Raw genomic sequence first — 238,185 nt, forward strand, 5'->3', positions numbered from 1 at the left:
TCCACAAGATGTTTGATTTGGTGAAATGTAGCATGTACAGCTCTGAGACCAGGTGTGTCACATCCTGTGTTTACACTTCTTTGTGAGTGTTTGTGTATGCATGTGTATGTTGCTGTGCTGCATTTTGGAGCAAGGATATTGACTTTTTATGAAAAAACAGTTACTAGCAAGTTCAGTGCCCATTGGCAGCACCCATTGGAGGCAAATGCAAGTGCAGTGCCCATTGGCAGAGAACGCATGTATATTATGTTCTGGCGAGATCAATGGCTCCATCACTTAATGCAGCTCCACATGGCTGTGAATTCATTTACATATTTATTTCTCACAAACTGCTCATCCAACTAATATCACCACGTGTCACTGCATGTCCTTGAGTCCTGAGCAAATTTCAACTTCCTACAGTGCAGGGTTCTCAAGATAATCGAGCCACAGACACCCACAGACAGAGATTCCTACCTTTATAATGACATTACTTTGCATGTTAATGTTGATACAGCTTGACCCCGAAGCCCTGGGGGGTATTCCAGGTAGCGGGTTTAGTGAAAACTTTGAGTTAGTTAACCCTGAAAAGAGGCATACTCCGGGTTTTCCGTTCCAGAAAGAGAGCTAACGAAAACTTTTGGTCACTGTCCATTGTAACTTACTCTGTGAACCTAACCTGCTCGCTAGCAGGTTTTCCATTACAAATTATGCGTTTCTACATATCCCCTCCCACTTTATGAGCCCGATAGCGTTGGCAGACATGGGATATCCTTTCCTGGTTCAGCCGAGCGATCTCAAACAAAATTGAATTCGCTTAGTTATACGCCGAGAGAGGATTTTATGACTGCGATTCGATGTGCTTTAATTCCCTGATGAATACCTAAGTTAACGTTACCGTTTCCCATCACAATCTGTAATTTATTTTAGCAGAATTCTCAGCCCTTACATCGCTAATGTTACACACCGTGGACGTGCCCTCAGAACCGGCCAAATGCTTGTTGGCACTGAAATAAAGACAAATAATTGAAATTGGATTTGGTCTTCTTCATTGCCTACAAATAGAAATCCAACAATGAGTATTTGTATTGCTATTGTTCCTACAATTTACATAACCTGTGACCATGCACCCTCCTGTAACTGGTGTTCCAGTAAATCTTTTTCAAGGTTAGCCTTTATTCGTCTACCCTAAGTAGGCCTACACCATCTCTTTTCTCAGTTGTTGGCACTTTCTTCATGAGATGCAGTTTGTACAACTCATTTACTTGTAACTGGGAATACATGAGATTACATTACATTTCACAGTTCCACATGCAGAATTCACCTGCCATTAAATGAACATCTCACTGTATACAGCATCCATGCTCTGTTCAACAGGATCAGAATGTGCAAATCGTTTTTTATATTGATTATTCTCATAATGTCAGTGTAACTGACAATTCCACACAAGCCTGTTAATAAAAGTACATGGGGAGAGAACTACCAGTAGCTACCATACATAATTCTCTGCATCCATTTCTGCGGCACCAGTCAATGTCTCTTCGTCATTGTAATCATCATCATTCTGTGATGAAAAGCATTATGTTGGGGGTAACTGATACTACAACTTGAAATAGGCACCAACTGATATTTACTTTGTATCATGTCGAATATGAATAAAACCAAGGTGACGTAGAGGCTACAATCACGAGTGTATAGGCCTAAGCAAAATATGCCTTCCCAGCTAACAGTTACGTTGCCGCAATGTCATTCGATGACCAAACATACGTTGCCGCAACGTCGCCAAAGACCGTACAAGTAAAGGGCGCCAGAACTTAACCGCAACGTAATCTTGTGACGTTGCCAGTCCGTAACCACGAGCAGAGCCTGTTTAAGGAGAGCCTTGCCACTCCCTATTAAGCCCCATTGTACCGAATTTGGCTGCAGTTCCACCAGAGGGTGATCGCGAGCGAGTGCATGTTGAATGGGAGTCTATGGAGCTAAACGGCTAAATTTGTCTCTTTCGCCTGATTGTCGTTGAGAAATCTCCTTTTTTATTGTAGTTTTTGCATGTTCAACGTGGATTATAGGTCGAAAGTTGAATGAACGAGTACTTATGTCCTTTTGATTTCTTACAGGGTGAGTCGTTGTTGCCCATAACACGCTAGCATTCTGCTAATGAATGCTGATTGGTTAGTGAAGGACTGATACGACCAGAGCTCCCGCTTGATGGCATCCGAAACGGAATCAGAATGTCAGAGCATTAGCAACATTAGCAACAACATTAGCAAGCCAAAACTCTTTCTGGCATGTGTATTGACAGGGAGAGCCTAACCTGTCAGCTGTGTTGTCGATGCCTTGAGAGAAAGAAGGAAGTGACCAGAGCTTGCCGTAAAGCAGTAGCTCTGGTCGTACGATGTGTATGACGTCAATGACATTTTCCAAGGCTTTTTAGAACAGAAAGGCGACTTAAAAAAAATCTAACAGCCAGCAGTGTGTATTTTTTTTGCCTCCCCTTTTGTATTCAGAATTCAAATTACTAGACAAAAAATTATATCCTGAGAAAAGTTGATTTTGAGGGGTATAGCTCCATAGACCTCGATTCATTCTGCACTCGCTCGTTAGCACCCTTATATGGAACTGCAACCAGTTCAGAACTCGGAAGTTTCCCGAGAGTGGCGATTCTCCCCATAGATATATATAAAGGATAGATGTCTCGTCCGCGTTGCCCGACAACGGAGTCGAACGTCCGCACATGGCGGCCATCTTGCTACAGTCAACTCACTCACCAATAACATTGTGTTGGTGCTACATGTACTTTTTAAATGACCATAACTTGTTCAATTTTCAACCGAACGGTTTGGTTTGTTATCAACGTCAGAGATGTCGTTATGCATACTTATGAATAATTATGTTTTTAAAGAAAATATAGAATAGTATGCAGTGCTTTTGCAGCGCTTTTCCTTAACATTTAAAATGGCGGAGAATCTATATAACTGGGTATGATGTCATAGACTGCGTTGGACTCATCTTGATCCAGGGAATACAATGATACCTCATTTTCGAATATGAGACATGTGGTTCAAAAGTAAAGTGTGTAAACACAGCTTCAACTTTGACCCATTGGTGGCGCTAGAGGGTTTGAAATGGAGACATGAAACTTGGTGAAATTGATGAGGGAACTGGTCCCAAAGAGTGTGCCAAATTTCACAACTTCTAACAATACGGTTCTAGGGGCTGCCATAGACTCCCATGGCAGAAGAAGATGTATAATAAGAATATGAATACGTAGAAACACAAGGTGTTTTGGTGAATTTTGGTTCCTCCTCCGGTCGCACCTGGACAATCCACCGCCGCCAGCAATTAATCGAAATGTCACCAACATACCATCATTCTACACCGAGTAGCCTAATATCAATTTAGCGGTTTGCACTAACTCATAGCAGAGTTACCTCTGGAAAAGTTATCTAGTATAACTACATTTAGTCATTTAGTCATTTAGCAGACGCTCTTATCCAGAGCGACTTACAGTAAGTACAGGGACTTCACCCTACTTGCCCTGAGGCAAGTAGGTGCTCAAGGACACAACGTCATTTGGCACGGCTGGGAATCGAACTGGCAACCTTCTGATTACTAGCCCGACTCCCTCACCGCTCAGCCATCTGACTCCCTAACTATAACAAGCACACAGAACAGAGTGATGAACTGCTGGCGGCGGTGGATTGTCCAGGTGCAAACCGGAGGAGGAACGGCCGGGAGGGCGATGCTCGGTACGGCTCCGCGCTGCAAGAGAAGCCGTGTGTCCGCGAACCCCGTCTGTCTCTGGTCCATGTTAAAACTATCCGCCGTGAAATGGTCACTGCATTTAGTCATTTAGCAGACTCTCTTATCCACTGCAGAGGCGGCTGTTGGAGTTTATCCGAAGCTTTCCATCAGCGTGGCTCTTCACTAAATCAATCCACCTATTTTTCTTTTTCCTCATCAATAGGGAAATTAAATAGTGTTGCAGCGCAGCTGAAGTTTTTGCATCCCAGGAAGATGCAGTTGCGGGTGGAGGGAGACATCCTGAAGCTAGCTAGCTAGCTGATGTAGGCTCCAATAACAGTACAGCAGTCAGTGATCTGACGTAGATGGGTCGAAATGACGTAGATGGGTAACTTTTTGGCCCCGCCCATTAAAACCTGATCTGAAAACGGAAGAGAAACTGTTCTACGGTCTAACTACACATTTCGGTGCATTCAAGTTTTAGCGCTTCGCACATGCTTTCAGGAACTCATTTCACACGTATATAATGTACTGAGAAGCAAATCATGGAATTACTTTACAGGATCTTTAAGAGAGAAAGCGATTCCCCATTGATCTGTCACATCAGAATTTTGATTTGAATTTATCCAGAGCGACTTACAGTAAGTACAGGGACATTCCCCCGAGGCAAGTAGGGTGAAGTGCCTTGCCCAAGGACACAACATCAGTTGGCTTGACAGGGAATCGAACTGGCAACCTTCGGATTACTAGCCCGATTCCCTCACCGCTCAGCCACCTGACTCCCCGGTTACGAAAGTCTTGAAATTTGAGTGAGAATGTCGCCCGGTAGACCGCAGAGTCTTAGGCGGCAGCCATGTCTTCACATGATGTCACAAAGTTTATAATTTTACAGTTTTACAGTCAATTCTACACCTAAAAAGTTGAGCATGGCAGCTTTCAAGAGATATGGGAATTCTGCTTTTAGCCAGCTGGTCCAATTATTTTTGTGATTTGTGTAAAACTGGCAATCTGAGTGAGACTGCGTCCCCGTTACACTGTTTTGACGTCGTTAGCCTCAGTCAGACTCAGGTCGCTCACTGGCAGTGTGCACAATGTTGTATTTCACTCCATTCTACACTATAAACGTCAGGGAGGACTGCCTTTTGTAGATACAAGCCTGCTGAAGTAGCCAGCATCTCGGATTTCTTTAACCAAGCCTGTTTCATTCATCATTTCCCTGAGAAAGCGACCTCCGTTAGCCAGGCTAGTTTTGCCCGAGCCAGCCTAGTTTTGCCCGTTCACTCCATTCTACACTAAAAACGTCATGGAGGACTGCCTTTTGTAGATACGAGCCTGCTGAAGATAGCCAGAATCTCGGATTTCTTTAACCAAGCCTGTTTCATTCGTCATTTTCCTGAGAAAGTGACCTCCGTTAGCCACACTGTTTTACTGTTTTTTTTTGCATGGACACTTGAGGCACTTGTCCAAAGGACAAGTGCCTCAAAAAGTTAATGTCAAGCCCTGAAATCCAGTGGCCAGAGATATATGATGACCTAATCGACACTCCAAGTGTATTATATCAAATCAAAATTTATTTGTATAGCCCTTTTTACACGCAAGCATGTCACAGAGCGCTTCACATACGCCCATAGAACTGTCCCTCAACCAACCTAAACCCTCAGGGAAGACAAGGAAAAACTCCCAGAACTCACTACAGGAGAAAAAATTGAAGAAACCTTGGGAGGAGCAATTCAGTGAGGGATCCCCTCCAGAGACGGTTGGTGAAAGAGAGGAGCAGAACACAGGCTTAACCCTTCTGTTATCTTCGGGTCATTGTGACCCACCGTCGTATTGCGACAAATTTACCTCATACAAAAACAAAGTGAAGCATTTTCTTTTAACTGTCGGGCTGTCTCAGACCCCCCACATTGGAATGGTTAAAAGAAAATTATTTTTATTTGTTTTTGTATTGGGTAAAATTGGGTAAACACAACGATGGTTCGTTATGAACCTTTGGGTCATGTGACCCGAAGGCAGCACAAGGGTTAACATAGTCATACAGCAGGGAAGTGTCAATGGGTTTTGAAACACCAAAATCCATTATTCAACTTGGTAGATGTAGGAAGGGACCGGGAAACTCGCTGTTGCCCGTCATGGAGACTGGTTTCCGGTTGGCGACCAGGTCCAGCGTTGGCAGACCGACGACCAGGCAGGTGCTGACCGCTCAAACCCCCCACACCAAAGGGGATGTGTGGAGGGGGGACAGAGACGGGAGAGCAGCGATCAGAGAAGGCCAGGAGCAGCTAACAGTTACAGTCATATTTAGGCCCCGTTTACACGGAGGAAAAACGCATATATTTTCATGCGGTATGGCCTTTCATTTACACGAAAACTGAGGTTTTATCATGGAAAACGATCATTTCTGAAAACTCCGGCCAAAGAGGAGATTTCTGAAAACTCTGTTTTTGTGTTGGCGTGTGCACTAGGTTAAACAGAGTTTTAGGTTCTCAAACGTCACAGTATGCGAGTAAAAATGCATCACGTCGTGAGCGTCCTGTTTGTAGTAATGTAATAGGGTCATTTATTTGTGAATCGCGTTACATTTGTGAATCACGAAATACATTTGTGCAAAGCGTTACATTTATTTGTGAATCATCCAAACAAATGAACCTCGCGCCATATTTACTTTTGAAATGAAAAGGAAGTTGATCGTGTTATTCGTAGTTGTTGTTGATTTTGAGAATTCTGATTGGTTTGCACGGCTTTATCCTTCTCATTACACTGCCTACATAGTTATGATAGCGCTCGGGGGCGTATTTATGCAGGTTAATATAAACAGAAACATTTTTTTAAACGATCTTGTGTGTACAACGTTGTTTTTTTAAACGGAGGGGCAGAAATATTTCTTTCTGTAAATACCCGGCTATGTGTAAACGTGGCCTTAGAATGAGATCCCCACCGGTCAAGTGTAGACTAATGCAGCAATTTAGCAGAGCAAAAAAAGGGTATTTGATGCAGCCCTAGACACTAAGACAGTGCCAGCCCCCCTCGGTTGGAACATGAACTCTGTTCCAGGGGAGAGAACTCTAAAATAAGTTATATTTATATAGTAAGGGTGAGAATGCCCCGTCCCCCGTTGTCACCAACTAGTAACGGAAACTATAACAATAACAACATACAGTAACAGGTTTACTTTATTTGTAAAATCTAGATGTTACATGTAAAAGTTACATGTGATACACACAAACAAACACACACCCCAGGTTTACATAGAAAGTACATACACACACTTACATTTAACAGTCATAGAATTGACTCCTGGATGAGCAGCCATCATAGTGGACAAATTGTGATCTGTCAGATAGATACGATCTAAACCACTGAAGTGAAGTACCATAAATCCCAACATAGTTCTCCATACGTTCCAGGAGAATCTCATGATCCACAGTATCAAAAGCAGCACTTAGGTCTAGGAGAACCAGGACAGAGATAGAGCCTGCGTCAGATGCTAATAGTAGATCGATGACTACCTTGGCTAATGTAGTTTCAGTGCTGTGGTGAAGACGAAATCCAGACTGGAGAGGTTCATAAAGCTGATTTAAGGAGAGGTGCTCAGTGAGCTGTTGTACCACAGCTTTTTCCCAAAAAAATGAGAGAAATGGCAAATTTGAAATTGGTTTGTAGTTGCTAAGACAACCTGGATCCAGGTTTGGTTTTTTGAGAAGGGGCTTAATAATTGCTTGTTTAAAATCGTCAGGGACTTGGACTGGTTACGATAGATTCATTAATAATACTAAGCATGGGTGGTCCAATAATAGGGAGAAGTTCCTTACGAAGTTTGGCAGGAAGGGGATCGAGAAGGCAACTGGTGCGTGACAGTCGTGTGACGTAGGGTGGGTGATAATAGACCAATTATCACCCTACGTCACACGACTGTCAAGCATGGTCAACTGCGCATGTCGGAGGCAAAAGACGAACTTCTCCCGGTAATACACTTGGAGTGTCGATCAGGTCATCATATCAGGGCTTGACATTAACTTTTTGAGGCACTTGTCCTTTGGACAAGTACATTTACGTTTCATTTGTCCATGCACAAAAGTCACTTGACCCCGATACCTTTAAATAGCCTAACCAAGTGATCGGGCAAAACTAGCCTGGCTAACGGAGGTTGCTTTCTCAGGCAAATGACGAATGAAACAGGCTCGGTTAAAGAAATCCGAGATCCTGGCTATCTTCAGCAGGCTTGTATCTACAAAAGGCAGTCCTCTCTGACGTTTATAGTGTAGAATGGAGTGAAATACAACATTGTGCACACTGCCAGTGAGCGACCCGAGTCTGACTGAGGCTAAGGACGTCAAAACAGTGTAACGGGGACGCAGTCTCACTCAGATTGCCAGTTTTACACATATCACAAAAATAATCGGACCAGCTGGCTAAAAGCAGAATTCCCATATCTTTTGAAAGCTGCCCTGCTCGACTTTTTAGGTGTAGAATTGGCTGTAAAACTTTAACATTATGAACTTTGTGACATGACGTGAAGACATGGCTGCCGCATAAGACAGTGCGGTCTACCGGGCGACATTCTCACTCAAATTTCAAGACTTTCGTAACCCAAATCAAAATTCAGATGTGACAGATCAATGGGGAATCGCTTTCTCTCTTAAAGCCTTTCCTCCTCAACCTTTTTGGTATTTTTAACTCGAACTATTTGTATAATCCGTGTACTTCTCTAGCCATTATAAAGGCTATCCTTTCCCGGTTTTCTGCAACCACATTGCACGTGCATCCCGAATGTTTACAAACAAATAATTGATTCTACTGCTTACATTGGGGAGGTTCATATGCAGACCTCATTTGCCCAAAATGCTACTTGTTTTTGTATAATAGGCTACATGGTAGCCAACTTTAGGAGGAGTATGTTTGTGTGATGTGTAGCCTAACTCAAGCTAATCATAAACGAGGCAGCATTTCCATGTAACATTCAGTAATTTTATTTCAAACAAAGTGCCAAACAGTGAATTAAAATCTTCTGCCAGTCACCGCTACAGGTCCTGTCTGTTGGCCCTGACAATGAAGCACAAAATAAATTAGTGTCCTGTCAACATAATTGCACGTGTGAAAGGGGCTATACAAGTCATAAAAAATCACATCTAAAATAATATACATCATCAAAAAAATATGTGATTCAAGTTTTTTTTGTCACATAACCATGTGGAAGGTTGGATATGGAAGCTGCAATCATGATTCATTCACCTGGCTTGCTTTAAATGGGCTGCCGGGGCGTGTTTGAGTGTCTCCGCTATGAGGAGCTCCACAGCCTTCTCTCCCAGTCCCATCTTCCACTTCATCACAGGGTCTGCAATTACAAGTCATGAACTTATTGTCAGCACTTACTTATTGTAAGCCATAGTTCATAGCATCTCCAAACACCTACCACTCTCTTTCGGAACTCCAGCACCTTAAGGCGCTCCTCAAGGTCTTGGAGTTCAGCCTGTGTTTGGGCCACCTGTAGGTCCATCACTGGCACCTCTTCAGTGTGTCTGCCCTGTAGTCGCCTGAATAGGAGAACCTCTCGCTGGTTCTCCTTCAATGTCTCCATCTTCCGGAGCATAACCTGTAATGTGTCTGTCATTAAAGACAAGTAAAACTAGTTTACAAGAGTTTGAATGATTGGCATACACTGTGGTGCTTCTAGATTAGCTGTAACATTGATGTAAATAACAAATGTTACCTTGAATGGGTGTATACAAAGCATTAGTATGACAACATTTGTTATTGCTATTATTGTTATTATTGTTATTTGCTATATGCTATTGAAAAGCTTTGAGTATTTTCTTGAGTGTCTTATATTTGCACTTGCCTGTCTGCCAGCTCTTGTTCTGGGCCCCAATGGGGTTCTCCTCCACCAGACCAGAGTTGACACCTAGGGGTATGGCATCTGGTGAGGCAAAAGTTTTAAGTCATGCTTTTGCTTCAAAACATAGCCTTTAGGGTTGCCATGGCTCATACAATTATTGTCACTGTTATAATCATAGTGACAATAGTCATTCATTACTTTACCATCATTTCCCAGGGACACATTGCTAGGCCGTGTGACGGTGGTAGGATAATCTGTCCAACAATGGGATGTTGCAGTCACTGGTTGTGGTCGTGGCAGAGGAGGAAAAGTAGTCTCTATGCACAGTTTAAGACAAGTGATATTGTGATGAAATTATGGCATTGTGATGAAATTATGGCATTTATACAAGTACAGTCTTTGTGACATACAAAAAATGATCTAACCTTTATTGGTCCTTTTTTTGCTGTCCACCATGGCTTGGGATCCATCTCAAAGCTGTGTTTGTGTTTTTAAACTTCAGCACTCCAATTAATGTGGAGTCACAAGGCTCCAGAAAGTAAGGTTCTGGGTCAGTGTGCTCCATGCCGCAGTCCGGGATTTCTTCGAATGCGGATGCGACACTGGATGCGACGAATTTGCACTGCATGCAACTGTAAAGAGCAAGAGGCAAACCAAATAGTTGAACAATTCGAGCTAAGCTTGCCTCTATGTAGCCTTTTGCAATTAGCTAGCTAATGTCACTGTGTCCAATCCGACCGGTTTTTAGCTAACATTCTGATAAAAGGCCACTTCAAATATTGATAAAAATTATCGTATCACGTTTTCAGCTGATTTACTGATTTCACGTTAAGCTTTACATTTACATTTAGCAGACGCTTTTATCCAGAGCGACTTACAGTAAGTACAGGGACATTCCCCCGAGGCAAGTAGGGTGAAATGCCTTGCCCAAGGACACAACGTCAGTTGGCATGACCGGGAATCGAACTGGCAACCTTCGGATTACTAGACCGATTCCCTCACCGCTCAGCCATCTGACTCCCTTTAACTTCTTACCTTTCGAGCTAAATATTGTTAAAAGAAATTGAGTTAGTTAGCCTTTACTAGAGCCGGTAAAAAGACGCTAGCGCCGGTTAATTAGCCGTGCGCTACCCTTCTTCCCCGACCGCACTTCTATCCTCGTAGTAAACACTTGCCGCTGCTGTTTTTACGGGGATATTAACTTGATCCAAGGTCACCAAACTGACCATCAATGCTGTCAACATATCCAGGGACGTAGTTATGTCCTCCACAATAAGATATCACGCTTGAACATCTCCAAACTATGCGATAAATTCTCAATTTGACTGTATACCACCACCTGCTGGATGTTTTGTTGAACTCTTCTCAAAGTTTGCTAGCCCCCATCCCTTCCTCCCCTTGACTACAGATCACGTCACACATGATCGTGTATTTTCATTGGCTAGACAAAGTAGTGTTAAGCTAGCGTTGAAATACACTCATATGCTAACCCATATACATGGGAGTCAGGTGGCTGAGCAGTTAGGGAATCGGGCTAATGATCTGAAGGTTGCCAGTTCGATTCCCGGCCATGCCAAATGACGTTGTGTCCTTGGGCAAGGCACTTCACCCTACTTTCCTCGGGGGATGTCCCTGTACTTACTGTAAGTCGCTCTGGATAAGAGCGTCTGCTAAATGTAAATGTAATATAGTAGCAGTACGATGACAACACTGACACACTTGTCAGAGTAAAGATCGTCGTCCAAGCGTCGCCCGAGTGTCGCCGAGTGGTCTTTTGGCCAAAGTAACTTTCCTATATTATTTAGAAATGTTAACATATATATTTAGATTGACATATATATGGACGTATATTGACATATATTTGACACATAGTTTGGTATGCCTAAAATGATACTACTTACACTTTGCTGGCGATCGCAAAAGAAAATGCTGGCAAAAAGACCGGAAACTGAGTTCGGGTTTGGACAATAGGAGTTTACGGCGGTCGGGATTGGACACAGTGACGTTAGATAACTAACGTTATATATAAAACAATATGGCACTATCTAAATTAGCTAAGCAGAGCAAGCATTGTGAGGAGCATCGGCAAACTTTGCATGTGTTACCTAATGTAATGTTATGCAAACTATTCTAACTATAATAGTTCAACTCAATTAATTTAAGGTGATTTTGAATTAGACGGCTCAAACATATAAGGTCCTTAAAGAGCGACAACGCAGTTTTATATAGCACCATAGCTTTGCATTTCATGACCGACCGTGACCGACCGTCTCAAAATGTGTCTCAAAAACCAGCCACGCTCTAGCTACACAGTCTTTGAGTTAAAAAATTGAGGGCTAAGCTATTTTGGAACAAGTTTTTGAACAGTTCTGAACGTTCACCGATTCTTTTGTGGGTGATTTGTGAGACGCTAAACTTTGATATCATGTATGCATTTTCACTATTTCAACATAACTGTCTGGAGGCTTTAACCTATTACCGCTAGCGTTAGCTAGCAAAATCCTAACTTAAACAATGTGAATCTGATAGCAAATAAACAGACTAAATAGCCTACATTTCAAACCTAAACGTAATGACATGCCCCATTAAATTTCTGCAAATACATTTATATATTTAGAACTATTTCTGTAAAGAAACTCACCTTTTAAGTAGCTATTTTCCAGGTGAAAGCCAATGCGTGAAAGATGGTGGAACTTAAGATAACCCCTGCAAAATCTCTTCTGAAACCCCAGTTTCAGCGATGCGTTGAAATGGGCATGCGCAACGTTGTTGCTCAGGGGCAGACTGATGGGCAGGTTTGCTAAGGAAGAACTGTAATATTCTGTGATGACTTGTCTTTGGGAATGAAACTCTTAAGAGTCACGTACCTTTTGGTCACATTTAACAATTTTGTATTACAAAATTATTGGAGCACACATTTGCATTGTGTGTCATACAGCTTTGGTATGCTATACAAAGAATGTTTGCTTATGTTACACATCACCAATTGATTGCTTTTGTACATATTTATAGTAAAGAATGAAAGACTAAATTAAATTCCAAATTCAGTGAAGTATTTTATTTATTAAACATCCTGTAAAGTGGAATTGAAAACTAGTTTTAAGTTCACCACACCACAGAAGAATGTGTTATTAACTACCCATCCAAATTCGAACGAAAAAAAACAGACAAAATCAGCAGTCTTCTCTGCTTGAGACTGGGTGGGCGTGTCGCCTGAAGGAACTAAGCTCTGCCCCCTCGCTGGAAGGCGCCGCCTCTATCAAGTACCTACGACCCAGATAATGGACGCTACGTCAAGCCGAACAAAACAGTATAGAATTAGAATTTATTTGTTAAATGAGTGAAACATACAGATGCATATAAATGAATCTTGTTCCCCTGAGCTGTGACACAGGAGTGAAAATGGACACCAGAGACAGCAGACCAGTGGCGATTTCTTTAAGACTGCAAGGGAAGCTCAGCTTCCCCTAACATTTCAAAATATTAATGGTAAAATATTTACTATTGTGTTAACATTTTAAATGCGTTAGAACACGTTCATATCGAAGACTAGTTCGTTCAGAATCAGCTACATATATTAGCAGGTTGACTGACTAAATTCCTTCTCATACATTCCTGTAGCGCCACAGTGCATTTCCCTGTTGAAGCTCAGCTTCCATGGACTTCAATGGGGCTGCGTTGAACAGTTTTTTTCAGTGCTTCGAAACTATACGGTCATTGGATAAATGCTGCGATTATGTCCCGCCCTGGACGCTCAGCGCCTCTGGGGTTGAATGGAGGAGTGGGCTGGCCTGGACGCTGGGCTTCCGCGTGATGATTGGAGGGTCTGTCGAAAGACTGCATCTCCTTTTGATTGACAGCGATTTTGTACTATAAAAAGTCGCCGAAGCTATTCAAGCTGAGTCCCATCGCGGATTTTGCAACTGTAGTTGAAAGACAAACTGCTGCAACCTATTTCTTGGTATTTGCTTGGCGAAATTGCTAGCCAATTTTCATCATACATTTCATACAATTATACATCACATTCCTTGTTTCAGTTTAACCTAATTCCCACATTTCCTTCGGGTTTAAATATGTTTTCGTTAGATCGATCATTCGTTCATTCATTCATTCATTCATTCATACAGTAGGCTAGGCTAGTGTCGTAGGGGTGAACTAGCCAGTGAACTGAAAATGTATATGATGTAGGCCGAAAATGAGCTTCCCCTGTTTGAAAGACCAGCAGCCGCCACTGCAGCAGACAGTGAGCTCTCCAACTACTTCTAGCACATTAGCTACCATTTCACCAAAATACCATCATTATACACCGAGTAGCCTGATATCAAGTTAGCGGTTTGCACTAACTTATAGCAGAGATACCCCTGGAAAAGTTATCTAGTATAATTATAACAAGCACACAGAACTGAGTGATGAACTGCTGACGGCGGTGGATGGTCCAGGTGCGACCGGAGGCTGAACGGCCGGGAGGGTGATGCTCGGTACGGCTCCGCGCTGCAAGAGAAGCCGTGTGTCCATGAACCCCGTCTGTCTCTGGTCCATGTTAAAACTATCCGCCGTGAAATGGTCAGTGCATAGGCGGCTGTTGGAGTTTATCAGAAGCTTTCCATGAGCGTGGCTATTCACAAAATCTATCCACCTATTTTCCCTTTCCTTATCAATAGGGAAGTTTAGCGTTGCAGCGCAGCAGGAGTTCTTTCATCCAGGGAAGATGCAGTTGCGGGTGGAGGGACACATCCTGAAGCTAGCTAGCTAGCTAATGTAGGCTACAATAACAGTAGGCAGGCCTCAATCCTAGCTGAGATCCCCGGATCGGTCGGGGGGAACGACAGGTACAGCTGCGTGTCGTCAGCGTAGCAGTGGTAGGAGAAGCCATGGGAGGTGATGATTGGTCCAAGTGAGGTAGTGTACAGAGAGAAGAGGAGGGGTCCAAGGACGGAGCCCTGTGGGACACCAGTGGAGAGCTGGCGAGGGCCTGACAGTTTGCCTCCCCAGGAAACCTGGTAGGATCTTCCCGACAGGTAGGATGAGATCCACTGGAGTGCAGTGCCAGTGATGCCCATCTCAGAAAGTCTGGCGAGCAGGATCTGGTGGTTAACCGTATCAAACGCTGCAGAAAGGTCCAGCAGAATGATGACGGATGACCTGGAAGCCGCTCTGGCAGACTGGAGGGCAGTGGTGACTGAAAGGAGGGCAGTCGCTGTGGAGTGGCCAGTCTTGAAGCCCGATTGGTTGTTGTCAAGCAGGTTGTTCTGAGAGAGAAAGTTAGACAGTTGGTTAGATACAGCACGTTCAATTGTTTTTGAAAGGAAGGGTAACAGTGATACCGGTCTGTAGTTCTGGAGGACGGCAGGGTTAAGGGAGGGTTTTTTGAGTAGAGGGGTAACTCTAGCCTGTTTGAAGGCAGAGGGGAAGGTGCCAGAGGTAAGAGATATATAATGTACTTAGAATCAAAACATGGAATTTGCTTTACAGGATCTTTAAAGCTACGTTTCTGCATATGATAAATTTGATGACCAATGACATGCTGGGGCTGAGTTGCACATTAATTACATGCATTGTCTACATTTATACGTGCTGGGATGCAACATTTAATATTGTGTGTGATTGAAATTCATGTAGACTAGGCTACATTACAAAAGTGTTAGAACTGAGAGCAGTCCAGTGTGATCTCTCCACCTCTGGATAAACCACTTATAATGCACTCGAGATCCGTTGTCCTACGACCAAAGAGCGACATAACAGCAATTTAACCCATGGTAACAAAATTAACGTAACCGACCAGGGTACAACGTTGCGGCAACGTTTCCACGGGACCAAAAATAAGGTATCCAGCCGACCAAGGTACGACGTTGCGGCAACGTTGTCCTTGGTACCAACTGCCAACATTCACTTTATAACGTTGCAACCAGAAATAAGGTATCCAGCTGACCAAGGTACGACGTCGCGGCAATGTTGTCCATGGCACCAACTGGCAACATTCACTTTATAACTTTACTACAACTTCGCGGCAACGTTGTCCACGGGACCAAAAATAACGTATCCAGCCGACCAAGGTACGACGTCGCGGCAACGTTGTCCATGGCACCAACTGGCAACATTCACTTTATAACGTTACTACAACGTCGTGGCAACGTTGTCCACGGGACCAAAAATAACGTATCCAGCCGACCAAGGTACGACGTTGCGGCAACGTTGTCCATGGCACCAACTGGCAACATTCACTTTATAACATTGCGACCAGAAATAAAGTATCCAGCCAACCAAGGTACGACGTCGCGGCAACTTTGTCCACGACACCAACTGGCAACATTCACTTCATAACGTGGCTACGACGTAGCGGCAACGTTGTCCACGGGACCAAACATAACGTATCCAGCCATTGCGGCAACATTGCCAGAAGGTAATGTCGCGGGTGACCAAATGAGCACTTACATTTACGTCACTTATCCAGAGCGACTTACAGTAAGTACAGGGACATTCCCCTGAGGCAAGTAGGGTGAAGTGCCTTGCCCAAGGACACAACGTCATTTTGCACGGCCAGGAATCAAACCGGCAACTTTCAGATTACTAGCCAGATTCCCTAACCGCTCAGCCACTTAACTCCTACTTACTTACTGGCAACGTTGCCGCAACGTCATGTGTTAGCTGGGTTACCTTTTCGTAGTATGTTTTTATATTTAATTAAAAAATTATTAAGTCCACCACTTTTTCTCCTCTAATATGAACGGACAGTGAGGTTAAATGTATGGACTGGCTATTGCATTCAAATGTATGCATTGATTCGGCAGCAATTGTCTCCCACATCAATTGTATAGGCTACGCTGCTACAGCCGTGTTGCTTTTTTCCGGAATATGCTATGTGCTCAGATTGACCATAAACACGTAATAAAACTTATATCTAAAGGGTGGTGAAGTAGGACTACGTTTTTTGTCGCCGGGTGCTATGGTGAATCCTAGTATTGGAGCTCCATTGAAGTTGGCTTTTAAATAGTTCTCATGCCCGCGCTTAACTCAGAGTGGACGTACTCCGACTTGACTTAACAAATTCAAATCTGCTTTTCTGGAACCGAAAAGTCAGAGTTTCCCATTTTAGAGTAACTCAAGTCAGAGTTCAGGGTTAGGCTCACAGTTTGTTAAATCCGCTACCTGGAATACCTCCCTGATCTCTTGTCTAGCATGCTCCTGTGCCTACCTATGCTTCCTGTGGCTCTCTTGCTTCTTCCCCTCTACTATGAATCCTCTCCTGCCTGGGACCGCTGCTACAGAGCAGTGTGACCTCATCTAAAACCACCATGCTGATGCTGCTGTCATAGCTAACACTTGCACAACTTTTCTCAGCTTTGGGGCATGGGTATTGGAAGGAAGGAAGGAAGGAAGGAAGGAAGGAAGGAAGGAAGGAAGGAAGGAAGGAAGGAAGGAGAGGAGGGCAGGGCAGGAGAAATGTGTAGTGGGTGGAGGGACAGGGTTTGCACTCTCAACCTTGTAGCTTTGCTTGTGTGATGATCTGTTAATGGACTACTGGACTGTCTGTGTGTACCTTTCCAGAAACGTACATGTTATTTTTGTACATAGGGATAAGACATGTATCCTCACAATGTTAATGCTTGATTAAGAAACACTATGAATTGTTCTGTTGTTTGAATTGTGTTTTTATAAATAAAAAAGGTGGTATTTTTAATTTGCAACTAAACAAAAAAAGAAGAAAAAAAGATGTAGCATTGGATGGTTGTTTTCTGTGTGTGTCTGGGTGCTCTGGGATTGTACATGTCTGATGTGATGAACACTTGTCGTAATACACACAAAACCTGCATGTAGCCTTCTCCTCTCCCCGCCCAGATTTTTTTCTCCCAGTTGTGTTTGTCATACTGTCGTTTCTTTGTATTTCTCACTTGTGAGGAAAAATAAATATTAACTGCCAGTTGTAGTCTTGACTGTCTTCATGGTTTATCTGATAGAATTCACTGTTTTGCAGTTGCAGTTGCAATTACACTATCTGACCACTAGAGCGGGCATTCAGTCTGAGTGCTCTGGGACTGCAGCCAAGGCTCAGGGTTGTGAAAAATGTTTGTGTGTGTACGTGTCCAATCTCATGATTTTACTGTCACAGGGACATTCTATTCTGTTGCACAGTGTGGCATCATCTGGTAGAGTAGCAGCGTGGTTGGAATGTCTCGTATTCACACACAGACACCAACACACCTGACTGGCCCTCATAGATGTTTGTGTGCTTCAAAGATCTTTTTCCTTATTTTCTCTCTTCTTCCCTTCCCCCTCCCTCCTCCCTTTTACTCTACTCTCCTTCCCACCTTCTCCCTCCATTCTCTCCTTTCTTTCTCCCTCCCTCCCCCACAGGTCTTAATGTAATCTCTAGTGGAAGTGTGTGTGTGTTGGGGGGGTTGTTCCACGACATGGGTAATGGGTATTATGTTAGATCAGCCAACACAGCTCATATTGCTACATACCAGTTTGTGAGTGTGAGTAAGCAGTTGGCAGTGTGACAAAGAAAGTACAGAAGTGTACACCAGCAGGCATGGTTCACATAACTACTGAACAGTAGTGCATGTGATATAGATCACCTTGAGTCCCCAGAGGATCAGTGCCATGAGTTTACTGACATATAGATTACTGCAGAGGGTTAGGGTTAGCCAACCCAACACTAGGCCACTGCAGAGGTTACTTAACCCAAAACCTACTGCAAAAGGTCAAGGTCAGGGTTAGTTAATCCAACTAGATTACTGCAGAGGGTTAGGTTTAACTACCCCAACACTTAGACTACTGTGAAGGGTAGTCTAACCAAGGGTTAGCGAATCCAACACCCAGACCACCGAGCAAGAAACTGTATCTTAACCTACATACAGCACAACATATAGAATATCCTCACACAAAACACAGGCACACAGGCACAACAACAGAGGCACAGGAACCTAGAGGGAGGCAAGAAGGAAGGGAGAGAGAAAGAGAGAGAAGTTTGAGTTAGTTCAAGGGCATGTGGAAGAGTGACATTGGGGGTTGGGAAGGCAGACATGCTGACTGATAGCAGAAAGAGGATTGGCTATCTCCCGTATTGCTAATCCTAAACCTGGAACACAGATCTACCTCTCTCTTTCTTCGTCTGTCTGTCTCTATCTTTTTCTCCCTCTCTCTTCCCTCTCTTGGACTCTCTCTTTCTCTGTCTATGTCTCTCTCCCTGTGTCTCTCACTCCCCACCCCCTCCCCCCTTCTCTTTCTCCCTCTCTTTTCAACTCCCTGCCTGGCTCCTTCTCATCCTCTCTCTCTGAACGTCTTACTTCATTCTGACGATCAAGTCTGTCAGGACTAGACTGCTGGAGACAAACCTCCCTTCTCTCTCCACTGTACAGGTGAGAAAACTTCCTCTCTCCTCAAAACACCCTTTCCCTCCTCTCCTGTTCTCTTTCTCACATCCCCCTTTTCCCTCATCTTCTTTTTTCATCTCCTCAACCCATTTCCCCACCTCTCCTATTCTCACTCCTCCTGTCCCCCACTCTATCTCTTGATGTGTGGTTCTTTAGGTAGTGTGGTATTAACTAACAAACATCATATCTAGGTAGTATTGTATTAGCAAACAATATAATATTCGGTTGAGGGGTATTAGCCAACCGGCTTTATATTTAGGTTATGTGGAGAGAGAGTGCTTCCTGTCTGAGTTTAAAAGTCTAGATGGAAGTTTATGGAAACTGATCATCTTTTTACCGAGGCTCAGTGGTCATGATTCTCCTCTAGTCCTGGTCGTCTAGTCCTGTAGAGGTACTCCTGGTTAAATATCAGACCTAAGATGACACAATCACAGAAGAACTGTATGTGTTTTTGAGATCTCATTCTACTTATTAGATTCTACAATATCTACGCTCTCTACTCTATAATCTAGCCTCGTATCAACTATGCTCACATTCTGAACCTTCTCATAACCACCCTCAACCAACATGTTGCCCTCTTCTAACCCTGACCCGACTAACACATAGCCCTCTACTGAAAAATACTCCAAACCCTAACCCTAAATATAAGAATGATCTTTCTAACCATAATATTAACAGTTAGGGAATGCTGTTAATTGCTGAGCTCCTGTGTCTACCCCTCCCCCATGCCCTCCTCTTTACCCATAGAGTATCCTCAACCGATGTCCTCCTCTTGACCTTCTGTCACTCATCTCACCCTACTACCCTATTTCTCACTCCCCCTCTCTTTTCCTTTATTTTGTGAATTTCATAGCTTTTCTCTATTTCTGTCTACCTATGTCTCTTAACCTATTCTCCCTCTCCTTCCTCTATTGTCTTTTCCTTTTCTATGACAATCTTCACTTGTCTCGTCTTCTCCCTCTGTTTCCTCTACTCCTCTCCTCCTTGTCCTATGTCTCTGGTTGTCCTCTCTAAGCCCGGTTGACCGGTTGAGAATGTCAGACAGGATAATGCACTGGCTAGCTGAGTGACAGGCTATGTGCCAGGCCAGGGTTGGCACTGAGGAGAAAGCTCACCTACTGCTGCTATTTATACTAAACTGTTGTCCTTCCTGAAGCAATTATCAGTTAAACAGACACCCTATCTAATTAGTGGCCAACTGAATGAGAAGGAAGAGGGAGGAGAGAGGGAGAGGAAGGAGGGGCTGGATAAAAAGGAATAGCAGTGTGCCATGACATCCTGGTGAGGTGACCTTGTGTCTGAGTTGTCTGTGACACCGCCTGGACACCACTTTCTCGCCTCCCCCCTTCTCTTTTTCTATCTCTCTCCCTCTCCCCTCCTTTTTCCTCTTCCTCACCTAGGAGTAGATACCTCTTTAACTTAGATGACACCTCCTGCATATCTGACCACCCCCCTCTGATCTGTACATCTGATACCTCTCTGTCTGTAAGGGAGCGTGGTAGGGGCTGTGTGTGTGTGTGTGTGTGGGGGGGAGGTGGCAGTGAGTGAGCTGGCAAAGTTCAGTGGTGGCTCCGCCCACAGAGCTGCACGCCACCCTGCTCTATATTCACACATGCTTCCACAGCTCTGGAACGATTATAGAACTCTGCTGTCACATGAATCCCAGCAGCTCAAAAGTCCGTAAGACTCTGTCCCTCTTCTGCCCTCTCTGTAAAGGTCATCTCAGTCTGCATTTTTATTTTACTCAGTGAAGGTTCTCTGTCAACTGACTTGTAATGGATAAGAGCGTCTGCTAAATGACTAAATGTAAAAATGACTAAATGTAATACACAGAGGAACTTGGCGATCCATAGACATGGTTACAGTGCTTTTGCCCACTTCCTCTTCATGGTTGACAGTGACTTGACATTGACCAAAAACTGCCTAAGGTGTCACAATCCCTCAGAAGTTACCATGGCAAGCTCCTTCAGACGTATGATGTTTGGGCGTGGCACGGCAGTGGTGCTGGCGAGCCTTGGTGCAGGCACCTTGGCGTCGGGATACCTTCTGTCTGACACAGCCGCCGCTGCTGAGAAGAGGAAACTCTACCCACCCAGGTGCGTTTCCCTCCTCTTTTCTCCATCATCTTCCCTTTTCCTCTCTCTTTCTATCTCTTCCTCCCCCTCTTTCTATTTTTCCTCTCTCTGTTACCCTCTCTGTGTCAGAGGACAGGTCACCACACTGCTGTCTGCCAGCCTGGCCTTGTGTCCCTTTATTTATGGTCCTGACAGAAACAGAAGACACAGCCTTGGTTCCTTCCTGCCACCACCTTCACTATGAACAGTCTCCTCTCTCTCCCCCTGTGCCACCCCCCCACTCTCTCTCACACCCTCCCTCTGTGCCACCTCCCTCCCTCCATCTGCACCACTCCTCCCTCCCTTTGCACTACCCCCTCACTCAACTACCCACTTAGTGCGGATTTCCCTGACCTGAGGAAGCATAATAACTGCATGGCAGCAGCTCTGACCCCATCAATTTATGGTCGACTGAGAGACAAGCTAACCCCCAACAATTGGACCCTGGACCAGTGCATCCAGACGGGAGTGGACAACCCCGGGCACCCCTTCATCAAGACCGTGGGCATGGTGGCAGGGGACGAGGAGAGCTATGAGGTGTGTGTTGAGTTATTTGTGAAAGACAGGGTGCATAGATTTTATGTGTGGTTTTAGTTACTGTACATTGGTATCAGATGTTCTAGCATGAGTCTTTCTCCCCACCTTGCACTTTCTCCTCATCTCCCCCTTTCTCACATTCTTTCTCTGCCCCTCATACCAATCCTCCACCCCACTGTTGCTCTCCAGGTGTTTGCTGACATCTTTGACCCCGTCATCAAGGACAGACACAATGGCTATGACCCTTGCACCATGAAGCACCCCACTGACCTGGACGCCTCCAAGGTCAGACAGCCTCTCCCCTTAACATAACCCCACCTTCTCGCCATGGGCTCTCACCTCACCACACATAACAATACATACCACTACTAATAATCCTAATAATACACTTTATTTGGGGGACTCCTTTCAAAACACTCAAGGAAATCTTACATAAAATGGGCCTAGATAGGTGAGTTAACAGTGTAGGTTAAAAATAAGTGTTAAATCAGATAGTTGCTTGACTTTGCTAAAAATATATATCTTCTCCTCTCCTTCTCAGATCACATCGGGAATGTTTGATGAGCGTTATGTGCTGTCGTCTCGCGTGCGTACTGGGCGGAGTATCCGAGGCTTGAGCTTGCCCCCAGCATGCACGCGTGCAGAGCGGCGAGAGGTGGAGCGTGTGTGTGTGCAGGCCCTATCCGGCCTTACAGGAGACCTTGCTGGATGTTACTACAGCCTGGGGGAGATGACCGAGAGAGAACAACAGCAGCTTATAGATGTGAGACACACATGCACTCTCACAGACACTGCACGCACACAAACACATGCATACACACACATCCACTCACATATACACATGCACCAATAAATGCACACATACGCACATGCAAACATACCTGTGCACACACACACGCACACACAAGACATAAACCTGCGGCATTTGGTTAATGTGATTTCATGTATTTTACATTACCGCAGACACACACACATTCTCAGACACAATGTTAATTTTGGCAATCATTTTTATAAATAATACATTTAGTCTTTGTCACTTTGTACATGGTTTAATAACACATTTGAGTCTTTGTGTTGTTTTACTCTGAACTATGTGTTTAGTCATCTAGACTGATAATGTGTTACTCACTTGCCATTCTTCTTTCATATATCCGATAACATTTATGCTGCTGGTGAATATTAGGCGCTTATCATTTTAGAGGCCATTCAGGGTTTTCGTTTTTTAAGCTAGCTAGATTTATTAGTTTGCTTTGACAAGATTAGCCATTTGAACGGAAATGTACTAAGCAAGAAAAAAAAATCAAATGAGAAAGATGCATGGAGGTAATGAAAATGTGTACATCCCTGTAAATGATTGGCCAAAAAGGAAAACAACCAATGCTTCAAGATGACTCCTGTGATCTAGGTTGTCTGCCCAAACATTACAGCATGGTCTTCATCTTTTTTTTACTCATCAGGGCATAATAAACAGATGTTTCGCTGTAATATAATTACAATTTAGTCAAGAAATAAAAGGTTGTCAATGAATAAAAAAATAAAAAGACCAAATTAACACTGCTCAGACATAAGTCTGGTCCCTTCCTGAGGGTATTCAATCCTGGCCTTTGACCCTTAACGACCTCTGGTTTCTCTGTCCCTGTGCTGGCCAATCAAGGAGCACTTCCTGTTTGATAAGCCTGTGTCGCCTCTGCTCATGGCCTCTGGGATGGCCCGGGACTGGCCTGATGCACGCGGTATCTGGTAAGGTTAGGAGAACTATGCCAAATACTGCTCCCCTACTCGGTAATGCGTAGTGCACTCTGCCCAGAGGAATAGTCAACCCTGCCTCAACCTAGGGCAGCCTGCCAAATAAAGAGCCTTGAGTTGCCAATGTGGAATGGTGGATGTCCTTTAAAAGGGAGAGCTACTCTCCTGTAGGTTTACACTAACCCTGTTCCTGCAGAGTTACCCTCCTTTAAACTCCAAACTGGTTCCTGGTGAAATACACTCCTGTAGATTTACACTCCAAACTTTTTCCTGGAAAGATACCCCCCTTTACATTTCCTGTCTCCATCTCTCATCTTCATTCCTGCCCTCACCCCTCTGTTTTTTGTTCCATCCATCCCTCCCTCCCCCCTTCCCCAGGACCACTTCCTGTTTGATAAACCCGTCTCCCCCCTTCTCACCTGTGCCTTCATGGCCCGTGACTGGCCTGACGCCAGGGGCATCTGGTACACTGCCTACTCTTATGTGTATAAGTGTCTGTGTGAGTGTATGCTTTAGTGTGTGTGTGCATGCATATTTGTGTGTGCATGATTGTGTGTCCATAAGTGTATGTATGCATGAGTGTCTATTTTTGTTTAGTTTGTGGTCTTCTACAGGTCTTGTTAATGCTAAAAACGATGTCAACATACCACGCAGCCACCCCTGCACTTTCCCTCCTCTCTCTCAGGTGGTAGACTGGTTATGCTGGGTACACACTAAAATATTGTTTTAATCTTATAAGATTTTCAAACTGTGAGAGACCACAAACATGAGGACAAAAAATCCTAGATTTAACCGTTTTGCTCCTATAGTGTGTGTTGTGCCATGATGTGACAAAGACAGCACACCTCACACAAACAGATTTTCAACCACTGTCCCGACTGTGAACACAAGAAATCTGTGAAATCTCTTGAGACTTCAGAATAAGCATGGCGGACAATATGCAGGAAGAAATTGCGATGATAGTGTTTGTAACATCGACTTATATATTAATAGACACAGCTAGATTTTTCTTCCAAGATGGCGTCCCCATTCATTTCTATGAAAAGTGCTCAGTGGCGCAGTGAGGCAAGCGATAGCGCGAAATGGAGCGCGCCATCTTTCCAGACTGACTCGTCCGGTCTTGCGCAGAAGCTTGTTCCTACCTCCTTTTTTTGGTCAGAAATAGACAAGTTTACATACAAAATAGGCTATGTTCAAACACTATTAACAATTCTCAAAAGGCAGATATAGTTGCAAATTACAATAAGTAGCATCAGTAAATCCTCAAATCAAGGTAAAGAAAGAAAGGAAAAAAAGAAAGAAAAAAAAAGAATTAATTATATCAAAGTAGGTTGTTGCAAGGGGTAGCTAGGAGTTATAGGGTACATATCTCATTGAAGAAATTAGCTACTGTAGTAGCTTTTTCATTTGAGAGGGTACAAAGCGAGGAAGCAAAAGCCTTGAGGTCATTAATAAAATGAGGAAAGGACGGAGGGGTCTTCAAAAATCTGCATTTATGAAAGAAATATTTGGCAAATAGAAAAAGGTTATTGACCATGTAGTGTGGTGAACAATTTTTTTTCAATACACCAAACTTAACTTGTTTGTATTCAAGGGGGTTCACAGTTGTAATAATATGTGACATTTTACTGTACAATTGTGACCAAAACAACTCACAAGAATCACAATAAAAGAAAATATGCTCCGTAGTTTAAATTTCAATTCCACAAAATGTACAAGAGTTTTCACCAATATCAAACTTTGAATTAAGGAATTCTTTAGATGGGTATGTGTCATTCATCATTTTAAAATGAAGTTCTGTCACTTTAGGGAGACTGTGAAAGGTAAGAAAACTCATTCTCAGTTCCTTCACCTCCTCTGGGTCAAAATCTTGGAAAACATAATAACGTTTAACTTTGTTTGGATGAAGTCTATCAATGAATATATTTCTCATATATTTGTTGTTGCATTTAGGATCTTTAATAGAAAATTCACCCAGACAAGGAGATGGGAGCGAGAATTTAACAGAGTGATGTGAAAGAATCCCTTTTACCAATAATACTATGGGTTTTGGTATGGCTTTTACAACCGTATAAAACTCTCTAGGATGACATACAAACCCATGTTTTAAACAAAAATCATTGTAATTAAGAACATTACCATAGTTGTCCATCATGTCCAGTAGGGATTTTTTTTTATATCGAACCCAGTTTTCATAAAATAAAGATTTGTTGTGGTGAAGAACAAAATGATTGTTCCAAATACAAGTTTTGTGTGGACTAAAATTGTGAGAAAATGCTAATTTCCAACACAAGAGAGCTTGTTGATGGAATGCAGACAATTTAAGAGGTAATTTGGATAACTCAAAGTCACATCTAATCAAAACATCCAGGCCACCTATTTTCCCAAATATTGAAGAAGAGACCGTAAACCATAAACTGTATGTATTGCAAAGAAACGATCTGAACCATTTAGTTTTTAAAACACTATTCATTATTTCTAAGTCAATAATATTTAACCCTCCGCCTTCTTAATTGTGAACTAAATCATTTTTATTTATATAGTGATTCCTATTTTTCAAAATAAAATAAAATAATGCAGTGTTACAGTCTTTTAGTAAGTGGAGTGGGAAAGCTAGCGAAGAGGCTGGATAAACAAATCTAGAGAGCAGTTCCATTTTATTTAACAAAATATTTTTTGCCTTTGAAAGATTTTTAACAAAATGTTCTCGAACGCTTTGATTGCTGTCTCTAGAGATTGTTATCCTCAAGTATTTTACAGATGTTTTTACCGGTATGTTACATAAAGAGTCCAACTCGCTACTATGAATTGCAAATAATTCACATTTATTTAAATTTAAGTATAAGCCTGATGCTTTGGAAAAGAGATCAATTAGTTGGATGGCTTTATCAACTTGATATTGGTCCTTTAAAAAGATCACTGTATCATCAGCTAACTGGCTAATACCAATTTGTTTTCCAAACACATTTAGTTGATCAAAATTGCTGTTTTCATCTACCAAAATAGCAAGCATTTCTGCCGCTAAGATAAATAGAAAAGGGGAAATGGATCATCCTTGTCTTATTCCCCGTGAAATGTTTAATATTTGGGTTGTTCCAAATGAAAGTGAAATAGAAGTATTGATGTCTTTATATAGCATTTTATAAGAGAAATAAATTAAAAATTATGAAATTGTGTTCGATCGTGTCAAATGCTTTTCTAAAATCTAGAAAAAGAATATAACCGTTATCCTCAATCCAGTTTTGATAATCTAAAATGTCTAGGATTAATCTGATGTTGTTATGTATTGACCTGCCTTTTATGAAACCAGATTGTGATTCGCGCACTGATGCAAGTTTTTTTTGAGTCTGTTAAATATGCTAGAATTTTATTATCACAGTTGAGTAGCGTGATGGGAGGAAGGTTATCTATATGTCGTGCATCTTTACCTGGTTAGGGAATAAGAGTAAGGCAAGCAGGCATGCTCCGCCTCCATTGCTATATCTTACATCTACTGATCTGTTACAATTCATCTTTTTTTTTGTAAATATCTTAAAACAAATCATTTCACCACTGACTACATATATACGGTAACACCTGCATTCACAATAGAAACTATGTGTGAATGGACAACGGACAACAGCAGGCATGCTATGTCTGGAAAGACGGCACATGCAGATGCTAGTTAGCATACAGAATATAGTTATATATTTTCGAGTGGATAAACATTAATAAAACACTTGGTAACAAAATATAACCACTGTTAAATTGAATTTGAGCAATTATAATTTTTTACTAAACAACTGGGTCAACTTTTAAATACTTTTCACGTTATTTACATTATATTGTCCACAAGCATTCACCACATGTTACCTTTCTGAAAATCCTCCGTTGCTATGAGGAACTAGAGAGGGTAGGCCTACAATTTCAGGGTGTGCTTGCTTGCAGATGGGTCCGTTTATTAACTGCTATTTTTACAACTGCTATTTCTGTATATTTTATATAAAAATGCCTACTCTATTTAGAAGATCTATTTAGATTTATGAAGATCGCATAGATTTAAAAGCATAGCCTATATTTGTTGCTGCTCATGTACAATTCAAAATACAAAAAGTGAAGTGTAGCATGTCCCTGTACTTACTGTAAGTCGCTCTGGATAAGGGCGTCTGCTAAAATGACTAAATGTAGGCTACTGTAAATGTAGAAAGAACTTAACCTAGGCCTATATGACTAAAAGGTCATCTTAAGTTTTTGCCTTCTACAGAAGTGATATTTTCAAGCATTTAGCCCACTCATATTGCATTCATTCATTAAGAACCACCTTTGAAACAAGCTGAACCCGCTTGAAACAAGCTTTTCTAAGTAACAACGTTCTCACCGGCAGTATTATTAGCTAGGAATCGCAATTGAAACAGTACCATCTGCTAACTGAAAATATGCCCCCTAAAAATGTAAATAAGCTTGACATTTATTTAGTCGGAAATGGCTAATTCAAAAGAAGTTTGCTGGAAGCGATCATTGTCAGTAACAATGCCAAATACGACCATTTGATCTTAAAATAGAGCCCTGCACGGTGGAGAAGCTGACCTCAGTAAAATGTGCTACGAGCAAGCTAGTAGGGATGGGACGTATGGCACTGACGCATCGATGCTTGTGTCGCAAAACCAATACGCTACGCACAGTTTCGAAAAAGTGTTTTGGAGCTTGTGTCAAATTACGAAACCACGTGATAGATGACGTTCAATGCTTCAAACGTCACGAACTGGTTCGAAGTTTTGCAGCTCTTCTAAACCAGAGCCATAGAAGGAACGAAGCCACCGCTTCTTGTTAAAGACAAATCTCACATTGCCAGAGAAGCAGCACCAGGCATCGCTCGAGTTTCTTCCATCAGTCATAATTACTTAGCCAAATCCGTATTGTAATAATTATAAATCCGTGCACTTGAGTGTTGTGTTATTTTATTGAAATGAAACGTAATTAGGACTAGGTAGGTCTATACAGTGCCCAGAAAACAAATGTTGATAATTCGTCAACATTGTCAACAGTAATAATAATTAGTAAAAAATAAAGTCCCCCCAGTTCACAATAGGCCTACATATCACAAATGTTAAGAATAAGAAAAAATCAGTGTAATCTAGTTTAATTGATATAAAAACCGTATCGTATAAAGTACGTCCACCCGCATCGACAGGTAACAGCGTTTTTTCGGTGGTGTAGCTGGTTAAAGCGTTGTACGACAACTTATTGATATTGCGAGTCTGGATACCCGAGTTCGCGCACCATTGCAGGGAACCTCGGAAGATATTATTTTACTGTGAGAAAATGACATAATTCTAACGGCCTACAGATGTATCACAACATTTTAACGTGTGAGCAGTAATATCAGATAAAAATGAACACATGTAGCCTTAATTAAAATATGAAATAACGTAGGGTAGTCTACTGTCGGAGACAACCACTACGCCTCATTCAGCCAGTTTAAACGGCTGCTATATGACGCTGTTCATTTTCAATGCTCCGATAGTTCGGCTCTTTGGGCCGGCACAACCCGGAAGAAATCACTAAAGCTTCACAAGGCATCGTTCGCCCATCCCTACAAGCTAGCCTAGCTGCTGTTGCTAGCCAAACTTAAGGGGATTGTTTGACTGCGCCGGAAATGAAAAATGTTTCTTTTGACATCAAGTTTAGGCTGTGGCATTGAAGACAGTGATGCACCACACAAGCTTGGTTGTGTTTCGGCTGTGGCATTGAAGACAGCGACGCACCACACAAGCTTGAGTTTAAATACATTATGTAATGTGACATTACTTACTTACTTACATGCAAGTCTTGATTTGCTTAAATGTAACCTACATGTGCTGCTAGTACACCACGGCACGATACGATACTCGCTGTGCAACAGCACGTTGTATCCATGCGTCGTTGTTGTAGCTCGGCAAAGCAAGCTAAATTAAGCCATATTACTATTATTATGATGATGAGTGTTGCTTACTATTACTAGCTTATTGTTAATGCCATCGTTGTGGTGTTAACTGACATAAAGTTCTAAGAATATAACGACCATAACAATATCGTGGTTATCAGACATGATTTATACATCTTCGTCTTTGCTCCATAATAACATGTCAACAATCTATAATGATGCCGTAACATGCCACGATATTATAACAAATTATATTAGGCTATACTTACGTTCGTCATGCCATGAGCATAATAGCATTCATACAAAATGGTTAAATCTGCTTTAAAATAACGGAAATAAAGACAGCCACTCCCTCTGTTCGCTGATTGGCCGGTAGAAAATTAACCAGAGACATCTGACTTACTTACCTCATGGCCAGACCTAGTACAGAAGCAAAATCAAAATTGAGCGGAAGTACGTAGGAGGACAGAGCCAGGCTAAGGCAACTGTAGATTATCAAGCCCTTTCTCATTCAGCTCAGGTAAATCAGCGAGCACGTTTACAGGCAACTTTTCTTGACGTAAGCAAATAAATGGGGTGCTAGTTTACCCATTTCAGATTGGTTTCGAACTTAGCTAAAATCTGTAAAAATGATTCTATTAAAAAGCTAGTTGTATGAGCCAGGTTCAAGAATCAAAAAAAATTATTGGGGGAGATAGTTTTAGATATGTTGACCAGAGTTAATAGAATAAAAACGACCGGACGAGGTCAGGTAGCAAATCGGAAATGCAATACCACCTACATCCACTGGGTCCATTGCCTCAAGTCGAGGGGTGGGGGTCTGGTTTAGAATGATTTTCACGGAAAATTCACGGAAAAAAAGAAAAGGGTTCGCTGTTGCCACAAATTGACAAGCTGATCGTCCATCTCTGCTGTCCAAATCCATTTACCTTTGTGCTGCGCTATGACTGTGTTTGTTATGCTTCTGTCTTCTCTCAGCTTGCTTTCTGATTGGGTATTGTTTCATTTCCCGTGATAATCTCGGAGTTTGATCTGATAGAATAATCTGCAGAACCATCATGATAATCGGGACATTACCGAGGATTGTCGGAAGGGGCGAAATCGGCCCGATTATCCTGTGGTGTGTACCCAGCATTACCTATGTGATCTTGAGCTGCATGCTTTGCTGATGAACTAGGCCTACTGTCTGAATATGCAACTTTTTCAGTACGCTGGCACCTTGACCAGGGTTTGGGTTAGGGTGTGGCTTTTAGGTTTATGGTTAGAGTGTGACCTGTTGGATTAAATTCAGGGTGTGACCTGCTGGTGTGAAGTTGGTTGTTCTAGCATGATAGATATAGGAGGCAGAGTTACATTTTACATTTAGTCATTTAGTCATTTAGCAGACGCTCATATCGAGAGCGACTTACAGTAAGTACAGGGACATTCCCCCGAGGCAAGTAGGCAAGTTACAAGCCCGATTCCCTAACCGCTCAGCCACCTGACACCTGAGTTGTATCTCTTATGTAAAACCCCCCCACCCCAGGCACAACAACGAGAAGACTTTTCTGATCTGGGTGAACGAGGAGGATCACACCAGGGTCATCTCCATGGAGAAGGGTGGCAACATGAAGAGAGTGTTTGAGAGGTTCTGCAGAGGGCTTAAGGAGGTATAATAAATATATATAGTGTGAAGGGGTCAATTGTTGGTCAGCTAACCCTTGCCAGGAAGTTTGCAAAAATGTTAATATCATAAAAAACTAAAATGTTATGCCTCAGCATTGTACTTTTAGCTACACACCTAGTTCAAGTTTCAGTTTTCCCAACATATTTCAAATGTACATTTACATTTAGTCATTTAGCAGACAGGGACATTCCCCTGAGGCAAGTATTGAGTTGTCATCTTAATTTGATGGATAAAGGATGCCTTTATCAGTTAACATAATATTTATAGACATACAGCATAATACTATATGTAGTCTGTGCATAGCATTGTTTCTGTTCATTATATACACAAATGTGTGTGTGCGTAGGTGGAGCGTCTGATCCAGGAGAGAGGGTGGGAGTTTATGTGGAATGAGCGTCTGGGTTACATCCTCACTTGCCCCTCCAATCTGGGCACTGGGCTGAGGGCTGGCGTCCATGTACGCCTGCCCAACCTCAGCAAGGTACACACAGACACACAGATAGTTGGTTGAGAAAGGAAATAGTTGAGCCATGTGTATGTGTGTGTGCGTATGCGTGTCTCTGTGTGTATTGTGTGTGTGTGCAGGACGCTCGATTCTCTAAGATCCTGGATAACCTGCGTCTCCAGAAGAGAGGCACTGGAGGAGTAGACACAGCTGCTACTGGAGACACCGTTGACATCTCCAACAACGACCGTCTGGGCAAATCAGAGGTAGGGAAGAAAGGGAGGGGGGGAGGGGGTAGGAAGGAAGGAAGAAGGGATTTATTGACCCATGACCCCTGCATGTGTGTCTCCACTCCTGCAGGTGGAGCTGGTGCAGATGTTGATTGACGGCGTAAACTACCTAATCGAATGTGAGAAGAAGCTGGAGAAGGGGCAGGACATCCGAGTCCCAGCCCCAATTACCCAGTTCTAGAAGTGAACCAGCAGGGCCATCTGGAATAGCACTGGTCCTTCAGCCACTTGTATCTCAGGATCAAATTGGTTGTGCGTCAGTGTGAGACTCATAATTGTACAGTCTACTCTACACTTTAATAAAGCTGCTGATGTTCTACTAGGTGTGTGTGTGTTGGCATACCTTCAATTTTACATGAGAATTTGGAATTATGTAACAATTATACATTAAATTCATAACAGCCCCGCAAAACTTTTGAAACTGTATTACTATAATAGAATTATGCCCTAAACAGCCAAATGTGTGAATGGGAACAGTAGTTTTCTAATTCAGGGAGACAGCTAGGAGCATCACAGGTGTGAGCTGTAGAGATAGGAAACTGTCTGTGTGTATCTGTGCATGTGTGTGGGTGTAAGTGTGTATGTGTGTGTAGTCTACATGTGTGTGTGCATGTTTTAAGGGGAGAATGATTGTCTTTAACGCTTTATTTGATCTGCACATCCACAAATGGCAATTGACAGGTAATAATAAAAGATGACGGCATGGGCTGTGCTGTTATAATCATTGTATTCACAAGAGCATTTCTGAGACATCGAGAGCTACAGTCCACAGGTATGTCTAGACCTCACTGTGTAGTTGGGTGGCTAAACAGTTTTGGTGGTTGAACAGTTGCACGGTTTATGTGCATGACTGGAAGGGTTCAAATGACAACAGAGCAAGGATTAGACATGCTACAAGATTGACTACACAGGGTACAATTTCATAGGGAAATTGTGAAGTGTGCTTGCAGCCACCCCAGCTGTTTACTGATACCAACCATTCATTGGTTTTGTAGGTGGTGAATCGTAAGGCAGGAGACGCTTGGTGTTTGTCCCCAGGAAAACCCAATTCAATTCTGGTTAGATGTTCAGGGAGATAATTGACTCGTTAATATCTGACTCCAATTTTAGAAATGTGCACAAGTGTGTTACCTGTAACCTTGAGCGCTAAACAGTTAATGACATGAAACTCTAGCGTAGGTAAAAATCGTCTGCTTGATCAGAGCATTGACCCTAAAGTATGCGTGTTCACTAATCAGTCGTTTATCTCTACTATAATATGGATTTAACCACCCAGGGGTGGAGCCAACGGAGGGGCAGAGTGGAATCTGGAATCTGATTGGTTGTCAGGTGCCCCCCCTATTTTCATTGGCTCTGAATTTTGTCAATCTCAACTAGAGCGGGTACAATTTCTGTAGGGCGTGCTTGCTTGCGTAGGTTGCAGGTGGGTCCGTCCCCTTAACCCTTGTGCTGCCTTCGGGTCACATGACCCAAAGGTTCATAACGAACCGTCGTTGTGTTTTCCAAATTTTACCCAATACAAAAACAAATAAAAATAATTTTCTTTTAACCTTTGCAATGTGGGGGTCTGAGACAGCCATAGGGTTAAAAGAAAATGCTTCACTTTGTTTTTGTATGCGGTAAAGTTGTCGGAATACGGTGGGACACAACGACTGATGGGTCAGAATAACCCGAAGATAACACAAGGGTTAAGTTTTTCCCTTCTAGAGATATTTTCAAGCATTTAGCCTATATTGCATAATTCATTAAGAACCCCCTTTGAAACAAGCTATTGTAACAACGTTGTCACCGGCAGTATTTCAGATGGAATCGCGATTCAAACAGTAACATCTGCTAACTGAAAATGTGCCCCCAAAAACGTAAATAAGCTTGACATTTATTTAGGGGGAAATGACTCATTTAAAATAAGTTGGCTAGCAACTGGCTGTTGCTAGCCAAACTGAGGGGATTGTTTGAAAGCGCCGGAAATGAGAATGTTTCTTTTGACATAAAGTTTAGGCTGTGGCATTGAAGCCAGTGACGCACCACACAAGCTTGAGTTTAAATACATTCTTTAATGTGACATTACTTACTGTACATGCATATGGAGGACTAAAAGTGCCACAATGAATTAAATAAATACACCATTCAATAAATAAATACACCATTAAATAATTACTTAAATGTGTCATTAATTAAATAAAAATAGACATTAAATACATAAATGTGTTCTTAAATGTGTCATGAATTAATTAAAATACCAATTCATTTAATGTAAAATACATATATAATTATTTCACTATTTAAGTATTTCATGCAACATTTCATGCTACATTTCATGCTACATTTCACAACAAGTTGTGTTGCAGTGCTTCATTAATTGTGTTATCTGTCAAACTCGCCCATCAAAGTCAGTGGGTGGGGCTAGCGCGAAACTAGTCTGATCCATTGCATTGGTCTGAAGTAGAGTGCCTGGATAGAGACGATGGAGGATCTTCATGAACTTTCTAGGGAGTTGGTGAGAGACATTTTAGACTTAGCTGACGATGTGGAAGCAGGACCTGCTGACCAAGAGCATGTAGCGAGTAAAGCATAGGAACTTCTTGAAGTTTGGAGTCATTTCCGCACTTTCCGACCAAGATAGTGACCACTGTCACTGCAAATTTAGACTCTGGTACTAGGGTGCATCAGCATCTTCCTCCATCAAATTCGCTGCTTCTCTCAGCAGCTCCGGGCAAGTTTTAGACATTTGGTCCTGCACCTCGCACGCTGTCTCAACATGGGGGCTAGCAGGACCGAGTCTTCCCCTCGATTAATATTAGCCGTAGCATTGCAAAGTGCGGAAATAACTCCAACTAGAGAGGGTACAATTTCTGGGGAAATTGTGGAGTGTGCTCGCTTGCGTCGGTTGCAGGTGGGTCCGTCCCCTTAAGTTTTTCCCATCTAGTGATATTTTCAAGCATTTAGCCTACTCAAGAACCCCCTTTGAAACAAGCTACTGTAACAACGTTGTCACCGGCAGTATTTCCGATGGAATCGCGATTCAAACAGTACCATCTGCTAACTGAAAATATGCACCCAAAAACGTAAATAGGCTTTACATCTATTTAGGGAGAAATGGCTAATTCACACATTTTGACACAGGCGTTGTCTATGTAGTCTAAATATTGACTGATCCTTAGGGGGCGAAAATAAACAATAATATATATGTGAGAGAACAATGGTTGTGCTCGCCGAAGGCGTGAGCACACCCAATAACTTCAAGAAGTTCCTCTGCGTTACTCGCTACATGCTCTGGGTCAGCAGGTCCTGCTTCCACATCGTCAGCTAAGTCTAAAATGTCTCTCACCAACTCCCTAGAAAGTTCATGAAGATCCTCCATCGTCTCTATCCAGGCACTCTACTTCAGACCAACGCAATGGATCAAACTAGATTCGTATGGAAGCAAATCGTTACCAAAATTCAAATGCAAATGCATTTCCAGAAATGCATTTGCATTTTAAGAATGTGGCTGCATTATTTGACTCATAAATGAAATTAGTAATCAATCATCCTATTTGCATTTTAATTTTCTTCAAGAGTGCTCAATCTTTCACTTAATTAAAATGAAAAAGAAATAGACATTTGAGATTAAATTTTCAAAACATGCCCCAGCAAATAGATACCAAAATTCAATTTGAAATGTAAAATTCGAAAATTAACGATTTTACAGCCACGTTCTTGAAAATGAAAATGCATTTCCAGAAATGCATTTTCATTTTAAGAACGTGGCTGCAAAATCGTGACCACAATTCAAATTCAAATGCATTTCCAGAAATGCATTTTCATTTTCAAGAACGTGGCTGTAAAATCGTGACCACAATTCAAATTCAAATGCATTTGCAGAAATGCAAAATGAACGAAAAAGCATTCTGAGCGGCGCAGCAGAGTGACGTCAGTACATTTACATTTATTCATTTAGCAGACGCTTTTATCCAAAGCGACTTCCAAGAGAGAGCTTTACAAAGTGCATAGGTCACTGATCATAACAACAAGATAGCCAAAAAACATCGCGAGTAGCCAAAACATGAAGCACACATTGTGAACAACCAAAGTAAGTGCCAAAGGGAAGAACCATAAGAGCATGTAGTTAAACAAGTCACAACCAAACAACATGAACAGCTATAAGTGCAAGTGTACCTGTGGGAAAAAGCAAGCAACAGTAATAAAACAATATATCACAGCGAGAACCAAAAATCTAAATCAGTTACCACTAACCACAAGAGCAACAAGTCTCTAAGCAAGAGTCATTGTGATCCTAGCCGCTCTTCTTCAGCTCCCTGCTGACCGAGCTACCCATCTTGGTCGGTAGGGAGCGGTGTGCACATCTGCATTGCATTACATTGCAAATGTGCCGGGAAATTGATTGAATTGCCGGGTCTTAAGAGCAGCGTTCCCCAACCGGTGCCCACCGGTCCGCGGACCGGTACCGGTCCGTGGGTCATTTCGTACCGGGCCGCACAAAAAAGAATTAATAACATTATTTCCTTTTAATTGATTATCAGAGTCTGAAAGACGTTTTATTCTGAAAAATGACTTGATTCTCTCCTTCTCAGGAAACTACAGACCATCACTGTAGTTTGGATACATTAAGTGTTCACCCTGAGTGTGAATGTTGTCCAGTTAGATGGCGATCTAACCTGTCTAATAAGCCTAACGTGCGGCGAGCGATATTTCTCTCCAATTCGCACAGCTAGTCGGCGCTACAGTATATGTACAGTACAGTGTATGTTGTGCACACAACTTGTTTTGAATGAAAATGTTAAATCGTTATATCTTATTTTGGCTTTATTTAATATTTGTATTTATTGAAAATGCAGGTTTTTTACAGAGAAGTTCAATTAATAAAAGTCATATTTACCAGCAAAGAACAGCCTGATGGACCTCTGACTCCCGGTCCATCAGCACTGGATCTCCTCAGGCTGCGTCCTTTCCCCTCTGCTCTTCTCCCTGTACACCAACAGTTGCACCTCCAGTCATCCGTCTGTCAAACTTCTGAAGTTTGCGGACGACACCACCCTCATTGGGCTCATCTCTGACGGGGACGAGTCTGATTATAGGTGGGAAGCTGACAACCTGGTGACCTGATGCAGCCATAACAACTTAGAGCTCAATGCTCTTAAGACAGTGGAGATGGTTGTGGACTTCAGGAAGAATACAGCCCCACTCACCCCCATCACCCTGTGCGACTCCCCAGTCAACACTGTGGAGTCCTTCCTCTTCCTGGGCACCATCCTCTCCCAGGACCTCAAGTGGGAACTGAACATCAGCTCCCTCACCAAGAAAGCACAACAGAGGATGTACTTCCTACGGCAGCTGAAGAAATTCAACCTGCCAAAGACAATAATGGTGCACTTCTACACAGCCATCATTGAGTCCATCCTCACCTCTTCCATCACCATCTGGTACACTGCTGCCACTGCCAAGGACAAGAGCAGACTGCAGCGTATCATCCGCACTGCTGGGGAGGTGATCGGCTGCAATCTGCCAACCCTCTGGACCTGCACACCTCGAGGACCCTGAGGTGAGTGAGGAAGATTGTGGCCGACCCCTCCCACCCTGGCCACTCACTGTTCCAGCTACTTCCCTCTGGCAGAAGGCTGCAGTCCATCAGGACCAAAACCTCATGCCATAAGAACAGTTTCTTTCCATCTGCTACTGGCCTCTTCAACAAGGCCAAGGACTCCCATTGACATTCATTCATTATTTAAGCCAGTATCTGATTGCACTATGTTGATCATGCTGCTCACTCTTATTCTTATTTTTATATATATTTTATTTTATATTTAAATTGTTTTATTCTAGATTGTTTAGTTCTTAGGAATAGTTAAACTTCTTTACCTTTACTTCGTATATGTACCTTTACCTTTAGATTCGTATATGTTTAGTGTTTGCACCTCCCTGCCACAGTAAATTCCGTGTTTAAATAAACCGAATTCTGATTCTGATTTTGTTCATTCAAATGTAAAATTTTATATTTTTCTCCTTTATAATGTTGGTGTATTGTTTACTGACTGCTTGATAGTGTATATCATTTTGATCACTTTGTTTATGACTTGAGAGCAGTGTTTGATTTTGAGCACAAGTAAATCTGTTTTGAGGCGAAAGTTTCATTTTGCAAGAGGATTCAGAGGTTTTGTAAATAGTGCTTGAAGATGAGGTTTTGTGTTTACAGTTTTGAGAAAATGGGTGACTGTTTCAAGAAATGTGTTATAGCAATTGTGAACAACTGTATTACTTTAATACTGACCTCTAGTGGACAAAGAAGGGAAACTGCACAAGCTCCTCCCAGTCCTCAATCCCAACTCAGCAGCAGGTCCCAACTTGAACCGTGTGTGTGTGTGTGTGTGTGTCTGAGGGTCCCGCCAGGGTCTAAAGAAACCTGATACTTGATGACTCTCCATAGCAAGAATGTGAGTTTCCTTCTCTTGGTGCGTCTGGACCAACACCCGCCCACATCTCCATCTGTGTGTGCGTGGGGAGGGGGTGGCTAAAATAGTCACAAACTCATTATCCAGTACAATGAAGAGACTATTTAGATTATTTTATCTTTAATTAGATATAAATTGATTTAATTTAATTGTTCCCTGGTCTGCAGCTGTTCACAGACTTGGTATACTCAGTAATAGAGAGAAAGACATGAATGTATATATTTTTTTGAATAGGATGAGGGGATTGGATGTGAATGGGGTTGGGGGCTGGATACAGTTTCTTTTCTTCCACATTCAATAAACTGGACTTCCTAGAAACACTAACAAGGTCCAGTCGTGTGTGTGTGTTTGAGAGAGCAGGTATGAAGGAACACAAAGGCTCACTTGTTAACTTTCTTTTTGTCTGTTTGCATATCACTCTGCTCTCCATCTCTCTTTTTCTCTTGCTCTTTCTGTCTTTTATGTGCTAATTTCAGTGTTGATTCCTGATGTGGGCAGCAGATTTGGACATTCCTCTGTAAAAAATAGGTGGAGTAAAGAAGGAGGACTGGATAAGGAAGGTAAAGAGCAGGAGGAAAGGTAAAGAGGAGAGAGGGAATGAAAAGCAAGGGTTGTTGTAGAGATGGAAATGAGGCAAGGACGTGTTAGTAGGTGGCACATTTGCTAACAAAGACAATTAAGACACATATGCAGGCATACACACCACACACACACGTACATACACACAAATGCACGTTCACAAATAGGGAGAGGAGAAAGAAACAAAGAGATACAGACTGTAATTGGGTCTATGATGGCTTCCAGCTGCCTGGAATATTGCCAAACCCAAGTCTTTGAGATGGGAAACACTGCATGCCATAACACACACAAAAATACACATACTCTGATGCTCTCACACAGACACACATACACTCAACACATGCACACACACATCCACACACACACAAAAGCATTCAGGGATCCATTCAGGGAACATCAGGGAATCCAAGAGAAAGTATACATTCTTAGATTTCAAAGGGGTTTTCCAGTAGAAGGAAGACCAACTACTAAACCCTCTTGTAGGAGCCACCTATTTGATCATCCAACTATGATTCCAGGAATCTCTGTCTGTGTGTGTGTGGAACAATGGAACGATTAGCTTGAGAACCAGGCACTGCGCAAAGTTATACTTTTGCAGGTGTTCATTTCAGGACCCACGGATGTGTGTGGTGCCACAAGTGACGTTACAAATAAATAGGCTTATAAATGTGGCCGCATAGCACCAAAAGCTCGCAAACTGTCACCCAATCAGAATCCTCCTCAGCTCCCAAATGACTTTAGAAAAGGCTCCTGTGAACACGCAAATAGTGGATAGTTATTTTATGCAAAACCCAAATATTCACATGCAACACACTGTGTGAAGTTGAAATGCTGTGTAGGTTTATTGCTCTGATGAGTGGTTCGTGAAAATGAAATCAACCTATAAAGTGCACAGATTTCTATGACAAACTCATTAAAGACAAGCAGACTCTGCGAAAGATTGCCAAAAGATTGCCAAAACTACAACTGGCCACCCGACTCAATAAGATTGAGACTTATTGAGTGCCGACCCCCTGAACTCAGACCAGCTACATGGTATACTTGTGTATGAAGGGTTCTTCAGTTCTCCTCTGAAAACCTTCATAGATCATTACAGTTTATTCTGATTGCTAAAGTATTATCTTTGAAATAGGGCTGGGAATCGATCACACTTTTTAAAACAAATTAATCGCACAATGTGCTGTGATTAATCGCAATTAAGCGCATTTTCCTTGAGCTTGTTATCATCATGTAAAACACTGAATTAAATCAATTAACATTTACATTTAGTCATTTAGCAGACGCTCTTATCCAGAGCGACTAACAGTAAGTACAGGGACATTCCCCCCCGAGGCAAGTAGGGTGAAGTGCCTTGCCCAAGGACACAACGTCAGTTGGCATGACCGGGAATCGAACTGGCAACCTTCGGATTACTAGCCCGATTCCCTCACCGCTCACCGCAGTCTTTCCTGGGAACTACAGAATAGTCAATTCCATCAAATACGGTTTGGTTTGTTATCAACGTCAGAGATGTCAGAGATGTCGTTATGCCACTGCATGCTAAACCAAACCGTTTAAAAATCGGTTGAAAATGTAGCAAGTTATGGTAATTTAAAAAGTACATGTAGCATCAACACAGTGTTATGGGTGAGCGAGTTGACTGTAGCATCAACACAATGTTATGGGTGAGCGAGTTGACTGTAGCAAGATGGCCACCATGTGCGGACGTTCTAGACTCCGCCGTAAGACATCTAGTCTTTATATATATCTATGGTTGCGACACTTCCATAGACTCCCATTGTTATCGAGGAATGCGGAAGTAAAGCGTGTCTCACGCGACCTATAGTTCCAAACATTGTATTTTCCACCGTTGAACCCCATTAATTTTCAGTGTCTCCGAAGCAAGTTAGCTGGTAAATTGATGAAAATCCTGCATTATTTTATATTTCTACCACCACATATCAATTGTTGTTATTAGTATTTCATATAGCCAGCTTTAGATAACATTTATCCTAAGATTATAGCTTGTTAGATTCTAAATGCAGTTAGAGCTAGACTTTAGATCTAGTATCTAACGTAAGCAACACTGTTACTGTAGCTAGCTAGAGCATGTGTATCATAACCAGAAGTCCGTTGGTTTATAGTTTAAGCCTGCCTTCCCTCCCTGGTCCCCCTCATTTCTGCTATCATCCACTCCTCTCTCACCACTGGAACTGTCCCTAAATCCTTAAAAAATGCTGCCATTACCCCAATTCTGAAAAAACCTGGTGCCGACCCCTCCAACTTCAATAACTTCTGTTTTATATCCAATTTACCTTTCATCTCCAAAATCCTGGAAAAAACAGTTGCCTCTCAACTCCATTCTCACCTATCCCGCAATAACCTTTATGAACAGTTCCAGTCCGTTTTCCGCCCACTCCATAGCACTGAAACAGCACTTCTCAAAATCACTAACGATCTCCTCATGGCAGCTGATTTTAACCATCCTCATACTCCTCGACCTGAGTGCAGCCTTTGACACCATCTGTCACACCACCCTCCTCAAAAGGCTATCTTCGATTGGCATCACCCACACTCTGTTAAACTGCTTCACATCTTACCTTTCTGACCGCACTCAGTTCATCCAACTCAAGTCTTTTAAATCCACTCCCTCCTCTGTCACTTCAGGTGTGCCCCAGGGCTCTGTCCTGGGGCCCCTACTCTTCATCATTTACCTCCTTACCCTTGGCAATATCTTTTGCAAATTCAACATTCACTTTCACTGTTATGCTGATGACACCCAGCTCTACCTTTCTACCAAACCCTCGTCCACTCTCCCACCCACCTCCCTTACTGATTGCATCACTGAAATAAGAATCTGGTTCACCCAAAACGTCCTCAAATTAAACAGTAATAAAACCGAGGTTCTCCTCATTGGCACCAAATCCACTTTATCCAAACCTGACAGTTTTTCTCTCATTATTGACAACTCCTCCGTTTCACCATCCCCCAAGGTTAAGAGTCTGGGTGTCATCCTTGACAGCACACTATGCTTTTAACCCCATATCAATAACATTACCCGGTCCATCTACTTCCTTCCCTTACTCCCCACACTGCCGCCATTCTTGTTCACAGTCTTGTCACTTCCCGTTTTGATTACTGTAACTCTCTCCTTTTTGGTCTCCCTCACAAATCCCTCCATAAACTTCAACTGGTCCAGAATTCAGCTGCCCGCATTATATCTCGCACCCCTTCTATCCACCACATCACTCCTGTCTTACAACAGCTCCACTGGCTTCCGGTTCAGTCCCGTATACAATTCAAAATCCTCCTGTTTACATTCAAGGCCATCCACAACCTCGCCCCCCCCGTACTTGTCTAATCTCCTCCAGGGTCCCACTACCTCCCGCTCCCTCAGATCCTCTTCCTCCATTCACCTGTCTGTCCCCTCTGCCCGCCTCACTACCATGGGGAGTAGAGCATTCAGCTGCTCTGCTCCCCGTCTCTGGAATGCACTACCACCCCAACTAAGAAATATTGACTCATTCCCCCATTTCAAATCAGAACTCAAAACCCATCTGTTTAAAACTACATATTCCATTTGATGTCAATTACGCTGCCTGCTTCTGTTGTTTTTAATGTTGTTGTATTCTTTGTTTTTGCTGTTTTTAAATATATTTTATATCCTGTACGGTGTCCTTGAGTGCCGAGAAAGGCGCCTTTAAATAAAATGTATTATTATTATAGTCTGTCAAATTAGTTCTAGTTATTGGTGTTCGTTGGCATACAAAGTTCGTCTTCTCTTATTAGCCTATAGTACATCTGATTAGAGCTAGCAACAATGAATTTCAGATTAAGGGGTCCCCTATCGTAGCCTGGTCCTAACCAGACTCTCGTACATTTCATTTGTACAGAGAGTCTGGCCTCGTTCCATTGACAAGCGTTGACTTCCTTGTAAGCGGGTACTCTGTTGAAGTTTAAAACTATTGGATCTGCCCAGAGCCACTCTGATCTGCCATAACCAATCGCTAGCGTTCGCCTTAGCCAATTCCTTCACCACTACTGTAACAGATCTAGCTGCCATAGCTGGACAATCAAACTGTTGCCGAACTCCGTGGGGAGGAGGGCCACAACATCATGGCCACCAACAAAACTCAGCAAAACTTGTTCTAGCTCTGGCTTTAGCTTATGGATATTTGGGAGCGTTGCCACAACGGACCGAATGGCTTCACTCGCATCTTTCTCCGCCTCCATTATGGAACAAACTAGCGCACGACTGCCACGCCCTCTGTTCGCTGATTGGCCGGTAGAAAATTAACCGGAGACAGCTGACTTACTTACCTCATGGCCAGACCTAGTACAGAAGCAAAATCTAAATTGAGCGGAAGTACGTAGGAGTGCGGAGCCAGGCTACCCCTATCGTCCAGCTAGCTCTCAACGCTTGGCAGGAATTTCAGGTCCACTCACTAGCTAGCTCAACTAGATAACATGGCTAGTTTGCATCACCGGATCACTACAAACAAAAGGAGTGGAAGAACACTGGACATATTGTACAATAAAATGCTTTATTGAATGCAGTTGGTTGTCTTGTATATTCTGTTCTTTTTACCAAACTCCTTTCTTGTCTTAAATTGAGCAGTTGCTGGTGATAATGGTTAGATTCAACTTGCATCAAGTACTACAAATATAAGTGTTGTTAATGTGGTAAATTGTAAGTGGGCTGATGAATAAAAAAACGTTTAACAAGTCCCATTTACTTCAACAGTCGAAGGTTAAACGTTAAGTGGAACAATATAGTCCTCATTAGGCTACTGTTTGGTATGTACAGTATGGTACAGTATCGATAGCTTGCATAGCCATTTCTAGCTCTGCTTCACAATATTGCGTTATGTATAAGTTAATGTAATACATAAATGTTAATAAAGTATCAGACATACATGATACAACACACCAGTAACCAATTTACATTATGTGTTAATATACCGAAAATGTCCGTGAATCGAGATGGTGCTGCTGTCTGTCCCGCCGAAAACCATTCAAACAGGTTGACAGCAGTAGGTTTTTTTTTTAACTACAGCGAGCTACCAGAACCACGTGACAAAAAAGCTCTAGCTTTTTTCCTGTGTTTCACTGGCAGTGAGTGTTCACAATGTTGTATTTCACTCCATTCTACACCAAAAACGTCAGGGAGGACTGCCTTTTGTAGATACGAGTCTGCTAAAGATAGCCAGAATATCGGATTTCTTTAACCAAGCCTGTTTCATTCGTCATTTGCCTTAGAAAGCGACTTCCGTTGGCCAGCTTCATTGAAAACCATTCAAACAGGTTGACAGCAGTGAGGTTTTTTGGAACTACAGCAAGCTACTTGAACCACGTGATCACGTGTCGGCGAGATCAAAGCGTGTCGCAACTCTCTTTTTCTATGGCTCTGGCACAGACCTGAACCAAACCCGTTTTGTCACGGACTGGTCATTAAATATCCCATGACATGCTGTTTTTGGATGCTTTTATACAGGCCTTAGTGGTCCACTAACACTGTATCTGAAGTTTCTTTACCGAAATTCAACCTTGGTGCAGAATTACAGCCACTACGAGCAGTCCCACAATGAGCTTTCCCCAGGAAAAGGACCCGTTTCTGGGTCTGTAGCATTTAAAGAAATGCTATGAGGAAGAAAGAGGCGGACTAACTGCCATGCTTCAGTCCTTTGCAAGCCATGATGTCTTGAGGAAAAAACAATATCGCGCTCACAGTCGTAGCTCATTTTCTAATTGGTGGGCCAAATTCTCTGTGCGGGCAAAAGTAACAACATTTTCAAAACCGAGCGTTTCAGCTTTCATTTTCTCAAAGGTGGAGAACAATACGGTTTTGATTGGTTTACACCTATCAAAATCAGACACTCAAACACCAGAACCACACCTTAAATCTGCAAAACCATATGCACATTTTGGGCCTTTGACTCAGTTTTCAATTTCATAAAACACTTTTTGCAAAACACAACACACAATTCTCCACGTAACACACACAATTCTAACAGGAAGCATCTTGATTTCCTTTTTAAAACACAAACAATCAAAATGCCACACTAATTATCAGTGCCTCACACTAAATGAGCGGAGCTAGTTCAGGCACTCGGGCAGCGTGCGCCCTATCACCCATCGCCGTGTTCTCAGCCCGTAGGCTTAGCTGGATAGGCGGCGCTATAAAGTTGCACACATGCACGCACACGTGCCTCGTGTTCTGCGCTGCTGCCATTGATGGTCGCGCCCCGTTCTGTGTTGTGTTGGCCTGTCTGTCGTTCGCGTTTCCCTGTCCGTCTCTTCGGTCTCGGACGGCGTGTGTGTGTTTTGGGGATCTGAACGAAGGTTTCGAGCTGCTTCCTGATGATTCTCCATCCGAGGAGCCCTGCACCGATGGGGTCGGTGGAAACTCGGGGCGCCGAGTCAGGCGCAGTTCCCGTTTGGCCTTGTCGGCCAACATTAAGGACTGTCCGTTGTACAACATGGGGTTCGGCCACTAGGAGCTGTTTGTTCCTCGAGTGCGGCAAGGCCGTTTCATCCGCTATGATGATACAGCGGAAGCACTGGAGTACATCGTCCTAGTGACATTTTAAGTAGGCTAACAATGGAGACGGCAAACGTTGTCGGTTAATAGCAGTAATAGTTTACAGTTTTTCTCGATTGGTTACACACATTTTCTGAATGCATACCTCATACTCTCAGAACTCTACACACAAATCAAAACAACACACACACAATGGGCAAAACCCCTCACTTCTCCTGCAAAATTAAACTTAACATTCAAAACAATGTTATTTAATCTCAAAATGGTATTTTGTTTTCAAATGACAAACACAAACCATCATATGAATAGACATTTATAAGAACCATTTGAACACTAATGTGCTCAATGTAAAACACTATGATGAATGGAAAACACTTCTTCTTCATTCATCATAGTGAGTTAGGCCTTTTTTTGTTCAGTGTTACACTTACTACAGACAGTACATACATAAGTGTGTTGTAAAATATTTGAAAATATAATTTTTATACTCAGAACACAGAAATACACGGTAAAAAATATGTTTTACGTATTTTTCCCAGAAAAACTATGTACACAGTGTACATCCCAACCAACACAAAGTTGCACATACAGTGGTCTACATACAAAACAACAGAATCATTTACTGTATAGTGTATACAGTTACATTATTATTATTTTTCTTTGTATTTGCCGTAATGTTATGCCGTTATTTTCTAGGACCATGTTCATGATTTCAGTTTCCTGTTCAGGAGACAGAAGACATTCCCGACCACCTTGTGTTGGTAATCTTTCAGTTCTGCCAAACAAATTGTAAAATACTGTAAATACTGTGTAGGAATACCAAGTAGGAATACATTTTCCAAATACTTGAAACATACTTTATTTTTACAGTCATACAGAACAGTCCACAGGCAATACTGTACTACTGTACTCATTGAGTACTGTATTGATATGCAGTAGGCCTACTTCAATTTTGTAGTGATAGTAGATTTCTTACCTATTCTCATTTCGGAAAGTCCGGATGATGGATGCTACAGTGTACCTGCTCAAATTTGGCTGTACTCTTTGCCCAGCCTCCCTCATTGTTAGACCATGGTTGACCACATGGTCAACCAAAGCGGCTCGGATCTCATCAGAGATTATGGTCCTTGGCCTTCCTCATCCTCGTCCTCCCCGTCCTCCTCCTCTTACTCTCACTCCTCTGCCTCTGTTTCCAATGTTGGCATCCATTGCTCAAAAACAGAAGAGGTCACCTGTTGCCCTTTTATGCTAAAGCTCTGATTGCTAATTGTAAAACTGTGTGACAGGTGTTTGTCCATGCGATGAGTCAGTGTGCGTATTTGAATGGCAGTGTGTTCCTTGTGAAAACAAAAGAATTTCTTCATGAAAATTGTGCCAAATGCAGAGAATTGTGTGTAGTGTTTTGAAAAAAGTGTGTTTTAGAACTGCAATTTGAGTGTAAAGCAGGAATTGTGCTTGTAGTTTAGCAGAATTGGTTCATGGGGTTGGTGCATGAGTTACATGTTGTGGTCATTGTGTCTCAAGTGCCAGTATTTGTGTGTAAACAATTGAGAAAAACTGTAATAGGATGTGTCCTGTAAAGGAATGAATCTATGATGCTAATCCTGCGGCTATTTCATATACTACTAGTTATGTCTCTTACTTAAGAGACGCATCTTAAGGTCCCATGACATGCCGTTTTGGATGCTTTATACAGCCATAGCGGTCCCCTAATATTGTAGCCTATCTGGTCTACAGTCATTTGCACGCATGTTGTCTTATGACATCATAAGAGCAAAACATTTTATTGGAGCGTTGAGCTTCTTTTTCTCAAGGCAGAGAAGAATACCCTGGCCCGGTTACACCTTTAGATATACCAATGTGTACTGACAATGCTGAACATATGTGTCTGATGTAATCAATGCGTCAGATAATGAGTAACGATAATGATGAACCGAGAAGCTTGTGAGACGGTCTGCATGAAGTCAGCTATACTGATTGCAATAGGTATCTGCATGCTGCAGGTAGCCTGCAGGGATGCTTCCCCAATCTGTGCCCTCGTCAAAGGGCAAGTGAATACCGTCAAACCCTGCCTAGCGTCGATATTCTTATACATACCATGATGCGTTCTCTGTGTGTGACAGAACGCAAGGCGTCTGCCACGTAAATCGGTGGCTCTCGGCCGAATCCAGGAAACTGTTTAAAGAAGGTAATGTAGGAAGTGATTTTATGGCAGTCCATGATAATACATAATGTATGTGTGAAATGTGTCATGTCATTATGGTGTTAAAGGGGGGAAACCGGGTGAGCATGTTAATTGGTTAATTGATTGTTCATGGGACATGTTACCTTTTGCTGACACAAATAGATGCAAGACAAGGAGCCAGAAGAGAAGAGAGAAGTTTAGGGGTACTAAACTGGTAGCAACGGATCCAAACCCTGAGTTTGACAGTGAGTTGAATAAGGCAATCCCTGCAGACATAGCTAAAGCTCAAAGAGCAGATATGTCCCTGAAACCATTCTACACAGGGTTGGTTGAAGATGGGCATGGGGAGGTGACAGGCCCCAAGTTTAAGCTAAAAGGAGAAATCTTGTACCACCATGGGGATGAGAGGGAGCAGCTGGTGGTACCAGGGCCTCTCAGAACCATAGTCTTGGAGCTAGTGCATGGGGAGGGCATTTAGGCCAGAATAAGACATGGGACAGGGTTGTTGACTGTTTTTATTGGCCTAATATGTATGCAGAACTAGTTCAGTTCTGTAAATCCTGTGCAGCATGTCAGTTAACTGCCCCGGGAAGGAAATTGGATAGAGTGCCATTAGTCACCATGCCTATCATAGATGTTAGGAGGAGTCAGGGTGGCTGAGCGGTGAGGGAATTGGGTTAGTAATCCGAAGGTTGCCAGTTCGATTCCCGGTCAAGCCAACTGACGTTGTGTCCTTGGGCAAGGCACTTCACCCTACTTGCCTCGGGGGAATGTCCCTGTACTTACTGTAAGTCGCTCTGGATAAGAGCGTCTGCTAAATGACTAAATGTAAATGTAATGTAATGTAGATGTTCCCTTTACCAGAGTGGCAATGGATATAGTGGGCCCATTAGAACGCAGTTGCAAAGGCAATAGGTACATTCTGGTCATTTCAGATTATGCAACTAGGTACCCGGAGGTGTTCCCTCTACGTAACATCAAGGCAAGGCAGGTAGCTAATGCTTTTCTTCAGCTGGTCTCACGGTGGGGGTTCCGAGGGAAGTGCTTACTGATCAGGGAACTAATTTCACGTCTAAACTTCTTAATCAAGTGTATAAGTACCTAGGAATCAAGGGCATTAGGACCACTCCATACCACCCTCAGACTGATGGGCTTGTCGAGAGATTCTACAAGACCTTAAAAAGCATGCTCCGCAAGTTTGTGTCAGACTCTGGGTCTGATTGGGATGACTGGCTGCCCTACCTCTTATTCGCTTACAGGGAAGTCCCACAGGCCTCCACGGGTTTCTCTCCATTGGAACTCTTGTATGGTCGGAAGGTGAGGGGTCCACTCGACGTCCTGAAGGAGGCCTGGGAGGGGGAGGAGCCAGAACAGAAGATGAATGTTCTGACGTCTGATGTCCTGAAGATGCAGGACCACATGCAAGGTCTGACTGAGCGGGTGCAGGAGAATATGCAGTCAGCCCAAGCCAAGCAGCGGAAGTGGTATGATGCCACCGCCAGAGATAGGTCACTGCAGCCAGGCCAGCGGGTGTTAGTGTTGCTACCTACACCCGAAAGCAGCCTTCTCGCAAAGTGGCAGGGGCCATACCTGGTACAGCGGCGAGCAGGCGAGGTCACGTATGAAATCAGCACACCGGAGAAGAGAAGAAAAAGCCAGATTTTTCACATTAACATGCTGAGACAATGGCATGAGAGGGAGAGACCAGTGGAGCAGCACTTTTTTTGTGAGGGCTGTGGTGGAGGAGGAAGAGATGGAAGAACAGTACTTCCCGGTCAAGCAGGAAGGAACAGCAGAGATTAACCTGGACCACCTTTCCAAGGCCCAGCAGCAGGAGCTTAGGGCATGTGTGCTGGAGGGGGTGTTCAGTGGCAGGCCGGGCAAGACGCCGCTGGTCAAGCATCACATTGGGCTGAAGTCACCGGGTCCAATTCGGCTCCCCTGTTACCGGATCCCAGCCCAGCTGCTCCCAAAGATCAGGGAGGAGATTGAGGTCATGCGGAACATGGGCATCATTGAACCATCACACAGTGAGTGGTCAAGTCCAGTGGTGCTTGTGCCAAAGAAAGATGGGACCTTAAGGTTCTGCATGGACTTTAGAAAGGTAAACTCAATTTCTACCTTTGATCCGTATCCCATGCCAAGGATAGCCTGGGCAGTGCCAGGTACCTGACAACACTTGACCTGAGCAAAGGGTACTGGCAGGTGCCCATGGCAGAGGACTCTAAAGCAATGACAGCTTTTAGAACACCTTTTGGCTTTTACCATTTCTGTTATATGCCCTTTGGCCTGCAGGGGGCGCCAGCAACGTTTCAGCGCCTCATGGATCAGGTGTTGGAGGGGGCGGAGGCCTACTCTTCGGCATACATCGACGACGTGGTCATCTTTAGCCGGTCATGGGAGGAGCACCTCGTCCAGGTGAAGGAGGTGCTGAGGCGGCTGAAGGTCGCAGGACTGACCATCAACCCTCAAAAGTGTGCGATGGCCCAGCAAGAGGTGCAGTATCTGCATTGGGGGAGGGGCCATCAAGCCTCAGGTGGGGAAAGTTGGCGCCATCCTGGAGACCCCTGTGCCAAGCACCAAACGCCAAGTTCGGACCTTCCTGTGCGTGGTGGGTTGGTATAGGCGGTTTGTCCCGCAGTTCTCCACAAGGGCGGGTCCCCTGATTGACCTCACACGCAAGTCCGCTCCGACCAGAGTGGTTTGGAGTGACCAATGATCCAAGGCCTTTGAGTATCTACGGACTTGTTTGACCAAGGGTCCCATTCTACAGAGTCCGGACTTCTCTCAGCCCTTTCTGGTGCAGACGGACGCGTCGGAAGTAGGGCTGGGGGCGGTCCTGCTGCAAGGGCCACCCCAGGAGCAAAGGCTGGTGGTGTTCCTGAGCAGGAAGTTGATTCCAAGGGAGACGAGGTACTCTACCGTGGAGAAGGAGTGCCTTGCCATTAAGTGGCCTTTAGAGTCTCTGAAATATTACCTGGTGGAAAAAGACTTCGTTCTGGAGACAGACCATCGGGCCCTTCAGTGGCTGGACAAAATGAAGGACACTAACTCCAGAGTGACTAGATGTTATTTGTCATTACAGCCTTTTAGGTTCACGGTGAAGTATAGGGCCGGTTCAGACAACATTGTGGCAGACTACCTTTCTCGAGTGTACGAGGACGGACATCCTTGAGGGGGGAGTAATGTGACAGAACGCAAGGCGTCTGCCACGTAAATCGGTGGCTCTCGGCCGAATCCAGGAAACTGTTTAAAGAAAGTAATGTAGGAAGTGATTTTATGGCAGTCCATGATAAGACATAATGTATGTGTGAAATGTTCACACATACACCTTCATGCGCCGGTACCTGCTGTACTGCCCCCGGGCGACACCTGATGAGCCCCTGTTTACCAGTGACGCAGCCGGCGAGGCCACGACCAGATTGTGGCTCACGCAACTCCACTAAGTTCTGTGTGAGCGCTATGGCCTGTCCCCGGAGCTGTTTACGGCGTATTCCTTCCAGATCAGGGCGGCTGCTTCTGGTGTCCACGTCCACGCTGGACGTAGTGGAAGCGCAGAACTCATGAGCGCTTGAGAACAGAGACCGGGACTGTGTCGGGCGATGCATGCAGCCGGTACACAATAGAGGCTTGCATTGGATAACGCTCTGCGACTATCTACTCTAGGCCGAGCAGCTGAGCAGGCGCTCAAGAAGAAGCCGAGCAGGCGCTCAGAGAAAGCCGAGCAGGCGCTCAGAGAAAGCCGAGCAGGCGCTCAAGAGGAAGCCGAGCAGGCGCTCGAGAAGGCGCTCAAGCTGAGCAGGCCTCCAAGCCGAGCAGGCGCTCAGGAAGTCGAGCAGGCGCTCAGGAAGCCGAGCAGGCGCTCAGGAAGCCGAGCAGGCGCTCAGGAAGCCGAGAAGGCGCTCAGGAAACCGAGAAGGCGCTCAGGAAACCGAGAAGTCGCTAAGGAAACCGAGCAGGCGCTCAGGAAACCGAGAAGGCGCTCAGGAAACCGAGCAGGCGCTCAGGGAACCGAGCAGGCGCTCAGGCTGAGCAGGCGCTCAAGCTGAGTGGGTCTGAGACCTCCGGTGACCAATGTGGTCCGCATGTATCCTGTGGTTTCATACATTGCAATGTTAGTACGTTTCTTCGGATCTCCATGCAGCTGTGGTGATCCGCAGACGTCCTCTGATGCGCTACGTCGCCATCAGAATCCAGTGTCTACATGGGGACGCCCTGAGAACAGCGGATGCACCGCTGACACATTTGTCTCACACATAGCAGTAGTCATCGTAATGATGGCATGACCTGGGCATCCAGAAAACACCTTGTTTTGTTGCTAGTAACAGTGGGATGTCATGTGGTCCTCCTGAGGCTCAGGAGGAGCGACGCTCCGCTCTACACATAGTATAGACTGGCGTAGTGTCTGTGTTTTGGGTATTTAACTTGTTCCTCCCTGCCTCATGTCATGCATGCTGCAGTGAAGGCAGGGAGCGCTTCCCCATGTACATCCATTCCGCCAATGTTAAACCATTTGTCATGTGTATAAATTAGGGGTGTAACGATACACTCAGCTCACTTCGATACGTATTACGATACTGAGTGTACAATACAATACGTATCACGATATTTTGAACAGCATTTTTTATTAAACAAATTCAATTAACAGATTTATTTCCAAAACATTTAACATTTTCAATAATTTTCTTTGTTGTACATACAATTTAGTTAACTCAGTTCAAGCGATTTCTGTGAATGCAATGAATGCACACATGGTGCAGGTGCTGAGTAGGTCGCGTGCTGGTATCTCAACCAATAGCATCAAACGGATGTCATATTGTAAAAATATTGCCATAACTCTACAATACATATTGTACAATTTTTGTATTGTGATATATTGTTCCACGATATATTGTTACACCCCTAGTATGAATAAATGGTGAAATCAATCACGTGAGTGTCTTGACTGAAATGAGCAGAGCTAGTTCAGGCATGGCACTCGGGCAGCGCGTGCCATATCGCCGTGTTCTCAGCCCATAGGCTTAGCTTGATAGGCGGCGCTATAAAGTCGCACACATGCACGCTCACACGTCCTCGATTACCTTTGTGTTCTGCACTGCTGTAACCCACCACCATCCCCTTCTCCCCCATGTGGTCTGTATGTTCTCCCCGTGGGGGATTTAATTTGTTGCTCCATGCCTCATGTCATGCATGCTGCAGTGAAGGCAGGGAGCGCTTCCCCACGTACATCCATTCCGCCAATGTTAAACCATTTGTCATGTGTATGAATAAATGGTGAAATCAATCACTTGTCAAATCACAGTGTCTTGACTGAACTCCTCACGTGCAAACACTCATTGCTTTACTCAACACCAACCAATCATGGCTTTAGAATAGGCCTTTAAATAGCCTAATTTGAGTCGATTTACAGTGGTGGGTATAATTTGAACCTTTGTAGAAATGATAGCAGGTATGTAACAATCTACTGTAATGTACACATGTTCTAATGTACACATAACAGATGTTTCAGCACAACACACGGTATACTATACACAAACATATATTGTAGCACCCATGCATCCATTGACTGCAGTGCACTGCATGATTGGTCAGTCTGGTAGATTACTGTATCATACTGTGCAACAGTACAGTGACTGTAAGAAGACATTCTGACAATATTGTCGAAAATAGTACTGTATGCTACAGTTCATGGCACACACACCATTCCGTAAACACCTTTTTCAAAATTAGGTTTGGTTTCTGTCCTACTACACTCTTTCTTTCGTACTGTGTAATACTGTATTCACAACCACAAATGCTTACAGTAAAAAAACTAGTTTGGTTTCAATCTTGTTTTCGTGTTTACCAATTTTTCAGCATCTCTGCCATTTACTTTCAATCTTGTACAGAAATGTATATAGGAGCTCATGAAAGAAGAGCTTTAGGTTTTGAATAACTGTGTGTATATGATACACCCAAAAATGTCACGTAATGGTAAAAGTGTTTGCAACATGAGACAAAAGTTTGCTTTTGAGACGTGTTTGTGATATTTTTTATGCAGTGCTTCATTTTGCAAGAGAAGCGAGGCATTTTGAATTTTGTGTGTGCATTTGTTGGATTTGTGTGTTAAGTTTTGAAAAAAAGAGGACAAGTAAAAAAAATGTGTGCAAGCATTTGAATTCTTTTTAAATATTTGGGTTTGGGTATTGTGTACCGTGTTGAATGACTCTTGGTCTGGACACGGTTTGTTGCAACTTTTCATTGCCAATATTGACAATGCTTTAAGAAACTTGACTTCAATTTGAAGCAGTAAATCCAAAGGCATGGGTAATGTCTTAAATGGTCTGGCTTCACTTCAGGTCTCATCTCACTAAATGGTAATACCGGCATGGCATAATGGTGAGGCTAGATAGTTATAGCTAGCTGCCTTCTTATCGACCTAGCTATCCACATAATGGGAGAGCGACGTAGCGGTGGCAGTGATTGTCTCCTTGGTTAGGCGTAGCGACGGTTGCTAGCTTTGTTAGCTAACATTACTGGGCACTAATCACCCCCCATACTATCTGTACATCTTGCAAAATGATATATCCTGACAAGCCATGCTGATCAATTTGATCTACTAAGGCCAGCATGCAATCTCTGACACGACCATCATCTCTCCAATCTAGGTGTCCCTATCTGCCTTCGATCTTGTGCAGCTGCGTTGGTCTGAAGATAACCACGCCCCTCTCGTTTGCATGTTGGATTGGAAATAAATACAGCACAGAAATAAATGTGGTGTTCGGAAATATATGTGACATTAGGAAATAAGTCTCAAAAAATAAATGTGGCATTAGGAAATAGAAGTCCCATGAAATAAATAAATCTCGTCTTTACAAAAACGTCATTTTGAAATAAGTAAATGTATTTATGTAGGTAAATTGATTCAGCTATATAATTATATGATGCGATATTTATATATATGAAAATATATTTATTGCCATCTTTTTTTTATTTCAGGGTTTATTCATAGCCATATTTTTTTGGTATATATCTATATATTTACTTATCTATTTATTTATTACATTTTGACTAACACGGCATTCCATAGGGTTCAAACTACTCATAAAGGGAAATTTAGTTGTTATGTTGTATTCGCATCGGTGTTGATGTAGGGTCGCAACTGCGGTCTTGGTTTTCAGCATGGCTTGCGGTAAGACAGAAGGGGGACTCAGTTGGGGGGTTAATTTTGTTGACGGAAGCATTGTTTAAGTTTTTATTGTTAAACTTGTCTTTATTTTGGTATGTGTCGTGTTGGACGTTAGTTTGCTTAGTTCTATTGTATATATGTCTGAAAACATATCTTGCAAAATAAAACAATTCTTGTAAAACTCTTAAACACTCAAAATGTCAAAACACAAAATGTGTCATACACACAACCATCATTTGAATAAGCGCATGAAGCACCAATTACATGCTGATTTATTATTAAGTAAAAAACACTTGCTGCTTTTGCTTTTTCTGTGTGCAGGGCATAGCAGTTTATCATAAAGTTTTGTCATACATAGTACTGTAAACACACATACTCAAAGGTATCCAAATGTGTAAAGTATAGATGTGTTTTCCAAACAGAGCACACTGTCAACACAAGGGGAACAAGTTAAACAATTCTTAGTGAAGACTCTTTGTTGTTTGAAAACTGTTAGAACATCCTGTTTCCTTTCATTTGTATGTAGTGATGATTTACATTTATTCATTTAGCAGACGCTTTTATCCAAAGCGACTTCCAAGAGAGAGCTTTACAAAGTGCATAGGTCACTGATCATAACAACAAGATAGCCAAAAAACATCGCGAGTAGCCAAAACATGAAGCACACATTGTGAACAACCAAAGTAAGTGCCAAAGGGAAGAACCATAAGAGCATGTAGTTAAACAAGTTACAATTAAACAACATGAACCGCTATAAGTGCAAGTGTACCTGTGGAAAAAAAGCAAGCAACAGTAATAAAAACAATATATCACAGCAAGAACAAAAATGTAAAACAGTTACCACTAACCACAAGAGCAACAAGTCTCTAAGCAAGAGTCATTGTGATCCTTGAGGAAACTAACATCGGGTCAAGCGAACCATTCCTAAGTACCGTTGTACTCCCGGAACAAGTGCGTCTTGAGCCTTTTCTTGAAGGTGGAGAGACAGTCAGTATCTCTGATGGAGGTGGGGAGTTGATTCCACCACTGGGGGGCCAGACAGGAGAAGAGCTTGTGTTGGGACCGGGCGGTCTTGAGCGGTGGGACCACCAGGCGGTTGTCTGAAGAAGACCGTAGGTGACGGGTGGGGGTGTAAGGCTGCAGGAGAGACTTGATGTAGACGGGTGCAGTCCCGTTCACTGCTCGGAAGGTCAATACCAGGGTCTTGAATCTGATACGGGCCATGATAGGTAGCCAGTGGAGAGAGACGAGGAGCGGGGTAACATGGGAGCGTCTGGGTAGATTGTAGACCAGGCGGGCCGCTGCGTTCTGAATCCTCTGAAGAGGGCGGGTTGCACATGCTGGGAGACCAGCGAGCAGCGAGTTGCAATAGTCCAACTTGGAAAGGACAAGTGCTTGGACTAGCAGCTGGGTGGAGTGCTCAGACAAGTATCTCCTGATCTTCCGGATGTTGTAGAGGGTGAATCTACACGACCGGGAGACCGCAGCAATGTGGGCCGTGAGGGAGAGCTCGTCGTCCATGGTAACCCCAAGGTTCCTGGCAGAGGATGAAGGGGTCACCGTCGCAGATCCCAGGGTGATTGAGAGATCGTGGGAGATGGAGGGTTTAGCCGGGATGATGAGAAGTTCTGTTTTGGCGAGGTTCAGCTGGAGGTGGTGCTCGGTCATCCAGGCGGAGATGTCTGTGAGGCAGGCCTCAATCCTAGCTGAGATCCCCGGATCGGTCGGGGGGAACGACAGGTACAGCTGCGTGTCGTCAGCGTAGCAGTGGTAGGAGAAGCCATGGGAGGTGATGATTGGTCCAAGTGAGGTGGTGTACTGAGAGAAGAGGAGGGGTCCAAGGATGGAGCCCTGTGGGACACCAGTGGAGAGCTGGCGAGGTCCTGACAGTTTGCCTCCCTAGGAAACCTGGTAGGATCTTCCCGACAGGTAGGATGAGATCCACTGGAGTGCAGTGCCAGTGATGCCCATCTCAGAAAGTCTGGCGAGCAGGATCTGGTGGTTAACCGTATCAAACGCTGCAGAAAGGTCCAGCAGAATGATGACGGATGACCTGGAAGCCGCTCTGGCAGACTGGAGGGCAGTGGTGACTGAAAGGAGGGCAGTCTCTGTGGAGTGGCCAGTCTTGAAGCCCGATTGGTTGGGGTCAAGCAAGTTGTTCTGAGAGAGAAAGTTAGACAGTTGGTTAGATACAGCACGTTCAATTGTTTTTGAAAGGAAGGGTAACAGTGGTGCCGGTCTTGATGATAGTGTGTTATGTTCGGAATTTACATTCATACTTTGCACATTCGAACACCTGTGTGTGTATGTTTACAGTACTACATGTATGACAAAATATAATGGCAAACTTACCTGCTCACAGAAAAAACTAAAGAAACAAGGGGTTTTTTCTTTGTGTGCTTGTTCAACTTATGGTCTGGGTGCATTGCATTAATGCAAAAATACAATGTTTTCAAAAAGTTTGAAGAGTTTTTCAAGAACTGTTTGTTTAGTGTAATACTGGTTAGGTGTAAGGTTTTGTGGTTAGTATGTGGAGCAGAAATAACCAATAGTATCACAAATAGTGCCTTAGCAATCAGACAAAACTTTCTGGCAAACTGCTATGCCCTGTACACAGAAAAGCAAAAGCCACAATTGACTTTCATTTCTACTATCAGTGCATAGTTGGTGCTTCATATGCTTATTCAATAATGGTTTGTGTATTCTGTACAGTTTGGCAAGAATTGTTTGTTTTGTATAATATTCCGAATACTTAATCCTGTATGGAAAAACAAGGTTTTAAAAAATCTGTATGCTACTGATCATGATCAAATGTTTAGAAATACTGAACTGTACTTAGGAACACATCTGTGTGAGTTGAATTTGAGTTGTCTTCGTCTCCTATGAGATCACAGGGTGCTCCCTAACTTGGGCTCCCAGCGGCAGGCTGGAACAGGGACTTCATTATTAATAATGCACCTTTGATTCATCTGAGCAAATCTGTTCCACATCCCCTGGCAGACAGCTTAGGGGTCGAGAAGGGGACCCCAACACACACGCGCACACTTTGTCGTTGAGCGTTGACACACTCCAGATGTTGTCAGTTCTGTTCCAAATGAAAGCAGGGGCAGCCAGCCAACAACCTGAAGCGTTCTCCCAATGTTTACAATAATGCTGCTCTGAAGCTCTGGAGACACACAGACGAACAAACACACACACACACATCTGTCTGTCTCTCGCTTCTTTATTGGAAGAGCAGACAGAATAACAGCACTCTCATCTCCACACAGCTTTGTAACAAAGGCTATGGCTAACTATTATGCCTCTCCTCTCCTCCCCTTTGGTCTGCTCTCTTTTCTCCCCCCTCAGTTGCTCTGCACTCCTGTCCTCTCCTCATGCAGGAAAGCACACAATAAATCAAAATGCATGCATGCACACACGCAGTATGCGCGCACATAGCACGCATGCACACAGCATGCACACACACAAATTTATTTTTCTCTTTACTGTGAATCTGTTAGATGTAACATACAGTATTACACCACCCATGTACACAAGACTTTCCAGAATTCTGTGATTTTATCTCCCGCAGAAGAGACACAGTTACTGATGAATGAATTAAGACTTACTTTCAGAAATATTGTGTGGTAGTTCTGGAGAAGTACCACACACATTCTACAAACGTGTTTCTGTGATAAGAACATGGATGACAGACAATTTCCTACTCCTCAACTCAGATAACACAGAGGTGTTAATTTTAGGACCGAAAAATCACAGGAAGAATCTGTCCGATCTCACCCTGGACTTTGATGGCACCAAAGTCTCCCCAAGTCAAATTTTCCTCTCACAGGATGATGCTGAAAACTGTATACATGCATTGGTTACTCCTGACTGGACTACTGTAATGTACTGTTTTCTGGCCTCCCAAATACCTACGTAAAAAATTTGCAACTCGTGAAAACGTATGTTGTAAGACTACTGAATAGAACCATAAACTAAGACCGTATTACATTATTGTTGTGGCTCCCAATCCAAGCCAGAGATGATTGCAAAGTCCTACTCCTGATCAAATCACTCCACGGATTAGCACCACCATCTTTTAGGTATCCTCGCACCCTTATCACCCTATATGGACAATACAATTCCAAGACACCGGATATTGGGTGGTTCCCATTATCAACTAGAAAACAGCAATGGGCAGGTTCTCATATAGATCTCCTTCTCTGGAACAGACTTCCTGCTTCAATCAAGGAGGCTGACACCATTTTGACATTTTAAGCTAGATTGAAAACCTTTCTATTTAGCCAGTCTTGCGGCTGCTGAAGTGTGTGTCTATGTAACATGGTTATGTAACAGAGAGCCTGTGTGGATCAACATTCTATTACACTGTGTCTACATTGTGCTCCGTAAGTTTAAATATAAGCAAACTTTAACTTGTGTATTGCTTTAACTTTGCGTTAAACTGTTTGTACTATACAACTTCTAGTGAAATGACAAAGCGAATATGTGTGTTAATGTGTGAAGCAATTGTCGAGGTAAGTAATTGTGTGATTTCAACATCTGCCAGGTTGCCGGTCTGCCAATGTTGCATAGACATCAAGTGGAAATCAGTCTCCTATGATGGACCAGACAAATTCTGTGTCCTTTCTTGTCCTGACCTGTCTATTTTGTGATGATGTGCCAATCCTACGCTTCCCAGCCCTGTGGCTACCACTGCCTAAACTGATACACGCCAACTCAAAGGACTGATTTGGGACTTTTTTCCCCTTGTCTTCCTTGGGGTTTAGGTTGTTTTAGGGGAAATTCTATGGGTGAATGTGAATTCCTCAGTGACACTGCTTGTAAAAAGGACTGTAAATACAATTGAATTTGAGAAAGTGTGTCCAATAGTGTTGTACTGTAGTTTGACTTCAGGAATAAAGTTGTAGTATGGTGTCAGGAGTATGGTTGTAGTATGACAGGAGTAAAGTTGTGTGACCTGAGGAGTATAGTTGTAGTAAGAGTTCATTGCAGTTAAGTGTGAAGCCTTTAAATGCCTGGCCTCTCCTGAAACATTTGGAACAGATTATCTCCATGGCCCTTGTAGAGGAGATGATGAGGGTGGAGAGAAGGGGGAGGAGAGAGGGATGAGGGTGGAAAGAGGTGGAAAGGAAAGACAGAGATGAGGGGGCATAGAAGGGTGAAATATAGAGAGTAGGGTAGAGAGAAAGGGATAAGAATCTCCCTGCTAGCATCACTGTTAGCATCTCAGCTATTATCTCCCTGCTAGCACCTCTCAAATAGCATCTCCCTGCTAGCATCTCTACTGATGTGTGAATACATAGCACAAAATGGCATCAGCATGTTAGCATTTCTGCTCTGTCATGTCTTGAAGGACTGTCTTGTGACATGATGTTGATGTAGTGATGTCTAAGCAGCACAGATGAGTCATACTGTCACCTTGGCAACTGTGGTCATTACCATAACAGAGCAGACTCCAGATATGACGAAGTGCCTGTCCTTAGCTGTGTATGGCTAGAGACCCAAATGACTCTGTGTATCTGAGAGGAAGCTGGAGATGGTCTACATTTTCAAGAAAGATTGCGCTGGACCTTGATGTTCTAGAGAAAACTGGGCTGGAACTGGGGTTTGGGCTTGTGATGAAGCTGAAGCTGGGGTAAGTGCTGTGGTTGGAGCTGGGACTGAGGTTTGGGCGGGTGTTAGTTAGGACTTCGGTTGGTGCTGGAGCTCGGGCTGGGGTTTGGGCTGGGGATAGAGATGGGACTGCAGCTGCAAGCTGTCAATTCATATCTCACCAGCAGAGGGCATCTATCTTATGATAGAGAAGTGAGAGGCATGGTACAAGGGGGCTAGACAAAGAGAGAGAAAATAAAGAGAGTGACAGTGAGAGAAATAGAGGAAGAGTCTGAGAAATATCACATGTTACAGAGAGAAAGAGAGGGGAATGACTCACTTACACAACAAATAGTTAGTCTCAAGAAAGAAATCACTCAGACTAAATTGGCCCGGGAGGGAGAGACAGAGGCAGGGATGAAGGGATGAAGGGCTGGCAGCTAATGTCTTGTGGCTGAAAAGTAGCTGATTCACATCTGAAGGTATAAGTGTGTAAAAAGAAGGAACTAGTTTTGACAAATGGATATGTGTGGGTGTCATATTCTAACATGGATATCAGTCTGAAGCAGCTACCCAGGTACACTGAACTACTAAACATGATGCACATGTATACCTTGTGAGAGGGGATAAACATTTAAACACTTATTTTCTACCACTATATTTCTCTCACATATATGCACACACACACAATAGCACATATATGCACGCACACATACGCTTACTATGATGAACACATACCTTGTTGTACATGCATGTGTTCGCTGTGTTAGCCCTTTAGTAACTGCAGCATGGGATGGGCTGCAGGCTCCTCTCTAATTGGCTGAAGCTAGTGCCTCATCATTGGCTGCTGCAAACTAGTTAAATTCTTCTGTTACCATGGTAGCAGTGAACTGCCCAAATATGTCTCCAAGCATTCTGGTGTGGTACTGATGGAGCAGCTGGCACCAGTGATGTTACACATTAATCCTCCCTTCCTGATAGTGATGTGTGTTGCAGTTAAATCAGTCCCCTCAGATGCACCACAATGCAGGTGGATATTATAGTATTGTAGGAGTATTATAAACACCCAGCCTGGAGGAGACCAAAGGAGGAGCAGGAAAATGGGGAGGAGAAAGAAGAACAGGAAGAAGGGTAATAGGAAGAGCAGGAAGAGGGGGAGGAAGAAGAGCAGGAGGAGAAGGAGCAAAATGAGAAGGAATAGGAGGAGGAGAAAAAAGAGGAGGATGGGGGAAGCAGAAGGAGGACCAGCAGAAGGGAAAGGAGGACATCTCTGTGTTCACCACTGTATCTGAAGACACTTGGATGACATCATAAGCTTAATAAAGTCATTTATTATTTCACACGATGGGTCACATGACAAGGTCAAGGATGGTTGTTCTAGAAGTTCACAGGGCTGTCAGCCTGAGGAACAAGCGTTTCTCTCCCGGGAAAGAGAAATTAAAAGAAAAACTATCTACAAGATCATGAAGAATAAACATGACCAAAAGCATGCCAACGGACATGGATATACATACATATATTGCAAGTATACGGTATGTGCTGAGGACATATATCTGTATATGAACTAATGCAGATACAAAATATATGTGTACATTTGAACACATACGGATATATGCATATGCATTCCCAAGTATTTACTTATTTCTATATGTCAAATATTTGCAGATTTTCATATTCATACAATGTACAAAATGCTTTATGAATCAAAAATTCATTACAAAAAAGAAACATATCAAACAATGTACAAGTTTTGCTCCAGCTTCAATTATAATTAAACTTTCCGTGTGTCTAAAATATTTATGCATACAATCAAATATCATGCAAAGAAAGGGGAACCAACTCTAATAAAAATATTCAAAGATTGAAACTCAAAATGTGCCAACACAGGTGGAAGAGCTTACTTTGTGCTCTGTTAATGCACATGTACTGGTTTCCCCAAAGTTGACCGGGTGTGGTATGTTGTGATGACTGCTGACTTGGGGTCAGATCTGACCTTAAGCCACTGACGGTGACTGTCAGGCAAACCGACCTTGGGTCAGAGGTTAGGGCCCAGCCTTACAGTGCAAATGTATAGTATACCAGCGCACTAGTATAGAACCAGTACACCAGTCTAATACCACTACACCAGTCCAGAACCAGTACATCAATAAAACCCAGTACACCAGTTTAATAATAGTACACCAGTCCAGGACCAAACCACCAGTCTAATACCGGTACACAAATCAAGAACCAGTACAGCAGTCTAGAGCAAGTACACCAGTCTAATACCAGTACACCAATCTTGAGACTGAACAGCAACCTATCAGACCATTAGATTATCCATGCTGACAGTTGGTGTTCATTTGTTTATACATAGTTACATAGTATATTAAAACTGACCATTACTAATCTGCTTACTAACTGAATAAAAAAACCAAAATCTGAACATTAGCTAACTGAAAAACACATGTTCTTCTGTGTCCAGTATGAGCTGAGCTTCTAAGGGTGTTGAGCTGTGTTTTGAAGCAGTTTCCAAATGCAAGGCTGTTCTAAACGCACTATCTGCACTGTTGTACAGTTGCTAGTCTGATCCGGTCTATACTGGTTTGTACTGGTCTATACTGGCCTGGACTGGTCAGTTCTGAGACAGATCCAGCATGGCTGAGCCCAACCAGATCCGAGCAGGCCAGTGGACAATGGACACATTGCTACTATTTACAACAAACACATCAGATTAAGGCTGTACTGCAGAGCTGCAGCAACTAGAGATACAATGAAATGATAGTCACTTTCTGCACAGATTATTACAAATTATTACTGGTAATTTTCACTATTCTGGTTACATTAATTATTTCGTAGTCACTAAATAAGACCACTTATTTGTATTCGTCAAAAAGGTGGACCTAAAACAGACACTCCTTATGAGGTCATATCCTGGCGTAGCCTGGTGCATAGCAAACAACATAAGACAGCATGGTTTCCACAACGACCTCCACTGGCACCCTCGGAGCGTACCTGTAGGGATGAGGATATGAGGAGTAGGGGTTGGTGTTTTTGGAGGGGGGCGGGACAGCTAGATACAGGGTTCTGTCAACAATCCTGATAAGGAGGTGCTATCTCCAACCATCTCGTGGTGACATGAAACACTAAAAGAACCCAACGTAAGGCACAGGGGAAACGGGGGGAGGAAGTGGGGTGGGGGCTCTCACACTAAGACAGTTCCCAATGTAATACTGACTCAATGTTTGTATTCTTTCTGAAATACTGACTATTTGTGGCCACATCTGGCCCAGGGTCACAGAGGTCCCAACCAGGCCTGGAACAAGGTCTGGAAGTGCTGTGTTGGATTTTTTTTGTAAGTGTCTGCTGTTTCATAGTGCATTAAACCAAGTTCCAGGTTCACCAAGATGGCCCCACATCCACTTTGCTGGTATAAAAAACATGAGCGAATGAACAAATGAATGAATTACTACATATATGTAGTTCATTCTGTTTGAAAACAAGCTTGTATTGCGTCACACCCCTGTCTGTTTTTTGGTTATGAAACAATGCACAACTGTCATGATCTAAGGTAGAACAGGTCTAAGGTAGAACTGGTCTGGTCTCAGGTAACACAGGTCTAAGTTAGAACAGGTCCAAGATAGTACCGGTCTATGGTAGAACAGGTCTAAGATAAAACAGGTCTGGTCTAAGGTAGAACAGGTCTACGGTAGAACAGCTCTATGGTTGAACAGGTATAAGGTAAAACTGGTCTGGTAAATATATGCCAGGTCACCTAGTTCCACTGAAAGATGACTGGTCACATGTCTCTATGTATAGCCAGCCCACTGCTATAGGCTGGAACAGGCTCACCCCTCCCTCCATCCCTTCTTCCCTCACTCAGTCCATCTCTCCCTTCATCCGTCCCTCCCTCTCTCAGTTCATTCATTCTTCATATTGCCTTGATGTTGGAGCCCAGGGCAGGAGTTGGGTGGAGGGATGAGGGATGGGGGGTGTAAGGATGAGGGAGGTGTGTGTAAGGGTGAGAGGTGGAGGTAAAAACATGGGCTGGGCCACAATCACACCCACTTATGAAATAAACGTCACCAACGTCAAAAGGAAGGAGCATACACAAGCTTGTAGGAGCTACAGATCTAGGGTACCATGGTAGAGGACCATAAGACATGAATTTATCCTGGAGTACCATACAATTTGGAGGACCAGACACAGCATCCTCTGGTCCTGTAATGCCTAGATAGCGAAACTTGTCCTTGGATAGCATCGGCCAGATCATACAGTACACTATGACAACCAAAAGGATTTAGCGTGGGGAGCCATTGGACGGTCCCACCATCTTGCTCCCTGAGATCTATGCTGCTTTCCTATTGGCTGGTGGGAGACCACAGCTCCTCCCTCCTGCGGCCCCTGCATTTCCCACCACCGGCCAGCGGGGATGCTACAGAGCGTGCTCGGTGCACCACCGTCTCAATGGCCGCCGAGATTGAGTCGTGATTGGAGAACTCGAGAGGCTGAGGGGCGGGGCCGGGCCTTGAACTCCGCCTCCCTGGCAGATCGACACACCTCTCAAGCACTGGCATCCCGAGGCTCCTCCCATCTCCCCTGTCTTCTTCCATCTGACTAGTGTGCTCAGACTCCTCCAGCGGCTGTTTCCGTGGACGACCAGGTCGCCTCTTGACAACGTTGTTTCCCGTCTTGGCTTGTCGCTGAAGCCGCTTGACGCGCAGGATCTTCTGGACGTGATCAAAGCTCCTCCTCACCTCCTTCTGGATCTCCTCCACCTCCCTCCGTTTGTACCTCCTCTTACCTGGAGAGGGGTGAGGGCAGTGGGTGTGTAGAAAGGAGGGGGGAGGAGAGGAGATGAGGGGAGAGCAAAGCAGAGGAGGGGGAGCAGACAAGATGATGAAGGGGGCAAAGAGAGAAGGAGGAGGAGGGAAAGGAGAGGAGGGGGAGGAAAGGAGAGGTGGAAGAGGAAAGGAGGGGCGAGGAGAGGAGTGGATGGGAGAAAAGGGGAGGGGTAAGGAGAGGAGAAGAGGGGGAGGAGAGGAAAGGAGCACATTTGTAATCAATTCATCATTCATTAATGCTATAAAAATCCATTCATCTAGTATGGAAGTGAAGAAGGAAAGCTGTCCTTCACAACCTGGGCTGAATCTGTCTCCTTGACTAGATTAGGATAAACAACTTCCTGCTCATTTAGTCTATATTCATGTGGGCCATTCAGCCCCCAGCTGTCAATCACACACGCATACACACGCATGCACACGCATGCACACACACACCTCGTTCAACCATTACCATTACTTTCTGCATCTGGAGCACAGCCTGACAAACACACACACATACACAATCAAACAAAATGATGCATACCCACACACGCACACACCTTCCATAAATGAACTGAGAAGCAGTGAAAGGTTGAGCAAGAAAAACTGGAGCCATATAGTTCCCTTCAGGCTGGTGAACTTGATACTATTCCCTTTACCCTCTCACCCCTTCGGCCACCCTCGTTCCTCCCCTCATTCCTGTCTCCTTCATCCCTTCCTGCCACCTCATACCTCCCTGCCCCCTTAACCTTCCTTGCCACCCTCATCCCTCCCCTAATTAATCCCTGTCCCCCTCATCCCTCCCTGCCCCCCTCATCCTCCCCTGTCCCCCTCATTGCTCTCTTCATCCCTCTTTGGCCCCCTCTTCCCTCCCCACCCTAACCCTCTTTGACTCTCCATCTTCCCCTCTTACCTGTTACCCTTCACAGGCAGCTTACTGTCCCGTTGTCTCCTCTATCATCCTCTCAAATTTTCTTTCACTAGCTTTCTAAAATGGCTTATATCTTTTTTCTGTTCGTTCTCCCTTGTTTTCTCCCCCGCCCCCCTCTCTCTCTCTGGGCAAGGTTCCCAGGACTGAAATACTGCCAAAATCCAAAATTGAGAAAAAATCTGAAACACCCCTCAAATAATAAAACAAGTGAGTTTTCCTCCCTTAATCTCTCTCTCCTTTTTAGGTTGAGGTACAACCAAACAAAGGAACTAGCTAGAAGTCTTTCACATTAAAGGTTCTGAAAAAATCCCAGAGGGTTCTTAAAAGGGTTTCATAGGGTTCTCGAACAGGCCTTACGTCCTCTATCTTCACACACACACACGCAACAGGCCTTACATCCTCTACCTTCACAAATAGAGTTTACGTTCTCCACTTTCACACCTTCCCACCCACCCAAACTGACACTCACACACCACTAAGTAGCAAAAATTTATGAGCTGCATACACGGAACATAAACCGATGACCTTCAGTGTTCCATGAGGCTGTTCTACAGCAGAGCTATACAATCTGCTGGTGACCAGCCCTGCGTGTGTGTATTTGAGAGGCTGGTTTGTGTGTGTGTGTGTGTATGTGTGTGGCTGGTGTGTGCATGTGACAGTGTTTGGGGAGTACATCCATGAGTGTGTGTATGTGCATGAGACAGTGAGTGTGTAAGTGCATGAGAGTGTGTGTGTGTGAGAGTATGTTTATGTGTCTCCTCATTAAATCAGTTAGAGGATGACCTGCTTTTATGCAAATGGTTGTGCTGTCTACGGTGAGACCTCCTGATTAGTGGGAGTAGAAACACATGCTCACACACCCAAACACGTTTACACACACACTCTCACACACACACACACACATGCTCACACACTCATTTACATATACACGCATACACACACTCAGATATTGTCAGTATTTGGCAGGGAATGATTTAGAAACATTCAATCATATATTATATTCTATTTCTTATATTATGCTTTTCTGAGGCTCTGTACCTGTGTTTGTATGTATTTACGTGTGTATCTCTGTGTGCATTGTATTTGTGCGTGTGTTTGTGTGTATCTGCGCGTGTGTTGTGTGTGTATTGTTTTTGTGCGTGTGTTTGTCTGTATCTGTGTGTGTGTCTGTGTGAGTGTATTGTATTTGTGCGTGTGTTTGTGCATTTTAATTGGGCTGGGGATGTGAAGTGAAGCAGTAAGTCAAGCTGTAGCAGTGGAAGAGGCCGGGGGGGTGGGGGGGTAAGTGGGGGATATAAGTGGGAAACAGGCAGATAAAAAGAGGATGGCAGGTTTTGTGAGTACAGATAGGTTGAGAAAGTAAAGAGAAAGAGAGAGATTTAGATAAAGGAACATGAGGGAAAGAGGCGGTAAAGCACGGGAAAAAAGAAAAGGGCCACATACGAATGGGCAGTCTGTATGAGTCATCCCCCCCTAGGTCCCCTGGGGTGGGAGCTGTATTCTAACTGAGCCCCTGGTCTCTCCTCCCCTCCAGTGGTCTAGGCCCCGTCATTAAGCCGCTGGCAGGAAGCCAGCTCCTCTAGCAGGCAGGCCTTTTACAGCCTGTCTGGAGGACATCAATCACCCTGCAGGAATAATATATCTCTGGCTCAGCCTCTGGCATGAGAGGAGGAAGGGGAGGTATGGGAGAGATTGGTGAATTATAGTCGTCTCCATCCATGCATTACGTTTTCTCTTTCTCTGCCAGATGTGATCCCAGACTGCAAAATACAGAATGTACCCAAACACACTCCAGCAAAGCTACTCTCCCCCTGTACATACATGTACCTGTTTTTTATATGACGTCCATGAAAATACTGCCTGTGAGTGAGTGAGTGAGTGAGTGAGTGAGTGAGTGAGTGAGAGAGTCAGTCAGTCAGTCAGTCAGTCAGTCAGTCAGTCAGTGAGATTGATTGATTGAATGAGTGAGAAAGGGAGTGTTACATTCCATAGTACCTATGGTACCTGTAGGTGAGTGAATGAGTGAGGCCTTGTATAATCATGATAAACAGCCTGTGAGTGAGTTAGAGAGAGTTGTATTACCATGGTACCCTCTTTGTGAGTGAATGAGCAAAGCATTGTCATGGTAGCCTACCTGTGAGTGAGCTGCAATCAGACATGGGACCTTCTGCCTTCCTGGCGTTTTTGAATGACATCATCCCCTCCTCTCCAAACACCGCCAGTCCCCTCCTCTGACTCCGCCCACTGACTGCCTCTTCGTGTGAATCAGAGAACAGCTCAGAGGCTCGTTGTGATTGGCCATGGTAGTTGGTCAGGAAGCTGCTCATTGGCTGTCCTAACTGGTGTGAGTGGAAATGGGCCTCAGCTAGAGAGAGAGCCCTCTCTGACCTGGAAACACCCCTCTGTTTCTCCACAAACACAGAGGAGCTCTGATTGGCTATCTCCCGCCTGTCACTCAGCAGGGTCCCGCTGAAGATCCCGCCCAGCTCCTTCCTGTCTCTGGCCGAGAGGAGGGGCTCCTCTTTGTGCTTGTGCTTGTGCTTGTGTTTCCTCTTGTGGAGGCGAACCCCTCCCAGCCCCACTGCTCTAGAGCTACCTCCACTTCCCCCTGCCCCCAGGGAGCCCCGGGCCCCCTCCGCCCGACCAGAAACACCTTGGAGTGGGGCGCTGGAGACTCGCATCTTGGCCCCAGCCTGGATCTTGGCGTGGCCCCCAGGGTGAAAGGCTTTGGGAGGGGGGCCGGCCGGCCTCATGAAGGGCGAGGGTGGTGCTGGCCCCAGGGTGTGGGTGGGCAGGTAGAGGGGGGGGGCGTGAGGGGAGTAGTACCCCAGGCTCAGAGGGGGGGGGTAAGGCATGGCATAGGGAGCTGCATAGTAATTCCCCCCACCCAGCGGAAAGCCATAGCCCTGGACTAAAGGCAGCTTGGTCGGGATTGGCTGGCTGATCTTGGCGGGGCGGCCACGCCTCCTCTTGGCTTTGAGTTGGGCGCTCCGGCGCAGGTAGGGGGTGGAGTCGCAGGCGTAGGGGTGAAAGGTCAGAGGGTAGTAGTGGTGGAAGATAGAGGGGTAAGACTGCTGAGAGTAGCAGGTTGAGCGTCGATGAGACACGCGCAGCTGCTGCATCTTCACCATCACCTACCACACAGAAATACACACAATTAGATAGATGCACACATACTCAGATCCACATACACACCTACACACTTAGATATACACACAATTTGATACACAGACACACTGACAGACACTCAGTTACAAACACACACATCAAAATACACACACACACACACACACTGATACACACACACCTAAACACACAGACACACACACTTATATACGCACATACACTTAAACACAAACACTCTGATAGACACACACAACTAAGCACACAGAAACACACACCTAAACATTCAGACACACACATAAACACTTGGATACAAATGCACACCTGAACACGTTAAAGGCAGGATCGGTACGTTTTGCAAACCTAGCCATTTTGGTTTGAGTTTGAAAAGATTCACCCCCTCCCTTCAAATCCACTCCCCAAAAACACATGACCTCACATGAAAATATGTCTGACACTGCCGGGAGGTAAGTAGACAGACAGACAAGTACCCCGTCCAATCATTAAGTTTGGTCTAAACCAAATGATTGGTCGTGTTTATTACAGCCACCGATTTATAACATTTTACAGTTAAACCTTTTGATGTATTGGTTGCTTATCAGGATGGGAAGTTTGTCTCAGCAAATATGTGTTTCAACATTACCAACCCTGCCTTTAAACCCTTTAATTTACTGGACAGCATAACAGAAAAGCGAAGTTCTGGTCTGATAGGTTTTTGGCTGACCTCTTCGAGCTCAGACAGGAAGTGCAGGTGGTCACGACTCTGCAGGCACTTCCTCTTCCTACGGTGGTGTTTCTGCTTCTTCTCTTGCTGCGACAGGAAACTGTCCACCACTGCCACCTGCCTCTCACAGCGCCCTCTGCTGGCTCGGCTGGACGCCTCCAGAACTGCAGCCTCTGCAGCATCCAGGCCACACAGGTCAAAGGAGTACCTGTAACAATGTTAGCACAGGGTCACCACCACACGCACACTCCTACAAATCAACCAGATAGGCGAACCGCCGGCAGTGCCTACCTGCGTCTGGAGGCAGGGCCTTTCTCAGTCTGGTCGGACGTGCTGTTGTTGTCCGTGCCGATACCACTGTCGCTGGGGATTGTCTCCTCGCTGTGCGATTCACTGATGGGAGACAGCGTCACCTCCTTGGCTGATGCCCCCTCTGTTAGATGGGAGGGTGAGTGGGCCAGCAGGCGGGGTGGGGACAGCTTCCAGCCCAGCAGAGCCCCCCTGCCCGAGGGCTTTGAGGGTAGGGCCGAGACAGGCTGCAGGCTGGGCATGGAGGCCTCATAAAGGCCTGGCCGGAAAGAGGGTGGGCGAGAATTGGTGGGTGGGGTGGAAGGCACTAGGAGGTTGTCATAGGTACTGGCTCTGGGAGGGTTAGCCTGGGCCTGGGCCCGGGGCTTCCTACCTCTCTTTTTGCCAATGTAGATGGTTCCTCTCTTGCTAACGTTGATCTGCTTGCCCAGACGGGCCTCGATGCTGGAGGCCACAGCTGTCATAGCCGACGTGACTGGAGCCGAGGATGACTTCAGCACCAGGCTGCCATTATGTGCGGAGCCTGACAGGATCTCGTTGAGGATGCTCTGCACCTTACCCAGCTTCAGCCTCTTCACCTGCCTGGCATGGCCCCCCCTCCCGCGGGGCAGCCGCAGACCATTAGGGTTGGCACTAGAGGACGGAATTTGGGCTAGTGATGTTAGCGAGTGGGTCTTCCGTCCACGGCCCAGCCCTGCGTTGAAGTGGCAGTGAGGTGGGCTTGGGGGGCAGGTTGAGGTGCCTTCATGGATCGTTTCTACTGTTAGGAGGGGCTGTTTTTTGGGGCGTCCTCGTTTCCTCTTCGGTGGGGGATGGACGGTCAGGCTGTCGGTGTTAGTGTACAAGGGGCTGGAGGGGGTGATGGGAAAGGCTGAGGGGGGGTCAGACAAGGCAGAGGGAGGGTCAATACTGTCCCGGGGACTGAGGCTGGGAGGACTCCTCGCCTTCAGATAGGACCACCTATCTTTTTCCTTAGTTGGCCTTAGAGTAGGGGTGGGGCTGGGCCTGGAAATTGGGTTAAGGGTGGCCCTTGGGCTGGGACTAAGGCTAAGGTTGGGACTGAGATTGGGGCTAAGGTTGGGCCTGGGATTGGGGCTGAGGCTTATGTTGGGTCTGGGACTGGGGCTAAGGTTGGGCCTGGGTTTTGGCATTGGACTGGGGCTAAGGTTGGGCCTGGGTCTGGGACTAGGGTTGGGTGTATGATTGGGTCTGGGACTAGGGTTGCGTGTAGGATTGGGGCTGAGACTAAGGTTGGGCCGGGGTCTGGGAATAGGGCTAAGGTTGGGCCTGGGTTTGGGACTAGGACTAAGGTTAGGCCTGGGTTTAGGACTAGCACTAAGGTTGGGCCTGGGGTTGGGGCTGGGGGTAAGGTTGGGTCCGGGACTGGGGCTAAGGTAAGGTCTTTGCCTGGGACTAAGATTGGGTCTAGGTTTGGGACTTGGACTTAGGTTAGGTCTGGGTCCGGGGCTGGGGCTTAGGTTGGGGCTGGATCCAGGGCTGAGGCTAAGGTTTGTCTTGGGACTGGGGCTGAAACTGGGCCTAAGCCTGGGACTGAGATTGGATCTCGGCCTGGGACTAAGGCTGGCACTGGGGTTGAGGCTAGACAGAGTGGGGTTGGAGCTAGGCAGAGTGGGGTTGGAACTAGGCAGATTGGGGTTGGGGAAAGGCAGAGTGGGATTGGAGCTAGGCAGAGTGGGGTTGGGTTCATAGCTGGTCCTAGGGCGGACAGCAAAGTTTTTCTTCTTGCTTTGGCTCAAGACTGGTTCCACCCTCTTTCTCTCTCTTCTCTCTGTTCTATCACCATTCCCTCCTCTACCTGCCCTCTCTTCATCCAGCTCAGCTAGTTTTATGAGACCAGATTCACGTTTTCTGGCAACCATTTTGGATGCCACTTTGGGGTCAGGGGGCCCTTGGGGGCACTTCTCAGGGATTTCCGCATCCAGCAGCTGCTCTGATTGGTCCTCCAGGGAAAATGACTCCTGGAAAGCCTTCCTTATTCTCTTCTTCTTTCCTTTTCCCTCCTCCGTTAGCATGGGCATCTCTCTGTCATCCTCTTCTCCTCTCCTGCCCATGTTGCTCTTCTCCTCCCTCTCTTCCAGTAGCAGCTGTTGGGTCTCCTCTCTCCGTTCCCTCTGCTTCTCTTCTGCATCCTGCAGTCCCTCACCTCCTCTTTCTATCTGCTTCACCCACAGCTCGGCATTGTGGGTATTACCCAGCACCCTCTGGGAGTCCTTCCTGCCATATTTCCTCTTGATGTTCCCGAAGAGCTGCTCGCTAACCTCCTGCAGACCCCTCCCCCTGTAGAGAGAGACAGAGAGAGCAAATTATTATATAATTATAAAAACTAACTAACTAAGTAATTATTAAAGTAACAAATGTATTGCTGCTGGTAAGGTAATCGACAAAGGAAATCTAATATTAATATTAATTCTAAAAATCGAATTATACATTCATGATGAAAGTGAACAATGTAGCCTACACAATTCACAACACCGTCATAGGCCGTGAAACGTTCTGAAGTACTTGAGTATGTTTAGTATCTTTCGATATGTCCTGTTTAAGGACTATGTGATCATCTAACTATATGTAGGCAAGCATGTTCATGTTTTTCTGTTGCTGGTATGTGCTAAACATGCAGAGAATTGACAGCCATAAGTTTGTATGCCTTTAGCCAAACGGATGCTATGTTAGCTAGCTAGTGCAGTTGCAATGCTGATGTCCAGAATATGGTTGGGAGTGGAATTAACCAGCTATTGTTCCCATAGCTAAATCTTTCAAGGGGATTTTCTCCGCTACTTGATTTCAGAGGTTCAGATCATTAGAAAGTTTACAAAAATATATATACAAAAACTGAAAAATGACCATGAACTACATGGAGAAAGGAATTCCAGCACCTGTCACATATGTTCTCATAGAGCATACATACCTGCTGAGAGAGGTGAGGTTCAGGATGCTGGCATCTGTTACAACAGGCAACTGAGGATCAGGAGTCATTGACCTCAGAGGGGAGGGGCTTCCTGAGCCTCTCTGGGAGTAGGTTGTGTCAATTAAAGAACTCCTATTTGTGGCTGCCTGTTCCACAGAGCTGTCTGTGTGATTGGCTGGGATAGGAGAGAACATGTCCCAGTTTGGAGTGTGTAGGTTTGTTTGAGTCAGGGACAGTTGGTTTGTGTGCTGGAGCTGTGTGTGTGCGAGTGCTTGTGTGTGTGTGTGCTGGTGTTTGGGTGGTGTGTGATCTCCCAGTAGCTGTAGCATGCCGCCCTCTCTCTGCTCCACTGCTCTGAACAGTCGCTCATACGTCTGAAGAGAGAAGAACACACACACATACACAAAGACACACATACACACAGACAGGAGAGTTAAAATCATCGTACTATAATATAGAGAGATAACGGTAACACCACAATAGTAAAGGACATGTTATACGTTGCCTATCTGTATAATACAGTTAATAAAAATGTCATGTTTACTGTGATATGAGTATGTGATATTTACTGTGACTTGTGTCATATCACAAGTTTCTTACATGATTGTCTACAATAAAACTACATGTATTATTTAAAAAATAACATGATGTGACACACACAAACACACACACACACACACACACAAACGCTTCATTTCACGAACACAAAACCCACTTTACTAACACACTCCTTGGTATGGGAGAGCCCTCCTCGTCTCTCCTCTCCTCATCTTTTCCTCTATTCTCTCCATCTTTTCTCCCAGGCGTTCTCCTGAGCCCTACACAAGTCATCTGTAGTCAGCTCATGTTTCACTGGCAGCAGCAAGCTCTTTATCAGCGGAGCACAGGCTGCACACGCGAACACACACAACACACACACATACACACACACACACATGCACACACACACAAGCATACAGACACACACAAACTGCATGCATACACATGCTAACCCAGACAGACTGTTTATCTACAAAGTACACACAGCACTGTCAGGGTTTGCTGCTATTCCCAGGACACACTGGGATGAATCTGAGAGGTGCCTGAATGTGTGTGTGTGAGTATCTGCCATTGTGTGCATGCGTGTGTCTGTATATCAGCATGTGCATATGTGTGTGTGTATGTGTCACTGTGTGTATGTGTGTGTCTGTATCAGTCAGTGTGTGTGTATCTCTGTGAGTGTCTGTGTGTGTGTGTTTGTTCTTGTGTGTGTGGTAACACTGGAGACAAGGGACAGTGGGGTGGGATGACAGACACATGATACAGACGCTTTCTCAGATTACTGTAACTAATACCTGGTGTCTAATAACAGACAAAGAGAGAGAAACTGAAAGATAAAGACACAGAAAGAGAGACAGAGAGAAAGATGAAGAAAGAGTGAGACAGAGAGAGAGAGAGACCGACAGAGAGAAAGACAAGATATGATGCGTAAGCATAACATCTTTTCTATTTGAATTCTATTTTATTACCTTTTCTTTTGTTTTATTCACACTATGCAATGACTATTTGAATGTACAGTCAGTATATGTAGTCTTTATATACTCATGTTTGTACAGTATGTGTTTGTATGTATACAATAAATGCAGGAATCTCTGTCTGTCTGTGTGTTTATGTGTCGGTGGCTAGATTATTTAGAGAACCAAATATCTAGTATCTAGAAATCAATGGTGTATTGCAAGTACATGCTGTGTTGGGTGTGTAGTTGTTTGGATGAGCAGTTTGCAAAAACAAAATAGGCCTATGACTATATAAACGTGTTCCCCGCCTTGTTGAGCACAACAGCACTGCATTAGCATTCACCACCACAAGCGCTGCCAATGGGTACTGCACTATTGTGCGCAGCGGAATCACTAAATGATAGATGTCGTGAGCCGCCAATGGCTACTGAACTTGTGTGTGACACAAACATGCATATACTATATATATGTTAATAAAATAGAGAAACTAAAATCAACCAATCTGATACTGGTATATATGGCTATGTCTAATCCTTTGCACAATTCAGTATCACTCCGTGTCTGTTAGCGTACCAAACTATGAAAGTTAACTAGCTAACAAACAAAGTTAGCTCGCTAACAAAATTGACAGATTTAAGGGTAACCTGTAAAAGTTTACAAAGTTTGCTAGCTAGCTAGCAAAACGCCCCCAAAAATGCCAACTAATGACATTCATATAACGGTGTACTAGCTGCTTGTGTTGCTTAGCAACCGCCTTTACGCTGTGCAGGCAGCTATGAGGGCCTATTTTATGTTGAACATTATACATTTTTTAATACAAATAATGTAAATTGGAGTGTATCTCTTACTTTCATATTGCCATACTTAGTTTCTGTTTCAGGCTGTGATACATGGTTATCCCAGCTAAGGGGCTGTCGGCAGGGGCGCCGCTAGGATTTCTGGGGCCCCTGGCTAATTTGGATTTTGGGACCCAAAATCAAAATCATACACAAAAGTATGGTGTTCTGTTGGGCCCCCTGGTCTGACCAGGGCCCATAAAATCGTTATAATCTTCCCCCCTGTTACGGCGCCCCTGGCTGTCACCCCTCCGCTTCGTGTCAGGCCGACCGGCCCTTAGCTTTGATGTAATAACCATATACCATGGCCTGAAAGAGAGAGAGACAGACCCACACTACATTCACCACTAGTGAGAGAGAGAAAGAGAGCGCAAAAGAGAACCTTTACCTTAAATTTTCCCCAGTAATATCAGTACATCCTTACCCACAAACTAACTTCTTAATCCATACCCAACACAGACACATTTAAGTGGCCAACTTTTGAATAGCAAGTGTCAAAGCTGTCGCACTCTTCAGGAAATGTCAAACGGATTATTTTCATTTGATGGGATGAAAAAGCAACATCTTTTTTCCTCCGTTTATCTACCCCCCTCCACCATTCCATTTTCCTCCTCTTGTCTCACTGGTCCACTCTGACTAACGCTCTTTCAAACATGAGAAAAAACCAACACAGCCCCACCCAAATCCATCCCTTTCCCCCTCTCGCTTTCTCTCTCTCTTTCCCTCACACACACACACACACACACACACGCACAATGCCCTTCAAATAGTTTTTCACAGCCTTTTACATGTATTTGGCTGCACGCCCAGTGTTTGGAGTGTTTCATTTTTTCCTTGTGTATAGAACTGGGCAGCTGTCCAGACAGAGAGAGGGAGAGAGGGGGAGACATAGGGAGAGGGGCCGAATTTAGTGAAAGAATGAGAGTGTGAGACAAGGAGGGATGAATAGGAACAGTAAAAAATAAAGGGAAATAGTAGAAGAGCAAGAAAGGGGGGGGGAGGGGAGAAAGAAAGAAGGAGAGAGAGACAAAGAAAAAGAAGGATACAAAGAGCGAGGGGGAGAGAGGACAAGAGATGATACAGAGAGTAAGAAAGAGTGTGAGGTAGCATACAGAGAGTGAGAGAGAGAGAGAGAGGACAGGGGTGAAGAGAGTGGGCAAGGTTCCCCAACCTGGCTACTGAGATTCCCTCCAAAACAGCATGATTGATATGATTCCTTCATCACACACAGACACACACACACACACACACACTCTCTCTGTCTTTCTCCTTGGCTTTGACACCACATTGTCCCCCTCTGCCCCTGTGACCCCCAACAGCTACCCCTGCCATCTCATCCTTTCTTTTCTTAACTCTTTTTAGTTGAGAACCGTTCTCCCTCTGTGGGAACCCCCCCCCCACCCCACACACACACACACACATTCACATACACACACACCCTGCCAGCTTCATTCAATACTGTTTCTCTGTGATCTGGGCATCTGACAACTCCAGGCACACACACACACAAACACACACATAGACATTCTTTGCAAACAAACACCATGAATACTAACAGGCCTTTGTGTCCGCCTCACTTATACGGGCGGAGGCAGAGAAAAGAGAGGGAAAAAAAGGAGAGAGAGAGAAAACAAGCTATAGTACTGTTGATCTTGTGGCCACTCTCACAGACCCCTCCAGGACCCCTCCCTCAACGCCCTCCCCCCTCTCCTTCTCTCGTTCTTCCCACCAGTTCTCCAGAGAATAAAGAGCTCCATTCATTCGCCTGAGCAGACTCACAGCAGGGAGGATGGGAGGAGAAGAGGAGGATGGGGGGAGAATAGGAGTACAGGAGGAGGACGAGGGAGAAGGTAGAGGAGGATGGGGGTAGGATGAGGGGAGGACCGGGGATGAGAGGAGGAGGAGGGGAGGAGCGGAGCACTGAGAGAGGAAGACAGGAGGATAGGGAAAGGAGAAGAGGAGGATGGGGGAGGTGGAGAGGAGGGTGAGGGATGAGAGGAGGAGGAGGAAAAGGCAGGATAAGAAGAGGATGGGGGGAGTAGCAGGAGGAGGACGGGGGAGAAGAGGTGGATGGAGGAGGAGAGGAGGGGGAGCAGGAGGGAGAAGGAGCAAGAGTAGAAGGAGGGAGGAGCAGCAGAAGAGGAGGACAGAGGAGGAGAGATGGAGAATAGGGGAAGGAAAAGAGGAGGATGGTAGTGTGTAACATGGTGGTGTGTGTGTAGAATCTTTTGTAGCTACTGAGTGGAGATGACACCATGCCCCTCTCCCACATAGGGCTTAGGGCACTGGGGAGATTAACCCACTGACCTTCAACAGAAGTACTCAACAAAGTCATGGACGCCATGATGAGCACAATCTACGCCTGGCTGGAGAACCCTGGAAAGTTTGAGAGGTCGCATGGAGTCAACAACACCCTGGATACCGAGATTCTTCCAGAGTCCGAGCTTAAGGATGAGGAAACCCACATCCTTATTGTGGAGGGCTTTCTGCTCTACACCTATGGACCTTTGATCGACGTACTGAATCAACTTTATTTTATTTCCATTCCATACGAAGAATGCAAAAAGAGGAGGTGCTCAAGGAACTACGCTGTGCCAGACCCCCCAGGTTGTTTGATGATCACGTCTGGCCCATGTACGTCAAACATAAGAATATCTTATATCTGGCTCCTCTACAAATCCACTATTCACTATCACTCACGATATCACAAGACAGCACTCCTCTTTATTCCCACTAGACATCAATATAGTCTTCTATACTCCACTGAACATCACCATATTCCTTTATACACCACTGGACAGCGCTATACTTTAAACAAGGGGTTCCCAACCTTTTTCCCGGGAGACCCTTAATTTAACATTCAAAATCCTTAACAACCCCCCCCCCCCCCTCCCGCCTTTACTATTAGTTAATCAGACAGGAATTACATCATCTGTTCTCAAGTTTTTAATAAATGCAACAACAGCAGAATAATAAACACAAAACGCAACGATTCAGAAGGATATTTTTTTTCTTGCAGCATCAGGCTCCACTCCACTCATAATAATTATAATAATAAAATAATAATATGAGCAAATCATAATCTACTCTTGTTCAGTTAATCAGAGAAATCACTTATGAAACAAATGTAGCAAATTTACCGAATTTTCATCCATAGGCCTATATACCAAATTATTTTTTTTAATATTTTGTCATGTCTTGTATTGTTTTACTTTAATTCCTTGTAGCCTATCTTTTCCTTTAATTACTTTAAAAGTGTAATAAGGCTATTTAATGTGAGCTCTGAGCCTGCATTTCTTGAGCTAGAGATTGGATGTCAGGTGCGATTTTCGTTACAGCCAAACGAAAGTCATTGTGCACTTCTAACTTGTTGCGTGCCTTCGTTTTGATGGTTACCAAAGAGCTGAAAGCAGTCTCCGACAAATACGTTGTGGCAAATGGCAGGAGGAGTCTGGTGGTGGCATGGTGTGCAAGCTTCGGCGCAAAGTCGGGTCCTTTCACGAGCCAGAACCGTTTGTACCCGTGTTAGGTAAAGAATCTCTTTAGAAGAGAATTTGTCTTGACATCCACAAGCTCATCCTCCGCTTCTAGATACTCCACGTTCTCCTTTTTTGTAGTGAATGGATCCATTACCCATGCGCATTTGGCGACATGTTCATTGACATCCGAGAATCGTGACTTCATCTCCTCTTGTAGCAGTTCCATGTGACATGTGAACTCTTTGCTCAAGGATTCCGGCAACTTTCCATCAGTATGTTTGAGAAGTGATGGAAAGTGTTGTAGGTTATGTTTCAGCAGTTTATTCTTTCTGAATTCCACTTTTTGCACGAATGCGTCAAGGATTTCCTTGCATTCCAGGATGTTTGCATCTGCGCCCTGCATGCGCTTGTTTGTTTCATTGTATAGGCTGAATATGTCAGCCAGGTATGACGTTCTAGTAAGAAATTCACAGGTCATTTGGTCATGCAGTTTCTGGAATTCCTTTATTTTTTCTTTTAGTTCAATAAAACAAACCAACACTTGGCCCCTTGATAGCCAGCGCACTTCGGTATGAAGGAGGAGAGTCTGATGCGCCTCATCTTCACACAGTTCTGCAAAGATTTGTTTGTTAAGTGGACGGGCTTTAATAAAGTTTAATATTTTAACAACAGTATTTCATTCAGCTCATCAGAGAGGGGTTTGCTGGCCAGGGCTTGACGGTGTATCATACAGTGAAACACAAGACAGTGAAGAGCCTTTTCCTTTACTAGTGCATTAAAGCCCTTATTTTTCCCCATCATTGAAGCAGCTCCATCTGTGCAGCACACAACTAAATTATTATAGGGAATGTTTTGCTTGGTAAAGTACGTATCAATCGCATTGAAAATATCTTCTCCCCGTGTCGTTGTTGACAAATTAGTAGACAGAGGGCCTCATGTACTAATGCTTTTGCGCCCACTTCAGGCGTATTTGTTTCGCAATTTGCGCGTAAAAGCATGGCGAGGTATGCACAAACATGCCGCACTGAGGTAAAAGCGCAGACTGCCATGTCACGGGAACTGAAAATGGCAAATTGCGCTTTTCCGTGTCATGCATATGCATTCACGGGAGGGTCAAGGCGAAAGTGGGAGTTTCCCATAAAGAGATGGGAGGGGATGCGTAAAGTGCGCCTAATTATGTATTCCGCGGTATGTACAAAACCCGCTTGTGAAAGCGCAACTCTATTTTGCGTTGAAAACTCTCGCCGTTTAAAAGCAGGCATAAACCAGGATGCGCATATGCCTCCTAGTGAAATGGCAGCCGTAACCCGAGCAAGACGAAGACATAGGCAAAATTATTTTTGCCACAAGGATCACACTTCTTGAGTTGAGTGAACACAAAATCATTACGCGTTACAGATTAAGCAGCCATGCAATATTACAGTTACTGGAAGAAATCAAAGATTACATCGAATCTCCGACTCAGCGTTCACATTCCATTCCAGCAGTTGTTAAACTCTTCGCTACATTACAAATATTGGCATCAGGATCACTTCAAACAGTCATTGCTGTTTTGACTTTGGTGGCTGATCCATGATAGAGAGAAAGAAGGAGGCCCATTCAATTGCGCGTTTAAATGCTCGCAATGTACGGTATAGTGGGCGGAGAAAGGCGCTGATTACCTGATGACCTGCAGGTTTCGTAAATACGACGTAAACTGAAGTATCACAGAGTGCGCAATCTGCGGGTTGGCCATGGCGCTAATAACGCTACGTTTGCGAATGTACGTACATAAGGCCCAGAGTGTCTGGGTCTTCCCCGGGGCCTCTTCCCAGTGGGACGTGCCCAGAACACCTCACCAGGGAGGCGTCCAGGAGGCATCCTTATCAGATGCCCGAGCCACCTCAACTGGTCCCTCTCGACACGGAGGAGCAGCGGTTCTACTCTGAGCCCCTCCCGGATGACCGAGCTTCTCACCCTATCTCTAAGGGAGAGCCCGGACACCCTGCGGAGAAAACTAATTCTCGTTTTTTCGGTCACTACCCACAGTTCGTGACCATAGGTGAGGGTAGGAACGTAGCTCGACTGGTTAATAGAGAGCTTCGCCTTTCGACTCAGTCCCTTCTTCACCACGAAGGACCGATGCAGAGCCCGCATCACTGCGGACGCCGCACCGATCCGCCTGTCGATCTTGCCCTCCATCCTTCCCTCACTCGTGAACAAGACCCCGAGATACTTGAACTCCTCCGCTTGGGACAAGATGTCCTCCCCGACCCGGAGATTGCACTCAACCCTTTTCCGGTCGATAACAATGGCCTCAGATTTGGAGGTGTTGGTTCCCATCCCAGCCGCTTCGCATTTGGTTGCGAACCGCTCCAGTGAGAGCTGAAGGTCACGGCCCGATGAAGCCAACAGGACCACATCATCTGCAAAAAGCAGCGACCCGATCCTGAGGTCACCAAACCGGACCCCCTCAACGCCCTGGCTGCACCTAGAAATTCTGTCTATATAAGTTATGAATAAAATCGTGACAAAGGGCAGCCCTGGCGGAGTCCAACCTTCACCGGGAACAAGTTCGACTTACTACCGGCAATGCAGACCAAACTCTGGCACCAGTCGTACAGGGACCGAAGAGCCCCGATCAGGGAATCCGGTACCCCGTACTCCCGGAGCACTCCCCACATGAGCCCCCGAGGGACACGGTCGAACGCCTTTTCCAAATCCACAAAACATGTGTAGACTGGTTGGGCGAACTCCCATGCACCCTCCAGGACCCTGCCGAGGGTGTAAAGCTGTTCCACAGTTCCACGGCCAGGACGAAATCTCATTGCTCCTGAATAGACTTTCCCAGGGAGGCTGAGGAGTGTGATCCCCCTAAAGTTGCACACCCTCCGGTCTGCTAGTCCAGAGGCACTGTCCCCGATGTCCACGCGATGTTGCAAAGTCGTGTCAACCAAGACAGCCCTACAACATCCAGAGCCTTAAGGAACTCCGGGCGGACCTCATCCATCCCAGGGGCCCTGCCACCACAGAGCTTTTTAACCACCTCGGCGACCTCAGCCCCAGAGATAGAAGGGCCCCCCCGATGTCCCCAGACTCTGCCTCCACGTCGGAAAGCGTGTTGGTGGAATTAAGGAGGTCTTCAAAGTATTCCTTCCACCGATCCAGGATGTCCCCCGTCAAGGTCAGCAGCGCACCATCCCCACTATATACAGCGTTGACAGTGCACTGCTTCCCCCTCCTGAGTCGCCGGATGGTGGTCCAGAACCTTTTCGAAGCCGTTCGGAAGTCATTCTCCATGGCCTCGCCGAACTCCTCCCACGCCCGGGTTTTTGCCTCAGCGACCGCCAAAGCCGCCTTCCGCTTGGCCTGCCGGTACACATCAGCTGCCTCTGGAGTCCTACCAGCCAATAAAGTCCGATAGGCCTCCTTCTTCAGCTCGACGGCATCCCTCACCTCCGGCGTCCACCACCGGGTCCGAGGGTTGCCAAAGCGACATGCACCGACCACCTTGCGGCCCCAACTCCGGTCAGCCGCCTCAACAATGGAGGCCCGGAACATGGCCCATTCGGACTCAATGTCCCCGGCCCCCCCTGAGACATGACCGAAGCTCTCCCGGAGATGGGAGTTGAAGATCCCTCTGACAGGGGATTCTGCCAGCCATTCCCGGCAGACCCTCACATTACGTTTGGGCCTGCCAGGCCTGACCGGCGTCTTCCCCCACCATCATAGCCAACTCACCACCAGGTGGTGATCAGTTGACAGCTCCGCCCCTCTCCTCACCCGAGTGTCCAAGGCATTCGGCCCCAGATCCGACGACACGACTACAAAGTCTATCATCGAACTGAGACCTCGGGTGTCCTGGTGCCAAGTGCACATATGGACACCCTTATGCTTGAACATGGTGTTCGTTATGGACAAGCCGTGCCTAGCACAGAAGTCCAACAACAAAACACAGCTCGGGTTCAGATTGGGGGGGCCGTTCCTCCCAATCACGCCCCTCCAGGTCTCACTGTCATTGCCCACATGAGCATTGAAGTCCCCCAGGAGGACGAGGGCATCTCCGGGAGGAGCGCTTTCCAGCACCCCCCCAGAGACTCCAAAAAGGGTGGGTACTCTGCGCTGCCGTTTGGTGCGTAAGCACAAACAACAGTGAGGACCCGTCCCCCCACCCGAAGGCGGAGGGAGGCTACCCTGTCGTCCACAGGGGTGAACCCCAATGTACAGGCGCCGAACTGAGGGGAAACAAGTATTCCCACCCCAGCTCGACGCCTCAAACCGAGGGCAACTCCAGAGTGGAAGAGAGTCCAGCCCCTCTCAAGCAGACTGGTTCCGGAGCCGATGCTGTGCGTTGAGGCGAGGCCGGAACCTCTCTACCTCGCACACCAGCTCAGGCTCCTTTCCTGCCAGCGAGGTGACGTTCCACATCCCTAGAGCTAGCTTCTGAAGCCAAGGATCGGACTGCCAAGGCCCCCGCATTCGGCCGCCGCCCGTCTCACACAGCACCCGACCCCCATGACCCCTCCTGCGGATGGTGAGCCCACTGGAAGGGGGTCCCACGTTATCTCTTTGGGCTGTGCCCGGCCAGGCCCCATGGGAAAAGGGCCGGCCACCAGGTGCTCGCCATCGAGCCCCAACCCCGGGCCTGGCTACAGGGGGGGGGGGCCCCGGTGACCTGCTTCCGGGCAGGGGCAACTGGGAATTGTTCTTTTTCTTCATGGTAGGTTTTTGAGCCACGCTTTGTCTGGTCCTTCACCTGGAACCTGTTTGCCTTGGGTGACCCTACCAGGGGCATAAAGACTCCGACAACCTAGTTTCCAGGATCATTAGGACACGCAAACCCCTCCACCGTGGTAAGGTGGTGACTCAGGGAGGGGCCCATGGCTTCAATAAAACCAAATTCAAGAGATCGCTCCAAATAAATCTTTTTATTTGGAGATGTAGGCATAGGCCTACATCTTTCTCTTCTCCCTGGCGCTTTGCCATAATCTTTTGTTTTACTATAGTACGCTATGTTGTCTTGAGCGTTGCATTAGAACCAAAGAGTATAGCACTTCCAGTTGCTTCAGTGCTCTTTGCTAGAACTAGCCGTTTGAATTTTGCCGCGTCTTTTTTAGCCGCTTCTCGGATTTCCACTCTCGATACACAGCAATAACAAAGAAATCTTGATGTTAATAAAAACGTTTCTTTTCATATAGCTTACACACTATTATTATACTTGCAATCATTTTTATTTATTTGTGATGTTTAACAGTTTTTATTTGTGTATTATTTCTTCCTCTTTACACTCTTGAACTAGAGTGAGCTTGGCGACCCCTCAGAAATCTTTAGCGACCCCCAGGTTGGGAATCACTGCTTTATACTCCACTAGACAGCACAAATCTCCTATATACTCAAACTATACATCACTATACTCCTCTTTACTCCTCTAGACATCACTATACTCCTCTATACTCCACTAGACAACACTATACTCCTCTACACTCCACTATGTATGCCCACTGGACAGCACTGTACTTTATACATCACTCTAATCCTCTAAACGTCCTCTAGACAGCACAATACTCCTCTTTACACCACTTGACAGCACATGACTCCTCTATACTCCACTAGACAACAATATGCTCCTCTATCCTCCAAATAAACAGAATTGTACACCTATTTGACAGCACTATACTCCTCTATAGGCCATTAGACAGCACTGTACTCCCACTACACAGCACCCCACTCCTCTATAGGCCATAGAAAGCACTATACGCCCACAAGACTGCACTTTACTCCACTAGACAACACTATACGCCCACTAGACAGCACTTTACTCCACTATACTCCATTTGACATTACTATATGCCTCTTTACACCACTAGACAGCACTATAGGCCACTAGGGGGTCAGATGGCTGAGCGGTTAGGGAGTCGGCCTATTAATCAGTAGGTTGTTGGTTCGATTCCCAGCTGTGCCAAATGACTTTGTGTCCTTGGGCAAGGCACTTCACCCTACTTGCCTCGGGGGAATGTCCTTGTACTTACTGTTAGTCGCTCTGGATAAGAGCGTCTGCTAAATGTAAATGTAGACAGCACCGTACTCCCAGTAAACAGCACTATACTCCACTAGACAGCACTATACTCATCCATACTCCACTAGACAACATTGTACTCAACTATACTCCACTAGATACTCTTCAAGCAGCCACAGATGACTCATTCTGAACAAAAGTCGATGATTGTTTAAACCGGAGTGTGTTATTACCACATAAAGGCACACATTTATATTCATATACTGTACAAAGCATACCTTTCTAATCCCTGCTATCACCATTGATACTGTGTGTGTGTGGCATGTCTCACTTGTGAATAAAGCTGCTTTAGCAGGGTTATTACAGTGATTACATGCTGATTGTTCCTTTCATGCTGCTGGTGAGTAGCCCCTTCCTCACACACACACATTCACACACACAAACATCCACCCAATCAACCACACACACACACACACACACAAAGCTGCTATAATGACCTCCTCAGTGTCACAGAAAGTGGGCAAAGTAAGGCACAATTTAACCAATCAGACTGCTCGCAAGGCCACCAGCCCCCACTCATCAACAATAACGCCTTTGTGTGAGGCAGCACTCCACCCTCTATACTCCACTAGACAGAACTATACTACCCACACACACTCCACGCTCTCTCTCCCTCGCAACACTCACTCACAGAAACACACTCTACTCTCTCTCCCTCACAACACAATATACACAAAGACAAAAACACAAAGACACTCCAACCTCTCTCTCCCTGTCTTTATAACATCTCTCTCTCTTCCTCACAACACATGCACACACAACAGATACACACTCTCCCACACATGCAATTAGAGCAACTTAGGCTACATAGAAACAAATACTGGATAAGGAGTCCTGTGTGGTTGCTGTTTGTGTGTGTGTGTGTGCATGCGTGTGTGTGTAAAACTTCCCAGTGTTCCCTCCTCCCCCTCTCTCTCCCACAGCCCCTCCTTTTCTCTGTAGGTGAAAGGTCACACCGAGTGGCATTCCACACAGTCTGAGAACTACGAAGCCAGGAGAAGAAAGAGGTAGAGCTGCACACAAACCCAAGGAGAGACAAAAACTCGCCCAAAAAACAGAGATATGGTTGAAAACAGCGGAGTGGAGAAAAGAGGGAGGAAAGAAGCACCTCGGGATTCCAGCCAGCCACACTCACACAAACATACACACACACTCATGCACACAGACTCTACAATCTGAGTGGATTTGTTCAAGTGGATCATTAACACAAGGTCTTCCTTAACATTGTAGTATTTGGTCTGTCTTGACACACACACACATAAGTCCCCTGTCTGTGCCTCTGACAGGATCGCCTCAGTCAGACAGCTGATGTTAAGATCTTATTTCACTGGCAAACACACTTAAGCTTCAAGTGATGCACTGTGAAAGTCAATACTCCTTCTGCTCCTACCCCCCCCCCCCCCACACACACACACTCACATGCACACACATCACTCCACCAACACCACCAAACCATCACTAAACAGAATAAACTATACAGATGAAACCAAAGGGAGAGCATAAAAGGTCCACAGACACACCCACACTTAGTCCTAACACACACAAACACAAACCAACAAACATACATATTAAAGCCCTGAGGGCAAGAAGAAATGAACCAGACATCAGTTGGCTTAACCCCTACTCCCTCACACATCTAACTGTGAACAGGAATGTCTTTGTGTCTGTCTGTCTGTGACTCGTTATGTCAAGAACTGGGATCTGTATGAAGTTGAAATTTGGCTCAGGTTTGCAAAAAATTATATAAACACGTTTGCCACCATGTTGAACCATGTTGGCTCACTCAAATATGGTATTCTTCATCGGGGCAGGATACACTCCAAGACCCACCCCGTTTGCCAGATCATACAAGTATTTCATTCAAAGAAGCACTAGTACACAAAAAGAGACACACACACGATTGTCCTGTACAACTCCAGTTTTCAGCCCTCCACCTCCCTCTGCCCTATGGTCACACAGGGTCAGAGTTGACTTTCCCTCTCTTCATCTAGCAGTGTGTGTGTGTTTGGTGATGGGAATGTGTTGATGTGTGTTTTTGTGTGTGTTTGTGTGACTGAGCCCTCACCAGGACTGACCTTGCATAGTCATTCATTGTCCGCAGCACACAGCAGAAGCCCAGCTGATTAGGAAGCAGTCCTTCTCTTTGTGTAACATGGTGTCTCTGTATCTCTGTGTGTCTTTGTGTGTCAGCCCTGTTCTCTCAGTGAGAGGTAGCACTGCTGGATGAGGTTCAGGATGTGTGTGTGTGTGAGAGAGAGAGAAAAAGATAGAGAGTGAGAAAAAGAGAGTGCGAGACAGAGACAGAGAGAATGTCTGTATGTTTAGGTGTGCGTGCGTTTGCATGTGTGTGAAAGAGAGACACAGAGACAAGGTGTGAGATGGCTGTTTGTGTGTGTGTGTGTGTGTGTGAGAGAGAGAGACAGAGAGAGAAGGAGAGAGAGAGAGAGAGAGAGAGAGAGAGAGAGAGAGAGAGAGAGAGAGAGAGAGAGAGAGAGAGAGCAAAAGAGAGAGACATGGATGTGTGTATGTACGTGTTTGTTGAACGGGGGGGGGGGGGGGGGGGGGCAGATGGACAGCTGGTGTTTCAGTGGTGCTAAATCACTCAGAGACCCCCCCCCCCATCAAATGCACAGACACACAACCACAGACACACACACACACACACTCAGCCTTGTATCTGCCCATCCCCCCTCAAACACATTGAAACACAGTCCAGAGGCTAAGAAGAGCTTTGAGATTCATCTGAACAAATACACACATACACACAAACACATAGACATTCAGACACACACACACAGAGACACATACTGACAGGCAGACACACATACACACATGCATACACCCACACAGAAAAACACACAGAGAGGCAGACACACACATACAGACACATGGATACACACATACAGACATTCAGATACACATACTGACAGGAAGACACTCACATACACACACATACAGACACATGCATACACACACACACACACACAGGCAGAAATACACATACAGACACACACAGACATATACAGACAAATGGATACACACATACACGCAAATACACACACACATAGATATTCAGACCCACACGCAGAAACACATACTGACAGGCACACACACATAGACACACATACGCACACATTTACATTACATTTAGTCATTTAGCAGATGCTGTTATCCAGAGTGACTTACAGTAAGTACAGGAACATTCCCCCGAGGCAAGTAGGGTGAAGTGCCTTGCCCAAGGACACAACGTCATTTTGCACGGCCGAGAATCGAACCAACAACCTTCTGACTCCCTAACCGCTCAGCCATCTGACCCCAACAACACACTCACACACACACTCACACACACAGAAAACACACAGACAGGCAGACACACACATACATACACACAGACATATACACACATGAATACACACAATCACTTTTAGGAGCTCATCAAGTCCCACAGGTCACCAACCGCCATCCCAACAGGGGATGAATACTCACATCAAAAGCACATACACAAACCACACACTCAGCCTGGAGAACACTGAGAAGGTTTGTAAAGACAATACATGCGTCAGACCACTGCCAGAACAGGCAAAATAACACGCTAACACACACACACACACAAATAAACAAACTCATCCCCTAGAAGTGTGGAGAAGCTAGGTCTTATCTTTGTCCACAGATAGAGAACTGCATTAAGAAACTGTTTGGCACCTTCTGGGGCCTGGACAGATAACCAGGGTAACAATCTCACATATCATAGCTCGATGTGAGTGTGTGTGTGTGTACGGCTTCCTTTCTGCTCTCACCCTCTCCAGAGCCCCCCACCCCCTCTTTCTCTCTCTCCGTTAGAGTCCCCCTTAGTGACCCTCTCTTTTTGTGTCTCCCCTTCTAAGGGGGGGCCCCTTAACCAGGCTCTCCATATGCCTGTCTCCCCCTCCTCCCTCCCATCCTACCTCCCCTGTTACATCCCTCCCTCCTACTCACACTCTGGCCTCATCTCCACCACCATCTGCCACTCTACAACGAGAGAAAGAGAGCAAGAAAGGAAGAGGGAGAGAAAGAACGAGGGAGGGAAAGAGAAATAGAGGGAGAGAGGGAGGGAGAGAGGTAGGGAGAGAGAGAGAGCAATATGTAGAGAGAGGGATGGAGAGAGAGGGATAGAGTGAGCAAGAGAGGAATATGTAGAGAGTGGGATGGATAGAGAGAGAGGGACACAGCGAGCAAGAGAGGAAGATGTAGAGAGAGAAAGGGAGAGGGAGAGAGAAAGAGCAGAAGCTCCAGACACAATACAACTGAGAAGCTGTCCATCTGCTCCCTGCCAGAACCCCCCAACTGATACCCCTCCCCCGCCCCGCACACCACCACCACCACAAAGACAGCATTTAACCCAAACACCACACACACACACACACACTCTCTTTAACCTGTTCCTCTCCAGTGCCCCCGTCTGCATTACACTGATAGGCTTTTGGCCTGGCAGGTGATAGAGGGATAGAAGGAGAGGGGGATGGAAGGAGAGGGGGAGGGTGGGACACAGAGAATGATGGGTTTGCGAGGCTGAAACTGATCCAACACACGTGCAGTTGCAGAAACAAACAGGCAGACAGATTGATAGGCAGACAGACATGAATAAAAATAGACAGACAGACAGGTAGGAAGAGAGACAGACAGGCAAACAGACAGACAGACAGTCCCTTGATCATAACAATGGGCTGTCAGAATGTCATGATATCACCTTAGAGGCTTAGACACACTCATGGTGTAATACAACTCTGCAAACACTTCAGGTCCCCATTGACCTTTCTGACTGTTAGACACACACACACAGCATATGGTACATTTGTAACTGTATTATTTCAGTTTCTTATAGAGAGAGAGGTGGGGTGGAGGTGTGGGGTAGGGAAAAGAGAGAGGTTTGTGACCACAAATGGATAGAGCAGAGACCAGCTGTCACATGTTGATGTCAGCCCTATTCTCAGCTCCTGTGTGTGTATGTGTGTGTACGTGTGCGTGTTCTCAGCTAGTCATGACTGGTTTCAATTACGTGGCGAACTTTGACCCTATGTTGCCAAGGAAGCGAATGAGCTGCTGAGAGCTGAAGTGAGTAGGAGAGAGGGGGGGAAGAAAGATACAGACAGAAAGAGAGAGACAGAGGGCCCTATCTTGCACCCAGCGCAATTGACTTTGTCAACGACGCAAGTATCATTCCTAGTTAGCACTCGACGCAAAGCGGACTTTTCCCTCCACAGAAGCACGTCGGTAAATTAGGGAATGACTTTGCGCTCCTGGGGGCGGTTCAGCGAAAAAAGGAGGCGTGTTCCAGTGCAAACGTTCCCTGGTGCTATTTTGCTGTTTCAGAAAAACAATTCCGCCACAGACCAGGAAAAACGTAAGGGCACAAGCTTGGCCCATGCGCACTGCTGGTGAAGCCAGGGTCTTCTTCATTGTTTTGATTTATTGTAGCCTATGGCTTGCTGTGTTACATTTCTTTCATGTCAATGATTAAAAAGATTTTCATGAGAAATCTCTATGTATGTGAACTTGATTTGGAACAACTGTGGCAATTTCCTCCCATGCCTGTTTAACCGAAGCTATGTGGGTAGGTTTCTTCTCCCATGCCCATCAGAATCAGAATCAGAATTCGGTTTATTCGCCATGTAGCCTATGTTACACAAACACGGAATTTACTGTGGCAGGAAGGTGCAAACAATAAACATATACGGGTCTTAAATTGAGTAAAACAATAGTTAAACTAATTGTAAGAACTAAACAATAAAAAAATATAACAATTTAAAAAATACAAAATATATAAGAATAAGAATTTGAAGGAGCAGCATGAGTGGGCAACTAAGTGCAATGAGAAAACTGCTCTGCCTTTCCCATACAATGTCACTTCTCTATCTTTTACGGCCCTGACGAGAACGTCGGTGTCCTCGGCTGTAAACCGCTCCTGGCGTGCACCTGGCAAATCCGCCGTTATAATAGCAATCCGCCATGGAACAAGCGCTGCTCTTAAAGGGAATGTGAGATGAGGCTCTGATTGGTTTATTGCACGTTACGCCCAAACCACACCCATTAGTAATGTATCTACTTCAGACCAACCCATTTTAGACTTGCGCCAGACGCAAAGTCATTTATGCCGCCGGCAAAATAGCAACCGCGCCGGAGTCCCGCCCACAAAGTTACTTGCGCTTTGCGTTTTGATACTTGCGTTTCAGATCGTTAAAATAGGGCCCAGAGAGTGATACCAGCTCGACAGGTCTGGACAGTAAGCCTTTTCCTGATGATTCCGACTAAACCCAATGCCACAGCGAAACAGGAAGTTTTCTTACCCTCTTCCTGGGCGGCCCTCGCTCCTCCTCCTGTCCCAGTCGCCCCCCCCGGCCCCCCCGCGGGCCTCTCTCTCCTATCAGGCGAATCTCAGGAGGACAGATGTAGTTCTCCAGACTCTTGGGGGGCTTCTTGGTCCGCTTGGTGGTCTGTATTTTTAACTTCAGACTACCTTCCTGGAAGCTGGCTTCCTTAATGGAAAACTCTTGCTCCTCAAGTCCCTCCCCTGGCTCCTCTAGCCCCTCCCCAGAGGTAGCCCAGCGTTCACCGATGATGTGGTCGATTACATCGTCCCCCTGCACCAAGCCAATTACTTCCTGGTCCTCCTGATTCGGCACCGCCCTGCCTTCCTCGAACTCCACCTCCTTCAATCGGACTGAGCCAACCAGATCCCTTGGCTCCATCAATGCTCTTGCAAGAACCAATCAGGAAAGGTGAAGCAGTAGCTGCCAGCCAATAGAAGTGCAGAGAGTCTGTTGGGTTTGTGTAGTAGGGTCAGCTACTGGTGCTGGGCTGGTAGACCCACAGGTACCATCCACAGATAGGCTGGAGAGAGAGAGAGAGAGAGAGAGAGAGAGAGAGAGAGAGAGAGAGAGAGAGAGAGAGAGAGAGAGAGAGAGAGAGAGAGAGAGAGAGAGAGAGGGAGGGGGAGAAAGTGCGAGAGACAGGGAGAGAATGAGAACAGGGCGATATCAAATACAGGACAATGTATTTGAGCAATATAAAATTTGCAGCTTTTTAACATGCAAAGCAGACCACTGCCCGCTAGGGTACTCCCCTGCGGCTTACAAAATGCTATTTTAACTAATAGGCCTAGTTGCTAAGTTTGACAAACTTGCATGATTTCCGTAACATCTCTCTAATAATGCCAGGAATCTCTCTCTGTGTGTGTGTGTACAAATTAGAATGGGTTTCCCACGATCAGCTCAAGAACAGGGCACTCTGCAAAGTTCATATTCTGCATGTGTCCTCTTTAAAATCCAACGTGCGACTGACATTGTTTGGATAAGCATTTGACATCAAATAATCAAAGCATTTGCTGCCATTTTGGCTTGCTCTTCGTATCCCAGCCCCTTTTCTCAGATTGGTCCTCTGGTCTGCAGCAAGTTTTCTACTAAAATCTCGAGAACCGGACACTCCGCAAAGTAAATATTTTGAACTAATGCGATTAACAAAGGCATTCGCAATTAAATTAATCTTAGATTAGTAAGGAACATAGGGAAATCTGATATTCAGGTGCTTTCAAAGGGGCTGGCTAGCTAACAGAACGACCATATAAAGTGAATATACTTTCAGTAGGCTATAGATCAAATAATTTTGTTACATAAATGAATGTATTTACTGATGTCAAAACTGCCTAAGTAGCCTACCGCAATTGAACTAATGCGATTAACATAGGCATTCCCAATTAAAATGAAACTAAGCGTAGTAATGAAAATAGGAACCGATATTCAGCTAACAGAACTACAGTCGTGGCCATTAGTTTTGGCAATGACAAATGTTGTGTTTTGCAAAGTTTGCTAGGTCAGTATTTGAGTCAAATGTTTTCACATGTTTCTATAGAATACTGGAATACAATAAGGCACATTTCATATTTTTTTAAGCTTTTTGGGGGCGAAGATTTTCAATATATGCAAATAGTCCCCTCTTTTACAGCAGTCAATCTGCTCTTAAAATCCAATCAGAACTAGAGAGAGGGTGTGCTTGCGGCTGCCCCAGCTGCCATCCCTTAGAAGAAAAAAAGTATATTAAAGTATACTATAAGTGTACAAAAATTTTTATAGTACACTCTTAGTTCACTTTTGATATACTTTTAAGAAGTATACTTAGAAAATAGTTCACTTTTGATATACTTATAAGAAGTATACTTTGAAACAGAAAATTGTATACATTTCTTCTGGAGTAGGATGTAGGCTACGTTTTCTTTCATTATACAGCTAAAACAGTCAAAATACTTTTAAAGTACATTACAAGTTAAATTTTTTAGATACATCTAAAAAATATACGTCTAGGAAAATGTATTATGCATTGCACATTGAATCTTTTTTGTTACTGAAGCTGTAACCTTAATTACGGACAAAACATTTTGAAGCCCTATACTCTTATACCATCCATCCATCCATCCATCAATTATCAATTGGAGTGTTAATGGAAAAAACGAAAAAACTACTTGAGAAAGAAGCAGACAGAAGGGTTGCATTATGCATTTGAAGATTATACTGTCAAACTGACTGAAGAACGAAATAACAACGTGAAAAAATGAAGATAGCGTGGCTCATTGGCTGCTCAATTCCCATGATGCAAGGCGCTAAATAGTGTTAAAATTTGCTGATAAATTTGCCGTTTGTTCGAAATACAAATGTAACTTCATGAATTTAGAGTATTCAAAGGTATACTTTGAAGTACTTTAGGAAGTATACTTCATAAACTAAAAGTGCACTACACAGGCTACTTTACAGTATTCAAAAGTAAACTTCAAATACACTATAAGTGTACTTTAAAGTGTACTAAATGACCTAAAAAGTGGGCCAATTCAGTTGACTTAGTACAAAAATAGTATATAAATAAGTACACTGCTAGTATACTTTAGGTACCATGATAATAGTATACTTTTTATACTTAAGTATACTTACAAATTAAACTTGAAGTATACTTCTTTTTTGTAAGGGATAGTCTCCTGGTGTCAACCATTCAGTGTGTTTTTACATTGATTTTAAACAGCAAAGAAAAACAAACCACACAAGCATAGGATTGAGAAATCTCTTTAATGTGACAAATTACATGCAAGTCTTAAATTGGCTAAATGTTATGGTGTACTTTTTACAGACAAATTGTCAATCAAAATCCACCCATTAAGTTTTTCTTATACAATATCTGGGGCCTCATGTATAAAGGATTGCGCAGCTTTCATACCAGAAGATGGCGTACGGCCAAAACTCGAAAAGTACCTACGCACAGAAATATTCACATGTATAAAACCGGTCGTACGCCAGGTCCTGCGCACCTTTCCATTATAAATAACAATCAACGTGAGATTGATCGCACGTGAACGAGCCACTGACCCCGCCTTGCCTCCTCCCATAAATGAATATGCAGATGAACTATAAATGCGCTCCTGAGGTCATTTCTTTGTCTGAATTGCCGTATTTCTTCGAATAAACGCCACCCTCGTATAAACGCCGCACCAAAAAGGAACGTTAAACGCCGTGGCGTTTATTCGAAGAAATACGGTGACTGTGAGATCGAGGTTCTGACAACAGAGGTGGAGGCGAGAAAATGTGTCCTGTTTGGCGGCCTGTCATCAGGTATTAGCGACAAAAGAAAGTCGGCGGAGTGGAAAACTGTCACTATTTAAGCCCTTTCTTATTTTTAACCTTTAGCACTAGAGATTTAGCTAAATGTAAGTTGCATTACAAATAAAATGATTATTATTATAGGGCCATAAATGCTGTGGGTTCAGAGAACCAGACCATGGCAGAAATTAAGAAGAAATGGTCCGATGTAAAACTTTAAATTAAGAAACGAGTGGTGGCGCATCTTAACAGCATGGCAGCTATAGGGTTAGCGTGACATGCATTTCCTGAGGGATTTTGTCGTTCGTTTGACACCCTCAAGTTTAGTTATTAAGTGGTGGCGGATTAAACAGAAGGCTATATAGCATTTCTCGTTTTGGGTTTTGATGTGATCATACACATTAATGATCAAACTTTTATTTTTTATGTTTTTTGAATAGTCTACATCATAAATGTAGTAGTGGAAACTTTATTTTGTAATGTTTGGTGAGTTTCTGCACTTTTCAGTTAGAATTCGCCATGTTACAGAGCCAGACAAGACTTTGCGGACGGTCCGCCCATTCTCACGTCTGCTCAAAACTTTCCGTGATGGCCCGCACATTCTCACGTCAAGTAAATCTTTATACATCACAAAGTGTGCGCGAAAACCAGCGTACGGAAGCTTTTTGTGCGTACACAACGTTTATACATGAGGCTCCTGGTGTCCATGTGCAACTTCTTAGATATACTTTTCCAGACTGTCCACCTCAGCAAACCAGACATAGCAAAGGTCTCACACACAGGTAGACACAATGGGACATATTTCAAAAGCATTTAAGTGTATGACTGCAGTTCTGACCATTATGTTCCCTTGATAATAATTTTGTAAAAATTACATCTATCACTCAGATGGAGGAGTGGTGTTACTGGTTGGTTGGAAGAGAAGGAGGCCAAATGTAGCTCATGAAGATGCAGCGCTCAGGAGGAAAATTAGAAAGTAAATTGTAATCAGATATAAACAACTTGTTGGTTGCCCAACAAGAGAAAGACACAGCATCTGCTTCTTCAACTCCTTAATCCTCTGGAGGGCACTTGTTGCACATGAACACCCATCTTTGCTATATTTAAAGGGTCAATTGTAGGCTATGGGGCGTCTAATATTGCATTTGTCTAATTAACTATGTGTAGGACCGTGTTTCTCATGTGGTAGGACATTGATTCATAAAAGCATCTAAATTTATCAACGTCATTATATTAATGTTTTCTGTTATTTAAAAGCAAGCTCAGAGACGTATCAATGGAAAAGGCATCTTTAAACCACTCTGGTCTGTTGTAATGTGTATGTAAACCGAACATTTCACTTACTTGACTGTAAAGAATCACATTGTATTCTAGCTGACCAACAGCGCAGAGACGAGCTTACTAGACTAGATTTTTATTATATAGCTAGAGCTAACTGGCTACCACTACGGCACTATGGTGGCTGGACGAATTGTACAGTACCTCATTAAAGCGGTCTGGAACGGAAGACTAGCTAACAAGGTAGAAATTCTATATTTTACAGTAGCCTACCTCCCCGAAGCGGTCTGGCTAACTCCTCTGTGAAATAGCAGACTACTGTTTCCGAAAGTAGATCTACTAGCTCTAGCTAAGCTAGCCTAATAATATCAGTGTATATCATAAGCTAGGCTATCACAACGGTAAATGAGTAGAGCTAACTATCACCATGGCCTCTTTGCTTGTGGCGTTACAAATCGTTTACTTGGAATCTAATGTCATAGCCTAATAAATCCAAAACTAACATTTATTTGTGAAGAATGTTTATTTTAACGACTGAAAACATATGTATCACAGACCGCTGTCGCATGTGTCACCCGGGCAACAGAGGCTAATGTCATGATGCTAACGCCTCAGCTGCAGACTACTGTTTCCGAAAATATGAAAATGAAAAAAAAAAATGGTGACGCTAGTGACGTGACGTCAGTGAACTGTGGCTAGCAAGTTAGCCACCGTTAGCTTCACTTTTCGCCACAAAAACTGAATTTCAACTTAAACCGTGCAACGGAAAGTAAATAAAAATACAAGCAACGCAATCGCTACCAAGACGAACCTTTTGACATCAACGTTGTCAATGTAGTCCAAATATTGAGGCATCCTTAGGGGTGCGAAAAGAAACAATAAAAAGAATAATATATATATGAGAGAACAAAGGTTGTCCCCTTGCCGAAGGCAAAGCACACCCAATGATAGAGTGATTTCACCTGGCTAGAACTAGTTCATACTTTGCCCTGTGCTGATGATATGACTTACTGAAATTATTTTAGCAGTCATTTTATGCCAAGGCCCAGCAAGCTTTGCAAACACAAAATGTATGTCCCTCCCAATACTTTTGGCCACGGCTCTGTTTACTGATGTCAAAACTGCCTAAGTAGCCTTCCGCGATTGAACTAATGCAGTGGTTCCCAAACTTTGTACAGTCCCGTACCCCTTCAGACATTCAATCTCCATCTACTTACCCCCTCGTTTTTTTTCTTCATGTTTGTAACCGCCGCCCCGCCCCCTCCCCCCGCCCACATATACAGCCTATAACACTTGAAACTGTGAAATTGTCAGGGATTTCAGAGGACTAGGATGGAAGTTTAGATCAAACAGAGTTTTATTAGCAATACAACCAATACGACCAGGAGGTCGAAGCTCTGCATCAGACTCACTGTCACAATGCTAGCTAGTAGCTTGGCTAGCAACAAATGTACTGCTGCTTGCACCCTGATCCAAGAACTCATAAGAGCAACCTGGGTTGCTGTCACCAGCAGGTTAATCCTCGATTGTAGAAGCCGATGGTGTCTCTCTGGACGGGGGATTAACTATTTTCAACCACTTGTCCATGTTCGTGCAGCAATCAAACGAGCTCCTGCTTCCCTACACAGGTCATCAGAAAGTGAAATTCTGACGAGGGAGCAAACCGTTTTGACTATACGTCACTACCTGTAGCTATTTTTCGCAGTGTAATTATTTTGCTGTGCGACTTGGCTATTTAAACTATTTAAGATTTCATGTCTATTTATGGCTCTGTTTGAAAATTTATTTTATATTTATTTTTTTGACTTTGAAAACGCAAATCAAATGTGAATCAGAACATTTGATTTGCGTTTTCAAAAGGAGCGTTTGAGCTCAGGAGCTCAAAATAATTAATAAAAAATTAATTTTACCCAGTTACCCCAGTTTTGGAACCGATGAACTAATGCAATTAACAAAGGCATTTGCAATTAAATAAAACTAAGCGTAGTAAGGAAAATGGGGAAATTCTGTTTCGTTATTTAGAAGCTAATTAGCTTTTTCAACCAATAATCAGCTGCTTTCAAGGGGGTTGGCTAGCGAACAGAACCACAATATAAAGTGGATATACTTTCAGTATACATCAGTGAATTCTATTACATAAATGAATGTGTTTATTGATGTAAAAACTGCCTGAAAAAGCACTGTATGGTGAATTAGGCCTACAATTATGACAACTGGCTCAACCATTGTGCCAGTAATGACTTTAGTTATGAACTAAATGTTAAACTGTTTTTGGTGGTAAGACAATTTAACATAGAACCAATAAAGAAAATTGTCAACATAATTCAACATAACATAGGAAACAGCTGACAAATGAAGGCTACATAATCATCTGCATGAATGTAGGCTACCACAGCATTGGAAATTTGACTAGAATGGATGTGGAGGTTGAACAAGTACTTCAGAGAATTTCAATTGTGATCTGAGAAATATAGGTACCAAAACCACTGAGAACTGTCATCACCAGCTGCATCATGGGAACTGCACTGTCTATCTATAATTCCAGAGATCTGTGTGTGTCACCAACATCATTGCGGTCACTGTGCCTTATCTATTATTCCAGGAATCTGTGTGTGTGCCACCAATTTTATCACGGGCACTATGCACTATCTATAGTTCAAGGAATCTGTATTTGTGTGTTTCACTCACATCTTAAGCACAGACTGCATCATGGGCTCTGTGCACTAGTTCTCAAAATTTGAATGAATAGTCAATGGAACAAAGTCAAGAGGAGTTGGTACATGAAGGAGATAATGACAATTACACCTATCTTTGTTCATCTTAAAAAGAAAGAACGTCGATGGTAAGTGGAGTTGATAATGACATGGCACTTGACTAATTGGTTAGCTAGCAGGCTGGAAGAAAGCAAATATATTTTTTTTTTTTCAATTGCTTATATGCATTGGTCAAAATTTACAATTTTGTCAAAATCACAATGTCAAAACTCTTTGCACCGTCAGCGAAACAGAAGTGCCCATCTAACAAGAAAGGTAACTGAGACATTTGTGATGTTTTGGGTCATTATACATAATAGGTACATTCAAAATGTGTAAATGGGGAATGTTATGAATGTACCTATAACATCCTATCCTATCCCGTATGTACGTTCAGGCAACTTCTATAACATTACTGAATATTATAATTAGGACATTCAGAGGTCCCCACATTTCTATGTCCTGAATATACTTGGGACGTAACTTTCACTTGCTGACACCACAGGTATGTAACACAAAGATACAGAATAAATTGAGGATATTGAGGATATACAAATTGCTGCATTTCTGATTCCTTCTTGTACTTTAGTGCAAAGGAAAAGTTGTTATTCTTGTTCTATCATGAAATGTTGATTCATGTGAAAGATCCTTCGAAGATAAAAATTGGTATGCATGTTGGTAATACAGACTGTAAGAAGAGTTTTGTTAAATAGAGGAACAAGCAAAGTCATAGTTTAGTGGTCAATTGCATTAAAGGTGTGGGGTTTAGAGAACAAAGTTACACATTTGACAATTTGTATGTGTCGATTGAGGAAAAACTGTAATTCAGTGTAAACACTACTGACAATTACATATGTAGGCAATAAACAAAATAGGCTAATGCAACACTCCTGAGGACTATATCCCTGGTTTACAAACTGAGGTGTTTTTGTAAAAATAGTACTGCACTAGCTAGAGCCGCGACGGGCCCTGTCTATACTTCTATCTATAATTCAGGGAATCTGTGTTTGTGTGTGTGTTTGTCTGTGTGTCACTGAACTAGGGCTGTCAAAATCGGTCAAAAATGACTTTCGAATATTCCCTTTAAAAAACATATATTCGAATATATTCGAATTTCTAGTTGCCCATTAGGCACGTCAATAACAGGACAAATTAATACAACGGGATACAACTACTTGTATACTGTAGGTAGGCCTAATTTATTTAAGTTTAAACATATTTAACAACATATTACTTACACAAAAAGAAGTAAATTAACTAATGGCCAAGACCGCAGACCTTGGCCTCTCGCTCGCACACACTCACTCTTTCTCTCTCTCTCCCGCACCGTCGCGCTCTCGGCGCATAGCGGTGTAAAATGAACGACTACAATAAACAAATGCTGAGTTCTGATCAAGAGTTTTGTGCAAGCAATTTAAGGTCGCGATTCTTGTCCCAAATATGTCAGGCTTTATTCAGTGATTGAAACAAATATTATTAACATTCATTGAAGTTTTACAGTATAGAACCGACATTAAACGCTCCGAGCAGCTGTGCTGTGGCATGGAGATGTAGCCTCAAGTTGCTAGTTGTTGAATGGTAAGCTAACTCTAGTTTACATAGCTTACACACTACTTTAGCTGTAGGCTCAACAAGTTTACCATCAACTAACCAAAATCTGAAATATTTCCAGACATCACTCTTTAGATATTTTGGGGTTACAATCACTTTCTCTGCTGCGGTCAAGCTGGGTTCTGCACTTTCTGCCATCTTCCACGCAAGTCAACTGTTCAGTGACGCTGAGGCGCGCGGCCGAGCGCCCACCCGCAAAGCAGACAGACGCGCCGCTGCTGCTGCGGTTGTGTTTTTTTTTAACATTCGAATATTAATTTTCACATTCGAATTTCTGTTTTTAACCACTATTCGAATATATATTAGAATATATAATATTCGTTGACAGCCCTACACTGAACTAATTGTTTTAATAACAGACTTAATCACTGGCTGTATCACAGGCATGGGCACTGAACTACTACAAAGTTATAAAGTAACTCCACACATGGCTAACCCCTTATTGCTCCACCCTTCCTCCCTCCTTCCCTCCCTATCACAATTTGCTGTGGAGAGATCAAGCTGGAGGATGGCAAAGAAACATAAAGAAGCTGATTGGTGTTCTTTGCTTTTCTGAGAGCAAGAAAGGAGAAGATCTTGCAGAGAGAGAGGGATGGAGAGAGAGAGAGAGAAGAAGAAGAAGAAGAAGAAGGGAGGGAGGAAAGGAGGGAGGAGGAAAGGAATCTAAATTCTTTCTCCAGATGTGGTTTACGAGCTGGTCTGGAAAAAAACTGCGTCTGAACTGTTTTACACACACACGCAAGGGCACAAACATATGTGCACACACATAGACACTGCTATCGAGGACTGAAAGCCATAAATCCAGTCTACTATTTCCGCTTTCTATAGAAAGGTGTCATTGGTACAACCTTGCACTAACACAGATACACAACATGGACCAATAGAGCCATCTCAACAGATTTTTTAAATCGGTATAAATACAACACACACATATCTACGGTAGGCTCGCCTTTAGCAGTCTAGGAATTGTACATACACACAACAGTGTTCTCCAGCTTCCAGATCTATCACCCTGAAATGTCGTCTGGGTGGGTCTGACAAGCAGGAGCTTAGAGCTAGTTGAGGATAAACCAGGGACAGGACTACACCAATACTGAAACCAGACTGGACCAAGACTAGAACAAGACTATGCACACACTAGAACAGGACTGGACCAAGACTAGAACAAGACTGGACCAAGACTAGAACAAGACTGGACCAAGACAGGACTACATCAAGACTAGAACAATACTGGACCAAGACTACAAAAGACTACTACTGCACCACTAAAACAGAGCTACACCAACACTAGAATAAGACTAGAACACAACTGGACCAAGACAGAACCAAGCCTACCACCAAAACTAGAACAAGACTAGAACAGGACTTCCCCGACACTAGAACAAGACTACACCAAGGCTATACCAAGACTAGTACAGGACACTCCCCAACATTAGAACAGGGCTACACCGATGCTATACCAAGACTAGAACAACACTAGAACAGGACTACACCAAGGCCATACCAAGACTAGAACAAGACAATGCCAGACCACAGCTAACCCAGAATAAGACGATTTTGCCTGTCTGTCTGCATATCTGTCTGCCTGTGTGTCTGACTGTCTGTTATCCTGTCTGCTTACTTGCTTACTTGTCTATATGTCTTTCTTTTTGTCTGCCTACCTGTCTGACTTTCTGCCTGTATGCCTACAGTATCTGTCTGTTTGTCTGTCTGATGCTCCACAGATATTAGAGGTCTAGTTTATCACTACCACATGATTTCTATGGTCTCTGCTTGTGCGAGGATTTGTGCTTGTGTGTTGTCTCTGTGTGTGTGTTTGTGTGATGCGCATATGCATCTGTGTCATTGCATGTTTACATTGAGAGTTAAAACATTTCTATGGATTATAATGATGTTAGAACACACACACACAGAGAGACATACACACGCATACTAGTACTGCTGAGATCAAGCTGGATGGAGAAAGAGACACCTGTTGCTGGTCCAAACGCTCCGTGTGTGACCTAGTCTAAAAAGCTAGTGTGTATGTGTAGGTGCATTTGTATGTGTGTGTGTGTGACCCTGTGTGGTGGTGAATGACCAAATGTCAGGCTGCTGACTGGCCAGAAGGCATGTGCTAAAGCCAGCCTGCATCCTGGGACTGGGGGCAATGAAAGCAACACAGGAGACAGCTGCCAGCCACATAGTTTTTCTCTCTCGCACACACACGTGCACACAAACACACTAATACACGCACAAACACACTTATACACACCAAAAAGAGACAGTACTACAATGTCAGAAAGACTCCACCCAAGGACACACTCGCAGCTCTGGTGTCCAGTAAGATAGGTCAAAGAGTCTAATGACTGTAACCAGAGTTATTTTCACAATCTGTAAACCTCCAGTCCACCTGCACACCTCCAGATTACAGTACACTTGCAGACAAGCAGACCTCCAAATTACAGAACACCTGCAGACCTCCAGATTACCCCTAGCCTCTAGCGCCAGACTGTAGCCTCAGCCTGAGCCTCCATCCCCTTTCTGTGCTTCACACAAACATGCCCACAAGCAATTGCACACACACACACACACACCAGGGCTTGAAATTAATGTTATTACTTGGTAGCACTGGTGCTTCCAACTATAAAAAGTAAGGAGCACCAGCAAACAATTTGGAGCACCCACCAAAAATGTTAATATTGTCTTTTTAGCTCTTTAATTTTTTTGCACGACTTAGCTCCGTGTCACGTGACAACGGAAAGGAGTGATATGAAGTGACTGATGGCTCATTTTAACAAATCTAAAATCTTTATTAAAGTTAGGAACGTAAAGATGTAAAAAAGTTTAACTGTAACGCTGGATAGAATGGTAGACCGGTTAATGTATCAGCTCACAGCAGACACATAGTGTTTTGTAAATAAATTAAAACAGGTTGCACCATAACAATTATTTGCACTCGCACAAATGCTCCCAAACATATTTTGAGGTTGGACAGATAATATTATGGGAGCATATGCCACCACAATGGTTGCAATTTCAAGCCCTGCACACACACACACACCAGCAGACTCTATATACAGTAAGTAGCTTTACTGTGTATACAGTTAGGTCCATAAGTATTTGGACATTGACACAATTTTCATCATTTTGGCTCTGTATACCACCACAATGGATTTGAAATGAAACAACCAAGATGTGCTTTAAGTGCAGACTTTCAGCTTTAATTTCAGGGTATTTACATCCAAATCAGGTGAACGGTGTAGGAATTACAATACATTTGATATGTGCCCCCCCCCCCCTTTTTAAGGGACCAAAAGTAATTGGACAATTGGCTGCTCAGCTGTTCCATGGCCAGGTGTATGTTATTCCCTCATAAAGGGAGTTCGTTATTTCATTGACAAGGAGCAGATAAAAGGTCTAGAGTTCATTTCAAGTATGGTATTTGTGTTTGGAATCTGTTGCTGTCAACTCTCAATATGAAGTCCAAAGAGCTGTCACCATCAGTGAAGCAAACCATCGTTAGGCTGAAAAATCAAAACAAAACTATCAGAGAGATAGCAAAAACATTAGGTGTGGCCAAATCAACTGTTTGGTACATTCTTAAAAAGAAAGAACGCACTGGTGAGCTCAGCAACACCAAAAGACCCGGAAGACCACGGAAAACAACTGTGGTGGATGACAGAAGAATTATTTCCCTGGTGAAGAAAAACCCCTTCACAACAGTTGGCCATATCAAGAACACTCCAGGAGGTAGGCGTATCTGTGTCAAAGTCAACAATTAAGAGAAGACTTCACCAGAGTAAATACGGAGGGTTCACCACAAGATGTAAACCATTGGTGAGTCTCAAAAACAGGAAGACCAGATTAGAGTTTGCCAAAAAACATCTAAAAGAGCCTGTACAGTTCTGGAACAACATCCTATGGATAGATGAGACCAAGATCAACTTGTACCAGAATGGTGGGAAGAGAAGAGTATGGAGAAGGGAAGGAACTGCTCATGATCCAAAGCATACCACCTCATCAGTGAAGCATGGTGGAGGTAGTGTTATGGCATGGGCATGTATGGCTGCCAATGGAACTGGTTCCCTTGTATTTATCAATGATGTGACTGCTGACAAAAGCAGTAGGATGAATTCTGAAGTGTTTCGGGCAATATTATCTGCTCAGATTCAGCCAAAAGCTTCAGAACTCATAGGACGGCGCTTCACAGTGCAGATGGACAATGACCCGAAGCATACTGCGAATGCAACCAAATAGTTTTTTAAGGCAAAGAAGTGGAATGTTCTGCAATGGCCAAGTCAATCACCTGACCTAAATCCAATTGAGCATGCATTTCACTTGCTAAAGACAAAACTGAAGGGAAAATGCCCCAAGAACAAGCAGGAACTGAAGACAGTTGCAGTAGAGGCCTGACAGAGCATCACCAGGGACGAAACCCAGCGTCTGGTGATGTCTATGGGTTCCAGACTTCAGGCTGTCATTGACTGCAAAGGATTTGCAACCAAGTATTAAAAGTGACAATTAGATTTATGATTATGTTAGTTTGTCCAATTATTTTTGGTCCCTTAAAAAGGGGGGGGCCACATATAAAACGTGTTGTAATTCCTACACCGTTCACCTGATTTGGATGTAAATACCCTGAAATTAAAGCTGAAAGTCTGCACTTAAAGCACATCTTGATTGTTTCATTTCAAATCCATTGTGGTGGTATACAGAGCCAAGATGATGAAAATTGTGTCAATGTCAAAATACTTATGGACCTAACTGTAGCTGCCATGGCTAACATTGTCCTTCCTTATGTTTATTTAAGTACTTATAATAAATAAATTCCAAGAATTTCCAATACTACTTCTCTGGCTTGTTGTTGTTTGTGTCAAACGGTGCTATTTTGGGCTTTCAATTTAATATTACTGTTTTGATGTAACATATTTAATGAATTTGTTAAATGTATTTGTATGTCTGAGTAAGATCTGTGTATGATAGAGAGAATACGGTAGTGAGATGGACAGAAAGAAAGAGAGAGAGAGGGCAGAGACAGTATTTTAAGGCAGCAAATTGTAGACTCACAAATAGAGTTTAAAAACACTCATAGACTAGCCCTCAATCCCCTCCCTCACATCTCCTCACGCCTGATGTGATGTGTGCGGGGAGTTGTGGGGTGGTAATGTGTGGGGTGGGGGAGGTTGTGGTGATGTGTGGTATGTTGTAGGGGTAGTTTTGTGTTGATGTGTTTGGGGGGGGTGACCTGTGGGGTGGATAGGGTGTGGTGTTGGATGGTGATGTGTGGGGTGGGGTGGTAGTGTGGGGTGTGATGATGTGTGGGGTGAGGTGGGGAATGATGTGTGGCGTGGGGTGGGTGTAGTGTGGGGTTTGGTGAGATGGTAAAGTCTGGGGTGGGTGGTGATGTGTGGTGTGGAGTGGTGTTGGATGCTTGATGTGTGGTGTTGGGTGGTGCTGTGTGGTGAAGGGTGGTGTAGTTGGTATGACCGACCAGGTGCAACAATAATAGACCAGGTGTGGTTTGAGCAGGTGTGGTTTGAGCAGGTGTGGTTATAACAGACCAGGTGTGGTTATAATAAAGCAGGTGTGGTTATAACAGACCAGGTGTGGTTATAACAGGTTTAGTAATAACAGGTGTAATTATAACAGACCAGCTTTAGTTATGTCAGATGTAGTTACAACAGACCAGGTGTGGTTATAACAGACCAGGTGTAGTTATAAGAAACCAGGTGTGGTTATAACAGGTGTAGGTCTAACAAACCTAGTGTAGATAAAACAGAACAGGTGTGGTTGTAACAAACCATGTTTGGTTATAACAGGTGTAGCTATAACAAACTAGGTGCAATTATTATAGGTGAAGTTATAACAGGCCGGGTGTTGTTATAACATAGCAGGTGTAGCTATGAAACAGACCAGGTGTAGCAAAACAAATGGCCAGATGTAGCTATGACAGAGCAAGAGTAGTTCTATATGACAGGGGTATGAGAGACCATGTGTGGTTATAACCGGTGTGGCTATAATAGGCAATGTGTAGCTATGGAAGATCTAGATTTGAGCTATGACAGAGCAGAGAGATCAGGTGATCTCACTGGTCCCTTGCTTGTTTGGCACGTTCATACCTGTAAAGTGAACTGTAACCACGCGAGTCTTGATCCCTAGGCTATGTCTACAGTTGCTGTTAATGTTTTACACATTGAAACGCAGTAGCCTAGCGATGCCTTATTGGTTCCTCTCTTTGTGACAAGTTACAGGTACTCACAAATATGTTTGGAGGCTCAAATGTATGCGACACAAACTGACAGCAATGTCGTCAATTGTTTGTTTGAGATGGTGAAATCTAGTGTGCAAAAAATTTAGTTATTTATCGAATGTACTTACCCATGTCTAATGTTGTCACACACTCGAGTCTATCGTGTAAATATTTCATCAAGCTAATTTAAAATCCATTTGGCCACACCAACTCAACCGACGGATGGGATGACAGCCTCCCACGGAGCTGTCAAATGGAGCAAGATTTTTTTGGTAAAGAAAACCCAGAGGAAAATGGCGTCAAGAGCAGGCACCGTTGAGAAAAAGGTGATCTAACAAAATAGCAGGCGAAAATCAAATCAATTCTCCAACGCTGAACTGTTCTAGGAACAGAGCGGCCCGGGCCTTCGTGCCGTCTCGCTAGCGGGGCGACGTGCAATGCTGCGGGGTATAATCTGTCTCGCTCTGTGTACTTGTCGGTCGCTGGTCACTCGGGGAGCTGCATAGGGCTGCTTCCCTCGCTCTCAAATCCGTGACTCGGGGGAGGATCAGACAGAGCTGTTACACTGCAGTGAAAACCAACGGTTTGCGCTCGGCATGCATCCGACCGAAATCCCAAATCCAACGGGAAACGTCAATGGCAAGCCTGCAGTTAAACCCGTTTTAACGGACGATGGTGTTGATGGATCTCAAAAGGCGCGGTTTTAAGTCGGTTTGCACTCCCCGTATTGTATCAGGGTGTTCGCTCGCTCGTTCTTCTTCGCTGAGTGTCGTGTCTGTTAATGATCTCGCTGAACAGTCTGTAGCTGCAGCTCAACTCCGTCCGTCCAGGAGGAGATTGTAGGCGAGGAAGGAGAGGGGCGCAACATCGCCTCCAAGAGGTTTGCTCTTGCATCTGGCTTCACGCTCATGTTAATTTAGTCTCACACTTTCGTGCAGACTAATTCAGAACTGCTATGGAACAGCAGCCTAGTGTGTAATAATATTCAGTTCCATACCAGCAAACATGCACATGCTCCCAGCAGGGCCGGATTAACAATTTTCTGTGCCCTGGGCAACAAGGCTTAAGGCCCCCCCGCCCCCTGTGTTTGATGTGATGCTAGTTACGGATGTCCAAAATGAACGAATGAATGAATTTTTTGGGCCTTTATTTGAGCGCAAAATAGTTTTTGGAGCTTTATGTAAAATAAACATTTTACAAGCCGTTTTTCAATTGGTAAATCTTGGCAGACAGTAGGTAAGAAAGTAACAGCTAGCTGGCGCAGTTACTTGTAAAATGCACAGATAATGTTTAACAGTAAAATCTCAATCTAGTTTGCACCTAACTAAAGCTAAGGCTAGCAAAAGTGCCCTCTAGGATGCCCCTATGGTAGATTAAACATGATAAAGGGTCCTGCACGGTGGCCCGGTGTACAAGAAAACATGATAAAGTCCCTTCTAGGGTGCCCTACCAGTGGAGAAAGCAGGATTCGGTGCTCTCTAGGGTGCCCTTTCAGTGGATAAAACATGATACAGTGCCCTCGAGGCCCTACCAGTGGAGAAAACACCAGACCAAACATTTAGTCTTCTCTAGAATGCTAGTTGCTGTCCAGCCGGAACCCTAGTAGGTACAATGAGGGTTACGGTTCAGGTGACACATACAGTTTGTGTGCCATGTACCTCTGAATATCTTTCCAAGGCTCTCAAGTCTCACACATTTGCTGTGAGACTCACGCATTTCAACCATTTCTCACGCTGAGAAGTAAGCTTTTCTCGCTATATACAATACATGGACAAGGCATAGGTTGTCTCGAGTTAAATGCCACCTACCAGCCAATCAGAAATATCACCAGCACAGCCCCCCCCCCACCCCCTGTCGCCCAGAATTTTTTTATCCAAACTTTGAGAGGAATGGTAATCTCATGCTAAACTTTGGATAAAACTTGGGAGCCCTGTCTTTCTTTGTATGTAAAGTAGCCTACATATCTGAAAGTTTCGCTTCAGTACTCTTTGTTTCCAATTTCCGTATTTGTAGCCTTGGTACCAGTATTGTAATACCATTGTGTGTGTGTGTGTGTGTGTGTGTGTGTCTGCATGTATGTGTGTATATGTGTGCCCATGTGTGTTTGGGTGTGTCTGTTAATATGTGTGTTTGGGAGTCAGGTGGCTGAGTGGTTAGGGAAGCGGGATAGTAATCTGAAGGTTACCAGTTCGATTCCCGGACGTGCCAAATGACGTTGTGTCCTTGGACAAGGCACTTCACCCTACTTGCTTTGGGGGAATGTCCCTGTACTTACTGTAAGTCGCTCTGGATAAGAGCGTCTGCTAAATCACTAAATGTAATGTAATGTTCGTGTGTGTCTGTGTATTGATCTTGGGGGTTGAGTATGGATATAAAGAGACCCCTGAGTGTGAGAGGTCAACAGCTGCTCCCCAACAGCCAATCAATGCACACTGTATCAGTAAACTGTTCTCTCTTTCTTTGTCTCTCTCCATATTTTTATGTCACTCTCTCACTTCCTCTCTTTCTCTTTCAAATGCACAAACTCTGACCAGTTCAGATAGGTTTCCATGGATACTAAATACAGGCAATCAAGTGGGAGCAGTTCTTAATTGTAAACATTGAGTTATTATGGGGTGGATGTAGCTCGCCATGGTGCAATGTATTTCTGAATTAATCTGATAATCTAATTAATGATCTAATCTATATCATCTGTTTGTCTGTCTATCCTTTAGTCTATCTGTCTTCAGATTCGCATCTGTAGCTAACAGCTAACAGGGGGCAGCTAACAGTTTCTGCCCCCTAAATACACTGTAGCATATCATCATGGGACTCATTAGTTAGGCACAGAGTCAGGGGCTAGTCAGGCATAAGGTTACTCTTATATGATATCATCAGCCATTAGTTCCAAGAATCAAACCTTGTTTGTCAGGGCTAAACCTTCGCACCTCAAACAACCCTTCACTAGCTTCCTGTTGTTTCAGAGCTGCGAATGTGGTCAGTGAGTGTGTGTGTGTGTGTCTGAGAACTAAAGCATACAGAAACTAAGTGTACTTGAATGAGAACACCCTCAGCCTTGTCCTTGGTGGGTGGAGGCCCACAGAGGACAGTTTATAAGTGTGAATGATGGAAATAACATTTTAGGAAATAACAGGCTGGGACTTTGATCACTGCATCACAAGTTCACAAAAAAAGGCCTGCCTGCCTGCCTGCCTGCTTGCCTGTCTGTCTGTCCAACAAAAAGGTAACTGTCCTGTCATCTGCACAATGACTGTAGTTGAAGGGAAGACACATATGCAGGTGCACTGACTGTAAAAACCACACACACACATGTATGGCCTGTTTACTGTACAACCTGGCGTCCTGACAGAGGTCGCTCACCCTGTAGCAGGAAGTGGTGGCGTTATACGTCCTGTTAGAACAACACCCACTTCCTGTGAGATTGATAAACAGCCATATGGCTTCATTCTTATGTATTTATTGGTTTATTTGACAGTGCACCTTAAAAACATTGCTGTAAATGCACCAGAGTTAGCCAAGAGGAAAACCTATTCTATGCCTTGCCTCTGGCATGTTTATTCATGCATAAATAATAACTAATGAGAAAAGATAATAACTAATGAGAAAATAAAGTGGTGGGCTTACTATCTTTTGTTTCAAAAGGAGTCTTTTTTACAAATAGGATTATATCAAATTTGATAGAATCGATTTGATTAAATTGAATAACTATGAGCTAATTCAAACGTATTCATATAAGCATGGGTCAGCATTGTTCCCTGACTGTGCCACCAGACCAAAGTGTCAGGATAAGTTTATCTGCATGTGTGTATGCATGTGAGTCTGTGTGTGGGTGATGGAGTGGGACGTTTTGGGGGTGAGGGGTGGGGCGCTGCCTAATAGGGCAGGATCCTTCACACAATCTTGTCAAACTTTACATAAACATGAAAGCTTGTGTGTAAGCTTGTGTGTGTGAGTCTGTGTCTGTGTGTCTGTGTGTGTACCAGTAGAGATGTGTTCACTGATGCACCAAGGCTTCCATACAAAGGGTGACAACTCCCAGGCGATAGCTGTCAAACTTCTGCTCAGACTCAGATATATCTGACATTAATGTATAAGACAATACAGTGTGTAGCTGAAAACTAACAGGATGTTTGCTTCAACTTGACCCCTATTATTGTAGGTTTCTAGACAACGAATATTTCTTGGAGCACTCCTTGCTGAATCTATACATTTCTTAATCCATACCAACCTTTCTTTTGTCAACACATCAGAATACGTGCTCGTAACTACCATGTTATACCTGTAATGATGTAAACTGTACTGAAAGGTATTGACCAGCAGGTGACGGTGTTGGTCGACAATCGTACTTTGAACTTTGAACCGGAAATATTTATTGGCCTTAAACAAAATCGGACGTCTGAAACTATTTAACAGTTGACTACCATGGCGCTGGATGTCAAGTCACGAGCCAAACGTTATGAAAAACTAGATTTTCTGGGAGAGGGTCAGGTAGGGAGAAACTTGTGTCTCTTATATCGCGACCAGGGTGCAACTGAGCGATGCTATGTACAATAAAAGGAGTTAGTCTAATTAGTAATTACTGTAGCATAAGTTAACAAGCTCGCACAGAATGAGTTTGCTAACTGTCTGTACAAGCAAAGCTCTATACACAGATCTGAGCTAGCTGTACCAAGCCATCTAGCCTAACTAGCAGATGCCAATAAAGTCTAGAGCTTGAATACATAGTGGTCTGAAAAGCCCTTAAATATCCAGCTAGCGTGGGGTTAGCAAGTATGTAAGGGATATGCAGGCATGGTCGGGCATTATCCCGTACTTATAACATGGTCACTTGCCAAAACATTTTTTGCAAAAATTACTTTGTTTTCATGCGTTTTGCAATAGAAATCTAACGTTTTTGAACCCTAGCCAACTCTGATATTTCTAGTCCGCTCAGCTCATAGAACCAACACCGGCTTTCCTTTGGCTGAGCTATTATTAGCCCGAAAGCTAGCTTACGTTATGCTAGCAAGATTCAAAGGCAATAACATTGTGTACGGTTGACAAATTTTACAGTATGTTTGACAAGAAGATTTGCTAGCTAACCAGCCATGTCACTGTCCCAAAATCAATATCAAGATTTTCACGAACAAAGTATCGGCCATATAGCTACTAGTACTAGGCTACTGTACGGCCGCAGCCTGTGGAGCGAGTTGAATAGCAAATGGATGTGAGATGACCGCATCAAAGTTTACATATTCTCCAAACAGTAATTATAATTTGACAGTATGTTTAACAACAAGACTAGCCAGCTATCGAGCCATGTCTTTAGTTGCGTTCGACATGGACTGACTTCATACAGCGCTGCAGCCGGCTGCAGGCGGCTGACTTGAAACAGTCAATTCTGCTTAGACTTTTTGTCCGACTTGAGACGGCGCCGAGGCCAGGTCACTGTGACGTACCCATCAAAGTACCGTGAGATCGATTCGAGAACTGCCGGCTGTGTAGCCGAGCGCATTTTCTCAAGAGCAACTGCACGGGTTCTAATTATGGAAGCAAATCGTTACCAAAATTCAAATGCATTTCCAGAAAAGCATTTGCATTTTAAGAATGTGGCTGCATTATTTGACTCATAAATGAAATTAGTAATCAATCATCCTATTTGCATTTTAATTTTCTTCTTCAAGAGTGCTCAATCTTTCACTTAATTAAAATGATAAAGAAATAGACATTTGAGATTTAATTTTCAAAACATGCCCCAGCAAATAGATACCAAAATTCAATTTGAAATGTAAAATTTGAAAATTCAAATGCATTTCCAGAAATGCATTTTCATTTTCAAGAACGTGGCTGCAAAATCGTGACCACAATTCAAATTCAAATGCATTTCCAGAAATGCATTTTCATTTTAAGAACGTGGCTCCAAAATCGTGACCACAATTCAAATTCAAATGCATTTCCAGAAATGCATTTGCATTTTAAGAACGTGGCTGTAAAATCGTGACCACAATTCAAATTCAAATGCATTTGCAGAAATGCAAAATGAACGAAAAAGCATTCTGAGCGGCGCAGCAGAATGCTGACGTAAGTAGCCGCTCTTCTTCAGCTCCCTGCTGACCGAGCTACCCATCTTGTTCGGTAGGGAGCGGTGTGCACATCTGCATTGCATTACATTGCAAATGTGCCGGGAAATTGATTGAATTGCCGGGTCTTTAGAGCAGCGTTCCCCAACCGGTGCCCACCGGTCCGTGGGTCATTTCGTACCGGGCCGCACAAAAAAGAATTAATAACATTATTTCCTTTTAATTGATTATCAGAGTCTGAAAGACGTTTTATTCTGAAAGATGACCCGATTCTCTCCTTCTCCGCGGGCCTTTTCCCCTGAGAAAAAAAGCTCTGCAAAGACGTGTGTTTACTAATTTTTTAGCAAGTTTGTGGGCTTTATTGAACGGTATCATGCGCGTCAAGGGTTTTAGTCAGCCTCTTCACTAACGGAAAGACTACGTTTAATTATAAATAAAGTAAAGTAAGCAAACAGCGCTTGATCGGCCATGACTGACGTCAACGCAGCAAACCACGAGAAGCTGGAATGTCCGACTTTACAGATAGGCCGTAAGGTGAACCCTGTTATCGTTTCAACCCGCTCCACAGTCTGGCATTTACACAATCTTTAGCTCATAAAAAAGAACGAGTCGTGCTAAGCTACCAAAAAAAAGTTTGTTGCTGAAATTCCAGTTGATTGTCGATGCGTCTATGTTTTATGCAGAACTAGTTTCTTCAGAGTGTTATAGGATTTTGGTGGCACGGTTCAACACGTGATCGTTCAACACTAATAAGGTAGTTGCTTTTTGTCAACATGGATGGATATGGTTGTCAAATAGAGGACTGGACCTGGCACGCTACAGTGTTTCCTCTATGTTTATTTTGCCGTGGCGGCCCGCCACGACTAAATTTCTGCCACCATGGTATTGGAAATTAGCCTGGTCCTAACCAGACTCTTGTACATTGCATTTCTACAGAGAGTCTGGCCTCGCTCCATTGACAAGCGTTGACTTCCTTGTAGGCGGGTACTCTGTTGAAGTTTTAAACTATTCGATCTGCCCAGAGCCACTCTGATCTGCCATAACCAATCGCTAGCGTTCGCCTTAGCCAATTCCTTCACCACTACTGTAACAGAGCTAGCTGCCGTAGCTGGAAAATCAAACTGTTCCCGAATCCCGTGGGGAGGAGGGCCACAACATCATGGCCACCAACAAAACTCAGAAAAACTTGTTCTTGCTCCGGCTTTAGCTGTTGGATATTCGGCAGCATTGCCACAACGGACCGAATGGCTTTGCTCGCATCTTTCTCCGCCGCCATTACGGAACTACAACACAAACTAGTGCACGACATCAACGTCATCGTTCTCAGCCACTCCCTCTGTTCGCCGGTAGAAAATCAACCTGAAAAATCTGACTTGCGTACCTCATGGCCAGACCTATGTACAGAAGCAAAAATAAAATTGAGCGGAAGTACGTAGGAGGGCAGAGCCAGGCTAATCAGAAATAGGGCTGTACAAAATTTTAGGACGTCTATGTGATTGTTAGAGTGCATGTCGGAGAATAGCACGGATACGCGCTTCACACCGCAGTTGAGATTGTGCGTCTTTGAGAAGTCGTATAGCTAACTTGTTAGTTAATTTAAGCCTGTATTGTATTAGTCTATAGTTCTTGCTAATTTAAATTAAGTTAACTGGTGATCTTCGTTGTTTTTATTATTCCCCTGCTAGCTAAATTGCACGTCTGTTGATTCGATAGCGATTGCTGCCTTTGCTTACATTTGTATTTTCGGTGCATTACTATGCAGAAGTAGTTTTAATTAATAATAGTGGGTTTATTGTTATTTGCTACAGAATGCTTAGCCTATCAAGCTCAAATGAAGCAGACAGTGTACATGCTTTCGAGTACCTTAACCGATAGGCTATAGGCTACTGATCAACGTCAATTAATAATTGGCAGCATTTATGCCATTTAGAACATACTTTATGAGTGGAAGGTCTCTAAGTAGCCTAACCTTATTGCTTTAGGGGAAATAGTACAAAAATATGTGCCATATTACATTAGTTATTAAACTAGGCTATTACATTAACCTGGGGGGGGGGGGGGGGGCAGACTTATGTCGTTGTTGTAACATTCATTCTTCCACAAATGAAAACACTGATCAACCATAAAAACAATCGTTATGAAAAATATGATATATAAAACTGTACAAAACAGAATAAGGAATAACAGATTAAGGAAACTCAGTCCTCACTGTCAGTGTCAGGACAGTTATCTTCCAGTTCCTCAGTTTCTTTTGTGTTGGCACAATTACAACAACGACATAAGTCTGTGCAACACAGTCCTGCAGAAAAACATGAACATCTGCCTGTCTCACACACACTTTTGCAGCCGCGGTGTATCACATGCAAAACACTGTCAGGGGCCGAATTTCTGTTACGTGCAAGGTCCCATCCTCTATTTGCCAAACATATCCATCCATGTTGACAAAAAGCAGCTACCTTATTGGTGCTGTTATTGTAGCTGACATCAGCAAGCTAGCTAGCATCAGAATGTCTCCCACCACCCGCAACTGCATCTTCCCTGATGCAAGAACTTCAGCTGCGCTGCAACGCCATTTAATCCTCGTGCTGCCTTCGGGTCACATGACCCAAAGGTTCATAACGAACCATTGTTGTGTTTACCCAATTTTACCCAATACAAAAACAAATAAAAATAATTTTCTTTTAACATTCGCAATGTGGGGGGTCTGAGACAGCCCAACGGTTAAAAGAAAATGCTTAACTTTGTTTTTGAATGCGGTAAAGTTGTCGCAATACGACGGTGGGTCACAATGACTGATGGGTCAGAATGACCCGAAGATAACACAAGGGTTAAGTTCCCTATTGAAAATGAAAGGAAAAATAGGTGGATAGATTTTGTGAAGAGCCACGCTCATGGAAAGCTTCGGATAAACTCCAACAGCCGCCTCTGCACTGACCATTTCATGGCGGACAGTTTTAACATGGACCAGAGACAGACGGGGTTCACCAACACACTGCTTCTCTTGCAGCGCTCAGCCGTACCGAGCATCGCCCCCCCCCCCCCCCCCCCCCCCCCCGGCCGTTCATCCTAGGTCGCACCTGGACCATCCACCGCCGCCAGCAGTTCTTCTCTCAGTTCTGTGTGCTTGTTATAATTATACTAGATAACTTTTCCAGAGGTATCTCTGCTATGAGTTAGTGCAAACCGCTAACTTGATATTAGGCTACTCGGTATAGAATTATGGTATTTTGGTGAAATGGTAGCTAGTATGCTAGAAGTAGTTGGAGAGCTCACTGTCTGCTGTCTCTGGTGTCAATTTGTACTCCTGTGTTACAGCTCAGGGGAACATTTCATTTATATGCATCTGTATGTTTCACTCATTGAACAAATACATTCTAATTCTATACCGTTTTGTTCGGCTTGACGTAGCGTCCATTATCTGGGTCTTAGGTAGGCAGCGAGGGGCTGAGCTTCAGCTCCTTCAGGCGGCAAGCCCCCCCAGTCTCGAACAGAGAAGAGATTTTCTTACGATTTCAAAGCCTAATTTAACATACTTGGCTGTTTTTTTTTCATTCGAATTTGGATGGGTAGTTAATAACTAGTAGTGGGAATAGATTAATTTTTTTTAATCTAGATTAATCTCACTGTAATCTTGGCGTTAATCTAGATTAATCTAGTTTAAAATGGCTCATTTGAATTCCTCCGAAGGCATTCAGAATATGTGTGCTACCCAAATAATGACTAAAAGTAAGTCTTTGAGAACGGGTTTCTCAAGCCAGGTGGCGCATTAGACCAGGAGCTCATCTCCTGTTTCCAAAATGCATCACAAACTGCTTGAGAAAGCTGTTCTACAATGATAATTGGTGATGAAAATAAATTATGTTCAATAAGATGTATTTGTGTTTATTAACTGTTTATTAGATTAGTTAGTTTGGCTGATAAAGCTGGGCTGACGGGCTGACGGGCTTGCCTCGGTTGCACATCGTAGTTTGACGACGACTCTTCCCCTGCGCTCCATCAGTGCTTGGCCCGGCATCTTCCGCATTAGCTAAGGGATGCTTTGCGTTTAGGTGGTATTTGAGACTGGAAGAATGAACTCCTACAGTAAACTAATTCCGCATAGCACAAGGTTCAAACAACTTTAGTCTTGTCGAGGTTTCCATTGGGAAGCTTCTTAAAAATACATTTTCCCTGAAGCAAACCAGGCGGCTTCATAGCTGCATCCATGTTAGCACGTCACGTTTGATGTGATAATTTCATACACAAGGTCATACACAGGTTCGAAGACTCGTTCTCGCCCCTACAGTGCAATTCGGCTAGGTATACATCCGCGCTAAAATATCAAGGTGAAAGTCATCATAGCTTGCGTAGTATAGACCCACCTCCCAACCCAACTTTGAGAATAGATTAACGGCGATATTTTTTTTAATCGCCGATAAGAGTCGCAGCGTGTTAACGCAGTTAACGGCCCACCACTACTAATAACACATTATTCTGTGGTGTGGTGAACTTGAAACTCGTTTTTAATTCCACTGTACAGGATCTTTAAAGTCTTTCAAAATTGTAAATGGAGGCTTTGACTGCGTCCCTGTTGTTATGGTTACTTATTTCAGACACTTTGTACAGGCTCATATACTATGTAGCCAGCGCAATAATTCAGAACAGTGAAAAGACAGTTTTGCTGCAATTACATAGTAGGTGTCCGTATATCACCGGATAATGTACACCCAGCCAATCAGAATCGAGTATTCACCCAGATCATGGTATAATTATGATTAAAGCACGTTATTTATGTTATCGCAAGTTAACTAGCGGAAAGCACTAATGTTGGTTACATAGCAGCTTGAGGTTAAATATGATTTTCTACTCATGTTCCTCCTTCTTAGTTTGCCACAGTGTACAAAGCCAGGGATAAGACCACTAACACTATAGTCGCCATCAAAAAGGTAAGCCGAGATTGACTATTACTCTCTTTCTAACCATTACACACTATTATAACTTCACGATTCTGTGTCTGCTGGTAACAGATCAAGGTTGGACACAGAACAGAAGCCAAAGATGGTGAGGGGTTAAAGTTATAGATGTGATTTTGACCAAATATGGAAGTTATCTGCTATGAGTAATGCTTGTTATTAAATGCATTTATCTATCAGGCATCAACAGAACTGCCCTCAGGGAGATCAAGCTGTTGCAGGAGTTGAGCCATTCTAACATTATTGGGGTACGTACCTCCTCTCCCTCCCCCTCCTGAAGAAGATATTGGTATGCCTTGTCATCAATCCTTTAAATAATGTTGTGTAATTGTTTTTTTCCTCCAAGCTCCTGGATGCCTTTGGGCATAAATCCAACATCAGTCTAGTGTTTGATTACATGGAGACAGATCTGGAGGTGAGACACCCATCTGTATGCACACACTCTGCCAGGGCACATATGGGGGTAGAGGGGAGAAAAGGGTTGGATTTGAAGACGAGGAGGACTAAATGGAATGGGAAAGAGACTTGATGCTGGGTCATTACAAGGGTCTTATCTCTTTCCCCTCAGAACAAGGCTAAGTATGGTGAGTAGAGAAATGATTACCACTTGAATCTGTAATATGATCTCTATTAGATTACTTGGGTGAAATATATCTATGGAGGCAGGCCTTGACTTGGTTCTCTGACCACATCTAGTCTAGGTTCTATGTGTTCATGGCTCCTGTCTCTGCTCCTCCTCTGCCCCCTCCAGGTGATAATCAAGGACACCAGCCTGGTCCTGACTCCTGCCAACATCAAGGCTTACATCCTCATGACCTTACAGGGCTTGGAATACATGCACCACCATTGGGTTCTGCACAGAGTGAGACACACACGCTCTCTCTCAGGACAGCCAGTTGTTTGTTGTGTCAAGTTTTAGGGCGAGATGTAGTGTGCCATGCAGTATCTGTGTGCCTAACCACCCTGTCTGTTAACAGGATCTGAAACCTAATAACCTGTTGTTGGATGAGAATGGGGTCCTGAAGCTGGCTGACTTTGGCCTGGCTAAAGCCTTCGGCAGTCCTAACCGCGTCTACACTCATCAGGTAGTCACCAGGTACGTGCTGCTTTCACATTGGCTACAATAGCAGGTAGTCACCAGGGGCTAAATGTATCAAACTGTGTAAATGTATATGTAAAATATAGCATACAGTCAGGTCCATAAATATTTGGACATTGACACAATTTTCATCATTTTGGCTCTGTATACCACCACAATGGATTTGAAATTAAACAATCAAGATGTGCTTTAAGTGCAGACTTTCAGCTTTAATTTCAGGGTATTTACATCCAAATCAGGTGAACGGTGTAGGAATTACAACACATTTGATATGTGCCCCCCCCCCCCCCCCTTTTTAAGGGACCAAAAGTAATCGGACAATTGGCTGCTCAGCTGTTCCATGGCCAGGTGTATGTTATTCCCTCATAAAGGGAGTTCGTTATGTCATTGACAAGGAGCAGATAAAAGGTCTAGAGTTCATTTCAAGTATGGTATTTGTGTTTGGAATCTGTTGCTGTCAACTCTCAACATGAAGTCCAAAGAGCTGTCACCATCAGTGAAGCAAGCCATCGTTAGGCTGAAAAATCAAAACAAACCTATCAGAGAGATAGCAAAAACATTAGGTGTGGCCAAATCAACTGTTTGGTACATTCTTAAAAAGAAAGAACGCACTGGTGAGCTCAGCAACACCAAAAGACCCGGAAGACCACGGAAAACAACTGTGGTGGATGACAGAAGAATTCTTTCCCTGGTGAAGAAAAACCCCTTCACAACAGTTGGCCATATCAAGAACACTCTCCAGGAGGTAGGCGTATCTGTGTCAAAGTCAACAATTAAGAGAACACTTCACCAGAGTAAGTACAGAGGGTTCACCACAAGATGTAAACCATTGGTGAGTCTCAAAAACAGGAAGACCAGATTAGAGCCTGTACAGTTTTGGAACAACATCCTATGGACAGATGAGACCAAGATCAACTTGTACCAGAATGATGGGAAGAGAAGAGTATGGAGAAGGGAAGGAACTGCTCATGATCCAAAGCATACCACCTCATCAGTGAAGCATGGTGGAGGTAGTGTTATGGCGTGGGCATGTATGGCTGCCAATGGAACTGGTTCCCTTGTATTTATCGATGATGTGACTGCTGACAAAAGCAGTAGGATGAATTCTGAAGTTTTTCGGGCAATATTATCTGCTCAGATTCAGCCAAATGCTTCAGAACTCATAGGACGGCGCTTCACAGTGCAGGTGGACAATGACCCGAAGCATACTGCGAAAGCAACCAAAGAGTTTTTTAAGGCAAAAAAGTGGAATGTTCTGCAATGGCCAAGTCAATCACCTGACCTAAATCCAATTGAGCATGCATTTCACTTGCTAAAGACAAAACTGAAGGGAAAATGCCCCAAGAACAAGCAGGAACTGAAGACAGTTGCAGTAGAGGCCTGGCAGAGCATCACCAGGGACGAAACCCAGCGTCTGGTGATGTCTATGGGTTCCAGACTTCAGGCTGTCATTGACTGCAAAGGATTTGCAACCAAGTATTAAAAGTGACAATTAGATTTGATTGTTAGTTTGTCCAATTATTTTTGGTCCCTTAAAAAGGGGGGGGGGGCACATATAAAATGTGTTGTAATTCCTACACCGTTCACCTGATTTGGATGTAAATACCATGAAATTAAAGCTGAAAGTCTGCACTTAAAGCACATCTTGATTGTTTAATTTCAAATCCATTGTGGTGGTATACAGAGCCAAAATGATGAAAATTGTGTCAATGTCCAAATATTTATGGACCTGACTGTACATAGAAAAATGAAGAACTAAATGTATGTAAAGTTTGTCTGATATTTATGAACACTATGTACGTGAAAAGTTGTCTCCGCATGTACTGCATCTTCTGCATTTACTTATGCACATGTCATCGAGCTCCTTGTTCACAACCTGTCCATAATAAGTCTGGTTTTCCAACAAATTGTGAAGATAAATGGCAAATGAAACAAAAGAAAACGTGTGTGAAATACAGAAATATGTGAGTTGGGGGAGCGTTTGGTGGCCTTAGTAGTGGGGTCACAAACAAGGCACACGTGTACGATAATGAAATGGTCCAACTGAAGACAAAAAGCACATCACGTCGAGCCAGTGTTGGTGGTCTCTCTCGGTAAAGCTGTTGTTTACCTTTCTAGCCAAAATGTATATCAGTGGGAAGGGAGGACATTTGTTTATATATCTGTCTGTTTTATATGTGGGGAGTCAGGTGGTTGAGCGGTGAGGGAGTCGGGCTAGTAATCTGAAGGTTGCCAGTTCGATTCCCGGCCATGCCAAATGATGTTGTGTCCTTGGGCAAGGCACTTCACCCTACTTGCCTCGGGGGGAATGTCCCTGTACTTACTGTAAGTCGCTCTGGATAAGAGCGTCTGCTAAATGACTAAATGTAAAATGTAAATATGTGAATTTATAGCGGACTCTTTTATCCAAAGCAGCGTATAGCAGCCTATGTATAGACTTCAATAACTTGAAGTGCATAGTTCTAACACTATTACAGTGATTGGTGTCAAGGAATGGTCTGTGTTACATGAAACCGTGCAACATCATCTTGAAAACAGCATACAACAAATGGGTACATTTTGAATATAACACGAGAAGTAAATCACGTTTTATATTGCTGCGTATAGTGCTTATAGATCTATTGATTTGATCAGACTCTTCAGACCTCATGGGAAGGTAGTTGAAGGGAGGATATTCTACCACTGTATAACCAGGACGGATGCTGCTGCTCTCTTACTGCACCAATTCTTCTCATCCTCCTTGACTTACTTTTCCTCCCTTTCTCTCTTTCTGTGTTTTTCTCCACGTTTCTTGCTCTCCCTCAGGTGGTATCGTTCTCCGGAGCTCTTGTTTGGAGCCAGAATGTATGGAGTGGGTGTTGACATGTGGGCAGTGGGCTGTATCTTGGCAGAGCTGCTTCTACGGGTACACACAGACACAAACTTGAAGCTTCAGAGATCACTTTCTGTCTGTGGAACAATGCTGTCTTACCCCTAATTACTTTGTGCCCTTTCTCTCTCGTTCAAATTTGTTCGGCCTGTCTCATTGTCTCTCTCTTTGTCTCCTAGTTACCATTCCTCGCTGGAGATTCAGATCTGGACCAGCTGACCAAGATCTTTGAGGCTTTGGGAACTCCCACAGAGGACAGCTGGCCTGTGAGTGTGTGAGTGTGTGTGTGTGTGTGTGTGTGTGTAGCATGATTGATATGATTCCCTCTATCATAGAAAGAGAAATATGTGTGGGAGACATACAAAGCCATGACAATGTGACAACGTGTGTGTACAGGGAATGAGCAGTTTGCCAGACTTTGTGTCTTTCAAGCTGTTTCCTGGTACTCCTCTGGAGCACATCTTCAGTGCAGCAGGAGACGACCTCCTGGAGCTACTGCAGGGGCTGTTTACCTTCAACCCCTCCACACGCATCACAGCCACCCAGGTAGCATCCACATACACAGCACATGATCACAGCCACATCTAAAAGAGTGCAATTACACTGCAGATCTCCTTTTTCCTTCATTTTTTCAGATTTTATAAATATTTTTTCTCTCTCCTCCCCCCCTCCTCAGGCATTAAAGATGAGGTACTTCAGTAACCGGCCAGGCCCCACTCCTGGCCACCAGCTCCCCCGACCCAACTCATCCGCTGAGGCCCTCAAAGAGAAGGAGAACCTCACCATCGGAGTGAAGAGGAAGCGAGACGGCCTGGAGCAGAGTAAAAAAAACACCTCACATTGTTTTACTTTATGAACAAATTCATAAACTGGAGACAATATGCTAGCTAAACATCGTTCATATAAGCTGAAGTGGAATCCTACTGCAGACATACTCAAGCTAGCAGGGAACATACAAATATAGCTGGAATGGTATCTAGTGATTAACAGGGGTGTTAGCTGCTACACAAACACACACATGCGCACCCACATGAGCGCACACACAGGGTCTAGGGTGTGGCATGGACGGTAAGTAGGAGGTTCAAAGCTGTGGTCAAGGAGCTATTTAGGTCAGCCTGTATATTATAGCAAGAGGGCAACTCCCCAGTGTGGGGAGGAAACCCTAGTTAGTTTACAGATGTTTTCTGTTTCACTATTCCCATACATTTACTTCACTTATTCAGATATTTTGATTTCAATTGAAAGATGGCACCTTACTTTCAGCAGACTCTGTGATGTGTATTCAGGTTTAATGTATCTTCCCTAAAAGTGTACTTAAGCTTTGTCTGTCTGTCCTCCACCAGGTGGGATGAAGAAAAAACTGGTCTTCTGAAAACGAACATGAGAGAGAGGGGCTCTGTTGACCAGAGGTCTGTTCCGGCCCAGAGGAACTCTGGAGAGCGGCTGCGTTATATAAGTTATTCAGACAAGAACACATATGTATTCTTTCAGCTGTGTGTGACTGACCAATTAGCTGGTAACTTGGTTTCAGGGTAATTCCTCATTGATACAGTGATATCTGTAATATCGATAGGCGACAGCCAAAAGGGAGATTATTCACGTAAATAGTATTCTATTTATGTGACTTGATTTGTGTTAACATCCATTCATTTATTTCTTGTAGATGTATTTTTTTACTTTTATTATTTTGCATGTCACATGGGTGAATAAATGCTGAGATCTTGTATAACGTCTGATCTTTTGTTGTTTGGGGGGGAAAACACTGCATCTGTGACACAGATCCAGATCTCAGAGAACACACAAGAAAGGACTATTATGTTTACTGGAGGGTGTATGGACAGAAATGTGTGTGACTGTTGCATCAAATGACAGGCACCTTGGGCAGCTTTATCATCTGTGTCACCAAGAGAGCCTTTGTTGGCCACTGATAGTAATGCACGTGTTCTGTTGGGGTCAACCTGTTCAGTTCCCTACAAAGGGGACATTCCCTTCTCCTACTTATGTCAGATCAATAAGTAGCCTATTTCAATAAAAGGTGTCTGGAAGGATGCGTTTTAGAGAACTGTGAAGGAAAGAGCGTGATGTGTTTTAGAACGCTTGGAGACCGTTTATCTAAATGCCATAAAACTTACGTAACTATTAATGCATAAAATATCATGACACTCAGACTTGCTGATTAAAGCTTCTGTCCCCATGTAGGTTTCAAAACAGATTTTTCCTCGTGATAAATACAAAAATATGTGCAGTAACGTGAAGAAAACGTAAATCATGGAGGACAAAGAGGGAAAAATGCTACGTCAGGTGCCACCACTAGTCGTTGTTTTTAACGTCGTGATCCCAGCTACTTGGGATTGATGAGACCTTGGCTAGTATGCACTACATTCGTCGGTCATTAATCTATTAGTCCTTTTTGTGAGCTCCAAGTGTTTTAGCAGCTGCCTGAAGGAAGAAGCGCCATTCTTGGTGGTACAGGCGGGGGAGGAGAGGGAGAGGCGGTGGGAGGGCGGACAGTCGTAAAGAGAAAGAGGAAAGACAGTAGTTGAAAGCTGGCGCTGGCCGTTGTATCGCTAATCTCATGAGAGAAACCCACCCGTCTCTAATTTAAAAGTTTGGATTCTTCTCGAAGAGTAAAGAATCCACGTAATGTGTACTCCGTGCTGTGTATCGCAGGTAAGGTCCCAACAAAGTGTATGGATCTAGTATTGATGGGTAGGACAACAACTTGCTAAGCAAGGACGGTATTGTTGGTCGTGCTTCGGAAAGAGTTGACATCGAAAAAAAAGTAAATTCTGCAAGAGGAAACGACGTGATTATATGTAAACTAAGTGAATTGTGCTGTTTTTGTTGGCTCAAGATATTTCAGACGATGTCTGTTGAATAACAGTAGGCTAAACGTTATTCCAGACCAGTTGTGGCATCTCAGGGCCGTTATGGCCAGTGGTGCTACACTCAACATCGTCAACGTCCATGTTATTTGTTTGTGCGAAGGTTAGAGCTAGCTAACTACTGTAGTCAAAATATTGTGTGTCCAATCTGTACTAATCAAAACCGGCTTAGTAGTTATATATTGTTATTGTATCAAAAATGCCCTAAAAATGTATTTTATTTTTATTGGTTTGCGGCTAGTCTCTTTCAGTAGAATGAGACCATCTCACTAGTCTAGCTCCAATACGAGAGGAATCATCCAATGTCTCACTTGAGAAAGTCCTAGTGGTAAGCAAATGTATGAAGTTTAGCTTCAGCTCAGTCTGAGTGCCGTTTTTCTTTCAGCATGACATGTCTGTGAAAGCTAGCTGTGATACTTATGTAACTTATTTGGGCATTTTTTGCTTGTTTTGTCACAATTTACAGTTCAATCTAGAGAGACTTGTTGTAGCCTACCTCAGGGGGACTGCTCTAACGGTCGACTCATCAAGGCGATTGAATCAGTATCTTAACTCATGAACTTTTAGAGCTTAGCTACATGTCTGTGGGCTACCTGTTTTTTTAAGGCTGTATGACTGTTCTATGGGCTGTCTGGTTGTTAAGGTTACTGCCCGGCTACTCTAACCACTGGGAGAGCTCTGTTCTTTTACAGGAATTTAATTACAGACACATCCCTCTTTTAGCCGACCCAATGAATAAAATAAAGGAATTGTAATGGGATTTGTGTGTGTGTGAGGGAGAGAGAGAGGAGCTGGGATTACTAGGAAATTAAACTCAAACACTCAAGTCTCTATTGTTCGACTGCTCTGGTCAGACCCTTATCCTGCCAGAGACCCACATTATCCCTGTCCTCAATTTGTGGGTTGTATGTAAGACTTACTCTGCGCATACGTATTTTTGTCAGACTTACTCTTTTGTGTGTTTGTGTCCCTCTGCTCATGATGTAGGCTGTTCATTTCTTATTTGGTTTAATATAATAATAATAACAAATATAGCTGCAAGCAGCGATGCGGGTTCCTCCGCAAAATGGCAAAATATTATAAACATGTACACTGTAGAAGATCAAGACTTGGACAACAAGAGAGCAAAACTACTTCATGTTTGGCCAACAACAATAGGCTGAATCAGTCATCTACCCTCTCTGCTACACACCAACTGCTGAGATTGTATGACTAGAAAAGGTAGAGTATTAGCTTTTTATAGGATATTGAAACTCTTCTTGAGTTGATCTATTTCCAGAATCTCAGTCAATGCACAACCTACAATAGTCATGTGGGCAACTGGGCTAGGCAGAGCTCATGTTCAGCTGCTTGAGAGCATAGCTTGTGATAGTATGGCAGCTGACTCTCTGGTCCCATTAAACTACACAACATGCACAATCAGGGTGACCAACAAGATAATATTAACTAACAAACAATAACATTACAAACATCTAACGGAACGAACACAACTGAAATCCCTTGCACGGCTGTGTAACCAAACTATTTTCCACAGGTCTTTGCGTTTTTTGACATGCCGCACTGCATGCTGGGTACCCAAGGGTGCTGACGCTGATTATCTAGCTGTGCTCCGACTGCGTGATATGAGTATTAGGTTTTGGTCAGCTTTGGGACCAAGGTTAAGAAATGGTTGACATTTCAAGGTGAAATTGCATTAAATTGCGCATGGTATTTCAGAATGATGTCTGCCTGTTTTAACTAAACAAATAGTCAAAATTATGACAGGCCAAAAGACTGTGCCTGGATTCAAACCTGTGACATTGCACTTTGCAGGACACTGTTAAAACCAATTGAGCTACCCTCAAAGCTGAGAATATGTGGTCAGTTACTGTATAAAAAAAGGAAGCCTTTCTCCTGTAGCGTGGATTGTTCGATTCGGCCAAAAATTTTACAGCTGTAATTCAATGCTCTTTTGAGCATTGAATTACAACATTACATTGATATCAAGGTCAAATTGCGCATGGTACTTCAGAACGATGTCATCCTGTTTAACTAAACAGATATTTAAATTTAAGACGGGCTCAAAGACTGGTGCTGGATTCAAACCTACGACCTTATACTTTGTAGGTCACCATCCCAGCCCATTGAGCTATTCTCAGTGTTGAATATTGTCATGTTCAGTTACTGTATACAAAAATAAGCTGTTTCTCCTGTGGTAAGCGTTGTTAGATTTAGCCAAGGTTGAAACGGCTCTAATTCAATCATATTTTGACATACCAAGGTGAAATTGTTCATGGTACTTCAGAGTGATGTCATCTTGAACCCTATTAGGTTTGAAAAACCATCAGTCAAAATTAAATTTGATTTATTGACACAAATTGAGGCAATGTGTACATTTACATAAAGACACCTCTTTCAGCCATTTTGTATTTGATTCGACCATCTTGAGTAACGTTTTTAAATACATCAATGATACATATCTGTAAAAGATTTCAGGTCAATTTGACCTTTTTTATAAGAGGAGATCAATTTTGAAGGTTTTTGCAAAATGTCGCTGTACAGAAAAATCCATCATGGCGGACCTGATGGGTCCTTGAGGCTTTGTTGTTCCTCATGACAAATGAGGCATGTACACCAAGTTTCAGAAGAATTGGAGCAATCGGGTGGAAATGCCATCACTGAAAATCCGACTTTTGGAAGTTGCCGTGGCGCCCCCTATGGTCTGATGTGGCCCATATTTGGTGTGGGGGTACCCACTTGCATGTAGTATCAATCACTGTGATTACATGGATTCGAATTACTGGCTTATTTGGACTGAAATAGAATTATCCCTTTCTTGTAAACACCTTTGTTCGAATAATTGCGGTCCGACTACGATTCGATCGACACCCCGAGATAACTCGGTCCGAGTCGGTTGATAATTCAGACATCGTATGCTTGAAAACGGTGAATTTGGCTATGAACTGGACTCTGCGTCTTTGCGCATGCTTGAGACAGTGGCAAAGAGCAACAACATATTGGTGGTCTGAATTTAATTCTCCATGTTCCTTCGGCGTCTCTCCATTATCAATCTAGCCAATAGCGCCGTTTGCATTCGCAGTACTCCTATTGTTATCATGCACGAAATGTAGAGGGCCGTAGCTTCACCTTGAAATTTTGATGTTGTTGGTAGTGGTGAAGAGGTCAAGCGGAAATGGCTGTATCACCACTAGTTGTAATGAAAACAGCGCCACGTATCGTACTGGGATATGACATGCTTTCGGACAATGATTCACTTTATTCACTGCCATATATATTAGGATAATAGCAGTTGCCCCAAAAAATAGCATTGTCCGAATAAAGCTAGATTCAAATTGATACCATCATGGAAACTTACTGAATGTGCCAAATTACAACATTTATGACCAGGGACCTTTTGAGATATTGGGCACAAGGAGAAAAAAAACATAAAAAATAATAATAAGAAGAAGAATACTAACAAAAACAATAGGTTCCCTCCTACCGGAGGAACCCTAATAACAATAATAATAAAATTAACAAAAACAATAGGTTTCCTCCCTAGGTTTCACCCTAATAATACAACAACAGTCACAAATTAACAATTAAAAACAAGATTAAAAAGGTACTTTTAAAGTATTTTCTTAAAGCAAGGATGCCTAGTGGAAAGTGAGTTCCACAGTTCAGGATCAATGCAAGGCCCTACCAGCCATGTTTTTCAGTTTACAGAGGCAGATACTCTTTTCACCCAAATAAAAGTACCCCCCGGAATAAAAGTACCCCCCGGACAAATCCTCAAAATCTAATAAAAGTACCCCCCGGAAAATTGCAAAATCAACACGCAAACTGTGTCCATATGCTATCAAAATGTGTTCCTACCAGTGTAAGTGCACATCTTTTACTGTCACTTGCAATCAGGAATAGAAATGGACAGCAAATATACCATTGCTAGGAAAAAACTTCAATACTTGTAGTTTGGAAATACATAATCATTGTTAGAAAATTTCAGAAAAGAGGCTGTCTGGTTACAAATATAGTACAAGTACTTTTCCTCAAAAACTTACAGTCAACATCAAATCAAATTTATTTGTCCATCCATCCATCATCTTCCGCTTGTCCGGGGGTCGGGTCGCGGGGGCAGCAACCTAAGCAGGGAGGCCCAGACTTTCCTCTCCCCGGCCACTTCCACCAGCTCTTCCTGGGGGACCCCGAGGCGTTCCCAGGCCAGCCGAGAGACATAGTCCCTCCAGCGTGTCCTGGGTCTTCCCCGGGGCCTCTTCCCAGTGGGATGTGCCCAGAACACCTCACCAGGGAGGCGTCCAGGAGGCATCCTTATCAGATGCCCGAGCCACCTCAACTGGCCCCTCTCGACGCGGAGGAGCAGCGGTTCTACTCTGAGCCCCTCCCGGATGACCGAGCTTCTCACCCTATCTCTAAGGGAGAGCCCGGACACCCTGCGGAGAAAACTCATTTCGGCCGCTTGTATTCGCGATCTCGTTCTTTCGGTCACTACCCACAGTTCGTGACCATAGGTGAGGGTAGGAACGTAGATCGACTGGTAAATAGAGAGCTTCGCCTTTCGACTCAGCTCCTTCTTCACCACAACGGACCGATGCAGAGCCCGCATCACTGCGGACGCCGCACCGATCCGCCTGTCGATCTCGCGCTCCATCCTTACTCACTCGTGAACAAGACCCCGAGATACTTGAACTCCTCCGCTTGGGACAAGATCTCCTCCCCGACCCGGAGATTGCACTCCACCTTTTTTCGGTCGATAACCATGGCCTCAGATTTGGAGGTGCTGATTCCCATCCCAGCCGCTTCGCATTCGGTTGCGAACCGCTCCAGTGAGAGCTGGAGGTCACGGCCCGATGAAGCCAACAGGACCACATCATCTGCAAAAAGCAGCGACCCGATCCTGAGGTCCCCAAACCGGACCCCCTCAACGCCCTGGCTGCGCCTAGAAATTCTGTCCATATAAGTTATGAACAGAATCGGTGACAAAGGGCAGCCCTGGCGGAGTCCAACCCTCACCGGGAACAAGTTCGACTTACTACCGGCAATGCGGACCAAACTCTGGCACCGGTCGTACAGGGACCGAACAGCCCCGATCAGGGAGTCCGGTACCCCGTACTCCCGGAGCACCCCCCACATGAGCCCCCGAGGGACACGGTCGAACGCCTTTTCCAAATCCACAAAACATGTGTAGACTGGTTGGGCGAACTCCCATGCACCCTCCAGAACCCTGCCGAGGGTATAGAGCTGGTCCACAGTTCCACGGCCAGGACGAAAACCACATTGCTCCTCCTGAATCCAAGGTTCGACAATCCGACGGACCCTCCTCTCCAGCACCCCTGAATAGACTTTCCCAGGGAGGCTGAGGAGTGTGATCCCCCTAAAGTTGGAGCACACCCTCCGATCCCCCTTTTTAAAGAGGGGAACCACCACCCCGGTCTGCCAGTGGGAGTCAGTTGGCGGAGCGGTGAGGGAGTCGGGCTAGTAATCCGAAGGTTGCCAGTTCGATTCCCGGTCATGCCAACTGACGTTGTGTCCTTGGGCAAGGCACTTCACCCTACTTGCCTCGGGGGAATGTCCCTGTACTTACTGTAAGTCGCTCTGGATAAGAGCGTCTGCTAAATGACTAAATGTAAATGTAAATGTAAATGCCAGTCCGGAGGCACTGTCCCTGATGTCCACGCGATGTTGCAGAGTCGTGCCAACCAAGACAGCCCTACAACATCCAGAGCCTTAAGGAACTCCGGGCGGACCTCATCCACCCCAGGGGCCCTGCCACCGCGGAGCTTTTCAACCACCTCGGCGACCTCAGCCCCAGAGATAGAAGGGCCCCCCCCAATGTCCCCAGACTCTGCCTCCACGTCGGAACGCGTGTTGGTGGGATTAAGGAGGTCTTCAAAGTATTCCTTCCACCGATCCAGGACGTCCCCCATCGAGGTCAGCAGCGCACCATCCCCACCATATACAGCGTTGACAGTGCACTGCTTCCCCCTCCTGAGTCGCCGGATGGTGGTCCAGAACCTTTTCGAAGCCGTTCGGAAGTCATTCTCCATGGCCTCGCCGAACTCCTGATGTGTACCGCCAAAGCCGCATTCCGCTTGGCCTGCCGGTACACATCAGCTGCCTCTGGAGTCCTACCAGCCAACAAAGTCCGATAGGCCTCCTTCTTCAGCTTGACGGCTTCCCTCACCTCCGGCGTCCACCACCGAGTCCGAGGGTTACCGCCGCGACATGCACCGACCGGGAAGACGCCTGACCGGCGTCTTCCCCCACCATCGTAGCCAAGTCACCACCAGGTGGTGATCAGTTGACAGCTCCGCCCCTCTCCTCACCCGAGTGTCCAAGACATTCGGCCTCTGATCCGACGACACGACTACAAAGTCTATCATCGAACTGAGACCTCGGGTGTCCTGGAGCCAAGTGCACATATGGACACCCTTATGCTTGAACATGGTGTTCGTTATGGACAAGCCGTGTCTAGCACAGAAGTCCAACAACAAAACACCGCTCGGGTTCAGATTGGGGGGGCCGTTCCTCCCAATCACGCCCCTCCAGGTCTCACTGTCATTGCCCACATGAGCATTGAAGTCCCCCAGGAGGACGAGGGAATCTCCGGGAGGAGCGCTTTCCAGCACCCCTCCCAGAGACTCCAAAAAGGGTGGGTACTCTGCACTGCCATTTGGTGCATAAGCACAAACAACAGTGAGGACCCGTCCCCCCACCCGAAGGCGGAGGGAGGCTACCCTCTCGTCCACCGGGGTGAACCCCAACGTACAGGCGCCTAACCGAGGGGAAACAAGTATTCCCACCCCAGCTCGACGCCTCTCACCGAGGGCAACACCAGAGTGGAAGAGATTCCAGCCCCTCTCAAGGAGACTGGTTCCGGAGCCGATGCTGTGCGTCGAGGCGAGGCCGACTATATCTAGCCGGAACTTCTCTACCTCGCGCACCAGCTCCGGCTCCTTTCCCGCCAGCGAGGTGACGTTCCACGTCCCTAGAGGTAGCTTCTGCAGCCGAGGATCGGACCGCCAAGGCCCCTGCCTTCGGCCGCCGCCCGTCTCGCACTGCACCCGACCCCCATGACCCCTCCTGCGGATGGTGAGCCCACTGGAAGGGGGTCCCACGTTGTCTCTTCGGGCTGTGCCCGACCAGGCCCCATGGGAAAAGGCCCGGCCACCAGGCGCTCGCCATCGAGCCCCACCCCCGGGCCTGGCTCCAGGGGGGGGCCCCGGTGACCCGCTTCCGGGCAGGGGCAACTGAGAACCATTGTTAGTTTTCTTCATGGTAGTTTTCTGAGCCACGCTTTGTCTGATCCTTCGCCTGGAACCTGATTGCCTTGGGTGACCCTACCAGGGGCATAAAGCCCCCGACAACATAGCTTCCAGGATCATTAGGACATGCAAACCCCTCCACCGCGGTAAGGTGGTGACTTAACCCTAACCCAAATGTATTTGTTTAGCCCTTTTTACACGCAAGCATGTCACAGAGGGCTTCACATATGCCCATAGAACTGCCCCTCAACCAACCTAAACCCTCAAGGAAGACAAGGAAAAACTCCCAAAAAACTCTTAACAGGAGAATAATGGAAGAAACCTTGGGAGGAGCAATTCAGAGAGGGATCCCCTCCTCCAGAGACGGTTGGTGAGAGAGAGGAGCAGAACACAGGCTAAACATAGTCATACAGTGTCGGTGGGTTTTTAAAACACCAAAATCCATTGTTCAACTTTATAGATGTAGGACAGGACCGGGAGACTCGCAACCAGGTCCAGCGTTTGCTGACCGACGACCAGGCAGGTGCTGACAACTCAAACCCCCCACACCACAAGGGATGTGTGTGGGGGGGGGGACAGAGAGAGGAGAGCAGGGATTAGAGAATGCCAGGAGCAGCTAACAGTTACAGTCATAATAGAATGAGATCCCCACCGGTCAAGTGTGGACTGGTGCAGCAATTTAACAGAGCAAAAAAGGGGAATTTGATGCAACCCCACACACCAAGACAGCGACAGCCCCCCCCATTTGGAACATGAAATCTGTTCCAGGGGAAATGACTGCAACATAACATGAAAACCACTAGCAAACAAAGCATTGCTAGGAATATACCTCAACACTTGTCATTTGGAAATACATAATCATTATCACAATGTAAAAAAAGAGGTTGTCTGGTTACAAATATAGTACTGGTACTTTTCCTCAAAAACTTACAGTCGATATGACTGAAACATAACATAGAAAATCTCAAAAAAGAGGCTGTCTGGTTACAAATAACCTTGGTTACAAGTTACCTTGGTTAAACGTAACCAAGGTAACTTATACTTCGGAACTAGCCTGATCCGTGTCAGGCTAAAAATCAAGTTAAACTAAGATGTGTTGCAAATAATTTCAAACAGGCGGAAACAGAATCTCAAAAGACAGTTCTGTCGAGTAAAGTCCTGTGCGCAAAGCACTTTAGTCCGTGTTCGGAAACGTAAATTCAGACTTTTTGAAGTGCAGACATGAATGATTTACATGTTTACGATCATCTCCAAAAAATATATTAATTTAAATAAACAAGTTAAGAAATAATGTCACTTTAACTGTTTTCAAAAGCCATTGGTTATTGACATAAGGCCTTAGAATCTAAGCAGAGCGTCTAGACAAGTTACAATCAATTATGGCGTATCCATTCTTTGACAACTCTGTGGTGGATGAAGGTGCTCAGATTATACAAAGAGCGTTTATCCCACCAGCCCCAAGGGTCTTCAGAGACAGAAGTAATGCTTCCCTGACCAGTACCTGTGGAAGAAGTATAGGTTCAGCAGGCCCAGCATAGTTTATCTAGATAGATTTAATTGTCATTCTTAAAAATAGAAATAAACATAAATATACAGTTAGGTCCATAAGTATTTGGACATTGACACAATTTTCATCATTTTAGCTCTGTATACCACCACAATGGATTTGAAATGAAACAATCAAGATGTGCTTTAAGTGCAGACTTTCAGCTTTAATTTAAGGGTATTTACATCCAAATCAGGTGAACGGTGTAGGAATTACAACACGTTGTATATGTGGCCCCCCCCTTTTTAAGGGACCAAAAATAAATGGACAAACTAACAATCATAAATCTAATTGTCACTTTTAATACTTGGTTGCAAATCCTTTGCAGTCAATGACAGCCTGAAGTCTGGAACCCATAGACATCACCAGACGCTGGGTTTCGTCCCTGGTGATGCTCTGCCAGTGGTGTTAAATGGTATTAATTTTGTTCAAGATGTGAAGACAAAAACATTATTAGCCCACATCAAGTGCAATTAACCATGGCCTTCTTCAGTGTTTTGAATTTTATCCTACAATTTTCAGTTGCTGCCACGTTATTTTTTGGGCTATTATTCTCAATCTCCTGTTGAGAATATCGGCCATAGGCTAGCCTACTGTCAGAATGTTTACTATCTTGCACTGACAACCTTCAGTTGGTAGCTAATGTCGTTAGCTAATGTAAACTACTTGCCAGTAGCTAGCTAGCTAAGTTAGATAACGTTTTCACATCAAAGAGTTCAAATTTATCTTCCCTTCCGAAAGAAATGCATGTAATTTTCTAACATTGTCTCGATTTTCAAAAATAAACATACCGTCCAAAATAAGAACGTACCGGGTGGATTTTTCGGGTAAAAAAAATAAACGTACCGGTACATTTATTTGGGTAAAAAGAGTATAGCGTTGCAAAAGGAGCATCCGATGAGGCCAATAGTTTTAGGATTAGAAATTAGGTTTAGGGTTCAGGTTAGGTTTTGGGGTCAAGGTTGGGTAAGGGTTAATGTTAGGTGTTAGGGAAAACAGGATTTTGATTGGGTCTGAATTGAGTCCCCACAACAATGGCAATACATGTTTTTTGTGTGTGTAAGTAGGCCTATCCGGTAGTGAGCTGTGTGGATAGATGAATAGTTTTCCTTAGTTTCTGTCTGTGTTGTGTCGCCAGGGGCTTTGTTAGTCAGTAGGGAAGCAGGCCTGTGTGTGTTGTTGCCTAGCTATTCAGACATGGAGCATCTCAGTACAGATAGGAGTAAAACTGTGTGTATGTTTACTTTGGATGGCCTCTTCTACTCTCTTTCTCTTTCTTTTGTTTCCCCATGGCTCTCTTTCTCAGAAAAGTGTGTAATTTGAGAGAAGGTGTGCACACGTACAGTAGTTTCATCTCACGGTGTGGTCATCTAGCAGAGACTGTAGGCATGCCTCTGGGAAGAAAACTATGTTGTTTGCCTGTCTTTTAGTCTCTTCCTGTCCTGTGGTCTTCATCTTCTGGTCTTCATCCTGTGGTCTTCATCCTGTGGTCTTTATCCTGTGGTCTTTATCCTGTGGTCTTTATCCCGTGGTCTTTATCCTGTGATGTTCCTGTCCTGTGGTCTTCCTGTCTCTGCTTCTCCAAAACTGGTTGGTCCTGGTGAATGAAGTTGCATAATTTCTGAATGACTCACACCCAAATGCGGAGCCAGTCTTATAATATTCATACCAAGGTTGATTCTTCATATAGAAGCCTTTTTAATATAATGCTTGCAAACTCTACACTGCACATTCTAGGTTAACAGGTTCTAAACTGCAAAGAACTAAAAGTTAATCAACTTTTATAATCATGAACAAACATTTTGTGGGTCAGGGTGTGTACCCACCTCCCACACATGCTCTTCTCCTAACCCCAAATGATCTGAGATTTTCTCAGTATCTCTGAGCTTGGCTCCAGTCTGATATTTGAGTCTGTCTCCTTCTTTTGTTCCCCTTCTCCCTGTTGGCCCACAAGGACAGCGTGTCTGTTACTTTGTCAGTGCACACCTTTCTCCAGCGTCACTTTCTCTGACTTATCAACTAGGCAACATACTGTGCACGTTGTCTCTGCTCTATTACACACACCCTGGTGATTAATAGTCACACATGCACTATGGGTGGGAATCTTTTGGTACCTCACGATTTAGATTCGATTCTTGGGGTCACAAATCAATAAAACAAATCGATTCACGATTTTTAGCGATTTTGTTAAAACATTTTTATACATATATATAAAAAAAAGATTTTTAACATTTGTGAATCACTAGAAGACTGAATTGCGATTCAAATGTGAATCAATTTTTTCCCCCACCCCTAATATGCACCCACTTGGTGGGTCTTTACTCCCTAGTAAAGGTGAAGCTACGTCCCTAAATGTTTATTTTGGTTAATGCTTGTTTATTTAATTGATGCAATACAGCAAAGCATAGTTATGTCGATTTTATCTTCTTGAGCACAGTTCTCTATTCCCATCTTGAATTACCAATGCTGTTGTTGTGTCTATGCATGATCTGTGTGTGTATGTGCCTTGTATCTGGGGCTCCCAGATCATGTGATGAACACAGTGTTTATGGCTCTGAACTAGGATCTGCTCATAGACTTCTTTCTTGGGTTCGACTAGAGATGGGATACTAAATTAGAAACCCAAAAGGTCCACTCACCAAATTACCATTCAGTTCAGGGTCCGGAACAGTGATGGTTTATTTTTCTGGCCCTTGTCTCAGAGTTCTGGGGGTAATTTTGTTCAAAGTGTCTATGCTTTGTGTCATAGTGACGTTTCACAATGACGTTTCACGTTACCACTTTTGACAAGGGCAACCGTCTCATTGCAGATTAGGGTTAATATCGGTTTTGTGCTCCCCACCGGCAACACGAATGCATACTTGTGTAGTGGGGTTTGCTCACCATAAAATAGAAATACTTAATTTATAATAAAGTCTCGGGGCACCACCTCCCAAAGTGTGGTGTGCGAGCTGCCTCTAGGGGGTGCGCGAGAGGAAAAATGTAATGGTAGTCTAATGGTGTAATAATTAATATAAATTATTATATGGCAACAACAGTACTGAGAGTTCTGATTGGCTAATGGGTAGTCATGCCAGCCGCGTATTGCCCTCCTCGCCGGTCTGATACGGATCCGTATTGCCCTCTGATGTCATCTTCAAAATGAGCGATATTGCTAGAAATCAACAGCCATGAGGAAATTCAGAAGCAGCGAAAAAAATATATTGAAAGTGATTTTGTTGTTGAGTTGTTACTTTACTGCAAATTAAAGCCATTTTAGCTGAGCTGTGTCACGACAGTGTCGTGAGAAGACTTGAGAGTTGATAACAATTACCATTTCTGATAACAATTAACATCTTCTTTTCATTTACAAAATGAAAGGAGCGAAAAATGCCATATAATAAACAATTTACCAACCTCGACCGTTCGGCCATTCCGGGAAATATCAAACTTCGGCTTTGGCGTATCAACCTCGCTTGGTCGATGCGTTAAAGCCTCAGTCTGATATTTCCTGGCATGACCTCACTCTCGGTTAATAAGTAGGCCTAGTTAATATAATGTTTACATTTTTCACAAAACAAAAACATGAATTATAACATTTCCCGTTGTAAGATTTAAATTTAAAATAAAAAACTTTGTAGTGTTTCAGGGCGTTTTCACACCTGGGGGGTATTCCAGGTAGCGGGTTTAACAAACTCTGAGCCTAACCCTGAACTCTGAGTTGAGTTACTCTAAAATGGGAAATTCTGAAAACTCGGTTCAAGAAAAGCGGATTTGAATTTGTTAACTCAACTCGGAGTACGTCAACTCTGAGTTAAGCGCAGGCATGAGAACTATTAAAAGCCAACATCAATGGAGCTCCGATAGTAGGATCCACCATGGCACCCGGGAACAAAAAACGTCCTACTTCACCACACTTCAGATATAAGTTTTATTTTGTGTTTATGGTCAATCTGAGCAATATATTCTAGAAAAAAAGCAACACGGCTGTAGCAGCGTATACAATTGGCGTGGGAGACAAACTGCCAAGTCAATGCATACATTTGAATGTAATAGCCAGTCCATACATTGAACATTTAACCCCACTGTCTGTTAATATTACAGGAGAAAAAGTGGAGGACTTCATAAAATAGCATGTTCAATGTTATATTAAATATAAAAACATTAGTGTTACAAGTAAAGGAGTTGTACAAATGTCGCCACTACTAATTGGGTGTGCTTTGCCTTCGGCAAGGGCACAACCTTTGTTCTCTCACGTATATATTATTATTTTTATTTTTTATTTTTGCCCCCCTAAAACTCAGTCAATATTTGGCCTACATAGACAACGTAGGTGTCAAAAGTTTCGTCTTGGTAGCGATTGAGTTGCTTCTATTGGAATTTACGTTCCGTTGCATGGTTTAGGCTTAAGTTACGTTTTTGTGGCGAAAAGTGAAGCTAACGGTGGCTAATTTGCTAGCCACAGTCACTGACGTTACTAACGTCACTAACGTCACGAAAACACGCGTGACTACCTTTGGCGGAACATTCGTTTCGCATCTGTTAACTTGGGGGATAGCTAGGCTAACTATAGCTTTACTGCAAGGCAGCTGCAGAAACGCCACAAGAAAAGAGGCCAGGGTGATAACTATTTACTCATTTTACTTTGTGATATGACACACAATTGTGATGTGTAATGTATAGTATAAGCTGATATTATTAAGGAAGTACATCTACTTTCGGAAACAGTAGTCTACTATTTCACTGAAGTATTAGCATCATGACATTAGCCTGTGTTGCCCGGGCAACACATACTACAGTGGTCTATGATGTAGCGTTATCTGTTTTCAATCGTTAAAATAAACATTCCTCACATATACATTTTCGTTGTAGGATTTATTCTGACATTAGTAAACGATTTGTTGGTGAAATTACCATTACCTGTGGTTTCAAACCAGTGTAGCTCACTGCAACGCTGTAGCTTACGCGAGACACACTACAAAAACATCTACAGTACACAGCTGTTTAGGAAGTCAAACGGCGACAGAACATGTTCGGCACTCCCCTTACTTAAATCAAAAGTCTATCTAACTACTAACCTGAACTTCATTGCCACAGTCTAAACGTTGTCAATCTGTTCATGAAAATAATTAATTTCAGCTTAAACCGTACAACAGAACGTTAAATCCAATTCAACCAACGCAATCGCTACCAAGACGAACAGTAGTCTAGTACTTTACCGTAGTAGTACAATTTACCGGGGCAGCTTCTCCACACAGGGCTATATCGCATTTTGCGTTGTTACTGACAATGATCGCTACCAGTGAGCTTTTTATGAATGAGCGATTTTCCACTAAATAAATGTCAAGCTTATTTACGTTTTTGGGGGCATATTTTCAGTTAGCAGATGGTACTGTTTGAATCGCGATTCCATCTTCTACTGCCGGGTAACGTCGTAGAATAATCTCCAAAGGGGGTTCTTTATTAATGAATGAATGCAATGAGTAGGCTAAATGCCTGAAAATATCATGAGAAGGGAAAAACTTAAGATGACGTTTAAGTCATAGAGATTAGGTAAATTTTTACACCGGTCTGCCAAATTTATTCGTTTTGATTCAACGTTGAGGCTGCCTCTTGCAGGGGAAATGAGAAGACATCTATTTCATTCTACACTTCACTCGTATTTTCAGTTGTAAATGAGCAGCAAAAAAAATGCTTTTAAATCTATGTAATCTTTATAAATAATAAGTATTCATTTTTATATAAAATATACAGAAATATCAGTTGTAAAAATGTCATTCAAAAACGGACCCCTGTGCAACCGACGCAAGCAAGCACACCCTACAATTTCCCCAGAAATTGTACCCTCTCTAGTTACATTTACATTTAGTCATTTAGCAGACGCTCTTATCCAGAGCGACTTACAGTAAGTACAGGGACATTCCCCCGAGGCAAGTAGGGTGAAGTGCCTCGCCCAAGGACACAACGTCATTTGACACAGCCGGGAATTGAACCAGCGACCTTCTGATTACTAGCCCGATTCTCTAACCGCTCAGCCACCTGACTAGCCCTGTATGACTATATGTGGCGGCACCAATGTTGATCCCCAAAACACGCACACACAAGAGGTTTATAATACAAAAACTTTATTTAAATTCATTTAAGAGGCACTGCCCAACTGTCACGGTCCATTACTGCTGTGCACACTCCCCACCGAAAAGGCACAACCAGGCCCAAGCAGCTCCCTACCCTCTGCCCCTTTCGTACTGTAGGGGTAGGGATGGGTATCGAGAACCGGTTCTTGTTTAGAATCTGTTCCCAGTGAATCGATTCCTTGGAATCGTTAGCAAAATTCCATAACGATTCTCTGTGCCTTAAACAATTAAAATGCTAAGTTTAATAATGGATTAAAAATCGATGTGCTCAGTTTAATAATGGGAACGCTAACATCTGTCTGAATAAACTATAAAAGTTTGCGCATAGACAGACTGCAGCAAACATTGCAACTAGGAAGAAGTGTTCTAAAGGTTGTATTTCACACGACAAAATGACAACAACGCCACTTGTAACACGTGTAAAAAGTCTATTTCGTTGAAGGGAGGAAATACTACAAACATGAAGAAGCATTTGAACACACAGCATGGAATGAACTACTGGAACGTCATGTGTTCGATGCATGCAGCAGCGCAGCTAACGTTCGCGCTTCATCTCTAACTATCTAAGGTAGAGCTAAACTGCTCAAAAGTGATCACAACCACTTGTTACTGTGTGAAGCAATTTGCCTTTATTGTGTGTAGTCGATCTAGTTATCTTCTGTCCCGTCTTTTAAAGCATACATTTTAGCTCCGGCATTCGTCTCCCTTTAGTATTGATCTTATTGATCATTTCACGTTATCGGGGCAGCGTGTGTTATCAGCAAACGTTCGTGTGTTCCATTATTAAACTGAGCATATCGATTTTTTATCCATTATTAAACTTAGCATTTTAATTGTTTAACCTTTTAATAGTCCTGTTAAATGTGACTGAAAACGCCTAAACAACATACCCCAAGTACATTGAAAGCTGTTGTTGAACCATTTGGAGTACATGCATGTAAATGGTCTCTTTTGAAAGGTGACACTGAAGTTATTGTTGTTGTTAGGACCTACTGGTGTTGAGTAATAGAAGCTTGAACACAAGGAAACTGAAAGTTTCTATCTCCGACTAGATTTTGTTTTGAAAACAGAGGCCTGAAGAGGCCTAGAGGTGGTAGGTATTAGCTAATTTCAGAGCCAGTCAAAGCCAGTTTGAGAAATTCGTTTAGAACGAGTGTGTGTGTGGGGGGGTGCAGGACGCACAGACCTATGGCTGTAAAGGGGAACATCGATAAGAGAATCGATAAGGAATCGAATCGATAAGCAGGAATTGATAAGGAGTCGGAATCGTTAAAATCTTATCAATACGCATCCCTATGTAGGGGTGAAGTCCACTGCACACTAAAAACACGTCACTGCAATAGTTTATAAAGGCACCCAACTTGTGGCACGCCGCACGCCGTTTGAAACAACCAGCCGCACCTCCTCCACCGGGAGCAAAATAACAGTTTATGGTACTCAGGGGTCCGAGTTCTGGGATGTTGCAGGGCTGGCCCCGAGTGCGAGTGGCTCGCCCACACAGTGCTGGCAACAAACGGAGTTGAAGCAGGCTAGTTGACAGACAAACAAGTAATAGGCGGTCCGTTCGGTCGGCAGTGGCCCGACCGAAATCAAAGTCTCAATTTCACTAAGGGCCGCTATCAGCACACACCCACTCTTCGAACGTCCGAAATGTCCATCCATGATTTGTGCTCCTGTCTCCATAGGTCCTCCTGGTCGTGCACAGAACAGTTAGCAAACCTTCGTCCCGGCTCTCTCCGATTGTAGACAGCACATAATCCCAAACGTCCTTCGTCCCGGCTCTCTCCGATTGTAGACAGCACGTAATCCCAAACCTCCTTAACTGCACACTGGTCGACCGGTCGTGTCCGGTCTACTCTTCTCCGTATTCCGTTCTCACCTCTTGCCGACATGTCGGCCCTTTTCTCCTCTCCGCGGCCGCATTCCCACGCCGCCGAGGATCCAATCATGACAGGACCGGCAGCTGCGCCTATTAAGTAATTAGCGCTTCTCCATCCAGTCCTCCCACATCAGTCCATACACGCGACACAAACTGCACCTCATGAAGAAAGTGCCAAAAACTGACCAAGAGATGGGTGTAGGCCTACTTGGGTAGAAGAATAAAGGCTAATCTTGAAATAGATTTGCTGAAACACCAGTTACATGGTACATGGTCACAGGTTAATCATGTAAATTGTAAAAATCTTGTAAACAAACTCCACGCGCTAGCAAACTGTTCTCTCATTGGTCCGATTTTAAAGCGGCTATAAATAGGCTCTGTTGGTTTAAAAAAAAAAAAATAATTACGATCCTGTAAAGTGGAATTAAAAACGAGTTTCAAGTTCACCACACCATAGAGTAATGTGTTATTAACTACCCATCCAAATTCGAATGAAAAAAAACTGTCTCTGTTCGAGACTGAGGGAGACTGAAGGAGCTGAAGCTCGGCCCCCTCGCTGGAAGGCGCCACCTCTCTCAAGTAAGCTACCTACGACCCAGATAATGGCGGCTACGTCAAACCGAACAAAACAGTACAATTAGAATGTATTTGTTCAATGAGTGAAACATACAGATGCATATAAATGAAATGTTCCCCTGAGCTGTAACACAGGAGTAAAAATTGACACCAGAGACAGCAGACAGTGAGCTCTCCAACTACTTCTGGCACATTAGCTACCATCTCACCAAAATACCATAATTCTACACCGAGTAGCCTAATATCAAGTTAGCGGTTTGCACTAACTCATAGCAGAGATACCTCTAGTATAATTATAACAAGCACACAGAACTGAGTGATGAACTGCTGGCGGCGGTGGATGGTCCAAGTGAGACCGGAGGATGAACGGCCAGGGGGGCGATGCTCGGTACGGCTCCGCGCTGCAAGAGAAGCCGTGTGTTGGTGAACCCCGTCTGTCTCTGGTCCATGTTAAAACTGTCCGCCGTGAAATGGTCAGTGCAGAGGCGGCTGTTGGAGTTTATCCGAAGCTTTCCATGAGCGTGGCTCTTCACAAAATCTATCCACCTATTTTTCCTTTCCTTATCAATAGGGAACTTTAGCGTTGCAGCGCAGCTGGAGTTCTTGCATCCAGGGAAGATGCAGTTGCGGATGGAAGGAGACATCCTGAAGCTAGCTAGCTAGCTGATGTAAGCTACAATAACAGTACAGCAGGAGGAGCCATTCAGTGATCTGACGTAGATAGGTAGTTTTTTGGCTCCGCCCATTAAAACCTGATCTGAAAATGGAAGAGAAACTGTTCTTCGGTCTAACTCCACATTTCAGTGCGACAAAGTTTTAGCGCTTTGCACATGCTTTCAGGAACTCATTTCACACGTATATAATGTACTTGGAAGCAAAACATGGAATTTACTTTACAGGATCTTTAAGGTGTGGGGGTGCGTGAACCCTTTCGGGATGTAGAAGGGGGTGCGTGGCCTAAAAAGCTTTACAATGAATGTATTCAAGTAAGGTAAACATGGGTAGTATGAACAAGTTAGATTATGAATTTGATATGAAAGATTGGTTTTAATGAACAGAATGAAATGGTCTAACTTAACGAAAGACAGAAATTGTAAAAACTTACATGAATTGTAAGTTTTTACTATTCATATTTCAGCTAAACAGTACATGTAAATCAGCATCTGAATTAAAATGTGACAAGAAATGGGCAGTGTAGTTGCTGAAAATGTGCGTATTTTATTGATGAAACGGCTAATTGGTAAATTTGCTCTGACTTCTCAATAACCTAGGTAAATAAAAGCTCGACGACGACTTACAAAAATCGTTGCGCCACCTACTCATCTGGCAGTGAATTGTTTTCAGCACCCACAGCCTACGGAGATACCATAAACGCAGTCTATCCGTCCGTATCCGTAAGCCCGCCCATCCGTTAACGGAGTCGGAGAAGCATACTGCGGCCTTTAGCCATAGTTACGTTTGATCAGGGTTGTCCAATGAAGTTGAGGGCGGTTCACGTTCAAGGCCCATTTGAAGAATCTGAAGTCAAAGCCCGGCAGCGCTGCAGGATCATGAGACTGAGGCCGAATCCCAATAATCTGTTTTACCCCTACCACTTACCCCTAGCCCTTAGTTTACCCCAAGCCCTTGACCCTCGAAACTGAGGGGTAAGGGCTACATACCCCTATGAAATGAGACGCCACTTGGTTACGGTTACGTCATCTAGCACTTATCGATGTCTCCAAAGCAGGTAGTCTTATGCACTATCAAACGAAATTCGCTGCTAATGGAGTTTAGTTAAAACTGTAGACATGCTAGTCAGAGAAATGTGGGACTGTTGTGCAAATCAGCAATGTAACGTTAGCGTAGCATACTAACAATTTTTTTAAACGTTTCAATTAAGAACATGGTTGCAAATATTTATGTACAGGACTGTGTATAGCACAAAACAAGACTGTAGTAATTTTGTAATCAATTAATTAAGCCAAAAATATTACATTTATCGGACTCTCTGGATGATCTGGACGCCATTGTTGCCAGTCGCGCAGGATTCACATACCCCTAGGTTTCAAGTAAGCTCCCGTTTTCACTTGGTTTTAAGGGGTGTATACCCCTTCGTCTTAGCCCTACCCCTCGCTCAAAAAGAGTATTGGGACACCACTTACTCTCACGTGAACTGGCAAAACTAAGGGCTAGGGGTAAGACAGAGTATTGGGATTCGGCCTGAGTCAGTGGGGTCTCAGTCAGGTCGCAATTAGAATTGCGTTTTTGGTTCTTCTGTTGAAACTTTCAGGTAGTGTTGCAGTCACTCATGTTGAATCCCAGGAGAAGCTTGGCAACGTCATTTGAACGCCAATCCTGATGGCGTTCACGCCATGGTTGGTTTCGCTGGAGTCAGAGATTGATCACATCTCAGAGTTTTATACAGTTCAGAGTTTGAAGGAGTACAGTCTGGAGTCAGAGGTTGATTTGATGAAGCTGGGTTCTCAACTCCCCCTCCTTACTTTAAACCTACCAAAGGTGTGAACTGGTGTCTGGCTGGTTCATAGGATTTTTCAAATATTGTTCTGGACATCTTGGTACAGTTACAAAATATAGTTGAATGATGTTTTATTATGTTAGCTTTGTGTAGATACCAAGAATGACTTGGTTATCTTTCAGGAAGAAGGAATAGTTACTAGAATCAAGATTTCAGTAAACACAAAATTAAAACAAAGTAACAAACATGACACAAATATCCCCCTCATAATTCTCCACCTTGTACTCTTGTCGTAAAGGTGAAGTCTGAAGAACTTTCCTCAAAGGTTCTGATTAAGGTATGTTCTTTGTTCAAATTGCTGCCAAAACAGAGAGCACAAATGGTTGCTGGAGACGTGTTGTCTCAAGCAGGCCCTTTGAAGCTTGACAGCTAGCAGGAGAGCAGATTGGGGAGTTCTCCCCCCAACTCTATGGTTCCTGTGTTTGGTGGATAATCAGCATACTGAGGGTGTCGAGGGCTGATTTAGGTTTGTCTGATGTGATCGAATCAGACTCTTCAGGTGTGACAAGATGTTTGCTCGTGTGGTCTGGCTGACCTCACTGCACTTGTCAGTCCACTCTGAAATTTGAAATTTTGGGAATCAACTTTTCGCTTTAGGTTGGGTTTTGTCACACCATGATTTTCGCAAAGGAAGAAGCAGGTACTGTTGGCAAATCGATTAGCCTGCGTTGTTGCAAATGACACACACAACCTGCATGACCCACAGAGGTTGCGGCACAGCGTTGAGTGAGTGAGTTGTCATAGTGATTACAGTAATTACAGCTGCCGATTGGACCTTTGGAATGCAAGTTGGATTTTCTCAACTTTATGTAAATGAGGAGCGTGAAAACGCTAGCGTTGGCCAATCGGATTGGTTTCTTGTTTCTTGTAACGTAGCAACTGTTGGTCATGGTAATTTCTAGGTTTTATAATTTCAAGATGGAGGAGAAACTTATCTTATGTGTCTGCACACCCCCCCATTCCGTGTTCGTACCTTATATAGAGAACTGCGAGGTGGCATAAAGACAGAACATTCTCGCCTTGAAAAGGCTGTGTAAGAGGGGCTGGTGGTGGGAGACAAGCCGTGTGTATGTTTGTTTATTGTATCGGAGAGGCCTATCGTTTTTTTCTCCCACACCCCAACAGCTGGAGGACATGAGGGCAAAAGGAGAGAGATGTGGGGGCGGGGTGAGAGAAGAGAAGAAAATGAGGGAGGTGTGAGAGAGAATGGTGGAGTGGGGGGAGGAAGGACATGAGAAAGGTGGAGAGTAGAAGAAAAAAAGTTATTTTTGTTCCCCAGGACATCATCTTCATAAAGAAAGACGGACAGAGACTGGGAGGGAGACGGAGAGAGAGAAACAAGGAGAGAGACGGAGGGAGAGAAACAGGGAAGGAGAGAGACAAGGAGTGATAGAGAAGCAGAGACAGAGAAAGAAGGAGAGGCGGACAGAGAGAGAGGTGACCAACACTTGATTCCCCCTTCGACCACAGCGGTCGAAGGGGGAGAAAGCGCGCTCGGCACAGACCACCTGGCAGTTTGCTGTTAGAGTGGGCGGAGATAGCAAGGTCCGCCTGGTCGCCACGGATACCCCATTGTCTCAGTCTGCAGTGGAATGTCTGAGTAGGCCCCGCCCCTGGCTCAGGGTTCTAGAAGCCCCCGCTGACTGGCCAGTATAGAGAGCCAGCACCCCCTCACTAATGAAATCTAAACAGCCTCACTAATCCATTGACTGCTAAATAAAAGCTGTTGTGTCTAATTAATTGGCGATTCAACATGGGATGTGGATCACCAGCGACCTCCTGTCTGTTCCCTTAATGTAGGCTTCTCGCCCGGTATGAGATCAACCCCTCAATGCCCCCCGAAGCGAGGACACACACAAACACAGACCCTACTTTTCTGTTCAATTTCTCCGTATCTCCGCAGCTGGCGTGTTGCTGTGGGAATGCTGCGTGTGCGTGCTGTTGTGGCTGCTGTCCCAAGATCAGGCAGTCAACGGGCACCCGCTTCATGTACGCCCTCTACTTCCTGCTGGTCACCATCATCTGCATCGCCATGATGTCGCCAAGTGTCGAGGAGATGATGAGGGAGAACGTGAGCATGTTACGCACACATGCTCACTCATACACACACACTCACTCTCATACACACTCCAAAACACACTCACTCATATGCACATTTCCAGGGTGATCGATCGTTGAGGCACACTTACTGTGTGCTGGGAGCAGGCAGGCTTGTCTGTGCTCTACCTCTGTCCTATGGTGTGTGTGGGTAACATATGTAGTAGGAGGTGTGTGTTATTTAAACCTCTGTGTGTGTGTTAAAGTGTGTGTGCCTGATAATAGGGGTGTGTGGTAATGTGTATGTGGTAATGTGTGTGTGTCTGGTAACGTGTGCATGTGTGGTAAAGTGTGTTAACGTGTGTGTGGGGTAACCTGTAATGTGTGTGCATCGGTCTCCTTGCAGATCCCCTTCCTGAGTGAGCTGTGCAGGGTTAATGCAGGCGAGCGCTGCCAGGTGCTGGTGGGCTACGCTGCCGTTTACAAGATGTGCTTCGGCATGGCCTGCTTCTTCCTCTTCCTCTGGCTGCTCACGCTCAGGGTCAACAGCAGCAGGGGCTGCCGTGCAGCCATACACAACGGGTATGGGGACGTGTGTGTGTGTGTGTGTGCGTTTGTGTGTCGCTGTGTGGTAATGATTATTTCTCTCTCTCTCTGGACAGGTTCTGGTTTATTAAGTTTATAGCTCTGGTGGCTTGCTGTGTTGGAGCCTTCTTCATCCCCCAGCAAGACACCTTCCTTGAAGGTAGGTCACATACACACACACGCACATACTGGGAAAGACACAGACAAACAGACACACACACACTGTCGAAGAATGAACAGATAGACCAGGGGCACTCAATTAGAAACCCAAAAGGTCCACTCACCAAATTTCCATTCAGTCCAGGGTCCGGAATAGTTATGGTTTATTTTTCTGGCCCTTACCTCAGAGTTCTGGGGGTAATTTTGTTCAAAGTGTCTATGCTTTGTGTCATAGTGACCTTTCACATTACCACTTTTGACAAGGGCAACCGATGCAGATTAATATTGGTTTTGTGCTCCCCACCGGCAACACAAATGCATACTTGTCAGTCCACCAAATTTGCAATTTTCGGAATCAACTTTTCGCTTTTGTTTGGGATTGTCACGCCATGATTTTCTAAAAGGAAGAAACGTGTACCGTTAGCAAATCGATAAGTCTGTGTTGTTGCGAATGACACACACAACCTGCGTCACCCACAGCGGTTGCAGCACAACGTTGAGTGAGTGAGTTGTCATAGTGATTACAGTAATTACAGCTCCCGATTGGACCTTTAGATTGGACACGGATGATAGAAACCACATCTAGTAGTAAAAAATATAGGCTATAGCGCAAAATCACGCGTTAAATGAAAACTCGCTTGGATCATGACTAAATTTGAATGTTGATTTTGGCTTTAGTCCAAATTGTATTGCGTCTGGGTCCGGATCCGGACCAGAGTCCGCCTATTGAGTACCCCCGAGATAGACCCTGCGATCGTACCTCTGCTTATTTGATGCTTTGCCCAAGGTTAAAGATAAGATTAGTTCATACTGTGAACTGCACAAGGTAATAAATAAAACCTTAGATGTTTTCTCAGAATGGTGTGCCTTCGATCAAATTATGTTGGCCCACAATCTGTGCACTTGGAATCGTATACAGTTCTCATGTTATGTGCAAGTTCTTCTGTGCATGTTTTCATGCCCCCGTAGTTCTCATGCCATATGTGATTTAGGCATGCACTAATACCTGCCTTTGTCATGTGGAGGCATCGTCATATAATTTCAAGCATAGACAAAAGCTTCTTTACTGAGATGCTTGAGTTTGAAACAGCGGGGTCAAAATGTCCGGATCCAAGACCTTTGGCTGTAGTCAGAAGATCTGAGCTCCCAGACCGTCCAACGAGACCCAACAGTCAGAACTGTGCCCTTTTGTTCTTAGAAAATGAATTGTTTATCACTGTCACACCATTACATAATTATCAAGACGTACAAGTTTCTACAGGAAACAAAGTAACGTGACATTAACCGGTAAGTGCGCCTCGAGAAATAATGGTCTTGAAGTACAGGCTTTTCATAAACTCTATCGAGCCTCAGAACTCTTGCGTTACTGGTTAGTATTCAGAGTCGACTGAGTGAATGAGGGAAGCAGGTTGACTTGAACAACACAGACGCACTGGGTCTGACTGTGACCTAACCCGGCCTTCCTTCACCAGTGTGGAGGTACGTGGGAGCAGGCGGTGGGTTTATCTTCCTGCTTATCCAGCTCAAGTTGCTGGTGGAGTTCGCTCACCGATGGAACACAAACTGGTAAGACACACACACACACAAACAAACAGGTAAGAACAGACACGGAAACTGGTAAGAACACACATGCACTCTCAACCACATACACTCACACACACATCAGGACTCAGAATTGCGGCGATTTTGGTTGTATGTGCTCCCGAAATTATATATATTTAGTCATTTAGCAGACGCTCTTATCCAGGGAGACTTACAGTAATTACAGGGACATTCCCCCAAGGAAAGTAGGGTGAAGTGCCTTGCCCAAGGACACAACATCATGTTTCGCGGCCAGGAATCGAACCGGCAACCTTCTGATTAATAGCCCAAGTCCCTAACCGCTCAGCCATCTGACTCCCATATCTGTGTAACCTCAAAATATATTTGGTAGCATTTGTGCGAGCAAATAATCGTTGTGGTGTTACCTGTTTAAATGTATTTACGAAACGCACGCTAATTAGCCTAATGCACAGTACGTGCTTGCCGTTAGCTAATTGTGGATTGATGTGTCGTACGTGAACGATTCATTCATTTTGAACGAATCCTTAGAATGACTCCGGAGTAACAAGTCCTCTCAAAGACTGATTCGTTCATTTTCTCGTGGCCGTACATCAGGACTGTTGCATAGGCTCAGTCGAGGAAACAGAAATTATTCGGTCATCTCCTGACTGTCTTCGGGTATGAGTCTTCAGATCCTTTTTCACGTGACCTGTCATCGGGTACAAGTCTTCAGATCCTTTTTCACGTGACCTGCACAGGTTTAGTAGAAGAAACGGATACCTCATTCCTTTCGCGTGACTGCTATGTTTAGTATAGTAAGATGTGAATGATATTCGTTCACAAGTCATACTGACACTTACTTACACTCACTTTGTCAGGAATATTTATCTATCAAGCATTGCACAGTCAGTCGGTGAACAAGTTTAAGAAAGCTTTATTGCTTGCGGCCGGCCCACAAGGAGACAAAAACATCACACGCCATTGTGCTACAAAGTTTGTCTGCTAGCATGTTGTGCTAGCTAGCTATTTAAACAGACCCGCTCTTGACAGTCATTGGTTAAAACAAAGGCATTCAAATGTACCATGGCTCTTCTTCATTGGCTCCCTTGCGTAGACCTGTCACGCGTGTTTACGTGTGTGCGTTTTTACGACATCAACCCAGATTGAAACACAACAACAGGATCTCCGGTCCTGGGGTCGTAAAAGCTCCTTCACATAGGTGTCAAGCAAATAGTCAACAGACCTTGCGTCTCATTACATTTACATTTTACATTTAGTCATTTAGCAGACACTCTTATCCAGAGCGACTTACAGTAAGTACAGGGACATACCCCCCGAGGCAAGTAGGGTGAAGTGCCTTGCCCAAGGACACAACGTCATTTGGCACGGCCGGGAATCAAACTGGCAACCTTCTGATTACTAGCCCGCTTCCCTAACCGCTCAGCCACCTGACTCCCACTCTCCACCTATAGTCTTTGTCACACAGTATCTCCTTAAAACAACCAAAACAACCCCCTTCTTCCTAGTCCTCAGCCCCAAGATAAGGGTCTTGTAGGTTTAAATGAGGTAAATGAATCCTTTGAACAATGGAGGCCCGGAACATGGCCCATTCGGCCATGTTCCGGGCCTCCATTGTTGAGGCGGCTGACCGGAGCTGCGGACGCAAGGCGGTCGGTGCATGTCGCGGCGGTAACCCTCGGACCCGGTGGTGGGGGATGCCGTCAAGCTGAAAAAGGTGGCCTATCGGACTTTATTGGCTGGTAGGACTCCAGAGGCAGCTGATGTGTACCTGCAGGCTAAGCGGAATCCGGCTTTGGCGGTCGCGGAGGCAAAAACCCGGGCGTGGGAGGAGTTCGGCGAGGCCATGGAGAATGACTTCCGAACGGCTTCGAAAAGGTTCTGGACCACCATCCGGCGACTCAGGAGGGGGAAGCAGTGCACTATCAACGCTGTATATGGTGGGGATGGTGCGCTGCTGACCTCAATGGGGGATGTCCTGGATCGGTGGAAGGAATACTTTGAAGACCTCCTTAATTCCACCAACACGCTTTCCGACGTGGAGGCAGAGTCTGGGGACATCGGGGGGGGGCCCTTCTATCTCTGGGGCTGAGGTCGCCCGCGGTGGTTGAAAAGCTCCGTGGTGGCAGGGCCCCTGGGATGGATGAGGTCCACCCGGAGTTCCTTAAGGTTCTGGATGTTGTAGGGCTGTTTTGGTTGACACGACTCTGCAACATCGCGTGGACATCGGGGACAGTGCCTCTGGACTGGCAGACCGGGTTGGTGGTTCCCTTCTTTAAAAAGGGGGACCGGAGGGTGTGCTCCAACTTTAGGGGGATCACACTCCTCAGCCTCCCTGGGAAAGTCTATTCAGGGGTTCTGGAGAGGAGGGTCCATCGGATTGTCGAACCTCGGATTCAGGAGGAGCAATGTGGTTTTCGTCCTGGCCGTGGAACTGTGGACCAGCTCTACACCCTCGGAAGGGTCCTGGAGGGTGCATGGGAGTTCGCCCAACCAGTCTACACATGTTTTGTGGATTTGGAAAAGGCATTCGACCGTGTCCCACGGGGGCTCATGTGGGGGGTGTTCCGGGAGTACGGGGTACCAGATTCCCTGATCGGGGCTGTCTGGTCCCTGTACGACCGGTGCCAGAGTTTGGTCCGCATTGCCGGCAGTAAGTCGAACTTGTTCTCGGTGAGGGTTGGACTCCGCCAGGGCTGCCCTTTGTCACCGATTCTGTTCATAACTTATATGGACAGAATTTAGCGACCGGAAAAGGGTGGAGTGCAATCTCCGGGTCGGGGAGGAGATCTTGACCCAAGCGGAGGAGTTCAAGTATCTCGGGGTCTTGTTCACGAGTGAGGGAAGAATGGAGCACGAGATCGACAGGCGGATCGGTGCAGCATCCGCAGTGATGCGGGCTCTGCATTGGTCCGTCCTGGTGAAGAAGGAGCTGAGTCGAAAGGCGAAGCTCTCTATTTACCAGTCAATCTACGTTCCTACCCTCACCTATGGTCACGAACTGTGGGTAGTGACCGAAAGAACGAGATTGCGAATACAAGCGGCCAAAATGAGTTTTCTCCACGGGGTGTCCGGGCTCTCCCTTAGAGATAGGGTGAGAAGCTCGGTCATCCGGGAGGGGCTCAGAGTAGAACCGCTGCTCCTCCGCGTCGAGAGGGGCCAGTTGAGGTGGCTCGGGCATCTGATAAGGATGCCTCCTGGACGCCTCCCTGGTGAGGTGTTCTGGGCACGTCCCACTGGGAAGAGGCCCCGGGGAAGACCCAGGACACGCTGGAGGGACTATGTCTCTCGGCTGGCCTGGGAACGCCTCGGGGTCCCCCAGGAAGAGCTGGTGGAAGTGGCCGGGGAAAGGGAAGTCTGGGCCTCCCTGCTTAGGTTGCTGCCCCCACGACCCGACCCCCAGAAAAGCGGCAGATGAAGGATGGATGGAGTGTCATAATGCTTTGTATTTAATGCGGGAATTTATATTTTAAAAAGTATCTGTTTATATTTGCAATAGTGGATGTGTTCAGGTCAGGGAATCAAATGTTGCAGAATCCGTAAAATTATTCAAACTTTCCATCACTATAACAGTGACCGGTCCACCATTCCATCCAATGTTACATAACCAGTTAAACGTCATCTTTACATTCTTAACTTTAATGAAGATTTCAGATTGGTTAATATTTGCTGTCAATCACTCCTTGTCACTGCGCTCAGTTGTCACATGACAGGGAGCTAACTAGCGTGCAAAATTTGAAGTTGAAAAGACAACATGAAAATGTTTGGAGGGTTTGGCATAGGGTTGGGCGGTATGGCTAAAAATGTATATCATATTATAATTTTGAAGCATGGACGATAACGGTATATATCACAATATATTTGTTTTTCTTAACATTTCTAGTCGTCTAATCTACCAAATTTGGAAGGGGTATGTCGGGTGTGTCTGGAAGGCTCTACCGCGGTTACACGGTATAGTCAAAATCCATATTGTAGGCCAAATTCATACCACTATATTTCTGTACTGGGAGGGAGTCAGATGGCTGAGCGGTGAGGGAATCGGGCTAGTAATCCAAAGGTTGCCAGTTCGATTCCCGGTCATGCCAACTGACGTTGTGTCCTTGGGCAAGGCACTTCACCCTACTTGCCTCGGGGGAATGTCCCTGTACTTACTGTAAGTCGCTCTGGATAAGAGCGTCTGCTAAATGACTAAATGTAAATGTAAATGTACTCCTCATGGTGAGTGTGTACTCAGAGCTTCCTCTCTCTAGCCAGAGGAAGGGAGGAGGAACCAAGAGAGGGAGAGAGAGAATGAGAGCAGGGGTCAGACTGACCTAGAAGAATGGAGAAGGGGAGGAGAGAGAGAGGAAGGGTTCAGAGTATGTTATCCCCCTACAGTGTGTACCAAGGTGGAGGCATCTGCTGGCTCTGTAGATGGAAACCACAGCCTTGCCAGACACCCTAACCCCTCCTCCACCTTCCCACAGGTACTCGGGGGTGAAGTATAACCGGCTGTGGTATGCTGCGCTGGCCCTGGTCACCCTGGTGCTGTTCACTGTGGCTGTTGGTGCTGTAGTATTCATGGCCCTGTACTACACCCACTCGGAGGCCTGCCTGCTCAATAAGATCTTCCTGTCGACCAACGCCAGCCTCTGCTTCCTGGTCTCCCTGCTTGCCATCTCTCCATGCATCCAGAAACGTGAGGCTACAGCACACACAAACACAGGCACGTGCACAAGGATGCACGCACGTGACACAATCATGTACCGATCATATCACCACACGCGCTTGTTAAAAACTGAGTGTTTATGTGTGTGTGCGTCTGTGTATGTATGCATGTGTGTGTGTGTGTCCAGTTAAGCCCACGTCAGGCCTTCTTCAGCCGGGAGTCATCAGTGTCTACGTCATGTACCTCACCTTCTCTGCCTTCTCCAGCAAGCCAATTGAGAGTGAGTATGCGGGGGGGCCCAACCAATGGGGAGAGAGGACAGGGGAGAGTCAGACATTATTCTGTCATGTAAGGCATACAGTATACTAATAAACACACTCTCTCTCATAGCGGTGAAGGTAAATGACGAGGACATGCAGGTGTGTGTGTTCCCCTTCAAGCTTGGCTCAGGCGGTGATGGTGATAACAAGATCGTAACCAGTGTGGGAATTGTTATCCTGTTTGGATGTGTTCTCTACTCCTGGTGAGACCCCCCCCACACACACACACACACACACACTCTGTAAAGAAGGGGTTTGTGATTTACTGTTGCTAGAGGGAAAGGATTTTTGATTTCTACGTTGTGTAGAAGATCCAGTGTGGTGGAAATCTGAGACTCAACTAGAGAGGGTACAATTTCTGGGGAAATTGTGAGGTGTGGTTGCAGTGAGGGAAGTTCTTTTTTCTTTCTTTCTTTACTATGTCACCTCCAAACCTATTGTTTAAACTAATAGCAAACATCCACACATTTGGAGAATTTTCCTGGGTGTACTTACATTTTACAACTGATATTTCTGTATATTTTAAATAAATATGCATAGTTATTATTTATGAAGATTGCATGGATTAAAAAGCATTCATTTGTTGTTGCTCATTTACACTTCAAAATACTAAGAGTGAAGTGTAGAATGAAACGGTTCTCTTCTCATTTCCCTTGGTGCAAGAGGGAATGGTGATAGGCTATATGGCAGCCTCATATAGTTGAAACAGTCGCATCAAAACGAAGAAATTGGTCAATCCCGTGTAAAATGGTCCTAACCTATATGACTTAAACGTCCATTAAGTTTTTCCCTTCTAGTGATATTTTTAAGAATTTACTCATATTGCAATAGTTCATTTATAAAGAACCCCCTTTGAAACAAGCTTATTCTAACAATGCTGTCACCAGCAGTATCTCAGCTGGAATCGCGATTCAAACAGTACTATCTGCAAACTGAAAATATGCCCCCAAAAACTTAAATAAGCTTGAAATTTATTTTGGGAATTATGGCTAGTATAACAAGTTTACTGGAAGCGATCGTTGTGCTCCTCGATTCAGACCGGTAAGTTGTACAGCTGAGCTAGCTAACTACTAGGGAGGGAGTCAGGTGGCTGAGCGGTTAGGGAATCGGGCTAGTAATCCGAAGGTTGCCAGTACTTACTGTAAGTCGCTCTGGATAAGAGCGTCTGCTAAATGACTAAATGTAAATGTACTAGACAGAAGCAGAACCTAACCAGTTGAAGGGCGTGGAGTCAGTTGGCTGAGCGGTGAGGGAATCGGGCTAGTAATCCGAAGGTTGCCAGTTCGATTCCCGGTCATGCCAACTGACGGTGTGTCCTTCATTGCCTAAACTAGAAATCTAACAATGAGTATGTTTATTGGCTATTGTTCCTACAATTTACATGATTCACCTGTGACCATGTACCGTCCTGTAACTGGTGTTTCAGCAAATGTCTTTCAAGATTGTAGGAGGTCAATATTGACCAAACAACCTAAACTAATTCCCCTATGGTTTGAAGGAAGATGGGAAACTGAACAGTGTATTAACACTAACCAAATAATGCCAATACCAATGGAATTACAGTTATTTGACTCTATGGGTTAAATCAGAGCAAGAATGGTCAAAGTAAGGTTAAATAATATAATAATTTAATCATATGGCAAATGAATGAAATCAATGGAGTCAGGTGGCTGAGCGGTTAGGGAGTTGGGCTAGTAATCAGAAGGTTGCCAGTTCGATTCCCGGCTGTGCAAAATGACGTTGTGTCCTTGGGCAAGGCACTTCACCCTACTTGCCTCGGGGGAATGTCCCTGTACTTACTGTAAGTCGCTCTGGATAAGAGCGTCTGCTAAATGACTAAATGTAAATGTACAAAAATACAGTGTTGATGTCACAGCCTGGAAACATAGCTAGCTACATGTTATCACCCTGGCCTAGCCAGTGGCGTTTCTGCAGCTGTCTTGCCATTTTAGGTAGCTATACAGTGTTCATTTTAGGACATCCTCAGATCTCAGACTAATGTGTCAGACTCAAACGAAAAGGCGTCAAGACTGAAGCCGTTTCTCAGACCAAAAGTCTGGTCTGAGAAACGGCTTCAGTCTCAGAAAAACCTCTATCATTCTCAGACAAAACGCTCTCAAACCAAACGCCGTCATTCTCAAACCAAATGCCGTCATTCTCAGACAAAACGCCCTCAAACTAAACGCCGTCATTCTCAGAAAAAACGCTCTCAAACCAAACGCCGTCATTCTCAGACAAAACGCAGGGTCAAGATTGTGGTGTGATTAGTTGTTCTTCGGTATAAAAGGAATTGTGAAGAGTCAGTGGATTCTTGATCTCCTGAGACTTTCTCCTCATCTCTGGCTTGTCCTACTCCTTCTTCCTCACCTCTTGCTTTCTATCTTTGATTTACAATAATCATGGTAGAGTAGGTAAGAGTTAACCTTCATTACATTTACATTTAGTCATTTAGCAGACACTCTTATCCAGAGCGACTTACAGTAAGTACAGGGACATACCCCCCGAGGCAAGTAGGGTGAAGTGCCTTGCCCAAGGACACAACGTCATTTTGCACAGCCGGGAATCGAACTGGCAACCTTCTGATTACTAGCCCAACTCCCTAACCGCTCAGCCACCTGACTCCATTGATTTCATTCATTTGCCATATGATTAAATTATTATATTATTTAACCTTACTTTGACCATTCTTGCTCTGATTTAACCCATAGAGTCAAATAACTGTAATTCCATTGGTATTGGCATTATTTGGTTAGTGTTAATACACTGTTCAGTTTCCCATCTTCCTTCAAACCATAGGGGAATTAGTTTAGGTTGTTTGGTCAATATTGACCTCCTACAATCTTGAAAGACATTTGCTGAAACACCAGTTACAGGACGGTACATGGTCACAGGTGAATCATGTAAATTGTAGGAACAATAGCCAATAAACATACTCATTGTTAGATTTCTAGTTTAGGCAATGAAGACCTAGACCAAATACCATTTCAATTTTTTGTCTTTATTTCAGTGCCAAAAAGCATCTGGTCAGTTCTGAGTGCACGTCCACGGCGAGTAACATCAGCGATGTAGGCCTAAGGGCTGAGAATTTTGCTAAAATAAATTACAGATTGTGACGGGAAACGGTAACGTTAACCTAGGTATTCATCAGGGAATTAAAGCACATCGAATCGCATTCTTAAAATCCTCTCCCGGCGTATAAGTAAGCAAATTAAATTTGGTTAGAGATCGGTTGGCTGAACCAGGAACGGATATCCCATGTCTGCCAACGCTATCAGGCTCAGGCTCACGCTACCTGGAATACCCCCCTGGTGTCCCAGGCTCATTTGATGTCACATTTCTCTCTAGGTCAGGAGGTAATAAAGCTACACAAGCTGACCATTGAAATGGTCAACTGTCCTTTGTGTGGTCATTTTCAAACAATAATTAATTACATACAAACAATGAAACAGGAAATCTTCAATTGACCCTTTCTAGAACTTCCCCTCTCAGGTCATAAATACCTTAAGCCCAACCAGATTTCATTCACTATCAAGATAGAAGGCCATATAAGATGCTTCACCCATCCTCCAGGATAAACCATCCCACAGAGCTTTCAGCACCTTAAAACCTTACTTAAACTAGTCACTGGCTGTCCATTATTAATGAACAAAGGAGCTTTAAAGTTTTACCACTATTAAAACATATTTATCCAAAAATTTCCACAACAGTTTCTCACACTGCTCTGGTGGGATCTTGGTCTTCTCCTCTTCCAGTCTCTTCCACAGTTCTGTAACTGTAGTGGGTTTCTTAGCCATAATTTTGTCGCCAAGGATTTTTAAGAGATTATCAATCGTGTTTAGATCAGGACTCTGGGCATTTCATTATTTCAATGTTCTTAGCTTCAAGGAACTGCTTTACCTGTTTTGCAGTGTGTCAAGGGACTTATTGGGAGATGCTCGCAGGGAAGGAACTGCATGTTGCCAAAGGAGGTTCTGATGAACGTTTGCATTCCCCCTGCCATGTAGCTGTATAAGAGGCCCAACTCCTGCTGCAGAAAACATCCCCCAAACCATAACACTTCCTTCTCCACCTTTCACTGACTTCTTGATGCACTTCGGGTCCAGTCTTTCCCCAGTCTGACGCCGAACATTATTTTTCCCATCTGAACTAAATAAATAAAACAGTTGTCCTCTGTCCACACAACATGCTCCTCAGCTAAAGCTAGTCTAGCCTTTTGATTCCTTCTGCTGATGAGAGGCTGTAGGCATTGCAGAGTGGGCATTCAGTCCAAATTATTTGAAAGACGGCGAGACACTGTATATACCCTGTTCCTGTGATTGTAAAACTTGAATATTCTAGAATCACAGATTTGGAACAACCAACTTCTCTTGCAGTGGATGAAAGGGTAATATCTTTGGCCTTCAGTTACCTTAGAGTTTCAGTTACCTTTCACTGAGTCACAAGTTAGTGATGATTGGGAAGTTATTCTAACAGGAATGCTTCCAGTTAAATAGGGTTTGTCAGATAATTAAGGAAATTAGCACCAGGTGCCAGATTAACACCAACACATGTATCTGAAAGTGTTCTCCAAATTTGGATCAGAGTTATTTTTCAAGTGTCTTAATTAGGATTCCTCCGTAAGGAGGAAACCTATTGTTATTGTTAGTTTTATTATTATTAGGATTCCTCCGTAAGGAGGAAACCTATTGTTATTGTTAGTTTTATTATTAGGATTCCTCCGTAAGGAGGAAACCTATTGTTATTGTTAGTTTTATTATTAGGATTCCTCCGTAAGGAGGAAACCTATTGTTATTGTTAGTTTTATTATTATTATTATTCTAGTTCCATGGGAGTCAATGGCAGCCCCTAGAACCCTTGGATAACCTTTTGTGAAATTTGGCACACTCATTAAGGACAGTTCCTTCTATACCTACACCAAGTTTCATGTATCCCATTAGACCACTCTAGCGCCACCAATGGGTCAAAGTTGGACGAGTTCAACACACCCTATGACGTCAATTTCCGGTTATATAGATTTTCCGCTATTTCCGGTTGTATCAAAAACCTTTGAAAGCCTACTCCTCCTACAATTTTTGTCATATCTTCTTCAAAATGACCAGAGATGATCTTCAGACCAAGCCTCACAAAAGTTATCCCATGGCGTTTTGATTTTCTAAACCGTTTGTCCGGCACAGCCAATCAAAATCAGCAAAAAAGTAACCAAACAGGAACTTGGGTCAAATCTCAGCAAATCTTTGAGATATCAACACTAAACTTGGTATATCGGTGGACGACACTACAACATGTTACCATGTGCAAAGGCAACTTCATATCTCAAAAAATGATTGATATAAAGCAAATCGAATTTATCGCTCACGCTAAAATAATACTTTACACATCCGCCAGTAAAAAACTGATACTCTGATTCAATCACAAGTTCATATGAAGACTCTTGAGAATGTTTAGTACACAAATCTGAGAAAAGGTTGACTGTGAGATGAAAAGTAGATTTTTGGTGAATATTTGAAACATGCATGCTTGGCTAATTGTTAAGGAAATTTCCAATGTAATGTCTCCCCTGCTCCTCAGCGCGCGCGCTCCACATTCTCACACACTCAGCCTTTCCCTTGACACACGCGCAAGCTTGGCGAGACGCATACACAACATTTCAGGCAATTGTGGGCTGACCAAGCCCCACTCATTGCTTGGTCTTTAGCAAAGGCCCATGTGGATCTTGATGGTATTGCATTTCCGATTTTGTATGCAATGGTAAAAAGTTCTCAAAATCCTGAAACATTGATAGTATAGACCACGAGTAACTACCACACCACAAATGGCCCAATATCACCCATAAGTGACGCTACAGGCCACGCCCTGATACACAAAGATACAAGGCTTTCTGGAATGGGTAGGCTCACCAAGCCCCCTCCCTTCACTCCTTGGCTTGAAATAAAAGCCCTTGTGGATCTTGATGGTATTGCATTTCAGATTTGGTATCCCTTTGGTAAGTCTGCAGCATGGATTTTTACAGTGACAATTTGTAAAGAATATACATTTTTCAATGGTTTGCAATGTTTGGAGGAATCCGCCATTGCTGCTTGCAGCTATATTTGAAATTTTTATCATATGCTTCAGAATATGTTTAATTTATGAAATACACTTAAAAACTGCTCTTCTACTCCTGTTAGTATAACTTCAAATAGGTTTAAGCAGTGAACTTAACGAAAATTGTAGGTTGTTCTCTCATTTTGATCTCAAGTGTATATGATATAGCTAAAGCAAGAATGAGGATGGGTGTGATTGGAACTGCTGAAGAAAGGGTGTGTCCCCATATGTTTCCAGTTAAGAGTAGTCTCCTTAGGTCTTTCAATAACCATAGTCACTGCTTCCTATGTGTGTGTGCGCGTGTGTGTGCGCTTGTGTAGTTTGACATCCACAACCAAAAGAAGCTCTGCAGCACTGGGTGTGTTTGGGAGCAGCGAGCCGGAGACTGAGGTAGGAACACACACACCATGTGCAGACCTCCTTCCTTCTGTCCCTCTACCACACTACCTCTTGGTTTGCATTACCACATGCTTGTGTATGCGCCAGTCTTACAATCCAGTGTGTGTAACTTTATTCTGTCTCTTTCTTTTTCAGAGAGCACGCTGCTGCTTCTGTTTTGGAGATGCCAGAGGTAAAGATGTTCACTATAGAACACTCCCTGTCTCTCTCCCCCCTCATCCCTCGCTCTCAGGGGCGTAGACAGACGTTAACATTCAGGGCTTGCTGAAACCAAACATAGGACCTTTGTTCTCAGCTAAGGACATCAACAGAGAATGCCAGCTTGCATGCTGGGCGAGCAAAATATTTTGCATTAATTTAATGTATAAAAAAACATTTTCTTTATGTAGTATAAACATTACGTTAGACTCATTGTTGTTTTTGCCTACGTTCTGCCATTTCTCCTCTATTCTCTTCCTGCGACTCTCTTCCCGTTGTCACTGACTAGTGTCATTGAGAAGCCGAAAACTTACACACATTGTTTTTTTTGTTGAGACATAAAAATTCGGGGCTACACTCAAATGATTCAGGGCTGTAGCCCTGGCAAAAATGCTGCTTGCTCTCTTCCCTCTCTCCCTCCCCCTCTCCTGTCTCTCTCTCCCCCTCCTCCCTATCTCTCCCCCTCTTGTCTCTCCCTCCCCCCTTGTCTGTCTCTCCTCTCCTGCCCCCCTCCTGTCTCTCTCCCCCCTTGTTCATCTCTCCCCTCCTCCTTTCTGTCTTCCAGTCCATCAGGCCTCCCATAGCTATATTTATTGAACAGTCACAATAGAGGGAAAGCATTGGGTAACAAACACAGATGACGTCACTGTTACTAGGAGCTTTTTCTGGGCTGTTGTGAACCAAGGTGCAATTCTGCCCCCTAGTGTATGAGTAGCAGTGTTGCAAATATGAGGTCCACCTAAAAAATATGCCAGGTTAGCCATTGTTAGCAACACCAGTTGATAAAAACCCATTACGCTGTATTTCACACATAATAGCCCCATTACGTCAGACGTAATGGGGTTCTTAAAACTTTGTTTGTTGGAACTCTGACTTCCGAATTCAACTGAAACACACCATCAAGCAACAAAGCCCCCTAGTGGAGGAAAAAACGACCTATGGATCAATCTATGTATTGCTGTGTTCTGTTGCCTAGACGACCAGGACAATGATGAGGAGAGGAGGGGCGGGGGCCAGGATGTGATGTATGACGAGAGGGAAAGGACAGTCTACCGCTACTCCTACTTCCACTGCGTCTTCTTCCTGGGGTCCCTCTATGTCATGATGAACCTCACCAACTGGTTCCAGTATGCACACGCACACTCACACTCGCTATACACATACACACTACAGACATACACACGCACACACGATCCACATACACGTTTTTCTGCACACACGCTATACTTTCACGTGCCAACGTGCACTGCGTACACATACAACAACACATGCATCTTTGTGTGATTGCATTTATTAAATATGTATCTGCTGGGTCTTTTGTGTCCACCTCAGTTACGACAACCACAAGATTGAGAAGATTCTGGAAGGCAGCTGGTCGGTGTTCTGGATCAAGATGGTGTCCTGCTGGGTCTGTCTGCTCTTCTACATGTGGACCCTCATGTCCCCGCTCATCTGCACCAAGCGCTTCCAGGCCTAGGGCAGACACACATACACACACACGCTTACACACAGATGAACACACTTGCACATACACGCACGCACGTACTCTCTCACACACACTCTCGCATACACACACAGATAGGCTGTTTTTTTTGTTGTTTCTTTTTTTCGTTTTAAATTTCATTTTGTTTACCTTTTTCCTCATATGAGCATGTTTATGATATTGATGCCTTGAAGGCAGACAAAGTATCTCGATGAGGTGTGTTTTGTGCTCTAACAGATTTGAGGTGCTACCTTCACCAAGCTAGGAGTTCCAGTTGTAGTTAGTTTGCTGCCATTGTTTCCTGGAGGTGTTGACTTCCAGGCTGGATGTCGAGACGCCAGGGGATGCTTTACAATCGTGGGCTTGACCAGGGAAGACAGGGGTGTCACATAAACTCTGGTCTCCCTGCCCCAGCCTTTGTTACACATCTCATACGTGTGCTTTTGTGTCTTATATTTCTTACGTGTGTCTCACCATCCTGCTCTGGCCTGTCAGGCTGGGCCTGTTTGGGTCAGTTGGACCACAAAGATAAAGAGCATGTTCAGGACTGCAGATTTCTCAAGTGAGGCATGTTTACCTTCACTTCCTGGACGTGTCTGCAAGGACCAGCGGAAATGACATTTGTCCTGGCCCTGTTCCAAACACATTTCTCAGGCTCACATATCAGCTGGATGTCTCTGTGCTTGTTTTAATTGTGCTCTTTTATAGACTTTTTCTATGCAATCAAACAAGCCCCTGTTTAACGGGACACTCCTTTGGAAGGGGTTAGTTGAGTTCAGATTAGCAGTAGCCAGTCTAGATGTTGGGGCTCCTTTCTGATCTGGTTGTGTGATTCGCCAGATTGTGGCTTTGCACACCTCACCTCTGGCATAATTGCACTGCCATGTCTGTTTAGGTGACATCACCAGGAACTGAGCATTGACCAATACAATTTATAAGCTCAGCTGCAATCAGACAAGAGGAAGAAGCATCACATGCCAAAGGTAGATTGCAGAGAACGCCAGTGGAAGTTTGTATCCATATCTGTCTGCTACTCACTCTCTCCCTTCTATCTCACACACACTCGCCCCCGTGCACACGTGTACATTCATGCACACACACACCTGCAGGTTTGTGAGTGGTATTGCATCAGTAATACAGATATGCAGTTTTCCTTTTGGCATTTGTATCAGTCAGTCTGGTCACTGTTCAGTCTCGTAAGCCAGTATTACAGTTACCAAGTGCTCCGTAGCTCATTTAGAAGGCTTAGAGAGTTTTACTTTGACTGGCCAAACAACACATTTATTTACAGAACCCTTGTTTCAACTGTTTTCTTTGAAGCTGTTTTGTTATTCTGCATTCAGTTTGTAATTTATCATAATGTAAGTGCTCTGTGTCTGTTTCTTACCAATTAATTATTGATTAATAAACCAATAATTATTTCTGTGCCATGCTTCCATTCAATATATTAAACTTGTGATCCTAAGTGTCCATGTTCACTATGGTTTGTACATTGAAAGTGCATGGGTATACCAACAAACCAACTGGAAGTTTGCTATATTTATACGTTTGTAGAGGACGTGTCATGTTTAGTACAAAAAGAAAAATAATATTTTAATAAATGCTTGAACTATGCTAAATAATGGACAATATAGTGACTTGTCGTTATTAACTGAGCAGCTAACCCACAAATAACACCTGCTGTCCCTGAGGGCCAGGGACAGCAGGTGTTATTTGTCTTCAGTATCACTTCCTGTCTAACTGGCTCCTTCCGAGGTTCAATTATGTCCTCTGACTCAGGCACGCAGCTCATCTTGAATAAACACTGCTTTAGCCAGCTACGCCACCAAAAAGATGAACACACACTCTCCAAATGCTCAACATCTTTATCATCAGCAAACTAAGCAACATGGATGATAGGGTTAGAGTTATATCATGACATATACACAATGTAGATATTAAAGAACAGGTACCTCTACAGTTAGCAGAAAATGTGATTGTTGATTTCAATTGTACAGTTAATCAGGAATGAGAAATATGCTCTTCCATTAGAAAGTGCATGGCAGAGTGATATTCTATATGTTAACGTGTGTGACTGGAAGCCTTAATGAACTGTCTCCGTCAGGCTCCCCCCTCCCCCTCTCTCACCACCCTCAAACAACAGTAACCACCAACAGTACAAAGGTATAATACTATAGATTAAATTCAAAGACGACCCTTTGTCAAAAAAAACTTTCTCTCCCACTTAAAGCTGCTTTTGTATTCCCATTTCAGTATCCTACTTTCCGTTCTCAGTACACCATCCTTTCACATATCTTCTTCCTCTCCTCATCTCCGGAGTTGTTCACTGTTCGTAGGAGTGCTGCGCGCTGAACTCCTGATAGTCAACAGGTATGGTGTCTGGAGAGTGTACAAGAGACACAGAAGCTCATTTCCACACCCAGACACATTCACCATGTCAGACTGGTTTTATAGTGGGGGAGAGCATACCTTGGCGGTTAGAGCACTTGTGATCAAAGAGATTGCAGGTTCAAATCCTACCCTGTACTTAGGGCTGGGCGGTATGGCCTAAAATGTTTATCACGGTATAATTCGTAAGCACTAACGGTATCGGTATATATTAGTTATTCTTAAAATGTCATGACAATGCAATCCGCACTGCAGCGGCTAATCTACCGCACTCGGACGGATTTGGATTGGGTAACTCCGGTGTGTCACCTGAGTTGAATTTTCCAAATTATGCAGTGTTTATGCAGTGTTTAATTGCCTCGGAAGAGCGACTTCTCAGTAGCCTACGCGTTCAACAGTAGCCTACGTTTATGGGATCGCAAGAAAACTGTTAAATATTTGTAGTGAGTTAGCTCTAGCTATAAACAATTATTACATAGCTGAATACTCGATTCTGTTGGCCTACAATAAACATTTCACAATTCTAACCAACCTGGCATTGGATTTGTCAAACGCATTCTGGTAGATTCATTTTTGCGCATGGCTTTCAGGTGGTGAAAAATATTGCTAGTGTTTCCACCTTTGGCTAGCACAATTCGACGACACAACTTACAGAGTAGGCTACTGTTAGTTGGTCGATGTCGGATAACTTGAAACCAAACCATTTTCAAACGACAGAAGAGGCCCCATTTTCGGGTAGAGAAAGGTGCATATCGCGCGTCTTGATTGCGTCCCGGGGGGGGAGGGGGGGGGGGGGGGGTACGTGCGAAGCCTCCTCCCTGAAATGAGTCTCTGCAGGTTGGGATGTCTGATCATTTGACTTATATGTTATACCAAACAGAAACACTTTACTTATTAATATATCGTGATATCCATGATATGGCAAAATCCATATCATTGCACAACGCTATACCTGTATTCGCGTTCATACCGGTATAGGCTACCGCCCACCCTACCTGTACTACATTTGCTTTGGATGAAAGTGTTTGCTAGTCAAAACATTTGTTATTATTATAGTCTAACCTACAGTACACCAGGCAGGAGCAGATAGATTGTGGCTACTGATCGACTTAGGTGTCCCTTACCGTTGCATCGGTACTTCAGATTGGACCAGATTATATTTTCTTGAGAGAAGCAGAACACGCCCAGTCGGCCCCCCCGCATGCTAGTGTCGATCCTCACCCCAGAGTCAGCCACCAGGGTTGAGCCCTCGTAGAACCGGGCCCTGGTCCAAACACACATCAGACCCTCATGCTGGTTCTTGTGTGCACACATGTGTGGGGTGTGTGTGTGTGCATTTGTTCTTGTGCGTGTACAGTATTTGGTGTGTGTGTGTGCTTGCCTTACCGGATGTATCCAACCTGAGGTCTATGCTGGAGATACCAGCGGTAGGAGACCTTGTCCTTCCACCCCACGTTCCGGGGGTCCTTCCACAGGAGACGCACCTGATCGCTGGTGTCACCTGTGTGCCACAGAGAGTTCCTAAGGTACTCACCTGGGCCAGTCTTAGACTTCACTGCCTAGAGAAAAGAGATTTGTGTCATAAACAGAGGAGGGCGGCAGTGGGTAGGAGAGATCTTTTTCATGTACAACATACCCCTTCCTCGTCCAGACTGTCCTCCACAAACACACCCCTCTCCCTCCTCCACACACACACCCCTCTCCCTCCTCCACACATACACACCTCTTCTCCCTCCACACACACCCTTCTCCTCCACACAGACCTCTTCCTCCACACTCACTCGCTCCTCTCCCTCCTCCACACACACACGCACACAAACTATTCGCCCTCCTCCACACACACCCTTCTCCCTCCTCCACAAACTCACTCCCTTCTCTCCCTCCTCCACACACATACACTTGCTCCTCTCGCTCCTCGACACACACATACTGACACACTCACACAGAGCCTTCTCCTTCCTCCACACACACTGATCTCCCACCTCCACACACACACACCACTCTCCCTCCTCTATATATACACACCTCTCCCTCCTCCACACACACACCTTCAGCTGTATGCCTGGCTCAGCCACGGCTCGGAAGGGGACAGCCTGCCAGTAAGTCTGCTCTGTCTGCTTCCACATGACCACGTAGAAGGAGGACGAGTCCTGGTAGCCAAAGATGAAGCCGGCGTAGTCGTCATCTGTCACCGTGTTGACGTGGAATGTCCCCTCGAAGTCCACGCCATTAAACAGCGTGTAACCTGGTCACGTGACGAAACCTCAACCCAATGTAGCTAGTACGGACAATCAGGACTTAATAGGGGGGAAATAATCTCAGTCTCTTATGGGCAGCATAAATAATGCTGAATCGTGAACCAGATGTTTATTGTGAAGAGTCATGCTTGACTGTGAGCAATCAGCTAGCGCACTGCTATGCTGACCAATTTGTTTGTCCTGCATTCCTCCATGATGGAAGGCATGACTTTTCCTAGAAAAAGATGCGGGATAGTAAAAGCTAACCTCAACCAATTACATCTGTACACTATAACAGAGAGAGAACCAAAAGCTAATTAATCTACACAGGTTACCTACACACACGTTTACTACACTCAACCCTGATCCTACCCTACATATACGTTAACTAACTTGATTTAGTCTTGTGTCTGCAGTAGTGAGAGTAAGTAGTCTTACATAAAGCTAGACTGGGGTCAGAGTTCATGGTCTTACCTACAGCTAGGCCAGGATCAGAGTTCATGGTCTGGACTATCTCCATGCCCTGAATAGAGAGAAGAGAGCTCAATTACTGTAACACAAACACACACTGTGGTAACCCAAGGCTGAATCAGCCACAGCAGGCCAGTCAGCCCCATGGTCGCACCCTGTGCTAAAGCACAGGTGTGTTGTATGTGGCTTTTGCTTATGCCCGTCAGGCAGGAGTGGACACACCTGCAGCAAATTGGATATTTAGGACAAGGTAAGATAAGAAGGGCCAGCTCCAAACAGTGAAGGAGCATCTGGCGTGGTGACTGAGCAAAAAGAGGTGAGCTCCGAAGTTCGGCAAAGCGGATAACCTCTATTACTATTAGTGTTGTGCGTGCTCCCCGAGACCAATGGCTTGCCGGTGTAAGAAAAGAGACACCGAGTGAGGGCTTTCCCTTTGAGAGGACGCACTTCAGTTACATTTTGCCCTTTGAGAAGAACTTAAGTTGTTAATTTGGTCTGCGGTTTTTTCTTTGAGACCTGCTTGGTCATCTAAAATAAATGCACAGGTGTGCTTTACCATCCCTCTGTGTCACATGAAACCTGATTTATGTGCTGCTCACCTCGATTCCTCCTCAGTGGTTGTCACAACACTCACACATACTTGGGATTGTTTTGATGTAGAATGACAACAAAAGTCTAAAGCCAGGTGCACACTGTTTGGTTTTTACATTTACATTTAGCAGACGCTCTTATCCAGAGCGACTTACAGTGGTACAGGGACATTTCCCCGAGGCAAGTAGGTTGAAGTGCCTTGCCCAAGGACACAACGTCATGGGCAGAGCCAGGAATCGAACCGGTAAGCTTCAGATTACTATCCCGACTCCCTAACCGCTCAGCCACCTGACTCGCTGGTTTTTAATAGTCCTTTGTGACTTCTTGTCAGACTGTACGAACATGATCCCCACTGTAAGCCATGTCACACTGTAGGATCAGTTGTCATTAATGTCAGACTTTCCAACAGTCGAGACATGAAAAACGGATGCATGCAAGAAGACTCAATCAGCATTAATTAAAGACACAATTGTTGTAGGAGTAGCCACACTACAGGACTGCCTGAAATCTTCTGACAATGCCAATGACAATTTAATCAGAGGAATAATTGGATCGTAAAGGCCATTAATCAGTTGTCGGGGAACATGTCAATTTAGCGATCAAAGATGACAGATTTAGGCCTAGGATTATAGGAATCTTTTAGTATTCTCAAAATTCGACCAAATCGTGGCCAGAATCGTACACTGTGCACCTGGCTTAACTCTAGCCCAAGGGTAATAAGTCACCTGGTTGAGAACCACCCAGTTGGGGTCAATCTGTGCGTCGCCCTCGGGGTCCAATACTACCGTCTGATAGGCTCGGAAGTCCGTCAGTGCCACCTCAGCATTTTCAGGACAGTTATCTTTCATGTCAATCACATTGTCACGGTCGAAGTCCCCAGCACATGCATCCCCAACCTTACTGTCTTCTGCAGAACACAAGCACACACACACATACAAGTTTGTATTGATTGTTTGTATTTGTAAATGACTAAATGTATTGCTATTTTGTGGGCTCACAATTCAGTCTCATTCAAAATCATGTTTTTCCTTTCCCCTTTACGTACCCCTTACCCTAAAACTATCCACCAACCCTTGTTGTAATTCTAACCCAAATAGTAATTCTTAACCCTAAACCCCTTTAACTTGCACTTGAACTTGCTTTATGTCTTGAGGACCAAGAAAAGGAGGGAAAGTAGGAAAAAAAGTAAATAAGTAGGAGAAAATAAGTAAACATTTAGCATGTTTTACTATTCTTGAGGAGACCCCACAACAATACTTGAACAAGTTCACCAACACACACACACACACATATGCATGCACACACTGCTGTCTGACTAACTTTTAGTTTTCTTCTGGTCAGGGTTTGCCACCAGGCGGCAGTTGTCAACATCATCCAGTACCCCATCATTGTCATCGTCATCATCACAATCATCTCCCTGCACAAAATCAAATCAAACTTTAAAACCACTAGTTCTCAACCCTGGTCCTCAGATGTTTCCTCAATAAATGTTTCCCTTCTTCAACACACCTGATTCAAATTAATGGTCAGTTCCCGACTTCTGCAGAGCTAGATAACATTAATTTTAATCAGGTGTGTTGGATCAGGGAAACATGGGACCAGGGTTGAGAACCACTGCTTTAAACAGATAAATGCTTGACAGGACAACATTGGAGGAAAGCTAGGATCAGAATTATTTGGGGTTATAAAAGTTAATACCTTTCCATCTTTATCAGTGTCCAGCTGAGAGGAGTTGATGACAGTAGGACAGTTGTCTTTGGTATCTTGGTGTCCATCTCCATCACTGGGTGGAGAAAACAGCAGGTTAGGATGAATGCTATAGGTTCATGAATATCACCGTAAGATCTAACCTAAGATCTAGATCCTCACTCATTTCATCACTGGTACCTGTCAACGTTGGTGTCACACGTGTCTCCCACCAAGTCGTCATCCACGTCAGACTGCAGGAGCAGAAACAGAGACACATACACCACACCTTTTTACCACACACACCACGTGACCCCACACACTCCCCACTAGCCCACACACACCACCCCACACCAGACAAGCCCACACACACAACCCCACCCTACACCACAAAACACACCACCCCACACATACCACCACATCTCACACACCACATTATACCACCACCCTTTGGAGGACAGGGCTGCTCAGCTGGCTGGAGAGCAACAATATGGGGCTCTTTTGTTGGCTTGCTGGGTGTTGTTGTGGTTGTGTTACCTGGTTGGGGTTGACCATATCGGGGCAGCTGTCACAGGCGTCGCCCACCCCGTCATTATCTCTGTCTTTCTGGTCAGTGTTCGGCACACTCTGGCAGTTATCAAGAATGTTTTTCAGACCTGAGGAGACCACGGACCATTCAGACACAGACAGAGGGGCAATGCAGATGCAGTTTTCTTCCTTCAGTTGGCAATAAACTCCTCTACACTCAAAGATGGATTTTTTTTTCCAGTGTGGGTGTGAGTTTGTTCTGTGCATCCCCTTATCCAATGTCCTAATCTCCCCAGGCAGCAGTGTTTGTGTGAGCCAGAGGTGGAATAGTTTCCACTGGCCCTTAGCTCTTGGCACCAGCTGGTCATGGAAAAATGTTTTAAATTGGAGACAGACATGACCAAGCGCTCACAGATCCAAACAATCAGGAGCAGAGACAGGATTTGACACACACACACACACACACACACAATTTATTTTAAAAGGGCAATCTAGCAACTGAAAAGGCCATGAGGAAAGTTTATGAAACAACAGTTCTGATAATTCCAAACTTCCCAAAGTGGGAACATTTAAATACAGTATTTCACAATTTTACAGGTACTGTAAATGTAATGATGTTGCAGGCTGTCCCAGCTCCTGGAAAACAGTTGATGTAATGACTGGAGGATGTGAATGAAAGACAGTCTAGACCTGGGGGATGTTTAAAACATACATGGCTCAGACACTCTAATGCTGTGAAAAGGTCTGAGGTCTGAGTTCCAGGTCTGCTTACACTCTGGGGACTGGTTCTGAACACTAATGCACGTCCACATTGACCTTTCAACTTCACTAAAAAGTTTATAATGCCATTTCCTGAAACTGATGCAATGACTTACCAATAGGTCAAACTGGACATACACAGACAAAGACAGACACACACACACACACAAACCATCTCCATCCATGTCGTCATCGCACTTATCTCCAAGCCCGTCTTTGTCTGTGTCTCTCTGGTCTGTGTTGTCTGTTATAACACAGTTGTCGCATGCATCGCCATGGAGATCCTTATCACTGTTTTTCTGGTCTACGTTAGGAACCAGCCAGCAGTTGTCCTAGCAGAGAAACAAACATCAGAGTGTGTAGGTGACTGTGTACAGGTGAGTGTGATGGTGAGAGTAAAGTTGAGTGTGTACAGGTGAGTTTGAAGGTGAGTGTGAAGGTGAGTGTTCACAGGTGAGTGTCTACATGTGAGTGTGCACAGGTTAGTGTGAAGGTAAATGTGCACAAGTGAGTGTGATGGTGAGTGTGTACAGGTGAGTATGAATGTGTGTGAAGGTGTAACCAAAAGAACACTGTATCAGTCTCTCACATCTATGTTAACAATCCCATCGCTGTCTGCGTCATCGTCACAAGCGTCTCCTAGCCCATCCCTGTCTGCGTCCTCTTGGCCAGAGTTAGGGACAAACACACAGTTGTCCTGAAAATAACAAACCACTTAGCTTCTGTGCTTTAAGGGAGGGAGGGGACATGGAGCCATACTGGATGAGAGAGTAGGAAAGAAAAAAGAGAGAGAAGAAAGAGCGGGGCATTTCTACCTTTTCACATTTGTTGTCCCTGCACCGGAGTTTGCTGTCAGGATAATCATCAATGTCTGTGTCTTTTCCACACACGTAGCCATTTCCTGCCCACCCAATACCACACTGACACACACAATATTTATAGTAGTAAATTGTACTGATTGGTATGTAGTTCTGACATGTCTGCTTGTGTCATTTGTTCCAACCATGTGTGTTTGCCAGTGTGTTCTCACCATGCAGCTGATGCTGCCATCTCTCTCTACCACACACTCTGCGTTGGTGTCACAGGGATTTGGTAGGCCATTGGCACACAGCCTCTCCCCTCGGCAATCTCTCACCTGGTCCCCAGAGAAGCCACTCAAACATTCCCCACAGCGGTACGAACCCTGGGGGATGCAACAAAAAACAACTCAGGCCTGTTGACTCAGAAAGGACAGTATGGACTTTTTTCTGCTGTGGTTATCTGGTTTATGGTGGTTCTTCTCACCACTGAGTTGTGGCAATAAGAGTTTGCTGTACACCCGCCGTTGTCTGGTGGCCCCTGGCACTCGTCTATGTCCTGACAAACCTGAACACAACAGACAAAGTAAGAGACACATTTAAGATATGTGTTCTTCAAGTGTTTGCATGGATTAAGTGTGTTAGCGTGAGTTAGCGTAGCATTGGAGAGAGTGTGTTAGCGCTGGTTAGCGTGTGTTAGCATGTTGGCGTGTGCTGGACCTGTTTGTTGGCCTGCGCATAGGCAACCCCCACTCCGTTGATTTCTGGTCCTGTGTATCCCAGAGGGCACCTCTCACAGTGGAACCCTGGCACGGTGTTCACACAGCGCACGCCAGGAAAGCAGGGGTTAAACTGGCACTGTAATACACAAACACGCGCACACACACACACAGGTTAAGAAGAAGGAAAGGTCTTCAAGGATGTGTGAGCATAGTGCCGTATACACAAATAGACACACAAACATACACACACCTACCTCGTCTACGTCATCGCAATTTACCCCATCTCCTGTGTACCCGTCAGGGCAGGGGGCACACTCAAACCCTCCTCCCTGTGCCTGGAGGCACATGGTCTGCAGGAAGCACGTTCCTGGAGCGCACTTTGACCTTGCTGTACCTGAGGATTCACTGCCCCCTAGTCCTGAACAAACACACACACTTCTCACAAACCTCCCACCATCTACGTAAGAATAAATGTGCCAGAGAAAAAGATCTTCGTACCACAGGCCAGACACTCAGAGATGGTGTTCCTCAGGAAGGCTGTCTCCTTAATCTTCACCATGGATCAAGCATGTAAACACATCCATTAGACCTAACCTTGACCACAGAGTGAGGCTACACAAGAAAATGTAGTGGGGGGGGGGGGGGGGGGGGGGTCAAGATGAGTGAGGGAGGGCATGGTCAGGGGCATGTTGAGGGGGGAGTGGCTTTACCTGCTGAAGGAGCAGGTCTCTCATTTCTGACATCATCTTGGTAAGGTCCAGAATCTGAGATGAGTCCTGTCTACCCTGGAGGCCTGCGGGAAACATAGTTTGGTCACATTCAAGTCGACAAATGGAAACAATCTGCTTTGTTCTGCCAGTGTTCTTACCCAGGACCTGGAGTGACTCTCTCTGCTGGGAGCTGCAGTCCTGAAGAGTAGCCACATTGTCTATGGTGTCCTCAATCACCAGCTTTAGGTCAGTCAGCTTATCCTAGAACACAGATAGAAGGAGGGAGATTGAGCGGTAGAGTTTTTATAATTTTCTTGCACTCAAGGCGCTACAATACAGTAGAAATTATAATAATTCAGCATAATATACAATTTGCTAAAAGGTGTTAAGAACATAATGTAAAGATTGTAAGTTTGAACAACAAGGAATTTTAAACACATTTACATACACACAAAATTCATTCATTTATTTACAAATAATTACCAAAAATCCCGTTCTGTCTCTCTTTTTTAAGCTATTCAAATGGACCACTAAGAACTTCAAGGAACTCTTTGAGGCTATGTGAACCACGTGACGATCAAGAATTTTCTACTTCCGTTGACGCGATTCTCTCTTTACTCTTTTTTCTTTGGCCGCAAGAGCCGATTACAGGGTCGGTAAACACAATCATTAAAAAATAAATGAACTAGAGAGGATACAATTTCTGGGGAAATTGTAGGGTGTGCTTGCTTGCGTCGGTTGCACAGGGGTCTGTATATTTTATATAAAAATGCATCGGGCCTACTTATTATTTATAAAGATTACATAGATTTAAAAGCATCTTTTTTTTGCTGCTCATTTACAACTCAAAATACGAGTGAAGTGTAGAATGAAATATGATGTCTTCTCATTTCCCCTGCAAGAGGCAGCTGACAGGCTGAATCAAAACGAATACATTTGGCAAAACGAATACATACTAATGTCAAAATAAATCCTACAACGAAAATGTATATGTGAGGAATGTTTATTTTAACGATTGAAAACAGATAACGCTACATCATAGACCACTGTAGTATGTGTTGCCCGGGCAACACAGGCTAATGTCATGATGCTAATACTTCAGTGAAATAGTAGACTACTGTTTCCGAAAGTAGATGTACTTCCTTAATAATATCAGCTTATACTGTACATTACACATGACAATTGTGTGTCATATCACAAAGTAAAATGAGTAAATAGTTATCACCCTGGCCTCTTTGCTTGTGGCGTTTCTGCAGCTGCCTTGCAGTAAAGCTATAGTTAGCCTAGTTATCCCCCAAGTTAACAGATGCGAAACGAATGTTCTGCCAAAGGTAGTCACGCGTGTTTTCGTGACGTTAGTGACGTAGTGACGTTAGTAACGTCAGTGACTGTGGCTAGCAAATTAGCCACCGTTAGCTTCACTTTTCGCCACAAAAACTTAACTTCAGCCTAAACCATGCAACGGAACGTAAATTCCAATAGAAGCAACTCAATCGCTACCAAGACGAAACTTTTGACACCTACTTTGTCTATGTAGGCCAAATATTGACTGAGTTTTAGGGGGGCAAAAAGAATAATAATAATAATATATATGTGAGAGAACAAAGGTTGTGCCCTTGCCGAAGGCAAAGCACACCCAATAATGTACTTATGTAGGCTCAGTCCTGTATGTTGCAATATGGGGCCTTCATGGATCAGACTTGTTTCTCCAGCACATCCCACAGATGCTCGATTGAGATCTGGGGAATTTGGATGCCAAGTCAACACCTTGAACTCATTGTGTTCCTCAAACCATTCCTGAACCATTTTTGCGGCAGGGCGCATTATCCTACTGAAAGATGTCACTGCCATCAGGGAATACCGTTTCCTTGAAAGAGTGTACATGGTCTGTAACAATGCTTAGGTAGGTGGTATCTGTAAAAGTAACATCCACGCCCCCAAGCGTGGTGTACTGTGGGAAGGCAAGCGGTGCAGAGCGTAAAAAAATGCTGTAGTGGACACGTACTGTAGGTCTCTCAGAGTACAGTTGTTTAGCCTCTCTCACCGCCTTGCATGGAACTGGATAGCTATCTGGCTATCATCGCTGACCTTGCAATGTCGTACAGGGGTGGCCTGTTCTATGAATACCACAGAGGATTTTCCGCTAAGGCTGCCCTGCACGTTCAGCGTTTCAATCAACGTTTGGACTGGTCCGTGCTGGATCTGGAGCTGGTCAGCCACACGTTCACTGGGCTTTGTCCTCTGTGTTGTTCTGTGTGCGGGTCCTTCACCCATTCTACCGGGCTTTGCCCTCACACGGTGGCTTTCAAGGTGGGTGGTAACGGGCCTGTTGTGCAAGGTGGTTGTGGTGGTGCGGGGCAGTGTTCTTTCAAACGCCAGGTGTCTACTACTGAGTCCGCTCCTGTGTGAATGTATTTTAATGAGGGGTCATGTACGTATCCTCACTGTAAATTTCTTCATACTTGCAGTCAGTGCTCGGACAGCCATCCGAGGTTGGTACATTAAAATACTACGATTATGCTTGGGTGTATTTCTGTACCTTCTGCTGTGCACTCAGTATGCCCTACCATCCTGTGAGCCTGCCTGTTGTATGTGCATAGATCGTTCACTGTTTCACCTCCCGAAAGTTCCAGCCATCAACGATCAAGGCCGCTATAGTCGGGATCCAGTTTCACCTTCGATGTCTGGACCCGTCCGTGCCGAGCCTGTTGGGGAATCCATCAGTTCGGTTGTTGTTCAATGGACTGCGGAAGGAGCGACCTCAAAGCAAGGATAGGCGACTCACCATTAATCTTTCTTTATTGCACCACCTAGTGTCAACATTGTGGGCAGGTTGCTTTAATACACCCACGGATGTCATGTTGGAAACCGTGTGTCTCATGGCTTTTTATGGGTTTCTACGGTGCGATGAAATCACGTGTCGGTCGAGCAGTTTCGAACCTTTGCTTGATCTCACCCTTGGTCATGTAAATATAGACTCACGCATGTACACGGTGGTCCTCAAACACAGTAAGTGTGTGAAAAGTGGTGTGGGTCTCCCGTCGTGATATCCCAGATTAACTCCTCTTTCTGCCCCCTCTCATCCACTGCAATGAGCGAGCCCCTGTTCGTCACCGACGCCGGGAAAGCCATGTCAAGATACTGGTTCACCGGCCGGCTTGGAATCCTGTGCCGGCGCTGTGGTCTGGACCCCAAATTATACACGGCACACTCTTTCCGAATCCGTGCTGCTACATCGGCGTCTCAGGTGGTCTCGGCTGCGACGCTGAAAGTGATGGGTCGTTGGTCATCGGCAATGGTTCAACGTTACATCAGACTGAATGCCCGTGATGTTCTGGAAGGCCAGAGGAGGATGGCTTCCTCTCTGGCTTCCTCTCTCCCTAACCCCTAATAACATTTACACTTCATGTTATGCATTGTTGATCATGTAGTCAACCAATACCTTGTAGGTATGTCACATATGAACTAATACTCCCAACTGAGGCATGGGAGAGGCAGTGCCTCAGTTGGGAGAGGCAGCGCCTCGCTTCATTCCAATAGATAAAGCTCAGGGGCACTGTCTGCACCGAGCTACACTAGATTATGCATGGCTGCAGACACTTATTCACATACAGGATTGCACCTCCATGCGGTGCGGTGGCACGGCGACACACAGCTCTATGCAGCTCACGGTCATTCATTCACGATAGATAAGGCTTAGGAGCACTGTCTGCTGAGTCACACTCATGTAGGGTAACCATGGCTAGATAAAGCTTAGGGGCACTGTCTGCTCTGAGCTACACTTGCGTAGGTTATGCATGACTAGATAAAGCTTAGGGGCACTGTCTGCTCTGAGCCACACTGTGGTCAATCACGCTAAGCTTAGGAGCGCTGTCTGCTCTGAGCTACACTCTCATAAAGTAAGCATGGCTAGATAAAGCTTAGGGGCACTGTCTGCTCTGAGGTACACTTTATTAGGTCAAACATGTGCAACACGATGCTCGCTTACAACAGATAAAGCTTAGGAGCACTGTCTGCTCTGAGCTACACTTGTGTAGGATAAACATGGCTAGATAAAGCTTAGGGGCACTGTCTGCTCTGAGCCACATTTATTTCAGTTAGCATAGCAACTCTCACTCACTCACGTCACTCACACACACACAGATACAGCTCGTGACGCATCTGATGAGCACACCTGTGAGGGTAAGTATGGCGAACACAACACTCATATCAGTCACATTTCCTAGCACCTTTATGGGCTCCACATACACGCAGAAGTCTCGTACATTTGTCTCGTCTGGCATGTGGTTTGTGTTGGGGAATGCGTTCGCTGCTCTCTGCCCGGATGTCGAGACAGTGTCTCAGGAGACGGTGTCTCAGTTGGGTGCGGCAGGGAGCCGCTGCGAGCACAACCATATGCCAAATCAAATATTACAATAATGTATTGTATCGTGTGGAATTAAGTATCAAGTAACAACACGACTGAGTCCTCCTGACTGAAACAAGCGGAGCTGGTTAGCAGGGGGACGCGAGACCTAGTGTGTCACTAGCAAATCGTCATCATGCGTCAAGGCACACCTTCCTAATAGGGAGGGGTATATAGCAGGGATCCCGGCACTTGCATTGCTAGTGCGACACAGACGCTCTCGATCTCCTGCGGCCTCCGCCTCCCCGGCCTCCTCCCTTTGTCTGGTTCTTCTTTTTCTTCTTTCTCAGGGGGAATGCGTTCGCTGCTCTCTGCCCGGATGTCAAGACAGTGTCTCAGGAGACGGTGTCTCAGTTGGGTGAGGCAGGGAGTCGCTGCGACCACAACCATATGCCAAATCAATTATTACAATAATGTATTGTATTGTGTGGAATAAAGTATCAAGTAACAACACTACTGAGTCCTCCTGCCTAAACCTCGCGTAGCACTGCTACTTTCCTTACTGAGGAGTTGGCAACACTGGAGAGAGGCAAATCATACGAAACTAGGCACGTGTAAACTACACTAAACTACGCTGGGGCCACTTTTCAACCCGGGAGTTTCAGGCCCAAGACCGGCCCTTTTTTTTGTATACCAAACAGGGCCGGATGCAGCCTGCTTTGGCTGGGGGTGCAGTAAACCTTTCTGGGGGGTATCATGATTACAGAAAGGGATTGTAGTATTTTTTTTATATTGATACCATTTTTGAGACTGCTTAACATTCCGAGTGTTAATCAGGCACGGAGCCAGACGTTGTAAACATTAGGAGCTTTGCCCCAACCTAGGACGTATGGGTTTGATGTGATGCAAGATAGGGATTTCTACAGTTAAGGCTTGAAATTGTTTGGCCATTATTTGACGGCAAAATAGTGTTTTTTGAGCTTTATGTCAAATAAACAGAAGTTTTTCAATTTGTAAAACCTTGTCTAGCGATGCCATCACTCCGGCCCTGCTCCCATCCATCCTCCCTGACGCGTATCGTTACGGTAGGGCCGCCCGTCCCAGCTAACGGTAGCCGATCTGGGAAAACTTTTTGGAAAAGATGGGCTATGGACCCAACCAACTCTATTTGGGAGGGGAGAACTCCCTCACATGGTACAACCCATGCAGAGGCTGAGGTGTCAGAATGCGGAACGTGTGTAGGCTACTTTAAGAGAAGATAGACTAACGTGACAACAAAAAAAAATCCTCGACCGGCCCAAAAGTGAAGCGGCCCACCGGCCCAAAAGTGAAGCGGCCCACCGGCCCAAAAGTGAAGCGGGCCACCGGGAACTCTCCCGATTCTCCCGATTACCCACCCCGGCCCTGCCGGGAACAGTCAGTTAGTAGCGCTTTTTTTAAATCACATTTCAATGATATCATGGTTAAGGTATTTAAATATTTCTGAGATTCCTCTGCGTACCATTAGAGAGGTATAGCCATAGTTTGAGAACCACTGATCTAACAGGATGAGGCAACCGAAACCGTGACCGTGACTTTATAAAATAGCATGTTCAATGTTATATTAAAAACAAAAACAAGTGGGGTCAGGTGGCTGAGCGGTTAGGGAATTGGGCTAGTAATCAAAAGATTGCTGGTTTGATTCCCGGCCATGCAAAATGATGTTGTGTCCTTGGGCAAGGCACTTCACCCTACTTGCCTCGGGGGGAATGTCCCTGTACTTACTGTAAGTCGCTCTGAATAAGAGTGTCTGCTAACTGACTAAATGTGTAAATGTGTAAAAACATACTACGAACAGGTAAGGCATATTTTGCTGAGGCCTATAAGCTTGTAATTGTAGCCTCTACGTCACCTTGGTTTTAATCATATTTGACATGATATGGAGTTAGGCCTGAAAGGGTTAACTAAAGTTCGGGAGGAAGGTGGCACACCAAGACTCCTCCTTCTCCAATAAAACTAATACGCATCAGCCCAGTAAAGCACGGAAGAATGCGACCAAACTCCCCTTGGTCAATTAAGAGTTCTGTATAAAGTATCTTCCATTCCTCTGGTCCCTGTGCTAGCATGTTGTGGTCACCCTCCCACCCTTCCCTTTCTTCTCTGCTTCTCCCTGTCATCTATCCAGGCTTCCCAGGGGATCTGCTTGAGCTGCTGCTCGGCCGTGACCCATTAGGACTCTCCGCCACACCCCGAGTCCATTCCCGGACACCAGGCCTGGTTCTGCTACCAGCCTCCACCAACCCCTCCAGGCTCGGCTCTGCTACCAGCCTTCTCCATCATCGAGCTTGGCTCTGCTACCAGCTCTGCTTCAATAAAAGCTATCTATTCATTTATTATTCTATTATCTACTTTGTGAAACAAAGTAAATATCAGTTGGTGCCTATTCAACTTGTAGTAGCAGTTACCCCCAACAGAATGCTTTTCATCACAGGATAATGATGACAATTAAGAGGACGAAGAGACCTTGACTGCTGCCGCAGAAATGGATGCAGAAAAGCCTATTTATGGTATCTACTGGTAGTTCTCTCCCCATGTACTTTTATTTACAGGCTTGTGTGGAATTGTCAGTCACACTGAAATTATGAGAATAATGAATAGAAGAAAAGAAAAAAATTGTGCACATTCTGATCCTGTTGAACAGAGCATGGATGCTGTATACAGTAAGATGTTCATTTAATGGCAGGTGATTTCTGCATGTGGAACTGTAATGTAACTTTAATGTAATCATAGTAAATGAGTAAGTAAATGAGTTGTACAAACTGCATTCACTGCATCTCGTGAAGAAAGTGCCAAAAACTGACCAAGAGATGGTGTAGGCCTACTTAGGGCAGAAGAATAAAGGCTTGAAATAGATCTTGAAATAGATTTGCTGGAACACCAGTTACAGGAGGGTGCATGGTCACAGGTGATGTTAATTGTAGGAACAATAGCCTATATAAATACTCATAGTTGAATTTCTATTTGCTGAATTTCTATTTTGACCAAGAGATGGTGTACTTAGGGCAGAAGAATAAAGGTTGATCTTGTAAGGCTAAGTGTTAACCTGCCCCCACCTCTCCTTTGGTAAAATCTGGAGTTACTGGATGGAGTCTCAACTTGATGGCTCTCACACCTCATTGTGTAACTTACTGTAGCATTGCTAGTCATATGTTGATAAGTAAGGTTCAAGATTGTGATGTGATTGGTTGTTCTTGGGTATAAAAGGAATTGAGAAGCATTGTTCTGTGGATTCTTGATCTCCTGAGACCTTCTCCTCAGCTCTGGCTTGTCCTACTCCTCCTTCCTCACCTCTTGCTTTCTATCTCTGTTTTACAATAATCATGGTAGAGTAAGTAAGAGTTAACCTTCATTTGTAATTTATTTCATTCATTTGCAATATGATTAAATGATTATTGTATTTAACCTTACTTTGACCCTTCTTGCTCTGATTTAACCCAGTCAAATAACTGTAATTCCATTGGTATTGGCATTATTTAGTTAATGTTATAATACACTGTTCAGTTTCCCATATTCCTTCAAACCATAGGAGAATTAATTTCGGTTTGTCCAATATTGAAACGCAGAGTTTGTCATGGAAAACCTGCTAGCGAGTAGGTTGGGTTCACAGAGTAAGCTACCATGGACACTGACCAAAAGTTTTCGCTACCTCTCTTTCTGGAAAGGAAAACCCGGAGTATGCCTCTTTTCAGGGACAACCAACTCAAAGTTTTCACTAATCCCGCTACCTGGAATAACCCCCTGGTCTGTTGATTATCTTACCTGTCCAGTGGATTGCAGGGTCCTAAGTGCCACCCTGTTAGGTCCAGGTGGCAGTGCCCCAAACACAGCAGGTAGTTCGTCCACCGTGTGTACCAGACTGCAGTCTACGTACACTGCAATGCGAGGGGGGCTGTGCTGATTGAGCCCACTGGCATGCAGCATCACATGATGCTCCATCCCATCAGCCAGGGAGGCGTGGTTAAAACTGGTGGTGCCAAAGCGACCGTCAGCCTTCATGTAACGCACAGTGACTGAGGAAGAGGGATTACAGGTTTAGAGAGAGAGGGCAGGGTGAGAAAGAGAGGTAGGAAAGGGTTAGTGAGGAAGAGGATAGAGATGAGACAGACAGAGACTGAGAAAGAGAGAGAGCGTTAAAGAGAAAAAGAGGGAAAGAAAGCATGAGAGAAATAGAGCATGAGAGAGAGCATGAGAGAATGAATGTAAGAGAGAGAGATGGAGAAGAGACAAAAGGAGAGATATGAGACACTAGGGGCCTCATATACGTACATTTGCAAACGTAGCGTTATTAGCGCCATGGCCAACCCGAAGATTGCGCATGCTGTGATACTTCAGTTTACGTCGTATTCACGAAACCTGCAGTTCATCGGGTAATCAGCGCCTTTCTCCGCCCACTATACCGTAAATTGCGAGCATTTAAACGCGCAATTGAATGGGCCGCCTTCTCTCTTTCTATCAAGGATCAGCCACCAAAGTCAAAACAGCGAAAACAAAGATTTAGTGATAACGAAATTGATGTGCTTGTTCATGAGGTAACAGCGAATTTAAATATTATACAAGGCCGGAATTCTACACCGACACAAACAAATGCAATCTGGACCGAAATTACAAATTCCAGTAACTGTAATATTGCATGGCTGCTTAATCTGTAACGCGTAATGATTTTGTGTTCACTCAACTGAAAAAGTGTGATCCTTGTGGCAAAAATCCTTTCACATCGTTTCCTTGGCCAATGTCTTCGTCTTGCTCGGACTACTGCTGTCATTTCACCAGGAGGCATATGCAAGGGAACTCGCCTGCATCCAGGTTTACGCCTGGTTTTAAGAGGCGCAGAATTTTCACCGCAAAATAGAGGCACACTTTCACGGGCGGTTTTTCTACATACCACGGAATACATTATTAGGCGCACTTTACGCATCCCCTCCCATCTCTTTATGCGAAACTCCCACTTTCCCTTTGACCCTCCCGTGACTGCATATGCATGACACGGAAAAGCGCAATTTGCCATTTTCAGTTCCCGTGACAGGCAGTCTGCGCTTTTACCTCAGTACGGCATGTTTGTACATACCTAGAAATGCTTTTATGCGCAAATTGCGAAACAAATACGCCTGAAGTGGACGTAAAAGCGTTAGTACAGGCCCTCTGTGTCTTACGTCTGAACAACAGAAGAGTGTTTGAGAGCTCACCCTTGTTGAGCTTGGCCTGAACGCTGAGGTCCAGGTACTTGCTGGAGTCTGTAGGGTTGCTGATGCTGTAAAGCTGGGCAGGAACCTTGTTGTGGAGCTTGAAGGAGGACAGGAGGAAAGCCTCATCCAGTCCTTTGGTCCTCAAACCTCCTTGGAGAAGGTCTGGCAGGCAGTCAGGAGATGCCAGCAAATCATAGACTTAAACAAGGAACACATGCACACGTACACACACAGAAACATACACATACCAATTAGTCAGATAGTAGTGACAGTTCTGAGTCAACTAACAGTGTTCAGTTTTCTCTTTTGTGCATTTCTCAGGTCACAATTGAAATTCTCTAAACTATTTATCCTCACATCATCTTGTCACTTGAGCACATCATAAAAACAATTTCTCTAACAAATTGTAAATTCTTTGGTACAGTCATGCAAAAGATTATGTACTGTACAACTGTCTGCGGTTTCCTACATTATCACTTGCTATGTCATTTTGTTCAAAATGTATCGGACTGGTTCTCTGTGAAAAAGTCTTTAGGTATTAGTTAATTCAAGTCATTACATGCAGGGGAGTGGCTGGAACAGAGTGTGTCCAGGGTGGGAGGGGTCAGCCACAATCTTTCTTGCTCGCCTCAGGGACTTAGAGGTGTGCAGGTCCTCGAGCTCTCAGAAGCGCTCAAAAGACTTCGGCCAAATCCCAATACTCTGTCTTACCCCTACCCCTAACCCTTAGTTTTGCGCGTTCCCGTGACAGTAAGTGGTGTCCCAATACTCTTTTTGATCGAGGGCTAGGACTAAAACCAAGGGGTACACCCCTTAAAACTAAGTGAGCTCAGGAGCTTACTTGAAACCAAGGGCTATGTTAATACAGAGCTACCTGCAACAATGGCGGACAGATCATCCAGAGAGTTCCATAAATGTAATGTTTTCGGCTTAAATAATTGTAAAGAAATGATGACAGTCTTGTTTTGTGCTGTACACAGTCCTGTACATATGTATTTGCAACCATGTTCTTAATTGAAAAGTTAAAAAAAATCGCTTGTTTGCTACGCTAACGTTACATTGCTGATTTGCACAACAGTCCAGCATTTCTTTGATTAGCCTTGAATGGACTCAATGCATGTCTACAGTTTAATTAAACTCCATTAGCAGCGAATTTCAAATGAATTTCGTTTGATATCAGTGCATAACACTACTTGCTTTGTAGACACAAGGGCTAGGGGTAAACTTCTCAGCAGTGCGGATGATACACTGCAGTCTGCCCTTGTGTTTGGCAGTGGCAGCAGTGTACCAGATGGTGATGGAGGTGGTGAGGTTGGACTCAATGATGGCTGTGTAGAAGTGCATCATCATTGTCTTTGGCAGGTTGGACTTAAGTAAGTTAAATATATCCTCTGTTGTGCTTTTGTTGGTGAGTGAGTTGATGTGAGGATAGTGCCCAGAAAGCGGATGGACTCCATAGTATTGACTGGGGAGTCGCACAGGGTGATGGGACTGAGTGGGGCTGGGTTCTTCCTGAAGTCCACCACCATCTCCACTGTCTTGAGAGCATTTAGCTCCAAGTTGTTCTGGCTGCACAAGGTCACCAGGTTGTCAACTTCCCACCTGTAGTCAGACTCATGGTTGTGTCATCCGCAAACTTCAGGAATTTGACGGACTGATGACTGGAGGTGCAGCTGTTGGTGTACAGGGAGAAGAGCAGAGGGGATAGGACGCAGCCCTGAGGAGATCCAGTGCTGATGGACCGGGAGCCAGCTTCACGCACTGCTTCCTGTCAGACAGGAAGTCTGTGATCCACCTGCAGGTGGAGTCAGAGACGTTCAGCTGGGAGGGCTTGTCCTTCAGCAGAGCCGGGATGATGGTATTGAAGGCAGAGCTGAAGTCCACAAACAGGATCCTGGCATAGGATCTCGAAGAGTCCAGGTACTGGAGGGTGAATTGGAGGGCCATGTTTACTGCATTGTCTACAGACCTGTTTGCACTGTAGGCAAACTGCAGGGGGTCCAGAAGAGGGTCTGTGATGGATTTGAGGTGTGCCAGCACAAGGCGCAGCAAAGGGCGCTCAAAAAACTTACCACAGAGGTCAGGGTGACGGGTCTGTAGTCATTCAGTCCAGTTGGCCACGGCTTTTTGGGCACAGGGATGATGGTGGAGGACTTGAAACCGGCTGGCACATGGCATGTCTCCAGAGAGGTGTTGAAGATGTTTGTGAACACGGGAGACAGTTTGTGAACAATGACACAAGGACTTGTCATTCTGATGGTGCTGAGATGTTGATTGACATAAACATTTACTTTTGAGAGACTTTTAACTAAGGATTTAGAGCTACTGGCTTTTGCAAGGTATCCATTGTGTAGTGCTGTTTGTACGAATTGTTTTGAGAAATGCACTTACTATTTTGCAAATGTTATGGATGATTCGAGAAATGTATCTAAGCGACTGAGAAAAATTAACTGGTAGGTCTAAACCCTCCTGTGTATTTCACAGAATGGAATGTCAGCACACCATCCATGGCATTTCACTCTGTACATTTAAGCCTGTGACTAGCAATGTACTGTGAGGCCCCCCTGGCAGGATGGGGGGACTGCTTTACTGCTTGTATTATAGTGTTTGTGTGTGTGTGTGTGTGTGCATTTATGTGTGTTTGTGTTGCAGATTGGAGCAACAAAGAAGCCAACAATAAACTTTTTTCCATTGGAACAAATTCCCTTATGAAACTCTCTCTCTCACACACACACACACACACACACACACACACACACACACACACACACACACACACACACACACCAACCATTGCTTGTGCTGCTGTTACTGCCATGACCCAGTTTCAGGGATAATACAAAGGGACATGTGTTTGTGTGGAAAGGTTAGAGGTTTCCAGATAAATCAAGTTCTAAATAAATTTTCCTCAAGTTAATCAGTATATTTACTTCCACAAACTATTATTATTTATAAATAATTAATTATTTCAATTAGACCCTCAATACAATAAAAGTTATGCCAACATGCCATCACTAATCTTCTAGTGACCTAGCAGGTTGGGAGAGAAAAGCAGGGATGGATTAAAAGACTCACCGATGCCCTGTGCTCTGACGGTCACAGCAAGCTGCAAAAGTGCCAGTGAGATTATCATGGTCCACAGGGCCATCCTCAGAACCTTGGAACCTCAGAGGTTAAACTGTTAAAAAGCTCAAAACCACCAAACCTGAGCCACTTAAACTCCTCACACAGACAGGCTGAATGACTGGCAGACAGACAAGCTGGCAGACAGACAGGCTAACTGACAGACAAATAAAAAGGTGACTTCCAGATGTTGAAGAAGAATTCCAGCTGAGGTGTTCGTGTGACCGGTGAGCAGAGGGTTTTATAATGGCCAGGGGGTGTGTCCTGAAAGCCTCCTCAAACTGGAGTGAGGTATAGCAGAGTTTTTATGGCAGAAGGGTGTGTTACAGTTGCAGTAGTTAACAATGCTGTTGTTAATGTTTCAGTCTGCTAAAGAAAGGGTCTGTTATTGATTCTATACAAGCGAACCAGATGGCTTGCTTTAGAGAAAGATGCATGGACAGAGGATTCAATGACCAATAAAATACAAAAAATATGTCAAATAACAATACAAATCACAAAACAACACAACTTTAACCCCAAACCTAACCTATCCCTAATCTTAAATCTAAAACATCCCTAATCCCAAACTCAACATAACCCTAACCCCAAACCTAAAATATCCATAATCCCAAACCTAGCATTTTAGCTGGACGAAGATATCTGAAAGAAAGGTTTAATCCTGGAGACAGTTCAAGATGAAGGTCTGGTTTTCATCTTGGCTGAGATCTTTTTCAGAACCATAATAAACATTTCACCATCTATGTGACCTACATTAGCCGAGACAGACAATTATCATCACAAAACTATTCCATCCACTCGTCCATCTGTCTGTCTAAATTTGTTAAAGTAGACAGCTTTATTTGCTTCCAAAAGAAAGTCTACAGGATATCATCCAACACTCATCAACTTAATTTAGAAAGCTGGATTGGGTAGTTATTTAATGTGTTGTATTTACAGCTTTTCTCAATTGCTAAAATACTTTTCATGATATTGGAATACACTTTTACCGTAAGCAATGCGTGTTAAAGTAACTGTTCTGAAAATGTGAATTGTCTTCACATGTTTTAGATGCTTAAGCAATCTAGACACTGTAACATGATTTTAACTCTTCTGTTGTGTTTGTCTTATCGTAACTCTGTGTTCCTTGTCCAAAATGATCACCTGCATTTTAGTTGATTCTATAATCCATAATAATATCAACTAATGTTATGATTGATCTTTTTATCAATTTAAGGTATTGTGAACATGACAACTAGTTCTAGTAAGTAAGCATAATGTATGGATTGTTTTGACGGACAAATACACAGATGAAACATATTGTGCATTTATGACATGGATTTGAGGTCTGGGAGAGGAAGTGTGTCCATCTGATAAATGGGCATGTGCCTGAATTACATTTTAAAACTAAAATTAGTCTCCCCCATTCATTTTTAATGACTGGTCAATTTGAATCGGGAACACCAGGTGAACAAAAGTTAAATAGAACATACAAAATGGAATGAAAATAATTTATTTATTTACTGTGTATTATGTGTGCCCTGTATGGACACATATATGTAACCTTATGACAATCAGATTAAATATACCGGTACATACTTTTTCAGAGAGAAAGCTTGTCAATTGGGCCAATTTGACCAGAACACAACAGGCATGTTTCACATCACTAAGGGAAAAACATCCCAACATAACAAGCAGAAATGATTGTTTTTTAGCTTGCTCTATAATACTGTAACTACCTCACCTTCTCCACTGCTACAGTGAGGGAGATGCTGCCATTAAGGGAAGTGCTCTGTGGTTGGAAAGGCCAACCAGGTCTTGTCATTCTCTGTTCTGCACTAGGTGCAGCAGTGGTTCCCATGGAAACTATTCAGAAATCTCTGATCAATACAGCTCACTCACAGGGTGGAGTTTACAGTTGACTGGCACAAATTCTAGAAGAGAAACATTCACTCTCACGTTCCCTTACCAGAAATGAGGAAAGGTGTCAGAGATGGTACCAGGTATTGCCTGTCTAACAGTCATCTAGTTGTGAAAAGTTATAGATGTAGCATCCTAAACTTGATTGTAAATTATTGTGAGATTATTGAGTCATTTAAGGAGATGTATTACTGGCAGGACTATCATTTGGTTCAGGGGTTTATTCATCCACATAATTTTTGTCCAGTTAAGTCATTGTTGATAATCATTAGAATGACAGTGATATAAACATATACAAACATAATACAACATTGACTGTGGTTGTAGACAGCACTCTGAAATTACATTCACCAAAGTACTAATGGGACTACAAGGCAAGCTTAACCTTTCATCCTGTCATTTTTAGTGCACAAACGTAATATCCTGGTTCTAATTTGAACCAGTTTAAGACCATAAATAACAGGGTTTAGAATTGGAGGCACTATTAAAAACTCTATGGCCATGAAATTCTTAAGGCTTTGTGGCAAATCTCTTGAACCATATCGTGTATACATTACGTCAAAAAGCAAAGCGATTGTGATGTTTAATAATGACAGTAAATGTGGTACACAGGTCTGCCTAAACTTCCCCCTGTTCTCTATGGATCCCAAACATGTTCTGACCAGGCACACATATGAACATACAATGAAAGTTACATGTCCAAAAAAGAATATTATGACAGCATATCCAGCTATATTGTTTACTGTGATTGAAGAGCAAGAAAGTTTAACAACAGACCAGTTCTCACAGTAGAGTTTTTCTATGTGGGACCCACATAATCTCTGTCTGGATGCCAGTAATGATAGCATAGTGAAACAACATAAGGGGGACACCCAGGAAAAAGACACCAACTGAGCAACCCTCTTATAAGTCATAACAGAGTGATATTCCAATGGTTTACATATTGCTACATACCTGTCGTATGCCATCACTGCCAAAATAGAAAAATCATAGTTGGCAGAAGAATATATTACTAAAGCCTGAACCAGGCACCCTGCATAGGAGATGACATGATGAGGAGACAGCAGGTCCAGCAGGAACTTGGGATAGAAACCTGTTGTACCAATAAGTCCATTGATGCACAAATTGCAAAGAAAGATATACATGGGTTTATGCAAGTTGTCATCCAAGATGATGGTGACCACCAGAGCAACATTGACCAGAATAATCACACAGTAACACAGTAGAGTGAGAGAGAAGAGTGTGGCTCTGTAGTCCATGGTCTCTTCTAACCCTGAAAGAGTAAACACTGTAACAAGGGACACATTATCCTCCAAGGTCATTCTGAATCTTCAACAAAGAACACAAGCACAAACACAAAACCATTTAAATAATTCCTCTAATACGAGAACTTGCTACATGTAAAAAGAAAACAATTGAATCCTCACAAACCCAATGTAAAATTAGTAGATAAGTATGTATCGTTAAACATGCATGTTATACATTATCTAATTAATTCCCTTGATGAACAGCAATACAACCCGTAGTCAGTGATTCCACAGGTGATCTACGGGTGGTAACTTGCCCTCTTGCTCTTATACTGTTTATTCTCAAGTTACACACCCACACTGCTGACGCTTTTTGTTTGTCAGCATTTTGGTGCACTTCCCACTTTGAGCAGCTAAACTCAGAACATATACACTTATGGGCTAGTCAAATATAGGCCCATGAACAAATCTGCACCTTTTAGAGCTACATTTTGTAAAATGATACAGCTCTTCAAAAGTTACCTTTACAACTAGAGAGAGTACAATTTCTGGGGAAATTGTGGGGTGTGTTTGCGTCGGTTGCAGTTGGGTTATGTATATCTGAGTCCACACATTCCTAGATATAGGCCTACGTTTCAACTATATGGAAACAGATTATGAGGTCGAACGGATTAAATTAGCTAAAACGAGACACAATTTCCCCTCATCTGTTGGCATGTTCGCCGTTTTCACAAACAGATTGACATTAAGTTTAGGCTGTGGCATTGAAGACAGCGACACACCACACAAGCTTGAGTTTAAATACATTATTTAATTTACATTTAGTCATTTAGCAGACACTCTTATCCAGAGCGACTTGCAGTAAAACAGGGACATTCCCCCGAGGCAAGTAGGGTGAAGTGCCTTGCCCAGGGACATAACGTAATTTCTCACTGCTGGGAATCGAACCGGCAACCTTCTGATTGGTAGCCCGATTCCCAAACCGCTCAGCCATCTGACATTAATGTGACATTACTTATTGTACCTGCAAATCTTGAATTGCTTAAATGTATGATGCTGCTAGTACACCACGATACTAGAATGTCGTATCTATGCACGTTGTATCTATGCATCGTTGACAACGTGTGCTGACGTTGTGACATTACACTATCACTGAGGTCCCTTGGTGCACACAAGGCACTTTTTGCCACAAAAACTTCATTCAAGCCTTAACCGTGCAACGGAACGTAAATCCCAATAGAAGCAACACAATCGCTACCAAGACGAACCTTTTGACACCGGCGTCTATGTAGTCCAAATATTGACGGATCCTTAGGGGTGGGAAAAAAATAACAACTAGAGAGGGTGTAATTTCTGGGGAAATTGTCCTGTATTTGTGTATGCCCTTCGACTGGTTATCTCCTGAGATTTCCGCACAGCAGAAGTGTAGTAGTTAGCTACAGTAGGTCTACAATTTACCGGGGCTAGGTCTGAATCTCGGAGCAAAACGGAGCACAGCCAGCTGTAACTATATGCAGGTAGCAACGCTAGTGCTAAATAAGTATTTAGCTGGTCGGCTCCATGATGCCAGGTAAGTAAAGCTTGTGAGACTGCTCACCAAAAGAATGAAGGGGAACCAAGCCTCAACTTTACGAGACTAGCTGATATCGCTGTCTGTGTTACTAGAACGTTGTATCTATGCGTCGTTGCTAACGTGTGATGACGTTGACGGTGGGAAAATAATAAAGAATAAATATATATGAGAGAGTTCAGATAGGGTGAGACTTTCATTGAAAGAGATGCTCATAACAGTTTTTTCTGATGGCTAAGGCACTGTCTTTGAAACCATTGGCTAATTTTGTTCAACTCTACACACAAACAGAAAACCCTTACAATAAACCAGTAAAACCCTACACTAAACAAACAATTTTACCAATAAAATACCCCAAACCCAACAGAACCGTAATCCCAAACCTAACCCTAACCCCAAACCTAACATTTTAGCTGGACGGAGATGTCTGAAGGAAAGCTTTAATACTGGAGACAGTTCAAGATTAAGGTCTGGTACTCATCTCGGCTGAGAACTTTTTCAGAACCACAATAAACATTTCACCATCTATGTGATCTACATCAGCCAAGATAGACAATTATCATCGCAAAATTATTCCATCCATCTGTCGGTGTGTCTGCATTTGTTAAAGTAGACAACTTTATTTAGTTTCCAGGAGCAAGTCTACAGACTATCATTCAACTCTCATCAACTCAAGTTAGTGTAACCCTGTTGAATTTCATTCATTGCTATATAAATATAAGTTATAATAAATAAGTTCATTATATAATAAATAGCATTTAAGGGTTAAAAAGTGAATTGATTAAAATGTTAATTATTTGTTTTGTACTGTTTATATGTATTTCGATTAAGTTCATTAATATTCAAGTTCCTTTAAAAAGATCCAATCAGGGGTCAGGGGTGACAGGTCGTGAGGGTAACACGGGAGAGGGAGGGATAGCGGCGAGCGGAGGAGGTTGATGAAGAAGCGTGTTGACTGTTGAAGGAGATACAGTAAATGTTTGAAATGAATATACTGCACCAGTTTAGTGAGAGTTTTAAACCAGGACTCTTATACGAAACATTAATGGTGATATCTGTCTGTTTGAGTGGACTGCTCAGCACCAGAAGACGGAAAGACGTTTAATTAGCGGCGGAAGAAGTGTCTAGTGCTTTCGCATGGACTTTGCTAACAAGCTAGCGGCTAGCTGCCTGGACTAGTTAAGCCTGTGTGGAACTGCGAGACGGACGGTTGACAAAGACCCTGACGCCTGGGACACACTGCCTGCGATCGGCTGCGATCTGCTGCGACGCGCCTGGAAGCGCCTCCTTTTTTCTTTCGGCGCCCATGTTATCAAATGAGACCGACCACACTGGCTGCGATCGCCTGCGATCTGCAGCGATCGTTTCGGCAGCTGGTCGAATTTCTTCGCGAGACGCTTGCAAAATCGGCTGCAGGATGATGAAATACACCATATTAGTTGATATATTTGAATAAAAAAACATGTTATTAAGATTTTACTCCATTAATTGTAGACTACGGTGAACATTTGTAAAGTTGTAGATTTTATAATTACACAATGTCGGTATCGAACGTCCTTTACATGTGGTTACCCTGATGAAAACGAATGAAAATAAACGGATTGATCCGTTGAGCTAGCATGCCCATAGTTGTTTTGTTTGTTTGAGAGAAACGAGTTGTCACGCGTTGCACACAACACACACGCAGACATAGCCTACCGAGAGAGAACCCCCAAGTCGATTTCTAAAATCAGCATCAAATGAATTCTCGAAGTTGAAAAGCACAGGGAGTTGTTGACCCCCAGCAACAATTTTACAAGGACAACGTAGATAAGGATCAATGCTGGGATATAGCCAATGCCATGTTTATGTACCATGTCAGCGTAAAGGAAAGCTCAGAGTAGCTGAAAGGCTTGGTGACCGGCGCGGAGAAATGCGCGTCTGGTGTGAACAGCTTTTGCTCAGTCGTAGCCGATCGTAGCCGATCGTGGCGCTGCGCGGCGCATCCAGGCTCTTCGCAGCCAGTGTGTCCCAGGCGTGACGGAGCCAGATAGCGTTACCGAGGGGTGGACTTTGCCGAGATCGTTAACTGCATGAATCTTCTCTTCAATCTGTTCCTCTTCATTGTGGATCTTCTTGTCATACCTCCTGCTGCTGACGCCTTTGATCCCGCGCGCGTGAGGCGGCATTATCAAGGAGCACAGGTATTTTTTTGTTTGGCCTTCGTGGTGGACCCGCCATTTGCTAAAGGCTACAACGTACCCAAGCTACATACAGGCCTGCATCATTTGAACATTTGAAGGGTATTGCAAATTAGACTAGGTTATTGCCGGCTATTTTCTTTTCTTGGGCCCTTATGTTTTGAATGTGAGTGTTCTGCATTTGTGCATTGGTGACTTAAAAAGTGACAAGACACCTCTATTTACTGACCTACTTTTTCTAAATAAATCTGTCATATGGGTTTGTTATAAAACAGTTGTGGTTAGTGACTATTTTGATATTTTTGGTTAAGTAAGAACAGGAGTATTGGTTTAAGTGAAAGTAACTTCTAGGCATTTCATTTTGTGTTTAATTGTGAATATTAATGTTTAAAAAGTGATTTAAAGGGGATGAGTATTTCATATGATAAGTTAGTAATTACACACACCCAAGATAAATGCTGATAAGTTTATTAGAGAAATCCCACTTATTGGATTAGTTGTATAGGTTTAAAGAACTCAGGATAGCCACCTCTCAATATAGCCCAACGCGCTAGAGAGGCGCTACATTAGAAAGCAGGATTGGGTAGATATTGAAGGTTTTGTATTTACAGTTTTTCTAAATTGCTCAGATCCTTTTAATGAAACTGGGATGCACTACAACACAAGCACAAACACAAAAAAGTTGGGACGGAAAAAAACCTGAACACAATGATTTGCATTTAGCAGACGCTTTTATCCAAAGCGACTTCCAAGAGTTTTACAAAAGTGTATAGGTCACTGATCATAACAATAAGATAGCCACAAACATTGCGGGTAGCCAAACATAAAGCATACAATGTGAAAACCAAATAAGTCCCAAAGGGAAGAATAATAAGAGCATATAGTTAGACAAGTTACAATTAAACAGCAAGAACCTCAAAAGTGCAAAAAAAAAAAAGCAAACAACAATACTATATTTCACGGCGAGTACAATCATTTTAAGACAGTTACAACAAACCAACAAAAGCAACAAGTCTCTCAATAAGAGACATTGTGGTCCTGGAGGAAACTAACATCAGGTCCAGCCAATCATTCCTAAGTGCCTTTGTCAGAAGAAGACCGTTGGTAGCGGGTGGGGGTGTAAGGCTGAAGGAGAGACTTGTGTAGTTCACAAGAAAAAGTGTTGTTTGGCAGTACTTTCAGTCAAAAGAAGGCGATTCAAGTCGAGCTATATTTTCCATTTGCAATGCCGATTTGTCTCGTGGTGGCAAGGACCCTAAACAATACACAACATCTCCGCTGTTAAAACATTTGCGTATGAAACATCCGAAAGAAATTCAAGAAATCTAAAAGGCTAATATTTTGGATATTGATTGGATCTTGAGATAGGCATATGGTATTTGTCAAAATAGTTTTTACCACTTGTCTTCCTGGCATAATGTTGCCTATTCTTTTTTTTACAGTTAAAATAAAATTGAATGAAAAATACACAGCTGTGGACGTTGTTTACTTCATTAATGTGTTTACTGTGTTAATGGACTGAGGATGGGAGCAGGATTCGGTATTCGGTTTTGGATTTGGCAGAATCTTAACCAGTGGATTTGGTATTCGGCCGAACCCCAAAAATCTAGATTCGGTGCATCCCTAATCAACAGTAACAGAAATTTTGACTGAGGACAGTGCTCTGAGCTTAGCACAAACATCACCATTAATTTACATTACCTTTTGGTTCAGGAAAGTCCTAACAACAATGTAATTTATGCACTTGGAGATGTAGGCTAAGAAAGTGTCTGTGTATCTCTCTAATAATGCTGGGAATCTCTGTGTGTGTGTGTTTATGTGTCACACTTTAGTTTCCCACGATTACCTCTTTATATTCCAATGGACTGCAGTGCCCCGATTGACGTTGTTCGGATCAGCATTTCAACATATTTAAAAACAATCCCCATCTTTCGTGTGCCTTCTCGGAGTACTGCATGGTGAGGTAAGCAGTATTTTACGTTGTCTGCGCTTGATGCGTTGTCCTTGGGTACGTCCTCTGCCATATCCTGTTGTCAGTAGTCCTCTTCTACTTCAATGTATCTGCTGTACAACGTCACATCCTTCTTCAGTCTTCTCTTCAGACCTTCAAACCGTTTCTTGGTGATTCTATAGTTGTCTTGGAGTTCTGGCATTTCTCGTTTCCATGGCAACTCCAAGTGGTATCGCCCATCTTTGAAGGTGGTTGTTTCCTCGAACCTCTGTAGAGCCTCGTTTCCCTCTGGGTTCTGTGTTTTCTCGCTTACAATACCCAGAAACTCAAGCTCCCAGAATGCATGCAGTTGTTTGGAGACTAGTGTGTCTTCATCAAGTGGAATGAACATGCAGGTTGCCTCGGCGACACTTGACATGGACACGGGTCCCTGCACCCACCATCCAAAGGTGCTCTCTAAAGCGACAAACGTCTCCATCAGTCGTTCCACTCTGCCTGATACTATCTGCCAGTAGTAGTCTGCTCCTATCAGGACAGAGATTTCAGGATCATTGTCATCTCCTGGAAAGTCTGCGAGCTGCAGTCCCTTTCTCTTGAGCTCATGTTAAATTTGTTCCCCAGGAACCTTCATCACAGATGTGCACACTTGTGGGGTTTCAATTGCCTCTATCTCTATTCTCTGCTGTTTGTCCCAGACGTTCTCCAAGATGACTTTAACTGTGTTGCGTTGGGACGTTGCTGGAGCAGAGGAGCCAAACGTGTGAAGAGTGAGTGCCTCTTGTCTGATTACTGGTAGCTTCAAGACCTTCACAGGGTTTTCATGTATGAAGCTTCTCTGACTACCTCTATCCAGTAAGCAACGAGCTATCTTCCTGCCCAACGGGCCTTCAACCCATGCCTTTGCCGTTTGTAGCAACAGTGTTCTGTCCATTTGGTTTCATCTTTATTGAATGGGGAATAACTGAGGAAACAACAGCATCTGCATAAACAGGAGGCTGCACCTCACTCCCCTTACCGGTATACATAGCAATGTGATGTCTTTTTCCATATGTTGCACATGATACATCTTTGACTTTACAGAATTTTGCTATGTGTTTCTGTTCTAAACATACAAAGCATCTTCCCATTTTCTTCAGTTTCTTTTGCGTGTAGCAACATTGTGGTCAGGGCAGTTTTCTGATTTGTGGGCTGCACTGTCACAGAATATACAGTTTTGTTACTTATGGCAGGCTGTATGCAGTGCCGCAGCAGATGGCATATTGGGTCTTTTCGTTTTCATTTCATTGGAGGAGCATGACTTGTTCCATGGTTTGCTCTCTTTCTGTTGATTGCATGATCTTGTCATTTGTACCGCTCTCTCCCTGCTCTGAACTTCCTTCTGTAGGAAACTGACGATATCAGCTACTTCCCATTCATCATCTACTCCCCTCTGACGACTATAGTCAAGAGCTATGTCCTCTGGAATCATCTGCAGTAAGATTGGGCATAGTAGGCTTCCACAGGTTTCTGACACTACACCCAGTGATTCCAAGCTCCTGATCTGAATTTCACATTCATCATATAGCTGCCTCAATGCATTTAGGTCAGAGGATTTCTTCACAGGAGTGAGATTCAGCAGCTGAAATGTGAGCACTAACCACAAGATCTTTCCTTCCAAATCTGCTCTTGAGCAGAGCGATTGTCTCATCATAGTTGCTGTCTGTTAACATCAGTCCTGCTACTGCTTTTGCAGCTGGTCAAGCGAGATATGTTTTCAGATAGGTAAACTTCTCTTGCTTACACAGTGAATTATTGTTGTGAATAGCGGTCTCATACTGGCTCCAAAACTCCTGCCACATACCGACATCTACATAGAATTTCTCAATAATCAGCTTTGGTAGCCTTACTGATTGTCTCTGTGATCTGTTTGAGTTAGCGTCACTCACCCGGGCTGGTAGTGGATTGAGCCGACATTTCCTCAGCCATTTCATCCCTACGATCTTCGTCGTGGCTCATACTTTTCCTGAGTTTGGGCACCAAAATATAGATTCATTATCTTCAAAAGTAATGACTCGGGACGTTGTGTTTCAAATGAAGCTTCTTTTAGTAACAATACTTGTTGACGTTACATTAAACACCTGAAACAATATGAAACAGGACAACCAGAAGTTGTAGAGATACTCTGGGCCTCATGTACTAACGCTTATGCGTTAACTCTCTCTTTGCTTTTGCTCTCAACACTCTTCTGTTGTTCAGACGTAAGACACAGAGGGCCTGTACTAACGCTTTTGCGTCCACTTCAGGCGTATTTGTTTCGCAATTTGCGCGTAAAAGCAAGGCGAGGTATGTACAAACATGCCGCACTGAGGCAAATTGCGCTTCTCCGAGTCATGCATATGCATTCACGAGAGGGTCAAGGGGAAAGTGGGAGTTCCCATGAAGAGATGGGAGGAGATGCGTAAAGTGCGCCTAATTATGTATTCCACGGTATGTACAGAAACCGCCCGTGAAAGCATGCTTCCATTTTACGGTGAAAATTATCCGCCTTTTAAAAGCAGGCGTAAACCAGGATGCGGGTTTACTCGCTTATGCTTCCTGGTGAAATGGCAGCAGTAATCCGAGCCAGAAGGCGACATAGGCAAAGGAGACGAGCTGAAAGGATTTTTGGCACAAGGATCACACTTTTTGAGTTGAGTGAACACGAAATAATTACGCGTTACAGATTAAGCAGCCATGCAATATTACAGTTACTGGAACAAATCAAAGATGACATCGAATCTTCGACTCAGCGTTCACATTCCATTCCAGCAGTTGTTAAACTCTTCGCTACATCACAATTTTTGGCATCAGGATCATTTCAATCAGTCATAGCATCAGCAGTGGGAATATCGCAGTCTGCACTCAGCCATATCATAGCACAAGTACTCAACGCTTTGCTACGGCGCACTAGTGAATACATTTATTTCCCCACCACTAATGCCGAAATAACACGCATCAAGCAGGACTTTTTTGACATCGGCAACTTTCCGAACGTCATAGGAACCATTGATTGCACCCACATACCAACTGTCCCCCCGTCACTCCAGGAACACGTTTACAGAAACAGAAAACATACATATTCCATGAATGTGCAAGTTGTATGTGACGCAAACATGCTGATCACAAACGTTGTGGCCAAATTCCCTGGGTCTGTCCATGACAGCTTCATATTCCGCAATAGTGCCATCTATCAAAGATTGTGCAACCAGGCTTTTGGAGAGACGTGGCTACTTGGTAATTGGCATTGTTTTTTTTGTTTGGTATGGGGATGTTTCACATGCAGAAAATCTATTTATCTAGCCATCTGCAGTATCTGCACACATTATCAAACACCCCATGCATTAATACCACACGTTAATTTATCTTCAATATCTTTTAATTATGTTCTATATTTTGCTGCAGGTGATGGTGGGTATGCCCAACAACCATGGCTAATGACCCCATTACACAACCCAACAACAGCAGCTCAGAGAAATTATAACCGGGCACACATTCAGACGAGGGGGGTGATTGAGCGCACATTTGAGCACATTTTGAAAAACCGGATGCGCTGCTTGGACCGTACAGGTGGGGCGCTTCTGTACACACCAGAAAAAGTGTGCAAAATCGTCGTCGCTTGTTGCATTGTGCACAATATCGCCATTCGCCACTGCATGCCCCTAGACGTTCCAGAGGACATGGAGGAGCCACCAGAAGACATGGATGCATTGGGTGGGGTACACCCACATGTAAAAATGAAATGGAGGATAAAAATCTTACAAATAACCCAGACAAACAATTGATTTTTTCAAAATGTTGTATTTATTACCTCCTTTTAGTAGCTGCTTTATCTGACTGTTCAGACTTGATTTTTCTTTCTCTCAGACAACGTGTCGGTACAGTTGATGGCACAGCGCTGGGTGGTGCAGATTGAGCTGGCACAGGGCTGGGTGGTGCAGGTTGAGATGGCACAGGGCAGGGTGGTGCAGGTTGATATGGCACAGGGCAGGGTGGTGCAGGTTGAGATGGCACAGGGCAGGGTGGCGCAGGGTTGGAGGTGCAACTGCCTTGAGGCAGTTGTTAGTCTCCTGCTGCTGGTGACATAACTTTGTGACAGCTCGTGTCATCCCATTCACTGCAACCACAAGATCTTTTACTTGCCGACTGTCGCGCCTCATATCCCTGATGTAAATGCCCATCTGCTGCACATCTAACAAGATATTTTGTAGCGCCTTCGTTTGGCCCCTTTGCTCAGTCAAGAGCATTTTATCCAGGTCATCCACCATGTGTGCGGGTGCAGAGGGTCGAGACGAGGTTTCACAGGATGCCGCAGTAGCACCAACATTTGAAGATGTGCTTGCTAAAGGGGAACAATGAAATGTTTGCCTATAGATATAAATCAAAAATATAAAAAACACTCCATTTACAATCACCACTACTTATCTTAATCAGACTTACCTTCATTTTCTAATGTGGTCTCAGCTGTATCAATGCCTTCCACGTCTTCCACTTGTTCAGCAGCCAGGGTTTGCTGTACAACCTCTTCAAACGTGGTCAATTCCTGTACTTCGGGGGACCTGCACCAGTTTTCCTTGCCTGTGATCTGTTAAAAGCTACTTTTTCTTTAGTTCGACGTTTAATATCCTGCCACCTCTTTTTCACATCTTCCACTTGCCTGCGTGTTGAGGATATTGCATGAATAGTGTTTGTAATTTCTGTCCATATGGCATTTTTTTGTGTTGGTGTGGAATTCCGGCCTTGTATGACATTTAAATTTGCAGTTACCTCGTGAACAAGAATATCCACTTCGTTGTCACTGAATTTTTGTTTGTGCTGTTTGGACTTTGGCCTATCCATGACAGAAAGCGAGAAGGAGGCCCATTCAATTGCGCTTTTAAATGCGCGCAATGTACGGTATAGTGGGTGGAGAAAGGTGCTGATTACCCGATGACCTGCAGGTTTCGTAAATACGACGTAAACTGAAGTATCACACTGTGCGCAATCTGCGGGTTGGCCATGGTGCTAATAACGCTACGTTTGCAAATGTACGTACATGAGGCCCTAAGAGTCACTCTATGTAGATGATTTCATAGCAAGTTCCCGCAACGTTGAAGAGGCTTACCTTGTGACAACAACAGCAAAGCGAATGCAGTCGATTGCAGGCATGGCCCTCTGCAAGTGGATGACCAACTCTCCTGAATTGAAGACAAAATGGGAGGAGAGTACAACAACTGACCACCCGTTGACACTAGAACCACAAGGAGTAGTGTTGAAGGTTTTAGGTTTAGTATGGAGACTGGAAACAGATGACTTTGTGTTTGACCTCAGGCCGCTACTGAGCATTCTAAAGCAAAGGGAAAACACAAAAAGAAGTGTTCTGCAGTCGTCTGCACGTATCTTCGACCCTCTTGGTTTCCTGACCCCCTTCACCATCAGGATCAAGTGCATGTTCCAGGAAATGTGGGAGAGGGGACTCAGCTGGGACGAAGAATTACCACCTGATCTGACACGAGAATGGCAACAGTGGTGTTCAGAACTACACCAGTTACACCAGTTCACCATACCAAGGTGGTACAGAACAGACATGCGGCCACAGAATAGCCACACCCTGAAACTACACGTTTTCTGTGATGCAAGTCAAAGGGCTTACAGTGCAGTAGCTTACTTGCAAGCTGAATCACAAGACAGGAAAACAACAAGTCTAGTCGCATCCAGGTCCAGGGTAGCCCCACTCAAGAAAATGACGCTGACACGCCTGGAGCTCATGGGAGCTGTGATTGGAGAGAGACTAGCAAACAACCGGATGACAACAATGAAAATGGAAGAAAAACAGATCAAAATGTGATTGTGCTACATTGGATTTGCAGCTCAGCTCAGAAATGGAAACAGTTTGTCACGAACAGAGTGACGGCGATCCAGTCCTTGACCATTCCAGAGTCATGGTCACATATTGAAGGGAAAACAAATCCAGCCGACATCCCTAAAAGAGGACAAACTGTTCAAAACTTGACACAGAGCTAGCTATGGTGGAATGGATCCAGAATTCTGACATGACCCAATCAGTCCGTGGAGACTGATGATAACAAGGTTCCAGAAGAGGTAAATACAGAACTCAAGTCCAGTTGCCAGGTTACTGTACAACTCGCAGCAAACAGCACAGACATCACTGAACCTGTGTTGGGGCTCAAAAGATACAGCAAACTGAAAAGAGTGTTCAGAGTCACCGCCTGGATAAAAGGATTCATAGCCAATGCTCGTACAAACATAAAGATGCAAGGTGAACTGACTGTTGACGAACTGTTTGATGCAGAAAGGTACTGGATTAAGGTAACACAACAACAGCGTTTTGGACAGAAGATCAAACTACTGAAGGCAGGAAAAAGCTTAAACAATGACTGTAAAATCAGAGAACTGAAACCGTTCTTTGGACGAACACGAACTACTCAGTGTAGGAGGAAGACTGCCACAGTCCAACTTCACCTTCAGGGAACAGCACCCATGGGTTCAGCCCTACAAGTACAGATACTCAGAAATGCTGATACAGTACCACCATGAGAAGGTGATGCATTCTGGAGCAAGAGACACTGGTACAAAACAGAGAGCGATTCTGGATCTTGCATGCTAGGCAGCTAGTCAAGAGCACAGTGGCAAGATGTATAGTGTGCAAGAGATACAAGGCAAGGGCCGGACAGCAGGTCACCGCGCCTTTACCAAAAGACAGAATAACTGAATCCTCACCATTCGAAGTCACAGGTGTAGATTTTGCAGGACCGCTCTGTGTGAAGGAAAATGGTTCTGTGAAAAAGTCATACATTGCACTGTTCACTTGTGCTGTAACCAGAGCAGTGCATTTGGAACTGGCTCAGATCAGTTAACAGAGACATTCCTGTTAGCTCTAAAAAGATTCATCTCAAGGAGAGGATTATGCAAGGTAATCTATTCAGACAATGCAAAAACATTCAAGAGAGATGATCAGGATTTGAAAGAGCTGTGGAAGGCAATCAAAGAGCCCCAACTCATGGTGTTCTTCTCAGGAAAGGGCATCACCTGGAGTTTCATCACCGAGCGAGCAGTCTGGTGGGGCAGATTCTGGGAAAGACTCTTTCACTGTGAAAACAGTGAAAAAATGCCTGCGAAAAGTTCTTGGGAGAGCTTCACTCAACTTTGAAGAGATGTGCACAGTCCTGACAGAGGTTGAAGCTATCCTAAACTCTAGGCCTCTGACCTTTGTGCACAATGAAGTAGATGAACCACAACCCCTGCCCCAGCACACTTCCTGGTGGGTAAAAGAATAACCTTTTTGCCTCCAAAGCCATTTCCAGCTGACACTCAGCATCCAACGCTAAACAAGCAGGAAATGACACGCAAATGGAAGTACAGGCAGAGACTTGTGACCAGCTTCTGGAACAGTTGGCGAAGAGATTATTTGCTGGATCTAAAGTCTGCACACCACTGTGACACACCTCAGCCCACCCCACTGAAAGTGGGTGACGTTGTACTCATTGGAGAAGATAACACACCCAGACAAACCTGGAAACTACGAACAATTGAGGAACTGTTTCCAGGTCGAGATGGCCTAGTTAGGTCATGTTCAGTTCGTACTGCTTCAGGGACTTTGTTGAGGCACAACTAAATACATTGACATCAGAAGCAACTGTAAGGAGTGTCATGGCCAACTTTCCATTGAATGTGAAACAGAGCCAGAAATGAACAGCCCAATGGTGCTCAAGTGTCTAATTAAAAACACTGATAACTCCCTGCACACTGGCCATTCCAAGCGTGCCATATATGGAAACTTGCGTGTGCAGATGGCAAAATAACTCTGTGAGGGTAGAATGGAACCCCATGTATGGAGGTCATCAGAGGCAACAAAACTGTTGGATTTGGAGATCCCGAGCCAAGCCATCTTCCTCATTTGGCCACCCTCCGTAAAGCAAAGCAAGAGAGAGATGATTTAGAAGTAGGTGACAAGGATCCTATTTTGCCACTGCAGATTTTAAAATACAGTGCCCCTCACAGTGGTAGTTTTTCTGTCACTACTGGAGTCAAACAATGCAATAAAACAATGGCTGACAGAATGGATGGCTTTGCTCGGCGCTCTGGTCATGGCTTATACTCCTCATCCTTATCTGAAGACTACATCAATGAGTGTTTTGGTGTCTTACTTGGTTACCAGTTTGCAACATTGCCACCTTGCTTTGTCCGGGTGGATGTTGCACACTGCATTAAGATGATCTGCCAGTGGGAGTGCTTGAAGAGAAAACCACATTGCATTAAAGATTTCTTTGTGAGGTCAATGGCACAGCTTCTCAAATCACAATCTGTTGACAATGCCAGACAGCTAATACGCAGTATAACCATTGTGGCTCTCAGCGAAGCCGAGGGCAATGACAGCTCTGGAGCCCCCCTCATATCATAAAGTTGCAAGAAATACCTGAAAGCCCAAATTGCGGAAGAGTGTGTCATCATTCCAGAAGAAGAGGGTGAGGACATGGAAGGAGTGGATCCATGTGAAGAAATGTGTTGGACAGACATTTGTGATTGAGTGCAGGTCACTTGCCGTGGTCAATGGTGATAGAGACAATATGCATTTCCTCCCAGAGATTGTTCCCAACCTTAAAAGACTGGCGAGTTACTTACCACTGTGGACTGGGGTAATGATCCATCATTTCCGAAGCACCAACATCACAGCAAGTTCAGCCACTGTTGAGGCAGAATTCAAAAACATAAAACATGGCCTTTTCAAGCATGAAAACGTACCCATTCGGGTGGATCGATTAATTGCTCGACATCTTTCCTTCATCGAAGGAAACATTTGTTCGGAAAAACAAAAATGTGAAAGAGATGCTTCCTGTTCTGGGGAGTCTGACGCTGGGGAGTCTGACGCTGTCACAAACATCCATTCAATAGATGAAGACGTTGTTGAAAGAGATGCTGCTGTTGCAACAGTGATGGGCAAAGGACCCAATCCACTACCCACTGCCACCTGCAGTGTAGATGGAAAACAAAAAATGGATGCTTCCTGTTCTGGGGGGTCTGATGCTGTCACAAACATCCATTCAACAGATGAAGACGCTGTTGAAAACTGGAGAGGCCTAGTTGTTCCACCAAAAAAGAGGAAAAGGAATTAGTACCTTTCTCCCTGTCCTAAATGGCTCCATGCAGATCCATCTGTGAGGGGGAAAAGACAACTTGAAAAAATTGAAACAATCAACAGCCTGTTAAACTCAGACAATCAAGAATCTCTGTGCTGAACACATGTGCATTTGATGCTTTTTGATAATGCTTATGTTGTGCTTTCTGCGACAGTGTCACTTTTGGAAATACAGTTCGCAGAGAAGACTCCAACAACCTCCTCCAGCTAGTGAAAAGAATCACCACAAAGGGTCTGACCCAACAGGCCTACATTCAGAGGGCTAAGAGCTCCTTAGGAGTGTTCTAAGAGCACTCTAGAACACTCTTAGAACGCTCCTAAGAAGCTCTTAGCGTTAAGAGCTTCTTAACAAATCTGGGAAACGCGGCCAATAAAGGTCCAGTAAGAGTATCCACAAACCCAGAGAAGTTTGTACAGGAGCACCTTTTCCCCAGGTTTCATGGAAATTCATCTAATTTTTATGGCAAGATGAATGAGCATGTGGCCTCCAAGTGGATGGAGAGCTATGGGTTCCAAGTGGACAGTAGAGGCACTGTGGTGAGCGTTGAAGAGCCATGGCTGTCTGCAAGTCCTGATGGAATTCTCAACAAAGCCAAAATGCTTGAGATCAAATGCCCAATTCTTACCAGTAGCTGTGAAACCCTGGTAGGGCTGAACGATTAATTGGGTGTGCTCAAGCCTTCGGCGAGAGCACAACTTTTGTTCTCTCACATATATATTTATTTATTATTATTATTTATTTTCGCCCCCCTAAGGATCAGTCAATATTTGGACTACATACACAACGGCGGTGTCAAAAGGTTCGTCTTGGTAGCGATTGCGTTGGTTGTATTTTTATTTACGTTCCGTTGCATGGTTTAAGTAGAAATTGCGTTTTTGTGGTGAAAAGTGAAGCTAACGGTGGCTAATTTGCTAGCCACAGTCACTGACGTTACTAACGTCACTAACGTCACGAAAACACGCGTGACTACCTGTAGCAGAACATTCGTTTCACATCTGTTAACTTGGGGGATAGCTAGGCTAACTATAGCTTTACTGCAAAGCAGCTGCAGGAACGCCACAAGCAAAGAGGCCAGGGTGATAACTATTTACTAATTTTACTTTGTGATGTGAAACACAATTATGAAATGTAATGTACAATATTAGCTGATATTATTAAGGAAGTAGGCCCACATCTACTTTTGGAAACGGTAGTCTACTATTTCACTGAAGCATTAGCATCATGACATTAGCCTCTGTTGCCCGGGCAACACATACTACAGTGGTCTATGATGCATCTGTTTTCAATCTTTAAAATAAACATTCCTCACAAATACATTTTCGTTGTAGGATTTATTATGACATTACATTACAAGTAAACGATTTGTGGGTGAAATTATCATTACCTGTGGTTTCAAACCAGTGTTGCTCACTGCAATGCTGTAGCCTACGCGAGACACTACAAAAACATCTACACAGCTATAGGAAGTCAAACGGCGACAGAACATGTTCGGCACTCCCCTTACTTAATCAAAAGTCTATCTAACTACTAACCTGAACCTGAAAATTGCCACAGCCTAAAATCTATTTCATTCTACACTTCACTCGTATTTTCAGTTGTAAATGAGAAGCAAAAAAAAATGCCGTTAAATCTATTTAATCTTTATAAATAATAAGTATGCATGTTCATATAAAATATACATAAATCAGTTGTAAAAATGTCATTCAAAAACGGACCCCTGTGCAACCGACGCAAGCAAGCACACCCTACAATTTCCCCAGAAATTGTACCCTCTCTAGTTTCATTTGCGATAATAACCCGATGTGACAAAACGAGATTTTGTAATTGCAAAGGCTGCGATTTTACTTTGGTCACGTGACACGCAAGAGTAACGCAGTTTGCAGACAAAGGATCAACTTTGCACATTACACTTTACCTTGACCTGTACGATGGCCTCAGGCTCGACAGAACCAATACAGACACTTTGCCAATTTTGCCTTTAAAAAAGATGCTGCGCAGTTTCAAGTATTGTGCAAAACCTGCCTGGTTGCTACCTCACGGGGCAACACTACCAACCTAATTTGGCCCTAAAAAAAACACCACGAAGCCATGTACGATGCATAGCTAAAATGCTGAACACCAGTGTGTCAAATAAGCCAAATAACACCCGACAGGATCACTGACCGAAATGTTTCAAAGCCTAATTAAAATATTAATGTACTACTAAATTACTCAAGCAGTAACAGCGTTCATCACGAAAGATATGATGCCCCTCGGTGATACACATACAGTAGGATCACTATGGCTGACCATGCCATCCTGTTTCTGTTAGGCCACTGACTGGATCAGAAATGTTCAGACAGTGTTTATTTTTCTTCTAAGATTTAACCTTAAGATACGTGAGTTCTAGGGGTGCAACGGAGGGAAAAGCAAAACAAACCAGGTTCCTCTACGAGTGAATACGGGCCAAAAGGGTTTGCATTAACGCATAAATGAGCACTACCGTAACAGCATCCGTTATAAGTAAGCAAACTAATTGTAAACATAAGACGCTCACATGACGTGATGCATTTTTAGTCGCATACTGTGATGTTTGAGAACCTAAAACTCAAAAAACAAGTTTTCAGAAATCTCCACTTTGGCAGGAGTTTTTAGAAATGATCGTTTTCCGTGATAAAACCTCAGTTTTCGTGTAAATGAAAGGCCAAACCGCATGAAAATATATGCGTTTTTCCTCCGTGTAAACGGGGCCTAAATTCCGATTGTTTCAGTAATTTTTTTGGCCCTATTTGTATGTGTATCTAATGGCTGGTTAAGCACTGTTTTTTTTTTGTCTCGTTCCAGTGATTGGCACACCTGGGTGATGGTGTCGGATATTTTTAGTCATTTAGCACACGCCAGATGCGTTATATGTGTTAGCATGTTAGATGTATTTCCACTCACATACCCCACAACCAGTGACATGCGGTGATGTCAGTAAGAGGCTAGGCACTTGAATAGGAAAATGTGTCCAAACTTTTGACTGGTACTGTACATGTTGAAGAATACAGGATCGAAGTGCGAAAGTGAGTTTTTCGCTTGTCGTCCGCAGTGAACGGACAGTAAAAGCACTGCTTGTTCTACAATTATTTATTTTTTTGATTATGTGTAACTGCTACATTCGTCATTGTAATGTCTTGGAATAACACACATTGCATATATAAATCACAAGAATAAACAGTAAAAATACAAATTTCTGTAATAACATTCTTATAAAAAATTATTTTACGTTTGAATTTTGGCAGGGTAGGCAGTGCCTACCTTGCCTACCCAGACTGCACATCACTGTCCCAGTGTTTCCCCTACCATTATATTAGGGGGGTGGGGCGCCCCCCTAACGCCACCCCCCGCCCTCCCCTGGAAGGTCAAGTATTTATTTATTTTTTAAATTTTATATAGCACCATATCACAAAATAAGTCATTTAACCCTTGTGTTATCTTCGGGTCATTCTGACCCATCAGTCATTGTGACCCACCGTCGTATTGCGACAACTTTACCGCATACAAAAACAAAGTGAAGCATTTTCTTTCAACCGTTGGGCTGTCTCAGACCCCCCATATTGCAAAGGTTAAAAGAATATTATTTTTATTTGTTTTTGTATTGGGTAAAATTGGTATTTCGATATTTCGTTATGAACCTTTGGGTCATGTGACCCGAAGGCAGCACAAGGGTTAAGGTTACCTTTCCTATAAAACTGGTCTATACCTTGCTATGTACAAACTTTGGTGATTCAGCTGATTATTAAACACAATATATAATGTACACGCTTTACTGATTTACCAGATTAGAATATCCACTGTACAAACCGATTCCTAAACAACATAGCCTGTATAAGCTTTGATGATCCATTCAATTATATGATGTTTAGTCAACAACTCCATGAATTGTCGCCCTGCATGTTGTTTAGTGCAGCACAGATCCTGAGAATTGTGTCCATTTTTGGCACCAGGTTGATAAGGACTGTCAGAGATAATCAAGATGACCCTCTCGACATGGATGCAAACATTTGCGATTCTCCTTGTGCTGGTGACATTTTCACCAGGGAGTGGTGCCCCTTTCTTAGTGAAAGCTGGTATGGAGAGTTTAACCTTCCTCTCGTGTAAAAGGTCTGATGGTGAAGCCCCGGTCTGCAATAACTTCATCTTCTGGACACGTATTCCAGGAAACCAGAATCAGATGCGATGAACTTGCGATGAAAATTCCCCCCTTGAATTTAAGTTTCTAGCCTTCAGCAAGATGCTCTCTGAACAGTCAATGATGCAGGTTGTTCCAGGGACGTTTTCTTTAAAGCACAGGGGATTTCTTGGATTGTTCTCCATCACGTCAATCCAAAGTGACAGTATCCTGCTCACCACACTGTGACACAGAAAACCTCTCTGCAAGGTCGCCTTGGAGCAAGTTGGGCTTCAGTTACATCATTGTCCAGAGAATCTGATCCATCACTGGTAACTTAAACTTCCCACAGTAGAATGGCAAGAGGTACTTGACAAGGGAGAAGAAAGTGAGAAGAGGGAGTCCAGTGTATAACAGCGAGCTGGTGTCATCTTTAAGTATAGTTTTGGCAAGTGGTATTTCTGCATCACTGCACTGCATCGCTTTGTGACAGGTGGGCTTATGGAAAGCTGACCCATAGTTATGGTCCGGCATGGCTTGTTCCTCCCATTGAGTCTGCGCATCGGTGTGAGACTGAGATACGATTTCATCTTCATCAGCCATGAAACCACTCATTTGATCTTGGTAATATGTAAAAAAAATAATAATAATTACAATCTTGTATAAATAAAATGAAACTAACTTTACTGCTTCCACCTTTAGGCTAGCTAAGTTTAGTTCGGTACAAGCAAGGTATGTCTTACCAATTGTTGGCAAAGCTGTCCTGATGAGAAGTCTTCTTTTATGATGAGGGACATTATAGCCCAGCCACTTTTCAAGATAAGGGTGCTCTTGTGTAGGTCTCTTGTCCACAAAATGAAAAGAGCATACGAAAGGTCGCTTTAGCGGAGTCTTCAAATTTAGACATCTATAGTTTAAGTAATCTGTGTTTGTGTGTTTCACACACACATCTTAATCACCGACTGCATCACGGGCATGGTGCAGTAGTTGATCAAATTCTCAGCTGCCAGACAGAACATCTGCCAAACTGTGGTTTCAAAACTGAGAGTGGCAATAAATTCCTCACTCCAGCGTTGAACTCATGTAGAGGAGAGCTGGTTGAATCACATGCAGTGTTTCCCCTAGGTTTACAGCTTTGGGGGGGGGGGGGGGGTGGGGGGGCGACCATGTAGAAACAGAAATGACACGCCGTTGTGTAAATACAGTTAGGTCCATAAGTATTTGGACATTGACACAATTTTCATCATTTTGGCTCTGTATACCACCACAATGGATTTGAAATGAAACAATCAAGATGTGCTTTAAGTGCAGACTTTCAGCTTTAATTTAAGGGTATTTACATCCAAATCAGGTGAACGGTGTAGGAATTACAACACATTTCATATGTGGCCCCCCCCCTTTTTAAGGGACCAAAGATTATTCTACAAACTAACATAATCATAAATCTAATTGTCACTTTTAATACTTGGTTGCAAATCCTTTGCAGTCAATGACAGCCTGAAGTCTGGAACCCATAGACATCACCAGACGCTGGGTTTCGTCCCTGGTGATGCTCTGCCAGGCCTCTACTGCAACTGTCTTCAGTTCCTGCTTGTTCTTGGGGCATTTTCCCTTCAGTTTTGTCTTTAGCAAGTGAAATGCATGCTCAATTGGATTTAGGGCAGGTGATTGACTTGGCCATTGCAGAACATTCCACTTCTTTGCCTTAAAAAACTCTTTGGTTGCTTTCGCAGTATGCTCCGGGTCATTGTCCATCTGCACTGTGAAGCGCTGTCCTATGAGTTGTGAAGCATTTGGCTGAATCTGAGCAGATAATATTGCCCGAAACACTTCAGAATTCATCCTACTGCTTTTGTCAGCAGTCACATCATCGATAAATACAAGGGAACCAGTTCCATTGGCAGCCATACATGCCCACGCCATAACACTACCTCCACCATGCTTCACTGATGAGGTGGTATGCTTTGGATCATGAGCAGTTCCTTCCCTTCTCCATACTCTTCTCTTCCCATCATTCTGGTACAAGTTGATCTTGGTCTCATCTGTCCATAGGATGTTGTTCCAGAACTGTACAGGCTCTTTTAGATGTTTTTTGGCAAACTCTAATCTGGTCTTCCTGTTTTTGAGACTCACCAATGGTTTACATCTTGTGGTGAACCCTCTGTATTTACTCTGGTGAAGTCTTCTCTTAATTGTTGACTTTGACACAGATACGCCTACCTCCTGGAGAGTGTTCTTGATCTGGCCAACTGTTGTGAAGGGGTTTTTCTTCACCAGGGAAAGAATTCTTCTGTCATCCACCACAGTTGTTTTCCGTGGTCTTCCGGGTCTTTTGGTGTTGCTGAGCTCACCAGTGCGTTCTTTCTTTTTAAGAATGTACCAAACAGTTGATTTGGCCACACCTAATGTTTTTGCTATCTCTCTGATAGGTTTGTTTTGATTTTTCAGCCTAACGATGGCTTTCTTCACTGATGGTGACAGCTCTTTGGACTTCATATTGAGAGTTGACAGCAACAGATTCCAAACACAAATACCATACTTGAAATGAACTCTAGACCTTTTATCTGCTCCTTGTCAATGAAATAACGAACTCCCTTTATGAGGGAATAACATACACCTGGCCATGGAACAGCTGAGCAGCCAATTGTCCAATTACTTTTGGTCCCTTAAAAAGGGGGGGGGCCACATATAAAATGTATTGTAATTCCTACACCGTTCACCTGATTTGGATGTAAATACCCTTAAATTAAAGCTGAAAGTCTGCACTTAAAGCACATCTTGATTGTTTCATTTCAAATCCATTGTGGTGGTATACAGAGCCAAAATGATGAAAATTGTGTCAATGTCCAAATACTTATGGACCTAACTGTAAGATAAATAACATAAGGCCATTTAGTTTGTTTAATAAAAGAGCAAGCTATAGACCTGTTTTATAGGAAAGGTAACCTTAAATGACTTATTTTGTGATCGGGCGCTATATATATGAAAAAAAAGAAATTGCATTATTAACTTGACCTTCCAGGGGAGGCGGGGGGTGCTGTTGGGGGGGCGGGGCGCCCCCCTAATATAATGGTAGGGGAAACACTGACATGAATCACTCATGATTCACTCAATATGGAGTTAGATTAACAAAAGTTTGGGAGGAAGAGCCGTCTTGGACCTGTTCCCTTCCGATGGCGAGTTCCCCTTCCGGCTGGAGGGCGATCCCGTCCCCGGCGTTCCGGCTGCATCTCCGGGACCCCCGATCGCTCCCCGTTTGGTGCAGCTCTGGGCTCGTCCTTCTCCCTGGGTCCCGCGCCTCTAGTTGGTTCTACCGTCCTCCATGCTCTCTGTCTCTGGGGCCTTCTGCTCGGGCTTGCTTCCGGGCTCCCTCTTCTTGGCCTCCCCGGCCTCGCCTTCGGCGGTCGCGGGCGGCCCAGCCTCCCTTCCTCCTCCGGCTCTTCGTGCCACTCCATCTCCTGCTCCGCGGCGCTGAGCCCCGCCAGCTCCGTGGCCGCTCATCTCCGACCTTCTCCTAGCGTTGCCGTCTGGCTGGACTGTTGCCTGCCTGCAGCCCCTCCTTCGGGCCTCCGCCCTCCCTCCCCGTTCCGCCTCTCTCGCTGCCGGGCGCTGGTCTGCACCTGGCGGGTTCCTGCCTGTTGCCTTGCTCTCGCCCTCCCTTCCCTCCCCTGGGCTGCACCCCTCTAACCTTGCCTTGTGCCTTCCTTCCTCAGGGTTTCTGCAGGTTTCAGTAAGTCAAATTTAAGACCTTTTTAAGACTTTTTAAGACCATAAAGATCGAAATTTAAGACCTACACGACGTTTTACCAAAATTCAAATCAAATCAAAGAAATTCTGAAAAAATCATTTTATTTAAATGAATTCAGTCTTTGAAAAAGCATTAATTTTACACATTAGTGTCACATTAGTAACCTTCCACACCCAACAACGTGCCAAATCCCCAAAATCTTACCCCCAAAATGAAAATAGGGTAAAACAAACTTGCCCTCAAATAGAGAGAGAAAGTGTGTGAGTGAGTGTGTGACTCCAGTGCCTTCACACCCAATTTAATATTTTTTTGGCAAAGTTTGCAGCGAGCCTCGTACCTGGAGCTGGGTACCGCTTGTAACCAACAGCGGAAATCGCTGTGATCTAGCCATGTCTCGTTGAAAGTACACTTTCCCATTTTCCACACAAAGCCGAACTTTAACAAACTGTGAGGAGACGCAGACGTATTTCGCGGGCAGGTATTGCATTTATCACAGGATTTGTAGTTTTATCACCGCATACGTACCAACACCAAGATCCCACAGAAAGAACTACAACACACCAAACCAACGTTCTGAGGGCAGCGTTCTGCTGGTTTTGTAGCAACGACTCTAGAGCTCTGCTCTGTAGGCTACGACTCAATTTTTTGCTACTTTATAATTCTTTATAATTTTATAATTTTTCTGGAAATGAACGAGGGTAAAACTTTTTTTAGACCTGACTAGATTAAATTTAAGACCTCGGATGAAAATCTAGCAGTTCTTAAGACTTTTTAAGGCCTTAAATTTTAAGTTCAGAATTTAAGACTTTTTAAGGCCCCACAGAAACCCTGCTTCCTGCAGGTGGCTCCACTCCGGACCACCAGCCCGCTCCGGCTGCTGCCCTTCCCGTCGGCGCCCTGCCTGCTCTCCCGCTGCCGGGCGCTGTGCCGCGCCTGGCGGGTTTCTGCCTCGCCCCCACCCTCCGTTTCCCTGCCCCGTGTCCTGACCTCGCCGACCTTCCTGCCCTGTTCGCGGCGTTCGTCACCTCCATGGGCTCTGCTACCAGCCTCCACCACACTGCATTAGGTTTGGCTCTGCTACCAGCTTCAGGCTTGGCTCTGCTACCAGCCTCTACCACACTGCATTAGGCTTGGCTCTGCTACCAGCCTCTACCACACTGCATTAGGCTTGGCTTCTCTACCAGCCTCTACCACACTGCATCAGGCTCGGCTCTGCTACCAGCCTCCTCCACCATTGGGCTTGGCTCTACTACCAGCCCTGCTTCAATAAAAGCTATCTATTTAATCTATGGTGTGATTACAGGGAGTCAGATGGCTGAGGGGGTTGGGAAGCGGGCTAGTAATCTGAAGGTTTCCGGTTCGATTCCTGGCCGTGCAAAATGAAGTTGTGTCCTTGGGCAAGGCACTTCACCCTACTTGCCTCGGGGGTAATGTCCCTGTATTTACTGTAAGTCGCTCTGGATAAGAGCGTCTGCTAAATGACTAAATGTAAATGTACTGAACTTGTGAACACTGTTGTAAACGTTGTAGATTCACATGATTTAAAATCAGATTTTAAAGTAAGAAAGCCGGTTTTTAACCAAATTTGTTTTTGTGATGGTATCAACAGTGTCCATTCATCAAACTTACATTAGGTTTAAAACCAATCTGTGTAAATATATTTGATGCAAGTTTTAACTAATTTGCTGTTTAATGGAAGCTAATTAATGATGACCCGGATCACAGTAGGCCTATGATGTAACAAATTGTGAGAATTTTACAACCAACCCTGAGTAAAACAAAAATACTTGAAGGGAGTCCTATAAACATTCATGACACCTTGGATCACTCAAACACTCTCACAAGGATTCAATTATTCCCAAAAGCCCTGGAAAGACATAAACCAGGAGAAAGCAGACTAAACAACAAAAACATCCAACCAAAGACAAAATGCGAGGTAAGAGGGCTTAAGGGAGTCAGATGGCTGAGCGGTGAGGGAGTCGGGCTAGTAATCCGAAAGTTGCCAGTTCGATTCCCGGTCATGCCAACTGACGTTGTGTCCTTGGGCAAGGCACTTCACCCTACTTGCCTCGGGGGAATGTCCCTGTACTTACTGTAAGTCGCTCTGGATAAGAGCGTCTGCTAAATGACTAAATGTAAATGTAAATGTAAGAGGTAAACTAAAAGTTTACCTCTTAAGCCTCTACTTTTAAATATTTCGAGTCTTCAAAAGACTAGTGTACCTGTACTGGCTATTTTTTACGTCTCAACTGTCCAAAACAAAGGGCAAGCAAGATAAAGATGCCTTTTAGTCTGCTAGCTTCACATTAGCGGAACTTAGCTCTCTTTTAGAAGAGCACAGGAAAGCATTATCTGCAGACTTTAAATCATCTTTTGAGGCATTGACAACCACACTTAGAGTTGCCACCTTCAATACAGAAAAATAAGGGACACCTGCTGCAGGGGAGGCCACACCCCTCGGGGCCACGATGACGTGCCAGTGGTGGTAAATCACAACTTAAAACATGTTGTTAAAAATATTAAGATATATAGATGGACATTATAAAAAGATATCTGCTATTGAAATCAGTGTGAACAGATGCACTCAGTCTATCTCTATATCACAACTCAAGTGGTCATATGAACACAGCTATGATGATAATAAACATAGGCCAACAAAGTTTGTCAGTGAACCACAAAAATAGGCTTTTGGAGGAACTTGTGAACCATATTTTATTCAATTAACAGATCCATAACTTATTAACTTTAAATTAAACAAATGCTTTCATACTCAAAAAGGTAGATTGGAAAGTAGTAGTGTGTAGTATTGGAACATGTCAAGCCTGTTACAGTTTATTTCTTATTACGCCGGGGGGGGGAGTATCTGAAGCTGCATCCGCCCATACGGGACAATTAAACCCTGTCCCGTATGGATTCAAAACGGGACGCGCTATTTTATTACTAGTTACGCGCTACTAGTCTGCAACCCTAACCACACTGGATGGCTTGCGCTTAACTGTTACAGACCATGGGCAGCAGATCAGTTCTTTGGAAGACAACTCTAATGAGGTGGACGATCGTCTCCAACGACTAGAGGAAGCATGTGCTACCCACCAACGAGACAACGTGTCGCTCAGAATGAAGCTAGCCGACCTGGAGGGACCCAGTAGGCGCCAAAACATCTGGATTATTGGCCTACTTGAGTTGCTTGAGGGGTCACGACCAACCGCGTTCTTTTCTCAACTACTGGTGGTGGATGTCTTTGGCATGGAGGTCCTCTGTTCACCCCCTGAGCTCGATCGTGCCCACCGGAGCCTCGCACCCAAGCCTGCTACAGGAGATAGGCCTACCATACGCCTCCATCACTTCCAAGTTAAGGACCTGCTCATCCGTGAGGTTCGCAGACGGGGTGACCTTTTCTACAAGGAGCACAAGATCCGACTCTACGAAGACTACTAAAGCAACAAACAGAGTACAAACACTCCATGGCGGAACTTTATGAACGCATATCCCCAGGTTCCCACACACCAAGGTCAAAACAAAGACATCCCTTTCGGGAATACTTAGCGTTCGTTGTGTTACATCCGTTGAGTTGCGATTGCCCATGTCAGTCGTGTGGATCTCCGCCTCTCGTTTGTCTCCCATGTCTTATTCACCGTCCGTTCTCCCCTGCCCATCGCTCGGACTACCCACTTTATACAGGGAAGGGACCTATCCCCATGAACTACACCACTCCAGTCCCATCAAGCTAATTGCCATGCAATTAGATTAGCAGCAAGCGTTTGTAGCCCTATGTCCATGTCATAACAACGCAACCATAACAGACGCACACAATACATAAAAATCCAGTTCATAATACACTTGGCATTTACAATAAATCATTACAGTTGCACAGTACACTTGACAGAAGTATCAAACGATGCTGATCAGTGAATTTCATGCTGCGGCTGTTTGTTGCAGCTGCAACTAGTTTTGGGGTGGGGGGAAGGGTTGCGTCGGGGAGCAGACAGGTGCTTTATTCCCTCCCTCTGACGCTGAGTTGTGAGCGGGGATGGGCAGGAACACTCATGGAGGCAACATTTTCACTGTAGTGATGGGCATTCCGGCTCTTTTTCGTGAGCCGGCTCGTTTGGCTCATCTCACTGAAAATAGCCGGCTCTTTTGGCTCCCGAACGGCTCTTTAAAAAAATAAATGTTTTAACTATGAATTTGACTATGATAGGTGTGAAAACAATTTGAATTAAATTATTAAATGAAACATACTCTACCTTAACCACAATGTCTTTAAAAATGCATTGATTTGTTATGGCTCTTGTATCCTCCGAGTTTCAATTACTTGTCTACTGAGTGTGTGTGAGTTGGCACGGCCCTCCCTCATGCAGTATAATTGGTTGACACCGCGTGTATGATTGACAGGAACAGAATGTGAGGACGATGGTGTGCGCCTTAAGCCTACAAGTATTTTTTTTGTTGTTCTTTGTAATATATTTTTGTTGCTTGCTTTTTTCCACAGGTACACCCTTGCACTTGTTGAGGTTCATGTTGTTTAATTGTTTAACTGTAACTTGTTCAACTACATGCTCTTATGGTTCTTCCTTTTGGGACTTATTAGTTTTCACAATGTATGCTTCATGTTTTTGGCTACCCGCAATGTTTGGGGCGTCTCGTTGTTATGATAAGTGACTTATGCACTTTTGTAAAGCTCTCTTTTGGAAGTCGCTTTGGATAAAAGCGTCTGCTAAATGCATAACTGTAAATGTAAATAGCCTAGGCGCCAGTGGCGCTTTTGCTTTGTATGCGCCCGGTAGACCTAGGCTATAACTTGAGAAACGCACACAACAGTCATAGAGATTTTTTTAGTTGCATAAATGGATTCCTTGTAATTAATTTCAACATCAGACATGCAAACAGGTCAGGGGTAACAAAGGTGAGAACGATACGGCAAACCCCTGACCCTCTAGGGGGATCCAGGGGCATTCTCCCCCAGAAGAAAATTTCTTAAAATTTAAAGTTAAACGCATCAATTTAGTGCACTTTGAGAGGAAAATTAAGAGGCTAGATCAATGTAAAATCTGTACTCTTGTAAACAATGTCATGTTATTTTAACCAGGCCTTGATTGGCTGTGAGGTTTAGGCATTAGGAGTGACGATTGGTTCCAGAGCCAAAGTTGCGAAGCCCCCCCCCCCCAGGTGAGGAGTTTGCATGCCTGCGACATATTATTGATTGTAATAGTCCATATTTAATTTCAATTTCGCAATACAAAGAAGTAGACATTCTGAATTTCAAAATGAAATATAACTCATTTGAAGCAGACCACCGTATTTACCTTCATAAATTCCTCCTCAACGTCCTCTGCCTCGGTAGAGCTAGTAGGCGCCTGGCTAGAACTAGCTGTTGCTAATGCCATATTTTCTGATTCTAAATCTGCAACTTTTTTTGGAGGTAAAACCGAAACTTCTCAGGGCCGAATATGAATTTGGCGTAGGTGGCCTTTTTTCGGTGGCATAACTGACAGTAATATTTATATTTAAGGTGTATTGTGGTATTTACCTCAAAAGCACATTAAGCTAAAAGCAAGGTGACTTATTCGGACTTGCGAGTGCTGTCAAATCAATCGTATGCGGTTTGCTCACACATAGCCTAGTGGTGTGGTGGTGAAGTGCAGATATGCTGCGTTCATGAGCGTAGGGTATGCTCAGTTCTACGACGTACGTCCCGTAGTAGCCTATATTTTAATTTAACGTCTTTAATGGTAAGAGACCGCGGCGCACAGGGATGGATAATGAGCGTTGTTTAAGATTAAATTACAATGCAACATATGGCAGACACCTTCAGATATGAGAGACCCCCTCAGATTTTTGACTTTGTTGCTTTCATGGGAGCCAGTCCTCACTCTATGGGAGCTCGGCTCCCTCTGGCTCCCACGTAATTCGAGCACTGCCACAGCCTATCCTCAAAGTTGACATTCAGAACGTCTCTGACCGATGCAGAGCCTGCATCACTGCGGACGCCGCACCGATCCGCCTGTCGATCTCGCGCTCCATCCTTCCCTCACTCATGAACAAGACCCCGAGATACTTGAACTCCTCCGCTTGGGACAAGATCTCCTCCCCGACCCGGAGATTGTACTCCACCTTTTTCCGGTCGATAACCATGGCCTCAGATTTGGAGGTGCTGATTCCCATCCCAGCCGCTTCGCATTCGGTTGCGAACCGCTCCAGTGAGAGCTGGAGGTCACGGCCCGATGAAGCCAACAGGACCACATCATCCGCAAAAAGCAGCGACCCGATCCTGAGGTCACCAAACCGGACCCCCTCAACGCCCTGGTTGCGCCTAGAAATTCTGTCCATATAAGTTATGAACAGAATCAGTGACAAAGGGCAGCCCTGGCGGAGTCCAACCCTCACCGGGAACAAGTTCGACTTACTACCGGCAATGCGGACCAAACTTTGGCACCGGTCGTACAGGGACCCGATCAGGGAGTCCGGTACCCCGTACTCCCGGAGCACCCCCCACATGAGCCCCCGAGGGACACGGTCGAACGCCTTTTCCAAATCCACATAACATGTGTAAACTGGTTGGGCAAACTCCCATGCACCCTCCAGAACCCTGCCGAGGGTATAGAGCTGGTCCACAGTTCCACGGCCAGGACGAAAACCACATTGCTCCTCCTGAATCCGAGGTTCGACAATTCGACGGACCCTCCTCTCCAGCACCCCTGAATAGACTTTCCCAGGGAGGCTGAGGAGTGTGATCCCCCTAAAGTTGGAGCACACCCTCCGGTCCCCCTTTTTAAAGAGGGGAACCACCACCCCGGTCTGCCAGTCCAGAGGCACTGTCCCCGATGTCCACGCGATGTTGCAGAGTCGTGTCAACCAAGACAGCCATACAACATCCAGAGCCTTAAGGAACTCCGGGCGGACCTCATCCACCCCAGGGGCCTTGCCACCGCGGAGCTTTTCAACCACCTCGGCGACCTCAGCCCCAGAGATAGAAGGGCCCCCCCCCAATGTCCCCAGACTCTGCCTCCACGTCGGAACGCGTGTTGGTGGGATTAAGGAGGTCTTCAAAGTATTCCTTCCACCGATCCAGGACGTCCCCCATCGAGGTCAGCAGCGCATCATCCCCACCATATACAGCGTTGACAGTGCACTGCTTCCCCCTCTTGAGTCGCCGGATGGTGGTCCAGAACCTTTTCGAAGCCGTTCGCAAAACACCGCTCGGGTTCAGATTTGGGGGGCCGTTCCTCCCAATCACGCCCCTCCAGGTCTCACTGTCATTGCCCACATGAGCATTGAAGTCCCCCAGTAGGACGAGGGAATCTCTGGGAGGAGCGCTTTCCAGCACCCCTCCCAGAGACTCCAAAAAGGGTGGGTACTCTGCACTGCCATTTGGTGCATAAGCACAAACAACAGTGAGGACCCGTCCCCCCACCCGAAGGCGGAGGGAGGCTACCCTCTCGTCCACCGGGGTGAACCCCAACGTACAGGCGCCGAACCGAGGGGAAACAAGTATTCCCACCCCAGCTCGATGCCTCTCACCGAGGGCAACTCCAGAGTGGAAGAGAGTCCAGCCCCTTTCAAGGAGACTGGTTCCGGAGCCGATGCTGTGCGTCGAGGCGAGGCCGACTATATCTAGCCAGAACTTCTCTACCTCGTGCACCAGCTCCGGCTCCTTTCCCGCCCGCGAGGTGACGTTCCACGTCCCTAAAGCTAGCTTCTGCAGCCGAGGATCGGGCCGCCAAGGCCCCCGCCTTCGGCTGCCGCCCGTCTCGCACTGCACCCGACCCCCATGACCCCTCCTGCGGATGGTGAGCCCACTGGAAGGTGGTCCCACGTTGTCTCTTCGGGCTGTTCCCGACCGGGCCCCATGGGAAAAGGCCCGGCCACCAGGTGCTCGCCATCAAGCCCCACCCCCGGGCCTGGTTCCAGGGGGGGGCCCCAGTGACCCGCTTCCGGGCAGGGGCAACTGAGAACCATTGTTTGTTTTCTTCATGGTAGTTTTTTGAGCCACGCTTTGTCTGATCCTTCGCCTGGAACCTGTTTGCCTTGGGTGACCCTACCAGGGGCATAAAGCCCCCAACAACATAGCTTCCAGGATCATTAGGACACGCAAACCCCTCCACCGCGGTAAGGTGGTGACTCCAGACTATCCCAAGACGTCAAAAAGGAAATTCTACAAAAACAGTTGGGCGGCCTAGTTCTACCCAACTTTTTGCTTTACTATTGGGCTGCCAACATTAGAACAATATTGCACTTGTGCCACACCAATCTCCGCCACGGCTGCAAGTTGAAGAAACCTCATGTAGTCCCTCCTCTCTGATGTCCCTGTTGTGCCTCCCCCTGACTTTGTCACCAACTGCACACTCCAGTAGTGTTGTAGTGAAGAACTGCCTTAGAATCTGGAAGCATTTCAGGCGGCACTTTGGGCTACAGGTAGTACCTGTCTTAACCCCAGTACCACAGATATATATAAAGACTAGATGTCAGATGCCTTCAAAACAGCTGTTGTAAAGCCAAATTGGATAACAGTCTACTTGCACATTACAGACCAATATCAAACCTTCCATTTATTAGTAAAGTACTGGAAAAGATAGTTTTAGTCCAATTAAATTATTTTCTTGAAGAAAATAACATCCTGGAAGTCTCGCAGTCAGGTTTCAGGAAATATCACAGTACTGAAACTGCTCTCACCAAAATAATTAGCGACCTCAGACTAAACTCTGATGCAAATAAAGTCTCTATCCTTATCCTGTTAGATCTCAGTGCAGCATTTGATACAATTGATCACGACATCCTAATCAATAGACTGGAAAAGCTTATTGGGTTCACGGATAGTGTATTGAACTGGCTGAAATCATATATATCACAGGAAGGAAGTTTTATGTTAGTTTAGGTGACCATAGGTCCAAGAAACATGAGAACTGCTACGGGGTTGCTCAAGGAAGCTGCTTAGGTCCATTACTTTTTTATCTTTATATGTTACCACTCGGCGACATAATCAGAGAACATAACATAGATTTCCATAGCTATGCGGATGACACACAACTATATATATCCACTGAACCCAACGATGCAACGGCCATCAATTCCATTACCAACAATTGGTTGGTATTGTTGGCAATAAACAAATGGATGAATGATAACTTTCTTAAATTAAATGAAGACAAAACCGAAGTCCTACTATGTGGCCCCAAATCCAAAAGAGAGATGCTTATTAAGAATCTTGGAGGCTTAACCCCCTGTCTTAAACCAGAGGTGACGAGTCTCGGTGTAATCCTGGACTCAGATTTGAATTTCAACTCTCACATTAATAAAGTGACCAAAACAGCTTTCTTTCACCTGAGGAATATAGCAAACGTACGACCATTCATAAACCAAAATGATGCAGAGAAGTTAATTCATGCTTTTATATCCAGCCGGCTGGACTACTGTAACGCACTTTTCACTGGTCTTCCCAAGAAAACCACTGAAAGACTACAGCTCATTCAAAATTCTGCAGCTAGATTATTAACCAAAACTAAAAGGAGAGAACACATTAGTCCTGTCCTAGCTACTTTACACTGGCTCCCTGTTACCTTCAGAATTGACTTTAAGGTCCTTTTCCTCACATACAAATCTCTACACGGACAAGGACCTAGCTACATTGCTAACTCCTTTATAAACTACACACCAGCTAGAACACTGCGATCATCAAATGCAGGCCTATTACAGGTCACCAGAAGCAGTCATAAGAAGATTGGTGATTCGGCATTTGTCAATTACGCCCCAAAACTATGGAACAAATTACCCATAAATATTAGGGAAGCAAACACTCTAGACATTTTTAAAAGACAGCTTAAAACCTACCTTTTTACCGAGCATTTAAGTAATTTTATCTCAAAAGGGTTTTCCTACTTTTAAAGTTGTTTTCTCTCTTGAACAGAGATCTTATTGGGATTTTTATTTTTGTTTGAATTGTTTATCACTTGTATTATTGTTTTTATTTGATTTTATGTAAAGCACCTTGAGCTACAATTCTTGTATGAAATGTGCTATATAAATAAAGTCTTACTTACTTACTTACTATAAACATAATTATGAATAATTATGTTTTTCTTTTTTTATAGAATAGAAGTATGCAGTGGCATAACGACATCTCTGACATTGATAACAAACCACACTGTTTAAAAATCGGTTGAAAATTGAGCAAGTTATGGTCATTTATAAAAGTAAATGTAGCATCAACACAATGTTATGGGTGAGCGAGTTGACTGTAGCAAGATGGCCGCCATGTACGAGACATCTACCATTTATATATATCTATGCCCAGTACATTCAAACCCTCTGTTCTCTCCATCAGTTATTGACAAGGCTTTTTTGATCTGGAAAGACCTAGGGATTGTGTCAATAAAACAGCTTTACATTAGTGGCATATTTGCTTCCTTTGACCAACTAACCCAGGTTTTCAATTTGCAACCCACCCATTTCTTTAGATACTTGCAAGTCAGAGATTTTGTTCGCAACCATTTTATTGGCTTCCCTGCCCTCCCTTCCCCTACTCTCACTGATACCATACTTGGTGTCAACCCAAGTTCCATTTCAATACCTTACAATACTTTTTTCAAAAGTCAGACAACAACTTCTGATGCTTTACGCAATACCTGGTCTGCAGAGCTTGGTGAGGATATAAGTCCTGCTGCCTGGGAATATGCACTGAGTTGGGTCCACTCATCGTCCGTCTGTGCTCGCCATGGTGTTTTACAGTGCAAAGTGATTCACAGAGTTCACTGGTGTAAAGTAAGCTTGCCCGTATCTACCCTGACATTGATCAAAACTGTGACAAATGTCACCAGGGACTAGCCAATCTCAGTCACATGTTCTTGTCTTGCCCCACCCTTGCTCTTTTCTGGTCAGGTGTTTTTGACTCCCTCTCAGCCATCACATCTGCCAACATTCGCCCCTCACCGTTACTCGCCCTGTTTGGTGTCCTACCCGTTGTCCTCTCACTGCTGTCCTATTTTGTTGAGCTTGTTGCCTTTCTCACACTACTAGCAAGACGTGCCATTCTCTTGCAGTGGACAAGGCCTTGCCCCCCTCTAGCTCTCAATGGATAAAGGATGCGCTTCATTTTATGAGATTGGAGAAAATTAAATACTCCCTCTGTTTCTCAGAACGGACATTCCATAAAATCTGGCAACCCAAAGTTAGGGCTAGGACCCTGGGAGGGTGAACTTGGGTTGGTATTACAGGACACTTGGTGGGACGCCGCCATCAGCAAAATCCACTCTAGCTCAACCTGTGCCCGTTTAACGTTGATACAGTTCAACATTTTGTATAGGATCCATTTCTCCAAAGCACGCCTGTCACAAATCTTTCCCGCTGTCACCGACAGCTGTGACAAATGCCATACCTCTCCCTGTAATCTGACTCGTATGTTTTTTCTTGCCCGTTAAATCTTTCCTTCTGGCAGAGGTACTTTGATATTATTTCTTAAATATTTATGGTGAACGTAACTATCTCTCCCCACATTGCCATATTCGGATGCCCAGATGATTACAATAGATTTACATCTAAACAATTAGACATCCTTGCTTTCACATCTCTGTTGGCAAGACGACAGCTTCTTCTTCACTGGAAATCTACGAAAACCCCTTCCACAGCCCAATGGCTAAGGGATGTTACGTCTTTTCTGAAATTAGAAAAGATAAAATATTCTCTGAGAGGTGTTTCCTACAAGTTTTACAGTAAATGGCAGCCCTTTCTATCTTTCTTTAAGTCTCTCTCTTCACTACACCCTGATTGATGGAACCCCCCCCCCCCCCCCTATTTATTATTTTGTGATTCTGTTGTATCTGTATCTGTTGTATGTGCTTGTGCGTATTTGTGATTACCTGAATGTTTTGAATTGTATAATTCCTTTGTTTTGTATACCTGCCTGTTTTCATATTGTATGTAAAAAAACAAAGAAAAACTGCTAAATATGGCTTTATTTTCTATGTGACATTTCTACCTCACAGTTATGTATCTTTCACTGTGCCATGTTTCTCAATAAAAATATAATATATAAAAATAAAAAAATCTGACAACCCTTCCTAGATCATGTCAGGTCTCTCCATATAGACATTGACACTGATGTCTAGACAACTAGTTATATTACAACTAGTTATATTCCCCCCATGAGCAGTAGCTTGTAGCACAGTAGCTGTGTTTATTTTTATTTCTTGATTTTTGTTTAGTTTTTTTGTGCTATTTGTTTGTCTTTGTAAGCGTATGAGCATGCATGACTTGTATGTAAGTATGTTTATGTATATGTGAAGGCATGCATGGCCCATATTAGACTACCACTACCGTTATTACCTGTATCAAAACCCATTTTACCCTATTTCATTTATACCTCTCTGTAAGGGAGGGAAGGGGGTGGGGGCGGGAGCTGGGGGTAAACCGTCTCTTTGTTAGTACCTTGTTTCAGAATGAATCTTTGTATTACTTTCACTTCATGGATGAGTTGTAATATGTATCTGTTATGCTCAAAATCCCACAAATGAATCATACAAAAAAACAGGGCAATGTTGATGTCATGGCCTCAATAAAGGTGTTAAATTATCAGCTGTTGGTAGTATGTTAAGATGTTGTCCTTTTTCATTCTATAAAAATTAACCCAAGGCACTGTTACAACTATCTTGGACCATGGACTCAATTCACTCCTTGTGGATTGTGAAAAATGTCTGAAACCCTCCATTTGTGTGGACCAAGATATACCTAATTAGGTAAAATAGTTGTACAACTTGATACAACAATTTGGCAACTAAAATGTTAAACCTTTTCAACAAACAATGAAAATATTTTTTTGAAAATAATTTTGGGAAATCATAGACTTTTCCAAATAACTAAGCCTTAAACACTAAATTATAAGTCACTCATAAGTGATGACAGAAAGGTTACTGTACATGTCATGAACCTCTCTTCCCTCCTGTCCGTGTTTGGTGGAGAGTTCCTGTTGGGCCAATGTCCATAATCTGATATTAAAGGCTTCAGGGAGCAGAACTGGCTAAACTGACTTCAATAATTATGTCCAGTGGCTAACTAATACAATTGGGATCCAAAACATTTTGATCCCTTCTCATTATTATTTTAGTGTCAAGCAGTGCTTGACAACATTTTAAATATATATCCTTCCTAAAATAGTTTGACTATATTAACTGGGTGTCAGAAAAACATACACTGAAACAATAAAACATGCTTGTAATATCAAATAAACATACTTTGCACTTTCTTACTGTAGGGTGTCCCTGATGTGACACAGAACACTTGCCCTGAGAGCATAAACACGTTTAATCAGCAGGTCATTAGTCCACATGCCCTGGGGTGGCAATTTAGCCCCTTTCAACCAGTGAGACCGAACGGGCACAAGCCAAAACAAAGATGTCCCTTGCTGCCAACTCTCATTAGTCACAAAGTGGTTGTATTAGAGAGTTCTGTATTTCCTGTAATTCTGTTCTATCACCAAAATGAATCAGGTCATTTTTTGAAAATTAAAAAAACAAACAATAAATAATACATACATATTATAAATACAAATGTGTAATACCATATAACTAAACTAGATATGCCGATTATATCACTTTTTGTTAAATACTGATGTTTTTAAAATGGTATATGAGTGGTCTATAAGCATATGTAAGTTGCTTGTGAATACTATTGAAGAAAACTGTAATTTAAAAAAAATTATATTCTGTCTAAAATTTTTAAGATTAAATAAATAAAATAGTTTTCAGGTTTCAATGCAAAGATTCAACCAATGAACACCTATTACAACACGAAGCACAACAGTTGGGTTGACAGTTTAATGAAAAAAACAAGTAGGCCCATGCACAGAGATAGATGAAATTCCTCATGCTTTTTGGTGTGTTCTATTTAGAAAGGACAGGATATTTTTCAAGCCAATATGATTATTTGAAATTTAGATAGTGTTCACTTACTCAATGTGAAATTATTAAATATTTTAGTTTTCCTCAGTCACTTTGGTGCATTTCTCAGATAACAAGTGCAATTCTTGAAACTACTTGTACAAATTCCACATAATCTAGCCAATTTCTCATTATTTTGAACAAATTGCAATTGCTTTTGTACATATTGCAATTCATTATAAGTGTCAGCTGTTTTCTACATTTTCAATTGCTCATGTCATGTTGATCAAAATATAGTAGATGGTTCTCTGTTGAATAGTCTTACCCCTCAAAACATCTAGGCATTAGTTCTTTGCATAAGTTATTACATGCAAAATTGTTGAACTATTTGTCAAACTGTCAAGCATATTTTTACACATTTCTAATAGACTTTTTGTAAAAAAGCCTGAATTGATGAATCATGCAGGTGAATCTTGACCTTCACTAATGAAGGAAATGTAAAGTGTTAGTTCAACCAATTATCAAGTAGTTGTCTAAAGTTGCTCAGAGGTGCATCTCATGAACCATCAATCGGCAAGCATATTTGCAATTTTCCGATAATGGATGGACCAGGAAACGAACAGGGTCAACAGCCGAGAGGAAGAAGAAGAGTAAGGATGCGTGGTGGAAGGCAAAACGGAGGAAGAGGCAGAAGAGACCAAGGACATAGGCGCATATCTGAAGACATAAGGGCCACTATTGTGGACCATGTTGTCAATCATGGCCTTACAATGGCTGAGGCGGGTCGAAGGGTGCAGCCGAATATTGGGAGATCAGCGTGTCCTAAATAGTCATTTCGAAGAGAGAACAGGTATGTCCACCAATCTGCAGTGTACTGTTACAGTATACTGTATACTTCCTGCAATGCTTCATATTACAGTAGTCCACTTGTATTTCACAGCATACAGAAATATACTTTATACAGATACATACTGCACCACACATGCACACACATGTATGTTTTACAGTCAAAAGGGTGTTTGCAAAGTTTATGTTGTGAAAAATTGTGTTTTGCATCACTGCATTTTTCCCCCCATAAGACTGCAAGATTACCTCAAACGGGTGGCAGAGGACCCCTTATCACACCTCGCCAGGAGGAGGCTATTTGCACCATGGTCCGAGCAAACAGTGCCATGACACTCAGGGGAAAACAAAGGACCATTATAGAAGACAACAATGTCATTGAAAACATCCACACGGTTAGCATCTTAACCATCGACAGGGTGCTGCATAGAACCCACATGAGTATGAAACAGCTGTACCATATACCAGTGGCGATTTTAGACCCTTTTAGGGGTGCTCAAGCACCCCTAAATTTCATCTCAGCACCCCTAAAAAAAATAATAACAAAATTAAAAATTACAATTATTATTGTTTATTATCATTTGATGCTGGTAGTTCATGAATAAAGGGACATCTTAGTTTTTTTTATTCATTCAATATTTTGCATAATAATACATAAAGGTATTCATTGTTATCCAGCGAAATTAAGGATTTATGTAGCAAAGGGGTTTAGCACTTTTGCAAGGCACTGTATTCATGGCACATTCTCATTGGGGGCTGAGCACCCCTAAAGGTCTGATCCTAGAATTGCCCCTGCCATGTACCATTCCAGAGGAATGAGGACAGAGTGAAGGAGCTACGGTACCAGTATGTACAGGTAAAACATCTATACAGTAACTACTTTACAGCAACATTTTATAGGGATAAATAGTACAGTAAGCATGAACTGTACACATGTTCCATTGCCGTGGAAAGAACATGCAGTATGAGTACATTTTATGTCACTCTTCCTTACCAAAACAAATTCAACTGTGTGTTCTGGGATATAGGGCCCTATCTTGCACCCAGCGCAATTGACTTTGTCAACGACGCAAGTATCATTCCTAGTTTGCACTCAACGCAAAGCGGACTTTTCCCCCCACTCTTTGAGAGGACTCGTTACTCCAGAGTCCTTGTAAGGATTCGTTCAAAATGAACGAATCGTTCACGAACGACACATCACTAACGGCTAGCCAGTAACGTCATTTTGCAATGCAGTCGCTGTTCTGCGCGATGAACTGTTGGACGAAGATTGTTGAGTTTGTATATTTTAGTAATTGGATGTTAATTGGAACACTGTTAATAATATGGCAGCAGAACAAAAGATAACTGCTGTAGGCGGACCAAAAGAATGCCTATTAATTGAATGTGTATTTGATGACCCATTGTTCACAGAAATAAACATCTTCATCCATCCTGAGAGTTTCAGTCCTTAAAAAGCAGCAAACACAACGCAGGTTACAGTGGTGCCATGATCCCTTTTTCTACAAATTGGTTGCTGACCAACAACCCATCGAACCCGTGGACCTGTTTTCATCCTATGGATTAAAATCAGCTGAGCAAATACTTCTACATAAGCAAATGTATGGGTTATGGTAGCCGCAGCATGTAAATAACTGTTATTGATGTATCAATTTAGTGTGTATAATTGTAGTTGTATGTATATATAGGCATTTTCTACTTCTCTATTTTTTCTTCTCTTTCAATCGCTTTGATTGCCATGGCTGGCTCACAGTTTACTGGAGCCCAGTGCGTTCAAACCCCAGTTAGTGTTGGTCGGGGTAGAGGTGTATTAGGGGTGCCCATCCCTTTCCCAGAGCTTAGTTCATCTGTAGGTAGTACTGAAGGGATGGCGGCACATGCTTCACATCCGCTAGTTAGTGAGTGTCGCCAGGGCCCCTGTACTTCCACTCCTGTCAATACTCAAGACATTCTAGGTCAGATGGGTGACATTGTACAACACATAGGTCAGCAGCTGGCAGACAGCATTCTCACACACTTGAGTAGGCCTAGTCCAGTAGCACCTTTGTCTACTTCTAGTGCACACAGTGGTAGCCACACTCCAGTTCTTGACTCTGTGGCAAGTTCCTCATCTCAGCAGCACATAGTGAGTCAGAGAAAACTGAGAGATCCCCCTACTTTCAGAGGTGACGATTCAGATTCTGTTACACTGGAAGAGTGGATTGAGATCACGCAAACTTTCATTAAGAGGGGAGGCCTATCTACTGAGGAGCAGGGTGAAGAGATCCTCATCCACTTAAGGGGCAAGGCCAAGGATGTAGTGAAAGTGGGTGTGAAATATAGTGGGGCTGACATCAGACGTAGCCCAGATTCCATATACAGTCTTTTGAGGAGACATTTCAGTTTTAAGCAGTTTTCACCCTGCCTCTGCAAGACTTCTACACGACCCTCCCTGAGCCACAGGAGGATCCCTATTACTGGCTTCGCCTGAACCGTGCTGCTGATATCGCTGCTGAGTGTCTCAAGGAACATGGTAAGCAGCAAGTCAGCCTGTCTGTTGAGGTCACACGCATGTTCATAAGGAACTGCCCAAATGCAGAATTAGCTCTCACGTTTCATTCTAAGACCATTGACAAGATGTCAGCTTCAGAGGTGCAAGACATCTTGACTGAATACCACTCAGAGGAATTTATCAGAGCAGTGTCGACAAGGAAAGATAGGGCTGTCATGGAGAAGACCGTGGCTGTGAACAGGATGGAGGTGAACAGTAGTCCGGTGCCTCTGTGTGACGTACAGTCTCCACCTAAGCTCACATCTACTGATCACTCTGCCATGGAGAGGTTGATTGGAATGCTGGAAAGTTCTTGTGAGTAATAACCAGTCCAGACCGACTAGTAGGAGAACAAGTGGCCTACCCCGTTGTAAGGCAGAGTTTCTGGATACACGTACAGCATGTGTCTCTGTAAGGTCAAGAGGTCATACAGCGAGGCTCCCTCTGAGCAGAATATAGCATGCAGTCCAGACAGTGGGGAGACAGTGAGGAAAATCATGTACAAATAAGGCTTATGTGATTAACGACCACTTCACCTGCTGAACGTTCTAGGGTGTCAATACACTGACCACTGAAGACCCGTTAAGGAAGCAATTCTGTGTCATTCTATATATGTAATGTCCAACTCATGTATTTAAGCACAACTGAGAGACAGAGTTCTCACTCATGCCATCAGTTCGTCTTGAACTGATTGTTTGATCCGGGCTGCTCGACTAATAAACCAAAGTCAACTCCTTTCCTTTGTCGTGACTCCTTCCGGCCTGCCTTCTCCAGAATTTACATCTTATCACCCGTATTCAAGGTCTCGGTAACTCATCATGCTTAGTTTGCAAAGACTCCTCTCATTCTGCATTGTCACACTGTAAAGATAACAGGCTGTGTTTCCAGTGTTTTTTACCTGACCACACGTGGGAAAGATGTCCACACAGAGGAAAGAGTGCAGCACCTGCTGGCCAGGCGTTAAATTAACTGATCTGCGTGTAGGGGAGGACCATGTAGATCTTGAGAGTACACCTCCCACCTCTGGCTTTCAAGCTTTTTCAGATTATGACTTTGAGTCAATTGTACTGTAGCGATGTTCCTTCAGAAAAGACTGTTATTTTTCAGAATTTGCAGGCAGTTCCAAGGTCTCACAGTTTATTTTACACATCAGCTTCAATTGTGAGTGGACTCACTTTCAAAGCTCTCATTGATAGTGGATCTATGGCGTGTACTGTTAGTGAGGCTGCTGAACAAAGGTTACTAAAATACATTCCAGGCATGGCAAAGCAGTCGGCTCGAGATATGGTGATTGTTGGCTGTGGAGGCCATCGTGTTACTCCAACGGCAATCTATGACCTCCCAGTTGCTGTGTACGGCTTTTCGATGACTGTCCCCACATTAGTTGTGCCAGGTCAGACTGAGGAGATTATCCTGGGCACCAACATCATCAAAAGGCTGTTGACACAGCTGAGAGAGACGAGTGGTTACTGGAGACTCATGTCCATGCCCAGCCACAACCAGAGTGATGAATGTTGTGAGTTCTTGTCCCTTTTCTCCAACACTGAGATGTGGAGAGGTGAGTCTGTGCCAGACAGAGTAGGAACTGTAAAGCTTCAGAGAAGTGTGACATTAGCGCTGCAAACAGAGCACCTGGTTTGGGGAAAGCTACCCGTGTCTTCAGTCCTGTCTGTGGGCAGCACAGTCATCATTGAGCCGACACAGTCTAGATAAAGACCAAAACAAATAATGGTTGGTAGAGTGATCACACCACTTTGGGGAGATGGTTCTATTCCACTGAAAATCATTAATCCAACCAACCACAGAGTCGTGTTGAGAAGAAACACTAAAATAGCTGATGTGTCACCTTGTATTGCTGTGGATGACCTGCCACAGCCTGAACAGATCAAGTTAAATGTACAGTGCACTGCCAGCGGCTCTTCTTCAACACCCAGATCAAGTGAGGAAATGAAACAAGCCCTGAGCAGTCTGAACCTTCCGTATATCGACATGGAGTTTTGTGAGGTGTCAGCACACTGGCAAGACAAGCTTCTTCAGATCATCGAGAGATATGAGTCTACCTTCTCAAGGGACAAAATGGACTGTGGAGAAGCCAAAAGCTTTGTCCATCGCATTCATCTGACTGATGACAGACCCTTTCGTTTGCCGTACAGGCGTATCCTGCCAAGCCAGTATGATAAACTAAGACTGGCTCTGAACGAGATGGAGGAGAAAGGAATCATCCGCAAGTCACACAGTGATTAGGCGTCTCCCCTCGTGCTGGTCTGGAAGAAGAATGGTGACTTGCGTATCTGTACGGATTTCAGGTGGTTGAATGCTCGGACTGTCAGAGATGCCTACCCGTTGCCTCACCAGTCTGATGTGTTGGCCGCTCTTGGCGGAAACGCATTCTTCTCTACCATGGATCTGACATCGGGCTATTATAACGTGCCTCTGCAGGAAGAGCATAAGAAATACACAGCTTTTACTTCTCCTTTTGGCCTGCACGAGTACAACAGACTCCCCCAGGGTCTCTCCAACAGTCCAGGCACGTTCATGAGAATGATGATGTCCATCTTTGGAGATGAGAATTTCAGCAGTGTCCTGTGCTACCTGGATGACCTGATGGTGTTTGCCCCATCCGAGTCTGTGGCCCTTTAACGCCTTGAAATGATCTTCTCCCGTCTGTCCAGTCACAACTTGAAGCTGGCCCCGAAGAAATGCTTCTTCTTAAGACGATCTGTCAAGTTCCTTGGCATCATTGTCTGTGAAGAAGGCATTAGGATGGATCTAGGCAAAGTCGAGGTCATCAGCAAAGTCTAGAAGGTTGATCTAATGGAGGCTGACGAGCAGACACCGTGTTCAAAGAAGATCAGGTCGTTCCTTAGTATGGTGCTTTATTATCAACACTTTATTGAGGGATGCTCTGCAAAGGCCAAGCCACTCGAAGTTGACAGCAGGCTCCAGAAAGCGGACTCGTGGGAGGAAGTCGAAGAACAGGCTCAGCGGCACGACGCTCGCTCCTACTGACTGGACACCTGCATGTCAGGAGGCTTTCGAAGCCCTGAAGACATTTACATTACATTTACATTTAGTCATTTAGCAGACGCTCTTATCCAGAGCGACTTACAGTAAGTACAGGGACATTCTCCCCGAGGCAAGTAGGGTGAAGTGCCTTGCCCAAGGACACAACGTCATTGGCAGAGCCGGGGATCGAACCAGCAACCTTCTGATTACTAGCCTGATTCCTTAACCGCTCAGCCACCTGACTCCCCTGCTACACAGCGTTACAGGTCTGCTACACAGCGTTACTTTGACTCACCCGTTCTTCGATCAACCTTTCATTCTGGCTGTAGACGCGTCTTTTGATGGAGTTGGGGCGGTTCTTTCTCAAGTTCCACCTGGTGAAAAGATAGCGAGACCAGTAGCCTTTGCCAGCAGGACGCTGTCTCGTTCACAGATGAACTACCCTGCTCACAGACTGGAATTCTTTGCATTGAAGTGGGCTGTCTGTGAAAAGTTCAGCCATTGGCTAAAGGGACGCCACTTCACAGCGTGGACTGACAACAACCCTTTGACATACATGTTGACAAAGCCCAGACTGGATGCCTGTGAGCAGCGGTGGGTGGACAAACTTGCATCCTACAGCTTTGACATTAAGTATGTTCCAGGGCCCAGAAACATTGTTGCTGATGCTTTGAGCAGAGAGCCATTCGTCCAGTCTTGCATAGGCCATCGCCTTGTCACAGAGCCGTACCACCCCATGGGCAATGGTGTGGTTGAAAGATTCAACAGGACCCTCAGATCCATGATAAGAACGTTGGCACCCAAGTCCAAAGCCAAATGGCCTCAAATGCTGCAGCTACTGCTACAATTGCACAGAGCATATGATGACAGGCTTTGCACCGTTCTATCTCATGTTTGGCAGAGTCCCTTGTCTCCCGGTTGACATTCTGTTCCAACATGTGCTTTCTGATGGTGTAGTGGTGGATCACAATGAGTTTGTGTCACGCCTAAGGAAAGATCTACATGAAGCGGTTCAGATTGCACAGAAACACAGTCAGAAAGAGCAGACTCGACACGCCAGGCTTTACAACAGGAAGATCAAGGGTTCGCCACTTGCCATTGGTGACAGAGTACTCGTTGCAAACAGATGTGAAAGAGCTAAAAGGAGGGTGGCTGACAAATGGGAGTCTGCTCTGTATGAAGTTGTAGCTGTTAAGCCTGACATCCATGTCTACGAGATCAAAGACATCAACTCAGACAAACTGAGAGTAATCCATCGAAATCTACTGCTTCCTGTGAACTTCTTACCGATTGACGATGGACAGGAAACTCAGACCAGTAACAGTAATGAGTAGGGATGCGTATTGATAAGATTTTAACGATTCCGACTCCTTATCAATTCCTGCTTATCGATTCAATTCCTTAACGATTCTCTTATCGATGTTCCCCTCTACAGCCAACTAGGTCTGTGCGTCCTGCACCCCCCCACACACACACACTCGTTCTAAACGAATTTCTCAAACTGGCTTTGACTGGCTCTGAAATGAGCTAATACCTACCACCTCTAGGCCTCTTCAGGCCTCTGTTTTCAAAACAAAATCTAGTCAGAGATAGAAGCTTTCAGTTTCCTTGTGTTCAAGCTTCTATTACTCAACACCAGTAGGACTTACAGGGGTCCTAACAACAGGGGAAATAACTTCAGTGTCACCTTTCAAAAGAGAACATTTACATGCATGTACTCCAAATGGTTCAACAACAGCTTTCAATGTACTTTGGGTATGTTGTTTAGGCGTTTTCAGGCACATTTAACAGGACTATTAAAAGGTTAAACAATTAAAATGCTAAGTTTAATAATGGATTAAAAATCGATATGCTCAGTTTAATAATGCGACACGCAAACGTTTGCTGATAACACATGCTGCCCCGATAACGTGAAATGATCAATAAGATCAATACTAATGGGAGACGAATGCCGGTGTTGTGTCCCTACTGGTTTCCGAACTAACTGGTTTCCCAGCGGTGCGTGCACCTATCAGTCTGCCTCTATCACCAGATTCGTCACAAATTCACAAACATATTACTGGCTATTTTCAAGTCGGATCTCATATTTGCTGCGGCGAATATGAAAGTATAAGCTGCGTACGCACTACATTACCATTAACAACAAAATAAATGGAGACAAAATAAAACATTTGCAGGCTCGCATGAAGTGGGATTCGATCGCACTAGGCCTTTGGGGTATTACGTGTAAAGGCCATTCCACGAGCTATTCTAGCTCATGGAAATTACTCAAATCAGTTACGTACTTACTAACCACCTTGGCCTTCAGGTAACATCTTGATTTGGCTTCTTCTGGAACAACTGGTTACCATAGACACTACCCGAATGTAGGCTACTAATCATGTATTTGGGGTTGTTCCGAGGCAATAGCCGTATTTACCCCGACATCAAAGCTCCTTCTGACACCACATATAAAAAATTAATACTAACGTCGCTGCTATCCCAGACAATACGATCAAAATACGCGTAACACAACATGGAAACATTCGTTTCCTATGCGATTTTGTGTAGCCTATGGCTGAGTGTTTCTTCGCTATATCTTTTGAAATCAATTCATTTCATAATTTTATATTCTGAACAAATGTAATGATTACTACATTACAGCCATTCACGCCATAATAAATGGAAGCTAAGAAAATAAAAGATTCGAGTGGGATTCGATCCCACGAGCAAAAACACATCCATCGTTGCAATCCTTTGCGTTACATCGCAAGGTACTGAAGCACATGGGTATGGAAGGAATTCAGTCACGAATTTATTTACATTTACATTTAGTCATTTAGCAGACGCTCTTATCCAGAGCGACTTACAGTAAGTACAGGGACATTCCCCCGAGGCAAGTAGGGTGAAGTGCCTTGCCCAAGGACACAACGTCAGTTGACATGACAAGGGAATCGAACTGGCAACCTTCGGATTACTGGCCCGATTCCCTCACCGCTCAGCCACCTGACTCCATGTATGAACTACGTTGGCCTTCAGGCAACATGTTGTTTTTTTTCTTCTGAATCAACTAGTTACCGTAGACACTACCCGAATGTAGGCTACTCATCACGTATTTGGAGTAGCCTGTATATGTAGTAATATTCTACCCGCAACTGACAGTACTGAAGGTGTCGAATTTATTTGTGACCAGCGTCCAGGAAACTTTGTGAGGTTTCTATGATACATACATTTGTATTTTATGTCAAACAAACACACAACACTCATGTAATGCCATCATATTGTCTTTATTATGTGAAGCACTACACATGTTTGTATGAAGTACTATGAACAATTATTACATCTCCTTTGAATATCCCTTTTTACAAGCAGTGTCACAGAGGGCTTCACATGTGCCCATAGAGCTGCCCCTCAACCAACCTCAATTTTCAAGGAAGACAAGCAAAAACTCCCAGAAAACCTTGGGAGGAGCAATTCAGTGAGGGATCCCCTCCTCCAGAGATGGTTGGTGAAAGAGAGGTGCAGAACACAGGTTAAACATAGTTTTACATTAAGAAAAGTGCCAAACACAGAAGTCCAAAGGTCAACTCGGGTCAGAGTTGGCAAATGTCAGTTCAAGCAACGGTAGCCACAGGCTGGTGCCATGTGATTGGCACAACATAACAGGGAAGCCAGGTAGATGGATGGACTGGAAGGGACCGATGTCCACCAGCCGTGTGTCACACATCTTTTAAATGTCATGTTGCTGCATGTACTCTGTTCCTTCACAGAGTACATGCAGGACAATAGAAGTCCTGCCCCAATGGTGGCTTCCCAACACAAAGCAAATTAAACCAAAAGGTTGCATGTTGTACACGGGATCTTTCACTTTTGGTGAAGTTTGGAGGATAGATGTTCTTCAACTTCAGTGAAACAATTTCTTGGACTTTCTGAGGATCCATATTTGCTCTTTGTTTAACTTCTTTAAATACTAGAAACCATAAACCGACTCCGTTGCTACTGAGAAAAGAACCTTTCACCTGCCCCATTTATACTCGCTTAACTGTGCTGTACAGTACTGTGCGAAATTACTTTAATTGATTGATTGACTCCTATGATAAGTGGCATGATTTAGAAACGTGAGCACAGACATTATCCCACTTCTGATATTCATGGCAAGGTAACCCTAACAGGTAACCAGCTGTTTTGGATGAACCCCAAACCAAGTAACCTCAAAAGTTACCTGGATGTTAGATATAGCTCCCTCCAGTAGTTAAGCACGAATCTTGGTTTATTATGGGGTTTTATTTTTACTTCTCGATAGTATCAACCCGTGAGAACTGGGCGGACACAGAGAAAAACAAAGGACAGAAATAAGAAGCTACACGCTAGCAAATAAGAAGCTACATGCTAGCAAATACAAGCTATGCACTTAAATACATTACATTACAAAACACATTCAAAGAAACATACCTCGTAGGCTGCCTTCACTTCAGAGGGACTAATTTCAATACTCAATCTATATTTTCTCATTATATTCTTGATATTCTTCGTATAATCTTGACTTATCCACCTAGCTTGAGAGCTCTTGCCGTGCCGCTTTTAGAGCTACGCTTGCAAGTGTTGTTCCCTTTTTATTGCGTGCGAAAAAGATCGCAACTAATTAGTTCCGCCTCTAGGAACTCCCATTATAGGTAGGAACCAAAATATTGGAAGCAATGACTTTAAATGTGCGGCAGTTACACTCCCACCAAATCACAAGTGATTTCTAAAAACAGCTTAGAGAACAAAATACTGCATATAAACATTAATTTGAAAATACTAAAATACTAACAATTTACTTATGGCTGAACTTAAGAACCGGCAAAGAGAGTGAGTAAAAGATGCTGGAGTCTTCAGTCTGCTTCCAACAGTGTGACTGTCTTATGGATGGGCCTCTCCAGGTGAACAGGTTTAGAGATGCTCCTTCCCTTTCCGTCCAGATTTGAATCACTGATAAGCAACTTCAGTCTTCTCACTCTTCCGTCCTTATCCGGGTACACTTCAATAACCTTCGCTAACTTCCATTGGTTTCGTGGTGTAGAATCATCTTGCAAAATAACAATATCATTGACCTTGGCGTTTCTGCGGTCCTTGATCCACTTCTGTCTGTGTTGAAGATTTAAGAGGTATTCTTTCTTCCACCGTGTCCAAAAGTTGTTGGCCAAGAGTTGAACTCTGCGCCATCTCTTGCGGAGGTACAGATCTTCCCTGACGAACTTTCCAGGAGGTGGAGAGATGATCGTGGATTTCATGGTCAGGATGTGGTTTGATGTCAAGGGCTCTGGAATGGATGGATCATTCAGATTATCAGTGGTCAGAGGTCTGCTATTTACAACAGCCATTACTTCATATAGAAATGTTCGTAGTGAGGAGCAGTCAAGTTGTCTGTCTGACTGTTCTAGAATGGACGTCAAGACACTTCTGATGGTGCGAATTTGTCTTTCCCAGACGCCACCCATATGACTTGAGGCTGGAGTGTTCATGATGAACTCACATCTCAGCTCTTTGAGTTCTTCTTGATCCATTTCTTTCAATGTGTCAATAAACTCCTGCCTAGCCCCAACAAAGTTAGTCCCTTGATCACACCTTATCTGGCGTACTGTTCCACGAATAGCTATGAATGAGCGCAGAGCATTGATGAAGGCATCTGTGGTCAAGTCATCGAGCATTTCAATGTGCACTGCTCTGGAACACATGCAGGTAAGTAAAAGTCCATAACGCTTTAGCTCTTTTCTTCCTTCCTTGATGTAGAAAGGCCCAAAGCCGTCCATTCCACAGTAAGTAAATGGAGGGGTTGTTTCCATTCGCTCTTCTGGGAGGTTTGCCATCCTTTGTTGTTCTGTACATCTTCTGAACTTCCTGCACTTGTAGATATGGGATGACACTGCATTGCTGCATCCCAGGATCCATATGCCATTGGATCGGAGCTCATTCATTGTCATTCCCCGTCCTTGATGGTGCACTCTCTCATGATAGTACTTGACGAGTAACGCTGACACGTGACTGTCTCTCGGGAGGACAGCTGGACGCAGCATGTGTTAGGTGGCCTCCCACTCTGAGGATACCTTGGTCATCCAGGAATGGACGTCGCTTATATAATTTGTTAGCCTTGTCTAACCCATCCCAACTGAGCTTGTCACGACACATCTGCTGCAGGATCTGCTTTCCCACCAGGATGAACGGTGCCACGAATCCAAGTGGATCGTATACTGAAGCGACTGTGGACAAGACTCCTCTTCGAGTAAGTGGATTTTCTTTGACGATCACTCTGAACTGGAACTCTCATCTTGCCTGCTTCACTAACTGGATAGCTTGGCTTTCGGACGCTAAACTTAACAGGCCATCATCAACGTAAAAGTTCTTCTGAATGAACTTGATGGTGGCTTCATTGAAGTGTCCTTGTCCTTCGGCTGCGTGGTGCTTAAGTCCATAGTTAGCGCAGCCAGGTGATGAAGCAGCACCGAACAAGTGGACTTTCATCCGATAGATAGATGGTTTGGCTTCAAGATTTCCGTTCTCCCACCACAGGAATCTAAGGTAATCTTGATCTTCTGCTTTAACATGGAACTGGTGGAACATCCGTTCTATGTCACACATGATTGCCACAGGAGCTCTCCGGAAACGACACAGCACTCCCACCAAGGTGTTTGTCAGCTCTGGGCCCGTCAGAAGATGGTCGTTTAGGGATGTCTCTTGAAACCTTGCAGAGCAATCGAAGACAACACGTATCTTCCTAGGCTTTTGGGGATGATACACCCCGTGGTGTGGGATGTACCATGCTGGAGCTTTATTGATGTCTTCTTCTGGGACCCTTTCTGCGTCTCCACGTGTTATGGTCTCATCCATGAAGGTCTTGTAGTCTTTGTAGTACTGTTTGTTTCTTTTCAGCTTCGTTCTAGGCATCTGAGACGGTGGATGGCGCATACCATGTTATCTGGTAAGTTGGGTCTGTCA

General features: G+C 44.2%; 6 protein-coding genes across 11 annotated transcripts; 3 read left to right on the top strand and 3 right to left on the bottom strand.

The window, feature by feature from the left end:
• Positions 1-18,698: 18,698 nt before the first annotated feature.
• On the top strand, positions 18,699-31,955 carry ckmt2b (creatine kinase, mitochondrial 2b (sarcomeric)). 2 transcript variants are annotated; one of them, XM_067227706.1, is made up of 10 exons: positions 18,699-18,918; positions 20,862-21,029; positions 21,386-21,584; positions 21,774-21,869; positions 22,126-22,347; positions 23,709-23,794; positions 30,758-30,881; positions 31,245-31,379; positions 31,484-31,609; positions 31,704-31,955. In XM_067227706.1, the coding sequence occupies exons 2-10, from the start codon at positions 20,887-20,889 to the stop codon at positions 31,812-31,814; spliced, it is 1,242 nt and encodes a 413-aa protein (XP_067083807.1). In that variant the 5' UTR covers positions 18,699-18,918; positions 20,862-20,886; the 3' UTR covers positions 31,815-31,955. The 2 variants fall into 2 exon arrangements, with proteins under 2 accessions (XP_067083807.1, XP_067083809.1); XM_067227708.1 differs by having other exon boundaries at positions 20,879-21,029.
• A 29,496-nt stretch (positions 31,956-61,451) lies between these two features.
• setbp1 (SET binding protein 1) lies at positions 61,452-91,532 on the bottom strand. The gene is made up of 6 exons (XM_067227942.1): positions 91,131-91,532; positions 72,942-73,315; positions 69,998-72,313; positions 69,707-69,914; positions 67,994-68,993; positions 61,452-64,909 (listed from the first exon to the last, which is right to left on the bottom strand). The coding sequence occupies exons 1-6, from the start codon at positions 91,530-91,532 to the stop codon at positions 64,467-64,469; spliced, it is 4,743 nt and encodes a 1,580-aa protein (XP_067084043.1). The 3' UTR covers positions 61,452-64,466.
• Positions 91,533-110,678: 19,146 nt separating this feature from the next.
• On the top strand, positions 110,679-122,997 carry cdk7 (cyclin-dependent kinase 7). Of its 4 annotated transcripts, none has more exons than XM_067228215.1 (12): positions 110,679-110,783; positions 117,220-117,279; positions 117,361-117,394; positions 117,487-117,554; positions 117,653-117,721; positions 118,058-118,168; positions 118,284-118,402; positions 121,211-121,310; positions 121,454-121,540; positions 121,671-121,820; positions 121,951-122,095; positions 122,618-122,997. In XM_067228215.1, the coding sequence occupies exons 1-12, from the start codon at positions 110,718-110,720 to the stop codon at positions 122,644-122,646; spliced, it is 1,038 nt and encodes a 345-aa protein (XP_067084316.1). In that variant the 5' UTR covers positions 110,679-110,717; the 3' UTR covers positions 122,647-122,997. The 4 variants fall into 4 exon arrangements, with proteins under 4 accessions (XP_067084316.1, XP_067084317.1, XP_067084319.1 ...); XM_067228216.1 differs by having other exon boundaries at positions 121,707-121,820; XM_067228217.1 differs by lacking the exon at positions 110,679-110,783 and adding an exon at positions 116,595-117,096.
• Positions 122,998-123,806: 809 nt separating this feature from the next.
• Positions 123,807-162,952, top strand: serinc5 (serine incorporator 5). Of its 2 annotated transcripts, XM_067227573.1 has the most exons (13): positions 123,813-123,944; positions 134,398-134,557; positions 145,957-146,124; positions 146,497-146,672; positions 146,753-146,835; positions 148,307-148,400; positions 152,861-153,072; positions 153,230-153,322; positions 153,433-153,565; positions 159,767-159,836; positions 159,981-160,017; positions 161,020-161,170; positions 161,376-162,952. In XM_067227573.1, exons 2-13 carry the CDS (start codon positions 134,513-134,515, stop codon positions 161,518-161,520), a joined length of 1,407 nt encoding a protein of 468 aa, XP_067083674.1. In that variant the 5' UTR covers positions 123,813-123,944; positions 134,398-134,512; the 3' UTR covers positions 161,521-162,952. The 2 variants fall into 2 exon arrangements, with proteins under 2 accessions (XP_067083675.1, XP_067083674.1); XM_067227574.1 differs by lacking the exon at positions 134,398-134,557 and having other exon boundaries at positions 123,807-123,944.
• Positions 162,953-163,388: 436 nt separating this feature from the next.
• Positions 163,389-185,130, bottom strand: thbs4a (thrombospondin 4a). The gene is made up of 23 exons (XM_067227572.1): positions 185,058-185,130; positions 181,983-182,180; positions 180,559-180,809; positions 172,574-172,676; positions 172,416-172,498; positions 172,204-172,255; positions 171,960-172,123; positions 171,704-171,841; positions 171,471-171,551; positions 171,217-171,369; positions 171,002-171,106; positions 170,776-170,883; positions 170,359-170,518; positions 169,437-169,555; positions 169,101-169,153; positions 168,912-168,996; positions 168,534-168,630; positions 167,939-168,117; positions 166,626-166,674; positions 165,963-166,159; positions 165,301-165,473; positions 165,039-165,178; positions 163,389-163,905 (listed from the first exon to the last, which is right to left on the bottom strand). The coding sequence occupies exons 1-23, from the start codon at positions 185,128-185,130 to the stop codon at positions 163,850-163,852; spliced, it is 2,817 nt and encodes a 938-aa protein (XP_067083673.1). The 3' UTR covers positions 163,389-163,849.
• A 2,254-nt stretch (positions 185,131-187,384) lies between these two features.
• LOC136932852 (olfactory receptor 1D2-like) lies at positions 187,385-188,326 on the bottom strand. Its single transcript, XM_067228146.1, has one exon. The coding sequence runs from the start codon at positions 188,324-188,326 to the stop codon at positions 187,385-187,387; it is 942 nt and encodes a 313-aa protein (XP_067084247.1).
• Between the last annotated feature and the right edge of the window lie 49,859 nt (positions 188,327-238,185).

The sequence above is a fragment of the Osmerus mordax genome, chromosome 24 (assembly GCF_038355195.1).
Source record: "Osmerus mordax isolate fOsmMor3 chromosome 24, fOsmMor3.pri, whole genome shotgun sequence".
NCBI classification, from domain to species: Eukaryota; Metazoa; Chordata; class Actinopteri; order Osmeriformes; family Osmeridae; genus Osmerus; species Osmerus mordax.

Coding starts and splice junctions, on each gene's coding strand:
- ckmt2b (XM_067227706.1), top strand. CDS start 20,887: ATGGCAAGCTCCTTCAGACGTATGATGTTTGGGCGTGGCACGGCAGTG. Junction 22,348..23,708: donor AACAACAGCAGCTTATAGAT/GTGAGACACACA, acceptor CCCCTTCCCCAG/GACCACTTCCTGTTTGATAA. Junction 30,882..31,244: donor TCTGCAGAGGGCTTAAGGAG/GTATAATAAATA, acceptor GTGTGTGCGTAG/GTGGAGCGTCTGATCCAGGA.
- setbp1 (XM_067227942.1), bottom strand. CDS start 91,532: ATGGAGCCAAGGGATCTGGTTGGCTCAGTCCGATTGAAGGAGGTGGAG. Junction 69,915..69,997: donor GGCCCTGCCTCCAGACGCAG/GTAGGCACTGCC, acceptor ACATTGTTACAG/GTACTCCTTTGACCTGTGTG. Junction 68,994..69,706: donor TCCTGTCTGAGCTCGAAGAG/GTCAGCCAAAAA, acceptor TCTGTGTGGTAG/GTGATGGTGAAGATGCAGCA.
- cdk7 (XM_067228215.1), top strand. CDS start 110,718: ATGGCGCTGGATGTCAAGTCACGAGCCAAACGTTATGAAAAACTAGAT. Junction 118,403..121,210: donor ACTCATCAGGTAGTCACCAG/GTACGTGCTGCT, acceptor GCTCTCCCTCAG/GTGGTATCGTTCTCCGGAGC. Junction 121,541..121,670: donor CCACAGAGGACAGCTGGCCT/GTGAGTGTGTGA, acceptor GTGTGTGTACAG/GGAATGAGCAGTTTGCCAGA.
- serinc5 (XM_067227573.1), top strand. CDS start 134,513: ATGTTCCTGTCCTGTGGTCTTCCTGTCTCTGCTTCTCCAAAACTG. Junction 146,673..146,752: donor CGTGCAGCCATACACAACGG/GTATGGGGACGT, acceptor CTCTCTGGACAG/GTTCTGGTTTATTAAGTTTA. Junction 153,073..153,229: donor CTCTCCATGCATCCAGAAAC/GTGAGGCTACAG, acceptor GTGTGTGTCCAG/TTAAGCCCACGTCAGGCCTT.
- thbs4a (XM_067227572.1), bottom strand. CDS start 185,130: ATGGCCCTGTGGACCATGATAATCTCACTGGCACTTTTGCAGCTTGCT. Junction 172,256..172,415: donor GAGACCTGCTCCTTCAGCAG/GTAAAGCCACTC, acceptor TCCATGGTGAAG/ATTAAGGAGACAGCCTTCCT. Junction 169,154..169,436: donor ATATGGTCAACCCCAACCAG/GTAACACAACCA, acceptor CTGCTCCTGCAG/TCTGACGTGGATGACGACTT.
- LOC136932852 (XM_067228146.1), bottom strand. CDS start 188,326: ATGACCTTGGAGGATAATGTGTCCCTTGTTACAGTGTTTACTCTTTCA.